This window comes from Homo sapiens, chromosome 6 (genome assembly GCF_000001405.40).
Source record: "Homo sapiens chromosome 6, GRCh38.p14 Primary Assembly".
Lineage (NCBI taxonomy): Eukaryota > Metazoa > Chordata > Mammalia > Primates > Hominidae > Homo > Homo sapiens.
The window spans coordinates 40,388,168-40,676,525 of NC_000006.12; the positions used below are offsets into that span (position 1 = coordinate 40,388,168).

At 47.7% G+C, this 288,358-nt stretch overlaps 1 protein-coding gene, 2 long non-coding RNA genes and 1 pseudogene across 6 annotated transcripts, besides 10 other annotated features; 2 read left to right on the top strand and 2 right to left on the bottom strand.

The window, feature by feature from the left end:
* Positions 1-3,423: 3,423 nt before the first annotated feature.
* LRFN2 (leucine rich repeat and fibronectin type III domain containing 2) lies at positions 3,424-199,197 on the bottom strand. Of its 2 annotated transcripts, none has more exons than NM_020737.3 (3): positions 198,774-199,197; positions 43,547-44,964; positions 3,424-4,745 (listed from the first exon to the last, which is right to left on the bottom strand). In NM_020737.3, the coding sequence occupies exons 2-3, from the start codon at positions 44,944-44,946 to the stop codon at positions 3,776-3,778; spliced, it is 2,370 nt and encodes a 789-aa protein (NP_065788.1). In that variant the 5' UTR covers positions 44,947-44,964; positions 198,774-199,197; the 3' UTR covers positions 3,424-3,775. The 2 variants fall into 2 exon arrangements, with proteins under 2 accessions (NP_065788.1, XP_011513064.1); XM_011514762.3 differs by lacking the exon at positions 198,774-199,197 and adding an exon at positions 65,422-65,515.
* RNU6-250P (RNA, U6 small nuclear 250, pseudogene) lies at positions 19,686-19,788 on the top strand (annotated as a pseudogene).
* Positions 21,341-21,842: an enhancer, noted in NCBI's record as "H3K4me1 hESC enhancer chr6:40377247-40377748 (GRCh37/hg19 assembly coordinates)". NCBI's record gives its function as "activates a minimal SCP1, AML or CMV promoter by ChIP-STARR-seq in naive H9 embryonic stem cells {active_cell/tissue: H9 hESC(naive)}" and the evidence as "EXISTENCE:reporter gene assay evidence [ECO:0000049][PMID:30033119]".
* Positions 30,614-31,250: an enhancer, noted in NCBI's record as "OCT4-H3K27ac-H3K4me1 hESC enhancer chr6:40386520-40387156 (GRCh37/hg19 assembly coordinates)". NCBI's record gives its function as "activates a minimal SCP1, AML or CMV promoter by ChIP-STARR-seq in primed H9 embryonic stem cells {active_cell/tissue: H9 hESC(primed)}" and the evidence as "EXISTENCE:reporter gene assay evidence [ECO:0000049][PMID:30033119]".
* Positions 31,243-31,537: a silencer, noted in NCBI's record as "tiled region #821; K562 Repressive non-DNase unmatched - State 21:Repr". NCBI's record gives its function as "represses a minimal TATA promoter and a strong SV40 promoter by Sharpr-MPRA in K562 cells {active_cell/tissue: K562}" and the evidence as "EXISTENCE:reporter gene assay evidence [ECO:0000049][PMID:27701403]".
* Positions 31,243-31,886: a biological region, named in NCBI's record as "OCT4-NANOG-H3K27ac-H3K4me1 hESC enhancer GRCh37_chr6:40387157-40387792".
* Positions 31,251-31,886: an enhancer, noted in NCBI's record as "OCT4-NANOG-H3K27ac-H3K4me1 hESC enhancer chr6:40387157-40387792 (GRCh37/hg19 assembly coordinates)". NCBI's record gives its function as "activates a minimal SCP1, AML or CMV promoter by ChIP-STARR-seq in primed H9 embryonic stem cells {active_cell/tissue: H9 hESC(primed)}" and the evidence as "EXISTENCE:reporter gene assay evidence [ECO:0000049][PMID:30033119]".
* Positions 31,887-32,522: an enhancer, noted in NCBI's record as "NANOG-H3K27ac-H3K4me1 hESC enhancer chr6:40387793-40388428 (GRCh37/hg19 assembly coordinates)". NCBI's record gives its function as "activates a minimal SCP1, AML or CMV promoter by ChIP-STARR-seq in primed H9 embryonic stem cells {active_cell/tissue: H9 hESC(primed)}" and the evidence as "EXISTENCE:reporter gene assay evidence [ECO:0000049][PMID:30033119]".
* LOC105379699 (uncharacterized) lies at positions 117,331-135,798 on the bottom strand. Of its 3 annotated transcripts, none has more exons than NR_182434.1 (3): positions 135,665-135,798; positions 129,245-129,346; positions 117,331-118,230 (listed from the first exon to the last, which is right to left on the bottom strand). It is a non-coding gene; the product is annotated as an uncharacterized LOC105379699 (long non-coding RNA). The 3 variants fall into 3 exon arrangements; NR_182433.1 differs by having other exon boundaries at positions 129,137-129,346; NR_182435.1 differs by lacking the exon at positions 117,331-118,230 and adding an exon at positions 128,173-128,277 and having other exon boundaries at positions 129,137-129,346.
* Positions 121,637-122,137: an enhancer, noted in NCBI's record as "H3K4me1 hESC enhancer chr6:40477543-40478043 (GRCh37/hg19 assembly coordinates)". NCBI's record gives its function as "activates a minimal SCP1, AML or CMV promoter by ChIP-STARR-seq in primed H9 embryonic stem cells {active_cell/tissue: H9 hESC(primed)}" and the evidence as "EXISTENCE:reporter gene assay evidence [ECO:0000049][PMID:30033119]".
* Positions 135,827-141,222, top strand: LOC105375051 (uncharacterized). Its single transcript, XR_007059918.1, has 3 exons — positions 135,827-136,180; positions 137,549-137,692; positions 140,906-141,222. It is a non-coding gene; the product is annotated as an uncharacterized LOC105375051 (long non-coding RNA).
* Positions 175,023-175,317: a silencer, noted in NCBI's record as "tiled region #9042; K562 Repressive non-DNase unmatched - State 22:ReprW". NCBI's record gives its function as "represses a minimal TATA promoter and a strong SV40 promoter by Sharpr-MPRA in K562 cells {active_cell/tissue: K562}" and the evidence as "EXISTENCE:reporter gene assay evidence [ECO:0000049][PMID:27701403]".
* Positions 199,370-199,469: a silencer, noted in NCBI's record as "silent region_17169". NCBI's record gives its function as "represses an Ori minimal core promoter by ATAC-STARR-seq in GM12878 lymphoblastoid cells {active_cell/tissue: GM12878}" and the evidence as "EXISTENCE:reporter gene assay evidence [ECO:0000049][PMID:35858748]".
* Positions 199,560-199,629: a silencer, noted in NCBI's record as "silent region_17170". NCBI's record gives its function as "represses an Ori minimal core promoter by ATAC-STARR-seq in GM12878 lymphoblastoid cells {active_cell/tissue: GM12878}" and the evidence as "EXISTENCE:reporter gene assay evidence [ECO:0000049][PMID:35858748]".

A 288,358-nucleotide genomic window follows, 5' to 3' on the forward strand; every position in this document is an offset into this window, starting at 1 on the left:
GAATCATTCAGTCAGTATAAAATACAATCTATAACAGGTTGACGGGAAGAAGAAAGGATGGGAAGGCAGTGTGATGTCATGGGAAGAACTAAGGCTTTGCAGCCAGACTTAACTGTGTGACCTTGGGCAAGTTACTTAACCCCTCTGAGCTTCAGTCCCTTCATTTATAATATGGGCATAATACTATCTACCTAAAAAGGTTTTAGTGATGATTCAGTGAGAAACATATTTGAAGCAACAAGCACAGTAACTGGAAGCTGTAGGTACTCAATAATTGTCAGTTTCCTTCCTCTTCTAAAAGCTGTGCTTTCAAGTCAATTGTATGTCTAGAGTCGCACTGTCTGGTACAGTGGCCAGTACTAGCCACATATGGCTCTCAAGTACTTTAAAGAGGGCTAGTCTGAATTGATATGTGTCATACATGTAAAATACTTTAAAGAGGGCTCATCTGAATTGATATATGCCATACATGTAAAATACAAATCAGATTTCTAAAACTTTGTACCAAAAAATACCATAAAATAACTTACTAATAATTTGAGTGATTACATGTTACAATAATATTTTGGATATATTGAGTTAAAATATAAGATTAAAATTAATTCCACCTGTTTCTTTATATTTGATTCAACATGGCTACTGGAAAATTTAAAATTACAATGCGGCTTACATTTTATTCTATTGGACAGTGCTGATCTAGATACTAGAAAAGACAAGGTTGGGAAGCTGTGTTCCAGAAGCATGTTTGTTTCTATACCTTGAGTTTGGGTTTTGGTTTGTTCTCCCATGGTTTCCCAGTAAAAGACCCTTTTGAAAAAAATACCATCCAGGGCTCAACCAAAACGGGTAGAAGATACCTACATGCCCCTAGTAGTCAGGTGTTGTGGTGACCACAGTCCAGGAAAAAGTAGGTAGGGCTGGTATATCAGAGAATGGAGATGTCAGGTAGGACAGTCAGGACAGCTGGGGATGGACTGTTCTTTTCTTAGCCTGAAGCTTCTCTTCAGATTTCTCTACCTTTCTTTACTCTGGGAAGATGATCCCATTTTCTATTATTTCAGAAGATTCCCCCACCTTATACATGAACTTGGCAAGAAGCAGGCTCCCACCAGGCAGTAACAAACACAGGTGCAAGAGAAAATGCCACTTCAAAGCCATCTTTAGAAAACCCCAGAGTTTCCAGAGAAATGAACAGCAGACATTCACAGACATAAGAATGTTTTTTTTTTCCCCCGCCCAAGGAGTGTGGTTAGTGGTTGTTTTTAAAACTGTACATTTTACTGTACATTTTTTTTCTAGCAAAGGAGAAGATTGGCATTTATATTCTGACCACAGGGATGCTGCTTTCCAAAACTCCAAGTCAGAAACATGACAAACACAAGAGCAAGTACATATCATGTCACGATAGAACTCGGAACCGCTGATGAGAATAGACAGTCAGTTGGTTCCTTCCACTGTTCACCACCTTCCCTCTGTGTGTCTGAATCCAAAGGCCAAAAAGAAAGCTGGTGTTTGAGACCACTTCCACAATGGCTATAGTTTGAAAGGATGAATGAGAAAGATGAGGAGGGAGAAAAGAGAAGAGGAAAAAACAGGAAGGGAAAAGAGAAAGGGTGGAAGAGATTTCCTTTCAAGTTGCCCAATTCTGTGGGTGCTTCTGTGACCATAGAAAGGATGTGCTTCAGCCCTGGGACTGGCCTCGAAAATTATTATAACTTGAGGTCTCAGGAGGGACTGGCCTGATCTGTTAATGACCTTGTCAGGACCAGAAAGGGACTGGGAAAGGCAGAGAGTAAAAGGAGAAAAAAAAAGAAGGATGAAGAGAAGAGAGGGGAGGGAGGAGAGTGAGGAAGGAGGAAGGCCTGGGATTTGGAGGCTCTGGGACTAGAGCCGAAGGTAATTCTTCATAGACAGTTGCAAATCCCTCCTTGTGTGTTCCAGAGTGGGGTTGGGGGCCAGCAGCTCGGGTCCAGGTCTGAGGCCATTGGAACTTTTTGGTCCAGAATGGTCTTGCCTGTATGCTTTGTAGGCTGCGTGGTTGGCAAGTGGAAGAAGGAAGAACAAAAGAGAGAAAATAGAGGTCTATGGAAGGAGTTGGGAGAGGAAAGAATGAGTTGGAGAGACTGAGGGAGAGGTAGTGAATTGCTGATGAGTAGACATGGGACAGGGATGCCGGGGAAAGTCATTCCAATCTGTCTACAGCAGGTTCTCCGTGGGCACATCTCCTCTTCCCCTTCTCTTGCCACTGTCTGGCAGGGAGGGGTTATCCCTAGATGGAAAGGAGTCTATGCACCCCTCCCATTCCACCCTGTAATTTCCAAGGATGGACCCTCCTCAAGAAACCAAGAGCAGGCATCCCCCCATCCCACCCTGAGCCACTTTCTTAAGGAACAAACATGGGACAGCCTTTGGACACAGAAAAGCCCTAGGCAGAGTGAAGACAGGGTCATGGATCCCAAATACCACTGCCAGGAGGCAGGTGGCCTTGGCTTCTACCCTGACCTGGTCATGAACTCACTGTGTGACCCTCGGCAATTCCTTTATGCTCTCTGGAAGGGAGAGGGAGGGTTAAAGATGGGATGATTGCAAACACCTCCCCAAGCTTCAAAAGCCTATGATTCTAAAAAGATTCAGCTTTCCCCCTCCAAGGCTTCTAGAATTCTCTGTGTCCAGTAAAAAGGAGGGGCACTGCTGTAACCAGCTTGTGCTTCTGGTGTCACTAAGCAAAAAAGCCTAACATCTAGAGTCATGAATAATTAATAGGCCTATAGAACTGGAAAGGGACTGGAGACCTAGTACAATCCCAGTATTTTTGCAAATTGAGAAATTCAGGTCCCAACAGATAAAAGGGTCTTGCCCCAGTTATTCAGCTGGCTATTCATGTGACTGTGGAGCCCAGACACAGAACTTCGGACTCCAAGTCCACTGCTGTTTCTGCCACCCCTGCTGCTTTCCTTAAGAGAAGCCCTCCTGGCCTGCCACATGCTCAAGGGGGACTTTCCATGCCAGCTTCCCAGAAAGAGTGGCAACAAGCCCAAAGCAACTCCAGAAGTTAAGATCCCTTGTGCCCTATAGCATGAAGCCCTCCTCCCTCCCCACACGTAAGAACCCAGGAAATTACCCTTCTGGTTTAAGCTTCTGTGATGGGTGTGGCATGTCATGTTTGAGAAGCAAAGGAAACTAGGTCAGGTATCGGGGGTCAGTCACTCACCCCTTCCAGTGTCGGGTGTGGGGTGGTTGGGAGTAATGAGAGCTCTGAGCAGGGAACCCCACAGTCTTCCCCCAAACAAGTGTGGAAACAGAATAATTCCCTCCTCTTGTCAATTGGCAACAATTACCCACTACCAGGGCTGCTGGGAACACACATTCATATGTACGATTAACTCTCGATTATTCGTGTGAATGAAGAGGAGGAGTCTGGGAAATGGAAAAAAAATAAATTAAGAAATAAAAACAACACTAGACCCATAAGCAATCCAAAGCCGCTTGCTTGTAGGCTACATTTGTGATTAGAAAGGCGGAGTCTCGCCTTTCCAAACACTCAGGGCTCAGTCCGGCATTTGAGCGAGTCCACATTCCCTGAGCACACCCCGGCCGGGTGGTGGGGAGGTGATGTGGGTGTTGCGGGGTAGGGGGGGACACGAGGCCATTGACAGGGAGACGAAACTGTCCCTGGATGTAAACATCACCATGGAAACTCCACAAACACTTGCCAGTGAGATTCTTTCCCCTTCTCCCACCCTGCGCACAGGAAAGGGAGCATGCCCACCCCCACCTAGACCGTGCTCTCCATCACCCATTCGGAGCTGCCAAAAGTCCCCCGGGCCCCCACCAGGTCACTCTCCTCAAAGGGCAAGAGCATGCCGTTGACAGAGAGGCTGCGCTTCGTCCAGATGTTCGAGACCTTCCGAGGAGGACTGTAGCCGCCCGGCACGACCCCTCCCGCCGCCGCAGCAGCAAAGTCCCCCATGTCGAAGGAGTGGCTGCGTTTGGCCTTGCCCTCCAACGGCAAGGGGAGCAGGCTCCTGGCCCGGGCCGCAGGGGGCCCCAGCAGTGGCTCTCGGTCCGAGTGGTGGCCCCGGGCCGACGTCCCAGCCCCTCTCCCGGCTGGAGTCCTGGAGTCCAGCAGCTCCTCCTTTCTCTGACTCTTGAGGTCCAGGGAGGCGAAGGCCCCCATCAGGCGGTCAAGGCTGGGCTTGGGGCGCGGGGCGGAGGGTGGGATCCTCCAGGGGGCCCGTCCCAGCCCCGCAGCCTCCCCACTGCCCAGGGAGCTGGAGGAAGAGGAGTCACTGGCGCGGGCCAGGCTGGCGGTGAAGTCCAGGAGCTCGTTGCGCACCACCACCTTCGGCGGGCCCTGCGGCGGGGCCCCGGCTGGTGCGCTGCTTGGAGGCGGTGGCTGGGCGCCGTTGGTCTGCGAGTACACATTGCTCACGGCCGCTGCCATCTTGCTGGGGGCCTCGTGGTTGCAGACCTTGTAGCGCACCATGAGGATGACGATGAAGACCAGCAGCGTGGCCACGATGATGCCCCCGATGACCAGGATCATGGTGCCGCCCAGAATCTGGCTGTGCATGGACTGGCACTGCGGGTAGTCAGCCTTGGTGAAGAACTGGGCGCAGCCCACGATGTTGGTGGCCGTGAGTGTCGTGGCTGTGTCATCCCACATGGCCAGCACACACAAGTCGTAGCCAGTCCCTGACACCAGGTTGTTGACCACGAAGGCCTTGTTGGAGGCTGGGATCATCCTGGGGAGGGAGGTGGACAGAAATAGTGAGGGGTGGTGGGGTGGAAGGACAGGGTGATGGGGAGTGGACAGAGGTAGAAACAGAGTGACAGAGATGGGGAGGGGGAGGGGAGGGAGGCCAAGACAGACACGGGGACACAGAGAGAATGGGGCAGAGGGAAAGAAAGGGACAGAGGAGTGAAGAGACATGGAAGGAGAGAGAAGGAGAGACAGAGGAGAGGGGAGGAGGGAGGGGCAGGGGCAGGCAGGCAACAGGAATAGGGCATAGGGAATAGAGAAGAAAGAGATGTGAGGAGGGAGACCCAGACAAGGGAACCAAGGGACAGGTTAGGGTGGAAAGGAAGGTGAGAGAGGGAGATTCAGAGATGGAGCATCAGGGAGAGGTATAGACCGAGGATGTGTCAGAGACCAAGGATGTGTCAGAGACCGAGGATGTGTCAGAGACCGGGTGAGAGAAAATCCAGATATATGGAAACAAAAACACAAAAACACAATGAGTATGAAGATGAAGGGAATGAGAAAGGAGGTAGTTGAAAGAAGAGAAAAGGGGAGGCATTTAGAGGTGGAGGGAAAGAGGAGTGGGGGAGACTCAAGCAGAGTTGAGAGGACACACAGGGACAGGCAGAGGGAGAGACAGAGAGGCAGAGAGGTTAAAGTGTGAAGAAGCAGAAATTATACAAAGGGACACCCGCTACTTCCCTCCTTCATGCCTGCTACAAGTATTCCCTCCGTCTCTGGGATGGGCAGGGTGAGAGTCAGGTCAGCCCTGACCCTGTGCCAGCCCACCCCGAGGCTTGCTCCAGCCCTCCTGTGACCTCTGAGATTCATGGCGATCCCCATCAACACTTTCTGAGCCTTCTTTCTGGACCAGGTGCTGTGCTGTGTCAGAGACAAGGTCCTGCCTGGAGAGGCCAGCACCACCCACACCTCCAAAGGGCTTTCTCATGACTCAGGAGGGAGAGCGTTTGCTGCTGCAGACTGAGGGAGAGGGAGTCTAAGCAGAAGAGGACTGGATGCAGGAGAAGGGGGCCTGCTGCTTAGGGGTGGAGGGACAGTGCAGTGTTAAGGACTGGGGGGCACTTCTGCATCCCAGAGGAAAGGGACGATTCCTTGGTCCTAGTTGTAGTAGGCCAGGCTCAGCCAAGAAACCTGGGGGAAGAGTTTCTTTAGTAGAAGACTTTAACTGCTCCTTCCACCTTTGGGGAGGGTCTGATGGGGAAGCACTCTCCCCACATTGTGGCTGGTCCTCTCCTGCCTGGAACTCCTCACCCTGAACTCTGGACCCTTGTGACCTTGTTAAGCCTGGATGCACACCCTGAACTCCAAGACCCTTGTTGAGGTATCATGCCTTCTGCTGATTCCAGAGATGATGCCTGTGTCACTTCCATAAACACTCCCAAAGAAATACCCAGGCCTGAAGGTACCACTGTGTAGCTTTCTTGGTAGTTCCTCCACTCCCATTCTCCTATTCCCTACTACTTGAGAATGAAAGGGCTCTATCAGTTCCCATCAACCCCTCAAACCTGGAGCTAGGCAACTTAATTAAGATCTCAAATATGAAATACTGAAGCCTGAAAACTTCCACCTGGGATCCATGCACAGAGGACTGGAACTGACAGACAGATATTGACATCCCGTCAGTGGGCAACCCCAGTGGCTGCTGCCTCCCTCCTCACCTGCCCACCTGCTCTTTTGCTGGGGAAGCCACACTGGAGGAAATTGAGCCCCCAAGGCCCACCTGATATGGTTTGGCTGTGTCCCCACCCAAATCTCATCTTGAATTGTAGCTCCTACAATTCACAGGTGTTGTGGGAGGGACCTGGTGGGAGGTAATTAAATCATGAGGGTGGGTCTTTCCCAAGCTATTCTCATGACAGTGAACAAATCTCATGAGATCTGATGGTTTTATAAAGGGGAGTTTCCCTGCACAAGCTCTCTTCTCTTGTCTGCCACCAGGTGAGATGTGCCTTTCACCTTTTGCCATGATTGTGAGGCCTCCCCAGCCATGTGGAACTGTGAGTCCATTTAAACTTTTTCTTTTCCTTTTTTTTTTTTTTTTTGTAAATTATCCAGTCTCGTGTATGTCTTTATCAGCAGCGTGAAAATGGACTAATACACAGCCCCACCCTTAGCACAGTGTTTGGGGCAGAAGAGGCCAGAGGGGTTAGGAGAGGTGGATCCAGCAAGGACCCTGCAGCCAGCCCCACAGGTCTATCTGAAGACTTCAGAGCCAGTTTCACCTGGGCATCATGACAGTCCTGTAAAGGCAGTGATCAGTACTCCCATTTCACAGAGAAGAAATGGCTGAGACTCAGAGAGGGTAAGTGATCTGCCTGAGGTCACACAGCTGGGACTGCTAGTATGCAGCAGTTGAGACCTTTAACACTAGCTTCTGGGTCCACGGTCTGGGCTTGTTCCTCACTGTGTGACAGACATGGAAGCATTTTTCCTCATTTCAGTGAAAAGTTCGCCCTGGCCTGTGGCTGGTCAACCACCTTCATCCCTGGAGCAGCTTAGAGCCTGCTGTGACTCACGCTCCTCTACTGACAGGATGCCAGCCTGCTAGGCCATCTGCTGGGCAGGGCCTGAGGAGCCCTGTGTGGCCAATGCTGCAGGGGACACTTGAGTCCTCCAGGGCCTCGTTCCTTTCCCCTCAGGGCTAATGATGTAAGTTGAGATGGCAGGAGCTAAGCACACCCAGAACAGTGACAACAGCAAGAGCAAACACCAGCTGGTAACTGTGCGCCATGCTCTAAGTGCCCTATGCCAACTCACTTAGGCCTACCGCAACTCCCCGACACAGCTGCCATCATAATCCAGATTTTTCAGATGGGGAAACAGAGGTGCAGAAGTGTTATGCAAAGATAACATGGCAGAGCTGGGATTAAATCCCAGGGAGGCCACCGTCAGTCTGCTCTGAATCACGGCATTCCACCATTTTGTTGGGCCACAGTGATATAAGAGCATGTCCACTTGAGAGGTGGATGGACATCCTTGTTTACTGAATACCTGTTGTGTAACATAGGTTTCCACATTCATGATTGCATTGAACACAGCCACCCCAGGTCACCAAAGATGTACCACGAGCCCAGAAATCTTCTCAATATTTAGCCACCTTCTCCTGGGAAGCAGATCACACTAGTACTACTATTAGTACTACTACTAATAGCAACAAAATAAGAAGAACAGCTAACATGAGGGCTTACTCTGTGCCAGGCACTATTGTGAGATATTTAAGGGGATTAAGACTCTTTTAATACTCCCTAACATTGTTGGGAGGCCATTATTGTTATTCTCATTTCCACTTAACAGATAAGAAACTGAGGCACAGAAAGGTTAAGCTACCTGCCCAAGGAGGCCCAGCTAGTAAGTTGGCAGAGCTGGGATTTAAATCAGGCAGTTTGGCTCCAGGGCCTCCGCACCTGACCCCTGGGTCATGCTGCCTCTCGGACACTGCCCCGTCTTCCTGCCCTTCCTGGGCAACTTTGTGAGGAACCCTGCCTGGTCTCCCCAACTCACCTTTGCTCCCCAACTCAGAGAAAATCATAATGTGATGAAGCCACATCCTAATGTGATGAAGCTGCGGTTGGGCTGTGCTGCTGATGGAGGTGTAACAAGGCAAGGCTGATTCTTGGCGGGCCACTGGAACCGGGATGAAAGGTCAGGTCTGGAACAGTTTTGCACTGTAATTGGCCCATCAGAAACAAGGCCAGCAGGAAAAGCCTGCTAGGATGAAGAGCAGAAAGGCGGAAGGCGGCTCCTGATTCCTCTGCTCTGTGTGTGTGTGTGTGTGTGTGTGTGTGTGTGTGTGTGTGTGTGTATGTGTGCGTGTGTACGTCTGTGTGTGTGTGTTGGCGGTAGGAGGAGTTGGGGTGACTTAAGGAGAGCCAGAGCCAGCTAACTCAAAACAGCCCTGGCTGGCAAGGTCAAGTTTGCCTTTTCTAATAACAATAATAACCAGTATTTGCCTAGCACTTACTTGTCCTGGCAAGTTTACACGCATTATCTCATTTAATCTCCTACAACCCTCTGAGGAAGTTATTCCGGTTTAGAGAAGGAGGAAGCTGAACAGTTTGAACTTTCCCTTGGGGGAATGATGGGGCTGAGACCAGAACAGGTCCATTGCATCCCACAGCCCACACTTCTTAAAAGCAAGACACTTCTGCCTCCAGGCAACCAACAGACAAATTGCATGAGAAAGCCACGTGAAATGGGCACTCTAGTGAAAGATATAGAATTCATCTCTGACCTGTGTCCCCCTGTCCACCTCATCATCCAACCCTACAAAACCATCCACTGATCCTCCAAGCTATAGCTGGGGAGCCTGGATTTCCCCCTTCACTCCTGCTCACAACCCATCACTCTGGCTGGTAGATTCTACCTTCTGAACACCCTCTGCCTTCCAACTCCACATACAGTGTTAGCTTAGGCCTCTCCATTTCTGGTCAGGATGGACTCAGCAGCCTCCAGTCAGGCTCTCTGCCACAAATTTTGCTCCCTGAAAGTGCATTCTCAGCACCACACCATCTCTAGTGCTCCACCTAAAACACAACTCTGGCTGTGTCGCCTGCCCACTGAGATGCTTCAAGTACTAACTATGGTCTACAAGAGACAGTGCAAACTCCTTAGCTGGGCTCCCAAACCAGGCTGCTGTCACATTGTTGTCCTTCTACCCACACAGCCTCTGACGCTGCCCACATTCTCAAAAACTTGCCCAGGTAGGAAAACACTGCAGAATCAGCCGGGCCCTGAATGGGCAGATGGCACTTCCTAGAAGGATAATTAAAGATCTTATTTATCAAGGGGCTAGTTGTAAAGAGGCAAGAGGGTATCACAAGGGAATGTGCAAGAACCCAGAGCTAATAGCAGCCAAGAGCCGAGGTGTTACGTCTGCCTCATCCCCAGGAGAGAGAAGCATGTAGGCCAGTGCTGCTTGTAGTGTGGCTCACAGATGGATGCCGGCCCATGGACTGTTTGTTCCTGTTCCATGATCAGACACTACAGAAGTCAAGAGTAGGAATTAAGGCTTTATAGCAATTTGGCATTGGTTGTCACATTGAAGTGCATGATGATTATTTCTGGTAACTTAGTTCTAGTCTTACAAAAACACTGGCCTGCAACAGAGTGGGGAAAATCGAAGCTGCTCCTTCACAATGAATAGCTTGAGGAGCCCTGGGCTAGTGCAGGCTTTCTCAGCCTCACCACTGTTGACACTTTGGCTGACTATGTCTTGGCTGTGTGGGGCTGACCTCTGCATCGTAGGAGGACAATCCCAGGACACCCCTGGGCTCCACCCACCAGATGCCAGAACACACCCACAGTGTGACAAGCTAAAATGTCTCCAAGCATTGCCCAATGTCCTCTGGGGGCAAAGTCACCCTCCATTGAGGCACATTGGTTTAGAGAATTTGGTTGAGAAACAGAAGCTGCCAGGGGCAACCTTACAGGGTGGGCACCGGACAAAGAAGTAGCCGGACCTCACTCTTCTCTGCCGCCGACCTTCTGCTGCTGCTCTGCATGGCTGAACCAAACCGAAAGCCAGAGTTCACAGGCACATGCAGGTCAGGCTTCCAGAGTGCAGGGCAAGGCGGAGGAGGGGAGAGTGGATCCCGAGGGACAATAGATAATAAATGGCTCAACCATCAGGTCAGTCATGGGCACCTCCATGAAAAACACGTCCCTGAAATCCTGAGAGATTTCTTTCCATCATGTAAACTACCAACATCTCTGTTAGCAGAAAACATGAATTGCTATTTTAAGTTAAACTGCTCCAGTGCGTTAAATTTAATTAAGCTCACACACTCTAAAAGACAATTTGAAACTGCAACCCCAAGCACTTACCAAAGAAACACAAAACAAGCCTAAGTGGCTGCCTCTGGATTGTTTTTCTTTTTCTTTCCTTTTCTGTTAATATTATTTTGGCATTGTTCATTCAGCTTAACACTAGCACACAAATCTACGGCTGATACTAGAGGTCTATGAAATCACAGGCACATACTGTTATTCTACTGTGGGCTCTCGAATCTGTTCTCCACATTTCACCTGCTTGCCTCTGCCTGTGGGGAACTACATTTCCCAGGCTCCCTTGTCTGTTCCCAGGTTTCTGAGCCCTCAGGCTGCCAGTTGGAGTTGGCCAATGGAGGCACTGGAGAGAGAGACTGGAGGGCCGGAAGAGGGGAGAAGCCAGGTATCTCTTCTATTTTTTCGTCTCCAAGTGGTTTCACCCTGTCAGTGAATCTCCTCTGTGATTCCAGCTGCCAGGGTTCCAGCTCCTGCTAGACACATTAGGATCTTAGTCACTGGTCATGCCATCTCCTCCTGTGTCCTTCCAGCCTTGGATGGGGATGGGTGGGTGGCGGTGGCTCCCAGCTGTTGCTAATCTCTATAGCGCCTCACTGTCCTGCCCCCCACCCACTGCTCCCATGCTCACTGCCCCCACCTGTTGTTGACCTCTGAGCAGCTCCATCATCCCTGAAATCCAAACCCTGTACTGAATTCTCTTTCTTTTTCTTTTCTTTTTTTTTTTCTTTTTTTTTTTTTTTGAGACACAGTCTCACTCTGTAGCCCAAGCTGAAGTACAGTGGTGCGATCTCTCGGCTCACTGCAACCTCCGCCTCAGGGGCTCAAGCGATTCTTGTGCTTCAGCCTCCTGAGTAACTGGGCCTACAGGTGCACGCCACCAAGCCTGGCTAATTTTTTGTATTTGAGTAGAGGCGGGGTTTCACCATGTTGCCCACGGTGGTCTTGAACTCTTGAGCTCAGACCATCCGCCCGCCTTGGCTTCCTAAAGTGCTGGGATTACAGGCGTGAGCCACGGCTCCTGGCCTGAATTCCCTCTTTCAAAAGACCTAAAATGTTCTTTTATTTCTGACTGAATCCTGAATGACACAAGGAGATAACCCTTACATTGTTGAAAACATTCTATTTATTAACTTATTTCCTTGCACTTTGGGAAAAGATGATCATCACTTCATGTCAGCAGCAGCACATCTTGGCTGTATCTAGTGAAACTCCAGCTTTAGGAAACAATTTACCAGCTTCTCGGAATCACTCATCACTCCCCCAGTAAGCCAACTTGATCCCATTGCACACAGTGGTCCCTCTTCCTTAGCATCATATCTTTCTCCACTGGGTGACCTCATCTTTTAAGGCCTGACTCATAAATTACCTCTGACCTCATCAGAGCTATCTCTTCTCTCCCTCCTCCCACAACCACTCTTACAGTCCCCTGTTAAAGCCCTGGGGGTCGTTCATGTACACCTTTCCCTTGAGGACTGGAACTGTGTCTTATTCCTCTTTGTATTTCTACTGCTGATCACGATGTCTGGCCTAGAGTCAATGCTGAGTAAATATTTACCCTACGGTTAGGCAGTGAGTGCAAGAGTGCTTTGCAAAATGTTAGGGCCTAAACATATGTGAGGGATTCTTATCTAATATTCAAGGGTTAGTTAATGGTGACTCTCAGACACTGGCTGGTTCTGAGGACATCTTTCTGGAGAGGTACTTTTCCTTTTTTTTTTTTTTTTTGAGATGGAGTCTTAGTCTGTCACCCAGGCTGGAGTGCAATGGCATGATCTTGGATCACTGCAGCTTCTGCCTCCCAGGCTCAAGCAATTCTCCTGCCTCAGCCTCCTGAGTAGCTGAGATTACAGGCATGCACCACCATACCTGGCTAATTTTTGTATTTTTAGTAGAGATGGGGTTTCACCATGTTGGCCAGGCTGATCTCAAACTCCTGACCTCAAGTGATCCACCCACCTTGGCCTCCTAAAGTGCTGGGATTACAGGCATGAGCCAACACACCCGGCCTGGAGAGGTGTTTTTCTATATCCTTGAGGCTTACTGCAAGGGCTCCTGAAAACCTTTCATGGATGTGCATATACATATGTGTTTGGGGTATGTGATTGTGTGTATGCCTGTGTGTGAGAAGATGTGTGTCTAAGAAGTATCATTTGTCAGCTGAATGTGTGGGTATTTGTGAGTGTGTGCCAGAGTGTAGGTGTTTACATGTATGTGGCAATAAGGGGTCCTGGTCCTAGGCAATGTTAGTCATTGTTCTGCCCCTCTTTCAACCAACCCCCTAACCCCACCTCCCCCAGAGGCTCCCACATCCTCTGAAACTTCTGAGGTGACTTCCTATGTGACCTCTCTCTGTAGGCTGAGGCTCCTCTTTTCTAATGGAACAGAGTTTACCCCCCAGAAAAGGCATTTGGGCCTCAGGAATAGGAATGGGAATGGAGTGGGAGTTTCCACCTGGTCCTCAGCCTCCAGGAAGAGCCTGTGGAATGACTACCAAACCCCACTCTCCCCCTCTCTCATGGCTTCCAGTCTAGGCTACACTCTCCAGGCTCCCTTGCAGCTAGTGTGCCCATGTGACCCTTTCTGGCTAAAGGGATGTGGAGGATGTCATCTGTGCCAGATGATCTGTGCCATCTCTGGGCCAGGTCTTCAGTAGCTCGGGTGCCTTCCCCACACTCCCTTTTCCTTCTGCCAGCTGGACCCTTGGGCAGGATGACAAGGCCTAGAGGGAGGTACGTACTGGGTACCTAAGTCTCCCATAAGGAAGGTCTCCTGATAACCTGGCACACCGCTCTGGACTGTTAGGAAAGTGAGAAATCAAATTTGATTCTGCTTGAGGCTTTACATTATGGCAATTATTTGCAACAGCAGTTGCCTCCCCTGACTAACAGACACCCACAGGTTAGATGAAGTGAGCCTGAAGTATTTGCTATTTAGTAGGTATGTGAGTGAGAGACAGGGTGAATGTGTGTTTGTGTAAGAGGAAGACATTGGTGCTGGTGTCTATACAAGAAATCCTTGCCTTCCTGGAGTTGTCAACAAATACCACCTCTTGTATCTGCATAATTCCTCCAGCCTCCAGCCTCCCCTCTGCCCCACTAGCACCACGCCTTTCTAGGTGCTCTGTCCTCTCCTCCCTCCATCAGTGATGCACCATGGCTGCCTGTTGAGCCTCAGCACTAATTTGGAAGGGCCACATCAGGCTTCCCCTACCCGACCCCTGGCTCTCTGTGTCCTCATTACTGGCTCTTCACAGAACCACTGGCTTGCCACCCTCTCTAGTTAGCCTTGAGATCTCAGACTACATGACATGGCCTCATTAAACCAAGCCAAGCAGCCCTTACTCCCAGATTCTCTCTCTTCCTGCGAGCCCCAAAGGGACCTGTTTGCTTTCATGCATGAGCTGCAAGGGAGTAGAGGAGATGAGTGTTGTTCCATCCTGCATACAATTTATTGAGTACTTACTACGTGCCAGGAACTTGACAGGCAGAGTCTCTTTGATTCTGCATGCTGACTGTATGAGGTAGGAATAATTATCCCCTTATTACAGATGAAGAAACTAAGGCTCAGGCAGATAGAACCCCTGCTCAAGCTCACACAGCTGGAAAGTGGCTGAGCCAGGTCTGCCAGGCCACGGAGCATGATCTTCCCTATGCTGTATTACATTGAATTGAATTGAGCAGAATCAGGATTTAGCAGGAGGCAAGTCTTGGAGTCAGGCCAACTGTTTGCCAGCAATTTAAAAAGAAAAAAATAACATGCCTTACTTTACAATGATAGCTAACATTTATTGAGCACTTACTATGTGTCAAACACTGTTCTGAATATTTTCCATGTATTAGTTAATTTAACCTTGGGAAATCCTGTGAGGGAGGTACTAGTCTTATTATCATTATGGATGAGAAAATCAAGGTTCCAAGACATTAGGTGACTTGACTAAGCTCTCACAGAGAGGAGGATTGTGCTCAGCCAAGATTGAACCCAGCACTTTCACATTTCCTCAATTCATGTTCATGATAACCCCGGGAAGTACATCTAATAATTGTGCTACCTGTTTTAGAGGCAGTGGTTAACTGAACTGCCCTGGGCTCACATAGCTAATTAGAGCCAGAAATGGGACTCCAGTGAATGAGGAGGACAATCTCTCTACTTCGGGACGCATGCTCCTGGGAATTCTGAGGGAAGTGAGGGAACCACGTGGATATCCATGGGCAGAGTTTCCAGGCAGGAAGGAGGTGCCAGTGCAAAGGCCTTGAGGTAGAAACAGTGAGGAGGACGGTGAGGCTGGAACAGAGAGATGGAAAGGGAGAGTAGTAGGAAATGAAGTCACCAAGGTAGTAGATAGGAGCCAGGTTCTTGCAAGTATGTTCACTCTTTGTTCCAACTCTGAGATTGGCTGCTGGGTGCTAATGTTAAGGATTCTGAGGCTGTGTTTAAACTCAGTGGGACAGAGTCCTCTGGAGCCGGTGTCTCATACTTGCTGTTTCTGGCCTAGAGATCAGAGTAGTTAGAATTACCAGAATTACCAGTACAAGTTGTACAGCCTACTGGTGACTAGTGCCAAATGCTGGCCTTCCCTAAGCACCAGGGCCTGAGTGATAATGGGGGAAGCACATGTCTGCTCTTTAGAGTGGGACGATCATGGAGCTGGTGGGATTCAGTGAGGGCTCCAAGGATCAGAAGACTGATCTTCCAGTTGGGGCCAGGGACCAGAGGCCTGGGGTTGGGGGCTGGCCTCTGTCCCTGTTCTTCTGCCCTTGTGGCTCCTGAGAATATGGAGCTTCCACAAATGCCCTGAGGCACCCCTGCCTTACTGGCAGTTACTTTAGACTCTCAGTGAGTGAAGGGGCCACTTTCCTTTCAATATGATTGAGGCTCTGAGACAAAGCACCCCAATCATTGCCTCAATCCTCAGGTGTACCCGGACATCCACTTCCACAGCCCGCAAGACAGCAGGCAGGGTTGGCATCAGCCCCTGTTGAGTTGGCCTCTGGGTCTGGGTGTCCTTCCTTGCTCCCATCCCCCAGCCTCTTCTCTGCAAGTGGTCAGAGGGATCCTGTTAAAACCCAGGTCACATCCTGTCTTTCTCTGCTCAACCCTGCTCCTGCTCCCAGTGAAGCCCACCTCATGTAGTCAAAGTCCTCACATGGCTCACAGGCCCCAGACAATCTGCCCCTCACCTCTTGGGTTTTGTCTCCTTCTACTCCCCATTCTTACTCTACAATCTGGGCTCCCCACTGCTTCTCAAATCTGCCAAGGGGAATCCTGCCTCAGGACTTTTGCACTGGCTGTTCCCTCTGCCTGGATGCTCTTCCTCCAGATATTTATATGCTAGCTGCTTTGCCTCTTTCAGGTCCCTGTTCCAATATCACGTTCTCAGCGAGGCCATCCCAGATCACGTTATCAACACTGCGGGCTTCCCCAGGCTTGTTACTCCACTCCATTTTTCCCCAATGCATTTTTATTGCCCAACAGACAATATCATTGATTTATTATGATTACTGTTAATTGTCTTTCTCTCTGTCTACTAGAATGTCAGCTCCCTGAGGTCAGAGTTTGTTTGGGTTGTTTTTTTGTTTTTTGTTTTTTGTTTTTTTTTGCCTGTTTTGTTCACTGATAGTTTCCCAACACCTAGAATGATACTTGGCACAGCACAGACCGTTGAAAACATTGGTTGAACTTGCAAATGAAATGAATATTCTACACTGCACTGCCCAATATAGTAGCTGCATGTGGTCATTCAAATTTAACTTCAAATTAATAATAATTGATTAGAATTAAAAATTTAGTTTCTGAGTCATAACAGCCAGATTTCAAGTGCTCAGTAGTCACATGGGGCTAGTGGCTACTGGATTGGACAGTGCCACTGTGTGACATTTCCATCAACACAGGCAGTGCTATTGGATGGTGCTGTTCTAGAACATGCTATGCAGCCCTATCCATGTACCCAGCAAGTGGTATTAACACTGTCATTTTCTATGTGAGCCCTCATGCACCAAACAGGTGGGCCAGTCCAGGTGATGTTGTCCAGCTTTGGGGAGTTCACACAAGGGATGAATTTGTCTTGGAGGCTTTGATCTAGACCTCTGAGCAGTTCCCCATTCTCTCTGAGGCTCTGGACAACTTCATCCCTCCTTTATGACTCTTCCAGTTCTCCATGGTTCCTAAGACCTCTGGGTTCAGCGTGCCCTCTCTGGGATTCTCTCAGGCCTAGCTCAAGCTTATCTGCCCACTGGAGTGTTCTCTCTGCCTCCCATACTCAGCCTGTGCCCCAGCCCCTTCCCAAGGCTTGGCCCCACTGGCAAAGCTGCCTTGCCTTCCCCACAGTCCTCAAATAGGGCCAGCCCTTAGCCAGCCTGTGTCTTTGGGCCCCCTCTGGTCCTTTGTTTCGATATTCTGGTTCCTGCTTTTCTGCCTCTCATGTTCAAGCTACCCAGCTACCCATTACACATCTGACACATTTCTATTGAGAAAAATCCCTCATAGATCCAATAACAATGATAGATGTCATCGGAATACCTGCCATTAGCAAGAGAAGCTGAAGAGGCAGCAGGGTACAGTGGATATGCACACAGGCTCTGGAGTCAGACTGTAGGGTTCCAATCCTGGTTTTGCACATACCAGCTGTAATACCTTATCTTGGGCAAGTTTCTTAATCTCTCTGTGTTTGCTTCCTAGAAATATCCCCTTTCTGTAAAATGGGGCGTTCATAATCTCTGCCTTATAGGGTTGTTATGAGGATTCAAGGAGTCATGATTCATAAAGTACCTAGGTCAGTGCCCGGCACAGAGTAAGCCCCGCATGAGGGTCTGTTACATAAAGGAGTGGGCCATGCTTAACCCATGTAACCCCAAGGAAATGCCTCTCTGATGGTGGAAATCCAGGCCTCAGGGATTTGTGGCTGGCAAACCTCATGCAGGCTAGAAACTAGGAGACTCGGGCAGTGCCTGACCCTGGCTGGGCTGGCAGGGAGGCATCTTGGCTTCAATACTTGCAGCAGAATGGGTCCCCCCTCCAACCCCCCATGAAACTATTGTTCAGAGTTCATGTGGAGGAAGTGTTAGTAAAGGCCTGGCTGAGCAATGGCAGAGATGACAGGAAATTAGGCCAAAGAAAGCTGAGCCCCAGCAGGCTGCCTCTGTGCTCATCTCCCCAGCGTTAGGCCTTACCTGGTGACAGGTGAGGATCACTCGTTGGGAGGCCCTGTGTTTGCTCCCTGACTTGGGAGGCATGGCAGATGCAGCTGCCAGGCAAGGACTTGGGAAAGTCGCAGCCCAAGTGTTTGGTGGAGGCAACAGTGTCAGGGAGGGAGCGTCGCCCTCCTCCATGGGGCTCCTTCATGGAGGGGATAAAGCCAGGAGGTGGGAATCCAGGCACTGGCACTGCACCACCGGGGTTCAAGCCCCAGTGCTGTCACTGACCAGCAGTGTGACCTTGGGCAAGCCACGTAACCACCCTGTAAGAGGGAGCAGATGATACAGCCCCGTCGCAGGGTTGCTACGAGGATGAAATGAGCGAATCTCTGTGATTTGAACAGTGCCTTGTCCCTAGTGAGTGCTTAATTTGTGCTAGTGTTTGTGACTGAGGACAGAGAAGTGAATCCAGGCCTGAGGCTGGATACTGGCTCATGGATCAGGTGCACAGCCAGCTCTGCAGGCCAGCCGTCTGAGGTCTGGCAGTCTGTTTTGGTGCAGGCCACTGGGGCCAGCCTGCCCGCTGATCCAGGCACTTCTCTTGCTGACTAACCAAGGTGTCTGCTTGCTCTTCCCAGTTCTCCTCTGCCCTCACCATGCACAGATCCTAGGAACTCCAGGTTGAGAAGGACCCTGAGAGCCCCCCTGCTCATCAGCGCCTCCATAGCAGGCCCACCTGGCTGTCAGCACCCTCTGCTCACACACTTCCAGGACATGCCAGGCAGTCATCCTAGCTCTGGACAACTCTGAGTGACTCATGGGGGCCGTGGTCTGACAGACTGCGTCTTCCTCCCACCAGCCCAATGCAACCCCACAGCTGCCCAGAACAAGCCTGTTTCTTTCTTTTGGACATGTTGTTGCTTCCCATATTGTGAGGCCACTCTCTCATCCCACCTTGAAGAATTCACATTTCCATTTCCTCCAACCATTTCCTCATAGCACAGTTTCTAGTTTGCTGGCAGGCTGCCCCGTCTGATCATACCTGATCACATGTCAGTTTGTCTTTGGCCCTTCTCTTTGGGGGTTCTCAGTAGTCAGACCCTACATTGCCCCAGTCAGACATCACACTTGTGGACACCACCCCCTCCCTGGAAGTACACTGGATTCTCTAGAAGCCACATCCCACTGGTGGTCACACTGAGCAGACTGTCAATGGAGAGGCCCTGTGCTTTCCCAGGACTGCTGTTAAGCCACATTGCTTAAACAGTGTCCCCACGACTGCAGGCTCAGCCAACCCAGGCAAGCTCTTGAGCCCATGTAAGGCCTGCCTCTCTCTCTCTCATTCTGTGTATGTGTGTGTGTCCTCATTCAGGTCTCCACAGATATAGAAGTCTTCTCTATTTAATTGTATTTAATTGTCCTTAGCTTCCAGCCCCCAGGGACTGGGTTGGCATATCTTAGAGGAAAGAGTGTAGGCTTTGGACTCAGACAGAAATCTCTCTTTGAAGGCTAGTTCTGCCCCCGACCAGATGTGTGACTGTAGACCATGTGACTTTCCTCTCTCTGAACCTCTGTTTCCTCACATGTGAAATGGGAGAGTAATACTAGCCTTCTGTGGTGAGTGTGAGAAATCAAGTACAATAGGAATAAACATGTCTGCTCCCTTCCTGGGTCATCTGGTACCACAATGGCGATGACTACAATGATGCTACTTGTCATTTATCTCCTGGAGGAGCTGAGAAGAGCTTGTTCAACAACAACTCATCACTTGGAGAAAAAATGCAGAAGGTGTCAGATCAATTATACCTTGTTATAAACACAGACGTGTGCAAAGTGAAGATTCCCCACCAGCTGTGCCCAAGTCACGCTAGAACAGCCAGCAGACACCAAGTAAACACCACCTAATGATGAACCTGGTCGGACCATTCACGCCAGTTGGCAGATCCATAATTTCATGGGGGCATCACCCGGAGCAAAGCCAGCACCAGCCTCCTTGAAAATGCTATCGTATGCTCTCTTTGGCAGCATTTCCATTAAAACTGGAACCATGCAGAGGTCAGCATGGCCCCTGCAGAAAGATGACAGCAAATTTGTGAAGCATTTTATATGAAATTCTGGTACATGCTACAACTTGTGTGAATCTTGTGTGATTCCACTTATATAAAAGACCTGGAGTAGTCAAATTCATAGAGACAGAAAGTAGCAGGGTGGTTGCTGGGTGCTGGGGGGAGTGAGGAATGGGGAATTCTTATTTAGTGAGTACAGAGTTTTAGTTTGGGGTGATGAAAAAGTTCTAAAATGGATGGTGACAGTGACTGCACAACAATATGATGTATTTAGTGCCAGTGAACTGTCCACTCAAATGTGGTTAAAATGGTAAATGTTATGTATATTTTACAATAAAAAATGGCAAAAAATATCGCAAAGCCAATTCTACCAGGTGAGCAGGAAGAGGAGAGGTTGTTGGAAATAGATGTGTCACTTCAGGGAGGCTGATGAACATATGGGTGGCAGTCACCCTCGGCAGGGGCTTCTTGGTTCTATTGTCTATGGGCTTGGGTGGTCCTGTCAGATCTGGGGAAGGAGACAGCATTTGGGGAGGGGTAGAAAGAACCCCTGGCCATCTGATGCTATTCTACATGTGCCCCAATGGATGAAGAGTAGAGCAACTCCAGAGCAGAAGTTGGCAGGAATCAAATGCCTGGGAAGAAGTCGCTGAAGATCCAGCATGGTGGTTCACAGCAGCTGGGCCTGGGTTCAAATCCTGCTCTAGCAATGACTAGCTGCGTGACCCTAGGCAGATTACTTACCCTCTGCCTCAGTTAAATAGGAACACTAGTACCTACTGTGTAGGAATATAGTCAGGACTAAATGAGGTAAAGTGTGTTAAATGCTAGGGGTGCCTGGCAATAAATGAAGGAATGGTAAACACTGTATTTTGTTTCAATGCCAATGGTGAAGTCAACAGTAACACTTTGTCTTAGTTTCTTTGTATTGCTTAACAGAATACCACAGAATAATTTATATTTTTAAAAAACAGCAACAAAATTTTCTCACAGAACTGGAGGCTGGAAGCCCAAGATTAAGGTGCCAGCATTTGGTCTGATAAGGGCCTTCTTTCTGTATCCTCACATGGCAGCAGTGGAAGGGCAAGAGAGACAGAGAGCCCCCTCGGTAGCCACAAGCCCTCATGACTTTATCACCCCTTACAGGCTCCACTTCTTCATCCTATCATCCAGGATTAGGTTTTAACCTATGAATCTCAAAGAGGACACAAGCATTCAAACTATTGCACCCTTAATAAAGCAAATCTGGGTAAAATGAAGCCCTCAGTCATTTCATGGAGGGGCATTGGGGCCCCACCTTTTCCTTCAATTATAACCATCTCCCTCTGTCAGATCAGAAGCTGTATCATAAGAAGGAACCTGTATCGACCCCCAGGGTGAATTTGTGCTCTAGTGAAGAAGGTTTACTGACTGTGCCATGCCTGGTGAGTCACTTCCCATGTTTGAGCCTCGCCTTCACAGTTTTCTCACTTGCAAAATGGGTTCGTAACAGCAATCATATGGTGTCTTTGTGAAAATTAAGTACTATGATATTTGTTCAGTACAGAGTATGCTGCTGAGAGTATGTTTATGCAATAAAAAGAAGCCATGATGATGTTTGCATTTGGTATTTGAAGATCAGTTTCAAATGTTGGCCCCACCATCTGCTAGCTGAGCAATCTTGAACAAGGGATTTTGCTTCTCTGAATCTCAGCCTCCTCATCTGTCAAACGGGAATGAGAACACTACCACCTCCCCCAAAGGACCGTCTGGAAAACCTAAGACGCACATCTACTTGGACACAGTATGTAAGTGGTGAAGCATTTATAAATGTGAGGTGTCCATTTTTTATAATGGGGACAGCCAGCACTCGTGCATGAATGAGTGACCGAGAAACTTATTGACACTTCCTTGGGGGCTGTTCCAAGCTGCATGCCTGGAGGCAGACCCCCTGGTGAGAGACTAGCTGGGCATCCGGCTGCTGAGTTGCTGCATCATCCTGCCTGCTGCCTCACCCCACGGAGAGTTGCCCTTTCCACCCAGCAGTCAGGAGGAGCCCACTCAGCACTTCGCTGGGCTGTGTTTCTGCTGATTCTCCCTGGATACCTCTGTCTCTAACAAGCAGTCTGCTCAGGAAGGAATTAATTAAGGGTGGGGAGAGTGACGACCTATAGCAGGAGGTCTCAGGTGGGCAGCTGGGAAGCCCCACTCTGTCCAGCCAAGTGGAAGGTCCTGATGCACTCCCAACCCTGGAGTCAGCAGGAGGGAGGGTGGGGGAGCAGAGCCGTCCCCACCCACCAGCCATCCTCATGTCCAGGCTGGAGGATGAGGCTCTAACTCCCACTCTGTCATGACTTGTTCAGCCTTGAGCAATTCACTTTCCTTCTCTGTGCTTTTAACATTCTAGAATTTCACAAGAACATCACTGGAAGAGGGGTGATGGGAGCACGGGGGAGGCAGGAGGAAGGGGATGGGATATTGGGGTTGTGGAAGTAGGGGCAGCAGCACGTCCCTGACCCCGAAAGCACACAGGAGTTAGCATCAAAGTGACCTGGGCTCAAATCCCATCTCCACAATTTATTGACTATATCTTTACTCCCTTACTTAACTTTCCGTAGCTTTTGTCTTCTTATTTGTAAAAGCAGTTTGCAAACCCAATTTGCAGAGTTATATGAGGATCAGAAGTAATGTACACCAAGCACTGGCATACAATATATACTCAATAAATCATTTATATATATAGTGAATGCTTACATACTTTATTATTGTCTATCTTCTATTTATCTTTCTATCATCTCTTACAGACTAACACCATCCATTCCACCCACCTCGCAGCAGGACCCCTCCTGGTGGCAGAAGATGAGCCGCCTGAGGGCACAGGTAGTTTTAGGGGTTGGGGTCTCTGCCAGATGGGCAGAGGAGCCTTCCTATGGGATTTGTTCATTAGCCAGGAGCTTTAAGGTGGGGCTGGCCTAGCCTAGAGGTGCACCATCCTGATTTTGCCTGTGAATTACTAAAAGCAGCAGTGTAATTATCCTCCTTCCTCTGTCCTGCCCCAAGTCTGGGAGCAGCCAGGGCCTATGGGGACAATGAACACAGAACAGAGCCATTAATTGCACACCAGGGTCCCTGGAGGATGGCCATATGGGCCTGTCATCTTAGTGTGGAAGTAATCATGTAAATAAATCACGTGTGAGTAAATCACAGACTTATCTCATCTGTAATTTTCTGGGAGTCTCTCCAGCACTGTTTATTGAGGTGCATGGGTCTGAAGCCCCAGAAATTGGCTCACTCTCCTCCCTCTCCTGCTCCAGCTGGGGAGAGGCCATTCTGGGTGGCAGATGGGAGTGAGGCTGATGAGGAGTCGTCCCTGCTCTGCTGGGGTACATGCAGGTGCAGTGGAGGGTGAACCCCAAACGGGCACGGTAGGAGTAGGGGGGCTGTGTGAGTGAGTGGCCGTTGGCCAGTGTGTGCGTGTAGGTACGTATGTGAGTGTGACTGTGCGTCCACTGGCCAGCGTGGAAGCAGCCCTGGGCATGTGAGCAGGGAAAAGGATTGACCTGAGGCTGTGAGCACCTGTGAACATGCACAGGTCGGGTGAACACTCGAATCAGCGTCCTTACAAAGGCCACATGGCCCTGTGGGGTCTGGCCCCACTGCCTCTCTGCCCCATCTCGCCCACCCTGCCCTGCACTCTGTGCTTCAGCCACCCTGGCCTCTTCGTTGCTCCTCAGAAACACTCCAGCCATGGAGGCTTTGCCCTGGCTCTTCCTTCTGCCTGGAGGGCCCTTCCCACAGACCTCAGTCCAGCTCCCCTTCAAGTCTTTCCTCAAATCCCACCTTCTCGGTGAGGCCTGCCCTGGACACGCTAGCTAATATTACAACTTACCCACCACCCCCAGCACCCTGCCATGTCTTGCCTGGGGTTTCTTTTTTGTGTGGCACTCACTGTCTCCCAGCACCCATATCATTTACTCATTTGTGGTGCCTGTTGCCCGTTTTCCTCTCATAAGGACCAGGATTGCCAGCTGTTTTGTTGACCGATGTGTTCTAAACATCTGGAACAGGAGCATTTCTTTGCTAGCATAGCTGCCTCAGGTCTCTCATCTGCATGTAACGTGGGGAGGAGACAGAAGCCATCCAGGTCATAGGGCTGCTGGACAGGCTCAATGGTCGGATATCTAAAAGCACTGACAGCAGCCTTGGCACACTGTTCATTAGCTGTGAGCTCTTGTTATCATGCTCCACTGCAGCCTGGAAGTGAAGACTGCGTGAGTGATCCATGGAAGGATCTGGCACAGCAGCAGGTATCCTAGGGAGGGGTCCTGATAAACACTTCCCGCCCCACTCCCACTCCACACCTTACAAATTCTCAGGAAGAAAAATTTTCTGACCTTCCTCAGTCAAGGAACTCATATTTTGAGGGATCCCTTTGAGTTAATGAATTATTTATCAGGAAATTTATAAGATTTTTGGTTTTTTAAATCAAGGGAAAAAGCAAGCGAGGTCCCACCCCTGCCTAGCCTGGGGCTGCACAGCTCCGGGGTCCCATAGGTAACAGAGCATGACTGACAAGTACATCGTCTGGAGGGTATGAGAGTCGCTCAGACCATGCAGGACCTGGAGCTCTGGCCTGAGAGCTTCTCCCAGCTTTGCAACCCCTAACAGGCTATGAGACTGGGGTCAAGTCTTATCCCTTCTCTGGGTCTCCGCTTTTCCCTGACACCGTGAGGCATTCGAATTAAGCCATTTCTTAAGTAATTTCCAGACTCATTCACTCATCCAAGAAATGTTTGTGGAGCTTATGTGACAGGCACTGCTCTAGGTGTCTGTGGGGATGGCAGTGACCCCCACTGATACAAGTCCCTGCCTTGTGGAATTGACATTCTCTGTGGGGACAGAGCAAACAGTAAACACAATTGGTAACTGATTTAGTATGTTAGAAAGTGGACTGTGCTAAGGAAAAAAGAACAAGTAGGTAAGAGAGAAAAAGAAAGTGCTGAGGTTAGAGTGGGACAGCTCAGCTTTAAGTGGGTGGTCAGGCATCACCTCATTGAGCAGGTGAACTTTTGAGGTGAGGGAGATCTTACATCCTAGGAATCTAAGAAGGTCAATGATTCCCAGCACTGCCGTGTTCCAGAGAGCACCGTTTGGGGTCTCTGGAGGCTTATCTCTTCTTTTTCTCCATCTCTGTGCACACTGACCCCATGCCACCCAGTGGGTGATGGGACTGGAAGACAGATTGGCCACATTTGCAAGAGTGGTGAGTGATTTACCGCTGCCTTTATTCATACTCTGATATTTCATGGCTCCCGCAGCTCTGATGAGATAAATATGACCTCTTATTCTCCACTTTGCTTAAGACTCAGGGTCAACAGCCCAGCTGTGATCTATCTGTTGTTCCCTCTGCTGTATGTCCCCACACCAGGGAATCCCGTGACTGTCCGAGATTCACAGTGTCATCCTCCAGCTATACACGCCTGCCTGCCACTCAGCACTGGGCCTGGGCCTGGGTGGGCCAGGGAGGCAGTGGCTGCAGTAGCTCTGGGGGGATGATGACTCATGTAGGGCAGACACTGAGCATTAAATCTCGCTCTTCCCCAGGCCTGTGCTGTCTCTAGGGCTGAACCACGACCCGGTTTCCTTTCAGTCTGGGAAGAGGCAGCAGTGGGAGGCAGAGCAGCCATGGTTCAAGTGGCAAGTTATAAATTAGAACACTCCAGGACATGGCCATCATCTTCCCAGCATGGAGAAGGGGTGGAAGGCATGCATCAGCCTGCCTGCCTCAGATGGAATCCCCCAGGCCCTTGAAGCAGCCGAGGCTCCCCTCTGCCTTCAAAGCAGCCGTGGCTTTATCAGACATCACCAGCACTGACGGAAGTTCTCCTACTTGTCTAGCTGAGAGCCCTCCCCTCCTGAAGCACCCACCTGTTTCCTCTTGTTCCTCCTTATGTGCAGGTGGGTGGGATGGGTGGGTCTGGTTCAGTCTCCCCCTCATGGTGGTTCTGAGTGCCAGTAGGCTGATGGTTCCGGGGTTGTTAGTAGATTGGGCGACCAGGAAGGGGACAGGGTTGAAGGAAATGGGCTCACTGGCCTCTATTTTGAAGACATTACCTATGACTCCAAGACGCTCGTCTCACCCCCTCAATCCTAACTCATGTCCTGGGAGGAAGAGGAACAGGCAGGAGCTCTTTGGAGCACAACAGGCCTGGGTTTGAATCTGGCCCTGCCAGCTCCTAGCTGGGAGGCCTCGGGCAGCTTACATACCCTCTCTTCTCCCTGCAATTCCTAACCTAGGAAAGAATCGTAACCCTGCCTCCCAGGGGGCTATGAAGGTGCCTGGTGCAGTGGGGCCCACACTGTGGGCACTCAGAAGCTAGCTGAGCACTATTGAGGCCTCAAGATGCTGCAGACCCTGAAGCCAGTCTGCTTGGCTTCAAATTCCAGCTGGGACACCTCGGGCAGGCTTCTTCACCAGGCCATGCCTCAGTTCCCCCCTCCTCCCCGCCGTAAAATCAAGGTAATACCAGCACCTTTTTTGTCAGGATGTTGAAATAATTAAATGAGCTAATAAACAGAAACCATGTAGAACAGTACGTGGCATGGAATAATTTCTCAGAAAGGTTGACTCTTATTATCCTTATCTTTATTGGAGGAGAAACCGCCTGCATTTACTTAGCACTTTTGACCTAATTCCATCCATTGGCTTTGTGATTTATAACCCATTTATTTCCAATCAAAGAAATGCAATGACTTGAAACATTAAAACATATAAAATCGGACACGCAAAATTTGTTAATGTTTTATTGAAGATTGAAAATCAATAAAAAGGCTTGAGTGAGAAGCTTGGCCCCCCCAGGCGGGGTCACTGTGACACCCAGAGGATGACTTCAGTTATAAACCCCACGTGACCACAAAGCTGAACACGGCCCTGGGCCACTCTCTTTTGGGAACAGCCTAGAGAGGAGGCAGCAAGATGGTTCCGGACAATGTGAGGGGAGTGGCTTTGTTGGGGTACTCTGTGTGGGAGTTGGCACCACAGGAGACTAGGGAGAGCTGAGGCTGCCTTCAAATGTGGGGCACTTTCAGCTTCAGAGGAGCTTCTTCAGCCCACTTTGGTCCACACAGGACACATTCAGTGTACTGCCCACTGCCAGACCCCACATCTGCAAAGAGACATCACAAAACCTGCACACATCTGAGGCAAGGGACCAGAGACCCACCCCAGACAACTTTCTGCTCCAGAGACAGAAAAACATGCCAGTCTTTCCCCGCAATGCCTCCTGTGCCTCCTCGCTGATTGAGCTCCTACTTTTACTTGTTTTTGTTTTGTTTTGTTTTGTTTTGTTTTGTTTGAGACAGAGTCTTGCTTTGTCGCCTAGGCTGGAATGCAATGGTGCAATCTCATCTCACTGCAACCTCCACCTCCTGGGTTCATGTGACTCTCCTGCCTCAGCCCCCCAAGTACCTGGAATTACAGGCACGTGCCACCATGGCCAGCTAATTTTTGTATTTTTAGTAGAGACGAGGTTTCACCATGTTGGCCAGGCTGGTCTTGAACTCCTGACCTCAGGTGATCCACCCACCTCGACCTCCCAAAATGCTGGGATTACAGGCATGAGCCACGCACCCGGCCTGAATTCCTACTTGACCTTCTGGATCACCTCTTCCAGGAAGCCTTCCCTGGCTTCCCCAGGCTAGGTCAGTTCCCCAGGACCTGCTCTAGCATATATTTGCACAGCATTTATCACAGCTGTAGCTACTGAATCGGTGAAGACCTCCCAGAATAGTTGTTTAACGTTTGTCTGCCTGGGAGATGCGAGTTGCAGGAGGGCAGAAATGCCTTGTTTGTAGCTGCCCTTCCCATGTGTGGCCCAGACTTGAGTTGTAAACTTAAACACCTCTCGAATGACTAAAGGTAAAGGCAAGGATGGAGGAAGGCAGGGAGGTAGGATGTTGAATCTGAACAAATAGCACTGGGTGAAACTGAGAATTATGTTCAAAAATTAACTGAACATATTACAGAAAAAGAATTAGTTTTATGCCTAATAAGGATGAAGGCAGAATCTGAAGGTTGGAGGTAGAGGGAGATAGATTTGAGGGCCTGCAGTGAGATGTCACTTTTGTTTGCTTGTTTTGAGATGGAGTCTCACTTCTTTGCCCAGGCTGGAGTGCAATGGCGGAATCTTGGCTCACTGCAACCTCTGCCTCCTGGGTTCAAGCAATTTTCCTGCCTCAGCCTCCCCAGTAGCTGGGATTACAGGCATGTGCCAGCACGCCCTGCTAATTTTTGTATGTTTAGTAGAGATAGGATTTCACCATGTTGGCCAGGCTGGTCTCAAACTGCTGACTTCAAGTGATCTGCCCGCCTCAGCCTCCCAAAGTGCTGGGATTACAGGCGTGAGCCACCATGTCCGGCCAATGAGGTGTAACATTTTAGCCAGTGGCACCCAACAGTGGTGGGGGCTTTCTTGTTTCTGGCAATTTATTCCTGCATGAGGTCAGCCAACATCCCAAGGGGGTGGCGGGAATGAGGGGTGGTGGGTGGGAGGAGTGGTGGGCACCACAAGGATTCACAGAAAGGAGAGCGTTGGCCTGGATGAGCTTGAACTGACCTTTTCTTACACTGGACTTTTTTTGGTTTGAGAGTAGCAAGCATGAGCCCCATTTTAAAGACAGAAGAACCAAGTCCAAGAGAGTTGCAATAAATAAGCAACTGGACTGGTCCCAGGGACTTTGACTCTGTCTTTCCTCTCCCTGACTCTCCCAAGCCCTTGGCAATAAGTCCACACAGGAGAACTGAGCTTTGAGGTCACCTCGTGACCCCTCCTGACCCCCTTCCTCCTTCTCCTGCTAGGGCATCCACTGTGCCCTCCCTCGGGTCAGCATCCACTGTTCGCCAGTCCCAGGAAAAAACCCACTTCGCCATCTCCCAGGTTTCTGCCCATTAAATGTGCAAAGAAACCCATCTTTAATGGTGGAATTCCCGGCCCTCCGAACTGTGAAGGAAGCATTTTTAAACAGGGTTCTGTTCTTAGGCCTGTTCTAGTCAGGGTGGGGAAGAATAGGGCTTGGGTCTAAACCTGGGCGCTCCTGCTTTCCTGGCCTGGGAGAAGTAGCTCCCCACCCATTCCCTTTTGCTGCAGGACAGAAGCTTCCTTCCAGCCCCCGGCCCCTGAGGGAAGAGACTGCTGAGCACCAGCCAAGCCAACCCAGGAATCTTCAAAGCCTCCCTGTTCCACTCAGACCTTTTTCCTAGCAACAATCAAAGCTTGAGGGAGGAGAGCAAAGCAGCCTTGGGAAGCAGCCCTTGGCACTGGCTCACACGCGGTGGCATTTTGACGGGTGGTAAAAATATCTGGTGTTCAGTGCCGGCTGCCGCTGCTGCCACCATCTCAGCTTCCAAGATCCTGTCTCCATGCTCAGTGCCTCGGCAGCCTCCCGACCTGTCCACGCACACCTTGGGAGTCAGAGCACAGGTCACTGAGCCCCTGACCAAGGGCCACATTCATGTATGACAACTGCCACCTTCATTGCCAGGGCCAGGCACCAGCCAAAAATGCACTTATGAGCTACTAGAGTAGGTGATTTATTGTCAGAAATGCCACAGCACACACCTAATGAGCTAATTAAGCAAAAATATAAATAATTACTCCCTATCAGAGTACAAGGTTGTGGGGTAGAGGGGGTGGGGAATGCTGACAGAGGAGCTGGGTCAGTGATGGCGTGGGATGCTCTGCTCTGCAGGGGGAGATCCAAAACTCCTCTCCACTCACGGCTATGAGTTGGGCCTCAGTGAGGTTCCCAGGCTGGGCAGACATAGGCCCAAGGATTCTGCCAGAAAAATCATGACAACATGCTGCTTTGTTCCCTACCTAAGTACTTCCTGCTCACTCACAGGCGCACACCCTAATCTCCTCCTGCCCCAAGTGGGAGAGAAAGAAGGGGTCCTTCTCCCATTTTATGGATGTGAACATTCAGGAGCAACAGGGTCTCAAGATACAGCTAAAACTCTGCAACCATCCCGTAACTGGTCTCCCTGATGCTATCCCTGCCTGCTGCGGTATATTCTCCAACCAGCAGCAGAATCTTCTTTCTTAATCACATCATGCCAGTCTCCTACTTTCAAATCTCCCCAGCCCCAGCCCCAGAGGTTTCCGTCTCATTCAAGATAAAATCCGAGGCCTCATCATGGCCAGCAAGGGCCTATGTAATCTAGCCCTGTCCAGTCTTCTCACTCATTCACTGCCACTCTTCCTCCAGAGGCACTGGAGTCCTTGCCACTTCTCCAACAGGATGAATGCATCCCTCCCCAGGGCCTCTGTATGTGCTGTTTCACCTGCCTGACTCTTTCACTCCATTCAGGTCTCCACTCCAACATCACTCCTTACAGAGGCGATTCCTAACCACCCATATAAAACTGTAGCCCTCTGGTCTCGGTCTCGTTACACTGCTTATTTTTCTTCCTCGTGTACATTTTTGAACTTTTCATCTCTCCCCCCAGTAAGAATGTAAGCTCCTTGATATTCAAGGCCACCCATACTTTTCCCTGTTCCCACCTCTGCCTTCCTATCACTTCCCTAGGCAAGAGCTGTGCCTGTCTTTTCCCAATCCTGAGGTCTTGACCAGACAATAAATATTTATTGACTGAATAAATGAATATCTGGTTCCAAATACAGAGTTTTCCTCACCCCAGGTCATTCTTCCCCTCAGAACTAGACCCTGGCTTCTCATCAGCAACAGGAGGAAGCCCAAAGTCAGGACAGCACTTGTTCCAAGCTCAAGCTCCCCTGCCTCCAAGCTGTGAGACCTTGCAAGTCACGCCACCTCCCTATGGCTCAGAGTCCTCATCTGTCAAGTGGCAATCATGGATCACACCTCATAGGGTTAACATGAGTCCAAATAAGAAAACATGCAGAACAGCTTTAGAACAGTACCTGGAGTGCAGTAAGGGCTCAGAAACATAGCTACTTTGTGTGACATTCAAGGCTATCCATACTCTGCCCTCTTCCAACCTCTGCATTCCTATCCTTTTCCTAGACCAGTGATTCTCAAAGTAAAGTCCCAAGACCAGCAGCATCAGCATCCCGGAGAGAATGTATTAGAAGTGCAAATTCTCAGGCTCCACTCGGTACCTACTGAATTACAAACTCAAGGGGCAGGGTCTTGCACTTGTGTGTTCACAAGCCTGCCAGGTGATTCTCATGCTTGCTCAGGTTTGAGAACCACTGCCCTCTAAGGGGGCTTTCTGCCAGGAAAGTCAAGTGTCGCAAATTATTGGTCCTGTTTCTTTACCAGCCTGTGATACAGCAGCACCTCCACAGCCTTTCATGGATTGATGCTGAGCGCAGTTCATTCCCTGCACCTTGCCTTTGGGCTTGGCCATGTAACTTGCTGTGGCTAGCGGGATTTTGCAGGTGTGATACCAACAGAAGCTTGACGTTCATTTCTGCAGGTGGGCTTGCCTTCCTGCATTTCTGCTATCACCATGAGAAGAACATACCTGGAGAACCACTACCCCTCTCCTGGGGCTCCAGGATGAGATACACAGAGAAGATTGAAATCAGAACTGGAGCCTGAAGCCAAGTGCAGTCCTGCCCAGCCCAGCCCAGGCCAGACCAGTTCAACTCCAGCCAACCTGCAGAGCTATGACTAAGGAAATTCAATATTCTTGGATGTAAGCCACCTAGAGTTTGAGGTTCTTTGTTATGCAACATGGTTGTGGCAGCAGCTGATGAATACACCAGGGGCCCTCACAGGCCTTTGACTGGGCCTGATCATTCCTGCCTCTGTCTCTGTCTTCATTGGTTTCACCCAAAACAGCTACCACCCCCTCACCCTGACCCCGCACAGCCTCCTTCCTTCCAAATCCCACCTTAACCCCAGGACACAGCTTACACTCCACTCTACCTGCTCTCATAGCCCCCCAGAATATGTTCCTCTCAAGCCAGGCAGTTAGCTCATGGAAAAGCCCAAGTGGACTAATTTCACCAAGCAATTCATTTACGTTTTAACCTTTTGCGGGGCTAATTGCTAAACTGAGAAGCTCCTTTACTTAGTACCATTACTGACTAATGACCTAGTGCAAAGGTTTGGTGTTTAACAGATCTCTTCCATGCTTCATTTCCTGCCGCTCACCTCCTTTACAATGCAATCGGAGTTCATTCGCATATCTGGATCAGCACTCTTAACCACAGCATCAGCCCCACAGCCGCAGAGCACAGCGGAGCCCACCTTTGGAGCCCACCCCTGCTGGAAATAGCTCTCTTTTGTAAAGAGTTAACGAGCTCGTTCATCCACAGTGCTTGGCTGCATGGCCCTGCATTCACCCCGGGGTGGCCCATCGCGTCCTGTGGTTTTGTGCCATTCTTCCTGCCCCACCTCTGAGACCCTGAAGATGGTGGACATTAATTTGACTTCTTGTTGTGATCCCTTCTGTCACCCACAGGGTGCCCACTCCCATCACACACATTCATGCCAGACCATAGGCCTAATTGTCAAGAAGTAAGCTTCCCTCTTTGCTTTGCTCTGTGTCTCCAGAGATGAGAAAAGAACACTCACAGACAGGCAGGAAAGCAGCCCCATCAGCTTCCCCCCCAGGCTGGCCTCAGCCACAAACTGGCTACTGGTTGCTGGGACTGTGTGGGCAGGTGCCAAGAAATGCTCACAGCAGCGATGCTTTCGCCCATGCAGCTCTGTGGCCATCATACGCCTCCCCAACATCCATTCCCCACTTCTAACTTCCCGGCAGAACGTTATTTTATCTAATGGGGAGCAACATGCGTGAACAGACAATCGCCTTCCTCAGCCTCCAATGTGCACTGGAGGAAATACAATAAGCTAGCAGCAAAAGTCAGTGGGTGGGATTCTTTAAAGTGGTTGGTGCCTGTCTTAGTTTGGGTTTCCCAGATGCAGACCCTGAGACAAGGATTTGAATACAAGTAGTTTATTTGGGAGGTGGGCTCAGGAAACTGTGGTAAGGAAGTGTGGAAGGAAGTCAGCACAGGGCATTTTGCTAAGCAAGTTACCACTGTGGGCAATGAGGCCCACCCCTAATGGGAGCCCCTGGGAGTGAGCATAGACCATGTATCTGCCTTTCTCCAAGGCTGAGGAAGCTGGGGTATTAATCCTCCAAACTCTGTTAAAGGCTGAGGGCTGATCCCAGGGTTGGCGACTCCTCTGTGGATAGGCCACACCAGAGAAAGTCCCCAGGTAGAGAATGTGAGCAAGAGCAAGAGCAGTGAGCCACACATTAAGAATAATGCAATTGACCTGCTTCAGTCCCTGACTCCATGGAGCTCCCATACCAGCTCTGAACTACCTCCTTCTGGAATGCTTTGACAGAATTGTGAACTCACAAAAGTATCTGATAGGTCTCAATCCATTTAGAAAGTTTATTTTGCCAAGGTTAAGGACATGCCCATGATGCAGCCTCAGGGGGTCCTGGAGACACGTGCCCAAGGTAGTCTGGGTGCAGCTTGCTTTTATACATTTGAGGGAGACCTAATACATCAATCAATACATGTAAGATGTACATCAGTTCAAACTGGAAAGGCAAGAGGTGGGTCGCTTTGAGGTAATAGGTAGATTTAAAGATGTTCTGATTGGCAATTGGCTGAGTTATTATCAATAAAAAGGAGTGTCTGGGTAACAATAAAGAGTAGTGGAGACCAAGGTTTTATCATGCAGATGAAGCCTCCAGGTAGCAGGATTCAGAGAAAATAGATTGTAAATGTTTCTTATCAGACTTAAAGAGTCTGTTCTGTCAGTAATTCCAAAAGAGAGGAGGGTATAATGAGGCACATGTGGCTCCTCATTCCTATCATGGCCAAGTTTTTTCAGGTTAACTTTGGAATGCTCTTGACTGAATGGAGGGGTTCATTCAATTGGTTGGTGGGCCTTAGAATTTTATTTTTGGTTTTCAGAATGACGGAAATAACCCCCAAATTTGGAAAAGTCAGATTTCTGCTACTAGAAGCACTTCACACTTTATGAAGATGTTCTTCTTTCACGCTTTGTCATCTCTTTCCAATGTTACAACAACCTGGTGAGTTATCATTATCTCCATTTAGCAGGTGAGGAGCCTGAGGTTCAGACAAGTAAAGAGAAGGGAGATCTCAAGAGCCCATGTCTGGAGCCCCTGATTCCATCTTTCTTATAGTAATCACTCAGACTCAGCTGAGGGGTAAAAAAAATGGCTCCAGTGAGCTGAAATGCACATGGTGTTTTGTTTCCAAAGTGTTTCCACATATGTTATCTCTTTGGAGATAACCCCATAGAGAAAAGATTTTTTCTTCCAATGTTAGATGAAGCAAATCTCAAAGAGATGAGTAGTGCATGGTAGAGCTGGGATTGAACCCAGGCCTTCTGGCTTCTTCCCTCACTAGCAGTTTGGAGACCAATTCCCTAGCTGTGGATTTACAGAAACTCTGTCTACCAGTGCTGTCCAAACCCCTGATTTCACTGGGCATGATGCTGAATGCATGTCAAAATCACTGGGAGAGCCTTAAAAACGAGAATATCCAGGCACCAACCCAAGCTGACTCAGAATCCCTTTTTTGGTGGGGGGATGCCACTACTCAAGGGGTTCCAAAACACAGTCAGGGTTGGGAAACATGGGTGGTAGGAAGCCCTGGACTCGGGGTCAGAATGCCTGAGTTCCATACCTTCCCCACTCCTGGTCTGACCTGGGCTGTTAATGAGGCTGAATAGAGCTGGGTTCTGTGAATACGCACACGCCTGGGAAAGTTCAGTTGTGAGATAAGTGTTTGGTGTTGTTTTGATGGCCACCACTACAGCATTGTCCCCAAGTCCCAGGCACTCTTCCAGGCCTAACCCCATCCCTCTGTAAGCCCTTTTTGGTGTTTTCCTGGTATGGAATAAACGATATCCTCACTCCCATCTCCAAACTAACCAAACGTATGTACAATTAATTGGACTGGTTCTCTTGTTATCTCTTACTGGAGGGGGAAAAAGCTTCATTTCAGAAAAGAGGGAGACTGGATACTGTAATCTCTTTACTCTTGCTAATTACTTTTTATCTTTGGAGCTCTCTCCAGCCACAGCTTTTGGAAATTGAGAAGGGAATAACATGTGGAGAAATTAGTCACCTCTGAACAGATGCTCTGAAGCTTTTTGAATCCCAGTGGTGTCACCTTCTTGAGGACAGTGAGAGAGGCAGGATGTGGGGATAGTAATATGATTTGAGATGCTCTTAGAAGGTGCCCTGAAAAACATCTCCCCTATGCACAAACCTCCTGTGGGTTTTCAAACTCCACCATCAGGGATTCACTCCTTTGGGTCTTTCAGAACTCCCAATTGAAGTGAAAATATTTCTGAAAGGGGTTATACCTTATACCTTGATCCCTTAAAACCTCATCAGATCACTTTCCAAGTTTACAGCTCTGTTGGTTTTGAAAAATGGAGACAGAAGAGGCAGGCTGGGGAATAGGGACTAGAAGACAGGACCAAGAAGAAAAAGTGGGCAGGCTCCTAGTAATCATAAGTACTCTCAGCTAACCAGTATGCCGCTGTTAACTATGAAGAACGCTCTTTCAAATACATGAGCTCTTTCAGTCCTCACCACAATCCTATGAAATATGCAGAAAGGAATCTCTGTTCTCATTTTACATATAAGAAAATAAAGATGGAGAGCAATAAAGTGATTTTCCCATTGTCCCAGGACTAGTAAATGATGGAGTTGTGTGGATGTGCTACCTGCCTTCCTATCTTCTCTGCATCACTGAGGGTGCATTGTGCCTAACTTGGAAAAAATAACCCTACATTTCCTAGCTTCCTTTGCAGAAATGTGTGCCCAGTGAAATGCAAGGAGAAGTTATTGGATGGGGATTCTGAGAAACTCCCCACTTTGCTTTCTTGCCCTTCTTGTTTCCATCTTTCCTATTGCATAAAAGGGCGATGGGATCACTGGTGCTCTAGCAACAATTTTGTGCTTTTAAGTGACCTTAAGGACAGAAACTGTGTGCTGAGGATGGTAGGACAGAAAGACAGAAGGAACTGGGCTCCTGATGACCATGCTACCCAGAAAACCAGTCCTAAATTCCCTTCCACTGGTCTTCTTTTACATGAGATGTTATAAACCCTTATGAGTTTAAGTCATACTAGTTGAGTTTTCTGTTCATCCTAATCACTACCCTGGACTTCTGACTCCAGAGTCATCTTTTTCTGTGATGCCTCTAGCAACTTTGTCACTTCACAGTGGCTTACCTGGTGACATGTAAACCAGAAATCCTCATCTTGCCCATTGATTACCTGGATGATCCCAGGTGGTGGAGTGGAACCAAGCTTCTCACTGGCACCCCTGTTTCCCCAACATTGCTGGAACTTAGAAGTATGAGACTGAGTCTCGACTAAAGCTGACAGAGAAAATCCCTGTGGACTTCCAGAAGGCTACTCCATACTTCCCCAGAAGGAGAAATTACAGCTGGTGTCCCCACCCCAAGTCTCCAGCCTTAATAAAAAGTCTTTGGGGCCTTAGCGAGATGTGCCCCACAGCAGGTACATAGCACAGTGGAAAGGGCTGGATGTAGAAGACTACATTTCTTAGTCTTTGCTTTGGATAACTTTGTAAAATCTACGCAATCTGTTTGAGACTAGTTTTACTATCTATAAAATGGGTTTAACGTTATTGTCTTCTGCATCCCCTCTTGTAGATGTCATGTTTCAACAGCGTGAAAAAAAAATTAGAAAATATAAAATCCAAGGCAGGTTCATTTTGATCCGGGCTCTGACCAAGGAGCTGCCTTTCCTCCCTGTCCACCCCTATTTCCTCCTCTATACCATTCTCTTCCTCTGCCTGTGGGGACTCAACCCACCCTTCCAGGAGAATCCAGACCCTCTTGGGAAACAGCCGAGTCAAAGAATCTTCTCTCACAGGTCCTGTTCCTGGCATGCCCCACTCCCTTTAGAGAACACCTGTCCCTAACAGCTTCTCCCTTTAAGAACACCACTTCCCACTAGCTTCTCCCCATGGCCCCAGATCCTGAGATGTCGATTTCATTAGCAAATTTTTCTCCACCCCACAGTAGAGATGGCTGTCTTTTCATGGGGTAGGCCACAGCCCCACTGAGGTGTGGAGTGGTAAGGTCCTGATGGGGTGAAAACTTGCTGAATCTGCCCTCTTGTCCTTTCCCCAGATAGGAGACAGAGCAGCAGTAAAAGATGCAGCCCCCTGCCCCAGCCCTGCAAAACTCAGTAGGGTGGTCCAGTCTCCCAGGACAGGACATGTGTCTAACAATCATGGAAGAACATGGCATGGGAAAGGGAGCCTGCAGATAGGGCGCGACAGGGGCTGGGGTGGCTGTCATCTCTCCATCTTCAGGGTCTCTCTCCTTATAGCCCCTCACTTTTCTACACAAGGATGGGGGCAGCATAACAAGCAACACAAGGCATGGCTGCATCCCGGCTGACTGCCTTAGGAGCATGCCTGCTCTTCCCCTGGCTCTCCTGGGGATCATTCCAACATCACGCCTGGTGACAGATGTTCTTGACAACTCTTAGAGACAAGTGTTTGTGAATGTCACTTGGGCTGATAATGACATGCAGGGCATTTAACTTTCCATGTCACCCCAGGGATGAAGCCAAGCTGGGGTGAACTGTTGCTCCCTCCAGGGTGGCAGAGGAGGCTGCCTTTCTGACTTCCCTCTCCCAAACTTCCCCTACCCCTCATTGACTTCTCTCCCCTTTGTTGCTGTCACCATTAGTGCCAGCCCCTTCCTGACAGGCTGGGCCCTGGCATTGAGGGACATGATAGTCAGCCCTCCCTAGTCACAAAGGAAACAGGCCAGGCCCTGCTGGTGGACTGTCTGTCTCCAGTGTGTCACAGCGCCTGCCTGCAGGGCTCAGCTGTGTGTACTCAGGAAGAGCAAGCAGCTTGGGAGTGCAGCCAGGACTGTTAAATAATGATGGAGCTTATTAGCTGAAAAAAGCGCAAAGCACTGTTTTATACAGCCTAATTCAAATCTGGTCTGAGTTATCCATGATTTGGGGTGATCCATGCCTCTGCTCCTCCTTCCTGGTATGTAGACTAGACCCTGATGTTTTCAGACATTGCTCTTAGCTCTTTGGGGTTTCTGTGAAACCTCGAGGTGGGTCACTGGTGACCTGTCAATGGCCTATGTCCAGGTCTGGTTGGGTTCTCTGGGCCTCTGCCAAGATTTTTGTCTCTGACCCCAGGCCCTGGAGCTTAAATGCACCTTAACTCCAGGAGGCAAGCTGACACAGTGCCCCCAACTAGTAAAAGTAGGTGAATTTAGCAACAGTGGAAGCCATATTATGTTGATCATGGGATTCTGAAAGTCTCAAGTAGATCCACACACGATGAGAGCTGGGATAATTTAAGTTAAATGTTTTCACTCCTGCCTGAAAGTCAGACTGCCTGCTTCGTATCCCTGGAATGGAGTCAGCCAGGTTCTACTGAACCCTTTTGGTATGGGCAGCTCACTACTTTGTGGCAGCTTTTACTTTAATCTGCTGTTGGGCAGCTTTGATCTTTATTTCCAGTCTGTCCAGTTCACCAAATGTTGACTCTATAGCTACTTTGGACCAGGACTTACCAAGGGCTGAGGACATGGAGATGAGCATGCATGAATATCACATGCTAGCGAGAGGAAGATAGATACAAAGCCAAATCATTTCGGAGCCAGATGGAGAGCAATGAGAGACATGTGTAAGGCTGTTGCTGTTGGAATTTTGTTTTTGTAACGGGCCAATGCCTACTTCCATGCACGCATGTGTCTATATGTGTGCGTGTATGTCTTTTCCTCTTTTCCACCCACAAATACTTCGAATAAGTTAAAGGAGCCATGAGTTCTTTTCTAAGTCCTCTAATCTCCAAGGTAAACTTCTCCCATTTCACATGAGCTTCCAGAACCTCATTCTCATCAGCCCTCCTCTGGATACACTGCAGCCTGTAAACATGAATCCCAAGACTGTGCCATCCCAGATTAAACATATTAAAGCTCTGCTCTGACCAGCTAGAATGACTCAGCAGAACCATAACCTCTCATGATCTGACCACTATACTTCCATTAGCGCAACTAAAAATGACAGGGGTCTCTCACCAGCTCCATCACATTGTGGCCATAACATCCTCAAGATCAACTACAACTCTGAACCTAGGCACACAGAATTTCAGATGAGCCAGATTTTCCTTACCTTGAACTTGTGCAATTGCAATTGATTCCTTGAACCAAAGTGAAGATAGATGATTAATTGATTGATAGTTTTGTTGACATGACAATTGGCCAAGCCTATTTTCTGTGTAGTTATCAATCTTAATTAGAAAATACACTGGCAGTACAGAAATGGAACAGATGTTGAGGCAGAAGCCAAAGGCTTTCTGGCATATTTACATCAATTTATTAATCAGTCTGGTTATTTGACCAGTTACAAGTTCACTCCATCAGTTTACATTTCTCCCTTGTGTCCCAAGACAGCATGAGAGTTCGCCAAATGTCCTGTATGACTGTGACGTGCTCTGTTTATGGTAGTGACTCACAGCCAGCAGAAACTCCTAGGACTTTTTCCAACTGGACCTGTCACTCCAGAGATGCTGGTCCAGCCGAGAGTCACTATGCAAGGGGGCATGTCCCTGAGAAGCACCTGCCCTCATGAATGGCAAGGAGGCAGACAAAAAGGTTGAGAACTACTGGTCCACAGCATCTCCTGAAGACATGGTTCAATGACTTGGCAGGATTTGCCCTTAGTGAACCCATGTTAGGTTAGCATTCTTTTCCAAGGGCTCACAGCTACCTACTGAGAAAGTCTTTCCAGAGTTGTATAGGGACTCCATGTCCAGCCTAGCATGCTAAGCATTACAGAGTTTATTCCCTGAAAAGCAGAATATTCACCCCTTTCCTGTCTTAGGCATCTCTCTGTCCATGCTATCTCAGAATCACCACCATAGGCTTGAGAACCTCATCTACTTGCTCCTTTAGTCCTTACTCACCTACATGGGGCCCATCAGAGCCTGGTGACCCAGAACTCATAGACGGCACTGTGATGCAGGCCTGTTGGGCTTTGGCATTCCTCTCCATAGTATTGGTCTTGTTAGGTTGAGGCTCTGGGCAAACATACAGGCTGCCTGCATTCAGATTCCATCTCTGCTACTTACCCCCTGTTTAACACCTTGAGCAAGTTTCTTCTATCTAAAGTGAAATAATAGTTTTTACCTCCTAAGGGTTTGTGAGAACTAAATGAGTTAGTGCACATAGGACCCTTAGAATAGTGACCAGCACAAATAATCCATCAATGCAGGTGTGTACTATTATTGCTGCTGTTGCTGCTGCTGCTTTTCTCCTTGCTGGGGAAGATGGAGGCAAGTTGCAAGTTGCAAGTCTTTGCTTCTTATCTATTCTCATTGTAACCTCTTTCCCAATCAACATTTTTTCTTCTTGGACATAAACATGGACTAAAAAGCCCTCTATGGCTGCATTTAGCTTTCTCTGTACAGCATGTGCTCCTCTTTAATACTCATCTTCAGATACAGACCTCTCCTCCCTTCTTTTATATACCTTCCTGTTAAAATGAGCAGGGCAGAGAGGCCTGTGCCCACTGGTGTCCATGCTTTCTAATGAGGACAATTCATTTTCTAAAAATCCAGATTCTTTATTAGAGTCTCCTATTTCTCTCAAGCCATAACCCCTTTTAGGACAGTGGGCAGCATGACCACAGGGGTTGAGTCTGGGTGCTGAAGCCAGAGGCCGGAGTTCAAATCACAGCCCTGCCTCTTTCTGCTGTGTGATCTTGGAAGAATTTTATTTTTTAATTCTCTTGGTCTTTTATGCTTCTTCATATATCCAGAAGGATTAAATGAGATACTGCCTGTAAAAGCTAAGCATCAAACACATAGTAGCCTGGCAGTAATGTTTGTCAGTGATTGCTATTACCATTATCTGGCTACAGACTCAACGCTTACTTTTTTCTCAAAAATTTTGGAAATTTGTCTTCTTAAAGAGAAGACTGAATTGTATATCTAAACTTCCTCTTCCATTTTATTCCCCAGGATGGTGGATGTGATGCTAGTCTTATTTTATACTACTATTATCCTCACTGCTACTACTCTGCTACTAGTACTACTACTAGTATTGATAATAATAATCTGTATTCCTTGAGTGTTTACTACTATGTGCTCCCACTATTTGGAGGATTTCCACACTGTATCTCCTCTTATCTGCATAACCAGCCCTGAGAAGTCACCATTGTTAGCTGCATTTTTTTTATTCCAAGTTTTCTGATGTTTCCATTTAATTTACATTATTCTTAGAAAGTTAGTGTCTCCAGGTTCTCAATCATCAAATAAAAGTAATTTGAATTCCCACCTGAGTGATTACAGGAGTCTACCCCAAGCCCTGTCCTCCTCCTCCCAGTATCTTTGAGACCCCTGGCAAGCTGCGCCATTTTGGCAATGCTAGTGTGTTGCCTTCTGGCATCCAACATCTTCTCTCCCCCTCACGAACTGCGTTTCCCTGTGCAAACTGCAGAGCTGGTAGCTTTTTGCCTTTACACTTTTTATCAAAATCATGACCATATAATAAATTCACAAGTAAAGAAATATATTTATTTTCAAAAGGTCAACCTCATAAGTTAGCAAAGAAATGCAAATTAAAGCAAGTGCCATTTTTCACCTCTCAAATTGGCAAAGATGAAAGTAATTATATATTCAATATTGGCAAAAGTGTGATCAAAATGAGTACTTCCACTGGTGAAAGGGTAAATATTTATATGTAATGTATAAAGATTATAATTTACCCATAAACCAGTAATTCAACTCCTAGAAAAATATGCTAAGGAAATCACTGAAGTTGCACAAATATATTTATGGGCAAAAATATCCCTCACTGTATTACTTTTAATAATGAAAAATGAGAAACCACCTGAATGTTCCATAATAGGAGATTAGTTAAATAAATTATAATACAGCCAAATAAAAAATATTTTAATACCATGGGAACTAAGCAAGCTGTAATGTTGAGTGGGAAGAATTAAGATACAGAATATACACTGGATTGATTATAAATACCATTTGAATGAACTCAGACACCTTCCAAATTTCTCTTATTAACTTTGGATGGTGGGATTACAGGTAATTTTTATTTCCTTCTTCATAATTTTCTCTACTTTCCAAATTTTCAGTAAAGACTATGACTTTTATAGTGAGAAAAATACATATATGCATATTTAAGTTTGACTATATGCCCCTATCTATATATTCCTATATATGTGCACATATGCATGTGGGTAACTTCCGATGCTGCTTTCTCTCCATCCTGAGATGTGACACTGCTATCCAGACCAGGCCAGCAGCTGCCAAGTAAGGGGAGTTCCCCAGCTCTGCTACGGTTTCCACAACATACCCACCCTCAGTCACATTGACTCTATTCTTCCCCATGTACTCTTCTCTCCCAGAGCTTCCAATCCAGAGACTCATCAACTCAGACAGTCAGAGCTGGAGGAGACCTCCAGGATGGATCAAGTATTTTTGATCTCTCTTGCACCATGGGCCCTTTGGCTGTGTGATGAAACTCATGGGATCCCATCTCCAAACAATCATTTTACATGCATAAAATAAAACACACAGAATTTCAAAGGACACCATACATTCCTTGAGCGGTAAGGTTTTAGGCCATGTCCTTCATGTTTCATATAAGGGAACTCATCTGTGGTCAGCATTTTGGCCCCTGGCCTTCTGTCACTCTGTGACCTTCTTTCCTCTGAATGACTTATGTGATTCTATTGCAGCTTTCCACATTTAACCTCCCTTTCTACCAGACCTAGGAAATGACCCCTTGATTTTCAGAGAACTTTTCAAGGTCAGTACCATTGTCTTCACTTCTAGATGCAGAGACTAAGGCCCAGGGGGTTCAGCACAGGTGAGAGGGCTGATGCTACCTGTAAGACCCAGGGGGCTCACATGATGTGGTCTGACTCAGTCAGCGCTCAATTGGGAAAGGGAAGCTCTTCTCCCTCTAGGGCTCTAAGTAGGCTCTAGGGCTGCTTAGAGGACCCAGCAGAGGTCTCCCAGGGGAAAGAGACTCCCTGACGGTGAAGCCAACCCAGAGAAAAATAGAACTTAGGGAAGGTAAGAAACTGAGAATACAGATTTGTAGGGGACCTTTGATCCAGCTGAACCTGAAGCAGGTTCCTGACTTGTTAATGACATGAGTCAACACACTCTCCCTCCCTTTCTCTCTCTCTTTTTTTTTTAAAAGCCAGTTTGATTCAGTTACCAAAACTGAATAAGTGCATTTAGTGAGTGTCCAAACTAAGTCAGGTATTAATTATCCTTATCTTACAGATGAGAAAACTGAGGGAGGCCAGGAGAATGAAATGACTAGCAAGTGGAAAAGCCATGATTTGAATCTCACTCTTTCTGACCTCAGAGCCTTAACCATGACTGCATATGAGTCCAGGTGAAGGTCAAATGCATGCCTCTTTTGGGGAGTCAGAACCTTCAGCCAAGAGGTCTATTCATTGTCCTTGTATATCCTCCAACTGGGCTTAGAACAGAACATTCATAAGCTCATAGCCATAAGACCACTGACCACAGCCACCCAGCCGGGAGGTGTGGTCTTTCTTTACACATATCTCTCAGGCTGCCCGTGTGGATTCTTTTCTTCTTAGCCTTGTAGTTGATGTTCTTTTTATCTCCTCTTACCTGCACGAATGGCACAGTTTGCCCCAGAATCCCCACAGACACCTTTGGGGAAGAGGGGTATAGGTGGGAGCAGCCCCAAGACCTCCCCATCCCCTCCTCCTTCCCCAGCCAGACACCCTCCCTGCCTTTGCCACAGCCGCTTGCTCACCTGTAAATCAGTACCTCATCGTCAGAGCAGTTGTACTGCAGCTGGTACATCTTCACCCGGGGTGCTGACTTGCTGACAGACCACTTGACCAGGGCCGAGGTGGTGGTCACTTCAGACACAAGCACAGCCCGTTCCGGGGGGCTTTTGGGAGGCTCTCCGCCCCCACTGCCTCCACCTCCCCGGCTGGTCTTGCTGGAGCCAGTGATGTCTGAGAGGCGGGACTTGGGGGGTGCAGTGCGGCTGGTGCTGTTGCTGAGGTGTGGCAGCTGGACGATGGAGACCTCCACCATGGCCGTGGCCTCTCCGGCAGCATTGGCAGCAATGCAGGTGAAGGCACCACTGTCCTGAGATGTGGTGATGAAGATGTCCAGGGTGCCATTGTCATAGACAGCGGTCCTTGAGGAGTTCCCTACCAGGCGGTCATCGGGGGCTACCCAGTGGATAAGGGGGCTGGGGTCCCCAATGGCTTTGCACTTGAGTGTGGCCGCCTGGCCCTCCAGAACCAGCAACTTGTGTGTGTGCTGGGTGATGAGAGGCGGCTCGCACACAAACTCCTCCTCACGCACATGCCAGAAGTAGCGACCCTTGAGGCCCCCTGGGGAGCCACAGGTTTCCAGGTCATCGTCCCGCTCGAGCCTCCGCAGCCAGAGAAGCTCACAATTGCAGTGAAGTGGGTTACCCCCAAAACTAAAGGACAAGGGTGGGGCAAAGGGTGTGGCTGTCAAAGCCGAAGCCTGGGAGCGGGCAAAGATGGGATCAGGGGGCAGCTTCTGCAGCCGATTGGAGGTGAGATCCAGGCGGGCCAGTTTCTGCAGGTCTGCAAAGGTGCCCTCGGCGATGTGATCCAGCAGGTTGTGGTCCAGGCTCAGCTGGTGGAGGTTGACCATGCGTCGCACGGAGTCCCACGGCAGGCCATGGAGGTTGTTGTAGGAGAGGTCCAGATCCTCCAATGTCAGCAGGAAGTCCTCAAAAGCCTCATCTGCGATGCCGCCCAGCTGGTTGTTGTTCACGATAAGGTGCTGCAGGTTGACCAGGCCCCGGAGGGTGTCCTCCCCAAGGCTTGGCAGCCGATTGCTGTCAAGATGCAGGGAGCGGAGGCTCTCGAGGTCCAGAAAGGAAAAGGGCTGGATGTGGCTGATGGTGTTCCTGGACAGGGTCAGGTCCACCAGCCCCGTCATGTTGGCAAAGTCCTGGCGGCTGATGTGGATGATGAAGTTGCCGCCCAGGCGCAGCTCCACTGTCCGCCGGTCAATATCAGGGGGTACAAAGAGCAGCCCCTTGGAGGGGCACAGGGTCCCCAGTGACTCAGACAGATTCTGGCAGACACAGTACTTGGGGCAGGCGTCGACCACGGCAAACGCCATGCCAAACGCTAGCAGGCCACCAAGCAGGGTCTCCATGGTCTGGTCACTCAGCGCCTGGAAGGGAGAAACACAAGCTCAGGGTCAGGAGGCAAATTCCTAATGCACTCACCCAGAGCTTCCTCCCTCACATTAACCCTCACTGCCTTAGGGAGTGGCATAGAATGGCAAGTGCTCAAGCAAGACCTAATCTCTTCCATGAATCCCTCTAATGCAGTTTTACTGTTTCTCTTTTCCTTAGCTTTATCACCTTCTAACACACTATTTAGTTTACTTATTTATGATGTTTATTTATTGTTTCCTGTTTCAGTCCTCTATGGTCAGCTCCAAAGAGGGCAGGTACTTTTGCCTGTTTTACTAATTGCTGTATCCCAATTACCTAGCTCAATGCCTGGAACACAGTAGCTGCTCAATAACTATCTGTTGGATGGATGGATGGATGGATGGGTGGATGGATGGATGGATGGATGGATGAATGCGATACCATATCATTGGCTTATCCAATAATTGAGTTTGAAAGGATATTATGGCTGTTTTTTGAGGCATAATTTTACATTCTTAATTGGTTTAGGCTTAGCATGAAATTAAATTGAACCAGCATTCCTTAAGAATGAGGTTGTAGATAAGAAGAGAGTTGGTGCTGAGAGACTCCAAGGTCAGTGGGGAACTGTTTCACCAAGGAGAATCCACATAGTTTATGAATCTTTGAGAATGTGGGAAGTGAAGAAGGAGGTGTGATGGGAGGCAAAGGAGTGAATTCTGAACCCTTCATAAGCAATTAGCCTCTATCTGGACCCTCACATACATCAGCTCTTTTGGGCTTTAGGAATCCCCTTCAGAAGGAAGGGATTATCTATACACAGACGAGGATTGATCATGGCCTCAGAGCCTCCTTTGGATCTTTACTCACAAGTTACCTTCTCCCAGAGGCCTTCCCAGATGCTCTTCCATGATCATCCCTGCCCCGCCCCGCTGCATAGCCCTCTTCTCTGCTCTGTATTTTCTCCTTGCAACTAATCCCTATCTATGTTTTAACTATTTGTCTTCTTTATAATTTGTTCTTTTGCTCTAGCCGTAAAGCCCCAAGAAGAAGGGACCTCTTTTCATTCACCACTGCATGCCCAAAGCCTAAAGCGCTGCCTGGCACATAGTAGGTGCTTTTACAAGAATGGCTATCTAAGAAAGAAAGGAAGAGAAATCTGACTCAAGTCTTTGCGCCTCCAAATGTCAACAGTTTCCTCACTATCCCATGTTGTACTAAATGTGGCCTTATTGATACAGTGCTTCTTGGGGCTTTACTGATAGAGCAAAATGATAGCCAGTTGAGTTGGACTTTTGGAAAATCATGCAGCACACTGATTGTGTAGCATTATGCAGACCAGCATTTCTCAAATTGCCTTTTTTTTTCTTTTTTTTTTTTTTGAGACGGAGTCTCACTCTGTCTCCCAGGGGAGCGCAGTGGCGCAATCTTGGCTCACTGCAACCTCTGCCTCTGTGGTTCCAGTGATTCTCCTGCCTCAGCCTCCCAAATAGCTGGGACTACAGGCACACACCACCATGCCCAGCTAACTTTTTGTATTTTTAGTAGAGACAGGGTTTCACCATGTTGGCTGGGCTGTTCTCAAACTCCTGACCTCAGGTGATCCACCTGCCCCGGCCTCCCAAAGTGCTGGGATTACAAGCGTGAGCCACCGTGCCCAGCCCCTCAAATTGCCTGCTAAACATACTAATTAGAGTTCTGCAAAAATGGCTTCTAAGGCCAGTAAGGTGGGGAAGCATTGCCTACTCTTGCTTTCTCTCACAATAGCTCTGTACGCATGAGCAAGTTTAGAAGAATTGAGAAATTCTGCTGCAGTGAAACACTAAATTAATGTTTAAGTTTGCATTACTCCTATTTCTTTTTACTATAAAGACATCCCTTTCTTGAGCAATGGTTTTACATATATATATATATATATATATATATATATATATATATAGAGAGAGAGAGAGAGAGAGAGAGAGAGAGAGAGAGAGACAGAGAGATAATATATATTATATATTTTATATATATATTATGTATTTTATATATATATATACAGAGAGAGAGAGAGAGAGAGAGAGAGAGACAGATTCTTGCTCTGTCACCCAGGCTGGAGTGCAGTGGCACAATCATAATTCATGACAGCCTGAAACTCCTGGGCTCAAGTGATTCTCCCACCTTGGCCTCCTGAGTAACTACAGGCACTTGCCATCATGCCTGGCTAATTATTTTTATTTTTATTTTTGTAGAGTCAGATTTTGCTATGTTGCCCAGGCTGGTCTCGAACTTCTGGCTTCAAGTGATCCTCCTGCTTCAGCCTCCCCAAATGTTGGATTTACAGGCATGAGCCACCTCGCCTGGCCAATATCTTGTGGAAGTAGAGCTCTATAACTCCCAGTTTGAGGAGCACAGATGCAGAAAAAACTAGCTTATTTTATTTTTTGTTTCCTATTTTTTTTTGAGACGGAGTCTGGCTCTGTCACCCAGGCTGGAGTACAGTGGCATGATCTCAGCTCACTGCAACCTCTGCCTCCCAGGTTCACGCCATTCTCCTGCCTCAGCCTCCCTAGTAGCTGGGACTACAGGTGCCCGCCACCACACCCGGCTAATTTTTTGTGTTTTTAGTAGAGACAGGGTTTCACTGTGTTAGCCAAGATGGTCTCGATCTCCTGACCTTGTGATCCGCCCGTCTTGGCCTCCTGTAATAGCTTATTTTTTTTAAAAAAGATACGTAATATATTGAAAAATCTATTCCTATCATACACTTTATTATGTATATTTGAATTCCATTATTGCGCCTCTTTAAGGGTAAATCTCCTACCTGAGACCCTTCAAGGGCCAGAGGCTTGCCCTGTATTTTTTCTGGAGAGAGCATCACTGTGAAGTAGAAATATGATGTGAGCCAAAAATGTGACTTCAAATTTCCTAGTGGCCATATTTTTTAAAAAAGTAAAAAGAAACAGGTGAAATTAATTTTGATAATGTATTTTATATAACTAGCTATATCAAAATATTATTTCAATATATCCTCAATATAATTATTAATGAGATGGCTAACTTTTTTATTTTACAAACTCTTCAAAATCTGGTGCGTATTTTACCCTCAGAGCACATTTCAAATGCTCATTAGCCATATGTGGCTATTGGCTACCATACTGGGTAGTGCTGTGAACTGTAGCTCACAGACCAAATATATCCTGTCACCTGTTTTTGTAAATAAAATTTTATTAGAACACAGCCATGCTTATTTGTTTACATATCGCATGTGGCTTCCTTTGTGCCACCATGGCAGAGGTGAGCCATTGCTGCATATAACACATGGCACTGAAGCCTAAAATATTTACTATCTTGTCCTTTACAGAAAGAGTTTGCTGACCTCTGTTCTATAGGATATGTGTTTTTTTTTTTCATCTTCATCAAGGGCACCTTCATTAAAAGCCTTGGCCAAAGTGCCGAGTTCCACACAGCTCTGCCCTGGCCTCCCCATGAGCACCTGCCCACCCTGCCAGTCCCTGTTCTCACCAAGCTCCCACCTAAGGTAGACCAGCTTCACCTTACCCAGGCCCCACCAGGTCACAGGTGTTGATACATGGAAGCTTTCCACCTGCCACCTTTCCAACTTGCTCTGTGCTCAAAGGTGTTCTGGCCTTCTTGGTCTCTACTTGCTGGGGCCTCATAGAACAAAATGAGGATCTTCTCCACTTGCATTGAGTCTTGAGTTTTCTAGCTACACCTCCCTGTGACTCATTGTGGTCACAGAATGAAGAAGGCTGACGTTTTTCTGGCTACGGCATCTGCTCAAATATAGTTGAGTGGTATTCTCTATACCCACGAGAGCACATGAACAGCCACAGCCACATCCAAGGATGTCCCTTGCTAATTAATCAAGAGGTGGTTGAGTGTGTGTGTGTGTGTATGTGTATGGGGTAGTGTTCTATGGCCCCATGAGAAAGGCCATCTCTCTTATGAGCTCTTATCAGTAAATGCATCAGTGTTCTAAGGCTAAACAGCACTTCCCAACATTTTCAAGTCCTGGCACACAGGAAATGATATTTGTCAGGTGCCCCTGGGCCCAGGGCCAAGGCTATTCATGGCCTGTGCTGGATATCTTCCACTGTCCCTCCAGATCCTCTCTCCACCCTCTCCCCGCCAGCTCTGCATTCTGGGAGGCTGATCCATATGGACCGCATCTGTGCAATATAGATGGACTGCCTCCGCCATCCTTTGTGCCCTTCTACCCTTGGCTGTGTTGCCTGCCCTCTGGTAGAGACAGCAATGGCAACAGCAAGCAAAGAAGGCCCAGACGCTTCCAGATGCATACCCTGGAGCTCAGAGGCACAGAGCCCATTGTTTCAAACAGTTGTGTCCTTGTAAATTATGTTAAACAAACCACAGTTTGAAAAAAGTTTGTGGAGGATTAACAAACGTCTAATGAATTCAAATCTGTGACATAATAGAGCTGGGTAAATATATTTTAAGTAATCAGCATGGAAGATTACTGACAGAGAAGTGACTATTGAATCTTAATTAAAATTGTATTCTGAGAACTGTCACTTAATATGTTGTTCTAACAGCCAAACAAAAGGCGGCTTAAATCCCAAGTTGGGAGGGAGACAAGGGGACTGGATGAATATGTGTAATTAGTGTATATCTAGGTTGCAAGGGCTCTCTCTTTTGGGCAAGAATTTGGACAAATGCTGTAAAGAGGAACGCCAGGCCTAGTTCCCTCTAAGTATCTTAGGGTGGTGTAGGTGGTGGAGAGGAACCAGGATATCCTCCATCTGGGCTCACAACAGAATATTCAGAAGCTCATAGCCACATGGCAATTAGGGAAAAGGGCTAGGACAAGGAACAAAGAGATAAATGAAAGTGGGCAGGAGGGGCAGTGGGATTATTTGTGGGCAAAGCTGAGAGAGGTGTGTGGGGATCAGAAGCGAGGCTGAAATGGATGCTGGTATCAAATGTCAGAATCAGCCTTCATAGGAGGAATCCATCTGCAAAGGAGCGAGAGCTTGTCTGCCCAGAATGTCTATGAGTCTGCACTGGGGTAAGGCAGGGTGGCAAAGAGAGGTAGATACAGGGGAGCAGGGAGAAGTAAAACACTCCCCAAACCGAACCTACACCATTCCAGAGAAGCAGTCCAGTCTTGGGCATTTACCCAGGATAGAAACAGTATCTCCTCCCTTCCTTGACTGGGTTTCTTCATGTAGTCTTCACAACCCCACAAGGTGAGTGCCACCATAATTGCACAAGGTACCCTTGTGCAGGCAGAAAGAGGTGTTCCTGCTGGCCACTGGTAGGGTTCCCTTATCTGAGCAACCTCGTGCAGTGAGCAACTTGCCCCACCCTACCTTGTGGCCCTGAATATTGTCATCCCCATTTTAGCTACTAGGAAGTGAGGTTAAAAGAGGTTTGAGCCTGCCTAAACTACCCTAGCTACCCTGGACAGAACCACAATTTAAATGGAGATCGTCTGGCTCCAGGCCATGCTCAGAGTAAAGGAGGCCCCTCTGGAGGCTTCCATGTGCCTGGCGTACAGAGAGACTGGCTGTCTTCACTATGGGTTTGCTTAGTAACTGGTGGTGAACCAGCTGTTTGGCTACATGTGGGCACTTGTGTTTCCTGCTTGGGGTTGGGCCTGGAAGGGACGCTGGCATTCTCGGAAGTAGAGAGGCCTAACTGGCCCAGAAAGACCCACCTGTCAGGCCCTGATAATAGTGAGTCTCTCACACACATACACGTGTTCAGAAATACATACTGGCAATAATAAATATAAAGTTGTGGAACTAGGCCCTTGGTTTGTAATAAAAGCCTCCAGATGTGATTTTTACATTTAAAACAAAAGGGAAAAACAAAGATGAGGACAGAGAGTGGAAAAATAATGAACATGGTGGCAGAAAAGGAAAGTTCTTGTTCCTTGGCTTGACCACAGGCTTTCCCCCCAGCCAGGGGCTTCCTCCCCTCACTCCCCTCCCTGGGCTCTGCCTCCCAATCAGAACCACCTCGAGCTGTTCCAGACAGAAGAGGCAACAGTTAGCAGATGGCTGGCACGATATATGTGATATCTCTGTACCCTGATTTCCATTTAAAAGATACCTTAGCAACCAGCCGAGGAGCCGCCCGCCCCTAGAGCCTGTAAATCAAGTAAGATGCCTGTCTCCGCTTCAGGTAAAAAGAAATGGCCCCTCCAGGGTGCTCCAGGCCTGGAAAGTGTGAATTAATAAGAGTGGGAGGGGTTGGGATCTGCCAGGGAGAGGCAGCTGCCTGCACCTTCTTTCCAGACTTCCCCTCCCAGAGCCCCACTGCTCCCCATAAATCACACCACTCAAGGTGAGCCCTGGAGGGACCAGCTCTGGAGAAAGGGTGGGGAAAGGAAACTTGAGTTCCACTTGTATGGGGGCATACAAGCCCAGAAACATGCTGCTTTTCTGATTTGGGAGTTGCTGGGGGTGAATGCTGCCAGCACCATGTGCCAGCTCCAGTGTGAAGCCCCTATCCCAGCCTTGCTGTCTCCAGCACATCCGCCTCCCTGCAGGGTGCCCATACACTCTCAGGAAGTGACATTCTGAGGTTTCATCTAAGAGGTAGCATCAGTGAGTTGATTTCCAAAACCTCCTTTCCAAAGCCACCATGTATAGAGATTCTTCTAGAATCTTGAGAAGAGGCAGCAGAAGCAGGCTCAATGAGTGTGTGTTGGGGTAGGAGAGGGCCCCTGATCCAGAGAGATCCCACTCTGACAGGGGAGGCATAGCCTTTGACTTCAGGGACCTCTTAGTTCGACTTTGGAGTCACAGTTTCTAATTTGAAGGTAGGGGGAAAAGAGAGAAAGAGAGACAGAGAATCCCCTGAGTGAGCCTCCTGCTCTCAGAAGGTTCTAGCTTAGTGGCTGCAGAAAGACACCCACACAAGATGGGCAAGAACATTCCCTGTTCTTTCCCCAAACAAAACCTTGGGGACATGAGCCACATCCTGAATCTCCAAACTTCTTCATAAACCCGATAAAAACAGCAGTCTTTGGTAACACAGACAACAGGAAAAAAAAAAGGCAAAATAATGTCTAAAACATCAAAAGGGCAGAATGAGCCCATTAGGCTCTTTTTAAACTTCTATTGTGCAAGATAAGCAATTGTTATCATAAGTAAGTCATTAAGCTCAGAACCACTTCCTCTCTGTTCGCAATGACAGCATTATGCCTCCGTATTAGCACGTCCGTGATAGCTTTTATTGTGTTGCAACACAATTATGTGTTTGCCTGCCTTCTACCCTTGTGCACCTGGGAACCCCTTCTTGGCAGGGATTGTATATTGCTCAGCTCTGAGTCGATGGTAGCAAATCCAGTACCTGGCACTGAGTAGGCACCTGGGATATGTTTGAGGAGAGAATGAACGAATGAATGAATAAATGAATGAATGAATGAATGGATGCTCCAGCATGAACAGACACAGTAGCCCTTGGCCCCTCTGACACCCTGTGGCCTCTGACTCAATGCAAGTGCATGCTTGCACCTCTGGGGCAGGCTGGGTATGCTAAGGAATTATTGCCTCCAGAGAACAGTCCCCAACCAATGCTAGTGAGGGAGACAGAGGATAAATACCTCAACATCCTCACCTCCTGGGTGGGATAACTCCAAGGTACATTTTACATAGTCTTCTACAGGCCCCTAGGAGGGCTGAGCCTCAGTTGCCCTGCCCAGTCACCTGCTCCTTAATGCAATGTATGTGGGCCTCCTTCCTTTGCCCATCTCATTTCCCCACTTCTCTTCCCTCATTTCCTGCAATCATTACCCAAATAAACTACTTACACTCAAATCCTTATTTCAAATCACTGTTCCATTTCTGGGGAATCCAGCTCAGAGCAAACTTCTTAATTATAACTGTCATTATATAAGGGACCAACTAACTGAGACTGGGCCGCTGTAGAAACGTGAGATGCAGGGAAATAAAAAATGATCTAAAAATCATGCATGTTCTTGTCAATAACTAACAACACCAGCAACTTTCAGAGGAAGGAGACCTCAGTTCACGTGCCAATGACTGGTAGTAATAGTTTAATGGAAAACATCTTCTACCCAGGGTATTCACGACCTGGGCTGTGCGGCACTCGCCGTCTGTTGTCTTGAGACACGTGTGAGCCAATGTGTGAATGAGTGTCTGCGCATGAATGGAGGGAGGCCCATGCATGGATGGGGTGAGGGGTGTGAACGCGGAGGCTAGAATGTGAATGGAGAGGTGTGTGTGTGAGGAAGATCTGTGCAACAGTGGGCGTGTGTGACAGCGCTCCTGAGGGCGTGTGAGTGAGGGGGCCTCACATGAATGGAGGTGAGTGAACGGGTGTGTCTCTTGATGGAGGGCTGTGTGGGTAAAGGAGGGCTGGATTTCACCAGTGGGGGCCTGGATGTGAGTGAGTCTGCCTGAGGAAGAGAGAGGGAGCACAGCTTGTTTGTTCAGCTTTGATGGAAACAAATGCTATTTTCCTGCTGTGTTGTCAGCTTCGAATGCATTAATCTTCATGGTTGCCTGTGATCTGTCCCTGCTTTGGGGACACAGACAACCCACAGGCTGGCAGCTCTCAGCGTCATTTTAGACCTTGGGCTGCTCCTCCTCTCCCTGCCTATCAGCCTCCACTCCAGCCTACAGGTGTGAGTACGTGGGGGCCCTCGTGTCACACAATGAGATTTTTGCTTTGAATCAGTCATGACTTTGAAGATTCTTTGTCCAAACTGCCCCTGACCCCCAACACTGCCCATGTTTCAAGCATCTTTAATTCTCAAGCAAGGCTCCAACCCTAGGAACCTGGAGGGAGACCAGAGTTCCTGGATGGAACCTTCTCACCCAGAGGGTGAAGGTGGAGAATGCCCAGGGATGCATTTCCAGTCACCAGGGCCTTGCCGGGCCTTTCTCCCTCACCCAAGGACTTCCCCAGCAGATCCAAGTGCCAGGCCCTAGGCCTTGCTATCTCAACCCCTTACTCCCTCCTGCTCTGAATCACAGAGCACCCCAGTTCACTAACACACCAGCACCCTCTACCCTCCAAAGGCCTCACCCTTTCCCTAGTACCCATCCAGGAGCAACTTCAGTGCAGGGTCTTCTCTAGGAAGGGGCTAATGAAGGGAGCAGTGGGGTGAATAACGCAAAGTGGCAGATAATCCTAAACTCATTTCCATTTGGCTGGAGAATGTTCACTCTATGATTTACTCTCCTCATTATGGTTGGCCCAGGCAAAAATTAAAATAGGCTTTTCTTTTTCAACCTACACAGGATAGAGGGTAGGCAAAGGCTAGGAGGCTAGGTAGCATTAAAGGTCACTGTGGCTAGACTCCATAATTATGGGCTGACACAAGACTTGACAGTTACTGCAGGTAGGGGTTGTATTTCCTTCAGCCAACTGGGGCTCCCTGAGGACAGGGCTGAGTCTCCCCTCAGACTGGGACCCTCTGAGGGTGGAGCTGGGGCTCCCTGAGGACGGGGCCGCGTCTCCCCTCAGACTGGGGCTCTCTGAGGACAGGGCTGGGTCTCCTCTCAGACTAGGGCTCCCTGAGGATGGGACTCTGTTTCCCCTCAGACTGGGGCTCCATCAGACAGAGCTGTATCTTCTTTCTGTATACCAAGGATAAGCCCAAATTTCTGCCTCCTGGGTCTGAGGCTGACATGAGCAATGTCCTCATGTTTCCTCACAGCCACCTCTCCTCACTGCATGGGGCCCTGCTGAGGGCCTGGTCTCCCTGAACACCCCTCCTGGTTGTGCGGAGCTGGGCCTCAGCAGGGGCTGGCCACGCTGCGTCTCTTGAGCATCATGTCCTCAGGCTGCTCTGAGGAGAGTCTCATTACACAGGCCTGCAGTTATCACCCTGCCCTGTTATTATGTGTGTGGTGTAACATCACCCATAGCATATTTAATCTTAGGATTCTAATAACCCCTCTTATTATTAAAACAAAAATAATTTAGAAAATCAAATTTCCTTCCTGAAGGGCGTTTGTGTTTCATTTGCCTGTTTGTGGGTGGCCAGGCTGGGCTGCTGCAGTGGAGAACAGGTTATAGACAAAGGGATCCCACGTGGTACCGGCAAGGTTTGGTCTATCCTTGGCTTTGGGACAGAATCCTCACCTGTTGGCCAACCTGGACTTATAGGAAACCAAGATACACAGAAACAAGAGGACTTTTCAGCTGTGACTACCTTTACTGTTTTTGAGCCCCCACAGATTATTTCAGTAAACATAATTCATAGAAAACAGCCGCAATAGGGAAAAGGCCCATCTGGGGGATTCCCACAATAGGCTGCCCTAACTCACATGCATTAGCCAGCTCTGAAGTATTTACCAAGCAGCCACAAAAGGGTCAGGATGAGATACGGATCAGGACTTCCACGGCCTTTGAGGGCAAAGAGTGGCTAGGCCTATATGCCATCTTATCCCCATGCACATACTACAAATGCTTCCCCCAAGACCAGGTGTAATCCAGGCCCTGGATCCTTCCTCCCACTTTGCAAAAGGCAAATGGAGCAGAGTCTCCCTGCCTGCACCTTTCTTTATTGCTGTCCTCTGTCCCTGCAGTTCTGGGGAGAAGGGGTGGAGACACATTATCAGTCAGGGGCTTGAGAGGAAACAGATGAGAGAATCCAAGCAGCAGCTGAAGGATGTTTGATGAAGGGACCATTTAGAGAGATGTGGGCAGGGTGGGGGAACAAAGAAGAGGTGGCATAGCACCCAGTGGGTGGCAACAGAGGGGAGCTACTCAGCCTTCCACCCCTAGCCTAAAGGGACAAAGGTAGAGGGCAGTTTCTAGAACCCAGTCAGGGCATAGCCATGGGAGAAGAGTTGTCCAACAGGAGGATGTAGCCCTAAGTACACAGATACAACCCACTGACAACCTAGGGCTGGGAGGGAGCTGGCCAAGGGAATTAGCCTGTCTCTTTCACCACCCTCTCACCACTTGCTGATGCCCCCCAATGGCCAAACCTAACTAGAGGCCAAGGGGTAAGGAAACTTGCATGTAGTTGCCCGCACAGGTCAGCCTACCCGGGCACAGAGCAGGGCAGTTAAAGGTGGAGAGTTTATTTGGAGGAGCAAATAAATGAAAAATAGCACAGACAGGTAGTCCTTCTCTCTTTTCAGCTTTCTCAATGAGTTATTGGATAATTAAGGCACTTGGAAGTATAGGAAAACGAAGAAGGGAAAGAAGGGGGAAAAGGAGAAAGAAGAAAGAGACAGAGACAGACGAGAGAAATTAATCCATTGGAAACAACAAACCCACAGTCTCAAGAGCAGTAAATATGAATTCAATTTGGTTTTGCCATTTATAGAACCCAGCCTTCTAAAGAGCTGACAGGCTGATCAGATAAAAGCCGCTGTTGCCACCAGGACAGCACATTTAAATTTTTATTGCAAACACCAGGCTCCATTACCCTGGGATTTGCTCTCTGCATTCCTAATATTGTCTTTCTTCGGGTGGGAATGGGAGTATCCTGACTCTCACTTACAACCGGATACAGCAGGAAGAGCATGCATAGGAGTTCTATAAGCTGGGTCCCTGCACTGACCCTGCCTTGAACCTCAACAAGCCACTTCTCTTTGTGCCTCAGACTCCTCATCTGGGCAATTAAGCTGGGTGGGGGTCATCAATTCAAGTTGATTTCCAGCCCTGGTTTGATTAAATGTGGGCAAGGAGCAGTGAAGACTCAGAAAACCCTAGCAGTTCTGTCCACCCCGCACAGTCTCCCTCTCAGTCCTCAAGTCCAAATAGGGCTTCTTTTTTCCTGCTTTGCAATTTTTTGCTTCTCCATTTCCTCCTGCCTCTGTCTTCTTCATGATTTTTTTTTTTATTACCTCCAGTCTCCTCCCTGTTGACTTTGTTTGCTGTCAAGAGCTGGAACATTGCAGTCAAGCCCTCCCTCCTTCCTGCACCCCCTCCACCTCACCCCCCCAGGGACCTGCTTTACTCAGCAGCAATGATTCAACCATTCAGTTAGGCTTCTGTCAAGCACCAGCCCCACGTGGGCATGCAGACATGGGGTGGTGAAAGAGCTGGATGGGACATCTTCCCTCTTCTCAGGAGGAGCTTACAAACATATACCTGGATAGGTGCAATCCAAGGGAAGAGGGAAGTATCTACAGGGTGTCTGGTGTTTTACACGTTATTTCATTTAAGCCATTCAATAATGCAGTACCATCTGCCGATTTTATAAGTGGAGAAATTGAAGCCGAGGAAGCTTCCACACCTTGTTCAATAACTTATGACAAAAGGCAGAGTTGGAATCGCAGTCCAGGTATGTCCTACCCCCTCCCAGATGACATCATTCTCAAGGCGGAGAGAAAAGGAAGTGGTAAAGAGTTATGGGAATTCTATGGAAGACTCCCCCACCAACTAGGGCAAGGGAACTTTTCTTGGAGGAGGTGGTGCTGATTGTGGCCTTGAATGATAGGTGGTAGGATTTCAGCAGCTTGGGCCAGTTGTCTTAATGAGGACATTCTAGAAGGAAGAACAAAGATTCAAGGTATTGTGATTGGAGAGAGGTGGATCTACCAAAGGTGGACAATTACAGAAACCTTTTAAAGGAAGCATCCTCAAGAGGCCCCGGCTTGAGAAGTGCTGGCTTAAGAAATTGACTTACTGGCAAGGTGGCTAGTGGTAGGCACATGGCCTCTGGGGTCCAGCCACTTTGTAGGACTAAGGAATCCCCTCAGCTTCAATCCTGGCCTGCCTCTTTCTGGCCCTGTGGTCTTGGGCAAGTTGCTTGACCTCTCAATACCTCAGTTTCCTCACCTGTAAAATCGAATAATCTTATAAAGTTGTGAGGATTAATTGAGTCAATCCTGTAAAACACTTAACCAGGGCCAGGCACAAAATAAAATCTCAAAACAGTGTTTCCCATTACAGTTCTTATTAAGTGCACTCTCTTTAAGTTGTGACTGGCTGTTCTCAAGGAGAAGCTTTGGTAAAGAATGAATTTTAGATTGCCACCAAAATAAAAAGCTGAAATGTAAAACATGTTCATAGAACTCAGCACCTCCTGGGGACCTCACCATTAGTTTAGGAAATTCTGCTGTTGTCGGTTAGATGGGCAGGAATAGAGCCATGACTAGGGAGCAATAATCAAATCTTCCTCCAGCCTGGCCACTCCTGAATCCAAGGCTGGGGTGTAGTCTGGGTGTAGGAGGCCTCCTTGCCCAGGAGAAAGGCAACCAGCAGTGGAGAGATTTTTTAATTTTTAATTTTAATGAAGGAAGAAGCATTCCAAGGCAAAAGTGGCTAGGGCCCACGAAGGCCATAATGCAGCCCTGCTCACCTGTTATGGGGGCTACAGAGGAGAAAGGATCTCCCCCTTCCCTGCTGCCCCTACATTCCTCGTGTCTGATCATTACAGGCTTTTTAGTAATTCTCTCCCCAGCAGCTTCCTCACTGCCAATGGCCTTGCTGATACAGCTGCTGTGTGCTGTGTTCATCAGGCTTCTGTCACTAGGGCTAAGTGTATTTATTGTGCTACATCATTAGCGGCGATATGTATACATTGAACACCTGCTGTGCTGAGCTCCATACAGAATCTGAGTAAATAATTTTCTTTCTGTCCTCTGGGAGGCTGCAATCTATTAAAGGCAAGACAGTCTGCACAGAGGAAGACACACAATTATCTTCTTCCAGTAGGAGACAGAGAGGTGCAGGCAGGGAATAAATGATAAAAGCAAAATCTGCCTTGTTTCTCCTTCAAACTAGACCTCCCAGAGAAGTGGGAGCTGTGTCCCCCCTCAGACTGGGGCTCCCTGATGATGGGGCTGTGTCTCCCTCAGACTGGGGCTTCCTGAGGATGGAGCTGTGTCTCCCTCAGACTGGGGCTTCCTGAGGATGGAGCTGTGTCTCCCTCAGACTGGGGTTCCCTGAGGACGAGGCTGCATCTCCCCTCAGACTGGAGCTCCCTGGGATTGGGGCTGCGTCTCCCCTCAGACTGGGGCTCCCTGAGGATGGGGCTGTGCCTCCCTCAGACTGGGCTCCCTGAGTCAGGGCTGTGTCTCCCCCAGACTGGGGTCCCTGAGTCAGGGCTGTGTCTCCGCTCAGACTGGGGCTTCCTTATAACAAGGCCACACATTCCCTCATTATCCTATTAGTTTTCCAAGAAAAGTATTTCTACTTTTTCTATCAAAGCAAAAGACCCTACCAACCTTCTCATTAACCTCAAGCAAAGCATGTCCCCACCGTATGCCTCAGTTTTCTTGTGTAAATGAGGACATTAATTACCTTTAAAGTTGTGGTAATGTTACGACATTAACCTCAAACTCAGAATTCTGCCTCACTCTCAGGCTCTCTTCTTTCCCCAAATTTGCCTACCTTTAACATCACTAGAGGCAGAGCTGTCACCATCCCATGATGTCTTCTTCCACCTGAACTAAATGGGGACCTGAGTTTAGAATCTTTAACAAGTTTGTTCCCAAACCTTTATTTTTCTGTGAACTTCTCAGAAGGTGAAAGACTTGACTTTGCTCAAATAATTCTCACTCTTCATTACTTCAAACGTAGATGATATCATCATCATCATCATCATGAAATGGTGAACACTTGAGTGCTGATTCTATGGTAAGCATTTTCTGCCTTAACACATTTCATCTTCCCACCCACCCTATGAAGTGGGTGTGGTAGTTATTTCTATTTACAGATAAGGTGAGGCCCATCAAGGTGTTTAGATGATGTACTCTGGGTGGCCTACCTAGTAGGTGGTCCACCTAGTAGGTGGCCCCTCATCCATCTGGGCTCTCAAAGAGCTCTGTAGATATTGCCAGAGTCTAGGGACCCTAGGACTGACCCCTGTTCTCCTCCATTAGAATCAACCAACAAAATGTACACAAGGCTCTATCCAAACAGTAATCACTTTATAATCAAGCACTGATATTAACTGATAATTAACCAAGAAAGAATGGGGAGCATGCCCTGGAGTTTCAGGGAGGGAGGCCCAGCCTTTAGGTGTCAAAAGCCACGAGTGCTCCTAGTGTTAGGGCAATAGCCTGTGAGAGACCGGGAGCGTGGGTCCTCCTGAGCAGTGTCCTTCACACCCGTGAATCCTTCCTCCACTCACACCCATCACTTGGCCTTGGGATTTGCGGGCTTGCTGAGTTGGGGAAGCAGCTCATACCTTCCCACTATGAAGAGGAGAAGCAGAGCCAAGTGCTTGGCTGAGGTAGTGAGTTTTGTGCTTCTCCTGCAACCCCCTGGGTTTGGTGCACCCATCAAGCACGTGCTCCCCTCCAGACCCCACCTCTGGCAGCCTCAGATAGGGTGAAAAAATAATTATTTTGAGAATCAGGAGATCAGGGCGAGCCTGAGGCCAAAAGAGACTCACTTCTGCCAAAGTAATAATGATACCCCATGAATATATACAAATTGTAAATTTACAATAAAAGATAAAAATGAAAAAAATGAAATCTTTGCATCCTCCGTCAGCCCTAATCTTTTGGATTCTTATCTTGCTGCAATACTCAAAAAGATCAAATACATAGATGGTTAAAATATTAATGGCTGATTATCTTAAATGAGAATTCTACACTGCCTTTACCAAAGGACCGAATCGCTAATGAATTTTTAGGCACTATCTCCTGACTTGTGGTGTTGGTGTCTGGAGAGATTACAAGGCTGGGAGATCCTAATCGTTTCTCTTAATTCACACCATATACATGTTTCCTGTCCTTTGGCAGAAGGCAGAACCAAGGAAGCTGAACACTTCCGGCTTCAATTCCCTTGCAGAGCTGGAGATTGAATGGAGGAGGCTGGCTGGAGGCTCTGTGGGCTGGGAAAGGGGTCCTGGTCCTGTTTTGCCAAAGGAAGGAAGCAAGCACAGTTTCCTTCTTTAGTTGGGAGGGGTAACAGGGAAGTCAGGCTAGGGGCTCAGAAGTATAACCAAAGCAACCAACTCTTCCTTGACACGCAGCATTGTGCTCTTCCTCTGTGGGGTGACTATCACAGCCTCTTGGTTGTTCCCTAATACACATTTTCCTGTTCTTCCCTAGTAAGAATCCCCAATTGCACATGGTGAATATAGTTAATAATAGAGTATTGTACATTTCAAAATTGCTAAGAGAGCGCACTTCAAATGTTCTCACTACAAAAGTGTTAAGTATTTGAGGTGATGGATATGTTAACTAACTTGACATAATTATTCCACAATGTGTTTATAAATCAAAACATTCCTTTGTACCCCATAAATATATACAAATTGTAAATTTACAACAAAATATACAAATTTTAAAAAGAGAAAAGAAGTCCCAAGTGTTATTTGGCCAAAAGGCCACCCCCAAATAAAGACTGTATTTCCCAGCCTCCCTTGTACTCAGTTGCAGCCATGTGACTTAGTTCTAACCAAAGGGTTGTGAGTAAATGTCTACTATGTGATGACCCACAAGTATCCTTAGAGAAAGGTCATGCCTGTCTTTGCTCCTTCCTGCTTTCTACTGATTGGAATGTAGATGGGGTGGGTAGAGCTTGAGCAGTCATCTTGGACCATAAGGTGGTGGCCAGGTTTGAGAATGCAAAACAATAAGATGGAAGGAACCTGGGTATCTGGTGATCATGGCACCACCATATAGCCCTGAACTTCCCACAGTTTGTCTCTTTTTTCATTACAACTTTCTGTTTTAAATAGTTTAAGACTCATACGAACTTGTAAAAAATAGTATAAAGAGTTTCTATATACTCCTCACCCCATTTTCCCCATTGGTAACATATTACCTAGCCATAGCACAATTGACATTGGTACAATGCTGTTCACCCAAATATAGACCTTATCTCTGTATTTGTTACATGATAGAGAAAAAAAAATTCTATCTCATTTGGGCTACTTTGCATTGTTTTGGTTTTATTTTTTATCACTCACAATGAAATCTTTTTCTAACTGATATGAATTTCCAAAAAATATAAGGTGGCATCCCAGCCCCCTCCCTGAGAAATGGATACAGTAGGCAGAAGGAGCTGACACAGACGCAGGGAACTAGAAAAACTTCAGGACAATGTAGAAAAGTCTTTTGAAACAGAGAGAGACACAGGACTACGAAGTCATCTTTCCTTTCGATGGTGCTGAGAGAACTGTCCTCACCGGCCTCCTTACCCCACCACTGACTTTGCATCCTTGCCTCACCTTCCCTACCTCGGAGCTCACCTTTCTCATGCTAGAACCACCTGCATATCCACATCTTACCTACCCAGAGCTCTGCATCTCCCTGCCAATTCTTGGAGACTTAAGATTCTCATTAGTATTGCCAGCTCCTGGCCCATCAGAGTCACATGTTGGGAGAGAGGAGTGAAGGCAGGTGACATTTGTTGGTATTTTCAACTCGGGTGAAAACAAACAAATTGCACTGAAGTTAAATGTCAAAGGCCCCTGAGCACATTGCAAGGGAGAGAGGGAGGGAGGAGCACCTCCTCACAGGGGCAGCCTTTTCCTTGTCCCTGGGTGGGTGTGCATGGGGGATGCAACCGTGCTGGAAGCCTGCAAGGAGGGCAAAGTGTGCAGTGTTTGTCCAGTGTCCAGCTTCATCCCGTCATGGGCAGACTGGTTATACACGGGCAACACCAAGTGAGGACACTCATTTATTCTCCATCTATTTGCTGACAGAACATTTACTGAGAACTTACTACATACACAGTTGCTGTAATAGGTGCTGAGGGAAGCCAACTATGAAACAAATTTTCACTGGCCTCCACCTCCAGGGAATAGATCTCCTTTAGAGAGGACATAAGATGTATAAATATATAATGTAAGAAGCAAATGAGTATTATCTCGAGGAGTACAAAGTTCTTTGAATGCTCAGACAGAGGAGGAAGGAAGATCAGGGAAGAATTTCAGAAGCTTTGTCATGAGACCTGAAGGAGGGACAATATTTAGACATGCACAGATGTGGGCTATAGGTGCCACTCACCTCAAAGACACCATAAATGCATCTCCATGGATATCACTATTAGCTTTGATATTGTTGTTTCCTCAAACTAAAGAGAAGTGCACTAAGGGAACTAGACATGTGTGATATAATCTAGGAGAGGAGGTTTTGTTTGTTTTACTCCTTAATCCATGGGGGGATTTCTTTGGTCTGTGAACTGATTGAAATCGTATGCCACATTTTTTGTGATCATGCATTTTTCTGTAAAGAGTGCCCACAGCTTTCATTAGAATTTATGTGGTAGAGGTGACTTCTCCCAAAGTTCAATTCCTATTCCACAAGCTGGCAAGAAGTGGGGCCTCACTGAATCTTGGACCATTACTTGTCTGTCTGAATCTACTCCATGAAGAGAGGCTGGAGGTTTCTAGATGTGGTTCTTCCTGCACACCTGAGACCTGGGTTACATGCCTCATCTGGAGAGACCCTAAAGCAGCTGCAGCTCAAGAGGGTGGGGCAAGAGATAAACAGGGGAAGGGACGAGACAAGCTCTTCCCCTGGGGGAAGCAGCATCTTCTGCTTACATCTGGCCCCATGGTGATTGAATTATCAATCCTCAGACTTAATGAGCACCTCTCTAGTCTGGCCACGCGGCCTGTGTTGGGGAGAGCAGACATTTCATTACTAGAATTCGGTGGTGCCGTGTGGATCCTGGTCTCCTGACAATTACGAGAAGGAGCTGTAGTGCCAGGCAGCAGCCTTGTGTTAACCTTACCCTGTTAGAAACATGCCAACTCTCTGCCACTCCCTAGTCACATGTGTAGCTCTATGTGATCAGGGGAGGCAAGGTGCCCCTTCTAGGAGACCCAAAGTACAAAACAAATGCCTTGTTTGGATGTTCCCTTGGGCCTGGACCATCTGGCTATCCAGAAATAATGAGAAGGCACATATGACACCTTTCCAGATTAGGATTAAGAAAGAAATGCACAGGCTGCTGCTGGACAATTTCTAGGAATCATCATCACTCCTTCATCTTTTTACTTCCAAGGGTATCTCTCCCAACTAAGATGACTTTATGGATACCTCAGGTCACTGTAGATATCACCATTATCTTCCCTCCTACACAAGGAGAAACAAAGGCACAGGGAAAAGGCCAGGGGCACTAGTAGAAGACTCTAGGAGGATGTCCGAAGTGTCCAATCTTACCACCCAGTGAAGGTCTTCCAAGAATCAAGGGCAAAGTGTAGATCAGAATTGTTGTGTCATGTGACAATGCATGTCAGAGTTTCTCTAGGTCACCCTGCCTCATGTCCATGGCATCACCTGGCCTCAAGGACAGAGTCATGGCTGGTCAATATCAAAAGCCCAAGGCCAACCAAATCTTGGGTCAACCATGCCATAGGACTGCTCCCGTGATATTGCTGACATCCCAAACCAACAACAATTTAGAATTAGCCACATCAGTTAGCAAAGTCATGATAGCCAGTGGTGTCTCCAGTCAGTGTTAGAATGTCACTCCCTGCATTAGTGAGTCCTGAGCACTGCTGGATTATTACTTCAGAGCATCCTGACATGAAGGAAAGAGAAGTACATTTCAGCTTGTGGCCGTGTGATCCTCCCTAAATTCTCCACCCTGGAAGCCAGAACAACTGAGGGATTTGACCCACTTAATTGTTTCACCAAGTCCAGAAAAACTTAGTGATGGGTGACAGGTCTCTGAAAAGAGCCACGCAGACCACAAGTAGCATAGAAATGACTGAGGACATAAGGGAGGTTCCTTTGAAGCCAACCGTATGAACATTATGGAATTATCCTTCTCCCCCAATACTTCCTTAGCACACAGAGAGGAGGTCACACAAAGAGAAGGTCACACAAAGAGAGAGAGAGAAGGAAGCAGAGGGTGAGAAAGAGGAATAGGGGAAGGGGAGAGGGAGAGGAAGAGAATATACACAAGGAACCTTAGAAAGAGAAATTCCAGCATATCACACTAGCCCCCTAGGGCAAGAGATTTGGTTGTAGCCTCCGGCAACTTATGTAAAATAAGAGTGACTCTTTGCTAGGTGTAAGAGATGAGCCCCATGGCAAACTGCATTGACAAAATAGGTGACTCTTCCTCAATGGGAATGTTCTATGGCACCCTGCTTCAGGCTACAGAAGGGTCCTGATCACTATTGCAGGTAGAGACTCCAGCTCTCTCCAAGAAGAAACATAAAGTCTTTTCCTGTTGTGTACCCTGCAGGGAACTGTCACTCTAGAAATGTCATTGATTATGTCAATACGGTTGGAAGGAAAAAGGAAGAGAAGTATTGGAGAGTGAAGATGTGGCAATAGGGTTGAGGGCAAAGGAGAAACTAATTGGCTGGCTTTGATATTCTCATTGTGCATTGACATGGCACAATGTGGGGGATAGATGAATGACATCTCATCTCTCTCTAGCTTTAAGGATCCTAAGCATCCATGTAACAAGGATCACCCCACAACACCCACCGCAACCACCCTTAGCAATGCCAGGCCCACCACCACCCACCACTCCTCAATAGGGTCAACACCATTGTTACTCCCCCAAGCCAAACACACACACACACACACACACACACACACACACACACACACCTCCCTTTGAGTTGACTTTGCAAACACACATACCTCTCTTTGCGTTGACTTTGATATCCAGATTTTCTTTCCTCTGAGTTAAAAAGACACTCTTTTCCTCCAAAGACATTAGCCTAGAGGGAAGCGTGATCAGGACTGGGTGATATGCAGGAGTATTTTGAGTTTTACTCACATCACTCACAGGGTTTTTAATTTGCTGAGGGCATGTTTTGTGCCCAAGGATCAGTAAGTCACTGATACTGACGACTCTCTACAACAAACTAATTTCAAGGCTCTTTCGGATGTGCCAAAGCTCAAAGCAAAATGTTCCCATAAACATCCAGGCCCTGTCCATTGTCTCATCAGATTCAAAACACCAGCTAGCCTCTCCCTGTCTCTCCCTGCTTCAGGTAAACCCTCCAGTCCCTGTGTGGTTTTTGTGCTGGACTGTCTCTCTACGCCATCTCATCTTGCTAGGAATGACTCTGGGTTCCCTGAAGTGGGGTCTCCTGTATAGTTGGGATGCTCCAGACCAAGACCATTGATCATTTAAAACCTCCTTGGATGTCTAACATGCTCAATCTTATGGATAATTAAGGAAATGCAAAGGAAAACACTTTAATTTCATTTTTTCCCAAGAGTTTGGTAGAGACAAAGATGTTTGATAATAGCCAGTGCTGGTGAGGCTGTAGGCAAACAAACACAGCCAAACACTGTTAGGGCTGTTGGGGAGGGAGGTGCAAATTAGACAAATTCTTGAAAGACAATTTGGAAATATCTATAGAAATTTTAATGCTGTCCTGGGTGCATCTAGTTGGGGATGGTGTCATGGGTGGTAAAATTTACCAAGACAGTTGTAGGTAAAGAAAGGCAGATTAGAGAAAGTATGAAAATATGTTTCAAGGGTGCAATGGGCAGCACAGCAGAGAAGGGCTGTCTGCAAAGAGCCTGGGGCTGCAGGGAAGTTTTATAGGGTCATGCTGGAGGGGGTACGTGCAGAAGGAGGTCATTGTACCCTCAAATCATTTGTGATTGGCCATCTCTCAGAACAATTGCTCATTTTTCTCCCCTACCTAGGCCCTCCCCTACCTGGGGCCCCTTCCTTGTTCTTCTTTACTTATCTTATCAGGACTCTACACTATCCACTCTTTGATCCAGCAATTTCACATCTAGAAATTTATTCTGCACAGATACTTGTACTTACACACAAAAATTAGATATAAGAATTTTGTTATAGCATTGTTTATAAGAGCCAAAGACTATATATAACTTAAATATTTACCTATAGCTTACCCATATGTGAAATGCTGAGTTGCAAAACCTAATGCATAGTGAGATCCTATTTGTATCCCTGAAAAGGACACATACACACAAACACACACATAAGCACATCTATTTATCTTCTATATGCTGTCGATGTATAAGCCAGAAATTTTTTGAAAGGTTTCTCTTAGAGCTGTAACTGGGAATCTAGGACATAAAAAAGACGTCCTTTTTATTATACACACTTTTGCACTGTTCCCATTTTTTAAATTTAAATCTATTGCTTTTATAATAAGAAGAAACTATTTGTAAAGTAAATAACTGAAATAAAATGTATACCTCTTGACTGTTTCCCTTCCTCTTTATTCTCATGGTTTCTGCCTTGGAGTCATGCTTTCCTCTCACTTGGCTTATCACAGTAGCTTTCTGTCACTCCTCAATATGCAATGCCTGTGCATCTCTGAGACTACTTTGCACCACTCTACCAAACACATCATGATCTCATGGCCTCACCTGCCCCTCAGACCACCAGCTGTTTGCTCCACCTCGGTTGTCACCTCAGCAGAACATTTCCATGCAGCCATGTGGATTCCATGTGGGGTCTGGCATAAGCCCCCACACCACCTTGTGGCATGAGATCTGGCTTCAAGAGCAGACCCTTAAGGGGCCAATGACACAACCTGGAAGTGCAGGGGAGTTAACTCCTTATGGGGTACTAGCCAATGGAAATATCCTAAAATGGAGATAAAAGTATTACATATTCCCCCCAGGGCTCTCAAACAAGCCAGCAATTATCCCAGCTTTATTCACTCTAAAGGACTGTGCAAACCTGAGGATTTACCATGCAGCAGCAGCAGTATCACTATCATCTTTATTGTGTTATTTTGTGGCCTTGAGCACACACATAAGAGCACAAGATATCAGAAGGGGAGGAGGTGGGACTTGTCAATATGATGGGTGTGATGGGGTACCATTTCTGTGATTACATGACATTGCAGGGCAGAGGAAGTTTTGCAGATGTTATTAATGAAGGTCCCTCATCAATTGACTTTAAGTTAATCATAAGGGAGATTATCCTGGGTGGGCCTGACCTAATTAGGTGAGCCCACAGAAGGGACTCAGCCCTTGCTGAAGTCATGGAGATTCAAAGTGGGAGAGATGTTTCTCTTTCTGGCTTTGATGGTGCAAACTAGCATGTTGTGGAGAAGGCCATGCAGCTGGGAGTGGTAGGCAGCCCCTAGGAAGAAGGAGAGACCCGCAGGTTGACAGCCTGCAAGAGAGAAGGGGCCTCAGTTCTACAACTTCAAGGAACTGAATTCTGCCAACTTAGAAGTAGATATTCCCCTAGAATCAAGCCTACAGATAAGAATTCCTTGACTTCAGCTGTGTGAGACCCTGAGCAAAGAAGTCACAGAAACTGCAAGGCAGTAAACCTGTGTTGCTTTAAGCCAAGTTCCTGCTAATTCATTATGCAATAACAAAAAACTAACACATACCCAGAAGTGTGAATTCATTTCAGACTGAAAGAAGGAGGCAGATAACTGCTTAGAAAGCCAGAGGAGAAGGACAATGAACTCCTAGGAAATGAATCTAGGAAAGAGAGACTGAGAGAAACTAGACCCAGGTATGTCGATGACATGTGTTTCCTAAGCCTGAAGTAGCCTACTCTGTAGCTAGCCTGAGTACTTAGGGTCACTGATCTCTTTGAATCTTGTGCTCTTGTGTGTGGCCAAGGCCACAAAATAATGATCGTGCTGCTGCTGCGTGGCAATGCCTTGTGTTTGCACAGCCCTTTAAAGTTAACAAAGCTGGCATATTGGTTGGCTTGTTTGATTCTCTAAGATCCCTGAAGGGAATATTTAATACTTTTATCTCCATTTTACAAATGAAGAAAATGAAAACAGATTGTTGAGGGCTCTCCATAGTTACACAGTTATTAAAGGCTGTCCAGGACTCAGACCTGAGGCTCACGACTCCCTCTCCAAGGAAGGAGAGAAAAGGGAAGGGTGAAAAGCAGTAGCTATGCTCCTTGGGTCAAGGACACAAGAACCAGCCTCAGAGGCAGCCCAACTCCCACTTGGTTGTAGTCATTTTGGCACCTAGGGAAAAATAGCATTCCCAGAATCACCACACATGCTTTTCTGTAACCAGGAACACACCAACCACGCAGCTCTTCATCTTTCAGCTCAGTGAAGGATAGGGGTGGTCACCATCCAATCCCCTCCAACCATCCCAAACCACCTCCCCTGCACCCCTCCCCACCACCCTTTCCTCTGTTCTCTCCTCCTCCTCTTCCCCTATCAAAACATACCTGTTCTAATTCCTAGTCTCTGCTCACTAAGAATATCATCACCATATGGAGGTAGAAATGGATAACAATGGCTTACATTTCTGTCTGTAAGCCAAGAGAGATGTGTATATTTTAAGAGTTTTTTCCTTAGAGTCCTAATCCAAAGGAGGGATCTTAAATATGTGGATTTAGGGCCTTGAAATATAGGTAAGCTGCTTACTCTGGAAGAAAGCCCGTCATTCCACAAGGAAGTTTGGGGGAGAAAAAGGGATTAACCTTTTTCTCCCCCAAAATAGCTATCTTGTTAGTCACATGTATAAATATTTTCTGTTATACCAAGGGAAATGTAGGTGGAGCTTGCCTTATTGTCAGCATAAGGTTACATCAGAAATGAGAAAACTCAGGCCAGAGTCAGTGGCTCACACCTGTAATCCCAGCACCTTGAGAGGCTGAGGCAGGAGAAATCACTTGAGCCTAGGAGGTTAAGGCTGCAGTGAGCCATGATCATACCTCTGCACTCCAGCCTAGGCAACAAAGAAAGACCCTGTTTAAAAAAAAAAAAAAAAAAAAAAGAGAGGGAGAGAAAGGAGATGATAAAATTCTGTAAAAACCTGAAGGTGCCATGATTTACCATGGGATCTTGTGCAAACACGTGTGGTAGATGTGATGAATGCTCACCAGTATCCAGCTCTCCTCCCCTTCTAGACAAAACTTCTCAGCGCTCTTGCAGGTCTGAGAGCTCTGTGACTGCATTTGGCCAATGAAATATAAGCAAAATCAATGTGTGTGATTGACAGATATGATCATCCAGCCCCTTTCCTGTCCTGCCATGAGGGTCAAGGGGGCTGGGCAGTCCAGAAGTTGTAGCTACAGGAGAATGAAGCTATCATTAGCCTGGATTGTTTAGGGCCACATATAGGACAGCTGCCCTTAAGAGTCATTCAGGCCCATAGTGGATTTTGTGAGGGTGATAAATAAACATTTGTTGTGTAAGATTGGAGGCCGCTTGTTACTAAAGCATAATCTAGTTATTCTAATTAATAGATCTCTTAACTTCACTGAGGCTGTTTTCTTTAACATGTGGAGAAACCCTGCCCAGCCTTCATTCTAGGGTGGCAGTGAGGAACAGATGAAACCACTGATAACTGCTTTGTAGTAAACACGAATGTATAAATTATGCCAGGTTAGATCAAGTAGTGGGCAATTTGCCGGAATGATTTCACTGCAATTGGTGCAGGCAGTGATAAGCCTCACACATTAGGGAGCAGGGAGAGCTAGGCAGTGGATACTTTTATTTTAAAAAAGTACTATTTAGGAGCAGCAAAAAGTCCAAAGTTCTCTGAGAACAGCCATACATGTCAGTCTAGGGCTGTCCACTGCACTCTACACGTTGGTTTCTATATCCTGGCTATGTTGACGGGTGATAGTCCAGAGCAACATAAAGTCTCAGCTTTCTCCATTTCCCCAGCAGTGAGATAGAGCAGAATCACTAATCACCCTTCCTTCCATGCTAACAGACCCCATCCCTCCTCCAGGGTTGCTTGGGCAAATGGTACCAGACTCTCCTAGAATGGCAATGTGACCTTGTGTTCTCCCAAGGAAAGTGTGCAGCAGTGATGAACGCAACTTCTTCATCCCTTGCTTTAAACAAAAACTGTTCTTCTTGGCTTCTCTTTCCAATTCCCAGGAGCTGGGTAGTTGCCAGCCACCCAGCCCCAACAACACAGATGAGCCCAGCACCCAAGGGGTTTGAACCATAAGATAGAAGAATCCTGGGTCTGAATGACTGTCCAGCACAACTGACCCCACCAGCTGGCACCAACTAGACTGCTCTGTGAGAGGAAAATACACTTCCGTCTTATTTAAGCCATTCTCTTTTCAGACTCTTTGTTACAGCAACTTTACCTTATCCTAACTGATACACTGGATTAAAAGATGCTACAACAAATGTTTTAGTTTATTTCATACGTGGTTTCCAAGAACTCATGAGACCAACATAACAAAAAGTCTTTCTGGTTTGTAAACTGGGCTAAAGATCTCTACCTTCCCTAAGAAGGAAAGCCAGGTCCCTGGACTAGGCAGGCAGGTTGCAGGGCACTGAAGGGTGCCCTTTGGGTCTCACTGTCTCATTCTCATTTCCCCCAAGAATCCAAGGAAATTGTTTCTTTACCTTGGCCACCACATTTTCAACAAAGTGAACAAAGTCTATGATGGAGAAGTCATAAGAGTAATAGGCCAGAGGAACTTCAATTGTGAGGGACGATGTGTTCCCCTGGTCTCTCTACCCAAGGGGTGACCAAATAGAGTAAGAAGCTTGGAGAGGTTGTGTGTGACACATAACTCCTTAGTAAATTGCAAACACTGTCTTTTTACAGTAAATTATGATGTGTCAAGTATAGACAAAACATGTGTGTTTTGCTGTGGACTTCTCTCCATGAACACTTCACCATTCCCTGCTTCCTACTGTCCTCCCCTCTCATCTCTGCAGGGCCTAATCCTATCAGTCTTTCAGGGCCCAGAACAAATGCTATCTCTTCTCCCTTGAAAAATCTGCATGTTCCCTACAACCAGGTCAGTTGCTCCCATGTCCAAATACCAAGGCACTTTCACCTATGCTTCTTTTGGGATGCTTGGCACTATGTGCCTTCTGGATGGGTTGGTGAAGACACACAGCAAAGACTTGTGGTTTGGATGGAGGGAGGACCTTTTAATGAGAACATTTAATCTTTGTCTCTGGCTAGGGGCCTCATACATTATTTCGCCTAATTCTTATATCAACTCTATGAGTCGGGCACTATTAAGAGCACCAAGAGGTGAAGTCACTCACTCATGGTCACCCAGCTAACAACTAGGGAGGAAGAAATTCAAACCTAGGAAGCTGCAATTGCAAGCCAATATTTATAACCACTGTACAACGCTGCCCTCATTCTTGACAGGGACAAATGGGTGCCCATGAAGCTGGGCTCAAGGAAAATATTGATGGCAGAGAAGGTGGCTGCAACCAGGAGCGGTTGGAAGTTCAGAAGTCCCCATGTGGACTCTTGTGGAGTCTCCTCACAGGGGCTCCTTCCGGAGGCTCCTACTGACAGCAGGCCTGAGCTTTGAGTTAGTCAACCGAGACAGTGAAACTACTCTGTCAATTAAGTCAAACATCTGGTTAATGCAGTGAAAAATCAGTCACCAGGGTTCTGGCCACAGACCCAGGACTTCTTCCAGGCTGTAGACTCTTCCCCAGTCCCCTGCAGATGGAAGAGATGCTTCTTTAATTCCCAGACCCGGATTTGCATGCTCCTTTCTGATTGGTTGGTGAGGCTCTCATATAATCTTGTTCTATGGACCTACCATGAGCATAGGAGGGGCAAATTCTATGGCCTCTGAAATGAGCATTAGAATGGAGAGCTGGATTCAGCCCAGATCCCAAAGCACATTCCCAAGCCGTGTACTAAGTTCTGTGCTGCCTGCTGTAGAAATGCAAATTGCCATAATAAATGCCAATTATCCCAATTACCTCTAATTGTCTGGCTTATGTAGCAAGAGCATTACCATAGGAGAGGCCTACAAGGGAGAGGGTGTATTTAACAGAATACCCTATCCAGGGAGCTGGGTTATAAATGAAGTAGGTGAGCTGGCCCAGAAAGCCCCCTCCATAGCCCCTGGGATAGATCACCACAGAAAGATGAGGAGACTTCATAGTCTCCCAGCTGCTTGAGGACAGCACTGATGCAGTGACATCTTTATGCAATGGTCATTAAATGTTATTTTAAAAAGTTGGCCAAGTGCTGGAGAGATAAGCGCAGAGAATATATGCTTGTTCCCTATGCCTCTTCCTTCTGGCCAGCTGAGTCTACGGAACAACTAGGGGAGAGGGTAGGCTATTGAATGAAACAATGACATTATTTTCCATCATTGTAATGTAACATTTGATTCATTCATTTATTTAATCAACCAGCCAGGCAATCAGGAAGCATACACTATATACCAAGCATCTGGAAACAGCATTTTGAGCTGAAAAGTGACATTAGAAATTTTACACACTGGGCTGGGCGCAGTGGTTCATGCCTGTAATTCCAGCAATTTGGGAGGCTGAGGTGGGAAGATGGCTTGAGGCCAGGAGTTCAAGACCAACCTGGTCAACATAGCAAGGATTAGTCTCTACAAAAAAATAAAAAACATTAGTCGGGCATGGTAGTCACACCTGCAGTCCCAGCTACTATGGAGGCTGAAGTGGGAGGATTGCTTGAGCCAAGGAGTTCAAGGCTGCAGTGAGCCATGATCACACCATTGCACTCCAGCCTGGGTGATAGAGTGAGACCCTGACTCTAAAAAAATAAAATAAAAACTAAAAAAAAGAAATTATACACACTGCATGTCCAACAATTATACCAAATGATTTCATTCCTTCGCATAGCAAATAATTTTTTGAGCCAGGCACAGTTGCAGCCCCGAAAATACAGCAGTAAACAAGATAGATCAAATCCCCAGCCACCCCCCTCCCCCCGACAAAAAAAAAAAACCCTCCCTTCAACAGAGCCTATATTATAGTTTGGGGAGACAGAATACACGAGATAAATAAAGTAAACATGATATCAGAAGGTGGTAAGTGCTAAGGAGAAAAAATAAAGTAGGAGAGGCGAGGGAGATTACCAGGTCTGGGATTGAAATTTAATGTAATTTGGATGACATGAAAGAAGATGACACAAAACCTTTAGTAGCAGCAATGAGAGACTGCACCCTCCCCGCAAAACCTCACACTCTATTAGTCACTACCTGAATAGACTAGAGACAATTTGATACAATACAGAAAAATGTGGTCATAGGCTATCTACAAATACATTAGCTGAGGTCCCATTTGTAGTTATGCAGGCTCATTTTTTATTAGCTTAGGTAAGATCACAAGTCTTGCTGGACCTCTTAATTCTGTTACAGTATTGATTAAGTTTGAGCAAATGCAAAACGTGCAATTTACACATACCTTTGTGAAATCAAAACCTCTCCATTTACTGACAGAGCAGTAATTACTGCAAGAACTGAGGCCACCTCAGCTAAAACCAATAAATGATTTCATTTGCCAATGAAAAGAAAAACAGAGGCGAAGTATTAAGTCTGGGAATTGTTGCCTTGCGCTCCCGTTCTTAACCCTGGCTTGGTCCAATGGCAGAAGCATGGGTGAGCTCAGGATGATGGAGAAAAGCCCTGGGATAGTGGCTGGTAGGAATGTGTGGATTACAAATGAAGCTACACAAGTCCCTCCATACTCTCTTGCAGGATTCCAGGTACCCTCTTGGCTTTGGCTGAAGATGCCTCCTCCAGAAGCACATGGACTCCATTCTGGGAAACCCCTGCAGCTCCCCTCAGTATGTGATTCATAGCCTCCCTTCCCTAAGTCCTCTCTGTCTAGGAGAAGGCCTTCTCCTACCTCACTCTTTCGCTCCCTCATTCCAAGAATTTTTACTGACATAGAGGCATCTAAATCTGTATCTCTTATTCAGTCCTTGTAAAGCAATCTTGGTTCATCAATGGGGCCACGATGAATACAACCACAGTGATGATATCTCACAAGTGACAGCACTTTACAGTTTATAAAAACATTTTTTGTCTATCATCTTGTCAAATCTTCACAATAATCCTACATCTCCATTTACAGATGAAGGCACCAAGGCTCACAGGAGGTACCCAAGGTAACAAAGAGTGGAAGCCAGGTCAGTCTGGCCACAGTGCACATGTCCACTGTTACCTTATAAAGACCAGTTGCTTCCAGGGCCCAATGTACCCTTGCCTAGTAATAGAATTGTGGTTGGGGAGATGGCTTCCAGAAAAAAGACATTATTTCCCAGCCTCCCTTGCAACTAGGTGTAGCCATGTGGCCAAGTTCTGGCCAATGAAGTGTAAGTGGTAAAGGTATAGACAACTTCTAGGAAGTGTCCTTAAAGGAAGGGTTGAGCTCTTCCCTCATCTCCTTCCTGCTGGCTGGAATGTGAATGTGACAGATGGAGCTGCAGTGGTCATCTTGAACCATAAGGTGGATTTGGGAGTGAAAGACATGCAGGGTAATAAGGTGCAAGGAGCTTGGACCACCTAGTTAGAGTTTATATAAGAGGAAAATAAACTTCTATTGTACAGTTTGGATTTTCTGTCACTCAAAGTCATACTTTGTCCTAAGTTATATAATAGTATTTTGTCTACAAACAGAGCTGCCCTTGGATATCTCTCTACCTCTGCAACCAGAATGCTAATTTGGAGGCTCTTTATCTCTCCCCTGGACTGCTGCAATAGCTCCTGACTAATCTCCCCTGCTCCTAGTTTCAGTATTTCATATCCTTTTTCCACTCTGTGGACAGAGGGACCTAACAATGATACTACTCTGGCTACATTCTTTCCTGGCTCAAAAACTTTTCCCATTTGCTCCAAGGTGGTGTTTGAACATCTTCCAATGGGTGCTAGTGTCCCACAACCACATTCCTGCCCAGCTCTTTAGCGGAATCTCTACCCTTCTCTGCCCAGAGTTTTAAGTGAGCAGTGATACTTACTCCACTCCATGTTCCCTGCATTTCCCTGCATACATCATACTATTTCTTTCTTTCTATTTTTTTTTTTTTTTTTTTTTTTTGAGGCAGGGTCTCACTCTGTCACCCAGGCTGGAGTGCAGTGGCACGATCACGGCTCACTGCAGCCTCAACCTCTTGGGCTGAAGTGATCCTCCCACCTCAGCTTCACAAGTAGCTGAGACTACAGGCATGCACCACCGTGCCCAGCTAAATTTTTGTATTTTTTGTAGAAACAGGGCTTCAACATGTTGCCCAGGCTGGTCTTGAACTCCTGGGCTCATGCCATCACACCATTTCTTATCCATGTGTATTTGCTCATGCCTCCTTTCCACCTTGAACAATGACCTGCCTTTACCTGGCCAACTCCTAATGTCCTTCAGTGTTAACTCGGACTTTACTCTGCAGGAAGTCCTTTCTGTTCTGTCTCTTAGCCCCATTCTAGACTGTGTTCCACCAATTCCCAGCTCAGGTCTCTATCACTACATTTACCACACTGCATTATAATGATTTCATATGGGTCTATTCTTTCCTTTAGACTGTGAAACCCTCCAAAGCAAGGACTGGTGTGTTTTTCATTATTTTCTCACTAGGATCTGGTGCAAAACATGGCCTAACCATTCATATTTCTGATGAATCAATAGATTAATTAATTATAGCAGTGCTATGGTTTGAATGTATGCCTTAAAGTTCATGTGTTGGAAACTTAATCATCAATGCAACAATGTTGAGAGTTGGGACCTTTAAGGTGATTAGGTTATGATGAATTAATGCTGTTATGGTGGAGTAGGTTCCTGATAAAAGAATTAGTTGTCCACTCCCCTCCCCACTTCAGCCATGGGATGATGCAGCAAGAAGACCCTTGTCAGATGCAAGCCCCTTGACCTTGGGCTTCTCAGCTTCCAGAACTGTAAGAGATAAATCTCTGTTCCTTATAAATTATCCACTCTCAGGTATTCTGTGATGGCAGCATAAAAGGACTAAGACAAGCAGACTCTGTTGGGTGTCTCACTCACACCCCTCAATGTCCACCATTCCCATGCATTCTGAGGGCTTCCTGCCCCAAGCACATGTGACTCTGCCTTCCGTGGCCACAAGAGTCAGTGGGCTATGGAAGACAGGTCAAAAATGCAGAAGAGTTATTCAACCCCTACTCCAAACCAATCTCGGATGGGAGCTGGTGAATAAGTACCCCAGCCTTCTCACCCTTTGGGTAGGATGACTCTCAGGTGTAATCTACACAATCTCTTGTGGTAGGCAGAATAATGGCCCTTTATAGATGTCCACATCTTCATCCCTAGAGCCTATGAATATGTGAGGTTACATGACAATAAGGAATTAAGGTTGCAGATATAATTAAAGTTGCTAATCAGCAGACTGTAAAGTAAATATTATGCTGGATTATCCTGGGAGCATCCAATATAATCAATAGGGTCCTTAAATATGAAAGAGGGAAGGAGGTGACAAGGTCAGAGTGATGCAATGTGAGAAGAACTAGACCCACTGTTTCTGGCTTTGAGGGATGGGGTCATAAGCTAAGGAGTGTGGGCAGCCTCTAGAAGCTAGAAAGAGCAAGGAAACATATTCTACCCTAGAGCCCCCTGAAAGGAATGTAGCTCTGCCAGTACCTTGATTTTAGTTTAATGAGACCCATTTTGAACTTCTGAACTACAGAACCGTCGGATCATATATTTGTTATTTTAAGCTATCAATTTTGTGATAACTTGTTACAGAAGCAACAGGAAACTAATGCACTCCTGGAAGTCTCCAGGAAACATGAGTCTCAGGTGTTCAAATCAGTGACTTGCTTATGAGCAGCCCCATATTGGCTTCTTGCCCTTCCTGCTCTCACTTCCTTACTTCTCTATCAATGCCTCTTGAAGTCACCCCCAGATAAACTTCTTACTCTCAGATCCTGACTTGGTTTACTTCTGGGAAAATCCAACATAAGATATTAATTAATTGGAGAAAACAGGGAGATATTTGACCACAAAAACCTGGGCTCTCCTGACCCATGTAGGATTTGACTCAGATCTGATACCTGACAGCTTCAGGATCCTTGAACAACATAGGATGTTCCCAAGAGGATCAAATTTCTGGGAATTTGGGGACTGGAGAGATACCCCACAATACCAGGAGTGAGGAGGGTGGGATGGGATGGAACAGAGGTTGAGCAGCAGTGGGCTTACACTGTCCACCCAGAGAAGAACAGCAGTGACCTCTAACTTGCCACTGCTGCCCTCAGGTAAGTTCCTGGAGGGGAAGGGAGGCTTTAACCTGGAAAAGAAAAGGTTGTGGGGGTGGAGACGGTAACTGGTAGAACAAGGCAGTAGTGGTGACAGAAGGCAATCCTCTTAAGGCCCTACAGTCTACCAGGGGTTTACTTAGAATATGGCAAGAAAGAGAAAGTGGTACAGCAAGGGAAGACTTGAGGCTCTCAGCTACTGACTCTCTCTTTCATTAGCCACCGAGCACTTCTTTGGGGTCTGAGATCATGGGATAATTATCTGCAAGAGAGTCCAGGAGATGTAATAAATAGGATGACCTTTGCAGGTCCATTCCCACCTGACATTTGGATACTTTATGACCTTAAGGCAAGATGACCAGATCACCCCAAGGAGCAGGCAGCAAGGATAAAGGGAGGGAAAAGCAGGAGAACCTATAAATGCGTTAAGCAAAGGTCACCCAGATGTTGCCAGGCCATCTTTCTGCAATTTTAGGGGAGGTTCCAGATGGGGAAATGAAGCTTGGTCCCAGGGAGCCCTTCACTGGAGGGAAGAGTCTCAGTCCCATTTTTAAAGATCCCCTGATGTTATAGGTAGAGCAAGGACACCCACCTGAAAGACAGCCATTAGCATCCAGTAATGTCTAGTATAAGCAGGGGTTTCCATCATGAGATGATACAGGCAGAAAGGAGAGGCCCCCACTCAAGAGTCTACCAGAATTGTTCCCGCCAGAGGACAAAGATACAGCATCCTGGGCTGGACCTAGCATGAGATTTAGAGGTAGATGGTGCTCCAATCCACTTCCACTTCTTCATCCCTATGCAAGTCACCCCAGGCAAGTCACTTCTGTCCCTGCCTTAATTTTTTAGCCGTAAAATGAGGACAACGTGTGCTTTACTTATTGTTATAGGATGAATATGGCCAAAATTCATAAGTATGTTGAAATCCTAAGCCCAAGTGCCTGAGAAATATAACTGTATTTGGAGGTAAGAGTCTTGAAGAAATAATTAAGGTAAAATGAAGTCATATATATGGGGCCGTAATCCCATGTGCCTGGTATTCTTAAAAGAAGTAAAAGTATGGACATGGACACACACAGAGGAAAAATCATGGGAAGACAGAGGGAGAAGACGGCCACCTACAAGTCAAGTAGAGAGGCCTCAAAAGAAGCCAACCCTGCCGACCCCTGGATCTGGGCTCATAACCTCTAGAATGGTGAGAAAATAAATTTGTATTGTTTAAACCACCTGTTTTTGTTTTGGTAGACCTAGCAAAGTAATACACTTATCTCAGTATTTGGAAAGTTGAATGAGATGATGATGATGATGATGATGATGATGATGATGATGATGATGTGTGTGTGTGTGTTTCAAAAATGAGGCCCTTTCCCCCTCCCATTAGTCCTCCTTCCTAGGTCCCTACTGTTCTTTCTATCACTTGATGAACTGAGGGGAGAGCTTTCTCCAGATCCTGTCTGGGGCAGGCCCAGCTGCCTGTGTCCTTGGAGGCTGGACTCAGCCTGCAGATACTGCAGCAGGCTCTGAGCTAGAGCCAAGACCTAAATCAGAGGAGGTGACATCCCCTCCTCCAATTGCGCTCCCTCCACAGCTCAGCCATGCTCACATCTCAGTGGCACAGACATGGAGACAGTGTCTGAGGGACACAGTTAGTGACTCTTGGCAAAGTCCAGAGTAGCAATACAACAGGGCTTTACAGGTGAGCTATCTGCAACCTGAATGGTAAGAAGAAAAAACAAGGAAGTTCCAGAGAGCCTGGGCATTGATCAAGGACATCTCCATGGCAGGAGACAGGAAACCAGCTGTTCTCTCTTTGACAGAGACCTAGCCTCGGCCATGGGAGGTTCTGAGTCTGGCCTCATTATTTCCCAATCTGATGGAGGAGATATAGCCTGTCTTCAGGGGACTCTTACTCAACGGAGAGAAACAGCCTCTAATTTCAGAATGACCTATTAGATGAAAGAAATCTGAGCCTTAGGGTGCTCCAATCAGACAGAGGAGCCAAATATGACTTCCTGTGTCTCCTAGTATGATGGAAGAGACCTAGTCCTTGTCATAGGCAGTCTCCAGTCTAATGAGGGTAGACAGCCTCTGCTTCAGGAATTTCCATATCTGACAGGACATACTCATCCAGCTCCAGTCCCTGCTCATGACCTTCCTAAGTGGATGAACAGGCCCTATTCACCCAGGACGGGGGTTCCCAAAACTCTTCTGTCATTAATTCCATACTTGGTTATTGGGCACCTGCTCTGGGGTGGGCTGTGGGGACTCAGAGGTGAACCTTTCTGAACCTGGGCTCTGAACTCCAGGAATTCCCAGGCTAGTGTCAGAAGCAATTGGTGAACAAGTCCTTGGCCCTCACTGCCTTCTTCCCCACCCACAAGCACTGGGAGGTCCCGGTAATGCTCTCACTAGATGATCCAGGCCTCATTAGCTGTCAGAACTTGCCTTGACCATCTCTGCGATCTGTGTCCAGCATGGGGTGCGGCCCCAGTAAAAACATGATAAGAAAGGGATGTATTAAAACCACACAGAATGGAAAGCAAAGGAATCAGTGAGAGCAATCATTCCTTTGGGGAAGAAGGGGTGTTTGAATGGGCGGAACTGGGCTCAGATGTAGGTCACAGCCAAGCTTTTGTTTTGGGTGGTGGGATTGTGTGCACTTATTCCATTACTAAAGAAAACTGTAATAAAAGTGGGTTATGTGAAGCGCAAAGAGTAGTGAGATTAAACCAGATCTGGGGGCCTGAAGTTCAAAGAGGAAAAACAGTACCCAGTGAAAACAATATGAATGGGCAGTTATAGAGGTGCTGAAGGAGCATGGGGGCTTATCCATGCCTGTGAGGTGGTGGGAGGACGTGGCAGGAGAATGACAGGCAGCTGAGCTCCTGTTCCACCTCTGCCCCTTACCCCATCTCCTCATGCATGTCTCTTCTCCTTTCTGGCTTCATTTGTAAAATGGGAATCATGTCGGCCCTATGTATCCTCCCGGTCAATTTTGAAGTGCAGTGAGTGGCATGCAGGGGACAGGAGGAGGGACAGGAGCTCATCTGAGATAACCATTGTAGTGGGTTGAATGGAGGCCCCCCAAAAGGTATATCCACGTCCTAATCCCTGAACCTGTGAATGTGTCCTTATCTAAAAAAAGGGTATTTCCAGATGTAATTTAGTTAAGGTGATGTGATTGTCCTGGATTACCCGGGTGGGCCCTAAATCCCATGACAAATGCCCTTATAAGAGGCACAGGAGGGGAAGACACACAGAGAGGGGAAAAGGCCATGTGATGACCGAGGCAGGGGTTGGAATGAGGCAGCCACAAGCCAAGGAACACCCGGAGTCATCAGAAACTAGAAGAGGCAAGGAAGGCTTCTCCCCTACAGCCTTCAGAGGCAGTGTGACTCCAGCACCTTGGTTTCAGACTTCAGGCCCTCAGGACTATAAGAGGACATATTTCTGTTGGCTTAAGCCATCCAGCCATCCGGTTTGTGGTCATTTGTTGCAGATGTCCCAGAAAGCGATCCAACCATCATCTTTGGACAGGAAACCTCCTATCCTGGGCTAGTAGGGCCTGTTAGTCCACTGAGAAAGGCCACGAGCAGGGCTCAGGGTTAGATGGGTGGGACAGTATGCAAGGCAGCCTCCACCCCATGTCTGATTCTGGAGAGTCATCCCATAATGAGCTTAGTATATCCAACCATCATCTCCATTGCATTTCTCAGGCTCTCCTTCCCTCTGGCTCTTGGGTTTGGTCACTGGAAGGCACTCATAGGAGATTGGAGGATGGACAGAGAACCAGGTCAGGGCATATCTGCTGCAGTCCCACAAACCCACCTGCTTCATAGAGGCCCTGGCAGGGGCCTTTCGGGGTTCCAGTTCTCACTGACTGGCCTCTCTCATGAACTACAGCTCTGTGTCCCTCCCTCCCTTACCCTAATAGCCTTAAAAATGGTGCTGCTCCTGCCTTGTCCCCCCAAGAGCTGCACCAGGACATCCCTCTACCCTGCACACACCCTGTAAACCATCACTTTACTCATCTCTGTAGTTAATGCTGGGAGTTAGTCATCTACCCACAGCTGGGTCCTCACCAACCACAGTGTCCACTTAGGAGCAGAGGGACAGACTTGTAACCCGGAGCCAGTCCCTTCCTTTTGAATTCCCACTGGTGGATTTGTCTTTCTAGAGCATCACATTGGGTGATCATGGGCCCCTTGGCACCTAAAGCACATGTCTGGGTCTGCTTTTCACCTGCCACACATCTCCCCATCCTGCCTGCAGAACCCCACTTGCCAAGCCAACATGGCTCCCCAAGGCATGTGGGCTGGGGAAACAGGCAGTCATGGGCTGGGTGCATCTGAGAAAACACAATGCCCACTCCTTCCACACCTGCTCAGGTAATAGAACCCACAGAGAAATGGAGCCAAGTGTTTTCCATTTAATTAACAATTTAAGACGCTGTGTGGCTGGGCGCAGTGGCTCACGCCTGTAATCCCAGCACTTTGGGAGGCCAAAGCGAGCAGATCACGAGGTCAGGAGATCAAGACCATCCTGGTCAACATGGTGAAACCCCTTCTTAACTAAAAATATAAAAATCAGCTGGGCATGGTGGCATGCACCTGTAGTCCCAGCTACTTGGGAGGCTGAGGCAGGAGAATCGCTTGAACCCAGGAGGTGGAGGTTGCAGTGAGCTGAGATCGTGTCCCTGCACTCCAGCCTGGTGACAGAGCAAGACTCTGTCTCAAAAAAAAAAAAAATAGGCTGTGTTCTACCTGCTCTCAGAGGAATTCCCCGATGGAAAGAGGAGCTGGGAAGGCAGAGCAGCCAGTGGTGAGCCCCTCTCACCCCAGGCCCCAGGTTCAGCCCACCTGGCTTCCCCTTGCCTCAGCTCCTGCATTGCCTGCTGCTGTCCTCACTATTCACATCCAACACAGGCACCTGCTGGGCCTGGACCCACCTCCAGGGGAACACCAGGGGTGGGGATGGAGCATAAGAGACAGGGTCAGGACATAGGGTGGGTGGTTGCACCACAGATGCCTGGAATGTCAGAGATCCCTGAGTTAATCCCTCATCCTACGGAGGATTGCAAGGACCAGGAGTGGCAGGGTCACACCCAACCTTGGGGACAGCAGGCTGAGAAGGATGTTGGTACATCGGGGTGTGTCCAGCTGGTCTGGGCCTGATAGGTGAGGGGCGTGGGGGGCAGTGGCTGAGAAAGAAAAAGGGCTGAGGGGGCCAGGGGCCCACAAGCTTGTTCAATCCAAGGCTGCTGGCAGGGGTACGGATGAGGCTGATGTGCAGATATCTGAGAGTGTCTGGGAAAGGGGATGGGGCTCTTCTTACCGGCTCCAGAACTGAAGCCAGGGTAGAAGGTACAGGAAGGCAACTTTAGGGCTCAACTTCCAAATGACTTTTCCCAAAATCCAAACCATGGGAAGATGGATGGCTCTAGTCTCCTGGCAAAGTAATGAGTAGGCTGTCACTGCATGTGTTCAAGCAAAGGCTAGGCTGCCACGGTTCAGGGATGCTGTCATATTGTCATGCCATGGGGAGCTCTGCAAAGTGTCACACCGACTGCTGAAATCTCTCCCCAGTACACACTGAACTGCCCTGGGAGAGGTGGTGTGGCATGCTGTTGAGCGTTCAGCCCTAGAGCCAGCTGGCCCGGTTCAAATTCCTGCTCTGCTTTTGAGGAGTGGAGCTACCTGGGGTGGCTCACTGCAGCCACCCCCAACTCCAATACTATATTAGAAGGATGACAATGGCAGTGCTGCCTTCAAAGCGTTGCAGTGAGGATGGAATGAGTTAATACTGCAAGTACCTGTTCATTCTGATTGCACAACCAGAAAGGCCACTCAGACCAGTATCCATCCTCCAGACCAGCCAGGAAGGATTTCACTTTGTATTACACTAAGAGAGGTGCCTTCTCTGGGATGACTTGCCACATACCCACAACCAGATATATAGTTCCCTGAAGGAAGAGGGTAAGCAGGGGACCCCAACACTGCAAAGCAAGCCCCTTGAGAGGGTGCCTGAGTGCCCAGAAGCAGCGAGGGCCTATTTATTCACACCTATTTAGTGAACCTCATGCCCCAGGTATCCCAAATGCTGGAGGGCCCAGTCACAGGGACCCAGTGACTTGCATTACCCAATAACAAATAGATGCCCCAGCCCCACTTGCAGGGTCCTAAACATGAGCTCCCCGGTGTGTGTGTGCACATGCACGGAAATAAAGACAATCAGGTTGTACTTATAGGAAACTTGAATTCTTCCCCGGTCAACCCCTGCACTGTCCCCTCCCTCTGTCTCTGCTCCTCATCTTCCCTCCACCTTCCCTCCAGCCCCTTCAGTTTCTCTTATTTGGCTTCCTCCCCAGAGCTGGATAGGTGTTTCCAGGTCAAGACAATTGGTCGATTCCATCAAAACCCACAGCAGGTGGGGCTTTGAAAAAACCAGGAGTCTGCAGATTTATTCTCGCAACACTTTTCACTGCTTGCCTGAACTTCTCACTTTTCTGTAGGCTGAGTTGGCATCTGAAGACCCTCTGCTGTTGGCCACAGCAGCAACTCAGAAGAAGTGGGAGGATTTAGGAGTGCAGAGAGCAGAGAAGCTGCTTTGGGCATTTTCAGCCTAATAAGCCTTCCCGGGCATCCTGCCAAATGACCTTGGGGGGCCTGTGGGGTAACCCTCGCCACCTGCTAGCATTCAGATTCACCCCGTGTAAGCCGAGCTGGATTTGTGCACTTCCCTCCTCCTGATGCTGGTGTGGCTCAAGCCACTTCAGAAGCTGCATCCTATGCTTCCAGGGAGATCCTACGGGAGCCCTGGATGTGACCTGACTCTGAGCAGCATTTGACATGCTGATACCCTTTCTCCCCAGGCCTCTCTCCTGCCTGCACCTGCTGCCTCACCTTTCAGGCACCTTGGCAGGCTGACATGTAGGCACCATGTCATTCCCTAAACTGCATTGTATTGGCTCTGAACTTTCAGTGAGTGTGTTTCTCCTTGGCTTGGAACCTCCCATCTCTGTCTCTCCCACCCTGGCATTCACACCCTTCATTCACTCGGGGCTGCATCCGTCAGGAGCTCCTGAACCACCTGTTTCTCTGGCTGTTTCGGAAATGGGTCTCATTGGGCGAGATGCTGGAACAGGGGACACAAAATACACACCTGCCTCATCCCTGCCTCTCGGGATCCAGCTCACATCTCTTCTCCCACGCCTCCAGATCCCTCCTCTTACCTTCTTGCTCCCCAAGATAGGTGATCTTCTGGGCCCCAGCCAAACTCCAGGGCCCCACTCTACTGGATGGCAGCCAGGAGGGGTGGTTATAAACTGACAAGCAGCTCCCAGTTGCCACGCCTCAGCCAGACTGCTTGTGAAGCGTCTCAGGTAGCATCCTGCCTCCTCCCAGCTTAAATGTCATGTCTCCAGGAAGCTCCCGAAAAGGAGACAGCGTGTGTCAGACTAGAAAGTGCCTCTGCTTCAAAGTCAAGAAAACCTAGGTTTAAACTCCAGCCCAGCCATCTTCTAGCCATGTTGGGGATGTGACATAGCCCCCCAGGCCTCCGTTTCCACTCCCAGTCATTGGGGGAAATGGTCATGGCCAACTCTTCCAGAGGACAAGGCATGGTTCCCAGGGTGCTATAGATACTAATTCATTAAACCCTCACAACACCCCAGAAGGTGGGCATTACTATTATCATCCCTGTTTTGTTTTTTATTTAAGTTCTGGGATATATGTGCAGAACGTGCAGGTTTGTTACATAGGTATACATGTGCCATGGTGGTTTGCTGCATCTATCAACCCATCATCTAGAATTTAAGCCCCACATGCATTAGGTATTTGTCCTAATGCTCTCCCTCCCCTTGCCCCACAACCCCCAACAAGCCTCGGCGTATGATGTTCCTGTCCCTGTATCCATGTGTTCTCATTGTTCAGCTCCCACTTATGAGTGAGAACATATCATCCCTATATTACCAGTGAGGAAACTGAGGCAGAGTAGTTACATCACCTACCCAGGGATACATAACTAAAAACTGGCCGCCTGGACCCACCATGCCCTTAACCACTATTACACACTGCCTCGCACACATGCCTCCTCACTCACCGGAATGCAAACACCCAGGTGTTCCTGGCACACAGCAGGAACACAGTCATGCAAAATGGTCTTAGGGTCGTTGTTTTTTTAGATGTGGGGCTTTCAGGCAGGCCCACAGGGTCTAATAGGTATAGTGGGGGAAACCTGGGCACCTTCTCAGGTAAGTCGAGAGCCTTGTGTATTTGTTTCCTGGTGCTTCCATAACAAATAGCCATGCACTGAGTGGATTAAAACAACAGAGATTTACCCTCTCATAGTCTGGAGGCCAGAATTCTGAAATGAAGGTGTCAGCAGGCCCATATTCTTTCAGGAGGCTCTAGAGAAGATTGCTTCCTTGCCTCTTCCAGCTTCTAGTGGCTCCTTTAAATCCTAGGTGCTCCTTGGCTGTAGCTGGATCACTTCAGTCTCTGCCTCTGTCTTTACATGGCTGTCTTTTCTGTGCCTGTCTCTTCTCCTTTTTTGTCTGTTATAAGCACACTAGCATTGGATTTAGGGCCTACTTTAATCCATTTATTTTTTGTTTTGTTTTGTTTTGTTTTTTTGAGATGCAGTCTCACTCTGTCACCCAGGCTGGAGTGCGGTGGCACGATCTGGGCTCACTGCAACCTCTGCCTCCTGGGTTCAAGCAATTCTCCTACCTCAGCCTCCCAAGTAGCTGGGATTAGAGGGGTATGCCACCACACCTGGCTAATTTTTGTATTTTTAGTAGAGATGGGGTTTCATCATGTTGGCCAGGCTGGTCTTGAACTCCTGACCCCAAGTGATCCTCCCACCTTGGCCTCCCAAAGTGCTGGGATTACAGTTGTGAGTCACTGCACCCAGCCCATAATGATTTCATTTTGAGATCCTTATTCCAAATAAGGTCATATTCTAAGGTTCCAAGTGAAATTATCATTTGGAGTTTGCTATTCCATCACAAACACTCTTTTGGTTCCAGCTTCTGTTTCTTAAAACAAGAAAATGATGCTAGAAAACCCTGTGCTTTTCTGGGTCTTCAAGGACAATGACCTCAACCATCCCAAGGGTGGTCCTGAAGAGACAGCCCCAGCCACACTCACTCTTATGGTTGTCGGAGACTAGGGCTTCATGAGTAAACAGCCACAGTGCACCCCATATGTGCAGGAGGAGCCTCCAGGGGTCAGTATGGCCCCAAAGTCTCTGAGATGGGGCAGAGGACCCTTGCTCCATAGCAAGCCAGCTGCAGCCTGGGCACCAGCACTGAGCCTATGTGTTTGACCAACTGAAGTACAACAAAGGACAATTGATGCAGCGGTTCTGCTTGGAGATGGCAGCCAGACCTTGAGAGCATCGCAGGGAAGAGAGACAAGGATGTGAGCCCAGTAGGGCCCCTGGAGGAAAAATGGAAAAGGAGGGACTTGGGGGATGGCTTGGGAGGGATTCCACTCCGTACTAGAGACAAGCACCGTCTGTATGATGCTAAGCTGTGTGTGTGCAGGCGAGGAAGGTGTGGGGAGGGCAAAACGAGGTCCCAGGCCTCAGGGGCTGGTGGGGTGTCATGAGATGTGTGCTCAAGGGGTGCACAGACAGCTTCTATAGGTTGTGCCATCAGCACTGGAAACTGAGAAGTTGTTTTTGTTTCAGTGGAAAGATATGTTATGATGTACATGGAATGGGGATGATGAGGCTGAGGAAGGGAGCCCTCATCCCTTCCCCTAAAACTAAGCTCTTCTCACAGCTGCTTTTAAAGCAATTTCACATTTCCTACTCTGTCGACTTCTCACTCTTGGCCATTCCACCTTGTACAATTCCAGGGGGCACCATGCTTGATGTAGTCCAGGCTGACAATGCTCCTGGGATGTGCTGCCTGTGAGATGGGTCTACCCTTCCCAGGTTACAGAAGAGCAAACTGAGCTTCAGAGAGGATGGGTGAATTGGCCAAGGATGCACAGCTAATTAAAGGTAGGACCTGAAAGAGCATCCAAGGATTTAGAATCCCACCCAAGTGTTTTGCCCTAGAGTGGTGGTGTGACTTTCCTTTAGTTTCTTTCCTCCTTAAAATATATATTAAAAGCTATATGTTATGGTTGCATTGGTATAAGGATGAATGTAGTCCAGGCTAGATTGTGTCTGATGGGCCCAGCGTGGCCTAGGAAGCCCCTTCCTACTGGGCTCCAGCCTGGCCTGATTCCGTTCAGCCCATGCCACAACCCTGTACCTTAGTCAGACTGGGCCTTCCATGCCCCATCCACACTCAGGGCCATGCCAGAACCTGGATTATAAAGTATGAAGGCCTTTTCCCCCTCCCCACATTTATTGAAGTTATCTGGGCTGGTGTCTGCCTTCTGTCTGCCGCTACGTTTCTCCAGACTTATCTCCTCCAAGAAACTTTCTTTGATAACACAGATGTATTAGGAGCTGCCACTAGAAATTCTCTTTGTATGAAACCGTCTTGAATTCCCTTTGAACCTGTGTCTCCCCAACCTCACTGTAAGAAAGGCAGGGCCCACATTCTCTTGTGTGTATGCATCACCACCCATCCATACTTCCAGCAATGCCTGGTGCAGAGCTGGGTACACGGGGAACCCCATAGGTGCTGAGTTAGCAGGGGTAGCCCCTAGGTCAAACTTGCTGTTTCCCATTCCCTGCTTTCCACCTGGCAAACTTGTATACACCCTTCAAAGCTCAACACTCTTGGTCTCTAGAAGCCCTCCTTTATAACTTTCCAGACAGAGTTAATCTCTCCACTTGCCTGCTCCCCTTAATTCCCAGCATAGGCTCCATGGGAAGAGGATACAATGCCTTCCTCTCATCGTCACTTTACTTGGCTGTTTCGCCACCACACTGGGGCAATCCTGAGAGCAGGCGTGACCCACAGCCCAGAACAGGCCTCGGATGTTGGTGGCCCAATGGACATCTTCTGCCCCAGTCCGGCTCACACTCACTGGCAAGTAGAATCAGGAGTGGCATCCTATTTCCAGCCTGCCTGGGCTGGACTCCAAGGAATATCTCAGGCCTGCTACAAAGTAGCTTAGGCATCTAGTTCCCCAGAGTCTCTTCCCACCTTCTCCTTTAATTAAACTCACCTTCGACTCTTGATGATCAGGAAATGGATTATCTAGGTCAGCAGTCTCCAATCCCAACCACATATTAGACTTACAAGGAGTTTTACAAAATTCAGTGCCTGGCTTCCAGCAGATCAATTACATCGGGATTTCTGGGAATGGGACCCAGAGTATTTTGGATATTTTTTAAAAGGCTCTTCAGGTGAGTCTGATGATCAGAGGGGTGGAAGTAACTCATGTTGGTGGTGGTTTTCTAATTAGAAGTGTCTGCCTTTTGTTCTCATGATGTCTTAGTTTTGGCTCATCTCCTGAGTCAAGGGCTCTCCTCGAAGGCTGGCTGGGAAGAGGTCATGGCTCCTAGAGCTGATGGGGATCTCAAGGGATGGTGACACCTGGCTGCCTGCTTTCAACAAGGTTATCTACGTTGTCTGTGGTCCCATGAGAAAACCAAAACCCAGAGAGGTTAGGTGTCTTTCACAAGGTCACACAGCCAGTGGATGGCCACAGTGAGTTATAAATCAGGTTCTTTCAATAAAGATTTGTTGGTGGGCTGGGGCAGGGGTCAAATGAGGCTCCAGAATGGCGCTGAGTGCATGTTTTCCCAGCACATCACCTGCTTTCCCAGCAGGCGCTGCAGGAATGGGCGAGAGTTAGCTCCATTTCCCTCAGTAACAATTCCCTGGTGGCCTCAGCTAAGCAGCCAGCTTTGGGCACATCCTGTCCCACTTGTCTCCTCCTAGGAAAGAGACCCCAGCTGGAAGCGCGTTCTCCCCTCCCTGCTCCTTCCAGAGTGTTTTGCTGAAAGAGCTGCAGGCAAAGCTCTTTAGCGCCATGGTGGTGAGTCATCCGTGCCCCTCTTTAGAGACCCGACGCTCCTCTCCAAGCTCGGGAAGGAGAGATGTTTAATTTATCAGACAATGCCACAAGATGTTGTTTACATGCACACCGGATGTAACACAGACGCAGCAAACCGTGAATATGGTAAACCTGTTTGTGGCTTCTCCTCCGTGTCATAATTAAAGAGACAGTTGATTGGATCACATGTGCAAAGTGGCAGCATCAGGGCGGGAAGCCACAGGGATAAGCCGGCACCAGGGGATGTAATGTCCTGTCCCCTGCTATGCCAGGACGCACCCCTGCTGCCATCCTCTTCCTCTCAGATGGAATGGCTGTGTGCCCTGCTGCCCTGTACATGCTTTCTCTTCCTGTCTCCACCCCTGAGTTGGGGTCTGAGCCCATACTCTGTGCTATCATCTTATTTGGTCCTCAGAATAACCCTAGGAGACCAATGCTATTATTGGCCCATTTTACAAATTACAAATAGACAAAAAGTGCTAATAATATTAATTGCCACCATTATCACCACCACCATGGTTAATATTTGTATATGTTTACTCTGTGCCAAGCTCTAAGCCCCTTATACATTCATTTAATCCTTGCAACAGCCCCGTAAGTACAATTAGTATCCTTATTATACACATGGGGGAAACTGAGGAACAGTGAGGTTGAGCAACTTGCCCACAGTCACACAGCTGGAAAGCAGCAGTGAGGAAATAATCCATTCACTGATGGAGTGAGAGCAACTGGAGATCCAAGGGTGAATGGTATAGACAGCCCACCCCTCACAGAGCAGGTGAATTAACCTGCTGAGTACCCCAGGGTTGGTCAGTAGCTGAGCCAGGGCTTGAGCTAGGTACTCTGGCATCCTGAATTTGGTTTCCTTCCTGTCTGACCATGCTCTCAGTCCTTTCCAATATGTGCATGTGTGTATGTGTGTGTATGCACACATGCACATATGTGTAGTGTGTGAGGCCACATTCTGAAATACATTTTCTATTGATACATTTAATTTGGAACCAGCTAGTGGTTTTGGCTATCCAGCTGATCACATGGTAGGTTTCAACAAATAAACTAAAGAAGTTAAACTGAATTGAATCTAGCACCACTCCCTTCTCTGGGCTTCTAGGGACTGGAAATGTACAAAATTATACTCTGAGGAGTTGGTATAGGCAAATAGTTGAGGCACAGGTTCGGAAATTTTGTCTGGCTTAAAACCAAGTTCCCACACATAACCAGATAGAAAGCCTTAGGCATTTGCTTCACTTCCTTGTGCCTCAGTTTTCTCATTGCAAAGGGAGATGATAATGGTTCCTACCGCAGGAGGTTAAGTGAATATTAAGCTCTTAGAATGCTTGGTACCCAGCACTCAATAAGTTACAGCTATCACCATCATCTTCATCACAATTAATAGAAGCGATGTCTCTCCCAACCTCTTGCCAAAGCACACTTGGGGAGACTCCCTGTCCTCCAGCCTAGTCATAGCAACCACCACTCAGAAGAGGGCTTCCCACTCCTGAGCTGACAGTGGCTGCAGTGCCATGGGCACTGGCCCTACAAGACAAGGCACAAGGGTTTTAGTGCCAGCTCTGACACTAGACAAGTCGCTTTCTCTCACTGGGGCCTCAGTTTCCTTATCAGTAAAATGGGGAGCAGCTAAGCTACTTCTGCTAAGTTACCACTAAGTAACTTTCTAAGATCCCTTCTGGGTCTCACTTTCTAAAATTTCCAGGAGCCTCCCTCCCGTCTCTTTCCTGCTGTGGTCCCCTTTCCTGGGAGAAGCATAATCCTGAGTGGGTTTTGCTAAAACAACGTGAAGGAAGATCCTCAATTTCTAGATAAGCAAGCTGAGACTCAGCAGGAATCCAGCCAAGTTCGTGGCAGGACTGGCTTGGGGCTCAGGGCCGCTGGCTCCCCTGTCGTCACCACAGAGCCCACCTACAAGGCATGGGCTCCATTTGGGGGTTTGAAGACCATGCCAGGATGGAGCCTGGGCCACGTTCCTCCTTCTCTCCAGCACGCAAGGCCCTGCCAGCCCTAAGAATCTGTGCTGCTGTGAAATAAGTTTGGAAAAAATAATTTTGGCTTAAAGCCTGTTATTTTTTTCTAAGGCCTACTTCTAGGAAAATGTCAAGGATTCCTGAGAATTGATGTTTGAATGCAGACACGAATCTATTTCCCCTTTTCACGTCTTTATACGAAATCCTCATGGCCTAGTAGGAAGGATAAAAGTGAACACTGATTTAATGCTTGTTGTATACCAGGCTTTCTTCTAAGAACTTTGCATATATTAACTTATTTACTCTTTATACAGCACTGGGTATTATTATCCCTGTTTCTCAGATGAGGAAATGGAGGCCAGATGGCTCCATTTACATGGCTAGATATTGATGAAGCTGGGATTTGGTTCCACTTGTCTGGCCAGGAGTTCAGTTCAGGCTTTTTTTCTTTTTTCTTTCCTTTCTTTTTTGAGATGAGGTTTTGCTCTTTCACCCAGACTGCAGGGCAGTGGCACAATCATGGCTCACTGCAGCCTCAACCTCCCTGGGCTCAGATGATCCTCCCACCTCAGCCTCTGAAGCAGCTGGGACTAAAAGCATGTGCCAGAACACCGGTTATTTTTTAAATTTTTGTAGAGATGGGGGTCTTACTATGTTGCCCAGGCTGGTCACGACCTCCTGGGTTCAATGAATCCTCCTGCTTCGGCCTCCCAAAGTGCTGGGATTACAGGTATGAGCCACCACACCCAATGGAGTTCAGACTCTTAACCACCATGTACATCAGGGATTATGCTTTGGAGCTGGGCAGTCTTAGATTTGAATCCTGACTCCTTGCCCTGCTTGCTGTGTGGCTTTAAATGAGTCTCTTATTTCTCTGGGCCCCACATGCCTCCCCTGGAAATAAGAATAAATCCCTAGCCTGCAGGGAGGGTTGTGATTAGGACTTATCAATATTACATGTCACCATGTCGCATATGGGGCCAGGTGGAATACAAGCGCTCATTAAATGGTAGCTATTATTTGTGACTTAAAGGAATATCAGACTGCTGACTGGGCACTTAACTGCAAAACCTAATGATTCTGAAATTCATAATAGCTAAGATGGAGCCTAAAATAATGTCACCTATACATCTGGAGGGAAGGCTTAGAAAAATCTGGGCTAAACATCCACAGAGAATCTCTCTAGAATGCTTATATATTAATCACCAGTGCCATGCTAATTTGAGGGAGTCACCAATTGCTGATGGGCCCCTGACAAGCATCTGGGTCTGTTCTGGAATGTAAATCTTCTGGGGGCTTTAGTTTTGAAGGAAGAAAAGCATTTATTGGGCCCAGTGCAGTGTCTCACGTCTATAATCCCAGCACTTTGGGAGGTGGAGGCAGGAGGATCACCTGAGGTCAGGAATTTGAGAACAGCCTGGCCAACACAGTAAAACTCCATCTCTACAAAAAATACAAAATTGGCCAGGCATGGTGGCACATGCCTGTAATCTCAGCTACTCAGGAGGCTGAGGCAGGAGAATCACTTGAACCCAGGAGGCAGAAGTTGCAGTAAGCAGTGAGCTGAGATTGTGCCACTGCACTCCAGCCTGGGCAACAGAAAAAGATTGTCTCAAAAAAAAAAAAAAAAAAGAGAGAAAGAAAAGAAAAAAGAAAACCATTTACTGAAAAGCAGTCCCTGGTTCAGAATTTCATCAATACAGATAAGTCCTATCTCGGGGATCAGAATCAGTTTGCTTTGAATTTGCTTATTTTTCTTGTTGGGTATGGAAGGCACCTTTGAGAAACTGAGACCCCAGGATTCTGGTGTACATGTAAGACCAGGGAATAGTCCACGAAGGCAGACCTAAGGATAGGGCTCGCCTGTCCCTTCCAGTTGCCCAGTGACTGTGCCAAATGCTCCCTGGGTGAGGTTAGGCTAGCAGAAGGGCAGTGTTCAGATCTGAGAGGTTCCTGTGCCCGGGGGCAGGAGATGAAGGGTGAAGACTCAGTCCCACAACCCTGTCATCCAAAGCCTCAGTTTCACAGCCCTAAAGTTGAAGATTGCTGAAATGCTATAGCACCAGGCCAGACCATGCAATGATGCTGTTCTAAGTGCTTTACATATGTTCACTCGTCTAATCCTTCCAGCAACACAGTAAGCTGGATCTAGCCATTGTCCTCATTTCACAAGGGGGCAAGTGAGGCACAGAGCAGTTACCAGTTACCTAGCTTGCCCAAGCAGCTAGAAGGGATGCTGGGTTCTGCAGCCAGGCAGTGTGACATGGGGGCTGGCCCTTGTATCCCTTTGCCCTTTGTGTTATTGTCAGTTGCCATGTAGAAAAGGAGCTACTGTCAGAGAGGGGTGGGGAGGATGGAACATGGGAAACCTTGGCTTCTGAAACTCACTCCTCCCAGTGGGCCCAAGTCTAAAGAGGGTTTCTCTGCTGGTCACTTGGAAGGACGTGAATAGAACCAGACCCGGATGACAAGTCCCATAGAGGTCCCAGGTTCTCAAAAGAGGTCCTGGAACACAGATGGATGGACCAGAGTCAGGAGAAGATGCTACGTTCTGGAGGCCCCTGGGGACCACGTGGAGGAGCCTCCACCATCCTCAGGGGTGGAACCACATCCTCCCCTTGGGGGAATCCTGTCCCTGACACACCCCCACCTGCCTGCCCAGCCATCTCCAGCACTCCCCAAGATCTCTACTTTTCCTTCTGGCAAGGGGTACAAAGACAGCAAATAAAACCTCCAAACTTTTTTAAATTTCTTTTTCTTTTTTCTTTTTCAAAGATGTCCCTAGTCTGTGGTTGCCATGGCAACATCTGCCAGCTCCTCTGAAGTCAGCGCTTAGCTCCCTCCAGCAGCCTCAGCAGCTTCCCCCACTGCGCCCTCCTTCTGCACACCCCTCCGCCCTCGCCCTGCCCATCTCAGCTCCACCCCAGGCCCTGCCTCCCCCTCCTGGCCAGGCCAGCTTTCTTTGGGATGGCTCAGGCTGGAGTGGAGGAGGACTTCAGAGGAACTCAGAGTACAGGCAGATAAGTGACAGTAATGGGCTCCCGGGTGGTGCAGGCCTGCCAAGGACTCCCGGACATGACTAGGGCGCCTAAGGGGCTGTGCCCACGCCACTGCCAGCTCCCTGTCCCTGCTGCAGCCACTGTCCCTCTGTTCCCTTGGCCTCTCCCCGTTCTTGGAACTCTCACTTCCTCCGCCAAAGCCCAGAAGGCACCAGGGTGGTTGAGAAGAAAGAGTCTGTGACAACTCATCAGCCACTTACTCGCTGCCTGACTCTGGCAAGTTATTTCACCTCTCAGACCTCACTTTCCTCATCCACAAAATGGGTGCCTAACACTTACTTTAAGGGTTGTTGTGGGGCATAAAATAGAAAACGTGTGTCAATACCAGCTACGCTGTAGATGTTAGAGTGATGCCATTTCCCATCTCTCTGCTTTTCATTTCCATCCTCCCTTCTACCATCTTCTCTCCCCTTGAACCTGGGTTTCTTTGCCCTCCCTGCTCTGTCTCCTTCCTGGACTTTCCCACTATTGCGCTGGCAGAGTTGGTGGCACCCTAATGGCTTCCACCTTGGGGTTCACCCGTGCTTCCTGGGGTCACAGCACTTCTTGGGGAAGGTGAGGTGGGAGGTGCTTGATCTGCAGAAGAGACAGCCTTGACCTCTGATGGGAAGCCAATGAGGCTACAAGAACAACAATGGCAACGGATCCATTTATTGAGCACTTATTGTGTGCCAGTCTCTATTTCAGGAGTTTTTCACAAATCAGCCCATCTAATTTTAACTTCACACCTATGCAGAACTTACTCTTGCTGTCCCCATTTTATCTCTAGGGAAACAAAGGCTCAGAAGTGGCAGGAAATGAGGAGCAGCAATTCCATGATGTGGGCATGAGAAGGGGGAAGGAAGATTACCTGGCAGCTTCCAGACGGAAGCAGGTCTTCCTTCCCTCCCTTTACCCTCAGGTCTCAGTTAGGCTTTGAGACAGGTTCTGACATTATATCCCAAATCCCCCTGAGGAGCATCTGAATCCCTGAAAGCATCCTTGGTTCCAAGTTCAAGGTCACACACAGTCTCCTGCCCACCACATCATCCTCCCTCTTGAGCCTGTCAGCATTCCTGGCTCAGAGAGAATAGCCGCCTCTGTCCCCTCTCCCTGCCAGGAGTGCGGGCTGTCTTAGCATACACAGTAGGCAGAATTTGCTGTCTCCTTTGGCAAAACCTTTACCAAGGGGATCTTGAGGGGCTTTCTGTGTACCCATGCCAGCTCCAGAGGGCCAGGAGCTAGCTATGCCCTTCTTGTCACCTCTGCTTAGCAGTGAGACAGTACCAACTGCCTCCTCATCATAAAGGAAATAGTTTCATTCCAGGAGGAAGGATTTATGAGAAAGCAGACAGCGGGCCCTGACACGGATGGAGTGTGGTGCCGATCCAGGAGACAGGGTCAGCTGAGCACTCTCATTTCGGAGGCCTCTGCCAAGCTGTGTGATCAGCGGCTAGTCTCTAATTTTCAGCTGTCTAATGCAGGCCCAAACTAAGGAGCAAGGACTCCCCAATGGATCCTGCCCCCACCCGCTGAGCCCCAAAGCAGTCCCTCCTGGCAGCTTCTTCAGAGGCCTAGGCCGGTGCCTCTCTCACCATAATGTGCACACAAATCACCCAGGGGACCCCAGAGAAGAGCAGATCCTGATTCAGGGAGTCTGATGGGCCCTAGATACTGCACTTCTGTGCTCCCTGGACTCTGATCCCGCTAAGAGTATACTTGGAGGGGCAGGGGTCTTGGCTCTCTGGAGCCACACATGCTCCTCCACTCCCACCCCTGGGATCTATTCCTCAGGAACTAGATATCAGACCATTGTTCTCAGCTGCTGCCCACCCATCATCCAGGCCTGTACAGGAGCATGTCCAAGCTAAGTCCATGAGCTCAGAGCCACGAAATGCAATATTTGATCCTTCTCTCAGAGGAATGCAGTCCTTGTAGGCCCCTCTAGCCCTCATACATTGAAGAGTATGTCCAGGTGAGAGTTGCCCAGGTGGGCTCTGCCATCCATACTTGCTCCTCAGCCTGATCAGCCAGAGGCTGATGGGGTTCAAGAGAGATCAGAGAGTTTTGAGAAGAAGCAATGAGAGTTCAAATATAGAGTCAAATACTAGCCTTGACTACTGTAAGAGACCCCAAAAAAGGATTTGAGGCACTCACAATATTCTGCATTCATGTTTGTCATCACACGCCAACCTTGTGTAGGAAAGAAAGATCATTAACCTACTTCCTCTTTGGTTTATTATTCTAGCTACAAAAGGGATGTTTTTCAGGGAGGTCATGTGTATAAAATGTTCAACTATCAGCCAAGTGGGTCTGTGCACACCCAGACATAGAAGGATGGACAAGATGACATCTCAAAGTAGCTCCCAAGTCAGTGTGGAAATCTATGAACTTCCCCCTTCTCCCGGGCATCGTGGAGAGAAAAAGCCCCTTCCCTACTGCAGTTTGTGGTTTTGACTTTGATTAAATCTGGAGATTAATTTTTCCCAGTGACAGAGTGGCCAGCCTGGAAGCCATAATCCCTTCAGTAGTTCAACATGTTTATGGGGGTGAGAGGATGCTTAATGTGGCAGTTAAAATGCTAAGCTGAGTAATCAGTTCATTAGAAATTTACTCAATATGTTTGCTGTCTGCAGCTGGGCCCCACTCCCCTGGACAGAGATAAATCAGCAGACAATGCAGCTAGTGACAAGATAAACTCCTCCAACATCGACAGCAAGGCTCTGAAATGCCCTCTCATAGAGAAGAATTCTCTGGCTCAGTGCCCCCGAGGTCTTGAACAGGCCAGGCTGCTCCTTAGAGCTGGAGAGAACTATTAAGGTAGAGTACACCCAACGTCTGGACTTTAAGCCCTGGAAGAACTCAGGGCAAATAAGGAAAGCTGTAGCTCAAGGTCACTTGGTTATCATGGGCTGACCAGCCACGGGTCTTGATTTAAGTGCCCCCAGAAGGAGATCCTGAGACAAAGATTCAAGGGCACACAGTTTATTTGGGAGGTGGACTTTGAAAACCTGGGAGGGGAGTAGGGGAACTGAAAAGGGAAAAAGAACTCAGCTAATAAATGTGTTATCAAGCTAGTTACAACAGGGACAGCTGGAGCTCAGCCCCCCTGGGGAACTCAGCCCCCACTGGAGAACTCAGAGGTGGCAGAGACATTCACATCAGTGCTACCCCTCCCTCCTGCGGGGCGAGGGTGCTGAAAGGAGAGTACCCATCAGTCATTGTTTGAGGGCTGCTCCAGGGGCATACATTTTTTGGCCCTTCTGGCCTATGTACTTTCCTTTGAAGAATATGTAAGTCTAGAAGGCCCTCAAGTCAAAGATGCAGGTGTGGGCAGTGGGCAGTGGGAGTGGGGCTGGTATGAACTGAAATTGTGAGGTCTGAGGGGAGATAGTGTGCCGTCCACAGAGGATGAGCAGAATCAAGTGGGAATACAACAGCCACCCAATGAGTAATCTTAGAAGGAACTCAAGACCCCTGGGCTAATGAGTTTCCATTCCTGACTGTGCAATAAGAGCTGGATGCATCTGTAACAAAAGGCGGGACCCCTGAGCCCTGGAGTACAGAGATTCCTTGGGGAATTCGGCAGTTAGTGGGGCTTTATGGCAGATTCTTTCAGGGTTATGATGGGCTTGGGGGGATGGCAGGAGGGCATCTCAGCGGACCTGTGCCTGGGTAAGGAATGGGTAGAGGGTCAGAGAACTTGCTGGGCACTTCTCTGGGTGGAGAATGAGCAACAGAAGTGTCCCATGGTTAGGATGAGGCCGCCTCATTTGAAATGTTAATAAATCATCTGGAAAAGGGATTTACGCAGTGAAAGCTGGGGATGTGCAAATGGCACTAAGTTTTTTGAGGGAATGAAATGTCAAGCCAATGGGGATACGCTACAGAATCCCACAAGGGTGTGTACGAGTGGGCAGAGAAGTGACAGATGAGATTTGGTGTGGGCAAGTGTAAGATAATGTATTTAAAGACATATCTCAAGTGCTGTATGACTTCCTTCTGAGATGATGCATGCCACAGTGGTTTTATTTTAGGAAGAGTAGGGAGGGAAGGGGAACTGACATTTATGGTGTGGCTACTAGGTGTTCACAGGTTTTATCTTCTGGATGCAGAGTGAGGAAATGTGGTTCAGAGGGGCAGAGTAAATTGCCCAGTGTCACATACCTGGGAGGGGATGGCGTTGGGATCCTGATTCAATCTGTGTTCTTTCTAGTCTGTTCCCTGAGGACATGAACCAATGTGTAAAGTGGTCTGAAGACCACCAGGGGCCAGCCATGCCAGGGATTAATTCTGGGTCCCCTTCCTCTCAGGCCTGTCTCAGTCTCTTTTGCTGGTCTTTCAGCAAAAGTTGAATTGCTTCTGGCCCTTCTTGGCCTTCTCTATTCTCTTTCCCTTGGGGAGGTCATCCAGTTCTATGGTGAGTAGATCATTTATGCCAATGAGCCCCAAGTTCATGCCCTCAGCCCTGGCTTCACCTGAGCTCCAGACTCACCATTTGACTCTCACTGACATCACCACTGGGGTGCCTCACAGGTGCTCCAGATCTGGCAGGGCGTCAATGAGTTCTTGCTTCTTCCCTTACACCTGTTCCTCCCGCAGCCTTCCTCATCTCACTAAATGGCAACTCCATGGAGCCTATCCTTGCATCTCTGCAAAATGCACACATCCCGAAAAAGTCGGCAGATGGGAAAGGGAGGTAGGCAGATAGCTGTGAAAGGTGCATGGCCTCTGGCTTTTGGAAGGATGACCAGAAGGGATGGCTGGAAGCCCAAAGAACTGTGAAACTGATGGGGGAAAGTCAATGGGTTTCATCAGTGAATCCAAGGATGGGATGGCTAGGATTTGGAAGTGTAAAAAGATACATGTCAGGATGAAACCAAAGGAAGCTACCAGGCCCACTGTGTATTTCCACATGGAGTGCCGCTGCCCACCCTTCCCAGCTGTCTGCTGGAGGTATCCTGTGCCTTTCATCCAAATCCTACTTTTTCTCTGCATCCCCTGAGCAGTCAGAATCACCCAACCCTCCTAACCCCCTTTCCCAATCTCAGCCTTGAGCCTGGTGTGGGGTGGAAGCCCCAGACTCCTCTGGCTGGTGGGCAGGGTAAGGGCTCAGCATAGCAGTCCCCAGGCTCCCCAGTCACAGCAGCAGCCCCCAGTTCTTCCCTAGCCACGGGTCGAAAAGGAGAGGGAATATTTTCTTTTGTTGGGAAGACGAAAGCCAACCAAAAAAGGCCATAAAGTCACTGGATTGGAAAATGAGAAAGTAGAATAAATAGGCTCTTGGGAGGGAAACAGGTCTTCCCCACTCTGTGAACAGAAATAAACAAGGAGAGCACCTGTCAGGAGGAATTTACACCAGGGAATGGGTGGCTTGGCCCTGCCCAGAATCTGCAAGGAAGGGGTTCCAAGGAGCCCTGAATCTTCCTTCCAGACCAGACCTTTCTTCTCCCACTCTGCTGGCCACCTGCCTGGCCCCCCAACCCCCACCGCCATCCCCACCATCTTCCATTCCCTCTGCCTTGCTCCTTCCTGGCACCAGCACCCCCATGAGAAGTGATCCTGTCCTCTGCTGAAACAACCCACCTATCCTCCAAGCCTCCCTCCTGCAGGAAGCCTTCCTGGACCTCTTGCTTCTGAGAACCTGAGTCCCAGGTATACAACACACCAACTCTCCACCTGTCCCCACCACACCTTAGGCAGCTGCCTGCCATTCTGTCCCTTGACCAAGCCATTTATCAAGCCTTCTGTGGCCCATAGAGTGTAATTATTCCCATCTTTCAAGGCTCAGCTTCAACATCTCCTCCAGGAAGCCCTCCATGATCCCTACAACCTTTAGAAGGACTTAAGGCTTCCTCCCTATACCCACTGTGTTTTAGGGGTAGTTCCAGACCTCAGGTCTGGTATGAAGGAATTTCTGCCTCCTCTGCCTCCTTGAGGGCAGGTGCATTTCCCTATCCCTCAGGGTTTCAGGGCAATAGGGTTAGAGGATGATTAGAATTAGGGAACATTCTAGGAAGTGTAAAAAGTTAGGAGCAAACCAAAGGAAGGGAACTGACTCAGTCAAAAAAAAAGTACTTGTTGGTGGAGAGTTGAACCGATAATGTTGAATTTTATTTTGCTTTCAAGGTGTTGGCGTAAAGACTTCACATAGCAATAAGCACATAGCCTGCTGTGAAGTCCATTCCTTCTACAGATATTTACCAAACACCTCTCTCACACCTGTCTATACCATAGGCACACATACACCTCACAGCACACCAGGAAAAAGCAGGCACACCCCACCCTGCCTGCCTCCATCTCACTGCCTTCTCTGCATCCCTGCTGTTGCTTTAGTGTATTTGAAAACCAATAAAGACCTCCCACCAGAAAACAAAAACACGAACAACAGAACAATAGAGCACCCTGTTCTTCTAAGCACCAATTCAACAATCATCACACTTCAGAGCTGGAAGGGACTTGGAATAAGCTCATTGGACCTCTTCACTCCACAGATGGCGAAACTGAGGACCCAAGTGGGGCAGTGCCCATCTGAGGTGTGCGGTTAAGAAGAGGCAGAGGCACCTGCAGACCTCCTAACACCCGGTCTCCAGGCTCTCCTCAACCCACCTCAGCTTGGCCCGGTGAAGGGAGATTGTGCCTGGAGGAGGTGGCAGCGTCTGGGACACACAGGGGAGGAGATGGGTGAGAAGGAGGAAAAGTGGGGCAGGAGGGCAGCAGCCCAGCCTGGGAAGGGGTTGAGGGATGAGGCAGGGCTTCCTGGGTGCTGACGAGGAGGCCTGGGAGGAGGGCAGAAGGACACAATTAGAACTCCAAGGGAACTGTCCTTACCCACCCTTCTCACCTTCCCTCAGGGTCTGTCTTCTCCCACTTACTTAGGGAAAAATAATGACAGAAAGGTGGAGAGTAGAGACAAAAGAGAGGGCTGACCCACCTGTCCTCCCTCCCATCTCTGTCCTTCTGTCTCCATCTACTCATTCCCTCCTGTGACTTACCCGCTGCTGCACTCCGTAGGCATGCCCGGGTGCCCCCAGCTCATCTCCCCACTTGCACCACCTCAGCCCCAGCTGCTGCTCCCCAAGTTCACTTCCCCTTGACCTCTCTGGCCTTTCTGCTCCTTCCCTCTATGCCTCTCTGCCTGCAGCAGAGGGAGGGCCGCCGCTTGCCTGGAGCCCGGAGCCCAGCACCCAGAGATCAGTCAGCTCCAGGGGGAAGAAGGGCCCAGCACCTACTGCTCTGCAGCAAGCCCAGGAGAGAAGTCAGACCCCGTGGAAGCACATCTCGTCAGGGTTCTGTGGAGGCCAGGGAGGAAATGGGCCCAACTAATCCACGTTTGCCTCTCCAGATTGGAGTACAAGTGGGGAGATGGAAGAATTAACCTTTTCAAAAATGTAATTTCATAAAATCATCTTGCTTGGAACAGACTCTCTGGTTATTACTATTATTTATGGCCGTGTCCATGCCTCAGGCCACCACCAGTGTGGAGAGATGGAGGAGGAGCAGCGAGGCTGCAGCTGCCTGATGGAGAGAAGAAGGGCTGCCATTCTGAAGCTCAGGCTCAGGGCTCACCATGCAGCCACCCTCAGAGCCCTGTGGCCCCCAGAGCTCACCTGTGGCTATCCTGCAGAAGGACCCCCAGGGGAAAAGATTTTCAAGGCACTCTCAAGACTCTCACATGAAAATTCTTTCCTCTTTGCCCCTCTTCAGCCCTGCCGACACTCTCAGAGCTGCCGATTCCCTGCTCTCCTCTAGAGCTCACCATGGCTGGCACAGGCCACAGCATATGGCCCACTCTTAGCAGCTGCCCCTCACAGCCAGGCCTGGGTTTGCTCATAGCACCCATTAGCCCTGTCAGGACTGGAACATCAGAGAAGCCTGCCACCAGAGACTTGCTCCTGGGCTCAGAGAATGGGCATTAAGCTCCTGCTACTGCCAACCTGCCTGGGGCAGGGGAGATTCCTTGACTTTCTGGCCCTCTGTTCCCTCCCTGACTTCCCGGCTTCCCTGGCTTCGATCTGGCTGACTTCTCTTCAAGCTTTGAGTGATGCCTCACATCCTTGTCTCGTCCGGATATATGGGCCTCACCTGTAAGGTGAGGGGTATGTGCATGGTGTGCAGGAGGGACAGCCAGGAGGCCACTGTGGCCATAGAGGGGTGAGGGGGAGGAGGAAGACAAAGAGGATAGGGAAGCCATGGCGGTGGAGATGGCGGTCACGTAGGGTCTTGCAGGTCATTGAGAGAGCTTTGGCTTTTACTCTGAGTGAACCTGGGAGCCACTGCAGGATCTAGAGCAGAAGAGGCTGTGACATACCGTCACCACGGATGCTCACCTGTTCTCTGGGGCCTGGTCTGCTCAAGCTGCTTCATTCTCCCCACCTCAATGTCTTTCCTCTTTCCTTGGGACCCCACGAATTTAACAATATTCCCTGGGTGCCCATCTTAGAGTGCACCTGGAGGGCAAGGAAAGAGAAAGGTGTGGCTCTTGCCCTTGTCAAGGCCATCATCTTGTGGAAGACACAAGATTTCCTCCCTAGAAGTGCCAAAGAAAGAGTAGCCGGAGGGCTCCTAGCATCCCGGCTCTGGCCCCACTCCATTTTGCTGTGTGACTGTGGGTAGGTAGGCAGCTTACCCTCTCTGAGTGTGTTTCCCTCACTCTATTTTGCCATGTGACTGTGGGTAGGTAGGCAGTTTACCCTCTCTGAGTGTGTTTCCCTCACTCTATTTTGCCGTGTGACTGTGGGTAGGTAGGCAGCTTACCCTCTCTGAGTGTGTTTCCCTCTCTCCATTTTGCTGTGTGACTGTGGGTAGGTAGGCAGCTTACCCTCTCTGAGTGTGTTTCCCTCACTCTATTTTGCCGTGTGACTGTGGGTAGGTAGGCAGCTTACCCTCTCTGAGTGTCTGTTTCCCTCACTCTATTTTGCCGTGTGACTGTGGGTAGGTAGGCAGCTTACCCTCTCTGAGTGTCTGTTTCCCTCACTCTATTTTGCCGTGTGACTGTGGGTAGGTAGGCAGCTTACCCTCTCTGAGTGTCTGTTTCCCTCACTCTATTTTGCCGTGTGACTGTGGGTAGGTAGGCAGCTTACCCTCTCTGAGTGTCTGTTTCCCTCACTCTATTTTGCCGTGTGACTGTGGGTAGGTAGGCAGCTTACCCTCTCTGAGTGTCTGTTTCCCTCACTCTATTTTGCTGTGTGACTGTGGGTAGGTAGGCAGCTTACCCTCTCTGAGTGTGTTTCCCTCTCTGGAAAATCAAGGAAAGGGACCCTGTGGTCTAAGGTACCTTTGAGCCAAGACACCAATCCTCTGGAATTGGGAGGAACGGGGAGGATGACTTAAGGTGATGGGACTAGTTGGGCAGGATTTCCTACATGAAAGAGCCCTCCCCTGAGTCCCAAGGGTGAGTGAAGCGTGAAGGGCGGGAAGGTGCAGTCCCTTCCTCTTGCCTGTCCTGGAACCTGCTCTCCTTCCTGCTCGGCTGTCCCCGCCCCACAGCTCCCCCTGCTCCCCTGTCCTGGCCCAGCTCCTCTCTCAGCCCCCTCTCTGGCACTGAGCTGGAAGCACATCGAACCTGCCAGGTTAAATCAGATCCACATGTGCAACAATTTAACAAGAGATGGATCTGGCGTATGTGTGCAGTTTTTAAATAGAGGTTCCTTGGAGCCGGTTGTTTCACTCAGAATGAAAACAATTGATTATCTTTAGAGCCACTTACTGAGGCTTCTCAGCCTTGATACAACCAGCCTGGGGTTTACAGGACCCAGCACTACTCACCTGCCCTCAGGACTGCAACAGCCCTGTTCTCAGGGAGAGGTGGGCATCACTGCATGGCAGCCAGGGGCACCTCCTCTGCTGGGGGCCAGGGCAGAGGCAACAGGCCCCCAAGGAGGGCACTGGAGGCCAGCCTCTCAGTCATAACCAGAACCAGTTCCGAAGCCCAGACTCATTTAGAGGAGGAGAGGAGGGGGTCACAGGAACACCCCTCCCAATTCGCTGCCCAGCAGAAGGAAAAAGAAATTCCCTACCCTGGGGGAGCTTCCATTCTAGCAGTAGTGTGGTTGGTGGACACTAACAAGAAAACATATGTAGGATGCTGGGTAGTGCTAAGTGCTTCAGTGAAGCATCAAGCAGGTTACAGGCATGAGGGGGAATGAGGACTGAGGCACAGGAGCTCATTTGGACAGGGTGGTCAGGAAGAGGGGAGCAAGGAGACTATGACATATGAAAGAGCCAAACCCTGGTGACATCTCAGAAAGGACATTCAAAGCAGAGAGAAACAACATCCTGGAGTCCTCTATGCACTGAGACCCGAGCCAAGGCTGGGTATCAGGGATGGGAAGTGTGTCCCTCTATAGATGCCCCCTGCCCTTGCCAGCCCACCTTGAACTTCTGCCTCAGTTTCCCTGCATGCCACTCCAGTTTCCTGCCAGGCATTGCTCTGTACTTGGAGTCCTGACTTGAACCCTGACTCATTTGGCTGAGGAAATGGCACTTGTCTAATGCTTACCAGCTGCTTCCCAAGGGCAGAGACACTGTTTTCTATATTCCAGGCTAGGTGGCATTCCACTGTGTGTGGGCAGACAGGATGACCAGCTGGCTTTGAGTACTGCCCTCTGCCTTCACATCTTCCATTTCAGGGCTTAACCTACTGGCCTGGACATGCTCGCCCATACAGAGTCTGTCTAGCACCCACACTACAATGGATGAGGCCAAATGGGACCCATAAATAGCTTCCTGAGTGCTCCAGAACCTCCAGAAGCCCCAGCTCTGTCTCAAACTTCCTCCTGCACCTCCATCTCTTGGAGTCTGGTTTCTGCCCCACTGCCTTGCAGCCGGCTTCTGCCTCTCAACTAGACTGATGTCTTGCTTGGACAGTCCATTTGCCTGGATGCTGGCCTCACCTCCAGACACTAACTTCCAGCTTGTAGGTCAATCCTGCCTTATCCCCATCAAGCCAGGCTCTAGAACCCCAGTCAGGGACCAGTCTCAGGTTACAATTGATCTCTGTACCCTGATCTGGCCCAACAAGGGCAGACACAATCACTAGGTATGTCTATTGGCCAGGCCAGTGTGCCTTTCACCAGAGCCTCACCTGCTGTTCTGACAAGACAGTGCTGTCCTGTGGTTCTGGAAAAGCCCAAAAGGGTGAAATGGACCTCCCCTAGGGACAGTCAGAGAGGAGCTTCTTGCTAATGTCTTGGTCAGTCCTATGTTTACAACACAAAGTAGAGTGTTAGGAATCTTAGGGAAAAACAACACAAGATGGGAAAGCAGGTTTGAAGTAGTTATGGATCTCAGGTCCAGGGGGAGACAGGACATCGGTTTCCATTCCCAGCTCTGTTCCTAACAGGGTCACCTGGGATAAGTAACATTCCTGCTCCTCAAATGTCAAATCAGGGGCATTGGACCAGATCAGCACTTCTCTCCTCACTGTGTGCCATGGAAGGTTCCTTGGAGCCCTCTCAAAGGCTGCTCAGGGCGGAGGTGAGAGCAAGGGGCTTAGTTTCCCCACCCCCGTTTCCAAAAGGTAGGGCTTCTTTCTTCTATTTAAGCTGCCTCAAAATGCTGCCTTTGAAAAAGAGTAGAGTCTTACAAATTGCTTTAAAACCCTTTCATTATATAACTTTGAAATTCCAAGAATTAAAGATTAATCATCAGTTGATGACCTAGGCACTTGGCTCCCTGTCTCTCTCCACAACTATCCCTGCCATCATTCCTGACAATTTCATATCCTGGCAGATTACCTGTTCAACACCCAGGCCCCTTAGTCCATTGTCCCTCTTAGCACCAAGGACCTCATCCTTCTCTTCAACATCCCCTCACAAGGCCACAATCTAGACCTCATCATCATCCATAACACCTCACCTCTGAAAGCTTTATTTCAAGCAGCCCCATGATTGTCATCTCCTATCTCACTCTCTACTCCTATGCCAAATATTCTTCCACCTGATTGAGAGCCCCAATCCATTCATCTTGTTCACTGTTGATGAAACAGTGTTCTTATTTTCTTCTATTACTCAGCCCAGAGTTCATAGACCAACCCAAAAACCATCCTCTTCCAAGTACTCTTGTTGTCCTTGGACTTATCTCCTTCCTTCATGCTCACCTGGAAATCCCCAACCCTGGTTAAACCCAATCATCCATCTGCTTGGCACCTGCATCCATCAGCTGACTGGCATCTAGAGCCCTCTAGGGAATAACACACAGGTAGACTAGTTCTAATAACTGGGCAGACCTTTGAACCTTTCCAGGTAGTGTTCCTATACTTTCCTAATTCACTTTTCAACATTTTCCATCATTCCTCAAATAATCATTTTCCCTGCCTGGTCCTCCTCACCAGACAACAGCTTTGATACACACTTCACAGAGAAGTCAATGAAATCAGAGACCTATCTCTTCCTCAATCCCTATGCTACCAGCTGACCTGCATTTTCTCACTGTCTGGATTATCTCACTGAAAAACATGGCTCCCTATTTAACATCTTAACAAATAAATATCCTTTGACACCATGTTGGCTTCCTCTATGACCCTGCACACTGGTTTATAGCAAAATATTTACTAGTCAGTACCATCTCTACTACCTCATCCCCACCTCTCTTCATGTTGGGCATTTACTCCTACTTTTCCATGAAACAGGCATTGTTCAGGATCACCTCTGACCACCCAACATCTTCTCAAAGCCAAGTTTCAGTCCTCATCTTGTCCACTCTCCTCATGGCCATCCATACAGTTGCCCTGTCTCCTTCCTGAAGCCTCCATCATCTAGAACCCTCCAGGGAGTAGCACACAGCCATGTTGACTAGCTCTAATGTATGAGCTAGTCAGTTTACCCCCAAAAGCATGGGTTGTTCCTTTCCAGCCTCCTTTGCCAGCTCCCAGGCCTCTCATTGTCAGATTGCCTAAGGCTTGATCCTTAACCCTCTTCTCTTCTGTGTCTACACTCTACTGAGATGATCATATCTGGTCATACGACTTCCAACACCTTCTAGTGGATGAAGATTCTTCACATTTACCTCCAGCCCAGCCCTTTCCTCCAAACCCCACTGAAAATACACATCCCACTGCCAACCTGCCACCTCCACTTGGATATCTATTGGGCACCTTGAACCCAAACAGAAAAATACATTCCCTCTTCTCACTCCAAATATGCCAATACATTCCCCGCTTGGAGCCTCTCCCAACTCAGAAATGCCCCACCATCCACCCATCCAGATGCTCAAGCCAAAAGCTTAAGAGACATTCTTGATTCCTCCCTTCCTCTCACACCAAAGAGCCCATCTATCCCTAAGTCTCTTTGGCTCTACCTCCAAAATGTATCCCGAATCCAACCCCTTCTTACCACCTCCACTACTACTGCCTGGTCCATGTCACCATCCTCTCTCACTTGGACCACATTAATCTTCTAATTTATCCTGTCATTCTGGCCCACCTCCAACGTGTCCTCCACAGAGCAGCAAGAGGGACCCATCTAAACCGGAATCAGGTCAGGTCAGCCCACTGTTTTAAAACCTTTCAGTGGTTCCCGCTGCACCAGGGGTAAAAGACACAGCCCCCACTGCAGCCTGCAAGGCCCTGTGTGATTCGGTCTCTGCCTATTCATTTTCCCTTGGGACCACCCTTGGTCAGGAAGCTCAGACACCCTGGACTCAGCTCATTCCAGTCTTAGAATCTTTGCACTGATTAGTCCTCCTGCTTGGACCCCTCTTACCCTGCCCTGGTCTTCACATGCCCAGCCCTCATCATTTGGCTCTCAGGTCAGATGCAGTGTCCTCAGAGAGGCCTCTCAAAGGGCCCCCTCCCTGACCTCCATCATCCTGCCACCCACATCTGCACTAATCTATTTTATCTTCTGTATTGGTGCTTAAAAGCATTTTCCTGATTGGTTTGTGTGTTATCCTCTGCTTCCTCCTGCTAGAATATGAGACCCTTTGGGGCAAGGAGTTGATCTAGGTGGTTTCTGACTCTAGTCCCAGCATTTCAAAAGCACCTGGCACATAGTAGGTGCTTATTAAAAGGACCTAACTAATAATCTCAGGCTTTCAGTTCCTTGCTGATGGGCCTTGAAAATCCAGTTAATTACTCAGTGCCTTCCCTATCTATAATGTAAGGGTTCTCATACCCAACACACCTCCTGGTGTCGGGTGACTGGATGTAATAGAGCTTTGCAATCTATGGTGCACCATGCAAAGGAGTCAGTCCCTCACCTGGCTCTGCCAAAACAGGCATGCAGCTGGGAGGAGAGAAGTTTATAGCATCCCAAAGTGACGCCCTTCTGCAGCCATTTCTGACTGCCCACCTCACTCCTAAGTCCGTTTGCCTTCTGCTTCCACGTTTGCCTCTGCCCCTTGCCTCAGCTTCAGAGCCCCTCTGCAGTTCCCCCCAGATGTCCCTTACCAGCAAACCACTCCCTGGTTCTCACCCACTGAGGACCCTAGCATCTCTCTCTTCCAGCATCTCCTCTTAGTCAACCAGGCCCAACCTGTTGCCCTCATAAATTCCTGCTCACCCAGGCTCTACATCGTCTTTTCTGCTCTGCCCCCCATTCTCTCTTCTGTGAGCCTTCCCTGTGCTCCCATCCCTATCCAGATATTTGCCTCCAAAGCTGTCTTGTGGCTTTGTTTTCCAGCAGGAGTCATATAAGCACTCTGTTTTCTTCTTTTCTCAGGCACCCGTTACCATATTAGCATCTAATAAGTCCCTTGTACTACACAGAACACAAGGTGACATCATGTCTATGGGGAACAGAAAAGAATGTACTTACAATAGGAAAGGGCTCGGAAGGGTAGAGCTGAGTGCCTGACAGTGCCTCAGTTTCCACACCTGCATCAAGGAGGCTCTGCAGCACAGGTGTCCTAGATTTTCCATAACACCTCTCCAACTCCCCCACCCTCACCTTCCTGTCTTCCCCAGGATTGATGCATGGCCTTTGCAGAGAGGGCCTTGGGCTCCCCAGGAAGCAAGGATGATCAAAAAAACAAGATCAGGACATCAACAGCTGGCACACAGGGGATTCTTAGAAGGCTAGAAAAATGTCACTTCCCCAGTCTCAGGCTACAACAGCTATTTATCATCTTTACTCTTGGGGAACAGCCCTGAGAGGGAGCTGACCTTGAAGAAGGAGAGAATCACTTCTGGGGTGTCTGCCTACTGGGGTGCTGAGGGGAGCAAAGGATGGGAGGACAGGGTGGAAACTGGAGGAAAGTGGCAAGAAGACAAGGTCTCGGCTGTCTGGAGGCAACATTGACTCTACAACAGCGCGCCTATAGATCCGTGTCCACCGAAAGGCTCTGTCACTGTCAGGGAAGCCCTGGAGACTGAGTGGAGGGAAATGGCATTGAAAGTGTAAGCAGGAGATGGGACACAGCTGGAAGGGTCTGTCACAGCCAGAGAGGTAAATAATGAGTCTCTCTGCCAAAAAGTCCAGTCTTCTGCCCTCAGGTCCTTCCTAATAATTGAATCTAAGCTGCATTCATGGCTGAAGGGGTCTACAATTAACACCCAGATTCAGACATGCCAGGGCCATTGGCGGAGAGTCCAGAGCCTGCAGGAGAGGATCCTGACATATTTATAAAGATATCCCTAGACATTTATTGGATATTTCTGCTTCCAGTCACCTGCACTGTGGCTGCCTTCACATACTTTTTTCCCCATATCTTTACAAAAAAAGCATGTAGACTTGCTCCCAAATGCAGATATATTCACATCTGAAAGTTCAGGCACCAAGATATCCAAGGACACTCGTTCTCACACATATGATCTCATGTGCTATGCACACACTCAGCTCACGCCCAGCCCACTCTGCGACACCCACATGGACAGGCAGCTGTACACAATCACTATTTAGGTTCTTGGGGCATGGCAGTGAATGAAGCCAATCATGATCCCTGCCCTCAGGAAGCTCACATTCTGGGGCACCATCCACGGAGAGGCACAGACACTTTGCCTCTGACTCTTGCACACAGACTTATTCAACATATACAGAGACTCTACACAAACATTTAAATAGTCCACAAACATTTATTGAGCACCTGCTACATTCCAGGAAGCATGCTTGGGACTAGAGATATATCAGCAAGCAAGACCAGCATGGTTCCCATCCTCAGACACACCCAGAAAGGCACACTCCCAAACACAGGCTCAACAAATACACAAACCACTTATACACACGATTTCAAACACAAATCCGAAGGCATTTTTATGATGCCCCAGGTAGCAACTCACTTAGAATGAGGAAGGAGGAGGCCCTTTAAAGTTCAAAGTCAGAGCTGTACATTGTCCATTCCTCTACCAGGCTGTGTGTTCCTCTCCGTTCAACATCACATCATCTCCATCCCTCCCTATTGGGCCCATGGAATAGTTGAGGTGCAAGGGACTGCCTGCATCCTGGAGCCCCCATCTCCCCAGCCCTGATGATGCCGTTCAAGACATTTCCCAGGTTCCCCACTGTCAGGACGGGGCCAAGCACAGACCCAGTGGCCGGGGATTTTTGCTGAGCCATTACATTACAACCGAGCCTGCTCCTTCCAGACATTTTTTTTTTTAAAGAATCAGAAATAACTTGGCCGTAAAAATGTGCTTTGGGCGGAAAGCTGACTCCCAGGGTCAGAGCCCAGGAGAAGATTTCTGCAACACAGTTTCAGGAAAAATAGCAGACACTCAGCAATTTTTATTTTCCAAGGGATGAAGAGAAAATACAATTGGAGTGGATTTAGGGCTTCGCAGGGCTCCTCTTCAGGTTGCAATGTGTTCGTGGTTTCTCTCTTTTCCCCAGCTGGAGAGAGTGGCAGCAGAGAGTGTGGGCCGAGGGGAAAGTGGAAGTGCTGGGTCTGCTGCCTGACACCGCATGAGACCAGTGACCCACTCCCCCTTAGAGTGTGGCGAGTTTGTGCTGCAAGGTCAGAGGCTGATGGGCTGTGTTCAAGGTAGTAGGTCAGTGGGTTTGGAGCCATTGATTCAAGCTCAGATCCCAGTTCTGCCTTCTACTGTGAGAGCAAGGTTTTTGAAAACCTTTCTGTGCCTCAGTTTTCTCATCTGGAAAATGGGAAGAACAGCAGCACCTACCTCACAAGGCCGTGGTGAGAATGAAAGAAATCTGCAGTTCGTATGTATTTCAATAGAGGAAGCTCTAATAACCCTTAGAAGATGGCTACTACCTGCCTCCCATCCTCTCCGTGGCAGGCCTCTCCAGCTCCCTGCCTGTGGGATGGATGCCCAGCACGAAAGCCCTCTTAGCCTCCACGACTGCAGACAGCAATGCCTGGGTCCTGGGCCCTCAGAGAAACCCCATCAGCCTGGTGTTCTCACAGGTTCTCCCCGGAGACCGGGAGGCTCTGCTGTGCTGACTACTCTGCCTGCCCCTCAGAGACTCCTTCACCCAGCTCTGTGTCCCAGGGGAAGGCCCCCTTGCCCTCTTATTTCCTGTCAGGTTTGGCCCATGGGATGTACCAGGAGAAGGCCACAGGGGACGTGGAGGGTGAGGCTGTTACTTCTGTGGCATTCCCTCTGGCTTCAGAGCCTCAGATCTGCTTCCTCCCTATCACTTCAGGCCGAGGGGCAGGCGGCTAATAGCTTGCATCACTGCAAGTCTTTGAGTGCCTCTCAGCCCTTGTTGATTCTGTCAGATCTGCCCACAGCTTTATAAAAAGTCCCTTCCTTAAAGATTCTGGAGAGGAGTGAAAGAAGCAGTGTACAAGGAAATAATCATGGTTATACACAGAGGCTTTCATACAAGGATGTTCATCATAGTGTTGTTTGTAATAACGAAAGGTGGAAAGAAACTAAATGTCCAACCATCAGGCATTGGGTGAGTAAACCAGAGTAATCCAAACAGTGCACTGGACTGCAACTATTAAGAAAAATAATGTGCTACAAGAATATTCACCAATACTGGGGAATATTCACTACATGCCTCTAAGGAAAACAGTGGGCCTAGAAGACTATGGATGGACTATAGCATCAAAAATAACATCTACAGGTTTGGAAAGAGAATGCATAGGAAGAAAATACACCAAAATGCCTACTGTGTTATCCTTGAAGATGTGAATGACGGGTGGTGGTATTTTTTTCCTTTTGTACGCTTCTGTGTTTTTTCACTTTTTTTTTTTTTTGCATTGAGCATATATTACTCTATTGATTAGAAAAGAAGTTATTGATAATACAGGTACAACCATTAAAAATGACATTTTAAAATAATTTTTAACATCATGGGTAAATAAATGCTGTAAGATATTAAGTGAAAAAGCAAAAATTGCCCTCTCTTCATACGCAGGTCATATGGACAAATGCCTACATATATATCTATCTGTCTAAAATAATATAAATATTATTTAGTATTATATATAATATTTTCATTTAAAAAGACTGGAAAAAAGCACAAAATGTTATCAGAGGTTTTCTAGGAAAGATATAGTTACGGGTAATCTTTTTACCCTTGCCTGCACTTTCCAATTTCCTATCATAAGCATTGATTTTATTTTTTTTAAGACAGGGTCTCACTCTGTCACCCAGGCTGGAGTGCAGTGGCATACTCATAGCTCACTGAGGCCTTGATCTCCTGGGCTCAAGAAATCTTCCCATCAGCCTCTCAAGTACCTGGGACTACAGGTGCCCATCACCGTGCCTGGCTAATTTTTTTTTTTTTTTAATTTTTAGCAGAGACAGGGTTTCATTATGCTGCCCAGGCTGGTCTTAAACTCCTGAGTTCGAGCAATCCTCCTGCCTTGCCCTCCTAAAGTACTGGGATTTACAGCCACCACATCCAGTCACCACTGATTTTTAAATAATCAGATTAATATTTTACATTTAGAAAATCTAGGGCACTTGAAGCCAAAATATTCCAGGGTATGGATTCAGCCACGTGCCAGCGTGCCTCTCTCTGCCTTCAATACACTGGCTTGGATGTCTCCGCCTACAAAAGATGAAGCCAGACACTCTTGTGAGCATGGCAAAGTGGGGTGCAAAAGCCCTCATGGAATCAGAGATCTGAGCCCACGGGGAGTGGAGCCAAACAGGGAGCAGAGAGCCACGCATCCTCGGTAGCCTGAACATTCCACCTTGTTGATGTGCATTTTGTCATTAGTGACTTCATGAAGCATGTCCTGACTCCACACACCCTGTACCAAGCCCAGTGGAGACCCAGAGAGGGTGTCATCTGCTGGGGAGACAGACAGACAACTGCAAAGGAAAGCAGCACTGCAGTGTTAATACAGTAAAAATAACTACCTTTCCACTTCTGTAGGGCCTTGCTGGGTTTAGAGCACCCTGTCTTTGCTACTTCATTGAATGCCCACAGCAGCCCTAGAGGGGAGTGTCATTATCCCCACTTTGCTGGTGAAGAAGATGAAGCCCACAGAACTTCAGTGAGTTGCCCTGGACTAACCTAGAATATGAGAGATGCCATAGAGCCTTCAGATGTGTGCGCCCAGCCGGCACCCAGAGCCAGGGTGGTGTAGGTCATCTCCGAGGGCTTCAAGGAGGATTGAAGGGAGGGAGGATTTCAGAGGCAGAATGGAAGTCCTTTGGGTGAAAATGGCTGTCAGGACAAGTCATAAAAGACACGAAGGCTGAAGTTACAAGCCCTTGGAAAATTTTTGCCTATGTCTACAGGAGGAGTGCGCCCATGCACAGGAGTCTCAGCTCATCCCTCCCCTCCCTCCATGCTGGAAGCTGGCAGCAGGGCACTAGCTCCTGACTCCTGTCCTTCCTGGAACGATGGGGAATTGGAAGGCAAGTCACAAATGGGACATTCACTCAACAATTGATGAGTGTCCTTTGAATACGACTATGTGTCAATGCTCTATTCACTCTCCTGTCTCCCAGAGCCCAGACAGTGACTAGAACCTAAGTCCTCAGAGAGTTTCTGTGGGTGGGTGATTGACTACCTGCACTATGCTGTGTTAGGCACTGGGTTGCCCAGTGGGGCCCAGACAGACATGGCACCTGCCCCCATACAGCTTAGAGTCGAGCGTTGGGGCAGAAATGATCAGACAGCCACATTAGGTGATGAGGCTCCCAGCCCAGGAAGAGCTCTGAAGCTAGGACAGTTGTCATAGAACCACAAAGGAGAAAAATCACAAAGGAGCTGAGATTGGAGATTCAGCATGCCAGCAGTGAGAGGATAATCTGGACAGAGAGAACAGCATGTTCCAAGACTGTATCAGGGAGGAAGCACAGTGAATTCTGGGGACTGGGAGGCCATGGAACCTAGAGAGCAAGGACAGGGCAGAGGGTGGGTGACAAAGATGGAGGTTGGGTGGGCCAGCCATGCAGGGCCACGAGGGCCAGGTCTCGGATATGGAGATGATCTCACAAACAACAGAAAACCAACAGAGGGTTCAGTGGGGTTAGGATGGCAGAGAGGGTGACATGATTAGAGTTTTGGTGTGGAAATTGGATCAAGCAGGACAGCAGTGGAGCTGACAGAACAGTCGGGAGGCTGTAGTGAAAGAACTGGAGAGAGATCAGTTCTCCCACAGCTACTCAGGAAAACTGACTAGTCGCAGTAATGGAGAGACTGTAGTGGGGGAGCAGAGGGAAGTGCCCACAGTGACACTTAGCTGCTCACTGGTGCAGCCGATGGAGGGCGGTCCTCTGGGACACAGAGCCATGCAAGAAGACCACCATTGCTGGAGAAGCCCACAAGCTCTATTGTAGACAGGTAGCGTTTGGGGACTTTTAAGACATCCAAGAAGAGATCCTGAGTAGAGTTGACAGTGCAGATCGGAGCTCAAGAGAAGTCTTGGTAGGAGACACAAATCTGTAGATAATCCACATATGGGTAGGAAATGAAGGCCAAGAACAGATGAGATTGCCCAGGGAGAGGGTAGAGCACTGGGCCTTGTGGAGCCCAACACCAGTATGTGCCAAGGTGCAGCCAAAGATTCAGGGCGTGCCATTGGAGGCAAGGGAAGCAGGTGCTCCTGGAAGGACGAGGTTGGTGGTAGAGTCAAATGCTGCTGAGAAGTCAGATAAGAAGAGGACTTTACTATGCTCGTTGGATGTAAAGACACAGAGGCTACCAGTGACACTAGGAAAAGCCCCTGTGCTGGAAAGATGGGGTGAAGGCCCATTCAGAAAGGCTGGAGGAGTTATGGAATGGAGGCAAAAAAAAAAAAAGAGGCAATTCTAAGATGTTCATGCAGGGGTGGCGAGAGATAGGAGGGTCGCCAGAGGGCTTGTGGCATTAAGGGGGAAGCAGTTCACTTCCTAGAATAAATGGGTTCAGGGCTGGGGTAAGGGCCTCCCTCAGAAAGACCAATGCAGACAGCAGAAGAGACCCGCCCAGAACCATTCCAAGGCTGGTTGTTGCATCTTGCCCATAAGAGACCAGTAAAAGCTGGAATGACTTAGGAGTAAAAGCTAGAATTTTCCAATTGGTCCTGGATTCAGTCACTTAGTAGCTGTGTGACCTTGGGAAAGTTACTTAACTTCTCTGGGATAAGGAACTTTCTTTCTCTGATGAGGAACTTTAGTTTCCTCATCTGTAAATTGGAATAATCACAGGACGATCTTAAACATGAAAGGCTTAGCACAGTGCCTGGCACACACCATGTGCCCAAAAACACAATTCTAACCAATCCTCCGGTCACAACAAAGTAACCACTGTCATACTAAAGAAGTGGGCGTATGAGGAAATCAGGATGGTCATGACTCATTATGAGGGTGGGAACAGGAATGAGAAAAGAAGCACATTCTGGAGCTGTGGGCAAATGAGAGCCTCCTCCCCAAGAAATCCACTTGAGCCATGGACAGTGAAGGTCAGAAGGAAACAGTACAGAAATGTATATGGAAAGACCTCTTGAAGGGCTTGAACCTGAAGCCCAGCTAGAAATCACCTGCTCTCACCAAGACCAAGAAACAGGTGTGGAGTGAGTCACGGCCAGCCTCACTCTCCAGCCCTTTTCAATTTCCAAAGCTCTTTCGTATACAGAATCACCTTTGATATTATAGTAGCTTGGTTTCACATGTGTGTGCGAGTTACAATGACCAAAGGCACACTAGGGAGCTGTGAGTACAGCGTTGGGTCTGAAACCAGGGTCACTCTACCTGAGACTAAAGCTCCTGTCCCTAAAAACTGCCCTCCTTTGCTGGATGGGCAAACCCCTCACTCTGTCAAAGCAATTTCACACTGAACCATTTCTAGAGTGTGTGATGTGATGATGGCAGAGGGCAGAGGTGAAGACTACGAGCCTAGATCTTTGGAGGGGACAGTTGCCCGTGGCCTCGGCAAAGCAGCCAGTGGGCTCTGTCTGCACGGGCCCTGTGTGGCAGGTTTCTTCTGGTTCAGGTGGGCATCTGTGATTGTTTATAACCTGTCAGTGGGGTCTCCCGGGATTCTGTGGGGGCGGGGGACAAGGTGCTAGTCGGTGAGATCCCTAACATGAGAAAATAGCCTCATAGCCAGTCTAATTACCACTTTCCACAAGGAATTTCACCGTGCGTGCTCGTTTGCTTTTTAATCATCCTCTAAATATACATTTTCACGTTATATCCTAATGGCACCCAGAGAATCATTAGGATCTGTTGGGACCATAATCCATGGTTTCGGAAGTCTCTAAGTATGTAATTTCGCTCCATGACGCAGGTTTCTAAAAGTCCGCAAATAACCATTTGCATGATAAAGTCACAACTCTAAAGTCAATTACAGCTACAGCTGGAGAGAATTTATTTCCTTTTTGAAAATTAAAACATGAAATTGGGAAGTTGCCACACAAAGCCTTCCCTTGCCTGGGTGGGATGAGGAAACAGAATCTGGCCCTTTCCGCTACCCCTCATCGTGGGGTGGAGGCCCTGATTGACAGGGAGCAGCTCTTTCATAATCACTGGGTAGCCTAGGGCAGGGGCCTCTAGGGTGGCACTCAGTGGAGTTGGCTGTGGGACTTTGCCTCACACAGGTCTCACCTATCTTCCCCCCATGTCTTAAGATCATGCCTCCTGGCAGGGGTTGGGGGGTCCCACCTGTGACTCCCCAGGATGGGTCTCCTCAGCTTGGCTGGCTTAGCCAGCTGGCCAGCTAGAGATCCAAGGCACGTGGAGATGGGCAGGGGTCTGGGGCTCAAATGACCTTGACATGAGACAGTGTGGCCAAGTGTGCACTGGAATGAATGAACCCACTGTTCCCCATCTCAATATTCAGGATCCTGCAGGCTGGGCCTGAGCTCTGAGGGCCCTCCAGTGAGGGGCCTAGATCTTTCAAGGAGCCTGGGCATGGCTTGGAACTGTCACCATTTCTACAACATCAGGACTAGACGCACTTTAGAAAGCTTCTTATTCCAGCATTCTCAAAGTGCAGAAGGAAGGAAAGCTTCTCTGCCAAGGTCACACCAGTAAAGGGCAGTAAAGTGGGTGTCTACACCCGCTTCCCTCCCTCTTAGAATAAGCCGTGTCATGGAACCTGGCAGTCCCACCACAAGTCATCAGAATAAAAACCATCCGGGTGGATTTCTGCTCTCTTTTCATGTGGAGATTTGTGCAGGAACTTGAACTGAAAGCAGAGTTCTGACCAGAATGAATCTGCTGGCTCTTTGAAGCATGAATGGAACTATTCGAAAAAAGAAAAAAATATAAGGATACCCTCAGAAATCATGTTCACTGGAGTCAAATCTACATTCTATATATTCTAGAACTGTGACGCTAGGAGTGGAGCCTTGATCTAGTCTCCAGTCTTAACTGCTACTTTATTTAGTTGGTATTTAGGATCATGAGGAAGGTGCATTCATCAATGGAAGGTGCTAGCATGCTGGCGGGTTCCCCAGGCATGTTCCTATATGCCCTGCAAATCAGACTGTGTGGTGGTTTGCCCCCGTTGTTAAGCCTCACTGTCCCAGACCTATTGGAAGATGTCTCTTCCAATATGTCACTGTCCCCAAAGCTGGGATCAACCATGCCTCACTTTAAGAAGGAGCCCAGGATAGGGACGGTGGGAATTCATTGACCAGGAGTTTGCAGTTCTGGCCCTGACACTGCCAGTAACTGGCCTTGCAAATCTGGGCATCTCATTTCTGCTCTGAGCCTCAGCTTCCTCAGATGCCAAATGGGACCCTAATTTACCCAGCAGGGATGTAAAGCTGAAAAAAAAAGACCACAGAATTTTGTAGTTTTATACCTGTAAAGGGGAACAGTTTTCAAATTATAAAGTACTAGACAGATCAAGAGCCATTATTAATTTAGAAAGCATGGCAATGATGTCAGGTAATCGTGCTTAAATGGTATTGATTGTTTCCGCTCCCCGCGTGGATGACGTCCTCCGCCCTTGGATGTGGAGTCAGGATCCTGGGGATGGATGCCAACTCAACTCAGCCTGGCATCTCTACTAGACCGTAAGAGCCTTGACTCATCTGGCACATGGTGGGTTCTTAATAAACGTCTACTGACACGTCAAACTAGTCTCAGAGCCAGACTAATATTGCCTTGGTTTAGTTCATGATCTAAAAGGGGATTTTTTTTACCTGTCTTCTGTACCCTAACAAAACACAGATGGGGTTTTGATTACCACTGTTTATTGAGTGCTTATTCTGTGTCAGACATGACACTAAACCCTGAACACACAGTGTCTCGTTTAATCTTCACAATGCCTTGCTGAGAGAGGGCTGAGCTTCAGAAACAGGCTCAGAGAAGTCAAGTGACATAGATCGTATAAGTGGGACATGGGAGTGCGGATTAAAGGTGGAGGGCTCTGAAGACCCTGCTCTTAACCTCAGTGCCAAAGGGCCTTCTTTTTTAAGGTTGGGCAGGCCGTTGGGACCCTTGGAACCTCAGTTTTCTCCTCTGAAAATTGGGAAGAATGATGCCCTCACCTGTTTTGGAGGGGAAAATGCCTAGTCCAGCATCTGGCACACTGTAAGTGTCAAGAAATGCTGGCGACAGCTTGTTTTGTTTGGATTTGCTGTTTTGATCATGCCTCTTGTAGATTTGAAACGACCTACTCACAAAATACACAGGCCCTGAAATGTTTCAGATTCTATCTGAATCTGATTAAACCTCAAGCCAAAACTCAGAGACAAGCACTATGATTCTTATGCTATGATGACAGTAAGATGAATAATGGCTAACAAATGTGTGCCTTTTATGACATTGTATGCATGTCATAGCTGTCCTCAAGGTGGGAGCCTCTGCCCCAGTGGAAAGGTGAGGAAACTGAGGCAGGGAGTGGGCCAGTAACCTGCAGCACAGCACAGAGTTAACAGCAAAGTCTCAGGACTCTGAGTGAGACAGTGCCCAAGCCTAGCTCTGTTCCTTCACCAGCCGTCACCTTGGGCTAGTTACCTCCCCTCCAAGCCCTCACCTCCACCTAAACTTGAATCTGATTATTTTTGCAAAGTGCTGGACACAGTGGCTTGTATCTAGTACCACTCTACAAATTTTAATAGCTCTTAGTTTTTCTGCCCAGGACATGCTGCAGGTAAGGGGCAGATCAGGGCTTTGGCCTCCTGCCAGCCATCCTGCAGTGCCCACTCTGGTCTCTCTCTGCTCATCTCCCACCCCACAGCTTCCCACTGTAGCTGCATCACTCTCCCTGCTCTCTTTCCTTCCTCTGCTCATGAATGCAGGAGATGGGGGTTTCTGGAGGGGTCTGATCAGCAGTGGGTGGTGGGGGGGATCCACCCAAGAGGACCCTGGTATTTTCTCTGTGCCTGAAGAGGCTCTGCTCCCTGCACCTAGGTCTCCAGCAGTACAGACTCAGGAGCCCACTTAGATTCAAATTCTTGTTCTACTGCATACTAGTGGGTCACCTCGAGCAAGGTACTTTACTCCTCCATGCCTCCATTTCCTTTCCGGAAAATGCAATTGACAAAAGTACCTATTTTTAAGGGTTGGCATAGGTAGTAAAAGACTTAATACATGTAAGACACATAAAGCTGTGCTTGGCATGACATTAGTGTTCCATAAATGCTCAAATATGCCGGTGGAACTAATAGTAATAGTAACAGCAGAAGCAGAGTCTTACCCGAAGCCTGGGCTCTCCCCACTCAACACACTGTCTTAGCACTGACTCTGCTAACGACCACATCATGATCTTGGATATGCCATGGGCCCTCTCTGGACCTCATTCTCACATCCATGCAATGATTGGGTTGATAAGATCATCTCCAGGGCTCCTTCTATTCCAGGACTTTGAAATCCCTTCCTTATAAGGACTATGGCAACCAGTGGGGCCTATCCTCCTTCCACCTGTGAGGTCTGCACTAGAGATGTGTGGGGAGGTGGATTATTCACTCATGCACCCATCCACTCAGTCTGTCAACAAATATTTTGGAGTGCCTGCCACTGACAAAACAGGCTCTCTCTTTCTCAATGACCTAGCCAAGGATGACACACTCCACATAACTTCCTTCCCAAATTCTGATAGAACCTCTCACTTGCTTTCTATGAATAATCTTGTTCTCTTAACACACATAAGTTCCTGCCCATATCCCCCAAGGTGGGATCACTCATGGGACAGAGCATGGGCTCTGTGTCTAGCAAGCCTGGTTTGACTGTCACCTTTCACACTCAGTAGTTCTGAGATGTCGGGCAATTTTTCCCAGAATGTGAGTCATAACCCACTTGTGGGTCAGCAGCTCAATGTAGTGGGTCATGCCCAGCATTGAAACATAATGAAAGAGTAGAGAGCAGAATGAAATGGCACAGAAAAGAGAGTGTGCTGTGCAGGTAAGGGGTGAGTGCATGCATGTGGGTATTCTAGGGAACACTGGGCTCCGCAGGTAAGGGGTGGGTGCATGCATGCAGATATGCCAGGGAATATTGGGCTATGAAGGTAAGGGGTGAGTGCCTGCATGCGGGTATGCCAGGGAACACAGGACTGCGCAGGCAGTGGGGGTGGGTGCATGCGTGCAGGTATGCCAAGGAACACTGAGCTGCACAAGTAGGAGAGCTGAGTGCATGCATGCAGGTATGCCAGGGAACACAGGACTGTGCAGGCAGTGGGGTGGGGGTGCATGCGTGCCAGTATGCCAGGGAATACTGAGCTGCGCAGGTAGGAGAGCTGAGTGCACGCATGTGAGTATGCCAGGGAACACTGGGCTGCGTAGGTAGTGGGGGTGAGTGCATGCATGCCAGTATGCCAGGGAACACTGTGCTGTGCAGGTAGGAGGGGTGGGTGTATGCATGTGGGTATGCCACGGAACACTGGGCTGTTCAGATAAGGGATGAGTGCGTGCATGCGGGTATGCCAGGGAACACTGCTGTGCAGGTAGGAGAGCTGAGTGCATGCATGTGGGTATGCCACGGAACACTGGGTTGTTCAGATAAGGGATGAGTGCGTGCATGCGGGTATGCTAGGGAACACTGTGCTGCACAGGTAGGAGGGGTGGGTGCATGCATGTGGGTATACCAGGGAACACTGGGCTTCACAGGTAAGGGGTGAGTGCATGTGGGTATGCCAAGGAACACTAGGCCATGACGGGAATCCTATGTGTTACTGTAGGATATGGCCAAAAAACTTGAAAGTCACATACCTAGAACACATAACTTGAGGGTAAAATGAGAATAGCATCAAGCCAGGTAAGGCTGGAGATTCCCAACTGATGCCTCCCTGGTCATCTGAAGTCCCCCTGTCTTTTTCCTGGTTCATGAACCTCAGCCTTCAGGAAGCTGAGTCAACTCCCTCACAAAACCCTTTGCTCCCTGTCATTCAACAAACCAGCCAGAGAGTAAGAAAGTGCATATTAATCTCACAAACATTTGTTGAGCTCCTACATGATGCCAGACCTTGGGTTCAGTGCTGAGGCACAGTGAGGAGTGGGGTGATAAGAGCTGTGCCCCAGGGAGTTTACATTCAAACACAGAAGCCAGTGATAAGCTGACAGGTCCATGACCAGAATGCCAGGCTGGACAACATGCCAGAGGAAACGAAAGCAGGGCCGAGGAGACAGGGATGCTGTTTTGCATTGGGTGGCCATTTGGACTGCCTATTCATGCCCAGCCCTGTGGCAGGCAGAATGCAGGGAGCAAGTGTGTGAGGATGACGGGGTTCTCGGCTTATAGAAGCATTGGGAAGACGAGACTCACACAGCAGTGATGAAGGAAAGGTGCACAAATCCCTAGGCCAATGCTGGAGGGGTGGGGGCACTAGAGATAGGGAGGGGAAGCCAGAATGTGCTCAGAAATCCTGTTTTGCAAGAAGAAAGGATAGAGCCAGGATAAATAGGAAGTGAGCTGGCATTCCAGGGGAGGGAGAGAGGTGAGACCATGGGGGAGAAGGCCAAAGGGAGCCTGGGGCAGGAGGGAACACAGAGTTGAGTTATCATGCACACCAGGGGAAATAATGAGGGGAGACCTTGAGGGGGCACGAAGGTCAGATGGAGTTTACTCTTGGGCCAAAAATAACATGTATGGGTCACCTACTGAGGAACTTTAGGGCCTGTGCTAAAAGTTCTACATGTGTTAGCTCATCTTCATCCACACAACTCTTGAAGTAGATGCTACATTTCACTGAATCTCAGATGCCTTTGATTAGAAGATGGATGGTAATTTTTTGTATCCCTAAGAAAGAAATGTCACTGTTAAACTTGGACAGGTCATTGATTGCAGAATGCGTTTCAATTCTAGAGATGTTAAAATAAACATCTTAGAATTGACAGAATGTGGCATTGTTATCCACGGGAAGTAGGGGCAGTGGGAGGGTAAGTAACTCTCTCTAAGTCACAAACTGGTAAGCAGCAAGGGGGTCTGAGCCCAGGCCACCCAGCTCTGGAGTGTGTGCTCTGTTTTGTCATGTGCCACCCTCTCTGTCTGGGAGACATTATGGCAAGAGGGAGGTGCTGCAAGTTTCTGAAAGGAGGCACGAGGGGTGTTCCAGGAAGCATGTGGGCCAAACTAGAGAGGGAGGAAGGGCAGGGCACCCCAAGGGGATGACAGTGAGAACCAGGTGTGGGTGCCGATGGTGTGCCAGCTCCTGGCAGGTAGAGAGGGGACGTGAGGGAGAAGAAGGGGCACACAATTATTCAAAGTTCTAATATGATGATTCTTTCCAGTCAGAGGCTGAGTTTTCTACAAAGGAGAAATGCAAGAGGTGTAGGTTTCAATTAATTGTAACTCTCTTCCTTGACCAAAGGATGCTCAGGTGGAAACAGAGAGAAAGAGGGAGGAACTAGGGAAAAGAAGGCTGAGGAAGAGGCAGGGAGGGTTTTGCAAAGATGAGCAAAGCCAGGCAGTGAATCACCGTGGGACACAGAACTCCTGAGGCTGAAAGCCAGACTTTTGGACGCTTAAAATCCAGATCATCCCCAACCCTGCCCAGGTTCCCAGGTTTTCTGTGCACACTGACCATAGTCTCCAACCCCCTTAAGGAGAACTGACGTGTCCCGCGCACTTGACTTAAGAGAGAGTAGCCAATGGATCATCTCTGTTCTTTCCTGAAAGACCCAAGGCCTCCAGTCTCCCTTTGCCTGCACTTAGGGAGGTACTTACCCTCCCATTGCCCCCGCTTCCTGTGGATAACACTGCCACATTCTGTCAATTCTAAGATGTTTATTTTAACAACACTGGAACTGGAGTGAGTCTTTTAATCAATAACATGTCAAAGTTTAATTAGCAGCGATATTTCTTTCTTAGGGACACAGAAAAATATGGTCTATCTTCTAATCAAAGGCATCTTAGATTCAATGAAATACTGTAGCACACACCTATTTCAGTATCTCAGACACACCCTGATTGCAGAGATTCTGTGCCCCCAGGCCAGGCCAAGCCAGTCTCTGTTTTTGCAGACACCTGGCAGGAGCCACATTTTGGGCCTGGTTTAGCCTAATGGATTCCCTCCTTGGCAGATGTGTACTCAGCCTCACTGAAAATAAACAGAACAGACCCTGGATTCCTCCTGGGGGCCCACCACAATGCACCATAGATCCCTGGATCCACTTTAGGAACCATGCTGGGATAAGAAAAATCTACCAGGAGGGTGCCAGAGACACACGTCCTTTATGCTGAGCCCTTGGGGAGAGAAAATCACTGCCACTTTCTGAGCAGGAAGAAATCAACTCCAGCTAATATCCCCAGTGATGGGGAAACAGCCAGCCTGGGAGATGAGAGTGAAATATACAGAGAACCTCCAGGGCAGGATGGGGTTAGGGGCCTACAAAATTCAGTCTCCTATCTTCCAGCTCAGCCAAGGTGAGCCATGGCTTTTCTGTTTATAAACGTCAGGCCTGATGCTTGTAACAGGCATTTCTTTAGCATGTCCTTAGTGGCTGGGGCTTGTCAACTGCTGGGACGCAGAGGTAGGGCCCAGAGCAAGTGCCCTAGAGAAGCCAGTATACTGGGGAGGCAGGGTGTGGCAGCTATAATTTGTCTGCAAGCTCGAGTGTTCAATAATTATTCATTTGAAGGAATATAGCAGAACAATTGAAGGAGCAGTTAACAATACGCCCTCATTTAACAATTTTTTTTTTTTTTTTGAGACAAGTTCTCACTCTCATCACCCAGGCTGAAGTGCAGTGGTGAGATCTTGGCTCACTACAACCTCTGCCTCCCGGATTCAAGCAACTCTCCTGCCTCAGCCTCCCAAGTAGCTGGGATTACAGGTGCATGCCACCACGTCCAGCTAATTTTTGTGTTTTTAGTAGAGACGGGGTTTCACCATGTTGGCCATGCTGGTCTCGAACACCTCACGTCAAGTGATCCGCCCACCTCAGCCTCCCAAAGTGCTGTGATTAGAGGCATGAGCCACTATGCTCAGCCTCATTTAACAATTTTTTGAACACCTACTAGGTGCCAGGCACTGTGAGCAGGGAACAAAATGAAAAATGATCTCCACCCTCATGGTGTGACATTCCGGAGGCGGGCGACAGACCACACTGAACAAACCAATTAAGTTAACTATATAATCTGTGCAAAGGTGATACGTGCCAGGGAGAAAAATAAAGCAGAAAAGGGGAATAGGGAGCTCTAGGGGAAGGGGTAGAGATTTTAAGAGTAGTCAGGAAGGTCTCATCAAGATGAGGGCAAGATCAAGAGAAACTTCCCAAAACTGATATCCAGCCTGAACCTTAAAAAGTGAGTGGGAGCCCACCAAGTGAAGCACTTCCGGCAGAAGGAGCAGTGTGTGCAAAGTCTCGGGGGTCTGAAGGCTCTGGGTGACCCTGGAGAGCTATCAGGAGGGGGCCTGGCCAGAGAGGACAAGGGAGCAGGGAGGTGTCCATGTCATGATGGACCACCATGCCAGGCTAAAATGTCTCAGCACTATCCAACCGGCTGGGGAGTCTTGGTGGATTTGAAGCCAAGATGTGACATAATCCTGTTTTAATAAGATCCAGTGAGAGGCAGGTATGGAAAAGCTCTGGAAAAATCCTGAACAGCATTCCCAAGGAATGCTCTACAGGGTGTTCTGTCAATTCCTAAGAACTCCATGTGAAAGAAAGCGTTCCATGCTCCAGATAGTTTTGACCCCCCACAACACAAACACACATGTATTTTATACATAGTGTATGTATGTAATACATATGTTATATGAGTTTTTTTTGTTTGTTTTGTTTTTTTCTAGACGGAATCTTGCTCTGTCGCCCAGGCTGGAATGCAGTAGTGCAATCTCAGCTCTCCGCAACCTCTGCCTCTCAAGTTCAAACAATTCTCCTGCCTCAGCCTCCTGAGTAGCTGGGATTACATGCGTGCACCACCACACCCAGCTAATTTTTGTATTTTTAGTAGAGACAGGGTTTTGCCATGTTGACCAAGCTGATCTTGAACTCCTGACCTCAGGTGATCTGCCCGCCTTGGCCTCCCAAAGTGCTGAGATTACAGGTGTGAGCCACCACACCCAGCCATATGTTACATGTGACTAGGTAAATCAGCATTGTTATGTGCCAAAGAAAGGTAAAGGATCTGAGAAGGTCTGCAGTAAAAATAAACTTTTGGCTTTTGACTTTTACAATTTTCAAAATTTCTTGATTTAGCCAATTCCAAAATCACTTGACCATATAACCCTTCTCATTTCTCTCTCCCACCCTCATAATACCTATTAGCTTCCTGGAGAAGCAGCAGAGTGGGGAAAATGCTGTCAAACAGTTCCCATTTCTTAAAGTATATCTCTTTTTCCTTATGCAGCACCCCCTCTTATGCTGCCCCTGGCTGGAGGCCCCATTTTTAGAACTTCTCAGCAGTAGCCACCACCCTGGGCCAGCCACCTGGGCAGCTCCCAGACTGCCTGGCCTGCAGCAGGTGAACGCAGCAGTCCTGGTCACTCTCTAGTGGGTTAGCATAATCCAGAACAGTGGATAATCTAAAAGCCATTTATTTTTGGCATGCTTTAGTGAGTTTATTTTTACTGTAGTCTTACTTTCCTAATTTGGCCTCACTCAGACACATGCTAAAATGAGTGTGCTTTTTCTGAACACACTCTGAGTAAAGGGGGGAAGGGGATCCAGAGGGATGCTGAGGGAGGCTGGCAGGGGAATGTCATATATGTTGTGGCCAGCGTCTCCATCCTCAACTGCATGTTGAAAAGACCTCCAGATTGGAAACTGTGTGCTGACCTGGTTCCTGAAAACAGCAGACCCAGGAGACAAAATGAGCAGAATACATGGTTCAGTGAGATTTGGTATAAAAAGCGTGAGCTTGAGGGTCACTCTGTTGGGGGTTTGAATCCCAGTGTTGCAGATCCCTTTGCCCTTTCCATGACAGTGCCTGGCTCCCAGCTGCCAGTACCTACATCCTTCACCTGAGGGCTTCTGTCACATCAAAGCCACTCTACCTGCCCACATGGTAGGTCAAAGCTGCCAGGGAATTAACACTCCACACACTTAACCTAAGAATTCCGGCTGGGCGCGGTGGCTCACGCCTGTAATCCCAGCACTTTGGGAGGCCAAGGCGGGCGGATTGCCTGAGGTCAGGAGTTCAAGACCAGCCTGGCCAACGTGGTGAAACCCCGTCTCTACTAAAAAATATAAAAAAAATTAGCCAGGCGTGGTGCCATGTGACTGTAATCCCAGGTACTCGGGAGGCTGAGGCAGGGAAATTGCTTGAACCAGGGAGGAGGAGGTTGCAGTGAGCCGAGATCGTGCCACTGCACTCCAGCCTGGGCAGCAGAGTGAGACTCCATATCAAAAAAAAAAAAAAAAAAAAAAGAAGTCTTCAACCATTGCCTCAGCATACAGGTATAAATACCCCTGCTCACTCACTCCTCAGGTGGTCCCATTCTGAGGCTTGATGGTTTCCCAGGGGGATTAGGCTCCAGTTGCCACCAGGGATAGGTGGCTTGAAAACCTGCCCTTTGTGGGCTGCCTTCCTGCTTGTCTCACCATCCATTTGTGTTTTCTGGGCCCAGCTCCCAAATAAATTACTTAGACTCAAACTCTGGTCTCAGAGCCTGCTTCTAGGGGAACCCAGACTAAGAAACCCCTTCAGGCTGGGTGACCTGGGAGCAGTGACTCAGCACAGTCTAAGCCTCAGTCTTCCCAATCATTAAAGAAGGGACATGACCCCAGCTCCCCTCCGTTCTGTTTAGGGTTCCAGATATCCCAACAGATGCCAAATAAACACTGAGACTTTGTTATTCTCTGCAACAAAATCATTTATACCAAGTCAGGTCTGGACGGGTCACCAAGCAGACTTCACAGCAGACCATGACATCCACAAGGAAACAGGAATGAGGATGCTGGGGGAGAGAAAGGATGCAGTTTTCAGCCATCTGAAGGCAGCTGGGGAAGGGTGGCCCACATGCCACTGTGAGAAGGTGAGAAGGGGTCACCTGATTTAATTTGCAGGAATCTCTAGTTGATGCCACCTGCTTTGCTAATTAGAAAATTACCTGCCAAATGGGTTCTCCCCCAGCATCTGCCCACCAACTTGCTGGCAAAGTCCCACCTCCCTGACCTCATTCCCGCCACAGCTATCTCTCTCACACACCCCCTCCACACATGCACTGTTCCCACTCAAGTCTCCAGGTTCCTGGAAGATCATGGGGTGGCCAGGAGCAGCCAAGGATGAGTGGGTCCCCATTCTGAGCCTTGCTTGCTATGTCACCTTAGAAATACACCTCCCCTCTATGGAGCTCATTCTCATCTAAGAAAGGGGCAGAAAAAGACCCCAAGGCCAGGAAGGTCTCATCCTCATCTGGGCAGAGCTCTCCATTCCTTCCATAGCTATTTTTTATTGTGTGTCTACTATGAACTAGGCCCTGTTCTAGGTGCTTGGGATATACTGCTGAATGAAGCAGAAACAGTCCCTGCCTGCATAGGGCTTACTTTCCCATTCTAGAAATCAGCACTTGCTGGAAAGAACAGCCCTCCTGTGGCAAAAGGACTAGATCACCCAAGGGTTCTGATGAGGTAACTGGCTTCACTCTCCTCATCCCTAGCTGCAGTACGTTCCCCACCCCTACCCTCACCAAAGATTACCAAGTGCCTGAAATCCCAACCTACATCCATTCAATTTAATTAACACATGGTCTCCAAAAGACCTCTGTACCAAGTAGAAGGAACATTACCAGGGAGTGAGAACTACATTAGCCCTACCTTATGAGTATGGGGGATGAAGGTATGATTCCTAGGTGGAGGGCCAGGTCGTGCTGCAAGACACAGAAGGCACAAGATGGGGAAGCAAATCCTTCTTAAAATGCACACCTTTCCACTGGTCCCATCTCAGACTTTTCAGACAAAAATCATGCTGCTCCATTTAAGCTCGACTCTGGGCAAGCTGTAGAGTCTTTCTCTCTGATGTGGCCCCTGGACAAAGGCAGAGAAGTTCTTAAGCCTCCTTCAACTCACAGAGCCAGGCCTCCATGTGGATTATCCATTTCCCTGCTCGTTCATTTTGGAACCTTCATGCTAACCAGCATTCCCTGCCCCGATGCCTCCCTAACACCTGTGTATGTGCATTGCAGAAGGCAGGCTTATTTCAGTATCAGTCTGTGCAAAGCCTAATTAGGGGGGTTAATTAGCAGCCTCTCCTCGCACACCCACCCACCAGCAACACACACTTGATGGCATAGTGTGTACGTGGCAGAGCTGGGGAGAGAGTTTATGGGATTAACTGCCCTTTGGAATTAACTCCATTAGTACGGACAATTTGGCAATGACAACAGAGACTGAATCACTCAATCAAAGTTCACATGAGCTAAGAGGGGGTCCAAGGGCAGATCAGGCCTGTTTTCCTCCTGCTCCCCACCCACTTTCTCTGACTCCTCATCTCCCAGTTCACCCCCTTTCCAAGTAGAAGTAGTTGGTGAAGTATAAAACGCCCTGTGCACGGCTTGAACATCAGGAAACCTGGATGCTAGTCCCAGTCTGGTCTCTAATTTGCTGTGTGACCTTGGGTGAATGCCTAGCTCCCTCTGGGCCTCAGTTTCTTCACTGTCAAATAATAGGCTTCAATTAGACAACAATAAGAACCATTGTGGACACTTACTGTATGCTATGAACTTGGCCCTGTACTAAGCATTTTTCATGTAACATCTTATTTAATCCTATGCTAATTTTATTCTGTTCCCTGCTCTCTCTCCAGCTGGTGACCAATAAATATTTGTTCAATGAGTTCTTCCAACACCTCTATGAAATAAATACTACTATGATCCCACTTTCCAGAGGGGAAAACTGAGGTATAGAGGATTAAGTAAGTTGCCAAGCTCACCCGGCTTAGTGAATGGTAGAGCCTGGATCTGAATTTGGGAGGTCTGGTTGCAGACCTGCATGCTCACCTCCTATGCTGCTCCCTCCTTGAAAATCTACTGACCATAGATGTGAGTCAGAGCGGGGTCTTGGTCCTGTGCACTTCAGAGCATTGGCCCAGGGTAAGCACCTAGTAATGCCCCAGGAAAGCTGGCTAGCATCATTTCTAATGTCCTTACATTGATGGCTCCCACACAACCCCTCCTTGAGCCAGTACAGATCATTCAGGATACACTTAGTCATCCATTCATTGTCATTCAACCAATACACATATTGAGTGCCTACTGTATTCCAAGCACTAGGGGCATGAAAATGAACAGGACATGGCTTCTGCCCTGGAAGGTTTACCATATTATAACAAACTGTGGTGCATGTTACCCAAGAGAAGTGATGCTTGAACTGAGCCAGGGGAGCAGGCTCAGAAGCAAGTCGGTGAAGGTGGGTGGGCGAGGGGGTTCCAGGCAGAGGAAATGGAAGTGGAGAGTCTGGGGGCAGCAGAGAGCTCAGCACGTTCAGTGGGGGCTGAACTGAGCAGTGGGGAGAGAGAGGGCAGATCTGAGCATGACCAGGGCAAACCCCAGGGGTGCTAACCATAGGAGAACCACCCCTTCTGCAGGGGTCAGGGAAAGAGTTAGGGGACTCACTACCTGAGCCAGACACTGAACTCAGTGTTCACCATAGATTATCAGTTTTGTTCACAGCTGTGTTTTCAGTTTAGAACAGTGTCCAACACACAGCAGGTAATCAATACAATATGTGCTGAGGGAGTGAATGAATGATTCTAAATCTCATAACAACCCTTTAAAATCAAGAAAACTGAGCTTCAGAGAGGTGGAATGACTGGTCTATATTGATAAGCAGTGGGACTAGGACTCAAACACTGGTATGGTCCCAAATCTGCCCATCCAACCCTGTATTCACATTCTTTTCTATAAGACTTTGAAGTTCCTCCCGTGAGGGGCAGAGAATACACCCCTTGACTTTGGATTTGACCATATGACTTGCATTGGCCAACAGAATAAAGTGGAAGTGATGTACAGTTCCAGGCTTCAGATTCAAGAGACCTCATAGGGTCCTCTTGTCTTCTTGTGCCTCCACTATGGCCATGACAAGAATATGCGTGGCCCAGCCTGCTGGTCTCAGGGGTAAGATGACAGCCATGAGAGCAGAGCTATGTGCACAGCCTCTCCAGTCAAACCAGGCTCAGCATTGCTGCTTTCAGCCATTGAGTTTTAGTGTGGCTTATTACTCAGCAAGTGCTGACGAATACAACAGGGATAGGAAAGGTGATGTGTAAAAGGTGCCCTGATAACAAACAGGGGAAGCAGGTGAGTCTATAGGGCAGGAAAGAAAGCGTTCCCAGAGAAGGAGGCATTTGAGCTGGGGATGAAATGATGAGTAAGATTTATCATTCATTCAATAAACTTGAAGTGTGCACATGCCATGTGCCAAGCACTATCCTAGGCATTAGAATTGCTCAGAGGAGAAGGGGCATGGAAGGGCATTTCAGGCAGAGGGAACAGCATATACAAGAGCAGAGTGGTGCTGGGACAATGTGGCATATATGGATATAAAGGGTGTGTAGGACAGAGTGCGTGATGAGGCTGCAAAGGTAGGCAGGGCCAGGGGAAGCAGTTCAGGCCTGACTCTGAGGTGACAGAGACCCCTTAAGGATTTTACGTAATCTAGTGATGAGACTCAGCTTTGGTTTTAGGCAGAATCCTCTGGCAACCATGAGAACTGTAGCAGGAAACAGGAAGCCCAGCCCGAGAGGAGATGATGCTGCAGTTCTGGCGTACGGCAGTGATGAAGGGGTGGAGGAGTGCAGAGGGGCTGGGAGACAGGACAGGCAGCTTAAGGATGTGGGCTGTAGAAGGAGGTGCAGGGAGGGGGAGCAAGCATGACACTCTGGGCTCCAGCCTGGGCAACTGGGTGGGAGGTTATGGAACATGGGAGGCGGGTCATTTCTGGGGCTGGAGCAGGGAAAGAAGAGATAATGCTAGGTTTATGCTCCCATTGCAGGAGAAGCCCCCTCCCTTGCAGACTTGGGTCCCACCTAACCATCCAGCCATCTGTCCAGCATAGCCAGAAGCATTGTGGCCTTCCTGTCCTTTCCTATAACTCCCATCCTCATCGGGAAGGTCCCCTCTAATGGCCACTGCTGTTCATACAATCTGAGGAGGACGAGCAGCTGGCTTTGTGCTGACACAGTGGTGCCAGCAAGGAGAGGGGCCTCTGGAGGCTGGTGCAGGCTGCAGTAGGGGGAGGGAGGGGTGGAGAGTTGCCCTACCTTAGACCTGTCCCCCTCTGCCCAGGCCTGGCTAGCCAGCCCCTTCGTGGTCTCCATGGCAGATGCTTGGCCGTGAATGTAGCTGGGGAGGCTGCCAACCCCATATCACCACCGAGCACCCTCAGAGGGGCCGCGCCCAGCAGCCAGGAGCAGGGTGGAAACATTATCTCAGTTCTGTCCCAGGCAAGCTGAGAGTTAGAGGACCAATGACATACGCACTGGAACAAACAGGCCAGGCGGGAGAAGCCACTAGAGAGACAGTGAAGAGTGCAGGGAGGCAGACTCCAAGTCCTTCCTTCAAAGGCATGGGGCCGCGTCGCTAGAGAGACACAACTAGAGTCAGAGAGGACTGTGCAGCCGGAAGGAAAGAGAGAGAGAAGAGGAGGGGACAGGAAAAGTGTGTATGCCATAGTATGTTGAATAGAGGAGAGAAGAGAGGAGGAGGGGAAAAGAAGGGAGGATGAGAAGGATTGGGATTCTCACATGGAACCTGCCAGCAGCAAGGCACTCTTGAGGTGCCCTGAAGGCATGGGGATTGGAGTGGGGAGAGGTTTAGAAAGGGCACTGACACTCCCTTCCCAGACAGGATCTCAGAGTCCCAGGCACCTGTAAGCTGAGGCTGGGGGCTGGAGGAGCCAGAGAGAGGGGGCTTCTTTGACAATTTGAAACAAAATGTGCAGAGCTTTCTAATACTAACAGCCTGTTATTAAAATCAAGTGCTATTTTGCAAAATGCATTTGCCAGAGAATCACTAATTACAGGCAAGGCACATTTCTGTATGTTGGTGCCGATTAATCCTGAACGGTTTAAGCAGTCGGATTTTATACATATAATTATCACTCAAGATTCACTAAACAGCAACAAGATGCTCTGGGCTCTGCCCTTGAGGGACTGTGTGGCAGGGAGGGGAGGAGGCAGGGAGGTGTCCAGACAAGGAGGTTCTAGCTCAGGCTGGGCTGTACTGTATCACGTGCTGGCAATGTCACCTTGACCCACCTCCTCTTATCAATCTCCTACATCTTGGAATAGAACAGAATAAAGACACCGATGAAAAGGGAGGGGTGGGAGAAGCTGAACACAGACCACAGGGGGAGCTGCTAGCAGTGCTGCACCCCTTCCCAAACATGGCCGCTTTTTGAGACTGAACTAGCTGTGGGCTTTGAAGCAAAAGGTATGCTCCATTCTTCCATGATCTTGGATTTTCATTGGTGGAATGGGCTGGCTGAAGAGTTTCTCAAGGATTAAGGCCATGCCTCCAAGACCAGAAGGAAGACAGGGAGTCTTTATGGGGTACTATGGTGCTGCTCAGCCAGAGAGGATGGGTCCTCACAGAGCCAGACGTTGTATGTGGTGCTGCCAGCTGCAAGGCATACTGGGAGGTCCTGCTGGGAAGAGGTGGCAGGGAGCTGGGGCAAGCTTGCACCAGTGCAGGGCAAAACATGGAAAAACTAAATGGCAATGTGGGACCGAAGGCCTACTGACTGCCATTCTGGGAGGAGGGACAAATTCAGATAAAAGTCAGGCTCAGCCTAGAGGGTGCCCAGGAAGGTGGACAACAGCAAGGAAGTTGGGGTATTTGAGTGGGACCCCATGGAGTGAGAAGGCTGAGCATCCAGCCAATTTTGCAAGAAGAAAAGGCCCAGAGCCCCAGCCCACTACCCAAGGCACAGGCTTGCCCCAATCTCAAGGGAAGCTGGAGGGTGGTATGAGGGTGTGGATTCCTGGGGGAAGTGGGTAGGTGAGGCAGAGAGGTTCCTGTCTGCACACAGCTCTAAGAGGACAACTGCTCTCTGCACCTCCCTCATCTCCTGCCCCTAACAACAGGTGACCAGCTTTCCCAAAGGTAGCTGGGATGGAACCAGCAAGCAGGGGCTAGCGAGGGGACCGTATAAATTTTGCTGTTTCCCACCTGCACCAGAATTCCAGGGCCCTGGCCTGCCCCCTACTCCAGAGCCCCTTCCTATGGAGGAATCCTGGGAGCACAACAGTTTGAAAAGCACTAGCTTAGAACCAGGCAGCTGCATCTATGTGGGACCCCACAGGGGTTTCAAAGAAAAAAGGGGGAATCAGGGATGACAGCCACTCATGCCTTCCCTGAGCCTGTGTCATGTTTGTGACTCTGTCCTCTGTATGATGGGCAGAAACTGGGGCTGAGTGTAAGGTGCAGGGCCTGCAGTGGATGTGAATGCACCTGTCTGGAAGATGAGTGTGTAATAAGGGAAGGACAGACACACAGGCACTAGGCCAAGTTAGCAAATCTGCCATCAGAATGGCGTTAGGGAGACTGAGTGTGCAAACATGCACTGTGACGCAAGGTGTCTCAGTAGGTGTGAGCTTTCCTTTTGTTACCATGGTCCTGTTGCTTCAGGGGCTCAAGGGGCCATTTGAAGCCCAGAGGAACAACAGACTATGTGTCACTGGACCAAATGAGATAACACCTGTGAAGGTCCTTGCCACACAGCAGGTGCTCAATAAATGCTCAATGCATGGTGAATTTGAACCCCTCCTTGTCCTCCTTCTGGAGGACTCTGGCCTCCAGTTTTGCTCTTGCAGACAGGCCCCTTGATGCATCGCCCACCTAACTCAGCAAGAGTGGGTTTCACGCAAAATGGGGCACACCCCACCCACGCCCCACCATGCCCTAACCATGGGCCTCAGCCCCATTGATCAAAGTGGTGAAGGATAATTTAATCATAAAGCCAACTCTCTTTTGTTTGGTTGGTTTTTAGTGCTTTAGGACCCTAAAGCATCTTTAGGTGATTTTTTTTTTTTTTTTTTTTTTTTTTTTTTACCGATAGCCCTATGAAGAAGGCATAACAAGACTTTACCACAGAGGCTACGAATAATACCTTTGATCCACTGAGCACCTACTCTGTGCCAGCCCCTGGGCAGGAACTGGCATGCATGGGCATGTATGATTGCACCAGAAATAAGTTCTATCATTGGCCCTGTTTACTCATGAACACATGAAGCTTGCTATGAAAGTTTAAGACACCCAAGGCCACAAGGCAGTCCCGTGGCCATGCCAAACCAGCCTGCAGCAGAGCAGGAATGCCAACCCCAGGTCTGTGCTTGAGCTCCTGTACCTCTGTCTCTGTGGCAGCACGAACAGGTGAGTTGACTGGCCCAAGGACAGAGAGATGATTAGACACAACCTGAGGCTCAAAGCTGGGTCTTCCCAGGGCCAGTACTCTTCCAATTGCCATCCAACTGTGTCTGCATAGAAGGGCAGGGGGAGGGGCTGGGAAGGGCAGGGGGAGGGGCTGGGGAGGCCAGCCCAAGCTGCATGGCACTTCCCAGCAGTTGCAGGAAAATTAAATGTGGTTTTCCTCATCATCGTGAACAACAGGGGTACAGGAAAACTGGGGGATAATGTCCCCATTAGCCTGTTTTCTTAGCACACAGAGGGAGAGATTTTAAAAATAAAATAAAACTACATCCCAATTTGATGCCCTAACCTACCAAAACAAAACACATGCAGATTTTAAAATGTAGAAAAATCCCATCAGAGTCAATTCAGTTATCCCCCTGCCTCTAACAGGTGTCCCATAACCAGGACAGATCACCTGGATGCCTGCCTGCCCTGATAACTGATGTTGAAGGTCAGCCACCTCCCCCTACCCTGACTTACTGCTTCCCCACCCCCGACCCGCCACACCTCTAACACACACTGACACATACTGACACACACACACTCTCTCACTCACACACACACCCCTGCAGCCCTCATCTCTTGTCTCTCTTGGGCTGTGAAGTAAATAAAGCTTGGCCTCTGGGGTCCCATTTTTGTACCTTTTCCATCTTTCTTGGAGGCCTGGCTCACGCAGGCAGGGGGCCGAGGCGCTCCTTCTCACTCACTCTGTTGGCAACCCAACCAGCCTTTAAACTGTGTCTTTTCATGTATAACAAAAGACCTTTCTTTTTGTCTTTAAAGGAACTTGGGGGGCCAAAGGGATGGTGGTCAATATGCCCAGGAGAGAGGGGCCCTCCAGGTGCCCTGAAATCAGGCCATGACAGAAGCTTATAGAAAACTGGATCCTAATAGTAACAACTCATTCTTATCCTGAACCTCCACCCCCTGACCTCCAACCCTTGCCTCAGGAAACTGAGTCAGGGGTCAGTGATTCTAGAAGCTCCATACCCTGCTCCTTTATTTCCTGTTAGAAAGAACCACTAGGGCATCGTGGCAAAGGTAATGAGCTTGGAGTAAGGAGAACTCGGTTCTAGTCTTGGCACTGAAGCTACATTGCTGTGTGACTTTAGGAGAGTCACTTCCCCTCTCTGAACTTCAGCTCATCATCTATAAAATACAAAGTGGGCATAGATGGATTTGAAGATTTTCCAGTCCTGGCCACCTCATTTCTGATTCTGTGACAAGGCAGTGTCCCCACCTGGCCCTGGCTCTGCTGTCCCCCTCTGGGGCCATGCTGGTGATTCCAGGAGGGGAGCAGGACACAGGAGCATTCCATAGGCCACTCCCTTGCTCGCCCCTGGCTGGAGCAGTCTCAGAAATCACCCCAGAAAGCAAGGGCGGCCCTGCTGCAGGCTGGCTCTACTAGGCAAATTACAGCCTCTCAAGGGTGCATATGACAAATGACAACTAAATGGTTTGCTTTCCCTATGCAAATGAAGCTGCCAATTTACATTCATTTGCACCTGATGGGTGCCTGAAATGGATGGATTTGATTTGTGCCTGATCTGTAAGTGTCTAATTTATTAATCAATGAAACGTCATGTACAGACTTGAGGATCCCCAGTTCCAGCCGGCCTCCCATATATATGTAAATAATGCAATCTCTCAATCTACTTGTTATGTAAATGTTAATATAAAACTGACAGAAATATGCATCTGCAGAACTTTATGAGCAAAGAGAACTGAGATTTACACATGCTCCGAGCCCACCCTTTGCCCCTCAGTTCCTGTGGTGCCTCCTTCCTCTTGCCATACTTTCTTCTTACTTTCCCCTTAGGTCAGTTGACCCATCTCACCTCCTCCAGGAAGCCTCGCTGCTCCAGCCCTCCCACACTGCCAGGCCTCCAACCACCAGCCCTGGCTCTTACAACCTGGACAATCTTGCTTTTTTCTGGCCCTGGAACTTTGCCCGCAAGACCACGTAAGACACAGTCTTCCCCCAAGTTCTCCCCTTTCCATTTCTGTGCTGAAATGAACCCCCCTCAGAGGGCCAGCTACACGTCACCATCTTTAGCAAATACACACTGAACACGAAGGCACGAGATCGGTGCTGGGAAGAGGGAGAGAGAAAAGGTTCCTGTTCTCAAGATTTTCCTGGTTTAATAGCAGTAGTGTTTTCTCGGCTATGTGCAGGGCACAGTTCTGAGCACTGCTTATGGGCTGACTGCGTAATTTGCACAATAATCTCTGCAACAAGAGTGCTACTGCTGTCCCCATTCCACAGAAGACAAAAACAAGGCTTCTTTTATCAGCTAGCAGAACCGGGGTTGAATCCAGCCAGCGTGCTCCGCAGCTAGTCACAACACTACAGTTTGGCCTTTACCCAGTGAGCAAAAAGGTCATTTCAAGCAATGGTGTGTGTATGCGTCACCATTCCAAGTGCCAAATTCAGTCTCTTCTATAGTTTTCCTTGAAGAGGCCACAGAACAAACCTTAGCAAAGACAGAAAATGACAACTTTTGCCTCCTCCCAGTTCTGATCTGCCCTGTACTGGTTTCCTAGCTTATGCTCCCAGGAAGGCGTGACCTTACCTGGATCTTGTGAATGAGTACCTGTCTTTAGCACACCAGTTCTCCACACCTGCATGACGTTCTCTCCCCTGCCCTGGAGCTCTGGGGGTTCCACCATGGCAGCATTCTCCATATCTGACTCCCACTCTCTGTCCACTGTGAGGGCTAGGCCAGCTCTTCCCCAAGAGCTCAGCAATGTGCCCAGCACTCTGCAGACCTGTGTGGCCAGTGGGTGGCTTCCTTTTGGATGTGGCCATCCGGTCCCTCCCCACTCAAACTCCTCCTGCATCTCTTGTCCCTGCACACCCACCACCTCATTAACCCAAGCCTCAGGAACCACCCTTAGCCCACATTTTAAGATGAAAAGTTTGAGATCTGGGGAAGTGAAGCCAAGCTCACAGCATCACATACCTGGGAGACGGTGCAGCCAGATTCAAAGCCAGGTCTGCCTGGCTCCTGGGATCATTCCTTTGGGCAGGACTGATCATTGCCTGAACTGGGTGACCTCAAAGGGACTGAGTAGGACTAAAAGGTTGCACTGAGGGCATAAATATGGATTTGTCATCAGGATCTCAGTGAGACAAGGCCGTAACTCCAATGTGGCTAAGGGAAGGGCCCCTAAATGTGAGACCAGTGATATCGAATAGCAGCATTTCTAGAAATTCCTTTGGAAGAGTGGCATTTCACTCATCCTTGAAAGTAAAATGGAAATTGATCTTCTTTGCACTGGAGAGCTATTTTCCAGAAGCTACCTGAAGGAAGGCCTAGAGCTGCAGACAGCCTGAGCCTCCTCTTCCAGGGCCTTCTCTAACAATGCATTCCAGGACAGCCAAAGTCATGCCAGAGAAAGAAAAATGAAAAGGGACAAGGCAAGGACTAATGTTCAATGATGCTTACTCTGCACCAGGGGCTTGGTAGATTTTATTTTATTCAATTGACCCTGTAGCCTATGATGTGACATACACAGTGAGACAAGATATTTACCTAAAGCTACACAGACAGCAAGGGGTCGGACCAGAATTTCAGTTCAGATCTTTCTGACCACAAAACCTGGATTCTTTCTAGGACCTCAAAGTCTCCAGTCATGGAAGGAAGAGACCTGGAGCCACTGTAGATGATATGTCAGCCTGAAATATAAGAAGGAAGCTAGATTTTAAATCATTGAGAAAGAGAGCCAATATACACTTGGCTAAAGATAGAGTGATTATGTGAGTGATTAAGGAGAAAGGTACCATAGTATATTTGACCAGGGCTTGAAAATCATATGACATAAATTATTTTACTCATTAATGATCAGTTAATGATGCTGTTTTTAAAATAATTAAAGCAAGAGCACCTTAAGGCATTTGAAACTACGTGCTTATGTTCTAAATTTGGGGCCAAGTTCAGTTTGTAGTTTGGGTCATATAGAGGAGACAGAGGAACCTCCTGCTGCCAGACATAACAATAATCATAGCTATAATAGCTATTATCATATGTGTTACTAACTGAAAATGTCTTAAACACACAAACTCATGTAATCCTACAAAGTGACTGTTATTATTCCCATTTATGGAGGAGAAAATGGAGTCTCAGAGAGGTTAAGTAAACTGCCCAAGGTCACACCGCTGATTAAGGCCAGAGTGGGAATTCAAACCCAGGTTTCTTCCGCCAGAGTTTAAACACTTAACACCTACAGCATATCCTAGTTTTTACAAAAGAGCTATCTTAAAGCTTCAATTTTCTGTTGTCAACCTTTGAACTCTAACAAGGTTAAAATCACATGTCCTCCCTAACTCCAGCCCTTTGTCCCCACTGGCGGCCTGCCGAAGTGGAGCTGCATAGCTGGGTGAGGGCAACCAGACTGAACACAGGAATGCCTGGATTCTCAGACACTGTAGATGCCCATGGGAAGAGGGAGCACTCAACAGAGTCGCTCAATGAGAGGCACACCTTCTCCCAGCTCTTTAACATGAGGAGGAGGCTGAACCAGCTGACCCTAAAGCCCTCCAGTGCTTAGGTCCTGATGCCTCTGGCCTGCCCTGCCACGGCTGTCCTTGTGGAGCTAAGGTGGACCCTCTTAGCTAAGGGAGTCAAAGTGGAGGGAGTCAAAGCCAGTGACTCGGCTCCTTCCATAGGCTAAGGGCTCCAGGCTCAGACTAATACAGATGCTTTTTGACTTCCGATGAGGTTACATAAGTTGAATGTTTACAATACTTTCAACTTACGATGGGTTTAGGTTTTTCTGGACATCACTAGATCATAAGTCTAGGAGTGTACTGAATGCTAATTGCCTTCGCATCATTGTAAAGTCAGAAATCCTAAGTTGAAACATCCTAAGTTGGGGACTGTCTATATTCCTTCTTTCTCCCTTTCTAGGGCACAGAGGATATTCTGGGCTTTCTGATCTTCACCCCGGGTCCCCATGGATTCTCCAAGAAGCCTTTTAGATTGGTTGCTCCAACTAGTCCCACTGCTAGCCCCATTCCTGCCACCCCAGGACACATTCTGGGCTCAGTTTATTTACACGTTTGGGGAAGGCACTGCCTGGGTGGCTCCTGCTTCTCTAGCAGGCAGGGGCTCCCCACAGACTCACACACACTAATTTGTCCTGATCCTCCCTATTGCCCTTTTCTATTTTCCAGGCCTCAGGGTGGAAAATGAAAGATGCTTAAGGTCACTGCCCCTCCTGTTCTGTACACAAGCCTAAGCTCGGGAGGAAATAATTTGAGGTATCTGGAAGAAGCAGAGAGAGCAGGGCAGCTCTGAAGTCACTGCGAGGCTGTGAGAGGTCAGCCAGCGCTTCAAAGGACCCCAGGACCTTTGCATAACCCTGGACTGAATGGGAAGGGAAAGTCCCAGTCATGACAGAAACGGAATTTCCCACCAACTCAGTAGGAGGTTTGGGGTTCAGGGTCAGTTTCATGGCAGTGCAAACAAAATAAAGAAAATGTGATATTTATTGCTTACTTAAATTTGTGGACCAAACTGCCTACCATGCTATCCACACTGTTTCCTGCAGGTGGTCAATGTGGGCTTAAGGGAAAAGTAACTCATCTTAATATTTGCTTAAATCAAATGGAATATAGAAAGTAAATAAATCTGCTGCCAAGCCATCAAGTAGGGCATTCTAAACCCAAAATAAAGAGCCTATGGACTGTCTGTGGATTTAGATTATGCATAGTTTTCTGCCACCACTCCCTGTATTCAAATCAATAGTCACATTTCATTGCAGACACTTGGAGCTGTCTGGGTTCAAATCCCAGCTCTGTTGCTTATTAGCTGAGACACTTCAGCCAAGGTACTGACACTCTCTGTGCCTCAATTTCCCCAGCCATTAAGTAGGAGTCATAATTGCATAACCCCCACAGGGTGGATGTGACAATTCAACCGGATCACAAAAGTGCATGCTCAGCCTAGTGCCTGGCACACTGTAAGGATCAATAAACAGGAGCTATTATTATTATGCTAATTTGAAGGATTCTTGTTTTTAAACGTCCTCATTTCACATTGCAGATACCCAAATAGAAACACAGATTTTCATTTGCTTACAAACCTTCCACTTTTCTCCAGCTAGAAGTTACAGGTGGCCCCTATGGGTGAATGTGTTAGGTAACACTCACACTTTAAGCAAGGGGAAATGCAGGCCCAGAGAGAGTCGTCGCAGAAGGAATGAAGCAGAGACAGACGCCCTCTCTTTGCAATGCCTGCTGTCTGTTCCACCCATCCTCTGGACTCTGTGCCACCCAAGCATACAGGCCTGCTCGGGGAAACCTCATTCTTCTCTACTTTCCCCTGTGGCTTAGAAAGATAGAAGGTGAAGTCTAACAGGGAAGAATGCTCTACATTCAGATCAGGGCAATCAATTGCACAGGCCTGGGATAGGAAAGTCTTGGCTCACACGCAGTTCCAGAAATGAACAAGGGCCCAAGTTATGGTAAGCGTGAATGGTGAGGTTCAGGATAGGAAAGAGTAACTGAATAGTAGCTCATTGAGACAGAAAAGACATGGAAGAAAGCCATAACAGCAGCAGTGGTGGTGATTGTCAAAATGACCATGCTTGGCCTCTCTGCAACATATGGCCCTGTTGGCCATGATCTCTATAACGCTCTGTTCTTCCTGAGTTTGTCCTCTCTCTGATCACCCCTTTCCCAACTTCCTCAGAGGATTGCCCCTCTGCTTGCCCCTGAACCCTGGTTCTCCCCAGGACCCGTCACCCCCAGCACCCATTGCTCTCTTCACTCTCCACACTCCACGTGGGGGACCTGCCCCCTGCTCCACAATGCCCGCTCTACTGATGGCCCTCAGTTCTATGCTTCTACCAGGCCTGGTCCAAGCTCCTCACACTCACTTCGGAGTGCCAAGTTCACACCTGCCCTTGACTGTCTAACAGGCACCTTGGCCTCATCCAAAGCAAATTCTTTGCTGCTTCATATGCTGCTTCTCCCTTTGCCTTCCTGGTCTGGGTAACTAACTGTCAACACTGTTTGCCTGTCTGCACCAAGCGACAATCCTTGGAGCCATTTTTGGAAGGGAGAAAGGGAACATTTAAAAAAGCATGTTTGTTGAAATACCAGATGCATCCAAAAAAGCATGCATATTATAAGCTCAATAAATTTGCACCAAATAAACAGACCATGTAACCAGCACTCAGATAGAGAAACAGAACAAAACTCATCCCTCATGCTCCTTCTGGTTGCTCCCCGAACTGGGCAACTGCTTTTCTGACTTCTAATACCACAGATAGGCCATCTGATTTGTAATTTACATAAATGGAATCCTACAATATTTAGTCTTTGATGCCTGGCTGTTTTCATATGTTCATGAGATTCTCAAAGAACATGCAACATAACTTTCGGTTGTTCATGACTGTTGCTGTGTAGTATTTATTGATGTGAGCACATCATGATTGACTGCTTGTCTCCATGGCTGATGAGCATTTCTGAGTCTCCAGTCCAGGCTATTATGAATGGTGCACTCTGAACGCCCAGGAACACATCTTGCCGGGGCATATGTTTACATTTCCTCTGTGTTTAGGAGGGTCACAAAGTATGCCTCAAGATAGCTGTAGTCAATTCTACCCAATGGTCTTCTGAGAGTGTCTGTCTCCCAGATCCTCCCTCCAGCAGTGGAGCAGAATTTCAGTTGCCCTTGGAGCTGTTTTTGATTCGTTGCCCCCTCCCTCCCTCTGCTAGCAGCATTTGTGGCTGTCTTATCTGTGTGCCAGTTTTTGTTTATGAGGCCGATTCCCATGGTCTTCAGTTCCTGCTGATTCTACTTATACAATAGTTTTTTTAATCCATAGCTTCTCCATCTCCACTACCACTGCCCCCTCCTTATCTTCTGTGTGAGCTGTCACATACAAATGTCCTTCCCTACAAGCCTGTATTGGCCACTGTTCCCTATTCTATCATCTACATTCCAGTAAGATGCCCTGACACAACCCATCAGTGCCACTTTCTGTCCAAGAACCCCACTAGCCCCTGGCACCTAAAGCAGTCTCCGTGCTGGGATCTGTGAACATCTTGGAGGCAAGGGCAATCTCCCGAGTCTCCATGCAGGAATTCTTCAGGTGTCCGCACAGTTCCTGCATATATGGAAGCTCAGTTTGCATTCTAACCCCACCTACCTTTCCAATCTCATCTCCTGAAGTTTGACTAGTGAACCCACACCAGGGACATCTGCACAGCACACAGCTGCAGGCTCTCTCAAGCCTTACCGTGGGCCCACTATGTATCAGGCAGTTGGAGCTGCCTTCCCCTTTGCCTGAAATTCTTTCTCCTGTGGAGACAGTTTTAGGCAGGTGGCAGTCTAGTCCTACTTGGGGTCATCATATCCCAGAGATGGCTAGAATGGACTTCCACACAGTATAGGAATATAATGGACCTAGTGGTCACACTCACCCATATAGTAATCACATGCCCCCTAATAGCTATTTGTTTTATATTTGTTCAATTTATATTTTACAAAACAATGTCATGTGCTTTATCTTTTGATACAATAGCCCTATGAGATATGTAGTGGGACACCATTATTCTCATTTCATAGATGAAGGCTCAGAGAAGTTAAGTCACCAACCCAAAGCCACACAGCCAGGAAGTGGCATAGTTGAAGATTAAATCCAAGTTGTCTGATGCAAAAACCATCCCACCTCCGCTGCCTCTGCCTGCCCTGCCTACGGAAATCCTGTACCTCCTCCAAGATGCCTCATCAGTTATTCCTTACAAAGCAGTTCCGGATTTCCCAGTCAGAATTAATTAATCTCTCCTCCGTGCACTTTTTCTGAACTTTTATTACAGTAATTATAACAGCCTGACTTTTATTATAATCATTATTTACATGTCTGCCTCTCCAACTGGGATGGGAGCTCATTAAGGGCGGAACCCTGTCAATTTTGTACCTTGAGCCCCCAGCAGGTGGGTACTGAACACAATACAATGATAATAACAGCAAGACAATAATGAAGGCCTCCAGCCTTCAGGCTTCATCACATCCGTAGCTTAGTTCACCTGGACTATGGGTCAAGTACCAAGAAGTGACAGGCTGCCTGTGGTTGTAAAAATGCAACGGCCAACTGTAAGGTGTTAAGTGGCACAGTGTTAAATTCCCACAGGATGAGAACGTTTCCCAGGGCTTCTTGGGGTGTCTTGGTGAACATTTACTTGTTTTACCCATTGAGTATTTTATTTTGTTTTGTTTTCTCTCTGTCTGTCTCTATGTCTCTGCCTCTGTCTCTGTCTCTCTGTCTCTCTGTCTCTCTTTCTCTCTCTGTCTCTTTTTCTCTATCTCTTTAGTCTTTTCTTTTTCTTTCCCTTGACTGGAAGAAATACAGAACCAAAATACATTTTCTATTACTTTATGTACCAATTGAATTTTTAAAAATCTGTTCCCTGCTCTAAAAAGTATATGAGTGGGATGTTTTCTACTTTACTCCTCTCTTGCTCAAAACACACACACACACACACACACACACACACACACACACACTTGAAAGAGAGAGAGAAAGAGAGAGAGGGAAAGACAGAGAGAGAATTCAATTTCTTTCAGGGACCCTCAAGTAGTCTTTTCTGACCATTACTGGCTATTGATTAAAACCAAAAAAAAAGCTCTCCTCCTACCTCTCACCCCCACCAAAGTGAGGTACAACTTCCTAGACTCAGTCAGGTCAGCTCGCCTGTACCAAATGCCCTGGGAAGCAGAGGCCAGAACATCCCTGCTTTGGACACAAAATAAAGGCAGAAGTAGCCCTTAGATGTGGGAACTTCACATCCTGATAGAGGAGACTTGACAAACAAGTATTGCACCCACAGAAAACTCCTGAGAAGCATGCTGTGGAGGAAAGGAGGGATTAAAAGCTCAGGTGGACCTAAGCACAGCCTGGACCAAGGAAAGAGAGGGAAGGTCTCTACCTGTGGCCACACTGCAAGGTGGAGGCTGGAGCAGCGTGGCATCATTACAGTTAATGATACCACACTGGCGTGATGAAGGGCCAAGTGTGCCAAATTCACCGGACACTCGGAATTCCTCAGGCATTGCTCCAAGTTCTTCACATGGACTAGCCATTTAATTCTCATGTCATAGGCACTGTTACAACTTCCCTTCCACTTTCTACATGAGAAAACTTAGGGACAGAGAGACTAAGTAGCTTGCCCACAGGGACACAGCTGGTCAGTGGTGGACCAGGCAGTCTGAACGGCAGAGCCTGTTCTCTGAACCACTTTCGAACATTCCAGGGGGCCAGGAACACTGAGACCCAGTGTTAGCTCTGCCAGCAGCTATGTGACCAGTCACTTCTGCTAGGTCTCCATCCTCTCACTGTGAGATGGGCTCAATGAACTAGACGAGTTGTTCTCACGTTTTGGGGGTCATGGACTCTTATGAGAAATGGTGAAAGCTCCCCCAAGGAAAATGTGAATTGCACATTTTCATGGAAATGTCCATGTAACACAAGAGGGCTCCCCAGACCCTGAGACCCCCCCACTCCCCCCAACTGCTGATCCATGGACTAGCAACTCTATGGAGAGTTCAAATAGTAGCTTTGGCAGTACCTGGCTCTGCAACGGCAGGCGGACAAGATCTGTGCAGGCTCTGAAGTCAGCTCTATGGCCCTGGACAAATATGGAACTGTCCTGTGCTTCAGTTTCCCCTCTGGAAAATGGACCTCATAATAACAATATTTCATAAAGATTTTATGAGACTTGGCTGAGAAAATACACACAGTGAGCTCAGGATGGTGCCTGACACATATCAGGTATTGCTATTATTATTGTTGGCGCTCATTCCTCACCTTCCTTCTAGGGTCATCACTCTCCCCAGGTCTCTGGGCCCAGTCTTTGGGCAAGGTGACCCATAGCCTGTGGTCTAGAACAGGGGACCTCTTGGCCAAGACCAAGACAGATACCACTTACTGAGCACTTCCTAAATGCCAGGTGCCCCGCGCCCATCTTAGAAAATCCCTAGGCAATGAGTACCAGGATCTCATTTCACAGATGAGGCGCCTGAGGCTCAGAAAGCTGGAACCAGCTGGAACCACTTGCCCCCAGGCCCATGATATAGTGGCAGAGCTGGGACTTGGACTGAGATCTTTCTGACTACAAAGCCCAGGCTTTTAATCACCACTCTAGTTTACCTTCCTTGGGCAGCTGCAGGTCGAGCCTTGGGTCTTGGAGTCATCCCAGAAAGCAAGATAAGGTCAAGAAGAGAGAGTTTCTATAGCATGGGAAGCCTCAGTGGCTGCCACCTTGTTATGGGATCATAAACCTGTGATCCCTCTGGGTCTCAGCCACCTCGCCTGCCTGTCAAATGAGATGATGAAAGGGAATGCCCTTTGGGAGGCATTCTGAGCATTTACAACCAGGCTTCATGATGATTACCATCATTATCATGACTATTATGATTGCTCATCCTGAGTTAGGCAGGCAGCTGTGTCCTGAATGCCTGGGGAGAGCTTAGAGCAGCCTGGAACCTAGGCTGTGACCAGGACCCAGAATTCCAAAGAGAAGGGAAGGGTGGGGTATGGACTGTCCCTGCCATTGCCTTGGTGTTCCTTGGGGGTGGTTGGAAACCCGCCTGGGGTCAGGAGACATCCCCACTGCAGCCTGTTGGAAAATGGCTTTGACATGACCCCATTAACCACCACTTACCTCTCCTCCCCATCCAGACACATCCTTGGCCGGGGGTGGGACTATGAGCCAGGCACCCTCCTCCTGCCCTCCAGCTGACCCAGGTTGATCTGTCTGTTAACTGCTTAGCTGCACAGTCTACATTGGTGGGAGGTGCAGGTGGGGAGGAAGGAGAACAGGAAGGGGTGCAGGCCCCACATTTGCTGACAATGCACTGAGACTCTTATTATGCCCATCTCATCACTGTTCTCAGAGTGTTTTGAGTGAGTGTAGAGAACCCAGGTCAGCCAAAGCTTCCTTTGATGTGCACAATGCAGAGAAAAAATAATTCGATTAGGGAAAGGGGACAGTAAGAAAGACAAGGAGAAGGAGGTCACCTGGTATTGCAGCTGGCTCAGCGATGCAGAAGCCAATGGGTCCAGCCTGAGTGAGAATGTTAGAAAGACACTGTGCAGGCCCAGTATGGAGTCAGGTGGGGAGATGGAAATAAAGAAGTTCATGGTCAATGGCCAGCTGCATGTGACCAGTCACCGGAGGTTCTGCTTCAAGCAGAGGCAGAGCAGGAGACCCGGAAAGGCTCAGAGGCTCCTGCCTGAGGGGTGAGGCCTGGGCAAACCTCGAGGAGAGAGCCAGGTGCTCCAGCAGCTCCCAGGGTGAGTGGGGGGCCGGTTCTGTCCACAGGGAGCCCCAGTCTGAGGGGAGACACAGCCCTGCCTCAGGGAGCCCCACTCTGAGGGAGACACAGCCCCGTCCTCAGGGAGCCCCAGTCTGAATGGGAAGAAATAATCCCTACTTTCTAGGTACTTCTAGTCTGAGAGAAGAGTCAAAGTCACTGCCTTCCTGGAACCGAACCCAGAACATGTATTACACACATGTTAACTATTCCCCAAGGTCACAGTGTGACTTAACAGAATGACAGCAAATGAAGGTCTGAAATTTCCTTAGCTGCCTTGAGTTAGAAAAATGAAAAGAATCAGTGAAGGGACTGAAGGGCCTGGGACTACAGTGGAGACAAAGCAGGGAACATGGGAAATGAGGAGCCTGTTTTGGACCACAACCACTAGGAGGTGCAGCTGGAGGAACTCAGGACCCGTCCCGCAGAGTGCTGGGAGAGCTTGCCTGCAGGGACTCCATGCAGGGTACAGCCTCCACCAAGGAACCTGAAGCCCTGCCCCTCAAAGCTCAGGAGCCAGAGAAGAATTGCCAGACAGAGGGCAGCTCAGAATCTGCAGATCAGAGGGTGTGGAGCCTCCAAGACCTTGAGCCTTATCTCCTGGCCCCTGGCGAAGGCACCCCTGGAGGATAATCATGGATGCAGTCACCACTCTTCATCTAAAGGTGCCATTTGTCAAGTGCTTTCCATGTACCAGTCACTGTTTTCAGGCTTTACACCTCCAAGCTTTCTTAAACCTCACCACAACACAATGAGATAGGGTTATTATTATTCCTGTCTTCAAGGTAAGGAAACTGAGGCACGGAGGGTTGACATACCCTGCCAAAGGTTATGGAGCTAGTACACGGCAGAGCTGGATTTTGATCCAGGGGATCTGGTGCAGTGGTTATCCATTCTCTACGTAATTGTTTCCAGGGACGGGGAGCTCACTCCCTAAAAGGACTGTGATTGCCAGAATAGCTTCCAGCATAGTCCGCAGCACCCAGCAGAGGCTCATCACCCTAGATGTGTAAGGCCCATGGGGGCAGGAACCCCAATACTGGGAATAGTTCCTGGCACATCGTAGGCCCTCAGGAATATTTGCAGAATGAATGTTCTTCCAGTAGAAACATTTCCTAGGCACATATCCCCTCACTCCCAGGGCCACAACCAGGGAAAGGCCACAGGTTCTGCGTGTGCCCCCACCAGTCACAACCAACCATAACCAGCACCAGCCCCAACTATGGAAACCCAAGGCAGGAAATTTCCAAGAAGAAGTATCAGGGGAACTGAGCGGGCTGCTGTGAGAGAGCTGAATCCAAGGCCCACTTCAACTGCCTCTTCAACGCTTCTCCAGGAAGCGTCCCTGACCACTCTGACCCTTGTCTGATACCTACCATCTTTGCCTCTCCTCTGGTCCTGAGCCAAACCTAATGAGACTTGTTCCTGTCTGTGGGGGTGGCTTACCTCCCCACCAGACCACAAGCTCCACTGTCGGGGCAGAGACCTGGCATTATGCTGCTCTCCAGTCCCCACAGCCTCGGTGTCCAGTTAGGGACTAAGGGGACTCCCTCAGTGTTAAAGCTGGATGGACATCAGAGGGCCTAGGGTGGAGGGAGGGGACATATGAGGGAGGGGCTAAGCACAGGACCCCTCCCAGCCCCTTTAATGCTCCAGCTGCAATCAGGAGATCCCAGGCACACTAGAGATTGAAGGGAGCAGGGAACATGGGAAATGAGGAGCATGGCCCATGCAGCCCCTCTTGCCCCATCACCTTTCCTGTGGCTCCAGCTTCAGCTTGTTCAGGTCTGAAGACTAAGGAGGGACAACACCCCCGGGACCCTCCCACAATCACCAACGCTCGCCTTGGAACGCTAAGGCAGAGGCTGCCTCTTCCAGGTCTCTCTTTGCTATTCTGAGAAAGGGTAAAGGGAGAAACAATTATTTGTTTCATTAGGAGTTAAATCTCATGAACCCTAGGCATTCAACACTGTGGGGAGGGGCAGGAAGTGAGGGGGCTACCTGGGAAGAGGGGAGAGAAGGAGGAAGATTGGGGCTCGGCGGAGTGATGGGAAGCCCCAGAGCCAACAGGCTTCCCCTACTCCCGGGCCTCCAGCTGTGTAGCAGCCCCCCTTCTCCAGGGCCCCCTGCCACCCACTACCTTCCCTCTGACAGCTCATTCCAGAGGTGGAAGCCACCCCCACCCCAGCTCAGGATTCCTGCACCCCAACATGAATTATCAGAAACACAATGGGTCCAATTACACTGAGAGACTGGCTGGCTTAAGAAGAGAAATCCTCGCATCCAAGGCCCTCTTTCTCTTTGTTCTGCAACAACAAATTGGCCACTATATTGTCCTTGCTGCGCAAGATCCTCATCAGAAAACCCCAACCACCATAAACCCCAATCATTCCCTGCTTTCCAAATTACAGCTTTCTACTGGCACCTCCCCGGGGCTATCCCCATTCCCAGCTTCTCCTCCTAGACTCTCACACGTGTGTCTGACGCAGGGCGTCCTCTCAGCGCAGCCCCTCTCCACCTGCCCCCGGTCTCAGATATGCCCGTTGTGTGTCAGGTCCAGGACTGGGGCTGGGGGGAAGGAGGGCAGTGAGTCCTGCGAGCACAGTGTCAGATTCTGTCTTTTTGTGCTCATCAGAAATGTTTGCATTAATTTGTATTTTTAGAAATATTGCATTAAAAGATGATTTTTTCCATGGCCTAGTGTTGTGGTACCCTCTTGAATGTTGCACCCCAGGTATTCACCTCACCCTGTTCTGGTCTTTTCACACCCTCATGGGTGGAAGTCTGGGCTGTGTCCAGGTTCCTCCCTCTCTAAGACAGAGGACAGCTAACAGCCCATTCCTCACTCCATCTTCTACCCTCTCAGCCCCAAAACCATCCCCATCCCCCTCCTTGAGAATAAGACCCACCTCCCACCCACCCCAACTACCTGGCCTCACCTCTGCAGGGCCAGACCTCAGAGGGCAGAGGCTAAGGAACAGCTGTTAGCCACGGATATCTGGAGCCTTCCTAAACAGAGCCTTGAAGTGACCTTCCCTTTTGGGGGGTCACTGACCCCCATCTTGTCAACACTGTCTCAGAGGTACCATTTCCCCAGCTTTAAGCATTTGATGTTTCTTCCCTGGCAGCCTGGCAGCTGACAAGGGTTCAGCGTAAGCCAATACTGTTTGGAGAATAGAGGAATAAATAAAGACAGAGAGTTCTAAGTGATGGGGAAAACATCCACTCTCAGCAGCCTTGGGAAGCTTCCAGGTTCAATTCATTCGTTTATTCAATAAATATCTCTTGAGCACCCACTATGTGCCAGACACAGTCGTGGGAGCTTTGGGTACAGCAGACAAGAAAACAGAATCTCTACCCTCAGGAACTGTCATTCAAGTTTCAAGGTGGGAGGCACATCCCAAGTGCACAGATCTCCAACATACACAGGCCACATCTCATTTCATTCACACAGGATTCGCAGCCCCCATGGCACTGGGGAGCCCAAGACAACTGGTTGGTTTATATTTGTGTTTAGAGCAAATAAACGGAGATCTAAACTTCTACTCAGGGTAGAGAGGTTTTAGAGGGGTGTGGGAGGTTGCGGTCTTGGTTTTGATCTTGGTCCCTGCCCTACTCACTGTGGGGCCTTGGGTAGGTCATCGATGTCATGATTCCTGACTCAGTTTCTCCATCTGTAACCAAGAGAGGATAATCCTCCCCTCTTCCATCACCTCTCCAGGATGCTGTGAGATGCCAGGAGAGAACAGAGGCTGTAATGCTTGAGATCTGGCAAAGCTGCCACAGTGGAAAAGAAGCACTGGGTTGGGAGTCGGAGTCACAGCCCTGGCGCCGCACAGGCCATGGATGCAGTAGTTGAGAGAACACATGTGGTGTCTGACGTGGGTGTCAATCTCAGCTCTCCCACTGACTAGCTGTGTAAACTTGGGACAGACTCTTAAGTACCCTGTGCTTCAGTGTCCTTGTCAGGTGCGTGCGGGGAAATACTACTCAAAGTGTCACTGCAAATAAAACATTCAGAACAGGCCCTAGCACTGTTCATAAGCATTTTGTAAATGTTGCTGATTGTGAGTTGGCCCCTAGGCCAGCCCGTCCCTCCTCTGGGGTTCAGGAGTGCCATCTGTAAAATGAGTATGTTGAACCTAAGTTCCTTCCAGATCCCAAGCTTTTGCAAAGCATCAGGGTGTCTTCCTTTGAGGCCCCAAGCATCAGACCTTCAGGTTCTGCCCACTCCCTCCCCACCACCACAGGGGCGGGGAGCACTGTCCCACTCCACACGCTTCAGGAGGGGAGGAGGAGACAGTCAGGGAGCTTTCAGAGGGTGCAGTTCTCTTGTGGATCTGCTGTGACTGGCAGCATGGGGAAGGAAGATCTTGCCCTGAGGGGCTGCCAACTGCCTCTGCCGCAGTATCGTTGAGAGCAGAAAACACAATGGGGTTTTCATTATGAAGGAGAAACACGGGGCCTTCTGCAGAGTATTATTTCCTTTCCTTCCCCATGTGGAGGGCAACTCACCCAGCGGTGGGGCAAGCACCCTGTCCTGGGGACACACACACCACGGCCCCCAGATGCCCAAGGAGCACAGCAGAGGTCTGCAGACGCCCAGGGAGGCAAACATCTCCATGACAGAAGAGGGCAGACTGGCAAACTAAAGCCCTTTCCCAGCTTGCTCTCAGGGCCAGAAGCGGTCTATCAGAGGCTGCAGGAGGCTGCTGGGGGTCAGGAGGGAATGAGATGTGCCCCCGGCAAAGAAGGACAAGTGCTTGTGAGCTATGCTGTTATGCTGTGGCCCCGGTGCCCACTTTCTCCCTCATTCTGCAGCAGAACTGCTGTGGGCACAGAGCCAGGCACAGGTGCAGGGTGAGTCCTAATTCTGCCGCAGCATCCCACATCACTGGTACAACCATCAGATCCTGACTCCTTCCCCAGGCCAGCCAGCCATCAGCGGGTCCCAGGCTCACAGTGAGTGGTCGCTTCCAGCTGGGATGGTTCTGTCCAGCCTGAACTCTAAGTAATGCTGCTGCACAGACACCCCAAATATTCCCAACCCCACAACCTGTGTGGGATGACACCTCCCTGACCATTCATGTGGGGCACACCTGTCCATTTTCAGTCGCCTCACATTCCCCAAGAGGACCTTCTGCACAAGGCACAGTGCAAGGAAGAACTCACAGCTGAGCCAGGTGGAATGTGTTCCCTGGGCCACAGCTGTGAGCTCTCCGAGGGCTTTGTTCACCGTAATTCCCAGGTGTCCCTAAGAGGTGATAGGGCCTGGGTGGGTATTCACAAGATCCAGGACGGGGCGGGGGTAGAGGCAAACCATAAAGGCAGACATCAGGGTGCTGATGGCATCAGTGGAAACCCCAGGAGCCTCCTCTGCCCACCCAGAGAATGAAGATGACAGAGAGAAGGCTTGGGGTGTGGAGCAGAGCCCAGGGGATACAGATCATTGGCACGCTCCCAGACATGCCGACCACAGGTGTAGGTAACAGGTCACAGCTGCCGCCCGTGGGAATGTTCTCACTTGCAGAAGATGCAGGGATACATGACTCTCCTGAAACGTGGGCCTCTGCCAGGGCAGCCACAGCCCCCTAGTCTTCCAGCACCCCCTCCCCATAGACACATGCCCAACAGTTGGTTTCTGGGCCATAAAGAGATTCTCATTATGTTATGCAAACGCCTGCATCCATCAGACACCATAGCAGCAGCATGCAGAGTGTCAGGCAGGCACCCAGAGGCACACGTGGCAGTGCCACATGCAGGTCCACACCACCAGCTCAGTATGTGTCTCTGTCCTCCCAGCCACCTGGAGAGACTCTGCCACACACACACTTGCAGTCATGTGGACAGAGACCTGGTGGTTCTAACTCACGCAGACACACGCAAATACACACATACTCCATTTCCAAGTGAACTGCTGCTTTTGGCTGGATGCTTGCTCCAGGTGTACTGGCATCAACTCTGACATGAGAAGCAAGGAGAGTGCCAGGGGAAGCCTCACACACCCTGCGATGAGCTTTCTGGGCCCCTGGGTGAATTGCCTTTCCATGGGATGCAGGCTGTGAGTTTTCCAATTAGGAAACCTGGCCCGGAGAGGTGGCGGTGGCAGCAGGGGGTCATTAAGGATGCAGCCTAAGCAATGCTGGGCAGGAGGAGGAGGGATGAACTCAGGAAGCAGGCTGATGGGTGGGCGGGAGGTGCTGCAGTGAAACAGGAGCATGGCAGAGACTTTCACAGTGATTTGGAAAACATCTGCAGAGCACCGAGATACACAGACATCCCAGCTTCAATCAGCAGCCCTGGGCAGCAGTGGCTTCCTCACTGGTCTCCAGGAGAGCAACCACCATCCAGGCTGCCAGTGGGGGCTCTGCACCCTGGGCCTCTGAGCTGGGTGGGGTGGAGGGAAGTGAGATACTAAAGGACCTTCACATCCTCTCCTCTGTACCCAGCCCTGCTCCCCAACTCTGACCAGGCCTTGCTTCTTTCAACAGGAGAATTTGGCCCTGCTACCTCTCCCTCTCTTAGCTCCAGCCAGAATGTGGGTCCCTCAGGTATCTACCTTGAGCCCATCCCCAGAGGGCTGGGCTTTCCCAGCTGCTCTCTCCAAGGGATTAGTGCCCTAGGTCTCTGCAGATGCAGCAGGAACTGCTGCTCCCCAGAGCCAAGTATCCACATTTTCCCCAAGGGCATCTAATGCCAAAGCACCCTCTAGACAGAGGCTGTTTGCAAAGTGAACGAGTGCTAAGGATAAGGGTCCTAATTCCCAGTCCCACATCCCGTCACTTAGATGTTTCATCTGCAAAATGGGTGGCAAACCATTAAAGTGACTGGGCCTGATGACTTCCAGAGCCCCTGCCAGCTCCAGAAGCTGTGATATTCTGAAGTAATCTTGAATGGAGCCTTCAGACATGATCAGGCACATCGCAAAGACCACAAGTGTGTTCTCCCTGCAATGCATGAACGCCTTCCGACTTATTCAGTCCCTGCTTTATAGCGCAGAGTCCAGAGGGATAATTGTCTCTTTCTCTCTCATTCTGGTTTCTCTGCTTACACAAGCCACATAAAACCTTTCTGGTTAGAGCCCAGGACACACAGAAATTATATGTATGCACCGTCATGTATGTGCCTGTCTCATTGCCAGCAGAGACATTAGCTATATGAGTCACATTATTGACTTACATTCAATTCCTGGTCTGTGTACACCCAGGTGTCCTGAACATCTGTATCTTCCCCACTCCAACTTCTTCCTCCCACCATCCTAACTCTGCTGTCCTCTCTCCTCTCCTCCCTCCACTCACCTAGCGAAACAAGCTGTGGGAAAACAAGCCTGTGATTTTTCACCATGTTTATAAATCTCTTAAGCTTGACATGGTGCTTTTTTTCAGCTCGAAGCCTAGCTAGAATGTGGCTGTTTTCACAGAGAAAATCAAAGGAAAGGGATTATAATTATGGGTCAAATCCTGAGCGGGAAGCAGCTGCAGGCACTGGGGGCTTCCCTTGCCTGGGCATCTTTTGTATCAGCAAAAAGCTAGGCATCCTAGCAGCATGCTGAAAAGGGATTCCACCTGGGTTTTTGCCTCCTCTCAATCTTCCCATTTCCTGTCCTGATGAAATACAGTGCTCCTGTTGAGAGTGTCTTGCCCTTGGTGTGGCAAATGCCTGCAGCCAGGTTCTAAATGCTCAGCTCAGAAGCCTGAGAAGGACTTGGGCCTGACACACTCATCCTGTCCTAGTCATATCTTGGGGAAGCACCTGCTGACCTCCAGCTTCCTTCCAGGGACTGGCATGTCTGGCTGCCAACCAGCACCACCCTGAGATGCTGGGCTACCCAAGGACTTTCTCACCAGGGCACAATTAGCCAGTCCTATCCAAGCCTGGAAGGAACTATCCAATCTGCACAGCTGAGAGAAAGAAAAGAGAAAGAAGGGGAGAGGAAAGTGTGTGCTGCGAGCGCACCAGGCCTGGCTCTGAGCTCAAACCCTTATACCAGGCAAGCACAATGTCCTTCCTGACCCACGGAAGTCCGCAGAGTGTCTCACCCATTCCCATTGATGCCAGGCATGAAAGTCCCACCTGACGCTAAGTTATTGAGGCCTGTTGTTGGTTTTTAAAAAATATTTAGCATGAATTCTCAGTGTCACTGTGAAGCTGTGATATAAGCCAGCCTTTGTTTCCCAACCCCTCTTCTAGAGCATCTTACTGCTGAGCATTTCTCAGTGGATTTGAGTAAACAGCCATGTGTGTGCCTGTGTTCCCCTGCAGCACCCTGGCTGGGTACTTGAGCGGCCACAGACGTTTGCTTCCAAAGCTCTGTGAGGCTATACCTCCCCTTCCCAAACCCTGGATTCAGACTGTCTGATCTGGAAAGGTCTATGAAGTAATTTGCTCCAATGCCCTCCTGTAACAGAAGAGAAGGAAGGAAATTAGTCCAAGCTCACACGGAGAATCAGCAGCAACCACCTCCCCGCTTTAAGCCTGCCAGTATAAAGGGATGGCCCATCTCCCGAATTCCAGCAGCGCTGAGGATAACCTGCATTTTCATGGTGCAGAAAAAGTGATACTGGCCAGAGAGACCTACTGCCAACTCAGTGACCAGCGCCATGTGTGACCCTAAGCAAGGTTCCTTTCCTCTTTGGACCCTAAACCTGCATCTTTATAATGAGAAGGAGAGAGCAAATGCGCAGCTGTGATGATTAGGATAATGGCAACTGAACAAGTGCTGCCAATGAGGGGAGTGTTGGGTAGTGGTTAGAAGCACAGCATCCTGAATTCAAATCCTGCTTCGCCATTTACTAGTGGCTGACCCAGGGTCAGTCACTTCCCATCTCTGAGCCAGAGTATTGCAAATCAGGGGTAATAATATTACTTACCTTGTGGAATTATTGAGAGATCATATGAGCGAATTCATGCAAAGTGCTCAGCATAAGTGCCTACCACATAATAAATGCTTCATTAATGGTATTATATTTTCTCCTTTTGGAAACTGACCAGATAGCAAGGAGCTTAGGCCTCTAATGCTGGAGAACTGAGCAGTTATAAACTCTTTCTCTCAGGGTGTAAAGGGCAGAGCCTCCTGGGTCCCTGGACACAGAATGAAGGTGGTGTGGTTGGGCTGGGCAGGGCAAGGTCCTGGAGTTTTAGGACCTCCTACGAGGCCCCTCACTCACTCATAATGCAGAGCAGGCAGCCACAGCCTCCCTGGGCAGCACCAACGATGGGTCATTGAAAACAAACTGACTGAGTGATTTGTATTCCCCTCTCTCTCATGTTTAAGCACTGGGCCAACCCCTGGAGCATGTTAAGTGGGTTACTGCCTGCAGTGGAGTGGTGGAGGGGAGAGGCAGAGACACACAGCCATGGCCCCAGGCAGAGGAAGAGGAAGAGGGGAGGTCAGGAAGGTTGGGGAGAGATGAAGAGAGAGGGGAGAGGATAATGGGAAAGTGGAAGAGAGGAAAGTGGGACAGGGAAAGAGAGAAGTAAGGGAGCAGAGAAAGAGGAAAAGCAGGGGAAAAGGATGAGGCAGAGGCACTTGGAGGAGGAATGAAGCCAGGGCCTGGGTCTCATGAGATGAAAAGGTCAACCACGGCCCCTCTAAAGAAGGCTGCCAACATCCTTTGGCCCATGAGTAGAGAAGTATTTTAAAATATAAGCTTAATGAGGGCAGGGACTTTTTAAAAATTGTTTCTTTTTCTTTTGGTGTTGTATCTTCAGCTCCTAGAATCATGCCTGCCCAGGAATTTAATAGCTATTTGTTGAATGATAATATTTTAGCGCTGGCAGTCAACTAACCACATTTTAGACAAGTAGCTTCTGTGGGCTCCATCCTGCACTCTTGACAATGGGGAGACTCCAGAGAGAGGGACCAGGCTGCCTGGCTGTTTTTGAGGATCACAGCTTGGCTGGGCAAAACGGGCTGAGAGAGGGGAGGTAAAGGGAATTTGCATGACAACGCACAGTCAGCGGGTGATTGGCTGGCTCTGGCTACAGGCAGCACAGGAGGAACAGCCCAGAGAAGCGGGGCCTTGAATGCAGCTGAGGATGCAGCTCTGATGTGCCCACTTGGTCTTAAAGGTCTGGCATGTTCCAAAAGTTTGCACAAAACTTTCCCGTTGTAACCTAAGGGCTCATTCTTCCTTGGGAAGAAGGTGCATTATTCATCTCAGTGACCTGCCGATATTGACCCCAGGTCTCCCCATAGCTTCTTAAACCACCTGATTCAGGTTTATTAGGGGCAAAGGTGAGTAGCTGGGCTCAAGTCCTAAACTACCTCCTGGCCAACACTGGTGGGAAGTCCAGGAAGCCTCTCATGATATGTCCTCATTGGCTTAACCAACTCTCATGAATCAGATGAGATAATAAGGTGAGATTCACTGACTTTGGAGTCCAGCTGGATTCAAATCCCAGCTCTATAGCTTCCAAGCCTTGTGATCTTGGACCACTTTGTGAATAGCAAGAGCTTAAGTTTACTGAGTATTGACTCTTCCAGGAACTGTTCTCAGTGTTGTGTATATGGGTTCACTACCCTATGTGGCAGGAACTAGATTTATCTAATTTCTCAGATGAGGAAACTGAGACACAGAAAGGTATAATAACAGGCCTAGAGGCAAGGAGTGAGTATGCGATAGAGTCAAGTTTGAGCTCAAGCAATCAACCTCAAAGCCCTGGTCTTAACTTCTGCACTATTTTTACCCTTCTGAGTCTCAGTTTCTTCATTTGTCAAATGAGACAAAATAGGACCTTCTTCCTAGTATTACTGAGAGAATTTGAAATACAGTAATATATAAAGTACTTGATAAAGTGGGGATTCAAGAAACTGCAGCTATCATATTTTACGGATGTAAGAGTATATTTCTGTTGTAAAAAAAATGGCAATAATGCAAATCTTTTTTTTTTTTTTTTGAGATAGAGTTTTGCTCTTGTCACCCAGGCTAGAGTGCAGTGGCACGATCTCGGCTTACTGCAACCTCTGCTTCCTGGGTTCAAGCAATTCTCCTGTCTCAGCCTCCCGAGTAGCTGGGACTACAGGTGCATGCCACCACACCTGGCTAATTTTTGTATTTTTAGTAGAGACAGAGTTTCACCATGTTGGCCAGGCCGGTCTCGAACTCCTGACCTCAGGTGATCTGCCCACCTTAGCCTCCCAAAGTGCTGGGATTATAGGTGTGAGCCATCGCGCCTGGCCACAAACCTTAATTAAATGTCAGTTAGTGGCCCAAAACCATGGTGACACTCCTGCTTCCTAACACCTGCTCTATTACACCATTTAGTGTATGCGCCCTAGTTCCCCTATACTGGGCATCTTCCATTTGACCCTCCAGGTCCACAGTACACCCTTCTTCACCCTGGTCATTGTCCAGGAGGCTGGTCAGTGCAGCCCCCACCAGTGGGCATCATGCCCTCTGCCTCCTGAATAGGGGAGGTCAACTGGGAAGATCAACAGAAGATGGGAGGGAGAAAGGAGAGTGAGTTTGGGCTATTTATCCTCCTACCCCCAGCTTCCTCATCACGAGTCTGGCCCGCAAGCAAAGGTGACATACCTGGTGAGACACCTTTTTGATACTGCTCACATATTCTCTGGGGTCCAGGAACTACTGCCTCCCTTCTCCCTCCAAGTTTAGGGGAGGTAACAGCCTCCCAGTGTTACCAGCCCCAGGGTATTTCACTAACCCTGTGGTTTCTCTATGCCATCCCCACACCTTTGTAAATAGTTTCTTTTAATATAACTCATTTGAATGTGTCTTCTGTTTCCTGATGGGACCCTGAACAATATGCAGCTTCAACTAGATGAAGCCAGAAGGCATCATCTTTATTAAAGCCTGGCAGACTTTGGGTCAAATCTTGTTCTAGTATTTGCCAGCCATGTGACTTACATAAGAACCTCAGTTTTCTCATCTATTTTTACAGGGGAGTAAAACTAGGGATAAAAATAGTACCTGGCTGGGCACAGTGGCTCACACCTATAATCCCAGCACTTTGGGAGGCCGAGGTGGGTGGATCACCTGAGGTCAGGAGTTCGAGACCAGCCTGGCCAACCTGGTGAAACCCTGCCTCTACTAAAAACACAAAAAATTAGCTGGACATGGTGGTGGGCACCTGTAATTCCAGTTACTTGGGAGGCAGAGGCAGAAGAATCACTTGAACCTGGGAGGCGGAGGTTGCAGTGAGCAGAGATCGTGCCATTGCACTCCAGCTTGGGTGACACAACGAGACTCCATCTCAAAAAAAAAATGAAAAAAGAAAAATAGTACCTACCTTACAAGTTATTTTGAGGCTCCAATGCACATTGCAGGACTCAATAAATGAAAGCCATCAGCACTTTAGCATTGCAGTTACATCAGGAGTATGTACAGCTATTATCCCAAAAGCTCTAATTTTGACTTGGGGAGCTATGTGGTCCTGGAAGGTTGAGGCTCCAACCAATGCATTTTAATTCTGGAGGCCACAGTGATTGAGAGGAATATATAGCCTAAACAGGTCCTATCAGAGTGAAGCTCAGAATTCCTTCCAAGACTGTTGGGAGAATGTATTCTCTCTCCCTTTAGATGCTCTGCCCTATGAACATGCAGCCTACATCTGCTAGAGCTGCTATAGCCATCTTGCTACCATGAGGAGGAAGGCCAGCCTAAGGACAAAACCAGTTCACAGAGCACAGGGAAATGAAGCTGAATTCTGACAAACCCATACTTGAGGTCCACACCACTTGGTTACACAAGCCAATAAAATTCATTTTTAAAAGTTAGATCAAACTGGGTTTTTGCCTACTTGTAATCAGTTTCAACCGGTGAATTGAGAATTTGGTAACAGAATTGGGATGCGGAAATAATTGACCCTATGATGTCAGCAGGGTAGACATTACCAAGCCAATGGGGTGGGACAACAAGCAACAAAGATGTTGCCATTCAGGACCTCCAGGCACACTGTGCCTTGAACAGCTCAGAGCCATCAATGACATTGGTAGTCACAACAGATTTGTATGTTTGCAATACAGTTTTCTAGCAAAATGACAGTCAAGTGACTTGAGAAAGAGAGGAGGTTTTTTCTAATTTGCGCCAAGATGTCAACTGGGCTAGTAGCAAGCTCTCATGCCCCTAATCTGGTGAATTGGCAAAACTTGTCATGCAGTGACAAGGAGGGTGGTTAAACTGCTGCTTCATTTTCCTTTGGTCTCAGGCTATGTACCTGATAAAGCTATGGAAGACAAGAAATTTTAGGATATTGGAATAAATTGATTACTTCATATGGCTTTCAACAAAAAGTAAGGTCCTACAACAAAAAGACAACCTTTGGTTCAAAGTGGCCCATTGAGAGAAAAGAGAGAAAAAAAATGGCTTTGCTATTGTGAGGTTATTGCTGTGGCCTATAATCCAAATTTCCTGAGATTATGATAATCTGGAGTCTGGTAGGGATGGAAAAGTGATGCTATTGTATGTGAGCAAAGATAGGTGGTGGGAACCACAGTGAAACATAAGATTGGGCTCACCAGGAAGTGTGAATCCCCAGACCATGCACAAACAACTGTTGAAATAATCCCTCTGCCAGGAGTGGTGGCTCACACCTGTAATCCCAGCACTTTGGGAGGCCGAGGCAGGCGGATCACCTGAGGTAAGGAGTTCAAAACCAGCCTGGCCAACATGGCAAAAAAACCCATCTCTACTAAAAATACAAAAATTAGCCAGGCATGGTGGTGCTTGCCTGTAGCTACCTGGGAGGCTGAAGCAGGAGATTCGCTTGAACCCAGGAGGCGGAGGTTGCAGTGAGCTGAGATTGTGCCATTGCACTCCAGCCTGGGCAAGAGAGAAAGACTCCGTCTCAAAATAAAAAATAAAAATAAAAATAAATAAACTCTCTTACTCTCTTTCTGGCAGTGAGGACAATTACTTCTGTTGTGAGGGTGCAGCTGCGGCACAGCCAGTAAGCAAACGGCAGTGGTAATGCCCTATCCTAAGGCAAAGAGGACCCCCTAGGAGGTACAGCCCAATATGGAGGCCGAAGCTATGAAATGAAGGGCTAGGGTATGAGCAGAGCAAGCAGCTCTGTTGCTAGGAGACAATGCTCAGACTTAAGACTGACTCAGCAGTATCTCTTGCTGCAGTTATTGGCACATGATATTGACTGGGAAGTGTACGGACTGGTAATCTAACGTCTTTAGAGAGAGTCACATTGTCAAGCCTGGCTGGCAATGGCCTTTGATTGCTCAAACCTTAAGACATACTTCAAGTTCCCATCCTCATCCAGTAGGGGGCATCCGTCAAAGTAGCACAGAAGAGAGGCCTTCTCTAATATTCATCTCAGAGGAGTCCAGAGAAGACAATGGACAAGAAAGAACTTTCCACCCCAGACTAGCTAACCAAAGAAAGCATGCACTGCCAGAAGAAGGTACCGGGGACCACAGACCAGTGGCCACAATGTGGCTTTCCAATTTTACTATTTTCCAAATGGGAGTGGTATAGTTTTGTTTGCTTTTTTTTGCAATTTTCATATTCTTTCTCCACTGGTGTATATTGGGTGTGTTGAGGTGTAAACAGCTTACCATTTAACAAGTCAGTGCCTAGGCCATAAAGAGTTCTATCTGGAGAGGATGAAGAGGACTCACAGTGTTGAGAGATGCTGGACAGGGAGTTGTAGGCAGAAACTAAGTAAAACTCCACAGCGTCTCCCCGCGGGCATGGGGTGAGTATATCATATGTAGATGGAGTATTTTTAAATGTGCATATGTAGTACAAGAGTATGTGTTGGCAGCCAAAGAGGTGGACTGCAGTGGATGGGAGTCGTTGCCTTCAAGAGATGCGTCATAAAATCTCCAGATGTCGGTGTAGGGCCTCCTGTGAGTCTGGGTAAACCAACGCAAGGATGGATGAGGTTCATGACACTAGGCTAATCAGTGACAGTCCATGACCCTGGCCACAGAGACTAGTCCAGAGGAACATGTGATCCAAGTCAGTCCACTGGGGGTGACTCTTAGGGACAAAGCGCTTAGGGGCAGGGATTTACAGAAGGTCCACTGCATTCCGGGCACTATTCTGGGCAATGGCAGATACTTCAATGAGCAACTGAGGTAGGGTCTCTGTCCTTCAGGAACTCACATTCTTCAAGAAAGCAGGGTATATAGACATGAGGCCAGGGAGGACGTCAGCTCGAGGAGGACAAAGCCAGTACACAGAAGACAGAATATAGAGCCAATGAGAAATGGAGCCCAAGGCCTGCTCAAGCTTCTCCTGAAGCCCACATCACCACTGGACTTTTCAAATACATGAACCAAATAAATACCCTTGATCGTTTCAACTAGTTGAGTTGGTTTTTCTATTATCTGTTGTAACATTTATCTCTTGAGTTTAATTAATTCATTTGGATTTAATCATAGCAGCTAACCTGATGGCAGGGAGTAGATAGTGATTGATAACTATGTGTCAAATGAATACACAAAGGTGAACACCATCAAGCATCTGAGTAGAAAGTGGCTGTTGAGGATTGATTCCGGGATAGAACTACACAGGACATGATGCTAAGATCATACACTAGCAGTGAACCTAGCAACGCACAGTGATTGAAGAATTCACTGAACATTCTTAATAAGAACAGCAGAAATTTTTATAAATATAATTACTCTGATCTGCTCTGACATACCAACATGATAGAATCAAATGTTAAGAAAGATCAGCGGTAGAAGGAAGGAAGATTCAAGCCTATCAAGTCCAATTCACCCATTTCACTGTTGAGGAAACTGAAGCCCAAAGAAAAAAAAAGACCTACCCAAGTCACACAGATACAAAAATCCATTTATACAAAATCCTCGTGTGTTATACAAGTTATACAAGGTGAGAGGCACACTTATTCCCACACCAGGGGCTATGTCTTTTTGTTTCATTCTCTAACACCGTGGTTCTCAAAGTGTGGTCTTCAATCTGCAGCTCCATTCTGCAAATTCGCAGGTCCCACTCCAAAACCTGCTGAATTAGAAACTCTGAAGTGAGCCCAGGAATCCTTGTTTTACTAAGTCCTCCAGGTGATTCTGATGCATTCCCAAGCTTGAAAACCACTGTTCTAGAACAGTGGTTCTCAAATCTTAATGTGCATACAAATCACCTGGGATCTTGTTAAAATGCCAATTCAAATTTAGTAGGTCTAGGGCAGGGCCCAAGAATTTGCATTTCTAACTAGTTCCCAGTGATGCCAGTGCTTCTGCCCCGTGAACCACCCTTTGAATAGCAAAGCTCTCTATGTTAAAATATTGTTTTACATCTGTTCCCTGTCACCTGTGGAAACTGGAATTTCTTACACATGTAGCTGAGCAGACACAGTTATGTGGGACCTGAAAAAGTAAAATCCCTGAGAAGTACTACACCTTGCCAAAGGAGATAGATATATACCAAATCATATCTACAGCTAAAAGCATTAAATAACTCAAATATAAAACATCAGTCACTAAAGTCTCAAAAGCCATTTTTCTTTCCTTTCTTGCTTGAAAAAATTCATTATAAAACCAATTATCATTAAAAGATTTTTAGAAAAGGAAAGGAAGAAAAACACTCATACTCTAATTACCCTACCCCAGCAACTATTTTTTTCATATTTGCATATTCCTGCCAATCTTTGTCCATAAGCATCCTTTAAAAAAATCAGTTCCCATCATGTACTATGGAATTTTCTTGACTAGAATAATTCTGTGTTGGAGTGTTCTTATCCTATTCTCATTTATCTTAATCAGTAAAAATCCCATACCTAATCATTTCATTAATATACTCAGCTATTCAACAAGTTAGTAAGAGCTACACTTTCTGAAATTTGCACTAGCTGATGCTTTCCTGGTTCTCCGAGCAGGTGTGTGCCCCTCAGCTCTGTCTCTTTCTCCAACAGTCATGCATCTCCCTTCTTGTTCGCTCCGCTCTGCCTGCCAGGTGGAGGAGGGCATGTTGCTTTTCTCAGCCACTTCTAGTTTCTAATTAACCCACATCCCTGGGAGAAAGAAGCCTCTAGGTGGCTTAGCCTGCCTTTACCACCTGACTCTTTAAGGAAACTTGGCTATGGTAAATATCAGCCAATGCAGATCGACTTATTAAACAAAGCAATAATGAGTTCAACACAATCAATTTTTTAAATAGTCAACAAAACCTACCCAGCAGAGGAAAAACAAATATAACTGGCGTGTAAGGGCTTAAAGCCACAAGGGAAACTGAGTCACGTCAAAGGAAAGCTGGATACTCTCTAAGTGAAGGAAGCATTTCACACATTGGACATCTTGGGGAGCTGAGCAAACACCAAGTTCAGGTGACAAGTGAAGGATGGCACTTCTGGACACTCCATTTGTAAATAGGGGAGGTCTTTCCCCACTGTGTTCTGGTGGGGAAGGTCTAGGAGGGCAAGGCCATTCTGCATCATGTTCTGAGATCAGAGCCAGCACATAGCAAATGCTCAGGGAATTGAATAAATAAGTAACAAATGAAATTGGTCAATAGGGAACCACAGTTCTTAATGAATTCGCCTCAGATTTAATTACATTATAAAGATGAAATACACTTATCCATTATCTCCGTAAGTAGTCTTACAGGTGGATAATATAGGCTTTATTTGAACTCCATAGGTGGGAAAACTGAGGTGATGCCTTACTTATAGGAAGCTGGTGGCAGAGGCAGGCTGAGGTTCCAGCCTTGTGCTTCTCACCTCTGGGGTCTTCTCTGCAGATCACACTTTGGATAACTGATGTCCTTCCAGCCATGAATACTGTTACTCAAGGACCCAGAGAGGCCGCTGTCTCTCCTGTGGTTTCAGGTGCCTCTCTCTCTCATGGGACCTTCAAGGATTTCAGAGAAGGAATCACTGTCAACCCCCTTCTTCCCCCACCCATCTACCTACGACCCTCCATTGCCACCACCTGGGAACCAGGGCTTCTTTGCTGAGACAAGCTCCTGCCCTTACTCCTGTCCCCCCGAAGTGGGAGAGGAATGTTCCATGAGATATACTAAAGCACAAGGAAGGTGCTGGTCAAGAACAGGCTACCTGGAAGTCAGGATGGATGTCAAATGGACCCAGGGTTTCATTTATGAGACCACCTCAGTTTTGGAGGCCTTTATATAGTGGACTAACCTCATGCCCTCCTTAGGGGCTTCTCTCGTTGGGCCTCCTAAACGGCTGTCTCCCTGCCTTGGTTCCACTCAGGAGAGAGCTAGAATGCAAGATGGATGGAGGGAAGGGTGGATGGGTGGATGGATGATGGGTGTAGGGGTGAATGGGAGGGAGAGGTAGATGGGCAGAGAGACAAAATGACAGAAACAGCTTGGAAGACAAATTGACAGGGAACAGAAAGGTGCCATGGGAATTGGTATTCTTTTGCTCGCTTCCCAAGAGCAATCACGAATGCAATGTAAAGTGGACCTCACAACTGCTCACCTCTCCAGGCCACCCCTTCATATTCTCGCCACATAGAACCACTAGGCAGCTGAGCTGAAATGAGGTCCCTTGTACAGATGGGTGAACTGAGACCCAAGGAGGCCCAAAGTCTCAAACACTGTTTTTTGATCACCCCCTTCCTACTTGACTCCCCCTCTGAAAAATCGCTCTTGTCCTGACTTTCAACTACCTATCCTCAGTCTACCTTTTATCTCTGCACTCAGACAGTTTCTTGGTTAAAAGTCACCTCTCAGTAAATCAGCCTACCGGCACAGTTCTTTCCACAGCAAATGCAGGAGGTAAGGGCAACATTCTGTTTCTAACAAAGCCATTTTTAATAATGTATAATTAGTTATAATTATTTAAGAAAAGACCTTTTCCATGCATGCTGGTGGAAAGTTCCTCCTGACCTCTAACATAACTCTGTCCTCTTTACAATTGGTTAAATAATTTCCCCTGAGTCTGACCTCTTTTCCCTGGGTAAGATGTTCTTTTTGCCAGCTTTAGAAAGGCCAGTAGAATTAAAAGCGCTCTGCTGGGGGCCCCTCTCCTGCTCCTGCTCAGCACCCCGCAAGGGCAAGCTGTGAGGAGATGGGGAGGAACCTTGGCTCCTGCCCACTGCCCCTCCGGGAAGAAGCCATGCCAGTGAGGTCATCCCTGGTGAGAGGTGAAGGCTGGGCCCTAGGGGGATAGGCACCAGCTGAGGGTTGCGGTGGGGAGGCTGGGCCGGAGATGAGCTCACCCACAGTAAGGAGGTGAGGAGACCCTCCTCCTCCTCTCCCCTCCACAAGTGAGACTACGCCAGCAGGATGCAGTAAACCTTTCTCAGAAGTATTGATCACAGACGAACAAGTGGCAGCTACGGATGGGCTGTCTGAGCCCCATCCGGGAGGTAACAGCCAGAGACAGTGTTGCCACGCAGATCCCCCTCCTCACATGCCACTGCTCCAGGGTGCAGGAGGAGGAGTCTGTGCCTCCTGGAATTGTGAGATAATTCTTTCATTCTCAGCCCCACATCCTTGCTTGCATTCACCAACTTTCTTTGACCTAGCTTTGCTCCCCAACCTGCTTCTCTCCTGTCCTCCCAAAGTCTCCAGAAACCTGTTCCCCAGCCCTGCCCCCACCCCCATGGCAGGAAGCCTTGCCACACTGAGTAGATGAGATTCAGTGGGGAGTCTGAGTCTGCTCCAGCCCTCTCTACCTTGCCTCGAAATCCCCACCAATGGCCACCCATCCCTCCCCACACCGCTCTCTGACATGCACAATGTCCATATAATTTCTTATCTGGCAGTGACTGTTTTACTGTACTAAATCTTCCTTCTTTGCTGACATCTAAATCTACTCAGAACTCCTGAAGAACAAGAGGCGTAATGAAGATCAGAATAATCTCAACAATAATGATACAGGGAGAATGCACTCTGTTCCAGGCACACGCCGACCGTCACTGTCAGCCCACCTGCTCTCCTCAAATGCCACCCACCCAGTCCACCTGAGCCACCTGGAAAGCCCCCGCACCATGCTGCAGTCTGGCAGGTGTAGAATTGGCCTTATGGTTCTAAACTGGGGTCTGGGAGAGCTGGGAGGAGCCATGGAAATCAGAGGCCCTCCCACAGCCCCTCCTACACCTTGGCCCAGACTGGGTAGCCAGCTTTCCTGTCTAGCAGCAGGGACCCAGCCCCGACTGAACACAGGCCCTTTTCTGGGGCTCTGACACCCTGACAGGCCCCTCTTGCCCTACAGCAGGGGCCCTTCTGCTCAGAAGGATAATGTGATGTGAGGCTGTGCTGAGGGCACAGAGCAGTGAGGATAAGGGGCATGAAGCCCCACCTGCACTTCTGAAAGGACAGAGGAAAGGGAAGGGGAGAGAGCCCCAGTGCAGTCACTCACAGAAGGAGCTCACCTGCACCCTGATTCTGCAGAAGACTTTGCCATTAGTCATTCTGGGGATGCTACACTGCTTGTCCTGAGGATGGAAAGTTATTAGAGGGGAGGTAAGGTAAATGGCCACAAGGGCATATGGCTAGTCAGTGTGGAGAGTGAATTAGAACCAGGTCTCTCTCTCTCTCTCTCTCTCTCTCTCTCTTTGTTTCTCTCTCTCTTACCTACATAGACACACACACACACACACACACACACACACACACACGCACACACTCCTACTGATGCTCTTGGCCACCTTCTGGATGGCTGATTTCTTGAACTCCTGTTCCCCTGTCTGAGTGACCCCAAGTTTGACCCACTCACAGAATTCCTGAGGCCATGGCCACCAATGCTTTCATCTACCAAGACACAAATCCAGCTCAAGGCATCCTTTGATTTTGTCTAATCCACATCACTTCAGACAGTGAGCTCCTTAAGAATTAGAGACATAATAATAACCAGGATCATAATCAACACTCGAGGCCAGATGCCTCCTCGGGTCTCCCTTTCCCCAAGTCTGGCTCCCCCATCCCCATCTGTGTGCCTTACAGCCTCTCTGCCACAATGCAAAGACTTCGTTTTGTGCAGGCCTCTAAGCCTTTGGGATGGGGCAGCTGGAAGCTCACTGTAGAGACAGTGCCTCCTCACTCACCCGAGGCGAGGTCTCCATGAGTCCAGCACATGGCCCACCTTTTGCGGATTCCAAGGAAGCAGAAGATACAAACCAGCCTGGCCCCAAGGCACCGACATCTGACCAGCAGAAATGATGTCCTCTCTCAGAGATAAAGCATAAAGGTCAGAAAAATATTACTAGTCAAGGAAACAGAGCTATGGGGGTTCAGAGATGGGGCAACCATGGTGGTAATGGTGGCGGGGTCAAGGCTACCACTGCTGGCCTTTATCCTAGAGAGTCACAGGAAGATAAGACCTACAGGCACAGTGGTCAGGGGTCTGAGGATTGAATGTTCCATTGGGTTTGGGTCAGGGAGACTCTGTGGAGGCCCTGGGGTCAGAGACAGGCCTTGACCCTGAAGGCCAGTAGGATACCTACAAATAAAGATGAGAGTGGGGTGTGCCCAGGGAGAGAAACTATAGCTGCAGAGATACCACAGCCAGGACCCAAACCATTGCATCCAAAAGCTCAGAGATGGTCCTACACAAATGATTAAGTGTGCAGATCCTGGCCCTGCTATGGGACCTCACTCTTCCATGTGACTTAGCCTTTCTGTGTCTCCTCTGTTAAATGGGGATGATAACAGCACCTATGTCATAAGATCCTTGCAAAGTTTAAGTGGGTTAATATTTATAAAGTATATAGAACAATGTTTGTCACACAGCAACTTCTATGGGAGTGATTATTTTTATTGTTGATAATGATGATGTTATTTCATTGCACGGAAGGCTTTTATAACAAAATCCCCAATGGTTTTGCTGTTACCTGGTTTCTAAGTTTTGGGCAAGGATTCGCTTGTCCACTTGCCTGAAAGAAGAAATATATTCCAGCAGTGGGGGTCCCTGATGTGGTGCTCTGTGGGCCTCCTGACTCCACGCACGTGAAGGAGTGGAGAAGAGGAGGAGCCTTCTGACTGATGGGTGGAGTCTGGCTCTTCTGGGAATGAGTAAGCTGAGGCCCCCAAGGAAGCTGTTCTGATTCCCCAGAGAGATCCTCCAGCACAAGCCTACTTGTTCGACTGATTAACACCTCCTCTCCCTGTGGATCTAGGCAGGAGCAGCCAGCAGCCTGTGTCCCCTGGCTCCTGAGGAGACATTGCATGGACTCTTTTCCTGCCTGCAGCTTTGTGCCCAGTGAAGGAACAGCCAGCACTTCCTTCCCCGCATTGTGGAAGGTCTAGGCCACTGCACTCTGTTAAGAACCTGTCCCTCCATTTTGAGTCCCCAGCGTTAGAAAGATGGATCTGCCTCTGGCTGAGGCATTTGAGGGTTTGGCCACCTTGCTCTGGGATTCAAACAGTCAGTGAGCTGAGGGTGAAAGGTACATGGATCCCAGGAAGGTAAAGAAGAGCAGAGAGAAGGCTGGAGGAGATGTCCTCAGTTAGGTGGAGAAGAGAGTTCCTGACCTTGTGGAGTTTGGGGCCCAGTGGGGGAAGGCGAGGGCTAGACTGACGTTAGAAACATGAAATTACTGTCTTTATCATTATTGTTAGCACCTGTTCCTAATACTACTAAGCTCCTACTCTGCTTTTGCAAGCACTTTACTGACATTGTCATTTAATCCCACAAAACCTCTGTGAGGTTAACGTTATTAGTGCCTCCATTCTGCAAATAAGTTAACTGAGGCACAAAGAGGTTATGTAACCTACCCAAGATCACACAACAATCAGAGGCATCTCAATCCAAAGCCGGGCTTGCCCGTGACACTGTGCAGAGGATGCATGCTTGAGAGTAGCACGCACACTCACGGATGTGTGAGCACTAAGCTGAAGGACAGAGGAAGGCTAGCTGGGAAGGCAACCCCAGGTGTCCCAAAGAAGTGATTTGTAAAGACAATAAGGGCCATGGATCAAACGGAGGGGGCATGGGGAAGAGCATATGTTGGGGTGTCAGGATGGTAAGAGATGAAGCCTCTGATGATATTGGGGGGAGGATGGATGGCCGCTGGGTGGGGGTGAGAGAGGCTACTCTGTGTCAAGTGCAGAGAGGGAGACAGTGGGCCTGATGGGGAGGGGTCAGCCTATAAATGCTCCTCCTGGGAAGAGCCCGGCAGTGAGCCTTCCTGATGACGCTGTAAATCAGGGCCCCTAAGTAAAGCCATTACCACACTGAGATACTCAGTCTATTGCCGGATGCCACTGTTTGAGACATTACTTTGAATTTAGTTTATGACTCCTGCTGCTATAAATTCTGCCTAGAGTGGATCTAAGGAGGTGGATGGGTCACCCCCACACCCTGGGAATCCCCAGTTCAGCTGGGGTGGTCCCAGGCCTGAGTGTGGAGAGGCTAAGCTGGCCAGGAGAGTCTATGGGAGCCTGGCCTGGGGCCCACTATGGGGGTAGGGGCAGCGGAGGGAGGGAAGAGGGACCGAGGGGGCTACCTGGCCCTTCTAGCTAATACCTTGCTAATATCAGGCCTTTTGACACTGAGAAATTGTCCAGCCTCTGAGACTGGCTAGGACCAGAGTCCCTAAAGGGGCTAGGACAGGATGTAATTCAAGCCTGCCCCTTCCCTGGGCATGTCCTACCCTAGCTGCCTACTCCACCCCTGCCCAAGCACCCTCCCAAAACTGAAGGGCATTTCATCCGCCCCCTCTGACTCCCCATCCTGGACGGGCTCCCCAGTCTTATTCACAAATCTTCATTTCTCCTTCTCTGCCGTTCTTCCAAGTCCCACTCATGTGGGAGCAGCTGGTAAATAGGGCTGGCCTCTCTCCCTCTTCCGTTCCCAGGCACAGTCCTGACTTGGCCCTCCCCATGCCAAGGCGAGTTCTAACCATCTGCCCACACCTGCCTCACCCCCAGGCCTCCAGCTCCTGGAAACTGCATCTCCTTCCTCTCTGCATTGTCTCGGTTAGCCCTGGGTGGAGCACTTTGAGGAAGCTCAGTAAACATTTGTTTTGAGAACTATTCATTTCTATGGCCTTAATGTCTCACACAATGTGGAAAACACAGAAGGTGCTAAATAAGTGTTTGTGAACTGAAGGGAATCTAGTCCAGGAGGCGCTCTGACTGAGCCCACAAGCCACCAACGCCTGCACCCATCAGGGACAGCGCTCTAACCAGCAGCACCGGCCACCATACCACCCACCTTTTCAGGGATCATGTGTTCAAGGTCTATAGGCTCTTCCCATGACCAGGCACCAGGATGCCATCATGTGTGAGACACCATGCCTGACTGGGGAAGCCCAGTTGAGGCCAAAGACCCAACATATTCAGAAATGATGGACCGCACCATCATGGGGCAGAGGTGGCAGGCAAGGGTGTGCCTGACTCCTCCATTCAGGAGGCTCTGTAGTAGTTGCTGGCCTGCTGCTGTTTGAAATGCTGTCTGGATCAGCCAGACAGAAGATACTCCAGGAGGCAAAGCTTCTCTTACTAACTCACATCAAATCAGATCTGCCAATCACTCAGATTGGTGTTTATCAAACCGCAGTTCATGATCCATCGGTTGGTCATGGAATCAATGCTGTAGTCATGACCAGCATGCTCAGTAGAGCAGGATAGAATAGGACAGAGCAGAATAGAATAGATAACAGGGCACTGTGCTTGGTAAGGACATCATGTCATAGTATATCTGTTTCCATTATACAAGTGTTGGTTATTTGTATGTTTCAAATGTATTTAGTAAGTTGTCATGTAAAATATATGTCTTACAGTGGGTTTAAGCCAAAAGAGATTGAAAGTCCTAACAGATTATCTAGATCATCTCCAAACCTACCACACTCTAATTGCTTTGGGCCTCTGTCTTCCCTGTCTGTAATTTGATTCAGCAAATATGTGGAGTGTCCATCTGTGCTAAGAGATGTTCTGAGAAGTTTGTTGACTCAGTGCAGAAGTATCCTTCACCTAGTATTATAAGCAGGGTGTGTTCAGAAGAGAGGTACCTTCAATGGGACCTCAGAGACATTGCAGTTTCTAGGGCCATGAGGTGGCACTAGGAACTCAGGCCCAAGGGAAAGGGCAACTGAGAGAGGAGCCCCAAGATTCTCGATGTTCTGTGTAATCCTCAGGGACTGGTCCCCTACCTTCAGGGGAACAGAAAAGAAAAGACAGAGCTGTGTGGGGTGCAGGAGAGCTGGCCTGGGCCCAGGCCCTCACATGGAAGGTCAGGGCTAAAAGAGACCCCAAGGACCTTTTGCAGTGACCCTTATTTAGTAGATGGAGAAACTGAAGTCTCCACAGAGAAAGGCAATGGCCGGTTGGGGACTGATCTGGGAATAGAATCCATGTCTCCTAGAACTTCCCCATGAGCACTGTTTCTATGGCTGCCGGGACCTGCCAGAGGGGCTGGCCTACTGGGCAAACAAGCAGGCCACACTGACACAGTGCCCTTCCCTCCACAGGGGCTGGCTGCTGTGGATCTTGTCAGTACATGGGGTACTAGGGAGCAAAGAGATTCACTGGTTACTCTCTTCTTGGGCTTCCACAGAAGGTGCCTGAGCTCTAGAGTTTGATAGAAACTTACTCAGCATGGAAAAGCTGACATAAAAGCAAGGGAGGCACAGCCTTTTTAGATACTAGAAAAACAGGAGCCCCGCTTAATCCACACCTATCCCTGGTGGGAGAGTCAGGAAGGAAGGGAGAATTCTCATGACAACAAGCTCCAGAGGGCTGGAGAGGCGGGTAGAATACAGCAGGCCTGGGAGGCCCACCCCAGGCTCAGGCTTCCTTGCTCAGGCCTCAGGGAACCCTAGGCATCTCCCCCTCCACCATGATGACCAGGAGTCAAGGAGTCCCTAAGCAGAAAACCATCAGTCTTATTCAGCCCCACGGCCCCAGTGTCTGGCTCATAGCAGGTATTCTAGAAGTATGTGCCGAATGAATGACTGAATGAATGGAGTTGAGATTAGAGAGCATAGAATCTGTTCTCTGGAAAATGACAGTCCAACTTGGGCGTATGGAAAGTGATAGAGAAGGATCATTTAAAAATCAACACATGATAAGAGGCAGATGAGGGGTACAGATCATGAATGAGATGGAGTTGTGGGCAAGGCTGAGCTATAGCAATCACAGAAGGCTTCCTGTGGATGGTGGTTAGGGTCAGGTAGAGATTGGGCAGACGGAAGGAGGAACCATGACTACGCAATGAACTACTGGGCTTGGGGAAGTACACGCTGCCTAAGGACCACAGAGGAGGGGCACCTGTCTAATGCAGACCTAAGGGCCCTAGAAGGCTTCCTGGGGTTGGATGAGTAGGAATATAGAAACTGGTCAGGTGAACAAGTACGGTACAGGGGGAGGGCAGGGCAGTGAAGAGCAAAGGGAGGGGGAGAGAAGGGAGAGAGAAGAGATGACGTTTCCAATTTCACATCCCCAAGAGAAAATGGGGTCCACCCAAAAACTGGGCCATTTTGCCAGGATCCTGCAGTTCCATCCAGAAGCAAGAGCTCATGGGAGTTTCCCTCTGCTGCTCTGAAAACTTAAAGGACCCTTAGCCGCCAGAGAAGCAGCAGGGATGGGGCCTCCCTGTCCTGCCAACACACACACATATTAATCAGCTAGAGAAAGCTCTAAAAAGAAACCTAGCCTATTTCTGTCTGTGCATGGAGATGAAGACATTCCTAGAAATTGACTCCTAAGCCTCCATGGTACATGCAAAGGCACATGTGAGCGTGCTTATGTGCGTGCACTCACTCACACACACACACACACACACACACACACACACACTCTATTATCCCCAAGGGGCCAGATTTGGGACTTGCCTGTAGCTGTGGCTCTCAAGAGGCTGCAGGTGAATCTGAGGTAGGGGCTGGCCATGGCGGTGTGGGGGTCAGTTTGTGTGTGTCTGTGCATGGGAGTGTTATAAGCATGTCTCCCTGAGAGCTATGTTCAAGATTTCCTTAAGTGCTGACTGCCCATTAGCTGGTTTTCAGCCTTACCCATGTCTTCCTGAGAGTTGACTTGAAGCTGACAGGTGGCTTGAGGGACTGCATGTGTAGAGACCCCTCCGTGCACACACATGATACCCACAGATAACCCAGGTGCAAATGGGCTCCTCTCTCCGCTCTGCTCTGGAAATATCTGCCTCTCTGCATCCGCTCAGTTGCTCCGTGTCTGTGACTTATAATTCTCTCTCTCCTGCCTAGACTCACAAGCACAGCAGCAGGGACAGCTGCCGGGCCAATGAGCTCCTTCTGCCTCCTCCTCTGGGGGGCCCTCCAGGGTCCTGAGGCTTGCTGAATATTCACTTTCTCATCAAAGGGAGGAAAGGCACAGGGAGCAGCAGCTGCCAGGGGCTCCCTGTCAATCCACAGTCATTTATCACAGTGCAAAGACCATTAGGGAGCAGTTGTTTTTAGGGGGTTCCATCTGGATGAACATCACCTGTTGCTATTTTTAAAACACTGTTTTTAGTGACTAAGCTGGGATTCAGCTGAGGCGAAGGTAGATATGGAAGCAGCTGAGTCCCCAGACATTCTGCCTTCCCCCTCAACACTGAGGGCCTGCCATGAGTCCTGGGGGCTATGTCACAAACAGCCTCATTTCCTGGGCTGCCAAGAAACAAGAATAGAAATCAAGGTAGAAACAATAAGATGATAAGACAGATGTGGAAGTAGCTTCAGCCTCCCCACAATTTCCAGCCCTGTCATCAAGGTCTTCAATAACTTCCCTGTCCTTGTTAGCACTACGATTACCATGGATACCACCCCTTCTCTCATTTCACCACCTGATTACTCCACAGACAGACCTTGTGTGCCCACAAGGTGCTGGATTCAGAGTACAAGTAATTTATTTTCTTAAATGATCACCACTGCACTTACCAACCGTGGTCCAGGCACTGGGCTAAGTGCTTTCTAACATTATCTCATTTAATAATAACCCTGTAAGGTCAGCATTCTTTTTATCTCCATTTTAGAGTTGAATATGTTGAGGCTCAGGAATGTTACCTAATTTTCCCCAAGTCATACAATCAGTAAAGGAAGAACCTAGGGTTCCAATGTGGGTTCAGCTGAGTCTTAGGTCTGGCCCCTATATTAGCCATCTGTGAGCCAACTCCAAGAGTGTTTCATGTCCAGTGGTGGACACAAACATGGGGACCACAGCTTACAATATATACCTTTTGTCATGTTCATGACCAAGAGTTAACAGTAACAGTCATCCAACCAACACTGATTGAGGACCTAGCATGTGCTAGGTGCTGCTTTTCTGCTTCAGCACCTGGCGATACATATAGACAAAATTAAGTTCCTGCTGTCATAGAGTTTACAATCGAACCATCTACCCAGCTGCCCAAGGCAGACACCCAAAGTTCATCTTTGAGATCTCCTTCACATTCACAGCTCCCCCAGTGGGATCAAGGTGTCATCTAATCACCAAGTCCTGTTGATTTTACCACCTAAGAAGGTCCAGCACCTGCACACTTCTATCCATCCCCACCACTATAATCTAAATTACCATGATCTCTCTCCTGAACTACTCCACTGCTCTCTTAATACACCCACTCTCACCATCCTCCAATCAGTTTTCCACAATGTAATTAGAGTGATCTTTTCAAAATGTAAATCTGGGTTCCTTTCCCTTAAATTATAATCCTTCAGTGCCTCTCCATTGCTCATAGTAAAAATGCTTCTTAACAGCCCATGATGCCCTACCTACCTCCCCAGCATTGCCCACACCATGACCACAATACCCATCTCCACCATCAGTGTGATCATATCCTCCAACCCCAAAATCCCCCCAGCCTCCTCCACCACCATCACAGGAGTCTGCATAAAGCAGCCCCTCCACCTGTGTAATGGAGTCAGACTGCTCTGTACCAAAGCTCTGACCATTTGAGACAAAGACTCAGAAACACACCATCAGGACGCCTGTCAGTTCAACTGAAAGCCTCAACAAGACTGATCTGGAGTTTCTAGACTTTCCCAAACTCTAAGAAAAATTGGAGGGCAGGATGTATAAGAGCCAGGACCATCTAGCAGAGGACGTAGATCCCAAATCATTATAGAAATCGCTAACATTAATCCAACTTACAAGGGATGTGAAGGACCTCTTCAAGGAGAACTACAAACCACTGCTCAATGAAATAAAAGAGGATACAAACAAATGGAAGAACATTCCATGCTCATGGGTAGGAAGAATCAATATCGTGAAAATGGCCATACTGCCCAAGGTAATTTATAGATTCAATGCCATCCCCATCAAGCTACCAATGACTTTCTTCACCGAATTGGAAAAAACTACTTTAAAGTTCATATGGAACCAAAAAAGAGCCTGCATTGCCAAGTCAATCCTAAGCCAAAAGAACAAAGCTGGAGGCATCACACTACCTGACTTCAAACTATACTACAAGGCTACAGTAACCAAAACAGCATGGTATTGGTACCAAAACAGAGATATAGACCAATGGAACAGAGCAGAGCCCTCAGAAATATTGCCACCTATCTACAACCATCTGATCTTTGACAAACCTGACAAAAACAAGAAATGGGGAAAGGATTCCCTATTTAATAAATGGTGCTGGGAAAACTGGCTAGCCATATGTAGAAAGCTGAAACTGGATCCCTTCCTTACACCTTATACAAAAATTAATTCAACATGGATTAAAGACTTACATGTTAGACCTAAAACCATAAAAACCCTAGAAGAAAACCTAGGCAATACCATTCAGGACATAGGCATGGGCAAGGACTTCATGTCTAAAACACCAAAAGCAATGGCAACAAAAGACAAAATTGACAAATGGGATCTAATTAAACTAAAGAGCTTCTGCACAGCAAAAGAAACCACCATCAGAGTGAACAGGCAACCTACAGAATGGGAGAAAATTTTTGCAACCTACTTATCTGACAAAGGGCTAATATCCAGAATCTACAATGAACTCAAAAAATTTACAAGAAAAAAACAAACAGCCCCATCAAAAAGTGGATGAAGGATATGAACAGACACTTCTCAAAAGAAGACATTTATGCAGCCAAAAAACACATGAAAAAATGCTCATCATCACTGGCCATCAGAGAAATGCAAATCAAAACCACAACGAGATACCATCTCACACCAGTTAGAATGGCGACCATTAAAAAGTCAGGAAACAAAGTTGCTGGAGAGGATGTGAAGAAATAGGAACAGTTTTACACTGTTGGTGGGACTGTAAACTAGCTCAACCATTGTGGAAGTCCGTGTGGCGATTCCTCAGGGATCTGGAACTAGAAATACCATTAGACCCAGCCATCCCATTACTGGGTATATACCCAAAGGATTATAAATCATGCTGCTTTAAAGACACATGCACACGTATGTTTATTGCCGCGCTATTCACAATAGCAAAGACTTGGAACCAACCCAAATGTCCAACAATGATAGACTGGATTAAGAAAATGTGGCACATATACACCATGGAATACTATGCAGCCATAAAAAATGATGAGTTCATGTCCTTTGTAGGGACATGGATGAAGCTGGAAACCATCATTCTCAGCAAACTATCACATGGACAAAAAACCAAACACCGCATGTTCTCACTCATAGGTGGGAATTGAACAATGAGAACACATGGACACAGGAAGGGGAACATCACACACTGGGGACTGTTGTGGGGTGGGGGGAGAGGGGAGGAATAGCATTAGGAGATATACCTAATGCTAAATGACGAGTTAATGGGTGCAGCATACCAACATGGCACATGTATACATATGTAACAAACCTGCACATTGTGCACATGTACCCTAAAACTTAAAGTATAATAATAATAATAATAAAAGAAATCCCTAACATTTATATTCAAGCCAAAACTTGGTATGATGATCTTCAAGAGCAAGCTTAAAGAGAACCACTTAAAGTATGTTGACAGTAGGAAGGGGAAGGCCCATTTCCTTAGAGTCTTTACAATATTATGTCTGTAGCCCCTACATCCCCCAATTTTAAAGATGAGGAAACAGTTTTAAAGAGAGGAGAAGACACTTGATCAAGGTCATACTGCAAGTCCCTGGGATTGACAGGATCCAAGGTCAGCCTGAGACTCCCTCCCTTACTTAGCCTACCTAGCTTCCTGGAGAAAAGGGTTGGAACCACTCAGGAAAGGAACAGTCTCCTGCTACCAAGGTCCTCTTCCCTGGATTCCAATGAGGAAAGAAAAAGGCACTTTTTCTCTGGGTTTCTAGTTTTCCTCCAAAGCTGGGAGAAAAATCAAAATGGCGGACACAGCCTGCTTCCAGCCAATAGGACAAAATTATGAGGTGGGAGGCCCTTCTGACTGATGCTGCCTTGGCTAAAAGAAAGAGCAAAAATAAATCTCCCTCAACCCCAGTCCCTAAAGAGCATAAGGGAAGCAACCTGTCCACTTCATTCCTTAAAACACGTGATTACAAAGCTGTCTTGATCCTTGACTTCCTCTCTGTGTCCCCATCTTCCTCCTCTCCACTTCTGAATCTCAGCTCCAGAGAAGATATGGGACACCAGGCAACAGAGCCAGAGAAGCCAACAGAGGTGGAACCCATGAGAGGGAAAGAATAGCAATTAGAACTTACATTGAGCATTGACTATGGACATGTTTGTATACAAGCACTTTGCTGTTGATCTTCACTGTTTTAGAGGACTAGGCACTCCGTTACCCATTGAATTCCACAGCAGCCTACCTTGAGGAGTTCTGACAGGGTCAAGGGGCAGACCTGGCCTGGCTAAAGCGGAGGTGCTGGTGAGGCGGCACCAGCAGGCATCTTACAGAGACTATACCCCACAGATGAACTCCTAAGGCTCTGCTGGAAAACCCACAACTGCCATCACATTCTTCAATGCCCCTAAACAGCCTGCTCAAGAACTGGAATGCCCAAACTAATAGCTCTACCAGCTGCCAGATGATCAATTTACCCCCAAAACGTACAAACAAAATTCACTCTTCCCAGACGGTCTACAGTTTCCCCCTTCCTTCTCTTCTCTCTCTCTCTCTCTTATAAACTGGGTTTTACCTGTGTGAATTGACAGCAATCTACTGACTGTCTTCCTCCTAAGAGAAATATGTACAGATAACTAAGCCTCAGTCAAGGTTTGACAGCAGCCTGGGCTGGCCTAGGCCTCTCTGGGAAAATAACCCCAGGCCTGCCCTCCCACAATGCAGTTAAGATACATGTGGACTGTGGTGTCTGCCCTGTGTCGTGTGAAACCCCTGATCTGTGGGCCTGGGGAACTGTGAGTTGGCATGCAGGCCTGGGATCTATGTGTCTAAGATGGTATATTGGAAATTGAGACAGCAGCTTCTCTGCATCAAGGAGACTCTTAGACGGTTCTCAGGTTTTATCAACAGCAGCCAAAATGGCCCACATGGGTGAGGGGCAAAAAAAAGTTATGTATGTGGGTGGCTTACAGGCATCCCCACAAGACGAAGATAAAGATCCTACGTGTGCTCTGTTTCCTGTCCTGTTCCAAATGCCTCGCTAATGCTAAGAAACACAGTGCTAAATTAAAGCCTACTGTATCCTCTGAGTCAGATGGCCAATTCAAACCTGTGATTATTCCCAGTGTCACTGGGTTACTAAACGTCTCCCCCATTTCCTTCCTTCCTTCCTTCCTTCCTTCCTTCCTTCCTTCCTTCCTTCCTTTTTTGAGACGGAGTTTCGCTCTTGTTGCCTAGGCTGGAGTGCAATGGTGCGATCTCGGCTCACTGTAACCTCCGCCTCCTGGGTTCAAGTGATTCTCCTACCTCAGCCTCCCGAGTAGCTGGGATTACAGGCATGTGCCACCATGCCCGGCTAATTTTGTATCTCCCCCATTTTCACCTCTATTCTAACGGATAAAGAAACTAAGACACGCAGAGATCAGATGACTTGCCCAAGACCACACAGAACCAGACGGGAGCACCCACTTACACTGCCTCCAAGCGAGGATAAATGGTGTGGTACAATGGGAAGGACATGGGTCACTCTGTCAAGAGCCCTGCCTTCCAAAGGCAGCTCTGGGACCCACAGCTTCATGTGGGAAGAAAATTGAACAATTAGGGAGAGATAGCTTGGTAGCCAGGGAGCTGGGAGGCAGGAAGCATGAGTCCCCACCTATAATCCAGGCAACAGAAGATTGAGACTATATTTAAGCCTCCACTGGGGGAGAAGCCCTGGAGGATGGGAGCCTATTGTTTCAAGGGAGGACTGGCCTGGAACCAAGGGAGAGTTGGTACATTCGAGGCATTTAGACCTCAGGGCTTTCAGGGGGTAGGGCAGGGATCATAAATGAGGAAGTGGGCCTGGGAGGGATTTCCAGGTTGAAACAAGAACCCCAGAGGCCAACAGGGTGTGGACTAGAGAATCTTCACTGAGACTCAGAAGTCTGGCTTAGAAACCAGAAGGAAAAGCCTTTCCATGGTCAGGACCATATGGGGTTTATATCAGCCCAGAGTGACACCCGTTTGGCATAGTGGTTGGGGGCAGGAGCGGCCAGGTGTAATGCCGCACTGCCCAGATTTCACTGTTCAGACATGCCAAGGAGGATTAAGTAATTAAACTGGGGACCAGCAAGTCATCTGCCTGGTTCAAGCCTGGCTCCGCACTGCTCTCACTGTGGCAGAAGATTTTCTGCATTCTGATCTCCATGCCTTCAATTTCACTCGCAGTAATCCATCCTCCACACAGCTACCTAGGCCAAGTTCCTTAAAGGCAAATTGGACCATGTCATTCTCAGCTTAAAAGCTTTCCAGGGCCTCTATCAACTTCCCCACCAAGACTAAGCTCCTCTGCATAGCATGCAGGGCCGTCTCAGGTCCGGCCCTGACTTCCTGTGCTGCCATTCAACTCCCTTGCCCCTGCCTCACCCTCTGCGTTCCCTCCAGCATGGCACTGCCAGCTGCACCATGTTCTTGGGCTGTGAATGTCTCCCTTCCCCATCTCTGTGGTTCTCAACCCTAGAATCAGAATCCTAGGGAAGCTTTAAAACATCAATGGCCTGGCAACTGTCTTGTGGGTAGGGCTCAGGCATCAGTGTTTGTTATAGCCCCCCAGGTGATTCCAACATGCAACCAGGGCTAAGAGTCACCATTCTCTCTCTAACCAACCCTCAACTACTTCCTTGAAGATTCAGCCCAGGTGTCTCAGCCAATCATCAAATATTTATTGAGCTGGGCACTATTCTAAGCAGTGGATATAAAAATAATAATGATAGCTAATATTTATTGAGCACTTGCCATGTGCCAGACACTGTTCTAAGTGCTTTACATATATTAACTCATTTAGCCCAAACCACACCTCTGTGGGGGCAGGTATTATTATTTCTTCCATTTTACACATGAAGAAACTGGGACACAGAGAGATAAAGCAACTTCCCCAGAGTCACACAGCACTGAGTTGTGCAGCCAGATTTCTGCACAGGCAGTCTAAGCACCAGTCTGCACTTTTAACCCTGGGCCGCCCTGTCCCTTCCCCATTCCTGCCCCACATTGTTCACAGGCTGCAAGAGAGAAGCAATAAACCAACAAGCAGATACAGAGTGTGGAAAGGAACACATGGGGCCGGGGGAAGCTGCTCTTAGTGAGAGCAGCAAGGGGCCAAACTTTAGAGTGGGAGTGGTCAGGCCATCCCTAAAAGCAATATTTAAGCTGACATCTGAAGGACGAGTAGTGTCCAGCCATGCAGACTGTAGAGAAATGGTGTTCTAGGCAGAATGCAAAGGCCCAGAGGTGGAAAAGAACATGATCTTTTCTAGTAAATGTTCATGGTTCCCTCAGGGTGCTAGACATGGGGAGAAGGCACAAAGGAGGTAAAGAAATGGACAGGGCCAGTGCCTGGCAGGCCAGCTAAAGGGTTAGGATTTTACTCTAAATGCACTGAAACATCTTCAGCAAGGTGTGCGCATTGTCTATGGGAGAATGGCCTAGAGGAACTTAATGGGGCCATTCAAGAGGGTGCTGCAGCCATTTAGCAAGAGGCCCCGGAAGCAGAGCTGGAGAGGAATCACCTCTTGCTGGAAGCACTGCAGGCTCCTGCCTCCAGTCACAGGACCATCATGGTGCATTATAATTGTTTGTTTACCTCTCTGCCTCCCCACCAGACTGGGAGACCCTTGAAGGCAGAAACTAAGTCTAATTAGCTAGCCTCTGTCACCTAGCAGCTGACCAATACTAGGTGCTCAGTAAACATCTGTTAACTGCAAGTGAGTTGAATGGAATCATGCAAGGCTGGTTAGGTTGGCAACACATTGAAGAATTTCTTCTTTCTCCTTCATTGATCTGGGGACTTCACAGACCTTGGCCAGAATAAGAGGATGCTGCACCACTCCAGCCCTCAGTAGAGCCCCTCCTCTGACACCCACCATGGGAAAGCAGTGTTGGACTGCAGACAACTTGCAGCAGCCAAGGTCCATCATTTCCCTAACCCCCAGCAAACCCCATAAGGCAGGGCAATGGGGAGGGAGGGAGCTGAAACCCAGAGTCCTCCCAAAGTAGCGGAACCTCGAGATTCCAGGTGGCGCTGGGTGTTTTAAATAGCCCAGGTTTTAGCAGGCAATTTGGGCACCCAATGTGGGTCTGCACTTCTGACAGTGAGGGCAGGGCCAGGTCCGATGTTGGAGCCTCTGTGGCCCTCCTTTCTGCTGCCGTCACCACCAGCAGGTGGATCCCCAAATCATGTGATGCCCCACCTCCATCCAAATCAGAGACAGGAAAGGGGGAAGAGCCTTTGAGGGCCCCACAACAAGTTGGTGGCGGAGCTGGTGTGGCCATGCAAGTGTCCAGACTCCCAGCCTGGTGCTGTCTCCATGGCACTTCTCAATCGACCTGCCCAGCCCCTCGCCTGCCCTCACTGCTCCTTGAGTTATGTCTCTCTGGAGGTTCTGAAGCTGCCCAGAGCACAGGGTCTCCAAAACAGGGGGGGCTCCGAAACAGGTTTCCTGGGAAGAAGCAAAGAACCAGGCCCTTCAGGACAGCAGCTACCCCTCCTCCCGTTCTGCTCCCACGCTTTGCTAACAGCGTGATGGTTGAGGGTGTAGGGCCAAATCCCTGCATGCCACTTATCACATGTGTGGGCCTGAGCAAGTTACTTAAACCCTCTATATCACAGTTTCCTCACTAGGACGTAGAGATGATAGTTAAAATAACAGTACCTGTGCCTTAGGTTGTCATGGGCAATAAATTAGATAATAAGTACAAAGGGCTTAAAACAGTGCCCAGCATGTAGTAAGTGCTTACTTAGTATGAACATCAGAGAGAACTTTCTAGATCAGCATCAAGGGACCCGGGCCATTATCCAGTTCATTAGCCCCCTGTGTGCCTCAGTTTTCCTATCTGTTAAATGGGGGAGTGATGTAGCCATATGAGTGGCTTAAAGACAACCATGAAATGCTAATTACTATGGGAAGTGTTTGGAAGTTAAAGAGAAAAAGTACCTTACAAGTGGGAGGCTTGATGGGCATATGACCCCGCAGCAGAGGAAGGGGCCAATAAAGCACCACCAGCCCAGCAGGCTGCCTGGGTTTTATGGGGCTTGGGGCCCAGGCCACTTTCCTGAACATCATTTAGAATTTATAGACTCTTGTCCCTGTCCTTTCTGTTTATTTAGTTGCCTTAGAAGCCAGCCTGGCATTAATAGCATCTTTGCTGCCCAAGCAGGAGAATGCAGCCTTTTCTATGTTTAATCCCCAGCTAGTGGAAGGAGTGAGAGCTGGAAGTCCACAGAGAACCCTGGGGCTGCTGGTGGGCTCCTATAGTCAGCAGATGGGCTGTTAGCAGGTGGGCATGTTCATTCTGCAACAAGGTGCCTCCTCTACCTGCTGGGGGAAGGATCGGATAATGACAACTACATCAAATAGAATATTGGAGCCAAAGGACTGCACGAGCCCATGTCCTGCCAAACCTGCTGCCTGCATAGCCGCCCCAGTGATGACTGAGACCTCATAAACTTCATATGAATTTGAACAGAACTGAAAAGGACTGGAGGCATCCTGCCCATTTATCAAACACGAAAACAAGAGTGAGAAGCATCAGCTGAGAACTCCTGATGAAATCTAATCCTGCCTTCATCACTTACAAGCTGTGTGACCTTAGCTTAGGAATTTGGCCTCTCTGAGCCTCAGTTTTCTGTCCTATAGAACAGGTTTAAAAGTACCTGCCCTGACTATTCCAGAGGCCATTGGGATGAAAAATGAGACCAGGTACAGTTGGGGGGAATTTGGAAAGGATAGGAGGCAAGCTGCAGCAGAGTGGTCAGGAGTGTGGGGCACTGGGGCCAGATGGCCTGGGTGCCAGTCGCAACCCGGCCACTTCTTAGCTAGGTGACCCAGGGTGCATTACTCGACCTCTGTGTTTCAGTTCCCTCTTTGCTGTAATTTGCCTAAGTGACAGCGTTTTGTGAGAATGAAATGGGACAGCATCTCTGAGCCTGCCGGAGCTCCATAAATGTGGGCAGCTAAGAGAGGCTCCATCCCCAAGAGTGTCTAGAATGGCTTAGGGCATGGCAGTGGATATCAGAAACAACTGGATTCAAATCCTGGCTCATCCATGCATTTGCTCTGTGACCTGGGTAGGGTGCCCAACTCATCCTAGTTGGCCTGGGACTTTCCTAACTTCAAAACTGAAAGTCCTGGCTGGGCACAGTGGCTCACGCCTGTAATCCCAGCACTTTGGGAGGCCGAGGCAGGTGAATCACCCGAGGTCATGAGTTCGAGACCAGCCTGGCCAACATGGTGAAACCCCATCTCTACTAAAAATACAAAAATTAGCCAGGCATGGTGATGCTACTCGGGGAGCTAAAGGAGGAGAATCACTTGAACCTGGGAGGCAGAGGTTGCAGTGAGCTGAAATCACGCCATTGCACTGCAGCCTGGGCAACAAGAACGAAACTTGTGTCAAAAACAAAACAAACAAACAAACAAACCACAACTGAAAGTACTGCATCCCAGGAATCCCCTTAGTCTCAGGCGAATTCGGACAGGTGGTCACCCTAGACTTGGAGCAAATCTCATTGATATTTTGAGCTTCAGTTTTCACATGTGCAGGGAGGTAATACCTACTTTGCAAAAGTAGTTGGGAGACAAAATGAGAGAATGCATATAAATATGGTATAGACAAACACTTTAATAACATATGCCATGTGCCAGGTGCTGTAGCATTTTGTAGCTATTTACCATTTTATACTCATGACAACCCTAGGGATTAAGTATTGGTGCTAGCTCCATTTTACAGAAGGGGAAAGTGAGGCTCAAAGAGCTAAGTGACTTGCATGAGGGTACACAGCTCCTAAGTGGAACTGCTGAGATTTGAACCCAGCTGTCTGACTCCCAGGCCTGACTCACTGTGCTAGAATTCCTCTCACATATCAACTGCTCATCAAGTAGCAGCTGTTAATAAGAAAAGCAACAGAAACATCAGCCTCGGAGTTATGCTCCCAGTTTGTGTCCATCACGGGGTGGGGGGTGGCGGGGAGTGCTGGATGATTCTGAGCCCACAGGAAAAAGTATAAGCTTCACTTTACCTTTATACTTCACACTTTCCATAAATGTGTGGCCTGTTCCATAAATCTCAGGCTATGTAAATTTGGTGCATAATTGGGAGGCACTGCAGGTACCTGCGGCTCCAGAATAAAATCCAGGCAGCTCCGGAGAGAGAGCAGGGCCCCATTAGCAAGGACAGAGTGAGAAGTGGGCAGAGAGCAAGCTTCACTTCACAGCAGGGCCACGGAAGTGAAGATGTGCAGGGCTGCACTCTGCCAAGGATGGCTCCTTGGAGTCATGGGACTCACAACATCCTCAGGCTCAGGACCCTTTTCCCCCACCTACCCCAATAAGGGGCATGCAGACAGCACAGGGGATCCCTGCTTCTCCCAAAACACACTTCGCCATGAGTGTGACCTGGGAGACAGGGAGATAAGTGTCTGGGCCATGGCAAGTAGCATATTGTGGCCTGACTCCAGCCATGGCAATGGGTCCTTAGGATGATGGAGGAAGTGAGGATGTGAGGATCTGGAGAGGAAGGACTCCTCAGGATGGTCTACACAAGACCCAGTCACCCCTCCCAACTCCTGCTCAGGAACCAGGCATCTCAGACCGCAGTGGGCAGCACGCAGCAGGGCCTCCTCACTGCTGTGCACTAGTGAGGGCGGGCTGGAACTGGCAGAGTGCGCAGAACCCCCAGCTCTTCCCCTGCTGCCCACTGGCTCACTGTGCTCCTGGGAGCTAAGCCCAGCTCCGAGGTGCTCCTGGGCTGCAAGCAGCTTTGCCTCTTAAACAAAGGGCAAGGGAACACACAAAGGCAGTCCTGAGAGAGACCCCATGGAGGTCAGGATGTCACCCTCCTTCCATGGACACAGGAAAGAAGGAGGGCAGATGGCAACCACACCACCCAGCCAGGGCTCCCACCAGCCTTACTCTGCGCCTGCCCTTCTGCCCTTGCTTGGGGGCCAAAATGGTGGATATTGGGGCCCTAACCATCTGTGGATATTGGGGTAAAGGAACTTGGCCCCTTGCCCTGGGGACATTTCCTGCTGTTGCAAGGTCCCCAGGCCTTTCCCCTGGGTGCAGTGAAAACATAAAGAAACAGAAGTCATGTGAGGACAAGAATGCCTCTTGTAGTACCATGAAGCCATCCCACCCCATCCCCACTCTCCCACCCCCAATCCAACTCAGGGATCACAGCACGTGACAGCATGCATCCTGGTTGAGAGAGGGGGCTCAGGAGCTGGCTGCTGGGGTTTGAATCCAGCTAATCCAAAGTTGAATTTTACTGTAATAGCTGTGTGACTTTGGGCAAGCTACTAACCCACTCTGAATCTTCATTCCTTCACCTGTAAAATGAAGTAATAATACCTACTGCACAGAATGAATGTGGGCATAAAATAAGTACATAAAGCTTATTTTAGAATAGCACAGGGCTCACAGCAAGCATTCAATACCCAGTGGCCATTATTATTATGTTATAATATAATATAATGCAAGCATGACCTGGTCATTCCATTAGCCTTCCTGAGCTACAGTTTCCTCGCGTTTAAATGGAGACAAGTCTGCTTGCCCTACTTCCTCACTGTCATGGGGTCCAAAGAAGACAGGTATGGCTGCAGGTAGAGCTTTAAAATGTATAAAGTGCTGTATGCATGGAAGGGATTAATATAATGCATCCTCCAATAAATACAAAGCAGCATAAGCCTAATTCCATAGGGTAACATGATACAATGTAAGATAATACTCTGCATTAAAAACTGAATTGGAGAGAGACAAGACAGATGGAGAGAGAGACAGAGAGGCAGAGAAAGGCCGAGCAGAACAGGGACAGAGAGTGAGGGCTGAACTGAAAGAGCAGCGAATCAATGTTGTACTGTAATTTAAAAACCAATATACAGTAAATATCAGCCTGGCATTGCAGCGCAGCAGCATGGCAGGGCAGCCCAGCATGAGATAACTCATGCCTCAAGCTGGGCCAGCCACCACTGGGTCCCACCGGCCTTCCCTGTAACTCATGATCCATTGCTCTCTCTCCGGAGCTGCCTGGATTTTATCCTGGAGCCGCAGGTACCTGCAGTGCCTCCCAATTATGCACCAAATTTACATGGCCTGAGATTTACGGAACAGGCTGATCACAGAGCCCTAGAAGGAGCTCAGGGCCTTGACTTCTCTCTCCACCCCAAGAGAGAGACACTGAGCTGGGGCTTTGGGTCCTGGCCAGCCTGGCTCTAAGCAGACAGTGGCTGGGAGGCCTGGGCTTCAGTCGGGTCCCACCCCCAGCTCTCCTGTGGTTCTTGCTGCTGTCTCATTCTGGTCTTCTTCACCTTCCTGACTCCTCTTCCCATAGTCCCACACCAACCCTCCATCATCACCTCATGTCCCACCCTAGATACTGACCCATGCATGATCCGTTCCTGCACCCTGACACCCCTGAATTCCTAAAACCCCACCCCCACAAGCATTCCCTCCTCCAGTCTGGTTCTCCCTACTGGAGGTCCTCATTCCCTCTTCTGGGTCCTGGTCCAAGGCCCATTTTCTTTTCTTTTCTTTTCTTTTCCTTTCTTTTCTTTTTAGATATGGAGTCTCGCTGTCTCACCCAGGCTGGAGTGCAGTGGCATGATCTCAGCTCACTGCAACTTCCACCTCCTGGGTTCAAGCGATTCTCCTGCCTCAGCCTCCCAAGTAGCCGGGACTACAGGCACGCGCGGCCATGTCCAGCTAATTTTTCGTATTTTAGTAGAGACGGAGTTTCACCATGTTGCCCAGGCTGGTCTCGAACTCCTGAGCTCAGGCAATCTGCCTGCCTTGGCCTCCCAAAGTGCTGGGATTACAGGCATGAGCCACTGCACCAAGCCCCCAAGGCCCATTTTCTTGCCCCAAATACTTTCCAAGCTCTTTCAAACCAAAAGATCCAGGAGGGTACATGTGCACATTGTGCAGGTTAGTTACATACGTATACATGTGCCATGCTGGTGCGCTGCACCCACTAACTCGTCATCTAGCATTAGGTATATCTCCCAATGCTATCCCTCTCCCCTCCCCCCACCCCACCACAGTCCCCGGAGTGTGATATTCCCCTTCCTGTGTCCATGTGATCTCATTGTTCAATTCCCACCTATGAGTGAGAATATGCGGTGTTTGGTTTTTTGTTCTTGCGATAGTTTACTGAGAATGATGATTTCCAATTTCAACAATGTGCACATGTACCCTAAAACTTAAAGTATAATAAAAAAAAAAGGAAAAAATAAATAAATAAATAAATAAAAATTAAAAAAAATAAAAATAAATAAAAATAAAAGATCCAGGAGGGTCCCTTTCCCACCACTAGGAGCAGCCTTGGGACAAAGGTGTTGGGGTGGGTAGGAATATGGCCCAGGAGGATGTCTCTGGCTTTCTCCCCACACACCAGGCCAGTCTGAATCAGAAGGTTCCCAATCCAGGTTCCCCGTCCCTTCTGTGCCCCCTGAGTGCTCCCAGCACAGCCCCGCCCTCACATAAGCATTCAACAACCCTATAAAGTGGATGCTACTCTTATCCCTATCCCCATCCCAAGGCATTCATGACAGTTTCAAAAGGCTTCAATACTCATGTCCTGTGGCCTAACTCCCATCCTCTGGGGTGCTGTGTAGAGGGCAGCCTGCTTCTCCCCATGCCATTTCATGTGGACCCCGTCTAGTTATGCAAGCCTGGAATGAGATCTTCCTTCCCCACCGTGGTTTATTTTCCCAGCAGTATGATCCCAACATGCATAAGGGCCAGGTGGGAAGGCCAGTCCTGAACTTATCAGCTATCATCATCCAAAACCCTCTCCTCCAAGATTCTTGTGACCCCTCGCCTGAATGCAGTGTGGCTGTAAGGTACAATGAAAACCCCATCAGACCAGAAACCACTTCATAACATCTGTGCCTCAGTTCCCCTTTATGCAAAGTGGTTGTAATCATAATGTCTATGCTGACTGCCTGGTAGGATTGTTGCAAGGGACAAATGAGATCATGTGGAGATTCCCCAAATTAATGTCTAACTTAAGAGATGGTTGTTAGAAAGGAGTATCAGTTAAGAGGGTCCTCAGTGGTATTTTCCTAAGTATGGTCCTCTCCATGCTTAGAAAAATACCACTATTTCTACTACTACCACTAATAGCTCACACGTATATATTGTTCAATATGTGCCAGGCACTGTTCCAAGTACCTTATGTATAGTAGTTCATTTAATTTTCCTAACAACCCTGTGAGGTGGGTACTATTATTATCCTCATTTTGCAGATGAGAAAACTGAGGCACAGAAAGAATAACCCACTCAAGTTCACACAACCAGGAAAACAGAACACAATGCAAATCCTACAAATGCAGGCACAGGTACACACATTTCTCCCTGTGAGAAAGATGCTCCATCCACGAATTTTGGTGCCTAAATGTTCCCTAATAATGTGCCTTGTGTATCTGCTTTGTCCTCCTCCTTAGACATAAACTTCCCAAGGACAAGGACTGGTCTTTGCTCATCAGATGAAGACTTCCCAAGCATCAGGGATCTGCTTTGCCCATTTGCAACCACTCTGCGATTGCAAGCACAATCCCTGCCAGCATCCTCATTCACAGATTCTTGCCCCTCAATAGCCTGGGGAACCACCCTCTCCTCCAGGGCAATAGCCCTTATTGTCATGTGCTTAGAAGGTGTGACTCTGGACAGAGAGTCCAGGATTTAATGTCTATTCCAGGGGCTCTAGCCTCAGCTCCCCTTCTTCCCAGCTCAGCCCCTGTGACATAAGTCCTCAGGCAAGGAGGAAGATTAATGGTTCCTTTCAGGCCAGCTGTCTCTAAATTGGGACGATGACCCCAAATCTCTTCATCCTATCAGTTTCTATTTGGGTAAGATGGTAAGATGTCAGCTTAGTGGTAGAGCAGGGTGGGAAAGCAGCTTGAGAGCCTGTTTCTTAAGCGGACTTCATTACCATCACCATATAATCACCATCATCATTATCATCATCATCACCACCATCAGCTTTACATCAAGCAGTTAATCATGTGTGACCTTGACTGACTCCTAAGCAACACACACGAACACACACAAACACACACACACACACACACACACGAGAATGCAGGTGAAGGGCTGCACTAGAAATCAGCCAGAACTTGGAACCGCCACCCCCAACATAATCAAGTCCTGGGGTCCACAAACAGGGCTGGAAAAAGTGCAAGAGAAGAAGTCAAATGATCAGTGAGACTGAGGGCTGCGTGCACACAGGGATTGGAGAGGTAATTCACCTTTGCAGTGTCAGGCTCCCTGGGTGGCACGTAGTAGGCATTCAATTAATGCTTGCTGAATTAAACTAAACAGAGGAAGACTGCTAGCCATCAAGTCGTGAAAGGGATGGGTGAAGATGGATGGGATTGCTTACCACATCTTAAAGGAACAGGGCCTTAAAGTTTGAAGGAAGTGAAGGTAGCACTTCAGAGCAAGCTAAAGGAATGGCAGGCAGAAAAGCACAGAAGCTATAGCCTCAAGAGGTGAGGTGGGCTGAGACTACAAAAAAGGATACATTGATGATGAGCGTAGCTTGATCCCATCATGAGAAATGGCAATGAGAAGGCTTATTTACCTCGACCCTAAGGACAGAGGCAGTCCACCCTTCTCCCACACCCTATTTTGGTGAAAACAAGTCAGAACTGAAACTGGAATGCCCATGGGCTGCCCCAGGGTGGCATTTCTCACTTGCTGGAGTTTAGTGTGAATAAAAGCTTCTAGCAGACTGAGAGCCAGGAAGGAAGACACGATCACCAAGAAGCGGCTGGAGTATGCACATGTCCTGGCTGAGAAGGATAGAGGATCTGGTCACCCTTTGTCTGTGTGTGAATCTCCCTGGTCCTTAGTTTCCCATCTTTAACCAGGGACAAAATATACCCTTCCTGTCTTCCAGGGTTGTTCTACAGAGCAGAAATTGCTACGGCAGCTCCGAAGTGATAGGTGAATCTCTGGACCGGATCCAGAAGTCTTGGCACTCATCCTGACCCTGCTACCTGCAAATCCAAGCCAGTTTCCTCATCCATATACAAAAGAAGACATGGTTTTGTCCTCCTGAATGAGGTCAGAGGGCTATAGGAATGACAGAAGGCCATGTATTGACATGCTCTCTAAAGTAGACAGTGAGCTGGAAGGGTTGAATGGCACCCGCCCATGTCTTTGAGGGAGAAGCCAGTGCAGTGGAAAAAGGGAGTGTGTGCATGTATGTGTGAATATGTGGGAGTGTTGCATTTGTAAGAGAAGGTATATGAACTCATGAACGTGTGTACATGAATGTGTGCATGTATGAATGTACAAGTGTGAGTATTTGGGAGTGTGTATATGTATGTGAACGTATGTGTTAGTGTGAGCATAAATGTATGTGTGTATAAGTATATGTGTGGGCATGCAAGTGTGGATGTGTGTGAGGTATGTGGACATGTGTACACTGGTGGGGGTGTGTGTGTATGAATGTGTGTGTATGTGCACATGTATGTGGTGGAGTGGGGAGGAAAGAGACACCCTCATTCAGACGGCAGCCCTGGGATCCTGGTCATTCCAAACGAAACCCAGTTACAGTGTTTGGTCATAGACTAGTCAGGAGCACGAAGCAAAGAAAAGCCTCAGGTCAGTGCTGTCTGGCAGAAGAGGATGGAAAGGAGGATGGAGGACCCCAGCCAAGTAACTTCCAGGGCCTAGATGGCTCCGCAGAGATGTCTGCTCTGAGGCTGGATCATGGACTCGTAAATCAAAGGATCAACCTCCTGAACTGAAAAGGCCTTAGGAGAGCACACAGGCTCTAAACCACAGGCGAGGACAGGAAGACAGAGGGGACGGCCAAAGTCACACAGCAAGTTACGGGCAGAGCTAAAAGGAGAGCTCATTCTAGGTTCCGCTGCACCCCAGCAAGCATTCTCTGACCAGCCATCAGTGCCTTGTGCTATAGGAGGACCTCTAACCTCTCACCTCCATGACCCCAGATCCCCATCCATCCTCCCTCCCTTCTTCCCCAGGGGGGCATTTCTAGGTATTATAGTGACTTCATTACAGGAAAGGTTGAATCAAGTAATCAATTCTACCCATCCAGAAATCTTCAATACCTTTTTAGAATGACAAGGCCTTATCTTACAGTCATTGTTAGGCATTTTTAGGAGGTTCCAGGAGCTCAGAAAGTCAGAAATGCCTTTGCCTTCACTGCCATCATCCATTGCTCTCTCACTAGGTACTGAGACCCTGGTATGGCTCATTCCCCAAACTTCTCCAAGTCCTGCAGGCTGAGTGGCCACATTTCATATGTTTTGGGGACCAGAGAGAGTCATGTAATATCAAGGCCTACTTTACAATTATTCTGAAGTAGGAACCTCCACAGACCCTCAGTATTAGTTGGGGGACCCCCTGGCTTCTTTGACTAAAGCCGCCTTAACAGGAGAATGAAAAAGAATGGGGTAGCTGGGAACAGAGTACTACTTTTGGAGAAAAGGAATAGGAAGTGAGTCCCTGGGAAGAAGAAATGAGAGGGCCAAATAGACTTTGCATCCCCAGGAAGTTTATTAGAGATCTGGGTTAAGGCAAGAGGGAGCCTGCTCCTCTGTGTTGTCCTACACCAAAATGGGGTAGAGGAAGGGATGTGTTGAGGGGAGAGGACCCAGGCAGGAAACATGGAAGGAAGAGGGGTTCAGAGATGCTCAGCTTTCTGCTTCTTTAGGTTGTTTCTGGGCACGTGAACTGTAGCTTAGCTCCTGCTGGTGGGTGAATTAATATAGGACATGCCAATAATAAATGCAGTGAAATCTAAAGAGCCCAACTTATTTTGCAATCTCGTATGTTTTTGGGGCTGCCCTGTTAATATTGGAAGGTTGCCAGGGAGGCCCCGGCTCTCCTGCAGACAATCCCAAGCAGGTTGATAAATTACAAGAACACAGTTTTGTTCTTTAATCCAGCTTGGCACAGTTTAACACCTATATCTTGTCTCTATAGTTCCAGTCTGTTCCTCAGGTTGGTCTGGTCTCCATTAGGCTTGGCCCTTGGAGACATTCAAAAAAGCAGGCCCAGACCTGTTCAAATCAAAGATGCCCTGATTTTCCGTTGCATGGAAGCCTTGGGTCTTCTCTTCAGGGCCCCCATACCTTCTATACAACCCTCAGTTACAACGTAAGGAAATCACTCAGAAAAAAAAAAAAAAGACTGATAAATCATGACATGGGTAGACTGTGTCCTTACTAAAACTTGCTTGGTGATTTGGACTCAATAGTTGAACAAGCTGAGCGGCCCAGAACATAGCTATTTTTGACCCTCTGTTCAAAGTTTAGCCTTGTGTTCTTGGGCAGTCAACCCAACACTGTCCCGACCTCCCATCTTGATAAAATGGAGATCCCTACTCAGGTGATGCTGATGCTGGTCCACAGACCACACTTGGGGTAGCAAGTTGCGAGTGGATCTGTCTCCCTCACTATCTTCTGGATTCCCCGTCTCACTAATCCACCTCTTCTAACTAACACTTACCTCTGTTAATTTTAAGACAATGCATCCTCAGTGGGGACAATATCGCCCCCAAGGGGGCAAAAATGTGTGCTTGGTGGGGAGGCAAAAAAAGAGAACTTAATCTTTTGATATAAAAAGTACAGATATACATATGTATATAGTGTATATATAGACATATATATACACTATATACATATATAGTATATATACACATATAGTATATCTGTGGTATTAAAATGTATGGGAGGGTGTGATTAGGAGAAACCCTCCAAAAATGCTTCTACCAAAAATGCTGCCCATGTGCCCCTTCCTAGCTTCCTGTTACCAGTCCCACCCAATTATGTGAACCACAACTGCCCTGTTTCTGCAGGTTCTTAACACCCCTTTTCTCAGAAGGCACAGTGTCCACCTGCCTGGCCTGTAATCACTGGTTAACTGCAGTCCCACATAAAACTGACCCGTGAAAGTCCACCTTTAGTGCCCTGATACCTGAGTATAATTATATTTGACATTTTAGTGACAGTCTTAAAGAGAAAGGGTCACAAATATAGCTGTGAGTGCTAAAGGGCTTGTCCAGTTTACAAAGTGCAGTCACACATGCTGCTGTGCCCTTCCAACAACCCTGGGGGATGACCATTAGCATCCTGTCTCATCAGTAAGAAAACCAGGCCCCTCTCTCAAATTGGATGTATCCCTCCCGCTACTACACAGATAGGACCCAGTTCAATCACAACCCCTGCCCAGGCCCCACAGAGCTGTATCCATTCACTTTACCTGGGCCTCACAACATTCCTCTGAGGTCACCCTTGGGGGAGTGGGCAACAGAGTCAAAAAGAGAAGACTGGGTGCTGGCGGCGGTTGGGGGGGTATTTTACATTCAAACCTCAGACAGGAAAGGGTGGCTGGTGATACTTGTAAAATGCAGAGCCCCACTTCCTGAGCAAATGTGCATGGCCATAAAAATCCAAAACAAACAAGAGAAAGGGAGGGAAGCAGGTGCCAGGGCCCCAGAGGTGAAATTTGCTCCTCAACCATCAATTCTCAAAGTTTTCTGGAGGGCTTTCTGGAGCCTTTTAACAATCAGCTTATGTCTGATGGCATCAAACCCTCCTGGCAGCTCCCTGGACAGGGGGAAGTTGGCTGTACTATCCTCCATGTCTCTGAAGAACTCTCTCTCCCTTCCAACCCTCCCTGTTTCCACTGAAGACTCTCCCAGATCTGAAAAGCGGTTTGGGGACTGCCAGGAAAACATCAGGTCATAATACATCTATTGGGTACATGCTATTATTTTATTTTACCAGGTCAAAACACAAAGACTCACATTGTTAACCAAGATATGGCAGAGCCAGAATTTGAACCCAGGCCACCCAAGTTGAGGTTTCATTCCATTATATGACAACTCTATCCCTTCAATAAGTTGGACCCTAAAACTCCACCCCTACCCAAAGGAAAATCACAAAATACTCAAATTGTTGTTGCTCTTGTTCAGAGTCCAATTCCACTTGGCCATCCCAGGTTGTTTATTGCTATATGTCTCTGCTTCCAGTCTAGCAGCCTCCCCCATCAGACTGTGAACTCCCTAGATGCTAATATCTACCTTAGGAAAGGGGAGTTTCTGAAAACAATTAATTCCAATTTCACTTCTCCACTGTCCCTGGGTAGACAGACCCCACGCCAGGAGCTTATAAGCCTCTATACATCCACCCTGCAAAAAAGGAGAGCAGAACCTGCTCAACCCCACAGGCTGAAGAGGCTTGGCAAACTGGCACTTGGAGGCCAGAATCCCTGTTTTTTTTTTTTCCTTTGGAGCTGAAGCAAAGATAAGAAGAGCAATTCCTCCTTCAGTCAAAGAAGGACTCAGTTGGCCAGAAGGCTGCCTGGTTTCCCCGGTGGCCCCACCCACTCTGACTGCATTTTCTTCCCATCTATCTTGCTTCTCCTCCTCAGCCTCACCTCCTGGAAGCTCCCAGCTCACCCTCTCTCAGGCCAGACTCCCCAGCTTCTCACGTTTCTGGGCCTGAGCAAAGAACTGGCACTTCACAGAAGAAGGAGCCCTGAACCCCAGCCTCCAGCCCACAGCAGGCAGGCACCCAGTTCTTCTAGACAGGAGATGGAACTGGGAGCCAACCTTCCAGAGGCTGAAACAGAAATGCCAAGTTTGCTGTTTGCATCCCCAGGATGAGGGCAGGAAGATAAATAATTACATTCCTGGTCAGGAATTAGACCAGAAACTCTAAATTGAGGGCTGGGCAGGGGGCCTGAGCAGAAGCATGTGAGGAGGCCAGAGGGAGATGCAACTCTGCACTCCCAGCCAGAGTCAGAAGGGAAAGATGACATTCCAGCATCAGCAGAAGGGCCCAGGCAGCTGGCATGGTCGGCGGAGGATGACGGCTCCAAGTGCAGGCCTTTTGGAGCTTCTGAATCCTCCCTACAGGACTCTGACCCCCTTCAGCCTCTGATGTACCCCACAAGGAAATGACACTACCCTCAGGGCTCTGCTGTGTGTGGCTATATAAAGCTCCTGCCAGAGGGCAGCGACCAGACCAGGGCACAACCCCAAGACCTAGTTCCCTTGCTCCCCACCTTGAGTTCCAAATCGGCCCCCACACAAGAATAACAGCCCACATAGAACCTCTAGCCCTGGCCCCTGGGAACTTCACAGCCCAGGGAATGGCAGTTTCCTCCCTAGCTTTGCTCCTCCCCAGCAGCAGGGGGTCAAATTCCTGAAGCTTCCCCCTCCCCCAGTACTAGAAGGCCAATCAGGCCATGGAGGCCACAGCTGCCACCTCCCTGAAACATACACATGCGTACACACACACACGCGTACACACACACACACACACACACACTCCATTGTGGCCAGGGGAGGGGGTCATCATCTATAGCCATGCCTGTAACTCCAACTCAAGAGTGCAGGCTCTGACATGTTCCCTGTCCCTGCAGGTGTCTGTCCGTCTGCAGCTGTCTGCTGTCGCCGGGTGCATTTGGCAACAGTCTGGCTCAGTCCCTCTGCGGTCTCCACTCAGGCTCTCTTCTCCCTCCTGCTCTGGTTTTCAGAGGCTCTATCTCCCTAGAACTCTCTGTCTCTGTCCTTTGTACCGGGCTGATGGGAAGACGAGTAGGACACCTCCCTCAGAAGGTCTGTGCAAAGTAAGGCACTGTCCACCTCGGAACGGTCTACTGCTCTCCCTCCTCCCTGCCCAGGCCAACCTTAGAACCAGGGCAGGGCTGGGTGGGAGACAGAGACCTAGGAACCCAGGCATGGCTAATGCCACTTTCCATATTGCTTCATCATGCCATTCTGATGCCCCAAGCTGCACACACACACAATCCCCCTGATCTGCTTTCTGCCTGAGGCCAGCATAGGGTCCCTGAACCTGCCCTACCTGCCCCCACAAACTGCAACCATGCCTTCCTTCCTCCCATCCGCTCTGCATCAACCCTTCCGCACTTGGCTTTACCCCACCCCACCCAGTCCACAGAGCTCAGGGAGTCCCCGGCGCCCCCACCTAGCCCCCAGCAATGGCTCTAGCCAGGCCTTGCATGTGCGGAGATGCAACAGAGTGGTCTGGCGGCAAAGTTCTCCTGCTGTTTTCAACGGTTCCATCCACCCGTGGCTCCCCGTCTCTCCATCCGGCTCTCCAGTCTCACATGGACCCGGCTCTCCCCGCTCCCCGCCAGAGTTTCACCCCCACTGTAGGAAATAAAGACTAAAGAAAGGAAAGGAAATCTCTCGCGATAAGGATGGGCGAAAAGAGAAGGGGGTGTCCGCATGAGCACCTAGGATGCGGGGAGTCTTCAAGAGAAAAAGAAAGGGATGCAAAGTTCCCGGTTCCCTCGGGTGCGTTCAGCCCCGCGCCGAGCTCCCGCGGACACCCGGGATCGCAAAGACGCAGCGCCGGCGACCACTCACCTGGGCGAGGCAGCATCTACCCCCGGCTGGGTGGCACCGAGGCCGGCTCCGCGGGGCGCCCGGGCTCCCCGGCTCGGCCACGCATCCTTCCCCGCCCGAGACAGACTCGAGCTAAACCCTCCGGCGGCTCCGGCGAATGCAGGCAGATGGTGGCCTCGGACGTCCACGCGGGGAAAGCCCTGAGCCGCTTATTCAGTTATATCCATGGCATTTAGCAAGAAGAAGGGGGGAAAAGCACAACTTGTTCTCTTCTCTTCCAGATTAAAGAAAAATAATAATAATAATCCCTCCCTAGGAGGATGCCGGTAGGATTTTCCGGATCGAAGAACCCCAGGCATTCCCAGGAACCTCGGGCATCTTGGAATGTGGGGTGTCTTCAAGTTCAGACGAGCCTGCCGGGTTGTGTATGTGTGAGTGTATGTGTGTCTCAGCGAGAGGGAGCCAGGCACTCACACCCACACGCACACACAAACACACTCCCCCGTACTCCCCGCATGCACACTGCCCCCCACGCGCGCGCGCATACGCGCGTACCCGGTTTCTCTCTCCGCTCCACACACACACACACACACACACGCACACACACACACACACGGATCACACGCTCCAATCTGGGAGGGAGTCGGGCGGGCTGCGGAGACAGCGCAGGGCCAGCAGTGGAGAAAACCCAGCGGCCAGAGGCGCCCAGGAACCCGGCGGCCGTGCGCACCGTCCCCGCCGAGCTCTCCGGCGCGGCAGCCCCCAGTGGCGAACCGCGGAGCTGCAGGAGCCGAAGGCAGCCTCTGCGCCCGCTGCCCTGCCCGCTGCCGAGCGCACCCGCTTCCGAGACGACCAACACCGCCGCGGAAACCAGAGGGATTCACGGTCCTGGCAGGGGTGGCGCGGGGACGCACGGTGGGGCGGGAGTGGGCTGGGGCCGCAGTCGCGGAGGGAGGTGGGCAGGCCGCGAGCCCCGGAACCGGGAGGGCGGTCTCCGCGGTCCAGCGGCACGGGCAGCCCCTGCGGAAGGCGAGCCGGGCGGCCAGGGCTGCACCTCTGCAGCTGGCGACGGCGCTGCCACCTCACGTGCCTAGCGCGCCCTGCAGCCGTCAGCCCGCCGCCTGCTGGAGGAAAACCCGACCGCGCCGGCCCTAGGCTGGGAGTGGGGGCTGGGGCGATCGCGCCCACCCAGTCCTGGGGCCCAGTTCAGATTCTCGAATCCTGGTAAGGGACCTATGAATAACGAGCGCCCCGTGCACGCACACACACGCACTTTGACTTTTCATGATTATTACAAGAATCAGTGAAGGGTGCAGTGGCGCCAAGTGTTTGCACAGCATCTTTACAACTCTTCACTTGTTTGATCTTCTCAGCAACCCTCATTTGATGTATAAGGAAACTGAGGCCCAAAAGAGTAAAGTGACTTGTCCAAGGCATGTGGTAGGTAGCGGAGACCCTACTCAAAGCAGACTGTGAGCTCACAGTCAGAACACCCAGGTCTGGCCAAGGTCTCGTCTTTGGTTATCCTCTCGGTTCACTATAAACAACTAGTTACCAGAAAGGTAGGACCGTCCTCTGCCTTACTGGACTCCCCAAGAGGCATTTCCTTCCTTCTAAAGGAAATGAAATTTTGAGATTCCTGTTGGTACTCCAGCTGGTAAATCCAGGGGCAGGAAGAATGTCAATGTTGCAGTCCTTCTCTTCTCTCCTGGTGGCTAACACATCCCGTGCACCTGTCCCGGTTACCCACAGGGAGGCACATGTTGCATGTGGATGTGTCTCTGCAGCCCAGGATTGGCTCGGCTGGATACATCTGTAACATACGACCCTGTGTCCTCTCTACACACATGCATAACTGCAGAAGCCGAGGCAGCTGGTCCTCATGTGTGCACCCTCCACATGTGCACCCCGGGAAACTGCCAAACTGGCATGCTGCATATCCTTGAAGACAAGCCTCTCCCTGCAGGAATTCTGGAAAGCCTGGTGGGGGAGGGGCATGGCCAAGATGAAACTCAAGGTATATGGGGTGGGCCTTGGAGAGAAGGGATCTAACTCAGGAGCAGGGAGTGAGGGATAGAGGTAGGGAAGAGTCATGAGAAGGAAAGTAATGAGGAAGGAAGAGGTGAGTAAAAGGAGGTGTGGAGTAGAAACTGGGGAGGGCAAGTAGGGAAGAGGAAGGGGAAGGGAAGAAGGAGGGGAGAACAGCAGGGAAACTGCCTTACTCTTTGCTTACCTGAGGGCTTGCCTACTATTGGCGGGAGCTCCCAGGAAGAAAGGCTTAGGAAGAACCACAGCCTGGGCTCAAGCCTTTGAATTCTCCCAAGGGTTGGGGGCAGTGGGCTAGGTTATCTCCCCTAACCCTCAGTCACCCATGAGACAACCAGAACGGAGTGGCAGGGATAGGACCAAGCTGGCACCAGAGTAGAAATGGAGCTGCTTTTAGAAACCAGAAAAGCATTAGAATGATGTGAATGAGGGATATAGGAAGGATGGATCAATCTCTGCTCTAGAGTGAACCCAATACTCCATCAAGAAGTTTTCTCAAGTCAGAAACATGGATATTCCATGAAGAGCCAAGACCTGGGTCATTGGTAATTCTGAGAATTACTGGTTTATTTTTCTAATTACATTTGCCCCAACATAACCTGAGTACTGTGCTGGGGCACAGGTGGCCTGGATGCTCACCATGGCTTTGTATTAACAAGCAATGTGACAAGTCCCTTTTCCTCAAAGGGTTTGGACTGTGCATTTGCTAAGAGCCTTTCCAGCTCTGGGAACCCCCAAGCAACCTTGACAGATGGAGCAGGATGGGGACCACATACATCTTGAGAGGCCAAGAGAACACCAATCTACAGTCACCGTTTACCATGAAAATCCCCAGAAGATAATCCACACTTGGATCATGAAAAGGTGAAAGATGGTGGATTTCTTGGCTCCTCGAACAAGCCCACAAGGACTGAGTTAGGGTCACTAACGTGGCACCTGGCTTCCTGTACTGGTTACTTACCTCAGAGTTGAGCCAGGGCTTCCCAAAGAGGTGATCCCATCATTCCAGAAGGGGTTGGGGAGTGAAAGCCATTTTAATAATGGGCATTTTGATTCTTCTTCGTGTTCATTCTGCTAAATAACCCTGTGATGAACATCTTTGTACCTAAGTCTTTCCCCACATTCTTGTTTTTGTGCTTAAGCTAGACTCCCTGAAGTAGAATCACTGGGCTGGAGGGTATGAACATTTTTAAGGTTCTTTGTACATACTTTTTTTTGTTTCAGTTTTAGAGCCAAGGCACTGAAGTGCAGGGCAGATAAATGATTTCCCAGAGAGCTCCCAGCAGGTGCTTAGGGATATTTTCACACACCCTTTCATGTCTCGATGTGGTAGAGAATGACTGTGCCTTGTGCTTTAGGCTGCACATCAAGGCAGCACTCCATCCTTGAATATAACTTCAATACCCCCAGTAAGAAGAAAGTTTGGGCTCCCTGCCACTCCCAATCAGGACTCGCCTTCCCCTGCAGGCCATGCCTGCTCTCCTTGACACCCCTAACCAGCCTTACCCTGTTGTCTGTATCTCTTGGTTTGTTCACTGGACTATAAACCCCAGACCCCTTGGCACACTTCTGGGCACATGGTTGGCTCCCAACCCTCACTGGCTAAATGGAATCACAGTGTCTGATCAGAAGAGTTCCCAGGAGGGTTTGAGGTAGAGAGGCACTCAGCCTGAAGAGAAGGCTGATTTGGCCTAGGCCTTTATAACCAATGAAAAGACGCCTTTGCAATGGATGATGGTGAGTCTCTCTTCTCTGTATTCACTGAGTATGAAAAGGAGAGGAGACTGGCTTTTTGCAGTGAAGTATTCTGGTTTGATGACAGGACAGAGCCCGGTGAAGCTATGGAATCCCAGGGTAGGGACCATTGAACCTGCTTCACTAAAGAAGGGGTGCAGTCTGTAATCCCAGGGTGTGCTAGATACACTTCTTAGAGTTTCCCTTGGCTCACTGTGGCCTGAAGAGTGACTTTGTGGGCTGGGGAATAAGAAAGATCCTGGACAGTTTCATAAGGTCTTGGGATCTCCCTCCACTGAGTCTATTCCATGGACTGGATGCTGGGAGCCACTCCTGAATTAGCACCTCGTTCACTGAGCTTCCCCCAGGACCAACAGCCAGCCCAACCCCAGTTTATCCACAGGCCTCAGCCTTAGCCTCACAGAACTTGGACAAATGCATCCTCAGGAGCTGAGGGCCCAGCACCAGGGTGCCCTATCTGGAGATGAAGGGTGACGTCTTTTATTTCTGCAGTGTCTTCTACCTCTCCTCCCTTCCCAAATGCTGGATTAAGAAGAAGCCAAAATAAATTCTTATTAGTATGCATATGTATTCCCAAATTCCTTAACAGAATGACTAACACCACCTACAGCCATTAGCTCTGGTTTGTTTTCTAAATCCAGTTTACTTTTCATCATTCAGCCCTCTGTTTACCTCTTCCCCTCCCCTAGGCCCAAGGGACTCCCTTCACAGACTCACCCTTTTGCCCAAATACCAGGTCTGGGAGTAGGTTCCTGATGCATCAAAGGATCAGACAATACAGAGAAATCATAATCAATCAAAATAGAGGTGCTTACTGAGTATTTTTTGTTTGTTTGTTTGTTTGTTTGAGATGGAGTCTCTTTCTGTTGCCTAGGCTGGAGTACAGTGGCATGATCTCGGCTCAGTGCAACCTCTGCCACCCAGGTTCAAGCAATTCTCCTGCCTCAGCCTCCGGGGTAGCTGAGATTATGGGCATCCGCCACCAAGTCTGGCTAATTTTTGTATTTTTAGTAGAGATGGGGTTTCACCATGTTGGCCAGGCTGGTCTCGAACTCCTGACCTCAAATGACCCACCCGCCTCAGCTTCCCAAAGTGCTGGGATTACAGGCATAAGCCACTGTGCCCGGGCTTTGCTGAATATCATTTATGTACCTCCTAGCATTTTGTTAAATACTGTACAGGAGAAGAGAAAGAAGGAGAAGGCAGAGTTTCCTCCTGGAGAGAAAAGACACACCAATGCTGGCACCATGACTTACAGTCTATAAAGAGCATTCCCAAATATTACCTCCCTTTTTCATCACAACAATCTCATGAAATAGATCATTATCCCCATTTTACAAACAAAGACACTGAGTCCCAGATAGGTTAAACCTGACGGCTCCAGGCATTTAGAGCTATTGACTGATGGCACTGTATTTCAAACCAAATCTTTTGACTCCACATCCCAGGCTCCTTCCTGTGAACAAGACACCCTCTCTAATGCTAGCCTTGATGCCACTAAATGGTGAATTACCTGGTGCAGCCTGAAGTGCAGTAGACATGTGGCAAAGAGAAGGACAAGGTGTCCAGGGCCACACTGACAGACACACAGAGCTAGGATATTCTAGAATTCAGGACAGTGAGGTAGAAAGAGCACCAGAAGGGAAGATAGAGGAGCAGATTCTGGTTCTTTAGTGTGACCTGGGGCAACTTTTCCTTTCTCTGGGCCTCATTTTCTCCATCTCTAAAATGAATCTGGGATAAATGGTCTTTGGGATTTAATGAAAAGTAATAAAGAAAGCCACTCAATGACGAACTGAAGACAGCAGATGCCACTGACTTCCCTGGCTTTCTACCTCCTGCCAGGGAAATTCCTAAACCTTAAGGGTGGTATTGAAGTGGAGAACACTATGGGTTGTGGCAAGTGCTCAGGTGCATCTGGGAAGCATCACAGCCCTTAGTGCCCCAGGGCTTCACTGGGCCACCCTGTCCCCCAGCTCAATTTCCTCTCTTGCCATAAGGCATTTAACAGTAAGAGTGCCAGGACTGTAGGCCAGCCACTCCTCTCTGTCCTGGATGAGGATTATTGTATTTAATTCTCAAAAAACTCTAGCAGGTAGAGTTATTATTCCCATTTTACAGATCTGGAACCTAAGACACAGAGAGGCTCAGTAACTTGCTAGGCCAGTGAGTTGGCAGGTGGCAAGGCCACAATTCTAATCTTGACACTCTAACTTTAGAGCGTGTTACAGAACTGACTGGTTGAGAAGTAAACTTGTTAAAGGAGAAAGAATAAAAGGAAAACCACTATCTCAGTCTCCAAACTGGACAGGGCAAATCCCCCTCTTTTCATACCAGCTCTCACTCCCTTCCTTTACCTCTCCCTGACTCCCTTTATGTATTGTTGAAACATATAGTCATAGTGTATGGTTTTTTTTATAATCCAGTCAACTGCAGAAGCACAGCTATTGTCATTTATGTCCCTGCCTTAACATCCTTCACCCAAGAGATTTATCGCAGCAGGAATTGACTGACTACAGAATTCTTTCCATTCCTTAATCAAGTCCTTGGCTTTCCTCTCAAAGGGATGTGGAGAATGGAGCAGAAACCAACTCATGTCTGCAAAACAGTAATTCCATTTAATCTAATAAAACTGCCTTTGTGGGTTCCATGTGAAAAGGACAGGGCAGGATTAAGGGAAAGTTAAGCTGTGGCCCCATCCTCCACTCTGGAAGAGCTGATCAGCTGTGTGTTCAAAAGGCTGTCATATAAGAGAATAAGGTAAAAACAGAAAGTTTGAGGAAATTCTGTATTTCAAAAAGAGGAAGATCACCTCAGAGCAGAGAAGACAAGACTTCAAGGAGTCTTGAAGGTGGATGACACTTGAAGGATGGTTAGCATTTTGGTAGGTAAAGCGATGAGAAAAACGTATAGTCCAGGCAAAGGCAAGGTGGCAGGACAGTAAGGCAGCTTTGGGGGCATGAGGAGTTTTCTGGCATGACCAAATCCCAGGGCAGAAGAAGGCCTAGAGGTCAGGAGTGTGGGCCCTGATACAGTCTCTGGGTTTAAATTCAAGTCCCCCACCTCTAAGGGCAGTTACTTAAGGCCAACTACAGAACCTCTCTCTGCCTCCGTTACTTCCTCAGTAAAGCAAAAATAACAGCGACTATGTCACAGGGTGGATGAGAGGATTAAATGGCGTGAATGACTTTAGAATATTGAGTGGCTCATAGTAAATTTTCAAGAAGTGTTAGTTGTTGTTTTACCGTGATTCTTACTAAGAACATAGTGGGAAGTAAGAGTGCAGAGTTGGTTGACACTACCTTGAAGACAAAGGCAATGTGTCTAGATTCCTTTCTGCAAGTAAATGGGCAACACTGCAGGGTTTTGAACAGATCTATGCAGGGGTTCCATGGGTGCACTCCTAGAAGAAAGAACTGAAGAAAAGGAAAACAGTTATAAGTTAATTGCAAGAGCCCAGGTAAAGGGGAAAAACAGGGTCATCTCCAGGGCTATCGTGCTAACAATAGAAAGAGGTGAGTGTCAGAAGTAGAATGGACTAGAGCCTAGAGGTGATCAGGTCTGGGGAAGAAGAGAGTGTGGTCAAAGCCACTTTATAAAATAAAGCCCACTGGGCTGGATGAATGGTTGGTATCCTTTGGAAAGACTTGGAAGATGAGGGAAAGGAGGGGGAGATGAGAGAAACTAGGGGAAGAGGTAGAGAATAATGAGTTCCACATCAGATGTGTGGAGCTAGAGAGCTCAGGAATACGCAGATCCTCTTGCCCCGAGCATAATTCAACAAATGGGTCTGTAACAAATGGTCAGGGGTAGAATGGAGGCAAAGGTCATATAAATGGAGAAAATCCACAGGGAGAAAATGTAGGGTGAGAGGGAGGTGGGGATTAGGAACCTAAACTTACTCAGCTTACCTCCATACATGGTCCTGTGCTAACTCTTTTACTCATATGATCTGTGATCCTTCCTGCAAGCAGAAATTGGTTAGCCCATTTTGTGGATAAGGAGACTGTGGCTCAACAAGGTTACAGTCACTCTGCCAGTTAGGGTAGCCAGGTAAGGAAACAGAGAATCTCACAGAGGAATCAAGGAAGAAAGGGGCCTTGGAGCTTTACTTCACAAATATTCCATGCCAAGGCTCACATAGAAAATGGTATTTATATGGCATATGGAGGATAAATAGAGAGGCTGCTTTTCACCAAAGATGATTTGCCCTCCAAACTCCCCTGACTCCACGTGGCTGGTCCTAGTACTAAAGGAATGATTTCAGCACAGCAATATGCAGTGGTGATATTAACAATATCTAACAATTGGTACAACCCAGGTACCAACCAGCAAGAGCAGAAGCCCCGTGCCACACCAAACATCATTCTGTCTCTGCTACATAATGAGGAGGTCCATCTCGGGGTCCTGGAACAAGGGCTTGGGTAGCCAGGTGGGGGAAAGGGACACGTAAGGTGCTCGGGCAGTGAGACAGAAGTATTTCTGTATTTTAATCACCCATATGTCTGAATGGCTCATCACAGCCCAGCCTGGGACCAGTCTGCAGCACACTCGTGAGCCATACACACCAGCTGGACCCCTGGCTCTGAATCTGGTTAAATAATGTATGTGACCTGGCAGATGAGTAGGTCTAGGAGGATGGGGACTGGCGAAGCAGAGCTGCTAGGTTTGGCAATTTGAAGGTCATTGGTGGCCTTTAAGAGAGCAATTTTTGCGGAGTTATGGGTGTGGAAACCAGATTGCTAGTGGTTGGGACTGAGTGGGAGGTGAGGAAGTAGAGGCGGTGAGCGTATAATACTTTTTTGAGAAGTTTAGCTGTGAAAGGAGGGTGGAAGGTGGGATGGGAGCTCAGGAGAAATCAGAGTAAAGGAAAGACTTTCTTGGGGGTGGGAGACATTTGGGTGTAAGCCAGGGTGAAGCAGCCAGTGTAGAGAGGGAACAAGGGAAAGATGCTCTTCGGGAGGAGCAGGGAGGGTTCAGGCATGAACCCTAGCAGGAAGAAATGGTCCTTCTTTCTCAGAGACCAGAGGCAATAAACAAAGCATCAGGAGATGACAGAGACATTTCGAGGTGAAGAGAAGTAAAATATGGTCTGGATCTTGCAAGTTGAGAGATACAGGTTGAGGAATTGGGATTCGAGGGAGAAAGAAGGTTGGTGCAGCCCCTTGGGATGAGATTGGCAGTCGGCCAGAGGATGAACATAGATATTTCAGGCAGAAGGGCGGCCTGTGGTTTTCATTATGTTGTGGTGGAAACTCAGCGAGGTTGTGGGACTTTGTCCTGCAATTTGCCAACTTGGAAACAACAGAAAGGACCAACATGCATGTGCTCTAGGATTTGGGGTTAGTCAGGAGGGATGGGGATGTATCGAATGTGCAGTGAACTGAGGGTCTTATAAAAGATGGATTGTAGGGTCCTGGGTCAGTAAGTGACTAAGAATAGTCAGGGAATATTGGACAAGGAGTCAGTGGGCTTGCTCTGAAAAAGAACTGGGGATTCAGTAGACATTGAGTGAGAGATGGAAGGATAGGAATTTGTGGCTGGAGCAAAGGAGAAAGTGGAGCCCCAGGTTTTGAGGATTGTGTTGAATGCTGCCTGTTTGCAAGAGACCCATACCTGCGTTTTCCTACTCCCCACTGTGCCACACTGGCTTGGATACCTGAAAAACTTTTTTCCAAGGCTCGCTTGCCTGCTGGACTCTTCATGGGGTCTACAGAAGGTCAGCACTCACATGAGATTAGAAGGCCTGAAAAAGGTGGCAGCTATTTTATGCTTCTGGTAGCAGCATCGGTGGGGGCATGGGCTCCTGGGTTTCTGATCTGTATTGTCAGTGGCTTCACTCCTGTCAGGGAGCACAGAATCCTGGGGTCTGGATTATGACACTTTTCCCTTTCTGCTCCTTCAGCTCTATGGACTGAAGTGGTGTCCTGAAGTTACTGATCTCTGAGTAATAGTGCCTTCTCATTTTTGCTTTTTAAAAACCAACTAACAACTTGATACAAATTCTCAGTGTTAAATTTCCCTGTGTTTGAAACACTGAGGGTGATTTCCATTTTCCAAATGAGAGAGTTTTACCTGATGGCAAAGTATGACTGGGCATGTGGATGGCTAAAGTGAGGAGAATATGAAGCCTAGGGGTTGGCAGGCACTGAGGTCAAATAACTGACAGATCAGGAGGTGAAAAGTTCAGAGTCGGAATCTATGATTGTGGCTATAGGGGAACTCTCACATCCTCATCCAGGGTCTGGACTCTCTTGGGGCATTACGCTATTCCACCAAGCATTCCTTCCCAGGTTTCACTCAACCACAGCATTCTCCTTATCCCTCATCTCCACAAGTTAACATTCTCCTCTGTACCCACTCTGGTCCCACCAACTATGATCAAACTGTGGTATGTTTGTCTCCCACTCCCCCCGCTACTCTTTCTTGAACTCAATCCCTTTCACAGTTTTCCTAACTTCCCAAATCCTCAGAAACAAATATTGTCCTTTGGTTCTGAAAGTTTTACTCCTTCTTAAAAGAGCTTCTTAATCTGGAATCCACAGGTGATTCTAAGAGGAGCTATGATCCATCCAAAAGTACATAGCCAATCTTACAGGTGTGTATATATGTGCATTTTTTAAAGACAGGGGCTATCATATTTATCACTCTTTCAAAGAGATCCTTGTTCCCTTCACCTTGAGAGTGGTTAAAGGAAGAGAAAAGAGCAATCACTGATAGAGTCTTTATTTGCTCAAGGTATCTTTTTCTGTGATCTCAAATAAGCCACTTCCGCTCTGTAGACCTCAGTTTCCTCATCTGTATAACGGAAACAATGATTCTTACCCTTCAAGATGGTTGTAAGGATTAGATATAGTATAAAAAACCAGCACAGTGCCTGGCATGGTTGACTTTTAATGAACAGTAGCTATTGGTATTGAGCTAGTTTGGAGTCCCCCAGGCACAGACGTTTACATGGGGTTTGAGTAAAAGTATTTTATTTGAGAGGATACCTAGAACATGTCAGTAGGAAAAAAAGAAAGGGAAAGAATCCAATAAAAGTTGTATAATCAAACATGTACTTTCAGGTGGAACTCATAACCCACTGGGGGGGTCCCTGAGATACAATATGAGGCACACCTTGAGTTGTCCATCAAGAGCTGAGGAAGTGGAGTACTTATCTGCCTACTTGTCATCTGTCATTGGCTAGGGGCTTCTAGGGACATGAACTGTCCAGCACAACTCACTTTTTTGGTCAAGAAAAACCCTGGGGTGTAAAGTCTCAGGTGTTCACAGCAGCAAGTTTGTTGTACAAAGGTAAATACTCAAGAGATAACATCAGGGCAATGACAGCAACTGCCATAGTGACTAATAGGAAGCCTTCCCCATCCCCACAACTGACATTAATAGGTTGCCCACTCTGTGCCCCATTAGCCCTCAGCTTGTCCTCTTGTCTTTGCTCTGTGCTAGACCAGCAGTGTGATATCGTATGCATGTATATATGTCTCTCCAAGAGGACTGGAAGCTTTTTGAAGGCAGAGGTTTAATCTAACCAAGCTCTCTGATGCCAGGATCTAACTTAACAGCTGATACAAAATGAAAATATCCCATACATGTTTATAATAAATTAACTCCCCTCAGAGTGGTAGTTTGGGAGGTTTCTGATGACCCACTCTGCCAGAGGGGTGGCGCCATTAGGCATTCTGCACACACAATGGGAGATTTATGTCCCCTCCTGTTTCTGTGGCAGGTGCCTTTATCACACAGCATGTACGGTTCCTGAATCACTTGCCAGGGGATTCGTGACTCAATATTATAATCTCCAAAGCAATGATATTAGAAATTCAATTTTAAAAAGAAACTGTTTAGGGTGTCAGCATGTTATGATAATTATCTGGGAGGATTTTTCCCCCTGTTTCTTCTTGAACTGCACTAGTAAGCACTTTTCCACCTCAATACAAAGAATGGAAGAACATGGACTATTTATGTATGTGTCCCCCACCCCCACCCACATCCTCCAGCTCTTATCTCCATATTGCCAACACATGGGGAGCGTACTCTGCTCCCCAGAGCACACGCCTGAATAAGCCTGATTGCTTTCCTGTATTTCTTTATAAAACTTTAAATATTCATCGTGCCATCAAATTAAATGGGATTCTTGGGATGTCATTCTTTTCAACACGCTGAGTTCTTTTCTCTAGTACCTGTCCTACCGCCATTTGAAGCCTTTGGAGACTTGTCATTTATCTAACATTACCCCCTAGGAGCTCAAGTTGCAATCAAGGCAGAGGGATGCTAATGAAAACAGAGGAGTTGGAGGGGCTTGTGGAGGCCAGAAATTCAGCTAGGGCAGGGAGTCGGGAAAGTTGGAGGCAGCAGAGAAAGACCAGCTGCTCTTCCTTGCTCAAGGAACAAGGTGTGAGCATGAAAGGCCAGATGGGGAGATGGGAAGAAGACGTGAAGAGTAGGCCAAAGATGAGATGGAAACTACTCAACAGGCCTACTGGCCTTCCTTCTTCCCTCTCCATCAAGTTTAAGGGCAGAGTAAACAGCCCTTCGGGATTTCAATATTCCTAGGCCAGAAACAGACAGCTGGATCAGATGAGCTGTTGAAAGTCCCTCCTAGTCTTTCAAGTCATTAAATATCTTTGTCTGGCAGTGATAGAAACTTAACAAGAAATGCTCCATGGGAACCTCTAGGAGAAATTGGGGTGGGGGAAATATGCAGATCCAGCTGAATATTATGCTTTGCATTGTGTTAAATTTCAACGCAATACATTACATTTTAAACTACTTTCTCTGCCTGCGTGGTCCCTTAACAAGGGAATCGATCAGCGAGCAGCCGACTAACTTGCCAGGGACCGGGTCACCATCTCCGCGCTGTAGTCATTTATAACCACCCTGAAGTTGGATAATGCGCCGCGGGAGACAGTCCTGCGCTGCTGCGGCTGCAGGATCAGCGAGCTACCGGGTGCAGGGGGAGGGGCAGGGGGCACTGCAGGCGGGCACTGCAGCAGTTGGCACTGCGGGGCCGCCCACCGTCGCTTAACTCTCCGTGGTGCCCAGCTGAAGGCCAGCGCGCTTCAGGAACACGCAGTGCTGGACAGCGCACCGCGCGCTTCGGAAAGCCTGAGCCGTCTCGGTAAATAACTTTACCTGGATCACAGAGGTTGTGAGGGGAATGGGGAACACCTGGGTGACATACCCCCAGCAGGAGTATTAGCTCGCAGTGTGGACTCGGGCAAGGCCCATCTCCCCGGGGCCTCAGCTTTTCTTATTTGCGAAGTGAGGATTTGTTCCAGGTGTTTTCAAAGGACCCTCAGAGACCTGGTCTCCTATAAATCAGTTGCTTGTAAACGCAATAGTGACCTGTAGAGCAGTGGTTCTCAGACCAGCGTGGCCATCAGAACCACCTGTGGAGGGAGATAAACTGTATATTCCCAGGCCCAACTGTGGAGTTCTGATTCAGTAGGCCTGGGATAGGACTAGGGGGATGCTTATTTTTAACATGGATCCTTGTAGGCACTTCTGCACCAGGCAGAGGATTTGAGAAATATTGCATTTAGAACACCTAAACTGATTTTCTTACCTCTTCACCATAACGTCTCTGCCCTCACAAACCCATCCTCACATCTTTACAACACACACCCACATCCCTGCGTACGAATGACATTCATTCTCAAAACTTTTAAAGCACTCGTTATATTCCTTAGTTTTCTCAAAGATAAACAATATTTAAAACAAGGCAGCTGCCCTCAAAGAGGTCTTAGGCTCACAGGGAACACAAACAGGCAGACGGCTAACCTTAATACAGAGTGATAAGTACCCCCACTAAGGGTGTGTAGCTGAGTGCAGTGGAGGCACAGATGAGCGGGCTCATGCTTGTGCTCACAAAATGGGGCAGATGGCTGTCACCCTTGGGTGAGGGTGTCGCTCTTCTGGGCCTGCTACATGGGGTTTTTCTTGCACAGTTTCCTTAGCGTCATGCACAGGTCTCAATCTGTGTGGTACACAGCACAACGCCGAGTAGACAATAATCACTCTGCTTGTGCACTGTGTAACCTCAGGGGGCACCTGGCTTGCTGAAAAAGCTTCCTGAATGTATTCATCCACATCACTACGCTCCTTCTTATCCCCTTCTCCTCCCTGTCTTTCTGTTTTTCCCAAGGTTTTCCCTAGCTCCCCACTTGTCCACATCACTCCACTTTGGTAGACCCCCCTTCAACAAAAAATGTCTCTTTCCTCTAACTCCATTCCTTGTCCCCAGCTGCCAGATGCCATCTGTGACAAGGGTGGTTTGCAGTGGCTGCTAGTGAGAGAGGTCCTTGAAGAGACTGAGTTGGATTGTTCGTCACAACACATTATGGTGAGGGTAGGGATGAAATTTGACTCTAGCACAGTGACACTTGGGTTAGCTGAGTGCTGAGGTGGTAGGATCAGCAAGGCAGGCCCTGGGTAATAACTGAAGCCCCTTCTGTAGCTGCACCCAAACCGGCTCAGCATTGGTCACAGCTCCTTTTGCCCAAAGATCTACACACCAAATTTATTCTGTGGCAAATACTGAGTCTTCCCATCCTCCACCCATACTGTTTTGTCTTGCTTCCTTTCCTTTGCCAGCCCACCATTTGGAACCCTATTACTGCTCTTCTCTGTTTTCATGGACCTGATATGGTAGATACCCATTCTCAATATTGTTCATCCTGCAAACATCCATTTCTGAATTCTCAAACCCTTCTCTTTCATTCAAGTGGTCACCCTGATGGAGAACCTCTTCTAGGCCTTTCCATGAAAGCCCCTAACTTCCCAGAGTCCATACAAGTCCATGCATGTGATTGGAAGGCATAGAAATCTCTTCTACCTATTCTGAATTTTTTTCTAACAAACAAGGTGATTTTGTTACTCCCCTGCATGAACCTGATTCTCAAGTCATACCAGTTTTCACTAAGGATAGCCATATTTTATGCCACATTCCCACCTCCATCAAGTAAGGTTTGGAAGGAATATTTTTGCAGCTGCAAAGTAAAGTTTCTAATGTGAGTCCTACACATATACTGATATGGTTTGGCTGTATCCACACCCAAAATCTCATCTTGAATTGTAATCCCCATAATCCCAATGTGTCAAGGGAGAGACCAGGTGGAGGTAATTGAATCATGGGGGAGGTTCCCTCATGCTGTTCTTGTGATAGTGAGTGAGTTCTCACAAGATCTGATGGTTTTATAAGTGTTTGGTAGTTCCTCCTGCATTCATTCTCCCCCTACCACCTTGTGAAGAAGGTGCCTTGCTTTCCCTTCACCCTCCACCGTGACTGTAAGTTTTCTGAGGCCTCCCCAGCTATGTGAAACTGTGAGTCAATTAAACCTCTTCTCTTTACAAATTACCCAGCCTTGGGGAGCTCTTCATAGCAGTGTGAGAATAGACTAATATACATACCATCGTGGTTCCCCCAGTTTTTTGCCCTGGACCATGACTCACTTTCGGCTTTCCTGATAGGACAATCATGGAACAGGCTTTCCAACTTTGGTGGTTCCTTTTCCTTGGGTCTAAGACTTATTCCGCTATTAGCTTATCCGGTTTGATGTCTGACGTTCCCATACCAGAAGGCTTGCCTAGAGCTGAGAGTATGCCACCCACAGACCCTAGTATACACTCACTACCACAAACTCCCACATTTGTGCCTCACCACCACATTGGTGGCCGCCTTGGACATAAAAGCTAATTCAGATCCAGCTCTAGTTCTCTACTCCCCTTGAAATATGGACTGTTGGACAATCTACTGGAAGAATTAGACATGTTCCCATAGCTTCCCAAGTCCCAGCTAAACCAGCCCCTGCCTCTTTCTTTTTCCCATTTGCCTACTCCATTTAATTATTATGACAACTCTTCAAGGTAACTACTAGTATTTCCTCTTTGCAGGTGTGTAAGTTGAAGCTCACGGTTGAATAATTTGCCATTGTAACAGTGGGCCTGAGAGTATAATACAGGTTTTCTTCCTTCTTTATTCAGGAAAGATTTTCAGAACATTTGGGTCTTTAGGTTAAGAGGAAGGGAGGATTTAGACATTCAAAGTAAAAAGAAAAACTCATTTCCTACTAGTTCTTCCCAGGTGGATGGCCCTTCTCATCCTTCAATTGGCCAAAGGAAGTTGTGGAATTTTAAGGACGTTAAATATGCATGGCAGATGCTGTCAGTGCCCTGCCCATATCCCCTTAGCATTCACTGGTTCTTTGCATGCTGAGAGTCTCTTATTGCGAGCACCTGCATCTCCTGTCTGAAGGCTTTCTCTGGCAGTAAGAACATGCTTGTTTCCCATCAGAAAAGGATATAAGTGCTAGAGAGTTAACAACCAAACAGAAGTTCCCAATCAGTGATGAATGGAAGCTTGGTGGTTAATGACTTCATCATTCCTCAAGTGACATTAATCTGGAACACATGTCTCAGAAGTTCCCAGTGGGATTGAAGTCCAGTTGTTCACAATGGTGAACTGGTCATCTACAAACCTGTATTGGCTTCTGTCTATATTGCTTATGACAGAATACCTACATCTGGGTAATTTTTTCAAAAAAGAATTTATTTATTACAATTATGGAGGCTGAGAAGTCCAAGATGAAGGAGCCACATCTGGTGAGGGTCTTCTTGCTACAGAGATTCTCTGCAGAGTCTCAAGGTACCACAGGATGAGGGGGCTGAGCATGCCAGCTCAGGTCTCTCTTCCTCTTCTTATAAAGTCATCAGTTCTACTCCCAGAATAAGCCATCAGTTCATTAACCCATTAAATCATCAATCCATGAATGAATCCATTCATGAAAGCAGAGCCCTCCTGACACTATTACATCTTAAAGGCCCCTCCTCTCAATACTTCTATATTAGGGGTTACATTTCAGTTTTGGAGGAGACAAAAATTCAAACCATAGCAGCTTACTTGCCTATCTCACTTCCCCAGTACCCTCTTGGTGCTTCCCAGGCTCACCTCTCAAATGAACTACTTGGACTCGAATCCTAGTACCAGGGTCTGCTTCTGGGAGAAGCCAGGCTAAAACAATGTGCTTGGAATCTTAGAGGTTTTCTGGTTCAACCACCTCATGAATAAATTAAGTTCCAGGGAAAGAGGTGACCTGCACAGGATCAAAATCTGGAAGAGCTGGGCTGGAGCCACACCTTTGTCCACTCTTAGTTCAGTTCCCATTCCCTCCTGGGAGCCCCTCATGGAATCCCGTGAAGCCATATATCACTGGGAATGCACCAGCAGGAATTGGTGGAACTGGTTGGGGAGTGGAGTAAGGAAGGTAGAAAAAGAGTGAGTGAGTGCAGAAAGCCCACAGTCCATAAATTTCATTATCATTTCCCCCTATATTTTGGCTGTCAACAATTTCACACCACTCTGCATATCTGGCTAGCTATGGGCAGCAGGGATCTGCATCCCCGACCCAGGTTATTTACACAGTTCTCCTGAGGCTTTGAGACCAGAGAGGTTAAAACAAGTTCTGCATCCATGTCCTGGAAGGCTGCTCTATGCCCTTTTCAAGCAGCTACTGATGGTGTTGAGTGCTGGCAGTAAGAACATGCTTGCTTGGTGCTGGAACCTGAGTTGGCTGGCTGGCAGGCTGGACTGGGCTGAGCTAGACCAGGCTGCTGAAGGTTGGAGGCTCAGAACATCATCACAGAGCAGGGCAGGAGCTTTGGAATTACTTATTTCACCCCCCCCTCCTTATCGTAAAGGTGGAGAATGTGAGACCCAGAGGGTAAATGGGATTGCTCAGTTGATGTGATTATACTTGCTATTTAAGATCAAATATAACTTGGCTTTGATTACTTCTGTCAATGGAAATAAAGAGGAAGCTCATAGAATTCCAAATACCATGTAATACAAAATAATTTCTATTTTAAGTGTAAATTGAATTTGAAGCCATATTTGGGAGAAGGAAGGGGTTGCAGGTGTACCTTTGTAATCACGCTGAGCCCTGCAAAATGAGGCAAGAGAGAAGAAGATGAAGTAGGGAGGAAAGCCAGGAAGTGGAAGTAGCTGGCCTAGGATTAAGGATATCCTGTGGACAATCTTCATGGGGTAAATGAAAAATCACTCTAGTAATACAAACGTATTTCTTTCACTTAGTCTTTACAACACTGCCCTTCTCTCCCTCTCCCTCCTTGGTTTTAAGGTTTAGCTCCCAGGGAACCATATCCATCACCTCCTTACATAATCTTCAGCATCCTTACCTTCTTGTCAACCTGCCACATGCACCCTGAAAACCACCATTTTGGTCCATTCAATTATCTTCCCTGTATGTCTGTGCTGAGCCCTGGAGATGAAAGTCACATACTGAACTGGGACCAGAGTTGGGGTCTCACACCTCATCTGGCTCCTTCTACCCTCTTGGGACTTGGGCTTGGGTAATCTCCTTTTCTAACTCTCTATGGTGACTGTGTTAGTTAACCTTCCTCAACTTCTCTGAAAATCATTACATATTCCCAGTTTCTGCTTATTAGATGATAGGGCTTCCCTGTTAATCAGAAGACTCAGACTACTAGGCATGAATTCCCTCAACCCCATTAAAAATTGATCTGCTCTCACAGTTGTCCATACCTTCTTTCCTGATAAAGCCCTTCTTCTGCCCAAGGATAACTCTTTCTATCCATAATGTACAGCTTTCCTCTTCTATTTCTGTGAGGAATTCATTCCATCAATAGCTGCACTCTCCCTCAACAGCCTCTTTCCCCACTAACTCTTACCCCAAGCACAGAAGCAAGTTCGAGTTTCTGCCAGTTTATGAAGGGCTCCTCCTAGCTAATCATCTCTCTCACCTTCCTTTAAAAGCCACAGTTTCTAAAAGAGCAGCCTGCACTCCCTATCCTCACATCCTCTCCTATATTCATCTCTCAACTCAGAGGGTCAGAGGGTGTGATCCAAGAGGTAGGAGAAAAAACAGTGCTGTCACAAACATCATGGAAGAATCATTTTTAAGGTACTCATTGCACTGTGGGCTCTATTCTGGCCCCATCTGCCAAGGGCAGGGTATCAATGACTTCATAACTGCCACATCCCTCCCCACTTCTGATCCTTTTCTTACTTAGTTTCCCCTTACTGGTTCACATTTTTTGAGTACCTTAAAAATGATTCTTCTTCCATGATGTTTGTGACAGCACTATTTTTTCTCCTACCTCTTGGTTCACACCCTCTGACCGTCTTGGGTTGTCCCTAAAATGTGGGTGCTCCCCAGTATCCTGCCCTTAACCCTCTTCTCTTCTCACTTGATGTATCCTACCTGAGTAAACCTACCTATGTCCCAGGTCTCATTCTTGAGTTAATTGTTCTCAAATGCATGTCTCAGCTTAGCCCTATCCTCTGAGCAAGGCAAGAATATCCAAAGGCCTTTTGAACATCCCCATTGGATGTCCACAAACACCTCAAAGTCATGCTATACTCTGCATAAATCACCAACCCTTCCCCAAAGCTGGCTTTCTTCTCCTATTTTTTATAGCTAAAAACTTTGGTCACCCTAGACTCTGCTCTCCACCCACTGCCCATCTTCCTCAGGCCTTCCTATACCAGTATTCCATAGTATAGGTAGCCATATTTGATAGTATAGATCTATATGTGTCTGTGGTTACCTATATGTCTAGTCTCATGGCCATCCAACACACCCTTGTTTAATTGCTGGTTAAGCTTTCTCATTTGATTTTTAGGTGCTGGGGCGTGTGTGTACATGCATGTGCATGTGTGTTTGTCTGTCTTCGTTCTATTCTTAGTAAAATTCAATTCTAGGCCAGGAGAAGGCAAGTTATCATCAGTCATTTACACTTCAGTATAAATCAGAAAGAACAAATGTTACAAATTATAATTTGTTAACGTTTCCTTAACACTTCTGGTAGAAGAATATGGTAGGGGTTGCAGGGAAAAAGCCCGAATGCCCTAAATGGTAGCTAAATGGAGAACAAAGAGGCACTCCTAGGCACAGAACCAGGCAGCTGGAGAACTTGAGTCAAACTATGCCAACTTCCCAATTTTTGCCCAGCCTTGGCATGCAGTATTCACTAGCCTCAAATTACAAGAAGCTTGTTAGTGCTTCACATCTATCTCAGAGCTGACCCATCTGTGTCTGGCTCACATTGACTGTTGCTCTTGGGGAGATTTGAAGATTTAAGATAGAGTTGTCTGATCTATAAATATAAGCTATATTTTTATTCTCCCTCCCTCCCTCTCTCTCTCTGTTTCTTTCCTTTGCTTTCTTTCTTGCTTTCACTTAGCTAGAATGTAATTAAATTTGAATTGCAGCCAAAACCGATTTGTGAGACAAGAATTTGGTTAGTGATATTGAGCCAACCAGGTGAAAAAACCCTCAGCAAAACTTCAAAAAGACCAATAATCACATTGTGATTGAAATTCAGCCCCCGTCTTCTCATCCCTTCTCCTATTAACTTGGACAAGAGCTGGAATCCCTCTTGGGACCCTGGGCTCATCGTGTTTCACAGATGGGTCTAGATGTATATGTGCACATAGCAGCAAGGAGGGCCAACGCATCCCCCAACCATAGTTGAGGAGGCCTAGTTTGACTAACAGATTCTAAGAAATTAGAAAGGGACTAGAGTTAGCAGAAGGGGATTGGGATAGAGACAATGATTGGAGGGAGAAGATGAAGGAGCAGCAATAAAGGGGTCGGATAGTTGGGGCATCAAATCCTGGAATTTGAAGCTAGAATGTAAGATGAAAAATCAGAGTAAGAGTGAGACAGAAAGTCTTTGGGGATCAATCATTTATGAAACAAGAGATTCTTAAGTTTGGAAATAACCTCATATGGTATGTATTCTAACACTCCTTCTCCATTTTACTGATGTGGAAACTGAGGCCCAAGAAGGGAATAGATTTACCCAAGGTTACATTATACTATTAAATCAACCATCAGCAAATAGTGATGTGCCTTACTCTGTCCCTGATTCTCTGGGGGCTTCCAAGGAGTGTTAAGGTACATTTTCTACCCTCCAGGGAAATGACACCTGGGTGACAATGAACACATCCTTCCCAGCAGCCTCTACCCCTGTCTTCTGTGATCTGCAGCATATTTGTGCCAGGTTAATTGTGACCCTGGCTCTTCCTTTCCCAGCTCTTCCCAGGGTCACTTTTGGGGAGCCCAATGAGCAGGCTAGAGATAGGCAGGAGTGTATAGTGTGTGTGTGTGTGTGCATGCGTGTTTGTGTGTGTGTGTGTGAATGCCTGTGCATGAAAGATTAGCAAGCCAGAGCCCACTGGCCATCTGTCATTACCTTTCAATGCCAGAGAGAAAGGGTCTGTAGGGTGTTTATTATTTGGGTTCTCCATGCCTCTACTGCCCTTTCTTGGTGTAGCATAAAATTGGAAATCCAAAGACCTGGGCCCTAGTTTTTCTCTGATGTTGGGTGTACAAGTAATGTCTCCTCTTTGAGCCTCACTTCCTTTATTTGTAGAACAGGTCATATATCACTGCATGGCATGCAAGGACTGTTGAGCTCTGATATTTTAAGATGCCATAATTTTAGATGCCAATGGATACCCAAGTCCCATTAATTCATTTAGTCAATAAGTAATAATGTCAATAATAAAAAATAATAATTATGATTGTGATATTTTCCAGCTGGATGGGAGATGTTTGGCTGGTAGACTTTTCCTTCCTGTTGCTATTTGGGGGATTCAGAGCTAAATATAGCCAGTGACAGGCATTCCAAACACCATCATCTCAAATTAGGAAACACATTTGCACCTCCTATCAACAGTCCTGTGGCAGACACTCTGACGATGCTGACAAAGATGCAGGAAGACTGTTTCCTCCCATGAAAAAACCTATGTCTGCCTCCTGGAAAAATCAGACCAGAGATTTCATGGAAGGAGCTAATAGTGGGGTAAGGGTGGTATAGGAATGTATGTAGGAGTTTACCTTAGCAATGAGGAAGTCTGGCATATAGAATCACTACTATTTATTATGCACCTACCATGTCCCAGGCTGTGTGCTAAGTATTATGTTATTTTTTCTTTTTGAGGCAGGATCTCACTTTGTCAACCAGGCTGGAGTGCGGTGGCAGGATCTCAGCTCACTGCAGCCTTGACCCCCTGGGTTCCAGAGATTCTCCTTCCTCAGCACCAAAAGTAGCTAGGACTATAAGGTGTGTGCTACCGTGCCCAGCTAATTTTTTTTTTAATAGTGCAGGGGTTTCACTATGTCATGCGGGCTAGTCTCAAACTTCTGAGCTTAAGTGATCCTCCCACTTCAGCCTCCCAAACTGCTGGGATTACAGGTGTGAGCCACCGTGGCTGGCCAGTAATTTGCTACTTCTAGTCTTCATGGCAACCTTGAAACAACCCCTGAAGACCACACAGTTTTAAGTAACAGAGGAGAGATATGCATCTATGGCTGTCTCAACCCAAGGTTCATGTATCACCCACTACCAGTACTGCCCCTCTGCAGTTCCTTGCCTTCCTCCTTCCTTGAACAGTAGTGGATGCTTACCATGTTTCTGATACTGTGCTAAGCATACAAAGGTACCTAAGACACAGTTCTTGCCCTCAAAGACCTCCCAGTCAATCCTTAACTGATAAAATCAACTACAATCAAAATACAGCATAACCCAAACAATGATAAAAAATAAATGCAGGATGATATGAAAACTAGACTGGGGATGGCATGAGAAATTTCTGAAGAGAAACGAGATTTGAGTCAAAACGTAGAGTGACAAGCATTTGACAGGCCATCAAGGCATGAGACAGCAATCTGGCGAAAGGATCAGTGTGGGCAAAGGCATGGAGCATGGAGAGAGTGCCTGGGATCTGGAGAGCAGCCATGGGTGCAGAAAGGAATCTCACCCATAACCATCACTCTATGTCCATCCCCAACATTAAGCAGTAATATTAGCAAAGCAAGGGAGAAGAATAATTTTAGGGGCCAAAAATTAAGAACTTCTCTCCCTCCTGCTTCACAAAATGAGAGAAGCCTTGAGCCCTGTTTCTGGGTGCCTCAATTCCTAGATGCAGAAACCTGTGTGTGCTGACCTAGGGCTGGAGTAACCTGAGAAAACCCTGCCCCCTCCCCTTGGGCTTCAAGCCACTTTCTGTAACCCTGGCATCTGAGCTGGTCAGTGTCTCCAGGGAGCCGAAACTTTTGCAATGAAATTGACTGCTGCCTTTGGCTCTTGGTGCCTTCCCACTGGGCAGGGGCACTAGAGAGGTAGATGCCAATATCTTACTGTACAACAGCAATTCCTCCTTCCCCCTTCTTCTCCCCTTCCTTGGTCCCCATCTTCCTCTACCCTCCTCCACGGTTCTCCTCCCCTCTTGGCCCCATCATTTCTTCCTTCTTTCGCCTGGGCCCTCCCTGCCTCCCCTCCCACTTCTGTCTCCATTCCTTCTCAGCACTTCTCTCTCTAGCCTTAGCTTCATGATGTCAGAAAATAAAAACAAGCTACTTTTTACGCTTTCTTTCTAAACCCAAGCCAATAAAATACTTCTTTCATTTGAGAAGGGAAAGTAATAACTTAGGCATTCGCAGGAAACACAACACACTTATTTGTAGTCTCGGGGAGTGCTGCAGGGGCCAGCTCTTCCTATGTGATGAGTCCTGCTCCCAGAGCAGCAGCATAGGGTGTAAGACTCAGGAAACAGCCTGAGGGGAGCAGAAGCAGCAGGTCCTTCCAATCTGACAGGCTGTGACACCATGCTTCCTGCCTGCCACAGCTGTCCCCTCCCCGTGGAGTGCATTTGAGTCTCACCCCTTGGCCAGGAGCCTAGGACAATCTCTATGATCCCTGCACAGAGTCTTCAAAAAACCTGTGTCTAGCCCAGGGCAGCTTTCATGACATGGCCAAATTAGTCATGCCTCTACCCCATCCTGTAATAAGTGGCCATGAGCAAAGACTTCCCAGTCACAGGTAGACCCAGTTCCTGGCCTCAGGGATCCCCCAATCTGATGGAGTAGACACAGTCCATACTCTCAAAGATCTTCTTGTTTGATGGGGGCAACACAACCCCTACCTTCAAGAAGTTTCCAAGTTAACAGCTGGCACCAACTCACCCTAATACTTGCAACATACCAAAGTGTGATGCAAAAAAAAGCAAGCAAGCACATGGTCTTAGGAGCTAGGGAACCTGCTGGTTATAAATAAATCCCACCCCAACCTCAATGACATCTTCATCTATAAACTGGAGCTTCTTTTCCTAGCTGCCTGGATCCCTGATAAAGACCATGGAAAGCTTTATTAACTGTCACTCCCTCTAACATGCTGGTTGGCAGGTCTATGGAATTTTTGCCTGTGACTCCTCTTGGTCTCTGCTTCTGTGGCCATTTCTGCTAGCTGCTCCCCCTGCCCCGGCCCCCTCCTAATTACTCTCATGTCGATTTCTACCTCTTAGACTTTCTCTAGAATAACAATAATGATACTCTTTTTTTTTTTTTAACGGAGTCTTGCTCTGTTGCCCAGGCTGGAGTGCACTGGTGTGATCTTGGCTCACTGCAACTTTTGCCTCCCAGGTTCAAGTGATTCTCCTGCCTCAGCCCCCCAAGTAGCTGGGATTACAGGCGCTTGCCATCATGCCCAGCTAATTTTTGTATTTTCAGTAAAGACAGGGTTTCACCATGTTGGCCAGGCTGGGCTTGAACTCTTGACCTCAGGTGATCCGCCCGCCTCAGCCTCCCAAAGTCCTGAGATTACAGGTGTGAGCCACTGTGCCCAGCCAATGATACTCTTTCATAAAGGGCCAGCTTTGTGCCAGGCATTGTACTAGGTGCTTAACAAAATCTCAATCTTCATCTCTTGGTTTTAAATTCATTCTCTTTTCTGAGGGTTTCCTGTGTCAATTGCCAAAGAAAAGATCCACTTCCCTACCGTTCTCGTGCTCAGCTCAGAGCGGCTGCATGCTCTGGGTGCCCTATTCCTGGCATGTCAGCTGTAAGCCCGCCCAGAACAATCAGCCAACACATTCGCTCTGGGCCTCTCATACAGCTTAATATCCCAAAGTTCCCTTCAATGAGTTCATTTCTTGAGCCTTCTATTATTAGGCTACAAATCCATTTTCCAGATGGTGTTGCTGGCACAGGAAAAGTCTGGGACCCTGGCTCAAGGTCACCCACAACCCTGCACCAGGAAAGACTGTGAATATCTGGAGATGGGTGGAAGAAGTGATAGTGGCGACATAAAAGAGCTGGGGGCTCCCACCCAGCCAGTTGGCAAAGTGGATTGGCACCTGCAAGCCACACATTTCAGTGAGCGTACTTGCCCCTCTCCAGCACTCCAGCTACCAGGTCCGAGGCCGGGCCTTGCAGCCATGATCCAGGCTACTGCAGTGGTCAGAGGAGAAGCCAGGGAGGCGGGCCTGATGAAGAGCTGACATGACTGTCGCACTCCTGCCAGGGTCCCTAAGGAGCCATGAGGCTGACTGCCAAGTAGTTAGGGCCCGATCTTTGAGGATGGCCAGAATGGATGCCTCCCTCTCCTGAATGACTGCCCAGAATGCAGAGTGACCCAGGCTTGGAACGCACTGTGTCTTCTCAGATTTCCTGCAGCAGTGCTAGCAGAGAGGGGACAGTGGCAAGATGTGTCCACCACCATCCGTTCCTCAGTATCTGGGACAGTCTAGGGGGAGGGGAGAGAAGGGAGTAGCTCTCAGCTAGAGACTTCTGCTCTTTGGGACAGGCTTCTGGCCCCACTGGGTAAGAGAACTTCAGCTCTACCAGTCCTGCTTCCTCTGGGATCTCCCAGGCTGGGGCTATCTGTGTCGACCCAGGGGAGAGTATCAGAAATGTCCTAGCCCCTTAGAGGACCTAGGAGGGGTGTAGGGTGACCTGCTATCCCAGTTTGCCAGGACTAAGGTGGGGTAGGCATGTTTCCAGGTGGGACTTTCAGTGCTGACACTGGCAAAGTTCTGGACAAAGCAGGACAAGTTGGTCACTCTAGAGAACTGCCTTGTCCCACCCATCAGGGACATCAGGCTCCGGATTCTTATCTTCCTTCCTGCTTTTTTAAAAAAATTCCTCTGGATTAAAAGTTCCCTGTTTAGCACTCGTCCCAGCATAAAGGACAAAAGGAACATAGAGGACTAGGTGAATAGATACCATCTCCATGGTCACAGCCTGCAAACGCTAAAACCAAGCAATGCTGGGTTGTAAAGCACCTATGAGAGAAGCTTGTTTGGAAGGTGAAGGAGTTGGCCGTCTTCTAAGGAAGATCCTAAGGGAAGCAGGTGCTCTGACCAAGGGGCTGGGACCTGTAGCATTGACCTTACAGCTTTATCAAGGTTGCCCACTGCTCATCTCAGAGGATCTCAAAGTGGTGACCTGACTGTGAAGAGGGACGTCATGGGATTGGGAGTTTTCAATGAGGTGGTGTGTCGGAAGGTGATTTCGCCCATGTCATGGTAGTCACTATATGTGCATCCTTCCCTCACTCTCACCCACAGCCTCCTGGAACAACCTCTTCCTCTCTCTGTTGGTTCTCATGTTTTTTGTTTTGTTTTGTTTTGTTTTTGTTTTTGTTTTGGTCATTCTCAGCTAATCTAGAAGCTCATCTCTTTCAGCAAGCCTACCCAGAGGAGGAGTGTTAATGAATTTCTGTTAGTCTTTATTCCACGTTCAGGTGATATACACTGATGTCTTTGATTAGGGAAATGTCATTCCAGCTCCAAAGCAGGTGAAAAATCTGTGTCTTTGCACTTTGCAATGTAATTTAAACTATAATATTTGCACCAAAATAAAATGCTTCTCTTCTTTCCATTATCGCGTGCACGCACGTGTGTGTATGTGTGTGTAAAATACCTACCTCGTATTTTTTTAGTTGAGCATTTACAAACCAGGTGGGGAGTAGAAGAAAGTTCCTGCACCAATCTTCCAGGAGAGAAAGAAGGTAGCTCAGTAGTTCTACATATTTGGGAAGAAAAAGAGAATAATTGGCTAATGTTCATAAGAACTAATAATTAACAAATTAGGACTCAAGGTATTTCTTCCCCAAAGAGTAAATGTTTGTTTTAAATGAACAAATGGGTTGATTACAATTACTAACATGTGAAAGTGTTGACTGAGCCCAACTAGCAGCTGTGAAATGCAAACAGACATATAGAGATATAATCACACTCTCATTCCCACTAATGACTGTGATGACGCTACATCATCATACTACAAACTGAAAAGATTAGCCTTGAGGTTATAAGTTGATGCAAAAGTTCTTTAATTAATGCATGTCATTTCTGTTCTCTGGGGCAGCCTTTTGCAGCAAATCTGTTGCTGAAAAGCTAAGCATGCTGGTATATGTCATAAGGCAAAATTTTATTTCCCACAAATTGTATTGTGTATACAAGTACTTTTCAGCAATATTTCACTTACATTTTCTCTACATTTTATTATGAAAAATTGCAAGCATGTTGAAGAGACAAAAGAATTTTTCAGTGACCACCCATAAACATATCACCTATATTCTATAATCAACATTTTAGAATGTCTGCTTTATTATCTGTCCTTCCATTTATCCATCCACTAATACATCTCATTTTATGCATTTCAAATTATATGACAAATATCAGTGCAATTCACTTTTAAATACTTCAATATGCATATCATTAACTAGGGTTAAATATTTGCTTATGGTTCTTTTTAGGTCATATTTACATATACAATATACACAGTGAATGCACCAATCCTAAATTTATAATTTACCATTGGTGCATTCTGTATAATCAAAGCTCCTAGAACATTACCATAGCTCCAGAAAGTTTCCTGACATCTCTTCCACTCCATGCCTTCACTGCTACCCCAAGGTAACCACTGTTCTGATTATTTTCATTGTATAGTAGTTTGCCAGTTCTAGAATATTACATTAACAGAAACATCTAATACATGCACTCTTGCATAAGGCTTCCTTCACTGAGCACCATGTTTCTGAGTTTCATTCATGTTGTGTGAAATCAGTATTTGTTCCTTTTGATGCCAGAGTAGTGGTTCCTTGAATGGACGTATCACAGCTTGATTGCCCATTCTCCTTCTCACGGACATCTAGGTTGTTGTCAGCTTTTGGTAATTATGAATAAAGCTGATATGAACTTTCTATGCAACATTTCCTGTGGACATATGTTTTCATTTCATTTGGGTAAAATCCAGGAATAAAATCACTGGGTCGTAGGTTAGATATATGTTTGGTTTTGAAACTGCCAGAACCCGCCAAAGCGTTGGTGACATTTTACACTCTCATCAGCAATATATGAGAGTTCCAGTTCAAGTTCTACATCCTCGCCAGCACTGGTGCTGTCAGGCTGTTTAATTTTAGTCCTCTGAATGGGTGTGTAGAAGTCTTTGTAGTTTTAATTTACGTTTTTCTGACAGCTAGTGATGTTGAGCATCTTTTCTTCATGTGATTATTGGCTATTCATTTACCTTTCTTTGTGAAGTGTGTCCTCAAATCTTTTGTCTATTTTTATTGGATTGTCTTTTTATTATTGAGTTGCAGAAGTGATGCATATATTCTGGATTCTAGTCCTTTTCCGATATGTTTTGCAATATCTCGCCCAGTCTGTGGCTTGCCTATTCATTTTCTCAATAATGCCATTTGATGAGTAGAATTTTTAAAATTTTTATGAAGTCTGATATAATCATGTTTTCTTTTATGGTTATTGTCTTCCTTAATCTTGTCTAATAAACTCCTTCTTACCCCCAAGTCTCATAGATATTCTTATATAGTTTCTTCTTGAAAGCTTTACAGTTTATGACCCATATTGAATTAATTTTCGTATGTGTGAAAGGCAGACCCAAAATTCAGTTTTCCATGTTAATAGTCAGTTCTTCCAGCACAATTTGCTGACTTTCCCTTCTTCCATTACATTGATTTGGTGTCTTTGGTGAAAATCAAATGCTTATGTGTCTATTTCTGGACCCACAATTCTGTTCCACTTATTTATTGATCATTATGCCATTCATACTATTCAGATTAATGTAGATTTCATAATATGTCTTGGAGACAAGTAGCATAAGCCCTCTAACTTTGTTCCTTTCTAAATGATTGCTTTGGATATTTTAAATCCTTGGCATGTCTATATAAAATTTAAACTTAGCAGGTCAATTTCTTTAAAAATGGCTATTGGAATTGTCAATGGGGTTGTAATCCATCTATGGGGACAGCCTAATTTGGGGAGATTTGACATCACAACAATTTTGAGTCTTCCAATTAATGAACATGGAATATCTCTCTAGTTATTTATTTTCTCTCAACACATTTTATATTTTTTAATCTTGCATTTTTCTTAAATCTATTCCTAATTTTATGATTTGTTGTTTTTCTAAGTGGAATTTTATAAATTGTTACTGGTATATAGAAGTCCAATTGATTTTAGTATTTGACATTACACACTGGGATCTTCCTAAGTTCACTAATTAGTTCTAGTAGTTGTTTTATAGTACAACTCCTAATTCCTTGGCATTGCTTATGTAAACAACCATGTCATCTGCAACACAGTTTTTTTCTTCCTTTCCAATCATTATGCCCTTCTTGTGTTACTGTACTAGCCATCAGGTCCAATATATTGTTGAATTATAGTGGTAAGAGTGGACATCCTTGTCTTATTCTCCATCTTAGGAGTACCAGGACATAATTCTCCATGAATCTCTCATATTCCTGCAAGAAATTTCCCTTCTGTAAGAGAGATGCTAACAGGCAGAAGCACTGACCACCTTTTCTTCTGGATTATCTTTTCAAGACTGTTTATACAATAAACAGCCTAGGAAGGGAGATAATATCTGCAAATACCTCTGAATAAAAGAAGATATGCTATAAAGGATAGGACCTCCAGGGTAAAATGTTGGGCGGGTTTGCTTAAGCCCCTTAGAAAAAATTGGGGTTCAGGTGCAATGACTGGCTTGCTGATGACCACCTTCCCCCGCTGTGTCCTCACATGGCAGAAAAGGAAGGTAAGCTCTCTGGTGTCCCCTCCTATAAGAGCACAAATCCCATCAAGAGGACCCCACCCTCATAACCTCGTCTAAACCTAGCTGTCTTCTAAAGGCTCCATCTCCAAAAACCATCGCATTGTGGGTGTATTAGTCCGTTTTTACACTGCTGATAAAGACATACACAAGACTGGGTAATTTATAAAGAAAAAAGTTTAATGAGCTCACAGTTCCACATGGCTGGGGAGGACTCGCAATCATGGCAGAAAGTGAAAGGCATGTCTTACATGGCGGCAGGTAAGAGAGAATGAGCGCCAAGTAAAAGGGGAAACCCCTTATAAAACCATCAGGTCTCATAAGACCTATTCACTATCACAAGAATATGGGGGAAATCACTTCCATGATTCAATCATCTCCCACTGGGCCCCTCCCACAACAGGTAGAAATTATGGGAGCTACAATTCAAGATGAAATTTGGGTGGGGACACAGCCAAACCATATTAGGGGGTTAGGGCTTCAATATATAGGATTTTCAGGGAGCACAATTCAGTCTATAGCAGAGTTTTAGTAGCGCTGGTGTTATTTCATCCTTAAATATGTTTGATAGAATTAACCAGAGGAACCACTTGGACCTACGGTTTTCTTTGCATAAAGATTTTTAATATGAATTCAATTTTCTTAATAAATATAGAACTGTTACTATTTTTCTACTTCTTCTTGAATCCGTTTTGATAATTTGATTATTTCAAAGCATTTGCCCATTTGATCTAAGTTGGCAAGTTTATTGAAATAAATGTACTTATTATCTTCTTAATGTCTTTAAGGTCTGTAGTGATGGCCTCTCTATTCCTGATGTTGGTAATTTGTATCTTTTTTTTTCTTGATGAGTCTAGCTAGAGGTGTACCTGACAGCTAATATTCCCTATTGTTTGTCTTTTTTCAGCTTCACCGATTCCTGTACTTACCTTTATTCTTTCCTTCTACTGTCTTACTTTGAGTTGGCTTTGTTCTTTGTTTTCCAGCTTCATAAGGTGGAACCTTAAATAATTAATTTTAAGTATTTATTCTTTTCTAATATAAATATTTAAAGCTATAAATTTCCCTCTAAGCACTGCTTTAGTTGTCTCCCACAGATTTTGATGTGGTGTATTTTTTGCCACATAGAAGTAATAATCATGAAAATGAGAACTGAATTTATCCTTCATTTGGAAGTATTTTCACATTTCTCTGGTGAGTTCTTCTTTAATTTACGGTTCTTCAGAAAAATGTTTAATTTCCAAATGCTTACAGTTTTGTGGATAATTTATTATTGATTTCTAATTTGATTTCATAGTGATCAGAGAGCACACTCTGCAGAATGCTCATCCTTTTAAATTTATTGAGCCTTGTTTTGCAACTCAGAATATGGTTTATCTTGTAGAACATGCCATGTTCATTTGAAAGAAATGTGTGTTCTACAGTTGTTGAATGTTCTTTTCTATAAATATCAATAAGATCAAGGTGGCTGGCATTATTCAGATCTTGAATCAGATGTTTACTTCTGCTATCCTTATGTAAACTAGGTAATAAAAGTAAAAGAGTTTCTGCGCACGTTAAATAAGAATGTAAACATATATAAAGCATTTGGGAGACATAATTCTTACAAATCCCAGTTACCTTTCTCTTGTGTGCCCTCATCCCCACTCCTGCGCCTCCCTGAGATCTGATGTCAGCCAGAGGAGCTGAATGAATGAACAGACAGACCCAAGAGAGGAGGGTGTGTCTGCTCTGGTATACTTTCTTCCTGGTCCATGCTCCCTTACCCTGGTTGGCTGGTCCTGGTTTCTACACTTATCAGAATTTGACCTTGTGAGGCTTTGATAAATGGTCCTGTCTTATCTTTTGCATGTCTTGGAAAATACTTTGGTAAAGTATCAGAGGAGTGGTTAGAAGCCTGGGCTCAGGCAGCCTCCGCACCATGGGCTACATGGTAGGGAGAGAAAACAGGTGGTATGAGTGCCTTTCTTTCCAGATCTTGTTTTTATGATAGGCTTCACAATGTCACACAGCACCTCATTCCTCTCAGAATCTGTGGGTGAGACTGCTGTGGTTCCCCAACAACCATTCTCTCCCCCTTCCTTTAATAAAGGATCCCCGATGTTCTAGCTGGATGCATGGAAAACCCAGGCAGTGACTACCTTTCCCAACCTCTTTTGCAAGAAGATGTGACCATGGGACTGAAGTCTTCCCAATGGGTGTGAAGAGAAAAGACATCTACAGCTTTCTTTCTATTCCCTTGATACAAATAGGGCACGTTCATCCCTTCCCCCTACCACTGGCTCGAGAGCAGATAGGGTAATAGTCATTTTCGTGGAGCATCAAAATAGAAGTTTGAACCCCCTGAAACCTCCAGGAGCAATGGACATGGGGCAGTCCTAGCTGCCCTGGTGACCTACTTCAAGATTTTAAGGTAGGAATAAAATAAATTTCAGTCTCATTTAAACCACTGTATTTTGGGGTCTCTCGTTAAAATAGTCTAACATGAATTCTGGCTGATACTAAATCCTTCCCAACACAGAGGTCCAGACAGTCTCTGCCAATGGACTGGTATTTGAGTTGAAACCTATTTGCCATCCTGACTTAAGTGTCCAATCCTAGGTGGGGAGACTGTCACCTCTGTGAGGCCAGGATCCATATCTGCGTCTTAACTTCAAATATCCGCATCGATCTCAGAGCTTGGCTCTCAGAAGCTGCTTAATAAATATGTGCTGAGCAAATGCATGAATGAATAAACTTTGTTCATAGTTTGTTCACATAGTATGTTTTCAATAAATATGATGATGATGATATAAAATTACAGTGAAGGACTAAATGATTCTTAAACATTTCCAACTAGAAAAACCTGTAACTGCCTTAAAAATGGTCAAATAAAGAAATCCTCATATATGAGGTATTTCTGTGGGTATGCTCTGATGGACACAGAAAGGCATACAGAGAGAGAACACCATGTGAAGATTGAAGGCATTCTGCCACAAGCCAAGGAACTACCAAAACTAGGAGACAGGGCTGGAATGGATCCTTCCCTGGAGTCTTCAGAGGGAATATGGCTCTGCCAATACCTTGATTTTGGACTTCTGACCTCCAGAGCTGTGAGGTAATACATTTCTCTGGTTCAAGCTGCCCAGTCTGTGGTACTTTGTTATGACTCCCCAAGCTAACTAAAACATCACCCTAAAGGGATTTTATAAAACTTAGGAAATATGTAAAGCCTCTGACACATGTACACTCACTAAATCATGATGATAACATGATTTTACTTTCCTGAATCCTTATTTCTCTATAGAAGGTTGCTTTGTGACTACAGATAAATACTTAATCTATGTATACCTCAGTTTTCTTATCTGTAGAAGGGCAGTAATGACAGCACCTATGTCACAGGAATATTGTAAGAAGAACAGAAGAGCAAACACAGGGCACAATTAGAACAGTACCTGTCAGATAGTAAGTTCTTAATAAATATGATGATGATGATAATGATGACATATGATGAGAGTGAAGGACTAAATGATTCTTAAATATTTCCAACTAGAAAAACATATAACTGCTTTTAAAAAGGTCAAATAAAGAAATCCTCTGATTTTTCCACAGGTTTGATTGCTGTAGAGTGCAATGAGAAGGGTCATGCAGATGGCTCAGGAAGTCCAAGGCAGAGCAGTCTGTCTCTGGAGAGCATGCCAGAGCCTGGGGTCCTCAAATTACAGCTAGCTCCATTGCAATGAGGAAGCCCTCGGGGGTCTCTGACCCCAGATGCCATAATTAATCTCTGAACTTGCAACTGTTGCCTGGCCTGAAGTTTGTCCTCCAATCAGTCCTCATTCTGTGTGGAGTGTGTTTGTTATAGAACACAGGATAATCGTCCCCAGGTGACTCTTAGCATAAGAGGATCGTGGGGCGCCCAGATTGCTTTGAGAGGCTGTTGCCTCAGGTGGGACCCGTGATCTCCCCAGTAAGCCAAGGAGGGCAGGGATTTGGTGAGGCACCACCCCTACCCACTATGCTTCACAACCCAAGGGATGCAGGTGACAGAGCTGGTGAAGGTGATGGTGACCATGTCTGGCTCCTGCTGTGGTTTGAGGATGCGTGCTAAGCTCAGGAGGCTGGGAGGATACATCTGCCTTTTTTATTGATGCCTCGGCCTCATCCTCCCTGAGAAATCTGATTATCTGGGCTACGCCGGCAGATGTCAACATGAAATGTTTGCTTTCAGGTCCCCACTTGCGGGGGGCGGATGGGGCTGGCTCCTGCCTTCCTGTCAACAAACCATCATTAATCCCCCTCTCTTAACAGTCGATATTTAATGCCATTTTTCCTGGTTTATGTGGCTCGGTGACCTTTCTTTATTTTGTTCCTAATAAAGATGGCCCCAGTGGGTTTGGGCCTGAGGAGAGCTCTTTAATTCAGAGGGCATTAAATCAAAGGGAGCTTTCCGAGGCAGCAGAGAGCTGCTGCAGCCAGCTCTTTGGGGTTCTGTTCACTGGCTGCTCTGGTCACTGTAGGAGTATCTTTCTGTGGCATCCCCTACAGAATCCACTATTCCAGAGCTTTCTATTTCCCTTCCTTCCTGCTCCAGACCTTTGACCTGGAAGGTACACTGCAATGAGTAATTCTCCCAGTCCCTGTGTGTTTTGGTATAAACCTGTTTGTCTGAGACGGAGGATTATTGCTGTAAGAGCTGAGACGTATGGCCAAGCCCACCTGTGGATGGGGATCAGACCAGCACGGCCAACTAGTTGGCTGGTTCCCTGAGGGCTGAAGGGCAGAAGCATGATCCTTTCTCAATCAGACAATCCTGCTGGATTTGGGAGTGGGGACAGGAACTACTAAGGGTGGAGATGGACAGTGAAACTTGCTTTTCTTTTGGGTAGGAGTTTCTTACCTTCTCTTGTCAAGTGTGCCTACAAGAAGATTCCAGCTCAGTTGCTCCCAAGAGGTGCCCTGGACTCCAGGGTTATGGCCCCTGTAGGTACCACTAATACACACACACACACACACACACACACACACACACACACGAGTCTACCCTGCAGGGTTATGGCCCCTGTAGGTACCACTACTATTACTGCACGCACACACACACACACACAAATACACACACACATGAGTCCACCCTGCAGGCTTATGGTCCCTGTAGGTACCACTACTACACACATACACACTCACACACACACACAAGTCTACCCTGGCTTCACCACCTCTGTCTCTCTAAGCCAAAAACTTTCTACCACACTGGTTAAGCTGCTGAAGTTCTCAACCCTAGTTATGCATTAGAATCACCTGAGGAGCTTTGAAAAATACAGATACCTGAGAAAAATGTAGCAAGCACTTTACAAAAGAGGCTACCTAGTGACCAGTGAACACATCCAGGTGCTCAGCTTCACTAGTCATCGGGGAAACACAGAATAAACCACAGTGTGATCCCACTACACACTCCATAGGCCGGCGAAGATGAAAAGCACAGACAATACCAAATTCTGGCTGGCACGTGGCATAACCAGAACTCTAATTCACTGCTGGTGGCAGTGTAAATTGCACAATCACATCCAAAAGCTGCTTGGTGGGATCTAAACTGAACATACACATAACGGCCTGACCTAGCACTTTCATCAGAGCATACCCACAGAAATGCCTCATATATCCACCAAAGACACAAATAGGAACGTTCATAGCAGAACTCTTCATAGGAACCCAAACCAGAAATGATCCATATGCTCATCAATCAAAGAACTGATCAATAAAGAGTGGCATATTCATACAGTGAGCTTCTAGAGAGCAGTGAGAATGAGTAAATACAGCTATAAGCGACAACATAGATGTTTCTCATATAATGTTAAGTAAATGAAGCTGTGCACAAAAGAAAGGACTCGCTTTTTTAATCCATTTGTAAGAAGCTCAGAAACAGGCAAAACTAATCTAAGATGTCAGAAAGAATATTGGTGAACTTCAGGGGGTGACTGGGAGGAAGCCTGGGGGATTCTGGGTGGCTGGCAACGCAGTGCTCTGTTTCTTGATGTGGGTGACAGTTACATAGGTGTGTTCAGTTTGCAAACATTCATCAAGTTGTGCACACTTAGGAAGTGTACACTTTTCTAAAGAATGTTATGTGTCAATATTTAAAAAAAAATACATTAATACCTAGCCTCTACCTTCAGAGATTCTGATTCTGTTAGTCTGGGCTTCAGGCCTGGCATGAGTATGTCAGGTCGTCCCAGGAGGATCTAGTGTGCAGGCAGGACTGAAAATCCTGGACTTAGGGAATGAGGGTTGGAGTCAAAAGCAGCAAGCTTAGAAGACTGGTCCTTCCACAAACTTGCTGGCATAAGCTACTGAGTCTCTCTGGATCTGTTTTTCCCCCGAGTCAGGAAAAGGGGACAATAATTCTGTACCCGTACCCACTGCATAGGGTTTTTGCAAGGAACAGATGGGATTGTGTTTGTACAGCACTCTCCACTGTGCCTGCCTGTACAGTGAGTGCTCCATGATGACAACAAACCAGTGAGTGCTCCATGATGGCAGCAAAGCACAGTGAGTGCTCCATGATAACAAAAACCAGAGTGAGTGCTCCACGGTGGCAGCAAACCACAGTGAGTGCTCCATGATGACGACAAACCACAGTGAGTGCTCCATGATGGCAGCAAACCACAGTGCTCCATGATAACAAAAACCAGAGTGAGTGCTCCACGGTGGCAATAAACCACAGTGAGTGCTCCATGGTGGCAGCAAACCACAGTGAGTGCTCCACAATGACAACAAACCACCGTGAGTGCTCCACAATGACAGCAAACCACAGTGAGTACTCCACAATGACAACAAACCACCATTAGTGCTCCACAATGATAGCAAACTACAGTGAGTGCTCCATGATGACAACAAACCACAGTGAGTGCTCCACAATGACAACAAACCACGGTGAGTGTTCCAGGATGACAGGAATACACAGTGAGTGCTCCATGATGACAATAAACCACCGTTAGTGCTCCACAATGACAGCAAACCACAGTGAGTACTCCACAATGACAACAAACCACCTTTAGTGCTCCACAATGACAACAAACCACCGCTAGTGCTCCACAATGATAGCAAACTACAGTGAGTGCTCCATGATGACAACAAACTACAGTGAGTACTCCACAATGACAACAAACTACGGTGAGTGTTTCAGGGTGACAGCAATCCACAGAAATGGCTGATCCAAGATTGCTTTATCTCCCATCCTGCCTCAGGATATCTTTGGCCCACCAGAAGCCAGGATCCCGGGACTGGGAGGCAGAAAGCCTGGACTCTAGACTGGGACACTGAGAAAGGAGGCTGGGCAAGCCACATCCCCTTTTCAGACCTTAGTTTCCCCAGGGGTAACACCCAAGTGTTCCACAAGAAAAACTAATGTCCCTCCTGGATCTGACATTCAGGAAATGCCATTATCCATCTCTGAGCTGCTGTTACAGCTGAGGAGATCACCTCCTTTGCCTGCATCCCCCTCCCACACCCCTGCCCAGGAGTATCATATGTCAAGACAGAACCACTGTGGCTGAAGAATCAGAGGAGATTCCCGACTCCCGGCGGACCCCATACTACATGGAGGTCAAACAGTGCCTCTGCTTAAGCTCAGCTAAGAGAAGGGCATTTCCATCAATTTTATAGGCCTAACTTCCTCCACCTGTTCTTTCCCCACCTTCCCACATAAGAAAAAAGGTGAGGAGAAAGAAAACAAGAGAGTTGCCGCTTTCCCCTTTGTCCAAGGGCCTTTGTCAGCCTTTGCTATTCCTAACTACCTAATGCCCCACGTGAATCTTGAAGACCTTTAATTCTAGATCTGCCCTGCCAGACAGGGTGAGGCAGGCATTCTTTACCTCCCCGCCTCCACCCGGGTGTCAGGGACTGCATCTAGGAAGAAAGCCTGGAACCTCACAGGTTTAACCGAAATATTCTAGCTCAATTAAGCAAGCAGGAATGGCAGTGAGGAAAGCCAGCATGCAGATGTTGCAAAGCTATTCTGCCTTCAGAAGGTGTCATCCCGCTAGCAGGGAGTGGGGAAGGGGGCCAAGCTGGAAAGTTTGCTACCCCTTTGAGTTCACTAAGTCTGTTCCAATATCAGTCATCTGAATGTTTAAGAATACCACAGCTCAGCTCCCAGATGGGGAAGTAGGGGCAAATGGATGTGGGGATGACTGTCAATCAGGCAATGGAGCAGATGTCTGAGGAAGTCAGCCCTTTATTTATCTTCTCCCAGGAAGCCACCTCTGAGAGGTGGCCAGAGACCTTAACACTCTGCACCAGGCCTGGTCCCCAGGGCTGGGGCTGGGCCACATTGAGGGAAGTGAGCCATTCCTTCTAGTGACCATGCATAATTTTGCTAACCTCCTCATACAGCCCACAAGCCAATGTATTCAATTTGTTGAAGTTAAGGAGAATGACAATTTTAGCTCCTGCAACAAATGAAAAAGGATTACTCTGAAAGAGAAGAGAATCTGTTTTTCTATGGCAGTGGATCGAAAGTGTTTATCAGCTGTGACAAGAGAATTTCATCTGCCTTTAAATGACATATGAAGTTGTTTATCACCCCCAGACCTAAAATGTTTAACTTTAAAAGTTTAAATACTAAAGGAGGACTTTATGAAGACTGGTAGAGACACATATGTACTCCCAGAAAGTCAGCAAATACTTAGCTCACTTTTGCTGAGCACTTCATGTGCATGAGAGAAAAGGATACAGAGACAAGGTCCAGAGAGGGCGACATGCAGAATGACAAACACTGAGAGAACCTGGAAAGACAGACAGATACACATGTACTAAGCTAAGAGGTGAAGACAGAGGGTGAGAGGCCTCTACAATCAGAGAGAGTAAAAATGTTTCATGACTGCAGAACAAGATATAAATACATCAAGGAGGATAGAAGATCCATCAAAACCACAGATCAACAAATAGCGTTTGTTTTAGTCATCTCTTCACCTCCAGCACTAAGGATCCCTGGCCACATCCCCTACAGAGTCCACTATTCCAGAGCTTTCTACTTCTCTTACTTCTGGCAGATCTTTGACCCAGAAGGTACACTGTGATGAGCAATTTTCCACATCCCTGAGGGTTATGGTATAAACCTGTCTTGCTAAGATGGAGGATTCTTGCTGTAAGAGCTGGGACTTATGGCTCCAAGCCCATCTGTGGAGGGCGATCAGACCAGCAGGGCCAACTGGTTGGTTGGTTCCATGAGGGCTAAAGAGCAGAAGCATGATCCTCTCAGACAATCCTGCCGGATTTGGGAGAAGGGACAGAAATTACGAAGGGTGAAGATGAACAGGCAAGCCAAGGTGAGACAGGATATGAGTCCTCTGGTTGGTCAGGGATGGTGTGTGGTGAGAGGAGGTCCACTGAAGGATGTGCAGTAACAAAGAAGAACTATTTCTACTGGATCCACAGGCATGCTACTGAGGCCCTGTGGGAGGGACCCCTGGCTAAAAATCTCTCTCTGGTTTTTGATGTGACTTAAAATATCTTTGCATCCATCGGGGTGCTTTCAGCTGTACACAACAGAATATCCAACTAAAGCGATATTTGTTTTTTGCATTACAAAAATCTAGAGGTAGACCATTTCAGAGTTGGTTACCAGCTAGTCACAAAGTTCAGCTCGGATTCAAGGAGAGAGGACATAGGACCTACATCTTGACCAGAACAGTGTGAAAGAATTTGAGAAGCAAAAAAATGTCTAAAAATAAATGAGCGTTGTTTTGGACAACTGAATTTTGAGTTGGTATGTTACACAGCATTATGTTGGCAATGGCTGACTGATACACTTTTAAAATCATCTCTTGCTGTCAGTTGATTACTATTGTAAGGTTGGCTTTGTCCAGAGGAAATGGAGCTCAAGAAAGGCCATCTAAAGTGGTCTCCTAAGTGCTTCCAATTCTCTCCTGCTTTCATCTCCTTTCCCTCCTCAATCACCCTCTAGACTGATGGAGGCCGCAGAAGTCCGCAGGCCCTCAGCTCCCATTCTCCTTCATGTTGTGGCCGTTTCTCTGCTGTATCCACTATTCTTGGATTTCTCATTACTGGCAAGGCTGCACAATACCTGCTAGGGCCTCCAATTTTGCTGCTCTCAAAGCTTCCTCTGCGGGCCTTCCTCCCTTCAAAATTCCCATTTATCCTTTGTAAAGCATGGGTTCCACAGCAGCTTTCTCAAGCCAAGGGCCAGTTCTTTTGGAAATATCACAGGCCCACCAACTTGGTGAGGCAATGAGACATTATCTCCTGCCTTTTCTCCAGGTGGCTTTGACACTTTGAATGTTTATCCATCAGTCTTCTCCAGATGGCTTCCCACAGCTCTCCTGCCCCCAAATCCTGCCTCTGTGCTCACTGAGGAACCAGCTTCTGGTTTCCATTCCTCATCCAAAATAGAGCTGTCTTCTTTCTTGGACTCCAGGAATCCTGAGCATTCAATTGACATGTGAGTCATAAGCACTCGCCACGTGCCAGTCACCGTGCTAAGTACGCAGGCTGCACAGAGTACAGGCCTGCCCTGGAGGACTGGGCATGTGTATTGAGAGGCACAGACAAGAAAGTAAAATGGAGCCCTAAAGCTCTATTACAGGGGACTTCCTGTAGCTATCAAGAAATATTTGTTGAGCACCTACTGTGTGCAGAGCAATGTGTTTGACTGAAGATAGAGCAGCAGCCAAAGCAGATGAAGTCCCTGCCTTTGAGAACTTCAGCCAGGAGTTTCCAGACTTACAGAATTCTGTCCCAAGTCCAGTGGGATTCAATAAGGAGAATCACATTTCTCTAGGGACCAGTGTTGTATGTAGTGGATACACTCTGTGTTCTTTCCACTCACTGTCCCAGTTCATGCCCTGGGGCCCTACAGTAAGCACCATGACTGGGCTCAGGCTTTCTCCTGACTCATGCACAGAACAGGCCCCAGCTGTCAGGAGCTGACAGTCCCGGAGCAGTCAATGAAGCCTGGGAGCTGAAGGGTAAACATCCTGGATTCCTTGCCCCCAGAGGGGACGATGCTGAGGTGTGTTCTACACAACGGCCAAGAGGTCCCCAGCTGGATGGAGACTCACTTCTCCACAGTGGTGGCTGCTCATTAACATACCCTTCAGGGGCTTCCTTCCCCTCCCTCCTCATGGCCCCACACCCTGCCTCACCTCCCAAATAAATCACTTGCATCAAAATCCATGCTTTGGGCCGGGCGCGGTGGCTCATGCCTATAATCCCAGCACTCACAAGGTCAGGAGATCGAGACCGTCCTGGCCAACATGGTGAAACCCCGTCTCTACTAAAATAGCAAAAATTAGCCAGGCATGGTGGTGCACGCCTGTAGTCCCAGCTACTCGGGAGGCTGAGGCAGGGGAATCACTTGAACCCAGGAGGTGGAGGTTGCAGTGAACCAAGATTGAGCCACTGCACTCCAGCCTGGTGACAGAAAAAAAAAAAAATCCATGCTTTGAAGGAACACAGAATAAACAACAACAAATAGGAATAGGAGTAGCAGTAGTTGTAACTGGGAGCTTACAGTGTGCCAGGTATCTTTGGAATGGCTCGATTTTCATTACGCATTCAATTTCTACAATGCTGCTATGAGGCAGGCATTGCAATGATCTCCACTTCAAAAAGGAGAAACAGAGTCACAAGAGGGAAACCGGCATTACATTAGGAGATACCGCTGGCCAAAATTCAAGATCCCAGACCCAGCTCTGGGCAAACCAGCTGAGGATATTTTAGGGAATCTGCTTCAATTCTAGGGCCTCAGTTTCCCCTCATTTACAATAAGAATGACGCTCCCCATCTACCACATGTCGGAGGGCTTCTGAAGCTCCTGTTGTAAAGCTCCAGTGACATAACTGGCATGGTAAGGCCCTTGGAGAGGGCAAAGCTCAGTGTGAAATGGATAGATGAAGAAGGGAAGGATGAAAAATGCACTGTGTTCTCCCAGGCAGCACTCCTGGCCCTGATGATCTGGGTTTAATCCGGGAGGGGTGAGGTCTCTGTTCCTGTCGCTCCCCATCCTCAAGGGATCAATATTGGAATTCAAAGCCATGAAAAGTTATTCCTATGTGGTATTTCCTATTCTTATTGCCTCAAAACAATATTCTATTCTTATGTATTTGTTGTTATTGTTTGCTGGCTTTTATTGGTTTAATCTCCCCTCAGACTGGGGCTCCCTGAGGACAGTGCTGCATCTCCCTCAGACTGAGGCTCCCTGAGGTTGGGACTGTGTCTCCCTCAGACCAGGCTCCATTAAGTAAGAGCTTGTCTTCCTTTCCTATTATTGCCAATTGTGGTTCTAAGCATGGATACTTGTAGCAGAACTCCTAAGGCTGGGGGTTCCCACAGCAGATTCAGGACTCTTTAAACAGATCTGGGAACTTGGGAGGTAAGGAGGCTGGGATCCTGGTCTGAACTGCCATGGAGCAGAGCCCTGTGATGTGAGGATGTCCTCATTCTGTTTGTGTAACTTTCCACTTGACTTATTTATAGGTGCCCACACTGAGTGAGTTTACTGTCTGTGGAGTCTGCCACATTTCAGGATCTTTGTGCCGGAGGGGCTAGGCAGGGAAGGAGAGGAGTAGAGGGTGTCGGGAGGAGGACAGGGAGGAACTTCAGGACAGAGGCTCAGTGAAATATGCCCAGGCCCCCAGAGTTCCTAGACTCCCACAAATTGTATGAGTGTCAATCTGTGCCATTTCACATAATATTTTTATAAAGAAAGTTTAGGTATAGAATGCCTTCCTGGAGGATGAAATTCAATGCTGCCTGGATGCCTGACCTGACCCAAATCAGAAGTGGGATGACCCGTTTTTGGCTCTAATTCTTACCTCTCTAGGCCCTCTGTCTTGTAGGCTCCAACCCGCCTGACCTGTATGCCCTGCCTCTACGCTTACCTACCTATGGCCCTCACCTGCAGGGCTCCGTTCTGGGAGAGGGAACCCCTGTCCATCCTACCACCTTATTGAGCAGCCCGAATGCATTTAACTCATTTCCCCTCACAACAATCTTATGAAGAGTGACTTGTGTTATTCCCATTTTACAGATGAAGAAACTGAGGAACAGGGAAATTAAGTGATTTGCCCAGGGTCACACAGCTAGTGGCAGAGGTGGCTTGAACCCATGTCATCTGCTGGCGATGGTGAGCAGTTCCCAGAACAAGGGGATTTAGAGCTTCTTCCTACAACCTACCCAGGACCCATCAGCACCCCAGTCCCTTGCCGTGCTCTCCTCTTCCCTTCCTTTCCAAGCAGTCAGCATCTTTGTTCACGCTGAAAGCTTTACTTGTTTATAAGCTTACCAGGGGTTGTCTGTTCACTGTGAGCCTGTAGGCTCCCTGAGGGCAGCCTTGTCAGCCAGCTTTGTTCCCTGCTGCTTTGCAGCTCTGGAACAGGACCTGTCACAGAGAGGCCACTCTGTACATGCTTGTAGAATCAAAAAAGGAGTGATTTAGGGAGTGGTCACCCAAGTAGTAGCCTTCTCTGTTTAAACAGTTTTTCCCAGTCACAGCAGCAAGGCCCCAGATGCAGTCTAGGCAGATTGCGTGTGTGCCTCTGAGTGTGTGTGTCTGTGTGTGTGCTTGTGTGTGTGTGTGTGTGTGTGTGTGTCCCAGCAGTATCCTGGCTGGAAGCTGTCAGCCCATTGGGCTGGCTGGGCTGTGAGCTGCCTGTGTCTCGTGGCAGCCTAATCATGCCTGACAGATCGACTAGGGGAGAAAGTTGCTGCGTCTCTATCGCAACAGACAGAGTGAGCATGTCTCCACTTAACATTTCCCATACACAGGAAGGCAGGAGGTGCAGGCTGGGGTGGATAGGAGGGGGTCAGGCATGGAGCGTGAGCAGGAGGTCTGTAGAGAGACAGAGGGAATGGGGGGTGGGGGGGGGTGCAGCACACTGAGTGAGCATGGACGAGCCAGAGGAGCTGCGGGAAGAGGTTGGAAGACAAGGGAGGCAGATATGGAGCTGATGGGGCTCGTCCCCATGGTGTGTGCAGGGAGCCCCAGGTCCACAGACATCCTCGTTGGAGAAGCATTGCCCTCTCCCTTGGATCAGCAGGGTGGTTGCTCGGACAACCTGCAGGCCCACAGACCTTGGGTGGCCCTGAAGCCTGGCTCTGAACTGCACTCAGGAAGGGAGTGAAGCAGAGTGAAAGTGTTCAGGAACCTTCAGAGATGAACCATCTGCCATGGGCTCCCCTCCTATGGCTGAATGATCAATGGCCACTCAGCCTTCAGCTGGGAGGGGAGGAAGAGCTCTGGCTGGACTGAGAAAGCTGCAGAGGTCCTTGGAAACATCAGTCTACCCCTTCTGGTTTTATCCAGGAGGCAATGGGTCTAGAGAAGGGAAGGAACTCTCCCGGGCCATTTATTGACCCACCACCAGTGGCTTCTCTTACAGATGCTGAGCCTGGTGGGTGCCTGGGGTGACAGTGGTTCTCCTGGATCTGTCTTCTCTGTCCTAGAGGCTTCACAGTGGGGGACTTATAACAACTGTCACATTAGACCCTAGAGAGAAAGTTGCTGCCTCCAGCTCAGCACATGGTCTTCTCTGCAATTCCACAGGGGTTACAGGATGCAATGAAGACCCCGGGTTTTCACCCAGACCACTCCACTCCAGGTGAAGAGACCTATGGCTTCTAGAAAGCTGGCCACTAATGTTCTGAATCATTATACTTTTTAAATAGGGACAGTCTTAGTGGCAGATATTATATGCCACCAAGCCACCCCTTATATTGTGTTTTTTGTCAAACTTGTAAATGTTACTGATTAACTGGGGTTAAAAAAACCCATATATATATTCAAAATTTTATTTTAGAATGCTTAGCAGGGGGAACAAACCAGACAGATCCAACAATGATAACAGTCATTATTATTGGGAAATTAGGTCTGGGAATTATAATCATATTTTTTGCATCCCCTGTATTTTATAATTAGAACAATAGGCATTACTCTCCTAAAAGTAGTATGCCTGGTTTTGAATACACAAAGGATCTCAGTTTCATAAATAAAACACACATAGCAAAATATCTCAAAATTAAAAGTTTTAAACATAATAGTGGCTGTGTTGTGAAGCTGTGAGTGATTTTTTCTTTTCTTCTATTTCTTCTCCTCCTCTCAAAATCAGCTGCATTACTAACATAGGGGGTACAGGGTGAGTGTGGGTGGGGAGGGGAGGACAATATTTCTAACAAACAAAACATTCATTTGCACTGTTCTTCCTCACCGTCATCAGGAGAGGCCCAGCAGAGAGGAAGATAATTGTAGCTTTACTCAAAGCTCTGGGCTGGAGGCCCTTGGAAAGACACACACAATGAAATCAGTTCAACAATCAGCAGACATTGTTAATGGCCTTCCTGAATCTGCTCCCTCCCTTTGTGTCTCTGGCTGTATTCCAATGATCATCCTCTTCGCAGAGGCCAGATGTGCTGCCAGTGTCCTTTGGCCCTGACAGGACCCCAGCGCTTCTCCACGGCACACCATCGGCATTTATGATACAGACGTGGAGCATCTCTGCCCGCCAGGGACTGTATGCTCAGAGAGGCCCCAGATGTTACATCTTCCAAAAGCTCCTCCCCACATGTGCAAATGTTCCCCAGTGAGGCTGCTACATACACCTTGGTTGAAACCCCCTGGAAGCCAATTGCCATGACTGTATTTCCTTTGCTACCAATTTAAGGAAAGTCAGGGGTTAGAGGTTGAATCGCATCCCTCCAGAAAAGATATATTGAAATCATGAACCCCAGTACCTGTGAATTTTACCTTATTTGGAAATAGGGTCTTTACAGACGTAGTCAAGTTAAGACAAAGTCATTAAGGAGGGCCCTAGTGCAATGTGACTGGTATCGTTATAAAAAGAGGGAAGTTTGGACACAGACACATGCAGAGGGAGGACTAGGTGAAAAGACATGAAAGATGAGTTACCGTGCCGCAAGCCAGGGAATACCAGAGCTGCAAAGATGGAAGGGACAAGAAAAGACCCTTCTACCACATATTCAGGAAGAGCATGGTCCTGCTGAAGCCTTGCTTTTGACTTTAAGCCTCCAGAACTGTGAGAATATACATTTCTGTTCTAAGCCACCCAGTTTGTGATGCTTTGGTACAGCAGCCCAGGAAACTGATATAGCAGGAGACTCTATTCTAGACAATAGCATTTGAGGGAAAGCCCATTGGGAAAATGTTTCCTATTAATACAAAGAGACCAAAAAGAACGATGGTTTATCTGACGATGGTGTTGTGGTGTCTGTATATGGTGGTGGGAACTGCTGCAGCCATCTTGAGCATGTGAGAGACAAAGCTGATATAATGAGCTTGTAGAGAATAAAGAAGAACCTGGGTCATTAATGATGATTGTTAAAGCTTTGCAGCAATCAGCCCTGCAATCACTCAATCTTCTTATGTCAGATAGTAAATTCAAATGCCTCTTCAATGACACACATATGATATAAATCAATCAGTCAACAGCCTAGGGCCAATGGTGGACACAAGTGAAGAAGTTGGTAAAAAGTAGCCAACCTTAGTTTGTCAATATCAGGTTCACAAGTCAATGCCCTACAATGGAGAAACCTAACACGGATATTATTTGCTTTTGTCTTAGTCAATCTTAATTTTCCAGATATAGTGACAGAAATGCATAAAAGCACAGCCTGCCTGGACAGGAAGAGAGTTTAGTCTTCATCTCATGCAGTGGTTCTCAAAGCATGGTCCAGGGGCCTCTGGGGCCAGTGAAGTCAAAATTATTTTTATAATAATACCGAGGTGTCATTTGCCTTTTTCACTCTGATTCTTTCACAAGCATTCAGTAGCATATTCCAGAGGCTGCATGACATGTGATATCACAACAGATTGAATGCAAAAACAGGCATGCAAATCCAGCTGTCTTCTGATAAACCAGACATGAAAGAGAGTTCCAACAATGGAAAACAAGACCACTGTTTTTACAAACTTTTTTTGTAAAATAGTTATTTTTTCATAAAAATATCATTTGTATTACTATGCAAAGGGTTTATGATTTTAAAATAATAATATTTTATATAAATATTTTAAAATTTCTCTGAAGATGAAAGTATGTGTAACTCATATAAATGAAAGCTCTTTAGACTCCTTGATAATATTTAACAGTGTAAAGGGACGCTGAGACAAAAATGCTTTCAAACTGCTGATCTAGTGACACGATGGTTGACCCAGGGCAAGGAGATAGGCACTCATTTAGCTGGGACTGTAGACAGAGGCATGGAATTGGATTAGCTGATCACAGTAACAGCAAATATGTACAGGTGCCTGTAACAGGATAGGTGTTATGCAGAACATTTACACCTGTGACCTTGCATCATTTTCACAACAACTGTTTATCTTACAACTTTCCTATGAGATAAGCAGATAGACACTGCAATACCCATTTTGCAGATGAGAAAACCATGGATTAAGTAAGACAATCCTCTGCCCAAAGTCTTACAGCCAGTAAATGCTCAAGTCAGGATTCAAATCTGACACCAAAACTAGTGTTTCTGAATCTGGTGTCTTAGCCTCTGAACTTTCATGGAGTCAAAACTTGAGCCCCAACACTTACCAGTGTTTGAACTTCAGTCCATACTCTGAGCTCCCTGGGCCTCAGTGTCCTCATCTGAATAATGAACATGGAAATATCTAGGTTGTGAGGATCAGTGGAAATCACAGATGCGAGAACCATATGTAAATAGTAAAGTTGATGTGATTATTATGACCCCTGCCTTCCAGCTGTGGTCTCTTTTGTGAGGACAATTTTGGGGATGGTTGTGAACATTAAAAGTATGGACTCACTTTCATGTTTGAACATGTGTGTGTATGCCCACACGCACACACAAGGTGATATGTGGCATACACATTTTTATATTAATACTCAGAGATATACTTCAGCCTGTAAATCTCTTCTCTCTCTCTCTCACACACACACACACATGCACGCACGCACACACACACACACAGTCTCAGCAGCTTTTGTGGAGGCAGAGACTGGCTTAGCAGGGTTAATAAATGCACCAGCATCCCCACAGCTAGAAGGAGTATCCAGCACCAGGTACTTGGCAGTGGGCCACGCCCCACCCCCATCTCTGGACCACAAACAGTCAACAGCACTGGAGATGTGACAGGCCTTTTCTGAGTTTTTTCTCTTTCAGCACAAACCTAAATAAGCACCATTTCCAGGCACTATTTTGTGAGGTGAGTAATAGAGTCTGAAACAATTATTAGATATTTACTGTAGCAAAAGCACTGAACTGAGATGTGCTTTAAAAACACTAAACAGTAAACCAGGGAGGAAGATAGAGTGTCTGGGATCAACTCTGGAAGAGGCAGGCAGTGTCTCAGGCTGTGGCCCTGCTGCTGGCTATGGCTTGGAGGTTCCAGTGCCCTCTTCCCTCTTAGCCTTTGCAGTGGGGGGAAGAATCTGGTTTATGCCAGCTCCCTGCCCCGATTCTTAACCAATGTGTGTCCTTGGGCAAGCCACCTACCCTCTCTGGGCCTCAGTTTTCTCTACTATGCCCTGAGGGTTGACCAGATGACCCATATAATTCTGTGACCCCTGCAAAGTATGTCTCTGTGGTTTCACTGTACTGGGGCTAGTGTTCCCTGGAGCAAAGGGTCAGAAGTGAGTGATGGGAGAAAGGATGAGCCAGAACTTTAGACCAGGGTTTCGCATGCCTCTTACGCATCTCCCAGCTCCCCAGGAAGTCTTATGAAGTATATGCATAGGGTGTTGGGGTTGCTAAGGATCAGCTCTGGCAGGGACAAAAGCCAAGAAATGGAGGCAGGGACAGAGGGAGAGACCCATGGAGGAAACAGATGAAGGCACTTTTCTGGTCCCTTATCTCTCCACGATCACTTGCCCCTAGCTCCCTTGTGCCTGCACAACTTTGCCCCTGAAGTCCCTGCACTCACCATGCCCATCTCCCCATGACTATCCCTCCCCCTCCACTCTCTGAAATCATCTCCTCCCTCTCTCTCCTTTCTAGCTGTTGACTCTGGCTCTCAGAAACCCAGAACTATATTCCAGGCTCACCCGCAGTGGCCTTCTGGTCCTAGAAACTTGGACACGCCTATTTATCTTCTCTTGCCAACTCTTCTGTGAGGTGGAAAGAGCTTTTGCTTTGCAGTCAAAAGGTATGGCCTCTAGGTCCACCTCTGTCACTTACCACTGGTGGGCCCTCAGGCAAGTTCTTCTCTTTTTGAACCTCAGTTTCCTTATTTGTAATTTAGGGCTAAAATGAATACTTCTTCACAGGATGTTTTGGTGACTACACATGAAGGCACTTTGTAAGCTGATATGGTGCTTAAATGCTATAATTTGACTGCATTGTGCTTGATTTAACTTAATTTTGTTATCCCCTTTAGAGCCCTTGTGAAAATAGCGAGGTCTGCACACACAGGCATATTTTGGAGAGAAAGCCTATCTACCTTCCATGGGGCCCTTTACTTTTACACACATGCACATACTATACACACACACACACACACACACACACACAGAGAGTTGAGGCTCCAAAAATAGACTTAAGAGAAGGCAGGTGAGGGGGGAAGGGTGGTGCACATCCCTACAGGGAGGGAGGAAGGACAGGGAGAAAGAGAGAATGTTTCCCTTGCCCTTGCCCCTGCCCGTGGGTTTTCTCACCTGAATGTCCACAAGTGGGTTGAAAGATACTCATTGTTGGCTGAATTGTATGAAAAGACTCCTAAGAAGTGCACCCTCCAAACTTGCCTCCTCTCAGTACCTCCTTAGTCATATGCATTATCTGAGTGTGGAAATTCTGCCTTCTAGAACTGGGGAGGGAGACAGCAGGTATCCTCCAGCTTGGAAGTGGCAAGAGCTTGGATGTGAGGCCTACCGCAGCCTCATCACTAACACTGCGGAAGCCAGCACCGGCCAACTGATACAGTTTGGATGTCTTCCCCCTCCAAATCTCATGTTGAAATGCAATCTCCAATGTTGGGATCCCCAATGCAATCCTGTCAGTATTGGAGGTGAGGACTGATGGGAGGTGATGGGAGGTGACTGGATTATGGGGTGGATCGCTCATGATGAGTGAGTTCTTGCTCAGTCAGTTCACATGAAATCTGGTTGTTTAAAAGGGTCTGGACCACCCCCTTCTCTTTTTCGCCATGTGATGCACTGGCTCCAGCTTTGCCTTCTGCCATGATTGGAAGTTTCCTGAGGCCCTCACCAGAAGCAGGTGCCAGTACTATGCTACTCATACAGCCTGCAGAGCCATGAGCCAAAATAAACCTTATACATATATATATATTAAATAAATATATATAAATATATATATGTAAACATATATATTAATATATATAAAAATATATATGTATATATATATACATATATATAAATATATATGTATATATATAAATATATATGTAAATATATATAAATATATATGTAAATATATATATATAAATATATATATATATATAAAATAAATAAAACTTACTCGGTCTCAGCTATTTATAGTGATGTGAGAATGGCCCAACACATTGACCTTGGGCCAGGAATCCCCTGCCCTGCTTCCATGGCTGGCTCTGAGGCAATAGTTCCTGGGGGAACTTTAGCTGGGCACCTACCATGTGCCACTCTAACTCAGAGTTCAAAGAACGTGGAGAGGATGGGTATGGTTCTGGTCTGGCCCAGTGGGTGGCACAACTCAGCAGTGGACCGTTTGGCCAACAGGACCCTCCAAGTCATATGGCATCTGGGTTATATGTCCAGTCAGAGCAGAATCCTGACCCCCGCAGAATTCTGTCTTCTTCTAATACCAGGGAGTCCTGGATCCCTGGAGGGTTGTGGTCTCTGTAATCCATGTCTCTCTGAGGTCCTAACTCCTTCTGCACCCACATCCATTCACCCCACCCTGGCACAACGTAGGGCAGGACCTTTAGCAGAACCTGGAGGGTTAGCTGTGCAGAACTGAATGATCAACTACACGGTGTCTGGGCAGGGAAAACTGGCAAAGAGTGCTGGGAGAGGGCAGGGGCAGCAAAGATAAGTCAGGTTGCCCGTTTTTTACAGTGTGAAGACTTTTTGGAGAGGCTGACAGGGTCTCACCTGGAGGAGGGAGTGAATCATTCTTCCTCAAGGGACACGTCAAGAACTCAGTAAGTGTAGATATTAGGGGTGAAGATGTGCAAACTTTTCCATAGTTGGGAAGGCACATTTGCCAACAACACAGTGACTTCATTTTCCTGGCAAAGGGAAAGGACTAACATTTAAGAAGCACCTACTGTGTGCTCCAAGGTTGTTTCGTTGCTAGGTTGCCTGAGGACAGAGGAAGAGATGACTCAGTAAGATTATTATTACTATACTCTACAGATGGAAGACACTGTTAGCTGCCCAAAGTCACAAAACTAGTAATTGGCCAAGCCAGAATTGGAACTCAGGCCTTTGGATATCAGAGCTGATGATCTTTTTACATCTGCATGATATTTCTCTGGAATCACATAACCCTGATCAGAATAAAAATGAGAAAGAATGAGTGCATGGATCTACAACTGTGGGAACCTCAACTCTTCCATGCTCTCCAAAGTCAGGGGACTTCGTAATTCACAAAAACGGAAGAAAAACTACTCCCCTCCAGCCAGCCCCTTGTACTCCATGTGACAAATGTTCACACTCTTTCTGCCTGAGTCACACATGCCAGTAAATAGTACAAACATTGATCCACATATTTCATGTTTATAGCCTCTGTTCTATCAGAATCCTTAAGTAGCTCCTATAATCAATTTATTTGCCAACAGGTGCAGTGGTCAGGGTGAACGGTCAGTACCATCAAGCCACCCTGGGGGATCCTCTGGAGACCCTGAGCCATTCTGGGGTGGCATTGCTACAATACCGCAATGTACAGGGAGTGAGGCTTCTGGTAATCATCTTTGGGTAGCAGTGGGTCTAGGTTCCAAGGGGAAAAGGTGAAAACTTGTGCTTTGTTCTATGTAATATTTAGCTTTGAACAGAAGAGAGACATCAAGAAAGTGAAAGGGCAAGGTCCTAGACAAGATGGGGTTGGAACAGAAAATGAATAAGGGAGAAGGAAGCAGGCAGAGACTGTGCAAGGTAAGGATGAAGAAGAAAGGAGGTAAGAAGAAAACAAGTAGAGGTTGTCTTCTCTTTCTCCTTCTTCCTGAACTGAAGTAGAAAGGGAAAGTCTACTGAGACCTACTCACATTATTAAACATGCCTCCAGCTCATCCATGTCTCCCCACCTCACCTACCAGTGAGTCTATCCCCTCTGAGCCATTGGGAATAAGGCCCATGTCCATATAGGCAAAACAATGAGCATTTCCACACTTGAATGTGAGTGGTACGGATGGAAAATGAACAAGATGGATTGCTTCCTCTAGGAGACAGTTTCTCAACCATGGCACTGCTGACATTTTGTGCCAGACAATTCTTTGTTGTTGCGGGGCCTTCCTGTGCACTATAGGATGTTTCGCAGCACCCTAGGCCTCTACCCACTAGATGCCAGTAGAATCACCAGTGTGATAACCAAAAATGTCTCTAGACGTTGCCAAAATTGCCCCTGATTGAAAACCGCTGCTCCAGAAGGCTAGGGCTACCTGTTTCCTGGAATGAGTTTTAGAAATAGTTACTCTGCCTTCCTGCATCTTGAAGGAACTGCCTCACAACTAGCCTCAATGTATATCCCACTCTCTGTCCCCATGTCTGATGATCCATTTCTAGAAGTACCGAGAGAGAGAATTTGTATAAACATCAAGGGTGGATGCTTTTCTTCTGCCTCTGAGGTCCACTCCCCAAACACCCCTGCAAAGTCTGGTATAGACTAGGAGTAAAAAGCTCTAGTACTGGTCAGTGAGAAGCAGAATCATTGAGAAGGATTCTGAGTCAGCAAAGCCTGGCTATGGGGCCCCTCTGCCCTGGGGACATGGATCCCTCCATCTTTTCTCTTCTTGTGCAAGCAGAAGCTGAAGACACCTGGCAGGCTGCATCTACATGTGTGCCTTTGATCAGGCCCCCGTGGCCTTTGTTCCTCCGTTTTTCCATCTACAATGGAAGGGACTGGACTGAGAGACCTATAAGGTTTCCACCCAACTCTGATGAACCATGTTCTGAGAGTTTATGGCTCTGAGGTTATAATTAGAGAAAGCCTGATCTTGAGGTGCATTAAGGATATGCAGAGCATGCTATGAATTCCCTCATGGCTACCTTTTAATTACCTGAATTGATATAGGCAAGCATTGCTAATTTGAAATGAAAAGATAAATCCAAATCTAATCTGGCTGGACATCAAACGCAACATGACTCTCTCTCTCTCTCTCTCTCAAACACACACACACACACATCTGTAATAGAAAGGGGACCTCCAAGACCTCAAGGAGAAGCCACACATAGAAACAATTCATCGGTAATTGAGAGTTGGCCAAACATTTGGTCATTTTTTAATTTTTAAATTTAACAGATTACATTGATTGTATATATTTATTGTGTACAACATGATGTTTTGAAGTATATATATACAAATATATATTTTGATTAATTTTTAGCAACAATCCAAAGCCTAACTTGACCTGAATGCTTGGTTAATGTTTAATGTCCAGCAAAATGCCAGCGTCTCCCTGCCTTTAACTCCCCCTGGCCCAACGAGATCAAAGGAAGAAAACTTCTCTGCCCTCTCATCCTGAATTTCTCCATGGCTCTTCCATTTTCTCTCTGTCTCAGTGTCTCTCCATTTGCATATGCCTCTGAGTCTCTGCATCTCAATCTCTGGGTCTCTGTGCCTGTTCATCTCTGTGTGCACCTCTGTGTCTCCATCATCTTTCTGTGTGACCCCCCTACCCCCACCTCCACCTCCCTCTCTCCTCCCTCCTTCTCATTCTTTCTCCCACCAATCACAACAAATTGACAAGGAGCGGAGGCCCTGTCAGGAACATCATCTGCCTGTTCAGACCAAAGGGGTTTTCTTTGTGCATCTTGCCGTGATTCATCTTCAGAGGGATCGATTCCTGGGCATCCATCTCTGTGTCTGCAGAAAAACTCTCTAAAGCTGCTGCTTCCCCACTAGGCCTGGACCTCTTGCTCTCTTGCAGCAACAGCTCTGTGGTTTGCTGGCTTCCGCCCCTCCAGGAAAAAAAATCACTCAGGGGTGGGAGGAGATGCTGACACCACTGAGGCCGAGCTAAAAGCAGCTCCTCGGAGGGAACAGAGCCAGGACAATGGGCCCTGGGACGAGAACTCCAGCCAGCTCCCAGCCCCCTCCGCCCACCTCGGAGGGCGTGCCTCTCATCTTGTGTGCTCAACATCGTGATTATTTATGGAGATGTAAAGTGTCCTTCAAGCAGCTCATTCTTCTCAACAAGCTGTGAGGCAGGCGAGAGAAGGCGCCGGCCAAAACCAGGCTGCTTGGGGAGGAGGTGGCAGGGCTGGGAGTGAAAGAAAGACCCCTTCATCCTCCCGCGCTCAACTCGCCTTTCAGGCTGACCTTGGAGAGTGAAGACTGGCTCAGATTTCCTCTGCTGTGTATATCTTCACCCAGAGAGCTGTGTGCTAGCTGTGTGCTCCGAGAACAAGGGAAGCATGCAGGGCCTGCCGGAAGGGGTAACTGTGAGCATGTCAGGGTCTGAGCAAAGACAAGAGTGATGTGTGAGCTGGCCTCCACTCTACCACCTTTCCCCAGAGCTGAGGGTCTCCCTGCTGTGTCAGGCAGACTGGGCACAGCCTTCACATGCCCATTCCCAGGTCTAGGTAAGCAGAGATCACTGCTCAAGCCATTAGGACAAGGCTGAAACTCTCTGGAGTCCCTTCTGGCTGTGGGTATGCCCCTGGGCCAGGCCAAGGATGGTGGGGAGCATCCTAAGTGTTTCTGGAAATGATGGTGGACAAGGATTACCTAGGGGTGGCCCCTCAGTCCTCACAATCTGAGTTACAGGGAAGACTGGGGTTTTAGGAAGGAGGTTCTTAGTAGCATGCTGTACTGACATTTGGATCAGATTGATAGTAATCTTGGCCATGCTTTTTTTAGGAGAATAATCACTGAATACATCAAAGATGAGAATGAGAGTAGACTAGGAGTCAAGAGATAAGTCATGAGAGGTTGGGAATGTGAGCTGACCCATGAGTAACTAACAATATGCAGCACCTGAGGGCAAGGGGGCACCTTTGCTCCTGGTGTTAGAGATGAAGTGGCTGATAACAGAGAAGCAGAGGTCCTCCACAACTTGGAATGGTGGCGCAGTGGACTTGGGATGTATCATGGTGCTGAAGCACGTGCTCTCAGGCACCAAACGCACTGGGTTTGAATCTTGGCTTTAGAGTTAACAAGTTGTAAGACTCCAGGCAGCTCCCTTAACTTCGGTGTGCCTCGGTTTTCTCAACTGTACAATGGGGCTAATATAGCAATATGCCTCCTAGGTATGTTGTGAGAGTTAATAAGATAATAGACCAGTACCTAGCATATTGCAAACAGCTATTATTATTTTCATAACTATTACTGGACTCAGAGAATTGAATTTGATTTCCACCTAATTCCAAGTCCAGAACTTAAACCAGATACTTTATTTATTCAGGTTTTGGTTTCTTGTATAAACTTATTCCTACCTCACAAGGTTGTTGTAAGGATTAAATGTGAATGTATGTGGACACATTTTCTAAAACTGCAAGGGATTATCCAAATGTGAGCTGTTCCCAGGTACCACCGGGGGAGCGGACAGCATCTGAGGGATGAGGAAGAAAGGAAATAAAGTTGATGGACCCATATCCGGATTAGGTCTTGGGAGGTATTAAGTGCACCTTCACGAGGCAATCCAGGAAGGCTTCCTGCAAGAGGAGGGTTGTGTAAGCTTGACTCTCAGCAGTCTGAAAAAAAGGTGACTCACTGTGAGAAAATTATTTGACAAGATGTTCTGTAAGCAGTGACACCTACTGCCATGGGTTTTGCAATAAGAAGCAACAATTCCAAACCAGGTTGTTACCCTCTCGGGTCTGCAAAGGAGGAGAGACACAGGCCTTATGGAGAGTGTGTCTGGGACAACATCATCTCCAGGAGGAAATACATACTCTAATCCTGTCAAATGTTTGTGTCCCCTGAAGCCTCAAAGGCCCTGTCCTTAGTGGTGTTCACAAATATTTTGGTTCTTTCTCTTTCCTGGCACATGGTAGGATGCATGTCCCTGTGCCTTAAAGTTGGGCATGGGCGTGTGATTTGTCTGCAGCTTGCATGTGACTTGCAATGAAATGTAGGCATGCTTAATTGCCAACACTTGACTTCAATTTTCCTTTTTTTTTTGTTTTTGTTTTTTTTGCATTAGGAATCTTAGAAGCTTGTGTCCAGGTGATGCCTCTCTCAGCCTAGTCTCTGAGTGACTCAGCAAGCAGACATTGCTTCCAACTTGTGTCAAATATGTAACATGAGCAATGAAGAAAAACCCCCTTTGCATGAAACTGCTGAGATATTGGGGTCATTTGTTTCTGCAGCAAAATCTGGCTCATCCTGACTAATGCAGCTCTAAAACATACAGTCTCAGCACCTGCTTTGTATTGCTATGTCCAGTCTCTGGGTAGAACCTGGATCCACTTGCCCATGATCCCCAATGCAGCTACAATGACATTCGAAGAGGAATAGAGGGGAGGACTAGAACACAGGTGAACAGGGAGTAAAAACAGGAGGTGCTGAGCCTGGGGTGCCCCACCCCATGAGAATAAATGTTGCTGGGCTTAGGGAAATGCTGAGCTGATCTTGTTCACGTCCACGACATCTTGTTCTCTGTTCCTGTCACAGAATGCCTCTCAAACTAGAATATTCACATCTTTCCTCACTGATGCACATGCTTCTCTGGAATGGAGAACTTTAAAAGAAAAGGAGTGTCCTAGGAAATTGTGCCTACAATGATCTTATTCCCCAGTTCTTCCCCCAGTCTCAACACAAGCCTCTCAGTGCCCAGGCTTTCATCTCACTGATCTGGATGTGATTTACAGCAGATAATAATAAATAATCATTATAATAATATTAGCCTTTTGCGTAACACTTACTATGTGCCAGACAGTGCTTTAAGCATGCTACATGCTTAAAATCTTCACCAAAACCTCATGAGGATGTACCATTGTTCCCATTTTTCAGACAAAGCAATTGAGGCACAGAGCAACTAAGTAACATGCGCAGGATCAACAGCCCATTCAAACCCAGTCCGTATGACTCCATAGCCCATGCTCTTAACCACCACACCATACAACAAGCATAACATTTTATCTCCCTGGAATCTGACGTCTTGGCAAGGGTCCCCATCTGTTCTATCTTGGGGATACTCCAGAGTAGGGTTGGATCTCAGGGTATCATCTGAACAGAGAGATTATACCACATCACAGACATCAGACCCTGCTATGACCAGAACCTCTTTGGTGTCTCTGCCAGCCCTCTGTTCCCTCAGGCCTACCGTAGCCCTCGCCTATTATTTCAAGAGCAGCTCTTTTACTGGCTACTTCGGAAGCAGATGTTGACTTCTTGAGGTACACCCCACTGTTTGTGGCTACCTAACAGCTATTGCCTTCTCCCTTGTAACAGAACACTTATTTGGGGTGGGTGGGACTATGCCAAGCTCATTGCCACACTTCTTCAGCTGTGAAGTGAGTTCCTTGGCCATAAGCAATGATGTGTGGAATATCATGGTGGCGGATAAGGCATGATGAGACTAAAACCTGCTTGGTCTAACTTGGTTGTGATAACTCCATTCTCTGTTGCCAGTGACTATTCTAGGACTGGGCATGTAACTCCATTCTGGCCAATGAGATGACAAGAAAGCCTACAGGAGGTGGGGAGGTACTGAGAAAACTTATCCTCCCAAAGAGGAATGCCTTTCCCACCTTGCCACTTGGGAGGTGGGCAGCCATCTAGCAACTTGAGGGATAACGACCTGGTGGCCTGGCAGAGCAGACAGGCAGGAAAAGCCTGGGGCTTGGATGACCTCATTGAACTGCCCCAAGCCTGGAATAACCTCTTTTGCACCCGAGTAAACCCCTACTACTGAAACCACTTTTGTTCAGATACTTGGTTACTTGCTGCCTAACAGATCTTACCGAGAACAACTCTCACTGGTTTATTTTCTCCTAAGATGAGGTATAAAGCAAGGGGATCCAATGAGTATGGAAGCAACCACTTTCCCACACTTAGAAAGACCACCGTACTGATAACTGAGAAATGAAAGTATTCTCCAGGTCAGGACTCAGTGACTGAAACGCAATTAACTCTGATTCATTGCACATTTTAAATCAAAATATATTCACTATCTAACTCTAAATACAATCATATGACTTATTTTTTTTGCCAGGGAGACAACATTCCATTAATGTCTTACAGACATTACAGAGAACTCTCCCATGCACAGGTTGACACTTGCTTGCTTTCCTTTAGTTCCAAGTGGAGATAATGACAGGCAGAACGTTAAGAAGCTTCTTCCACAAGGCCCTGTGAGGCACTGGATGTGTAGAAAGGACAGGAGAATGGTACCTTGAAAAGGACAAGAGAAGCTGCACAGAATATGAGCCAACTCCTTGGTGGGGGGCAGTCCCCCAAAGCCTGACCATGGGAACAAGAGGCAGTTGCGGTTCAGGGGTTCCAAGACTGACAGATATAGGCTTTAAATTGCTAATCCACATTTGCTGTGTGACGCTGGGCACTCCACTTGCCTTCTCTGAGCTTCCACGTACTCAAGAGTAAAAACAGGACAGTAACATCTAAACCGGTGAGAATGAAAGGAGCTTGGAGTAGGGGTTAGGGAAATGACAGCCATTACTAGTACTCGGGCAACCTGGCCTGGGATAAGCAAGGTGATTTCTAACAGAACTCTTCCAATTCCTCAGTGCGGAGGCAGCTCCACAGAAGCGGGTGGCTGTGTCCACTGAAGACATCTAGGCTGAGCAGTAGTGGCTCTAGATGGCATGCACGATGGAAGAAAATGTTTCATGTCTTTCGGAGGCAGATTCTGCAGTGGGGCTGAGTCTGTGGCTGCATTGCTCTGATTGACGGAGGAAGCTTAGCTTAGATAAGATTCTAGAGGATCTGGGTAGGACTTCATCAGGCCAGCATAGGGTAGTAAAACAGGTCATGTTTGGGAACAAGAATACTAGGATTTTTAATGCAGCCCTGCCACTGACCAGCTTTAGAGTCTTGGGAAATATATTTAAAGGTTATATGCCTCAGTTTCCCCCATCTGAAAGTTGAGACAGGAATCTGTGGGATTTGGTGATAACGCAAGCACTGAACGATGGGTAGCCAGGGCTTCTCTTACTGACCCGTCACAGGTTATCCCATGAAAGCATCCAGCACATGTAGAAGGGGAGGGGATATTCTGAGTAGAACAGTAAGTACAGTGGCTCATTTTCAAGTCCAATTCCCCACTTTAATTGAGTTTTGCTGAAAAGCCCCATGCAAGCACTTTTCCTGCCATTTTGCCAGATTTGATTCTCGCTGATAACAGAAATCTGAGTGGCTCCTGAAGATAGATGACTGCTGTTGGCAGTGGGATGAGATGGTATGGATGAGCAAGTGGACCTGGGAAGAGCAGAAATTGCTCTGCTCTGATCAGGGCCCCTATTGATGTGCCTCTCCCCACCACCCCCTGCTCATGCCCATCCTGGCTGGGCATTCCCAGCTGACATTCCCAGCCCTCATCCTCGCCAGACTCACCTTGCGGGACAAGAGGCACCCAGGATGTCTAGGTACTACTCTTTCTTTAAGGCTGCCTAAGATCAAAGTGTATCTTTTGGAAGGTGTCATCCAAGACTCCTGAATTAGGATCAGTCCACCAGGTTACCTGGTAGAGAGCAGAACACTGATGGAATAGAGAGCATTGGTTTGTACTTTTTAAAGCTTTATACAAATGGCATATTCACCGCATCTCCTGAAACTTGCTTTTTCTTTATTCAACGTTACATGTTCGAGGTGTATTCATGATGATCCATGTAGCTCTGATTCAATCATTTTCTCTGCTGTATAGATGGACATTTTGGTTTTCTCCAGTTGTTGCTATTGCAAGCAAATACACAATTAGCATTCACACTCACATCTCCTTGTGCACACATGGGAGAGATCCTAGGTACATACCCAGGAGGAGAATGCCTGGGTAGAAAGGATAGCTTTGAATAGCGGTAGCAAGGTGGGACACGAGTCAGGTTGCAGGCTTTAGTATCCTGTGTGATGAAGCAAGCCTCTCAGAGATGGAAAAGTCTTTGTAGGTTCAGTTTCGAGGAGGGTCAACCCATTTCCTTCACCAGCGGACCAGCTACAGGGAAAGCTACCTGTCACTCATCCTCATACACTTCACAGTCCACACACTGCAACAGGGTAGGAAGATAGGCACTGTCACAGCCCTCAGTGCAGGATTGGCAATAGAAAGTAAACAGAAAACCAAAATGGGAGTAAAAAGATCCAGCCACTTCACAGTTATTGCCATCTTTCAAAAGAAACTCCAGTCATTTTCTCTAAATGGAGAATTCTTACCTGAATAAAACCCGCTGCAACTTGGAGACAAATCAAATAAAGAAATAAAGGCTTCATTGTGATTCTAACTCTTACCCCAGAGGAATTCTGGTTAAACACACTTCTTAGTTTCTCTTTCGATGTTGTGTCTTTTAAAATAAAATATTTTAGACATAAAAAGTATAGCTAATAATATTATGAACACTATGGACCCATCGACCATTTTATAAAATTAAACATTATAGTTTGAATTGAAAGCCCTTATAAACTCTTCCCAGGCTCCCCACATTCCTGAATCTAGTGTTTGTCATGCCCATTTCTATACAGGTTTTCATGCTTGCCCAGGATATAGGTATCCATAAATAATAGAAAGCATTGGTTTGTATTTTTTAAAGCTTTATACAAATGGCATATTCACCGCATCTCCTGAAGCTTGCTTTTTCTTTATTCAACGTTACATGTTTGAGATGTATTCATGATGATCCAGGTAGCTCTGATTCAATCATTTTCTCTGCTGTATAGATGGACATTTTGGTTTTCTCCAGTTGTTGCTATTACAAGCAAAGCCACAATTAACATTCACACTCACATCTCCTTGTGCACACATGGGAGAGATCCTAGGTACATACCCAGGAGAATGCCTGGGTAGAAAATGTACGCCATCACTTTCACAAGGAGAGGAAGGGTGAATGAAGCAAGGATGCCACAAGAACCCCTGGCTGAGGACCTCCCACATCCACATGGCAGGGAACACTTTGCCCAAAGGCAGTGACATCTACCCTAATGAGCAAAATCAGACTGTGGTCAAGGTATTCAGAAGTTTTCACAATTGCTGTCCTTTCCTCCTAAGGAAGGTGTGGACAGAGAGAATGGTGTGTGAGCGGAGGTGGTGTAAGTGTGTGTGTGTGTGTGTGTGTGTGTGTGTGTGTATGTGTGTATGTGTAAGATCCACAGAAGCAGCATCCTTTGTCTTTTTGACCAATGCATCCCAGCACCTAGAACAGTGCTGTGTGTGCATGCGATAAATACTCCTTACTTGAATATATACCATGCATGGATGTGTACATGTGCACCCATGTACATGTTCTGTGCAGAGGAGTGCTCCCTAGTCAGGGAGGGCACAAGAGCTGAGATGTTGTTGGGAGCTGAGATGTTGTTGGGAGGCAATATGGTCTGCACTCCCAACCCCTTAGTGCAAATGTAACAACAGACCACCAAATCATGAAGAAAGGGAAATGGTCTGAAACATGGAACAAAGGGTTCGTGCTGCCTGCATTTCTGGGAAAGGATCTAAGAAGAAGATTCTTGGTATTTAGACAATAGGACAAAGCCAAAGGAAAACTCAAAGGAAGGCTTGTGGTCATCTTCCTCACAATAGCAAAATTCCTCCTCAGCAAGTTTGAAGAGCCAGCAAATGCAAGCCAAAGAATTAACAAATGAAAGCAAAAAGGAATTTAAAAACTAAACAGACAAGATAGAGAAAACCCAACACTGACGGATGATACAAAGCAGTTTAACTTTGAGTAACCACCACCTACCTGGAGAGATTCTCAGGGACCTGGAATTTTGTTGCCCTGGACCTCAGGTTGTGGCCCCTGCCTTCCCAGACCATGGAAACTTTGGGGGCAACTTAAGTAGAGGTAATAATTACAGCTGTTTCTAATTTTTTTCCCCACGATAGAAATATGGTAGGCAGAGAGCAAGCTGAGATTCTGTGCTAAAGGAATAAGTCCGACAGGCAGGAAGAAAGTGGCAATGGGAGACTGGGGTACATAGGGGACTCTTGGGAATCTAGAGGAATTGGCCAGCAGACGGTCAGTATCAGCAGGCTGCCTGCCAGCACTGCAGGGATAGTAAATGGGAATGATTCTGGTCTCTGGGCCAGGTTCTGAAAAAAAACAAGACAAGCTCTAGTCCTACTGGAGGAAGGACACAGTCTCTGGAGCCAGAGATCCAGGTCCAAATCCTACCTGTGTGCCCTTGGACAAGCTGCTTGCTCTCTCTATGCCTCAATTTCATCATCTGTAACATGAGAATGATAATAAGTAATATTGACTCAGTGCCTCCCATGTCCCAGGCATCGCCCTAAGAGTTTTTGGCATATCATGTAAGCAGGTTTGGTAGCTCTTCCTGTTTTGCAAATAAGGAAAGCAAGCCTCAGGGAGATGCCTCCTAGAACTGTTGTGAGGACCTCATACGGGTGACGTATGCAAAGCATGTCGCACAGCAGGGGCTTGCCACCAACTGTGCTTTGATTGTGGCTACTGTGGTGGAGGCTGGGGTCCCAAGCGCACTGCCCACCCAGAGCCTCTGGAACAGGAAGGGGTCAGGGAATCTGTCATCTCTGGGATTCAAAAAGGGCAAGTGCCTTCAAGAACAGTAGAGCCCGCTTCTGAGCCTGGTTTTTTTGTTTTGTGATTCTCAGAATAAAGCCTGCAGACACTCATAGGATTTAGGAGCCTCTGACCTGGAGCTGTCTTTATTTTGTCAGCTTGCCCTCCCCGAAGGGTCTCCATGGGCCAGCTACTGTACTGAGCACTTGACATGTGCTTTCTCCTATGTCTTTCCAGGTAGCCTATGGCTGAGAAGTGATTCATCCATTCTAGAGGGGAGACATGAAGACTCAGAGCGGGGATGAGACCTGCCCTGACGCAGTGACAGAGCTGGGATTCCAACACCATCCAGGCCTCCTCTCACCTTCTGTCTCTCTCCCTGGCTGTGTGTCCCCCTCCCATCATCTCTGCCTAGGTTTATTAATATCTCAATCTCGAGTCCTACTTTCCTCTAACTCCACAGCCCCACTCTCCCACTGGGAGACAAGCCCTGGGACCCTCCAAGCAGCCCTCTCATAGTCCCCAGTCCCTGTACTTCTCACCGCCCTAAATGTCTAGAGAAACTAAGAGAGTAGAGGTATTTTAAACTCCTTTAAAAATGAGTTAATTTGCTCTCATAAAAACCAACCCTCTCTCCCAAGGCAATAAGGGCAGCCTGCACCTTGCATGCAAATTTCCCTGCCTGTTATTTGACATAGGATCCTGTGCACATGTGCACCCTTGGACACGGTCAGACTAGCATAACAGCCCAGAGAAGGAGCTCATGCAGGTAGACATCCACAGACACATGAGAAAACACTCAGAGAGATGGGTGTGAGTAACCAGACACAACACATATCACATATACTGACCCACAGATGCATTCCCCACCCCAGGGGAGGCCAGCTCACAGCACACACTCTACCCCTACACAGAGACACAGAGGATCCTCCCCTCATGATTCCCAGAACAAAGCCTGCAGACACTCATGCGATTTAGGAGTCTCTGACATTCACTATCTATGTCTTTTTCTGCTCCCTTGGGGCACTAACTGCTTGTGCAGAGGCTGGGAGAGGCTCCCTGTGGCCATCTCTTCCTGTTGAAATGAAGGACATGGACTGGGGTTGGGTGGTGGTCATCTTTCTGGTGTGAGGAGAACCTTTACCCCGGCCAAGGCTGGCCATGGGGCTGGAGGTGAGGTAGGGGTATGAGGGTGGAGGGTTGAAAATGCAGACGTCTAAACTCCCAGATGTGGCCCAGCGTTTCAGTTAGCCTCTGACCCAGGTGACCAGATCTATTCATTTCCAGCAGAATAAATTATCGATCAGAGTTGATTTTCTAAAGAAAATCCTCCCATGTGCACTCTAGCATAAGAAACAAGTGTTGGGGGTTGGAATCCTAGAGAAGGAAATCACTTGAGTCCCAGCCTCTGAGCTGGCACCTGTGTGGTCACCCCATCCCTCCCACAGACCATCACAGGACCAGGGAATCAGAGCCAATAGGAGCCTCATCCCCAACTCCAGGAGGCCCCCAAGCCCCTGCCACCCTTCACCCTTACCTCAAGGAACGGCCATGGGCCTGCAGATCCGTGTGGGGTGAGGGATCTAGGGCAGTGTTTGCAAGCTTTTTTCTTCATTGTTGCCCCCAATAAGCCTTTTAAGATATTTTTTCCTAATTGTCTCCCTTGTAATTTTAATACCACAGATGCACTATATCTCTGTGGAGGTCCATATATCATCATAATAGCTGAGATCATTCCTCTTCCTCCCACTGAAAAAACAATTTTTCCCCCACTAGGGCAATATTACCCTTGTCGAGGTATCCTGCTGTGGGTCAATGGGTTCCAGGAGAGAAAGCCCTGAGCCCAGCCCAGGGGAGGCCAGAGGAAGTCTGTTCTTCCATTAGAGGATTGGGGCATAGGGAACTGACAGCAAATGGGGAGCAACATGGAGTTCAGCAAGAATTATTCGGTCTCTGGAGATTTATTAAAGAAAAATGAGCTGATTTTCTTGGTCTCCAACAAACTAAGGAAATTTCAGCAGTGGAGATGGATGCAGGCACCAGGAAGGACTTCCTGGCACCACAGTGCTGATAAGGCTCTTGCTAATTACTTGTTTATTGATTGGCCGAGAGCAAGAGGGAGGCATTGTGGGGGTGGAAGAAAAGTGAGGTGTGGTGGGGAAGGGCACAGGACAGTGGACACTGCCTGGCTTGTATGCTCACTGGCACCAAGTTCATGGAGGAGGCACCAAATCACATCTCACATCTTCAAGCCTCAGTTTTCTCTTCTGTAAGTTGAGATGAAACCTATCTTGGAGTGCGGTTGTGAGTATTAAGAGATGTGATGTTGCAGAATGCCTAGTACAATGCCTGTCGACTGTCAGACAAGGTTAGCTCCTGTGTGGTCTTTGATTCCCTCCCCAGGTTCTTCCTCCAGCCTTCTCTACCCAGGCCCATCTTCTCCCACTGCATCTTCAAACACCAGGTGTGAGTCAGGCATCCCTGAGAGTGTGTGCACACCCACCCTGCTGTGCACAGCTCTGAACTCAGGGCACTGCAGAATGGCTATGTGTTGGCACACTGACAATGTGCCAGACATGGCGCTAGGCATTTGGTATAAAGTGACTGACTTCATTTAATACTGTTCCAGTTACCTTCTGCTGTCTAACAAACCACCTCCAAACACTGGCTCAAAACAGTAACAGTTATTTATTTTTCACACAAATCTGAGAACTGACTGGACTCAGTTGGGCGGTTCTTTCTCAGGGTCTCTCATTAGTACATTAGTGACAGTCAAATGGAATCATCTCAGAAGCGTCTCAGTCGCAGTCCTGACAGTCGATGCCAGCTGCCATCTGACCTCTATTAGGGCCAACAGTGGGAACATTTACGTGTGGCCTTTTCACGCTCCTTGGCTTCCTCACAGCATGGCATCCAGGTTCCAAGAACAAGTGACCAAAAAGAGACAGAGACAGAGAGAAAGAGGGACAGAGACAGGCAGAGAGAGGGGTCACGTGGAAGTTCTGTCAGGTCACCTTTTATTGCCCAGCCTTGGAACTCAGGCAATGTCACCCCTGCCACATTTGTTTGATCAGATGCAAGTCATACAGGTCAATGGATAGTCAAGGGGAATGAGACTCTACCTCCTGAAGGAAGGAGTGTCAAAGAGTTGACATGTATGCTTTACAGTCACAGCCACTCAGAATAATCCTGCAAGTTAAATATTATTATGCTCCATAGATAAATGAGGAGATTGAGATTTAGTACAATTATGTAGCTCATCCAAGAAAGTCTCAGTTTCCCTTTGAAGTTTTTACTTAAAAGTAGAGGAGTGGTCTCTTTGTCAGAAAATTCTTCAGTCTGGTGAGGAAAAACAACCCCGCCTTGAGAAATACCCCCCATACTAGAGAGACACAGCTGTACCCAAGAAGGTCTCCAAGTCTTAGTGGAGACATAGACTTGTCCTCAAGGAACCCCAGCCTGAGGGGAGATATAACCCCATCCTCAGGGAGCCCCAGTATGAAGGGAGACATAGCCCGTTCCTTGGGGACCCCCAGTCTGAGGGAAGACACAGCCCCATCTTCGGGGGGCCCCATTCTGAGGGGAGACACAGCCCTGACTCAGGGAGCCCCAGTCTGATGGAGGACTCTGAGTCATTTATCTTCAGGGATTCTATGGTCCTATCAGAATGGATTGACCCTTCATCATGAACTACCTGATTAGAACGCATTAAACTTGGTTTTCGTACCTAGTGTTGGACTATGGAGATTGTGTCTACCAATTCTTTTTGTTGGAAAGTTTTAAATAATTTAATGAAGAAAAACTTTCATACATCGACTCCTCTAAAACTTTCCTACCAAGATTTTGGCTCTAATATACTGGAAAGGGACTTGGATTGGGAGTCAGGTGATGGAGTTTTACTCCTAGCCCTGCCAGAACTAAGCAGAATGTTTTGTCTCTCCAGACCTCGTCTTCTCCATCATACCATGGCCATGGTAACCCTGGCATGGTCATCAGTGACATGTTGGAGACATTCCCTGCATGGAATGTATAGCTGAGTCAGGATTAGAACCCAGGCCCACAGCCCAGGGATGTTGAGGAATGTCCCTACAGGAGGGTCAGTTCAAATAGGTAGAAGACCCACTGGGTTTCTGAAGGATGGGTGAGTCAGGATGGGAGCTCGGTAAGGAAGAGCAAATTCACACTCACCCCTCAGGGAGATGCCAGAACCCCATGTTTTCCTACATTTCCTCCTACTCCTACTTGGACCCTAGGAGCTTCTACACTTCTGTGGCAGGTAGAGAGGAGGGTCATATAGTCCTTTAGACAGGCCTTTGAGGCTGGGAGCCATAAGGAGCTAGGAAGGGACCAGAGTTCTTTATATGGCACTTACTAACTCAGTATTTCCACTCTCTCACTCTAAGCTGGAGACAAGTCTGCATTCCATGGAAGTCTTAAAAAGCTGTTACAAGAATAAAATAACTTGCATAGCTATATACTCACCTGGTAGGAAGAATTTGTTTTTTTTAATATTCATAGCAAAATTTGGAGTATTATTTCCATTTTTCAGAGGGGAAAGCTGAGAGTCTGGAAGATGCTGAGACCTGTAGTAATAGTATCAGAGAGCAATCAGGATTTTCATTGTTCATTCATTCAGCAGCTACATGTTGCAGGCATGATACTGGACCATGGCATGAATCAGAGGCCTAGTTCTTGCTCTCTTGCGGTGACCGTTTGAAGTGAAAAGACACAGTTTAAACAGGTGATCACAAGTGCACTAAGTATTTTACACAAGAACTGTAAAAGGAGCTGCAGAAGAGCACAAGAAGAGAGCCCACTGTGTCCAAAGGGTGAGGGAAGCTGCCTAGGAGAAGGATGTGCAGGCTTGTATTTCCAGAAAGAACTAGAATAATTCAACTCACTGACTTGGGAAAATATCAGTTGTTTACCTGTGTACTCTAGGCCTGGGGCCAGGGGCCATCTTCTCCCTTTGGGAACAGAGACATGTTAGGGTGGGTGAGCCTGAGAAGCTGAACTCATCACAAGGGAGAGGCTGATCTTAGGCCCTTGTGCAGAGTCTGGGCCCTGAAGGTGTGTCAGGACAGCAAAGCTCTCCAAATCATTGTGGATCAGTTAATGGAGATATTAACTGACACCTCCCCTTAGCCCTGTTCTGGGTGGGAGGGAACTCCCCTCAACTTCCAGACTAGCACACTCACCAGCAGCTCAGACATGGTTGGCATTTTCCCTATGATAATTCATTCATTCCATGCTGTTCTCTCAGGGTCTTCCTATCAGTGCCTTAGTTTCTTTATCTATAAAATTAAAATAATGACAATCCCTACATAATGGTTTGTTCAAGGATTAAAAGGGTTAATACAGGTAAAGTGGTTAGAACAGCACCTGGCATGTGGTAAATTCTTAGCAAAGATTATATGTTATAATCATCAATGACAAGTTTTCCCACAGACAGGGGCAGGTTCACTTTCTCTGTTGAGCCTTTTGCAAAAGTGCATGTGTAGTTTTTGGTAATAATGAAGACAGTGATGATGCTGTAAAAAGTGGTTGCAATGGTGATAATAGTCTCCACAGTGACAGTGATGCTGATGGTGATGATGACTGTAATAATTGTGGCGGTGATGGTGAAGATGATGATGATGATGGTAATAGTGATGGTGATGATGACAGTGAAGATGACAATGGTAATGATGGTGATAGTGATGGTAAAGATGATAATGATGATGCTGGTAATAATGATAGTGATGATGATGGTGAAGATCATGATGATGTTAATAGTGATGGTGATGGTGAAGATGACAATGATGATGGTTATAAGGATGATGTGATGGTGAAGATGATGATGATGATATAAGCAATGATGAAGATTCTCTGTGGTGATGATCGATACATAGCAAGGAGCAGGTTGTGGACAAGTAGTTTTCATCATTGTCTTTCTATGACAGCTATGGGGAAGGCATAAATATCTACCAGTCATTTCCAGAGAAGGATCAAAGTTTAGGTATTTCTTCTCCCTTTTTCTGCCTTTCTTTGTTTCAAATGAAGAGACATTAATGAAGAAATTTATGGAGGGATGCGCAGGATTAAGAGAATTAGTAAGGAAGAGTGAAGTATCCATGTACTGGCAACAACAGGAAGCGGTTACTACACCTGTGTCCAGAGGGAAAAGGGAAGGGGGAAATAGCATTGCTGGAGGCATTGGGTTATAGAGCCAGGAAAAAGAGCATAGGGCCAGCCACTGCCAAAGATGCTCAGCTGAAGCAGGGAGGGAGCTGGGAAGAAATACCCCCACTGCTGTCTCCCCTGCCCTTTGATTTCCTGCCAAGCTTCCCAATTGGACACCAAGGACAGGGAGGCCTGGATGGTAGTTTTTGTACCAGGCTCAGAAAGTAAAGGGATTCCTGGTGCAGCTTGGAGGGGCATGTGCTTCCCTCCTGGGTTCCAGTTTTCTTGGTGAGTCCCCCAGGGACATGACCCATGTCTCATTCCTCTTGGTGCCCCCTACCCCATCCCAAGCTGAATCTGATAACTAGCACACAGTGCATGTTTTCTGGATGCATACAAGACCTTGTTCCAGACAGGTAGCTCGCAGAGCCTCATCTTCACAAGTAAAAGAAATGTCACCCCCTCTTCTAGTGGCTGGTTCTATTTCTTTAATGACTCAGCTTAGATATCTTGATTTTTTACCTGAATCACTCTAACTGAAATTGAAATTTCTCTACCCTCCCATTCCATGGTGGAGATAAGGCAGTAGCACTCACCTTTCTCTGGAGCCCCTATGCTGGTGCAGGGGCTGGATTGAGGCATCACCCCTGCTCTTCCAATGTGTGACTGAGGATGCTGTGGCACTGTCTGAATATTAACTATCAGTGACTGGGAGATACTTGTTGGGAAAAAAAAAAAAAAAAAACTTCTGTTCCTGTAAAACACTGAAGAATAAATAACCCTAAAGGGTCTCCTTCAGCCATGCTTCCAGGGAAATTGAATTATTTCAGCAGAGCCAGTCCTACTTGAGTCCGCTACAAGAGAGCAGACCTTTCTCCAAAGCAGCCCTGCCCCTTTCACTAGGCAGTCTCCAAGTGCACAGATACCACACCCCCTTTCCTGCCCCTACCATGAAGAACAGACTGGGTCTGCGAGGTCTCAAACTGAAGGCAAACGGGGGCTGAAACTATTAGTGTCACTTAAAATTCACTCTCCCCCTTTCCCATTGTTCTAATACTTTTGCTCCTTAATTGGATACATGATCATCGTAAATTCAAAATAAAAACCATTTTTCTGGGCTGGGCGCAGTGGCTCACACCTGTAATCCCAGCACTTTGGGAGGCCGAGGCGGGTGGATCACCTGAGGTCAGGAGTTCAAGACCAGCCTGGCCAACATAGTGAAATCCCATCTCTACTAAAAATACAAAAAAAAAAAAAATTAGCAGGGCGTGGTGGCGTGCACCTGTAATCCCAGCCACTCAGAAGGCTGAGGCAGGAGAATCGCTTGAACGTGGGAGCTGGAGGTTGCAGTGAGCCGAGATAGCACCATTGCACTCCAGCCTGGGTGACAGAGCAAGACTCCATCTCAAAATAAATAAATAAATAAATAAATAAATAAATAAATAAATAAATAAATCCATCTTTCCTGGCCTTTATTGCAACTAGGTATGAACTTTGTGATCAAGTTTTGGTCAATGGATTTGAGTAGAAATAAAGTGTGCAACTTCTGGAAAATGTCTTTAAAAGAAAGATAGCATGCTCTTCTTCTTCCCTTCCCTTGACTTGCTAGATAGAAGGTAGACATAATGGATAGGGCTCCAGCCACCATCTTGGATGATGAGGTAATGTTGAAAATAGAGGCCACGGATGGTGGAGGAACAAGATAGATGGAGCTTGAATACCACTGTAACACTTTAGCAGTCTAGAATTGACTCCTTCTGGATTTCTTAGAAGTGAGAGAGAAATAAACTTCTATCCTATTTAAGCCACAGCTATTTTGCTCATTTGTTTGTTTTCCATTACTACAGGCTAAACCTAATTCTAGTTGACATATTCATGGACTAAACCTAGTCCCCAGGTATATTTTGTTTGCCTACACAGTAACATTTAAATATTTTAAATTCAAGCCCAGCATTTTAAAATGAACATATTTTTTTAAACATAAAAATTTGAATTATAACTTCTAAAATGATGGAAGATCTGACACCCTTGGGCCTCCAATTTCAGCCCAGAAAACCTGGAAGAAGCTGAATAGCACTTGCCCCTTTCAGCTGGGGCATGGGTCTTTCGTTCAACAGTCTCTCCTGAGCCCACTTCATTCTACATTCCTGCCTGGCCCCTGCTGGCCCTGAGTTTGAGTCCCTGGGACAGTTGTTCCTGTCATCCATACTCAGTTTCCTGGGAACCCCACAGCCCCCTGGAGAGCCCTTCTTTCCTGCCTTCTCTGCATGAGCTGTGGGGAGCCTGGCCTCCCTTACATACCTTCTGGAACCATCCTGAGTCTCACTCTCTGGCACAGCCACGGAGTGAAGGAATTCTATCTGAAGACAAAAGCAAGGTGGAGGACAGACTGCATCCTGGAACCACAGAATTTATAAGTGAAAAAAAGCTATGTCTGGGACTGGGCGGTGATTTGTCCTAGACCATGCAGCAAGTCTGCAGCAGAGCAGAAGCGAGAGTTGAGTTTCCTGAGTCCCTGGCCCAGTGCACCAAACTTCTTTGCAAGTTTGTGTAGAAAAACTTCCCTGGAAAAAGACAGTTTTTCTGTTATCCTCAAAAAAAAAAAAAAAAAAAAAAAAGTCCTACTGTGTCCAAATCCAGGCTGTGGTGGGAGTGTGTGGGCAGAAACCTGCATATTTTGGTGAATACAGCCCATCTGCCTCCCTCTTCTGGACCCTAACCTCCAAAATGCCTGTGATAGGGACAGAGGCCTCCACCTCATGGTGAGAGCGGCTCTATTCCAGTACCAGGCTAGGAGTTTCTTCTCATAGAGGTCATAAGTTGTCATTCTTCGTTGTTTTGGTATCCCTGCTGCTAGCAAAGCACCTAGTACCTAAAAGAGGCTAAATAAATATTTGTTGAATGAATGAATGAATGAAATAGCAAAAGCTCAGGGCCATATGTGATGAGCTCCAGGTGGCTGGCACAGTCACAAAACCTCACCTTCCCCTCCCAGCTTCCTGTCCTTAGGAGTCAAATCACCAAACACTTCCGTATGAGGGGTTCTGAGCTAGCTGGTTCCAACCCCTGTCCTTCCCTCCCCTCTGTGGACCGCTTCTATGCTTCAAGAGAGAGCCCAGAGGTAACTTCCTAAGTGGCTGTAGAAGCCTCCCCCCAGGATGCAGCCCCACTGCACATGGTCTCTGCTGGGCCACAGGGGCTGACTGAGGCACGGTGCCACATTCCAGTGCCACAGAGATCAGGAGGAAATTGTCCCACTATTAGGACCCTTGATTTGTCTCTACAAGCAGCAAAGTTAACTAGAACAGTTAATTAATAAGAGAAATGTGCAGCATCTCGGTTATTTTTAATTCCTCACCTACATGAATGCATTTATTGGTTTATGTTAACACTAATTCATGCCCCAGTCCCGATGTCCTTACCTCAGGGTTGCCAGCTTCAGGCTGGAGGTGAAGGAACTTCTGCTGCTGATTTCCTAGCCCTTCAAATCATCTCTAAGTACCTTAGAGTCACATAAACAGGACATGTAATGAGACAGCCCTACTTTGCTTTGATACTTTTAATTACCAGCCTGAGAAAGGCAGGGGAGAGGTGAGAGGCCCAGGTTAGATGCCCGGAACCTGATAATGCATGCATGTTACCTGGTGACACACAGATGTTGCCTAGTGATACACACCTGTTGCCCGGTGATGCACACATGTGGCCTGGTGATACACACAGGTGGCCTGCTGCAGAAACAAAGTCAAAACCAGCCAACTCTTCCCTGGGAACCTTCCCTGCCTCATGAGCACTGATAGTTGGCATCAGCAGAGATAGGAGAGCACACAGAAGAGATGTGGCATATGCCAACTCAAGGCACACAGGAAAAGGTTACCTTTTTAGCATCAAGATTCCTTCTCCCCACAGCATGCTGTGGATTCCTTAATGGAACTTCCTTGGTGGCGAGACGCCAAGCCCCTGCTTTCTTCTTCCTCATGCAGTCATTCAACATTTGTGGAATTAGTCATTCAACAAATACTTTTTGAGCACCTACTATATGCGAGGCAGTGTTCTAGTTATTGAAGATACATCAGTGAACAAAAGAAGCATCAATCCTGGCCCTCATGGAGCATCCATTCCAGCAGAGAAAGATAGACATAAACAATAAGCATAATAAATAAGTGCACTGCAGAGTTTGTTAATGTTGGGGGGCAATTATCCATGGCCTTTTGAAATTCTGCACATCTCATTCTGATTTATCCTTTGCAGGATGTTTGTTTGCTACAAAAACATCCTTGAAAGCTAGAGACAGTATTTCCCTTTGCAGCAGAAGGTGGATGTACTTACTATCCAGTTTATAAACCATTGTCTCTTCTGAAGCAAAGGGGAGGCATGCTTATTTTCAGTCACGCAAGATTCAGATTCCCCAAGCTTGGGTTTCTTTCCTATAACCTAACCCACTGAAGATGGCACCCGATCCTTTTCACATCATCCTGTGGGGATTGAGGCTCGTTTGGGGAATTGGTATGAGGACTATATTAGATAAGGTAGGATTAAATTTGTCCCTGACTTTAGGAAAGTCTCTGATAAATAACACTGCCTCTGCCCTCAGAGTCATTCAAGTCAGCTTCAACTCATTGCCCAGGGTCATTTTAGATGATATGATTGCCCTAGACTTCATCCTGGCAGGTGAAGGTAGAGTCTGTGCAATGGTTAATACTTCCTGTTGCACCAGGTGGGTCCCTGAAAGGAAGAGGCGGCATTTTGGCAGAACTTATATAGACAGGGCTAATATCTGAGTGTCCCTGAAGGTTTTCCTGACTGGGCTGCCTGAGGTGGCCACTGATGACGCTCATCTCCCATCACAATGTCTCCACGTCTTCCAGCGTCGTGCTGAAAATTTTTCTCACTTCCCTTGGGATGCTGCTTTCATCCCCCTAATTAGGTTGTAAGCCCAGGGCAGGTACCAGGTCTCTGAGGGTCTCCAGTCTGTCATACAACTGGCAGAGTGCTCTGCTCATCACAAATCATCAATAAATTCTCCGTGACAACAACAACAAGACTCCTACTCAATGCCGAGCATGGTGCCTGACCTTAAGTCACATAACCTGTGGATGGGTTGGCGAGGAAGAGGGAGTCTTGCTGGGGCTGGGCTGTTGGGGCCACAGTGTCCTTCTCTCTCCCCTCCAAGCTTTTCCTCCCTCCAGTTCAGCCTGCCCTGGCCACCTCACTCCCCAGGGGCAAGTCATACCCATTTCCCCCACCCTTTTTGGTGAATGGAGGAGCCACTTCCCCACCCAGAACTCAGCCCTCCTCCCTTACACCCAAGCATCCCAGGAGAAAAGGAGGTGGGGAAGCTGGTTAAGTACTTTCCACGTCTGCATCCTGCTCCCCCAGCCTCCGCAACTATTATTGGTAAGTGAACGAATTTTCTCTCCTGACATCTGTAGCTCTTAGCAGTGAATATATTTGAAAAACCCTTTATGATTGCTTGAAATTGTCCCTGCAATTTGATTCCTGATATTTCTCTTTACTCAGTGAATGATTCTTTTAACTCATTGTATCTTATACTGCAGGCCTGCCCATCTCCCCCACCGACACACACCACAGTGATATTTATCCCCCTTCTCCCACAACCTGCAGAGAAGTGTCCCTAGCAAGCCCAAGTGGAGGGCCTTCCTGCCCCAACTCCACCGTCCCCATCTGTCTCCTCCACTGTTTCCCCAGCCTGCAGACACCCCATTCTCTAAGCCTCACACCCCACCAGGGGCTTTGGGAACAGGACCATTTCTCAGGGGAGAGGGGTCTTTTCCTCATCCACCTACTGCGAGCCTCACATACCACCACCTGCTTGTTCTCATGATTATTTCCAATTCCTTCCAGAACACTTAGCTTTCCAGCCTCAGCATGTAAAACAACTTTTCCCCCAGGGAAAAAATAAGGTTCGAGGATTAGAAATAATACCAGCGACCATAACAATAGAAATTAAAATGGGTCTCAGAATACTCAGTGGCTGATGGTGGGTGGGGGTGCTGAGTGTCACAGACAGCCTCACTGGACCATAAAGCTGTGGCTGCAATGGACCTTCCTGCAGTGGGAGGGAGGGCAGAGGAGGGAGAGGAGCAGGTGGGAAAGGTTCTAAAGGCACAAAAATGTGGTTGGATCTCAGGTGAATCCTGCAGATGTCTCATGACTCCAATGCAGAACGTGTCCAACCACAGTGTTGAGAGAGCAAATATACCCCCAGTGGGGCCTTTCCTGCTCTCTTCTCACCACCAGGCATCCAGGATCCCCCTGGATTAGACCCAGATAATATGCCTTTTCAGTGGCAGCTGTCACTATGCCTCCCATTTATTTATTTATTTATGTTGCAAATATGTTCAGGAACTATGCCTGGGGCTAGGAGGACAAAGAGGAATACGCTGGGTCCCTGCACAGTCTAGCATGGGAGATGGAGACAGAAACAGCCTTGCCAGAACACAGCCTCAGCTGCTAGAGATGGAGTAGCCTGGAGGTCAAGAGCCCAGATTCTGGAGTCAGGCTGTCTGGGTTTGAATCTCAGTCTTACTACTTATTAATCGTGGGACTTCAGGCTAGTCTTTTCTGTGCCTCAACTTCCCCTTCTATAAAATGGAGATATTAAGAGTATCTACCTCATACGGCTGATGTGAGTTAATATATGAAAAGCTTTTAGGACAAATCCTGGCAGATGGTAAGTGCTGTATGTGTCAACTATCCCTATTAAAAGGAGGGATTTATTCAGTTTCCCAGTACCTTTCCTTGATAGAGGTTGTATTTTATTGATCATTATTTGTCCTTAAAGCTTTTGGTTCTCAGGACAAAGGGAGACCAAATAATCTCCCTCCATTTCACAAAAGGAAGAGCTGAGACTGGCTCTAGAGAGGTTGGAAAAACGATCTGCGGAGGAAAGAATTATCCTCAAAGATAAATTGAATCAGAGAAGCAGGGAGTGCCTTCTGCTGAACACACAGGGCGATCGGTGCCCCTTGATCTTGAGCAACTCAAATTCAGGGAGCAAGCCTCTGTTTATACCTATGGCTCAGGAAGGGGTGTGGGATCAGGTTTCCTCCAGAGGGGCTCCTGGGGTAAGTTGACAAGAGGCCAAGCCAGGCTAAGAATAGACCCTCTTCCAGGCAGCCGCTCTGCCCCTAAAGGTCCATTTGCTCTCACTGCCTGGTAGGTATCTCCAGGTGCTTTGTTCACTGGACTGATGTGAGGGTCCATGCTGCACCTGGGGCCTCCCCACCTGGGCTGGAAGGTTCAGAGGCTGGGCCATACTCTCCAACCAAACTGGAAGGTCCCACGGCTAGAGCAGGATCTCCAGGTGTCTGTGGGTCTCTTTGCCCTCAAAATTGGCTCTGCCAAGAGGGCTCCTGTCAGACTGGGAGGGGGTGTGGGAAGTGATTCAGATGCTGTGAATCATGGGAACCTGCCCTGAGACTAGGAGTGTTCTGTCTTCCCTGATGGGACGCAAACACACATTGCGTTCTCACAATGAAACCAGGCAGCCCTGCCCTCCAGACCCCACCTCCACATCCACAGGACCCCCCCAGGCTCATCCACAAGAGAATGTGGGCACAGCTGAGGTGATGTACTTCTCAGAAAGGTCCACAGAAAGGAGCCAGAGGGTACCCCATCTCTATCCATCATGCAGGGAGGGATCTTTATGAAATGCAGTGAAAGCTCCAGTTATTGATTGTTTGGTATGGCTCCTAAAGCAGTTTGCATCTATGAAGCAGAAGCTTTTGCTTCTGTCCTACATGCTAGTCAGGATGGATCTTACTTTCGCCATTTCACAGGTAAGGAAACTGAGACTTCGACAGGTGGAGAGGCTTACCAAGTGCACACAGCCAGTAAGGGTAGCACAGACTCTCCGGCCATGGTCTCTCAACTCCAAATCCAGTGCTCTTCCACAGCCTTCACTGTGTTGTGTGTGCGATCCCTGCTTGCATTTGGGTTTTTATCTGGGGAAGAAGAGCTCTCAGCTCACAAGTGAAGAGCCGAGGGAGGCAGGCCCAATAGGAGGGGGCATAGGGGCATCCATATCTCTAGAAGTCAGAGGCATTCAGGTGTCCATTTCCTGGTCTGGTATGACCCCAGTCGAGCTGCCTGGGGGGCAGAGGTGCAGGGTGAGTGCACATGAGCTTTCTGGCAGACGGTGGTGAGTGAGCAGCTGCAGGAGGACACATGGCCCAGAGCAGTGGGGCTGCCGGAACCATTACTACAGTGATTAATTAGGCTCCTTCCACATGGAGCTGCTGGGTTCCCAGGGCTACCTGTCAAAACTGCAGGGCTCAGCAAACTGCAGGGTACCAAACTGGAACCACCATCCAGATCTGCTAGCCTGGGGAAGAAGAGTGGTCCCTGACATGCTGTAGTTCTGCTCCCAGGCCAGGCTCAGGCCCACCCCTGCCTGGGTGTGGGACTGATGGGAGTGGGTCATTTATTGCTTACGCCGGAGAGTTTAAGGACCTCACCAACTACTATTTATCGAAGACCTGCTATGTGCATCCACTAACTTTCATCAGTTACCATGTGTGATGGTAAGAAACTGAGATGAAGAAACTGAGGCTCAGAGGAGTGAAGAAGTTGCCTGAGGCCAGCAGTGTAAATGAGAGGATAGAGTAGGGATCTGTCCTTCTAACAGTACTAAGACTCCCACAGCAGCTTTATCAAGCATCGGATAGGGGAGAAGTACCCACAGCCTTCAACCTAGGGAGCCCTAAGACCAAGACCTCTTGCCCTTAGAATTCCTCTCTCTCCGTTAGGTAAATCATTCAAGGGTCACCACAGACTCAATAATCTCACTCATCCTTATATTCCGCCATCCAAGGTGCATGTGCTTTTCCCGTCTGGGGCCAGAGGCAGGTGGGATAAGTGAAAGGGTTGTATTGGCACCTTCACCCAAGGACAGGCACATGGAAAGCCCCACCTGCAAGTGTCCACATTCATCTTCTCCAGATGCAAGCTTGAAATATCTGAGTAACAGATAATCATCTTGGCTTTCATATCCCTGTGCTCTACTTTAACAAACTGAGGTGCTCAGTGGTTTTAGGACCATGAATTAAAGTCAAGTTAAAAATAAAGGCTAAGAGTGTTCATGGTGGTAGATCACTCGTCCTTCTTCATGGTATCTGGGCTCATGCCAGCATCTACCAGTCAACCATGAGCATGAGTGTTGGGCGCCACTTGCAAGGGGCCAGCAAATGTGTATGAAATGCAAATATGTATGAGGTTGTCCCACCAAGCCCTCACATCTGTGGTGAAGTAGCTTCTACAACCCCAAAGATGAGCTGCAGGGATGTGATGTGGACCCCAAGTTTCTGAGGACAGAAAAAGGTGAAGAGAAATCAAACAGGAAGAAGGTTGTATTAGTGTTCTCAGGCAGCCATAACAAAATGCTATCAGGAGATAGCTTTCTGTTTAAAAAACAGAAATTTATTTTCTTACAGTTCTGGAGGCTGAAAGTTCAAGACCAAGGTGCCAGCAGGGCTGGTTCCCTCTGAGGCCTCTCTCCTTGGCTTACGGATGCCACTCTCTCACTGCCTCTTCACAGTGAGGGTTGTCTCACTGTGAACGTGGGCTCCTGGTATCTCTCTGTGTCCTCTTAAGCTCCTCTTCTTATAAGGAAATCAAATTGGATTAGGCCCCACACTAACAGCCTCAGTTTAACTTAATCACCTCTCTAAGGACCCTATTTGCTAGTCTAGTGACATTCTGAGGTACTGGAGGTTAGGGCTTCAGCATATGAATTTGGGGGGGATGTAATCCAGCTCAGTGTTCCACCCTCTGGAACCCCCAAATTCATGTCACATGCAAAATACATTTACCCCCATCCCAACAGTCCAAAAGTCTTAACTTATTCCAGTACCATCTCTAAGCTGCAGCCTTGTGACCAGGGCTCCAAATGGCTGAGGATGGGTAAAGATGGAGAAGCAGTCAAAAGGGGGCTGAGGGGTCTCACAAGGCTGAAGCTCCATAAAGTAGAGTCTAACCCTTGGGTGGGACTGGCAAGGATGTCCCCAAAGTAAATGGCCTGACCCCAAGATCTCACTGGGCTAGTACTACCCTCATCGAGGAGGACCAAGTTAGTGAGGACAGGGTAGGATGAGAAGCTATGAGGATGAGGACAGACAGGTTGTGCAAGGCTTTGGGTATAAAAGAACTGTCTGCTCTGCCTCCCTATGGGAGCAGTCGTGTGTGTGTGTGTGTGTGTGTGTGTGTGTGTGTTTAAATGTTATAATCAGTTTGCATTCCCTGTGTGTGCAGCTCAAAGACCCAGGGGCCAGGGCAATAGATCTATTGATTAACATTTTCATTCAGTTCAAGATAAGGAATGTGGGTCACTTTTGAGAAACATCTTGCTTGGAGGCAGGTGCCTTTACCTCGAATGTTACTGGACAGCTCTGTGCTGTGATCTCTGGAAGAAGGTATAGACCCAACTAGGGGGGCTGGGAGGGACCTGACCCTATAGATCTTTCCAGAATAGAGGGAGACACCCTAGGACTCTGAGCCCATAGACATATGGCTTCCAGGGTGGGGGATGTTTTTAATTTATCTCTGGAAAGCATTTAGAGTCCAGCTCTGCCAACCCTAGCCTTGAGTAAATGGTGACCATGAAGGCCCTCAGAGTGGCAAGCCCCTCAATCTGTGGTTTTCAAACATAAGCACCACCAGAGGAGCTTGTTATAATAATAGACATCAAGGCTTTTGTCTTGAGATCTCCAAGAGTGAGGTCCAGGATTCTGCATTTCGACAAGCAGTTCAGGGAGATTTAATGCCCCACTGCCGACTGGCACTTGAGAAAAAGCCTGGGTCCTCCACAGGCTTGTTCCCTTAGCAGGGTGACCAGCTAGAGAAGCTGGGCCCTAAAACAGGTTCTGAGACTGCCTAGCTGCACCATACTCTGGTCACCCCTTATGTCTTCCCAGGAGAGAGAGACCCCTCTGGGGTAACATTAACCATTCCTGATACACCAGAGGTAACGCCTTCCTACACCTCTGTCAATGCCTTACATCCAAAGCCCCCCAGGAACCTACAGTTAGATAAGTTGGGTGTATTACTTGATGCATTCAGAACATGAAAAATGGGGACTCATGAGACATCTCAGTAAGAGGCTAGAGCTAGGAAGAAGCTATTATAGGATCTGGCTTTGGTTAGCTGACTTGGGGAGAGTCCAAGAAAGCAGACGTCTGCCCTGGATTGAGTGCTGTCAGAAAGCAGGGCCAAGTCTGTGATTGGGTATCTCAATAAGTTTGATCTGTGGGGAGGACAGACTAGAGTGAGGCTAACACTGCAATCGGTAGAGAGGCGGCAGTCACTCACATTAGCTGGAGGAGGGGCCGGTTGGTATTTTAAGGTTTAGACAATGTTCATGTTTTGCCTGTGTTCAGACATGATTATGGAATAGATTTGTTTCCGCCTTGATCCATTCTTGTCACAGGTGGCTTTGTCTGATGTTGATGTTTTGCTATGAAATTGTTTATGTTCAACAGGAGAATGCCATGGCCAGCTCGTGGATGTCAGGGGCTGCTTTTCTCTTCCTCACCACCCTATTGTTTCCCTGCCCAGGGAAATTGGGCTGTTAGTGCACTGTTCAAAGGAGGGACAACAGCCAATAAAACTTACCTTTTATCTCCTGCCTCCCAGCCACTCTGATTCCCTGTGTAGCTCCAAGTGTTCCTCCACCAATACCAAGCATGAGGTCTGCTCCCTTCTCAGTGATGTATTCCCCACCCACCTCTGTATTCACTGCTCTTCCCACTCAAAGACATGTCCTAGGGCCAGGCAGGTGGCTCATACCTGTAATCCCAACACTTTGGGAGGCCGAAGCGGATGGATCATCAGAGGTCAGGAGTTCGAGAGCAGCCTGGCCAACATGGCAAAACCCCATCTCTATTAAAAATACAAAAATTAGCCAGGAGTGGTGGCGGGCGCCTGTAATACCAGCTACTCAGGAGTCTGAGGCAGGAGAATCACTTGAACCTGGGAGGTGGAGGTTGCAGTGAGCCAAGATAGTGCCATTGCACTCCAGCCTGGGCAACAAGAGTGAAACTCCATCACAGAAAAAAAAAGACATGTCCTGTGCAAAGGAGAGAGCCCCTGTCTGTTCCTTTCAGTCCTGATTTCACGTTGCTTCTCTGCTGCTGTACTCCCTATGTCAGTATGACTGCCTCCAGTGACAGCCCCTATGTTGCTCTCATCCTGTAGTCCTTGGCCCAGTCAGAGCCTTCCAGAAGGGTAAGGGGGGCATTAGATGATGAGTAAGATGTTGAGGTTGATGGTATTTTTAGCGTTGATTTCAGTGACAGTGGCCATAGCGGTAGTGATCACTTTAATAGTGGCAGTGATAGTGATGGGGGGGGGTGCGTTAAGGATGATGGTAACAATGGTGATGGTGATGCCACTGCTGGTGGTTGTGGTGGCAGTGGGAGTGATGGTGGGGATGGTGGTAATAGAATTTGTGGCTATCACAGTGATGGGGATGACAATAGTGGCGATTATCAAAAATTTCATTTATAGATTGAAATTCTTAAGATCCTTTCACAGTGTTCATGGAATAATCTCAGAGTTTATTAGGTTATTCTACTTCTTTCTTCAGGCAAGGAAATTCTAAATCAACTTTCTCACGTTGCTCACAGGCAGACAGTAATGCAAAATTAAGCTGGTATGACAGATCTCCTGTGGAGCCTACTTCCACATCTGCAGCTCCACACTTGCCCCATTTCCAGGCCCATGAAAGGAGATGCAGGTGGCCACTGAATTTCTGGCAGTGCCTTCAGGCACTCACTGATGGGTGCTGATAACTGTGAGGCACCTGGGGAGACTCAAGAGGCCTGTCTCTGACAAGGCCTGTCATATGCAGCTATGGACAAGGATGGACACAAGATAAAGGACCTGGAGCCCCGCGGCTGAAGCTGACTCATTGGGTAGGGGCACACTGTGCTGATAGGCTAGACCAGAGAACTCAGAAGCCAAGATGCAAGAAGTTTTGAGGAGCTGAATGCAAATAAGCAGCCAGGAGTGAAGGTAGGGCTGACAACCTGGGATGCACAAGACTGAGGCTTCCAGGGAAGTCTGTCATTAACACAACGCCTGAGGAAAAGGACCCTGAAACCAGGTCAAAGCTGCCCCTGCCAATGGACTGTTGATACTTGCCCTACTATAGGAGCACCCTGTGACTGGCTTCTTGGGGCAGGAAAAGCCTGGGCCTGAAGCAAAGGCTGTTACCCCCCGCCCTGGGAAGACTGAATCATACCCCCCACTGTCTCCATGACTTTGTCCCTCCTTGAGACACTCAGGACTCAGAGCCACAGAGTTCAGGAGCTTGAGGTTTGCAGAGATCCCCAGGGAACTCTTGAATTCTATGGTGCCTTTTGAGATATTTACCATCCAGGAAATCAGTCACATAAATTCCCCAAATTGAGACTGTGTTCTGACCCAGTCATGAAAACATAAACCACTCTAGATATTTCCAACAGTAATAATTTAATATAGGAAATTGGTTACCCAAGTGGTGGAAGAGCTGAGAAGCCAAAAAAGGGACAGCAAAGCAACCAGCTGTTAGCAAGAACAGAAAGTCAATGTGACCCTTAGGGCTGGCTGGAGGGACAATAGGAGGTACTGTTTCCAGAAGCCAGATGCCAAGTCTGTTTGGCAGAAGCTGGAACTGTGTTGGGTACTCAGCCACCTTGAAAACACTCATTAAAGCAGGAAGACAATGGGAGAAATACTCTAGCTTCTCACCTTTTCTTCCCTGCAATCTCCCATTATTTCTCTCATTATCTGACCCTGGCAAGAAGTCAGTTGGCAAGGAAGGCTGGGAAATGTAGTGTGCAGAAGGGCAGGTACTATGGTTTGAATGTTTTTGTTCTCTACAAAATTCCAGTTGAAACTTAATCTCCAGTGCAACATTATTGGGAGGTGTGGCCTTTGGGAGGGGTTGAGTCAGGAGGGCTTCACCCTTGTGAATGGCATTAGGTGCCCTTATAAAAGGACTTGACAAAGGGAGTTTATCTCTCTTGCCCTTCCACCTTCTGCCACGTGAGGATAGTGTTCCTCCTCTCTGGAGGATACGGTGTTAAAGGAGCCATCTTGGAAACAGAAACCAAACTCTTACTAGACAATCAACCTACCGGTTCTTTGATCTTGGACTTCCCAACCTCCAGAACTGTGAGAAATAAATTTCTATTGGTCATAAATTACCCACTCTGTGGTATTCTGTTAGAGCAACACTCAGGGACTAAGACAGCAGGGAATAGATTCTTAAAGCAAAGAGGCATTGACTACCATGTGTTCCAGCCTTGGGAAGTTGAACTATGTTGGGATCTCAGAGGGTCAGTGACTAACACTCCTTTTTCCACACCTAGTTCAGGTCTTTCTAAGAAATGGATTGAGCAGTCAGGCAGACAGAGACCAAAATATTACCTTTAGCCTATTGAAACAGTGGAGAATCTGGCATTAGGGTCTCTCAGCCAGGTGGGCTTGCTAACACCTTATTCCTGAATTTGACAGGTTCATTAAGTCTCAGGCAGGGCTAGAAGTCAGCAGTCCCAGCCCTGTGGTGGAGAGGAGCAGAAAATACGTGCCTTCTGTCAGCAGAGAGATCTCCAGAGTGGAGTACACTCAGATCCTCTCCCAAATTTCCACTCAGACAAGTCACCTTCTCCCTAGGATGGCCATGAGGGAAGCAATGAAGAAGGAGAAGATTGTTGCTCTGATGGAGGCCCCTCCACTTCGATCCAGTGACAGGGTAATATGAAACCCTAGAGTCTCTTGCTGGGAGTGCAAAATCACCTCTACAGCATCTCTGCCAACTGGCTCCTCAACCTCACTTGAAAATCGTCAGTGATGGAGACTCAGCACCATCCAAAGTAGCCCTTTCTATCTTCACACAGTTCTGTTGGTTAAAATGTTCCTTATGTTAATCTAAATTGTTCCTACAATTTCTACTTCTCCATCTGGGGCTTCACGTAATACATCTGATCCTTCTTCAAGGAGGTTACTTAAAGAAAGCAAGTATATCATACTGAGATTTAACTTCTCCAAGTTAAATACTTCCAGTCCCTTTTATTTGATCCTATATGTCCAAGGTTTTCCAACTGTTCAGCACCTACTCACCTCTTTCTGGGCAAACTAAATTGGCTGAGTCAATTTCAAGGCATGGCACCCAACCAGCCACACTGAGAAATCACCTCTGTCATCACTACCATACAAGTGACTATTGTGGACGTTCCCTTGAATGGGGATTTTATATTTACTATTGATAATATTACTCAGTGGCATAGGCACAATTGTTCCCCATTTGGAATTGGGGAAACTGAGGTTCGGAGAAGTTGTGACCTGCCCAGGACCACAGAATTAGCCGATAACTCACGACTGTCTCAGGCCATGTTTGTTCTGCTATGACCCACTATTTTGAACACTAAGAGGTAAAGCAATGAGCAGCTGTCACGTTCACAACGACACCAAATGTCCTGCTTGTGGTCAGGTTCCAGCCCATGCTGAGGTTCAATGGGAGTGGGTGGTCCGGCAGATAGCTGAAAGAACACTCCGCGGGCTGTAAGCACATGAAATGTAGTTTTATCCAGCAGCTCTCTCATCAGCAGCTTATGCGCACTAGCTCTCTCACACTGTCCGCCTTGTCTCAACTGTGCGCCTCCTCTCAGCAGCCGGCTCTGCGGCTCCTGCTGCTCCCACACCTTCAGCTGCACTCCCTGGCTTGCAAGGCCAGCTCTGTCAGGGTCTGCAGCTTAACTCTTTCTATCTGGGCACAGGCCAGTTCCTGGCTCCCCCCTGCCCCGCCTTCAAGGCAACAGGCTCTCCCTTACAGGGGTTAGTAGTGTTATTCTCTCTGGGCACGCACATGAGCCGTGCCATGCCATGCCCTACAGTGCCGAACTGAGCCTCTTGCACAGCGTCAGCAGGGCAGTTACACCTTCTACAGACAATAATGGCACAGAGCCAAGGGATGGCCTTGCCACGTTATGGCAACATGGCTGTGATAACAAGTGGAGTTCCACACCTGTGCTCTAAACTTGCTGAGTCACTCTGGATGTTTACCTTGGCCTATCCTTGACCAAAGCACAGCCATGTTCCTTACAGCAACCCACTTACAGACAGTGAAGTTGATGAAGCCTGGTGGAGAAGTGAGATCCTGTGGCTCTCCATCCACAGGGCTTCAGAGGAAGACAAGGGCAGGGGAGCCAGAGGGATCCTGAGCCCAAGGGCCCTTCTCCACCTAGATGTAGGCACTGTGCCTTTTCGGCCCCGCAGTGACCCTGCCTTCTTGACTGGGGGAAATGGCTCAGATCCAGGACACCTGGCCCAGCATCTTCCTCCCCAAACAAACCCAGAGGAGGGAGGCACACAGAGCAGCAGCATCTCCTGGCTTCTCACCAACCGGAAACCCTGAAACACACAGCCACAGTTTTATCATGTTTATTTTAATATGTTTTAGGCAAATAGCTTCAATAGAAATGCTCATCTCTGAGTGCAGCTGAATAAAGCCCTCAGCTTTTCTCAATGTTTGAGACAGAAAGGAAATCATGTGTTAATAATTCATCAGAGGTCTTTGTGTGTGTCTGTGTGTGTGTGTCTCTGTGTGTCTAAGGCTACTGAGAACAAGTCTCATATTTCTCATTTATAGGTCTCTGATATCATCCGACAGAAATCCGTTCTTAAGTGAAATATTGATAGGTTTATTCTGCCATCTTAAGCATGCCTCCTAAATTGTTGTAATTAAGGCTAGCAAAGAGGGGTGGCAGCAGAGAGGGCAGAGCAGGGATGCTGACACTAGACCTGAGAACGCATACACACACACACAAATCACACACGCTCACACAAACTGGCTGGAGAGTAACAGTCAGCTGCCCTGAACAGAGCTGATGGCTGAACTCCCGAAGAAGAGTCACAAAAAGGCAGCTTAGACTCCTGCTCCCAGATTGAAACCCCTTCCCCATCCAAATCCACTTTGGATCTAAACCTTCTCATCCAACCCGTTATAGTAGTCTCATGTTAATTTCAGTGGCCACAATCTGTCACTTGTGGACCAGCACTTCAGAAGACTCTGAGAACCGGGTCTTTAAGACAAGGAGATGCCCAAGGGGAAAAAACTACAGTCCCTGCCCCAGGAAGGCCACCCCAGGTGGTCTGCCCATGAGCCCTGCAGACTTGGGGGTGAGAGTGTTGGTGACTGGTTGGAGTGAGTCTTGGAGGGCAGTAAGGGACGGGAGACAAGAGACTGGAGAATGAAGCCTCAAGTAGATGTGGGCAGGCCAGGAAAGACAGGAATTAGTAACACAGGAACACACAGCAGGGTGTAAAAGAGATTCCTGTTTTCAAACTCTAGTTTACTGCTCCACAGCTCAGAGGGAAGAAAGGGCCCGAGAGCGTGTATGAGTATTCTAGGGGGCTTGGCTACGCTTGTTTGGAGCCTGAAGAGTTGTTTCTTTCATGTTCCTCTTCTATCTCCTTCTGACTACGTGTTCCTCCTTCTCTCCCTCTTCCTTCCTTTCTCCTTCTCTCCATCCCTTTCTCCCCCCGCCTTCTTCTTCTTCCCATCATCCTACCTTCTTTCTCTGTTTATTATTTCTTTCCCAGGAAGAATCAGAAGCAACTGGTAAACATTTATCAGAGAGGCTTTAATTAAAACATGAAACACTCAGCTGCAGCCCAAGCTCCTTTCCAGCACTCTGTCCTCTCAGCAGTTAATTATTTAAGGTAAAGTAATGCGGGTCCTGTTCTGTATATGAGATACCATACTAATGGAAGGTAATCCTGCTATAGCACTGGCTCAGGGGAAAGCTCAGTGGGCTGTCCTCTGGAGGACTCATCTGATACACCTGCTCAGGTATCCCTTTCCTTCTAAGTCCCTAAGTGGAAGCAAGATGCCAGAGCACCCTTCTCCTAAAGACCCTTTCTCCCTACCTGAGAACTCTCCTTCTTAATTAGGAAATGCAAGAACTATAGAAGGAGTGGAGATAATGGGATCAAAGTGTGGTGATGGGGAAAGTATTCTTTTTAGATGACAGTGGCAAAAAGTGGGGAGAAATGGAACCTGCTTGTGGCGTGAAAATGGGGGCAGAATGTTATTATTGGTAAAATGTTTTCAACAGCCAACACAACAGGACACACGCCAGAAGGGGAGGCTGTTGTTTTTCAGATTAGGGGGTTGGAATGAGAAATCAGGTCAAGGTAGTAAAAGAAATCAGACTTGGAGTAGAGTCTCTAGAGGAGCTGTGAGTCCTGATCATATGCATTCATTCATTCATTCATCCATTTATTTACTCATTCATCAACTGTTTGTTATACATGAGCAACGTGCCAAGCACTGTGTAAGGCACTGGGGCCAACGCTGGAAATGAACAGTCCCTGGCCTAAAGGAACAACCCAAGACCATAGCACCTGCATACAGCCTTGGTCTCTAGTCTATCTCCCTGAGACAGACACATGTCCTCAGCATTGCTAGGGTGCAAAGGTCATCAGAGAATGACAGTTGTGGGAGGCATAGGGGTGGACAGGACAAGATGGTTCCTTAGAACCATTCATCCTAAGACAGAGAGGTGCGCAGATCGCAGCGTGTCAGACCTAGAAGGCCTTCAAAACCACTGGGTTAGTCCAAATGTCTTAGAAGACTGAACTCAGAGAGAGGTTGACACAAAGCCACACAGCTGGCCTATGACCTAACCGAGATCAATCAGGACAAGCCCTACAGACAAGAATTAAGGGGCAACATCACACAGAAGATATTGTCCGCAATAATATACTTCTCAGATGCCCAGGAAGACCAGGTTCACATATGTGCCCAGCACCTGGCAGGATGCCAGGCACATAGCAGGTGCTCACTCAGAGCTTACAGGGCATAAGGAGAGTGTCTGAGCCAGGCCACCTCCCTGGCCAACCTAGCTACGTGCTTGGAGGCAGACCTGGAACCAGAAACTGTGGCATAGAGAGCATACAGACGTTAAAGGAAAATGCACGTACCTAGTCCTCAATCCTCTGCCGGCGCGTGTGTGTGTGTGTGTGTGTGTGTGTGTGTGTGTGAGAAAGAGACAGAGAGATCTTTGAAAAATATGACTACATTTTTGGGGGAGTGGGGTGGGAAAGATTGACCTCACTTATGGTGCAGAGCACATGGAAGCGTGGGAGAGGGAGAACTCAACAGATTTGGATCCAATTCTCATTTCAAACTCTTAGTTGCTGTGCAATCTTGTGCAAGTTACTAAACATTTTGAGCCTTGTTTGCCTCATTTGTAAAATGGGCATAATAAACCCTATTATCTCCAGAAGGCATGAGGATTAGGGTGTGTGAAGAGCTGTGGGTATGGTGCTGACCCACACAAGGAGACTGATAAAAGGTATCATGGCAGTTATCACCTTGGGCTGTTAGGAAAAGAGCCAAGCATCTTCTGAATAGGCACCACTCAAGTTGGAACAGGTGACCCAGGAGTTTCACAGACAGTGGGCAGACTCTCTGCATTTTTCTTTTGTTTCTTTTTTTTCTACCGGATAATTCACAAATGCAATCATTTGCTTGAGGATAACTGGGAATGAACTCACATTTCCCAGCATGAGGCATAAAAAGTGAAAAATGTAAGAGGAAAAGAAACATCATGCCCTTCAGTTTCCAATTTGCACAGCACATTCGCACCTATATCATCTCTATACTCCAGCTTTCTAGCCTCCATCTCCCAAAGAGCCAAGAAGGCATGGTGCAGGGTCTGTGGATCCCCAAAAGGATATGTTGTCTTTCTGTTCATTTTTCTGAAGACAGTCTGTAGCTTTCCTAAAGACTCTTCATCCTCAGGGAATCCTCAGCCCAAGCAAAGAAGACACAGCCCTGCATCAGGGGGCCCTAGCCTGAGGGGAAAACACAGCCCTGCCCTCAGAGAGCCCCATTCTGAGGCCAAGCAACGTGAGCCCACTGAGCCATGGGCACTGGAGAGAGATATGACAAAGGCAGGGTCCAAGTGGAGGACTCAGGGCCAGGCCTGCACCCCCACCCCCGCCCGCGACCCCCTCTGCAGCCCTCCAAACTTGAAGGCTTGTGCTAAATTCAGGCAGCACGCAGTTGCAGACCCTCAGCAAGCAATTAGTATTCTAAACATGAAATTAATTTGTCCTACAAATATGAGAACCTAGTAATTTGTTTCACTTTTATTTTATTGTCAGATAGGATTCATTTTCTACATGATTTTATGGTTGGATAGGATTCATTAGAAATTTTTCTCCAACTACTTCTCTTTAAAAAAAAAAAAATCCCTTTTCTGTGCAGCCAGTGGCTGAGCTAGCCTTAGCTTTTCCTTTTAATACTCCAAATAAGTGCCCATTTCCACGCAAAGTCCCTTGCTATAGCCCCGGGTTGTGCACCTCAGTTTCACTTTAATTTCCAACTCTGAAAAGCCGGCTACCGAAATGAAGATAAATCTTTCTGGAAGCTCCTGCAATGGGACCTTTGATAATGGAGCGGTCAGGACAGTTAATGGCTCTGATGCTTCTCTGTGTTATTTACTGACAGCATGATCCTCACTCAATAACAACTATCATTTATTTAGCACCCACCTGGGCCAGGTGCTGGGCTGGGTCACTTAAATTCATTACCCGCTCTCCCTTCAACCTCTGCCTGTGCCCTCCTTACCATCAGATCACTGCAAACAGACCCCCTAAGGGTATGCTCAGCCCTCTCTGAATAGAACCCAAAAATGCCAACCCTAGCCTATCTTCCAAAGCTGCTTCAGCTTTGACCATGGTCTCTGCTTTGTCTGGTGTCCTATTCACTGACCTCAGCTGTACTCTCAGAACTAGGCCCCTGCATATCTCTTCTTTTATTATATAAGCAGGCACTTGGGCTTGATCTCCCTCATCAGACTAGATAATGAGGCTGTACATCCTCCATCAGATCAGCACAGGCTAGCTCTCCCCTCTCAGACTGGGTGGGGTGAGACTAGACTCTCCCTGAGGCCAGGGAGTGTCTCCCCGCTCAGAC

What these genes read in the sequence shown, in the direction of transcription:
- LRFN2 (NM_020737.3), bottom strand. Translation starts at nt 44,946, where the DNA reads ATGGAGACCCTGCTTGGTGGCCTGCTAGCGTTTGGCATGGCGTTTGCC. An exon ending in GATGAGGTACTGATTTACAG is followed by an intron (nt 4,746 to 43,546) that starts GTGAGCAAGCGG and finishes CTCCCTCCCCAG; the next exon opens with GATGATCCCAGCCTCCAACA.